This window comes from Oncorhynchus kisutch, linkage group LG5 (assembly GCF_002021735.2).
Source record: "Oncorhynchus kisutch isolate 150728-3 linkage group LG5, Okis_V2, whole genome shotgun sequence".
Lineage (NCBI taxonomy): Eukaryota > Metazoa > Chordata > Actinopteri > Salmoniformes > Salmonidae > Oncorhynchus > Oncorhynchus kisutch.
In genome coordinates, this window is record NC_034178.2 from 49,144,241 (window position 1) to 49,414,779 (window position 270,539).

General features: G+C 43.4%; 6 protein-coding genes and 1 pseudogene across 27 annotated transcripts; 4 read left to right on the top strand and 3 right to left on the bottom strand.

Annotated features, from left to right (window-relative positions):
- Positions 1-47,562: 47,562 nt before the first annotated feature.
- Positions 47,563-62,914, bottom strand: LOC109891183 (exportin-2). Of its 2 annotated transcripts, none has more exons than XM_020483522.2 (25): positions 62,750-62,914; positions 61,584-61,674; positions 61,298-61,440; positions 61,080-61,181; positions 60,721-60,866; positions 60,523-60,613; positions 60,256-60,363; positions 60,044-60,136; positions 59,791-59,958; positions 59,572-59,701; positions 59,382-59,447; positions 59,102-59,304; positions 58,910-58,994; positions 58,737-58,798; positions 58,477-58,613; positions 58,299-58,402; positions 57,953-58,050; positions 57,698-57,848; positions 50,578-50,786; positions 50,360-50,457; positions 50,169-50,254; positions 49,892-49,973; positions 49,490-49,636; positions 49,177-49,408; positions 47,563-48,392 (listed from the first exon to the last, which is right to left on the bottom strand). In XM_020483522.2, the coding sequence occupies exons 2-25, from the start codon at positions 61,666-61,668 to the stop codon at positions 48,303-48,305; spliced, it is 2,916 nt and encodes a 971-aa protein (XP_020339111.1). In that variant the 5' UTR covers positions 61,669-61,674; positions 62,750-62,914; the 3' UTR covers positions 47,563-48,302. The 2 variants fall into 2 exon arrangements, with proteins under 2 accessions (XP_020339111.1, XP_020339112.1); XM_020483523.2 differs by lacking the exon at positions 62,750-62,914 and adding an exon at positions 61,813-61,903.
- A 605-nt stretch (positions 62,915-63,519) lies between these two features.
- LOC109891580 (protein polybromo-1-like) lies at positions 63,520-79,753 on the bottom strand (annotated as a pseudogene).
- A 1,900-nt stretch (positions 79,754-81,653) lies between these two features.
- Positions 81,654-115,175, top strand: LOC109891184 (la-related protein 4). 6 transcript variants are annotated; one of them, XM_020483525.2, is made up of 17 exons: positions 81,654-82,529; positions 91,423-91,564; positions 91,946-92,104; positions 95,143-95,218; positions 96,881-97,017; positions 98,754-98,857; positions 99,160-99,270; positions 100,489-100,542; positions 104,908-105,120; positions 107,236-107,342; positions 107,816-107,857; positions 108,506-108,745; positions 109,131-109,182; positions 109,287-109,451; positions 109,645-109,772; positions 109,893-110,082; positions 110,260-115,175. In XM_020483525.2, exons 1-17 carry the CDS (start codon positions 82,410-82,412, stop codon positions 110,641-110,643), a joined length of 2,424 nt encoding a protein of 807 aa, XP_020339114.1. In that variant the 5' UTR covers positions 81,654-82,409; the 3' UTR covers positions 110,644-115,175. The 6 variants fall into 6 exon arrangements, with proteins under 6 accessions (XP_020339114.1, XP_031681101.1, XP_020339113.1 ...); XM_020483524.2 differs by lacking the exon at positions 81,654-82,529 and adding an exon at positions 82,560-84,548; XM_020483527.2 differs by lacking the exon at positions 81,654-82,529 and adding an exon at positions 90,025-90,194.
- Positions 115,176-118,180: 3,005 nt separating this feature from the next.
- Positions 118,181-126,452, top strand: LOC109891186 (cyclic AMP-dependent transcription factor ATF-7-like). 9 transcript variants are annotated; one of them, XM_020483535.2, is made up of 13 exons: positions 118,181-118,267; positions 119,150-119,211; positions 119,349-119,445; positions 119,841-119,968; positions 120,066-120,224; positions 120,670-120,827; positions 120,908-121,001; positions 121,158-121,277; positions 121,514-121,684; positions 122,330-122,389; positions 122,554-122,742; positions 122,995-123,100; positions 123,318-126,452. In XM_020483535.2, the coding sequence occupies exons 2-13, from the start codon at positions 119,164-119,166 to the stop codon at positions 123,320-123,322; spliced, it is 1,335 nt and encodes a 444-aa protein (XP_020339124.1). In that variant the 5' UTR covers positions 118,181-118,267; positions 119,150-119,163; the 3' UTR covers positions 123,323-126,452. The 9 variants fall into 9 exon arrangements, with proteins under 9 accessions (XP_020339124.1, XP_020339117.1, XP_031681103.1 ...); XM_020483528.2 differs by having other exon boundaries at positions 123,345-126,452; XM_031825243.1 differs by having other exon boundaries at positions 120,066-120,212; positions 123,262-126,452.
- A 1,430-nt stretch (positions 126,453-127,882) lies between these two features.
- LOC109891188 (disco-interacting protein 2 homolog B-A) lies at positions 127,883-206,463 on the top strand. Of its 4 annotated transcripts, none has more exons than XM_031825245.1 (39): positions 127,883-128,107; positions 157,572-157,643; positions 170,864-171,043; positions 173,565-173,753; positions 173,843-174,196; positions 174,277-174,426; positions 176,532-176,651; positions 176,834-177,031; positions 179,230-179,321; positions 179,802-179,912; positions 181,620-181,743; positions 186,327-186,436; positions 186,512-186,614; positions 186,750-186,814; positions 186,898-186,991; positions 187,087-187,206; positions 187,457-187,571; positions 187,794-187,933; positions 188,744-188,880; positions 189,008-189,088; positions 189,191-189,318; positions 191,306-191,420; positions 191,546-191,747; positions 191,896-192,008; positions 192,342-192,365; positions 194,333-194,413; positions 194,540-194,663; positions 194,796-194,917; positions 195,070-195,181; positions 198,032-198,141; positions 198,384-198,514; positions 198,595-198,763; positions 198,890-199,060; positions 199,487-199,548; positions 199,666-199,723; positions 199,829-199,903; positions 200,100-200,274; positions 204,878-205,001; positions 205,148-206,463. In XM_031825245.1, exons 1-39 carry the CDS (start codon positions 128,023-128,025, stop codon positions 205,398-205,400), a joined length of 4,989 nt encoding a protein of 1,662 aa, XP_031681105.1. In that variant the 5' UTR covers positions 127,883-128,022; the 3' UTR covers positions 205,401-206,463. The 4 variants fall into 4 exon arrangements, with proteins under 4 accessions (XP_031681105.1, XP_031681107.1, XP_031681106.1 ...); XM_031825247.1 differs by having other exon boundaries at positions 173,565-173,690; XM_031825246.1 differs by lacking the exon at positions 192,342-192,365 and having other exon boundaries at positions 205,148-206,461.
- Positions 206,464-212,699: 6,236 nt separating this feature from the next.
- LOC109891187 (cyclic AMP-dependent transcription factor ATF-1) lies at positions 212,700-229,992 on the top strand. 5 transcript variants are annotated; one of them, XM_020483538.2, is made up of 8 exons: positions 212,705-212,856; positions 214,459-214,492; positions 218,112-218,210; positions 221,292-221,389; positions 221,778-221,917; positions 228,213-228,392; positions 228,586-228,730; positions 229,151-229,992. In XM_020483538.2, the coding sequence occupies exons 2-8, from the start codon at positions 214,475-214,477 to the stop codon at positions 229,293-229,295; spliced, it is 825 nt and encodes a 274-aa protein (XP_020339127.1). In that variant the 5' UTR covers positions 212,705-212,856; positions 214,459-214,474; the 3' UTR covers positions 229,296-229,992. The 5 variants fall into 5 exon arrangements, with proteins under 5 accessions (XP_020339129.1, XP_020339127.1, XP_031681108.1 ...); XM_020483537.2 differs by having other exon boundaries at positions 212,711-212,856; positions 218,112-218,225; XM_020483540.2 differs by lacking the exon at positions 214,459-214,492 and having other exon boundaries at positions 212,700-212,856; positions 218,112-218,225.
- Positions 229,993-244,150: 14,158 nt separating this feature from the next.
- On the bottom strand, positions 244,151-246,042 carry LOC109891581 (methyltransferase-like protein 7A). The gene is made up of 2 exons (XM_020484120.2): positions 245,583-246,042; positions 244,151-245,007 (listed from the first exon to the last, which is right to left on the bottom strand). Exons 1-2 carry the CDS (start codon positions 246,012-246,014, stop codon positions 244,771-244,773), a joined length of 669 nt encoding a protein of 222 aa, XP_020339709.2. The 5' UTR covers positions 246,015-246,042; the 3' UTR covers positions 244,151-244,770.
- Between the last annotated feature and the right edge of the window lie 24,497 nt (positions 246,043-270,539).

A 270,539-nucleotide genomic window follows, 5' to 3' on the forward strand; every position in this document is an offset into this window, starting at 1 on the left:
TCACAGGGTTGACGTTTTTCTCAATACATTGAGTCAATGGGAAAAGATAAGTGTCACAGGGTTGACGTTTTTCTTAATACATTGCAGTCAATGGGAAAAGATGAGTGTCACAAGGTTAACTTTTATCTCAATACCTTGCAATCAATGGGAAAAGATGACTGTCACTCCAAGTGGCACAGTGGTCTAAAGCACTGCATCTCAGTGCTAGAGGCGTCACTACAGACCCTGGTTCGATTCCAGGCTGTATCACAGCCGGCCGTGATTGTGAGTCCCATAGGGTGGTGCACATTTTGTCCAGTGCCGTCATTAGGTAGGCTGTCATTGTGAATAAGAATTTGTTCTTATCTGACTTTCCTAGACAGTGTAAAATAAACAGTGTTGAAGTTTATGTAAATACAATATCGTCAATTGGAAAAGATGAGTGTCACAGGGTTGATGCCCAAGTGGATACATTGCATTCAATGGGCAAAGACAAGCATCACAATATGAACGCATAGAGAAAGGCTTCACAGACATGACAATCTCCTCTCTCTTTTATCTATTTTCCCTCATCTCTCTTTATCTCAGACAGAAAGACATCTCCACTCACATGCAGAAAGAGAGGCAGGCAGGCAGGAAAGCAGACAGATATATAAAATCACAGACAGCCAGGAAGGCAAACTCTAAACAAAGCCCTAACCCTAGCTTCATGCCCAGATCCCAGCTCAACCCTAACCCTAACTCTAGCTTCCTGTCCACATCCCACCTCATCCCTAAACTGAGCCTTAACCCTAACCCTAGGTTCATGTCCACTTGCAGCTTAACCCTAACCCTAACCCTTGCTTCATCTCTACATCTTGGCTCAAACCTATCCCTAACCATTGCTTCATCTCTACACCTTGGCTCAACCCTATCCCTAACCCTTGCTTCATCTCTACACCCCTCACCCTTGCTTCATCTCTACGTCTTGGCTCAACCCTATCCCTAACCCTTGCTTCATCTCTACATCTTGGCTCAACCCTATCCCTAACCCTTGCTTCATCTCTACATCTTGGCTCAACCCTATCCCTAACCCTTGCTTCATCTCTTCATCTTGGCTCAACCCTATCCCTAACCCTTGCTTCATCTCTACACCTTGGCTCAACCCTATCCCTAACCCTTGCTTCATCTCTACATCTTGGCTCAACCCTATCACTAACCCTTGCTTCTTCTCTACATCTTGGCTCAACCCTATCCCTAACCCTTGCTTCATCTCTACATCTTGGCTCAACCCTATCTCTAACCCTTGCTTCATCTCTACACCTTGGCTCAACCCTATCCCTAACCCTTGCTTCATTTCTACACCTTGGCTCAACCCTATCCCTAACCCTTGCTTCATCTCTACATCTTGGCTCAACCCTATCCCTAACCCTTGCTTCATCTCTACACCTTTGCTCAACCCTATCCCTAACCCTTGCTTCATCTCTACACCTTTGCTCAACCGAATCCCTAACCCTTGCTTCATCTCTACACCTTGGCTCAACCCTATCCCTAACCCTTGCTTCATCTCTACAGCTTGGCTCAACCCTATCGCTAACCCTTGCTTCATCTCTACACCTTGGCTCAACCCTATCCCTAACCCTTGCTTCATCTCTACATCTTGGCTCAACCCTATCACTAACACTTGCTTCTTCTCTACATCTTGGCTCAACCCTATCCCTAACCCTTGCTTCATCTCTACACCTTGGCTCAATCCTATCCCTAACCCTTGCTTCATCTCTACATCTTGGCTCAACCCTATCTCTAACCCTTGCTTCATCTCTACACCTTGGCTCAACCCTATCCCTAACCCTTGCTTCATCTCTACACCTTGGCTCAACCCTATCCCTAACCCTAGCTTCATCTCTACATCTTGGCTCAACCCTATCCCTAACCCTTGCTTCATCTCTACATCTTGGCTCAACCCTATCCCTAACCCTTGCTTCATCTCTACACCTTTGCTCAACCCTATCCCTAACCCTTGCTTCATCTCTACACCTTTGCTCAACCCTATCCCTAACCCTTGCTTCATCTCTACACCTTGGCTCAACCCTATCCCTAACCCTTGCTTCATCTCTACAGCTTGGCTCAACCCTATCCCTAACCCTTGCTTCATCTCTACAGCTTGGCTCAACCCTATCTCTAACCCTTGCTTCATCTCTACACCTTGGCTCAACCCTATCCCTAACCCTTGCTTCATCTCTACACCTTGGCTCAACCCTATCCCTAACCCTAGCTTCATCTCTACATCTTGGCTCAACCCTATCCCTAACCCTTGCTTCATCTCTACATCTTGGCTCAACCCCATCCCTAACCCTTGCTTCATCTCTACACCTTTGCTCAACCCTATCCCTAACCCTTGCTTCATCTCTACACCTTTGCTCAACCCTATCCCTAACCCTTGCTTCATCTCTACACCTTGGCTCAACCCTATCCCTAACCCTTGCTTCATCTCTACAGCTTGGCTCAACCCTATCCCTAACCCTAGCTTCATCTCTACACCTTGGCTCAACCCTATCCCTAACCCTTGCTTCATCTCTACATCTTGGCTCAACCCTATCCCTAACCCTTGCTTCATCTCTACACCCCTAACCCTTGCTTCATCTCTATGTCTTGGCTCAACCCTATCCCTAACCCTTGCTTCATCTCTACATCTTGGCTCAACCCTATCCCTAACCCTTGCTTCATCTCTACATCTTGGCTCAACCCTATCCCTAACCCTTGCTTCATCTCTTCATCTTGGCTCAACCCTATCCCTAACCCTTGCTTCATCTCTACACCTTGGCTCAACCCTATCCCTAACCCTTGCTTCATCTCTACATCTTGGCTCAACCCTATCACTAACCCTTGCTTCTTCTCTACATCTTGGCTCAACCCTATCCCTAACCCTTGCTTCATCTCTACACCTTGGCTCAACCCTATCCCTAACCCTTGCTTCATCTCTACACCTTGGCTCAATCCTATCCCTAACCCTTGCTTCATCTCTACATCTTGGCTCAACCCTATCTCTAACCCTTGCTTCATCTCTACACCTTGGCTCAACCCTATCCCTAACCCTTGCTTCATCTCTACACCCTTGGCTCAGCCCTATCCCTAACCCTTGCTTCATCTCTACATCTTGGCTCAACCCTATCCCTAACCCTTGCTTCATCTCTACACCTTTGCTCAACCCTATCCCTAACCCTTGCTTCATCTCTACACACCTTTGCTCAACCCTATCCCTAACCCTTGCTTCATCTCTACAGCTTGGCTCAACCCTATCCCTAACCCTTGCTTCATCTCTACATCTTGGCTCAACCCTATCCCTAACCCTAGCTTCATCTCTACACCTTGGCTCAACCCTATCCCTAACCCTTGCTTCATCTCTACATCTTGGCTCAACCCTATCCCTAAGCCTTGCTTCATCTCTACATCTTGGCTCAACCCTATCCCTAACCCTTGCTTCATCTCTACATCTTGGCTCAACCCTATCCCAAACCCTTGCTTCATCTCTACACCTTGGCTCAACCCTATCACTAGCCCTTGCTTCATCTCTACATCTTGGCTCAACCCTATCCCTAACCCTTGCTTCATCTCTACATCTTGGCTCAACCCTATCCCTTGCTTCATCTCTACATCTTGGCTCAACCCTATCCCTAACCCTTGCGTCATCTCTACACCTTGGCTCAACCCTATCCCTAACCCTTGCTTCATCTCTACATCTTGGCTCAACCCTATCCCTAACCCCTGCTTCAACTCTACATCTTGGCTCAACCGTATCCCTAACCCTTGCTTCATCTCTACATCTTGACTCAACCCTAACCATAACCCTTGCTTCATCTCTACATCTTGGCTCAACCCTATCCCTAACCCTTGCTTCATCTCTACATCTTGGCTCAACCCTATCCCTAACCCTTGCTTCATCTCTACATCTTGGCTCAACCCTATCCCTAACCTTTGCGTCATCTCTACATCTTGGCTCAACCCTATCCCTAAGCCTTGCTTCATCTCTACATCTTGGCTCAACCCTATCCCTAACCCTTGCTTCATCTCTACATCTTGGCTCAACCCTATCTCTAACCCTTGCTTCATCTCTACACCTTGGCTCAACCCTATCCCTAACCCTTGCTTCATTTCTACACCTTGGCTCAACCCTATCCCTAACCCTTGCTTCATCTCTACATCTTGGCTCAACCCTATCCCTAACCCTTGCTTCATCTCTACACCTTGGCTCAATCCTATCCCTAACCCTTGCTTCATCTCTACATCTTGGCTCAACCCTATCTCTAACCCTTGCTTCATCTCTACACCTTGGCTCAACCCTATCCCTAACCCTTGCTTCATCTCTACACCTTGGCTCAACCCTATCCCTAACCCTAGCTTCATCTCTACATCTTGGCTCAACCCTATCCCTAACCCTTGCTTCATCTCTACATCTTGGCTCAACCCTATCCCTAACCCTTGCTTCATCTCTACACCTTTGCTCAACCCTATCCCTAACCCTTGCTTCATCTCCACACCTTTGCTCAACCCTATCCCTAACCCTTGCTTCATCTCTACACCTTGGCTCAACCCTATCCCTAACCCTTGCTTCATCTCTACAGCTTGGCTCAACCCTATCCCTAACCCTTGCTTCATCTCTACAGCTTGGCTCAACCCTATCGCTAACCCTTGCTTCATCTCTACACCTTGGCTCAACCCTATCCCTAACCCTTACTTCATCTCTACATCTTGGCTCAACCCTATCACTAACACTTGCTTCTTCTCTACATCTTGGCTCAACCCTATCCCTAACCCTTGCTTCATCTCTACACCTTGGCTCAATCCTATCCCTAACCCTTGCTTCATCTCTACATCTTGGCTCAACCCTATCTCTAACCCTTGCTTCATCTCTACACCTTGGCTCAACCCTATCCCTAACCCTTGCTTCATCTCTACACCTTGGCTCAACCCTATCCCTAACCCTAGCTTCATCTCTACATCTTGGCTCAACCCTATCCCTAACCCTTGCTTCATCTCTACATCTTGGCTCAACCCTATCCCTAACCCTTGCTTCATCTCTACACCTTTGCTCAACCCTATCCCTAACCCTTGCTTCATCTCTACACCTTTGCTCAACCCTATCCCTAACCCTTGCTTCATCTCTACACCTTGGCTCAACCCTATCCCTAACCCTTGCTTCATCTCTACACCTTTGCTCAACCCTATCCCTAACCCTTGCTTCATCTCTACACCTTTGCTCAACCCTATCCCTAGCCCTTGCTTCATCTCTACACCTTGGCTCAACCCTATCCCTAACCCTTGCTTCATCTCTACACCCCCTAACCCTTGCTTCATCTCTACGTCTTGGCTCAACCCTATTCCTAACCCTTGCTTCATCTCTACATCTTGGCTCAACCCTATCCCTAACCCTTGCTTCATCTCTACATCTTGGCTCAACCCTATCCCTAACCCTTGCTTCATCTCTTCATCTTGGCTCAACCCTATCCCTAACCCTTGCTTCATCTCTACAACCTTGGCTCAACCCTATCCCTAACCCTTGCTTCATCTCTACATCTTGGCTCAACCCTATCACTAAACCCTTGCTTCTTCTCTACATCTTGGCTCAACCCTATCCCTAACCCTTGCTTCATCTCTACACCTTGGCTCAACCCTATCCCTAACCCTTGCTTCATCTCTACACCTTGGCTCAATCCTATCCCTAACCCTTGCTTCATCTCTACATCTTGGCTCAACCCTATCTCTAACCCTTGCTTCATCTCTACACCTTGGCTCAACCCTATCCCTAACCCTTGCTTCAATCTCTACACCTTGGCTCAGCCCTATCCCTAACCCTTGCTTCATCTCTACATCTTGGCTCAACCCTATCCCTACCCTTGCTTCATCTCTACACCTTTGCTCAACCCTATCCCTAACCCTTGCTTCATCTCTACACCTTGCTCAACCCTATCCCTAACCCTTGCTTCATCTCTACAGCTTGGCTCAACCCTATCCCTAACCCTTGCTTCATCTCTACATCTTGGCTCAACCCTATCCCTAACCCTAGCTTCATCTCTACACCTTGGCTCAACCCTATCCCTAACCCTTGCTTCATCTCTACATCTTGGCTCAACCCTATCCCTAAGCCTTGCTTCATCTCTACATCTTGGCTCAACCCTATGCCTAGCCCTTGCTTCATCTCTACATCTTGGCTCAACCCTATCCCTAACCCTTGCTTCATCTCTACATCTTGGCTCAACCCTATCCAAACCCTTGCTTCATCTCTACACCTTGGCTCAACCCTATCACTAGCCCTTGCTTCATCTCTACATCTTGGCTCAACCCTATCCCTAACCCTTGCTTCATCTCTACATCTTGGCTCAACCCTATCCCTAACCCTTGCTTCATCTCTACATCTTGGCTCAACCCTATCCCTTGCTTCATCTCTACATCTTGGCTCAACCCTATCCCTAACCCTTGCTTCATCTCTACACCTTGGCTCAGCCCTATCCCTAACCCTTGCTTCATCTCTACATCTTGGCTCAACCCTATCCCTAACCCTTGCTTCATCTCTACACCTTTGCTCAACCCTATCCCTAACCCTTGCTTCATCTCTACACCTTTGCTCAACCCTATCCCTAACCCTTGCTTCATCTCTACAGCTTGGCTCAACCCTATCCCTAACCCTTGCTTCATCTCTACATCTTGGCTCAACCCTATCCCTAACCCTTGCTTCATCTCTACACCTTGGCTCAACCCTATCCTAACCCTTGCTTCATCTCTACATCTTGGCTCAACCCTATCCCTAAGCCTTGCTTCAATCTCTACAATCTTGGCTCAACCCTATGCCTAGCCCTTGCTTCATCTCTACATCTTGGCTCAACCCTATCCCTAACCCTTGCTTCATCTCTACATCTTGGGCTCAACCCTATCCCAAACCCTTGCTACATCTCTACACCTTGGCTCAACCCTATCACTAGCCCTTGCTTCATCTCTACATCTTGGCTCAACCCTATCCCTAACCCTTGCTTCATCTCTACAATCTTGGCTCAACCCTATCCCTTGCTTCATCTCTACATCTTGGCTCAACCCTATCCCTAACCCTTGCGTCATCTCTACACCTTGGCTCAACCCTATCCCTAACCCTTGCTTCATCTCTACATCTTGGCTCAACCCTATCCCTAACCCCTGCTTCAACTCTACATCTTGGCTCAACCGTATCCCTAACCCTTGCTTCATCTCTACATCTTGACTCAACCCTAACCATAACCCTTGCTTCATCTCTACATCTTGGCTCAACCCTATCCCTAACCTTTGCGTCATCTCTACATCTTGGCTCAACCCTATCCCTAAGCCTTGCTTCATCTCTACATCTTGGCTCAACCCTATCCCTAACCCTTGCTTCATCTCTACATCTTGGCTCAACCCTATCTCTAACCCTTGCTTCATCTCTACAACCTTGGCTCAACCCTATCCCTAACCCTTGCTTCATTTCTACACCTTGGCTCAACCCTATCCCTAACCCTTGCTTCATCTCTACATCTTGGCTCAACCCTATCCCTAACCCTTGCTTCATCTCTACACCTTGGCTCAATCCTATCCCTAACCCTTGCTTCATCTCTACATCTTGGCTCAACCCTATCTCTAACCCTTGCTTCATCTCTACACCTTGGCTCAACCCTATCCCTAACCCTTGCTTCATCTCTACACCTTGGCTCAACCCTATCCCTAACCCTAGCTTCATCTCTACATCTTGGCTCAACCCTATCCCTAACCCTTGCTTCATCTCTACATCTTGGCTCAACCCTATCCCTAAACCCTTGCTTCATCTCTACACCTTTGCTCAACCCTATCCCTAACCCTTGCTTCATCTCTACACCTTTGCTCAACCCTATCCCTAACCCTTGCTTCATCTCTACACCTTGCTCAACCCTATCCCTAACCCTTGCTTCATCTCTAACAGCTTGGCTCAACCCTATCCCTAACCCTTGCTTCATCTCTACAGCTTGGCTCAACCCTAATCGCTAACCCTTGCTTCATCTCTACACCTTGGCTCAACCCTATCCCTAACCCTTACTTCATCTCTACATCTTGGCTCAACCCTATCACTAACACTTGCTTCTTCTTCTCTACAATCTTGGCTCAACCCTATCCCTAACCCTTGCTTCATCTCTACACCTTGGCTCAATCCTATCCCTAACCCTTGCTTCATCTCTATATCTTGGCTCAACCCTATCTCTAACCCTTGCTTCAATCTCTACAACCTTGGCTCAAACCCTATCCCTAACCCTTGCTTCATCTCTACAACACCTGGCTCAACCCTATCCCTAACCCTAGCTTCAGCTCTACATCTTGGCTCAACCCTATCCCTAACCCTTGCTTCATCTCTACATCTTGGCTCAACCCTATCCCTAACCCTTGCTTCGCTCTACACCTTTGCTCAAACCCGATCCCTACCCTTGCTTCATCTCTACAACTTTGCTCAACCCTATCCCTAACCCTTGCTTTCATCTCTACACCGTTGCTCAACCCTATCCCTAACCCTTGCTTCATCTCTACACCTTGGCTCAACCCTATCCCTAACCCTTGCTTCATCTCTACCAACCCCTAACCCTTGCTTCAATCTCTACGTCTTGGCTCAACCCTATCCCTAACCCGTGCTTCATCCTCTACATCTTGGCTCAACCCTATCCCTAACCCTTGCTTCATCTCTACAGACCTGGGCTCAACCCTATCCCTAACCCTTGCTTCATCTCTACACCTTGGCTCAATCCTGAATCCTAACCCTTGCTTCATCTCTACATCTTGGCTCAACCCTATCTCTAACCCTTGCTTCATCTCTACACCTTGGCTCAACCCTATCCCTAACCCTTGCTTCATCTCTACACCTTGGCTCAGCCCTAGCCCTAACCCTTGCTTCATCTCTACAATCATTGGCTCAACCCTATCCCTAACCCTTGCTTCATCTCTACAAACCTTTGCTCAACCCTATTCCCTAACCCGTTGCTTCATCTCTACACACCTTTGCTCAACCCTATCCCTAACCCTTGCTTCCATCTCTACAGCTTGGCTCAACCCGATCCCTAACCCTTGCTTCATCATCGCATACATCTTGGGGGGGCTCATACCCTATCCTAACCCTAGCTTCATCTCTACACCCGTGGCTCAACCCTATCCCTAAAAAAACCCGTGCTTCATCCTCTACAACATCTTGGCTCAACCCTATCCCTAAGCCTTGCTTCAAATCTCTACATATTGGCTCAAACCCTATGGCCTAGCCCTTTGCTTTCAGCTCTACATTCTTGGCTTCAACCCCTAGTCCCTACCAAACCCTTGCTTCAATCTCTACCATCTTGGCTCAAACCCGATCCCAAACCCTTGCTTCATCTCTACACCTTGGCTCAACCCTATCACTAGCCCTTGCTTCACATCTCTACATCTTGGCTCAGACCCTATCCCTAACCCTTGCTTCATCATCTCTACATCTTGGCTCAACCTACCCTAACCCTTGCTTCATCTCTACATCTTGGCTTGGCATCAAGCCCTATCCCTTGCCTTCATCTCACATCTGCTCAACCCTATCCCTAACCTTGCTTCATCTCTACAACCTTGGCTCAGCCCTATCCCTAACCCTTGCTTCATCTCTACATCTTGGCTCAAACCCTATCCCTAAACCCTTGCTTCATCTCTACACCTTTGCTCAAACCCTATCCCTAACCCTTGCTTCATCTCTAACACCTTTGCTCAACCCTATCCCTAACCCTGGCTTCAATCCTCTACAGCTTGGCTCAACCCTATCCCTAACCCTTGCTTCATCTCTACATCTTGGCTCAACCATATCCCTAACCCTTGCTTCATCTCTAACACCTTGGCTCAACCCTAGCCCTAACCCTGCTTCATCTCTACATCTTGGCTCAACCTATGCCTAGCCCTTGCTTCATCTCTACATCTTGGCTCAACACCCTATCCCTAACCCTTGCTTCATCTCTAACATCTTGGCTCAACCCTATCCCAACCCTTGCTACATTCTCTACACCTTGGCTCAACCCTATCACTAGCCCTTGCTTCATCTCTACATCTTGGCTCAGACCCTATCCCTAACCCTTGCTTCATCTCTACATCTTGGCTCAACCCTATCCCTTGCTTCATCTCTACATCTTGGCTCAACCCTATCCCTAACCCTTGCGTCCATCCTCTACACCTTGGCTCAACCCTATCCCTAACCCTTGCTTCATCTCTACATCTTGGCTCAACCCTATCCCTAACCCCTGCTTCAAAACTCTACATCTTGGCTCAACCGTATCCCTAACCCTTGCTTCATCTCTACATCTTGACTCAAACCCTAACCATAACCCTTGCTTCATCTCTACAATCTTGGCTCAACCCTATCCGAAACTTTGCGTCATCTCTACAGCTGGCTCAACCCCTATCCCTAAGCCCTTGCTTCATCTCTACATCTTGGCTCAACCCTATCCCTAACCCTTGCTTCATCTCTACATCTTGGCTCAACCCTATCCCTAACCCTTGCTTCATCTCTACACCTTGGCTCAACCCTATCCCTAACCCTTGCTTCATCTCTACACCTTGGCTCAACCCTATCCCTAACCCTTGCTTCATCTCTACATCTTGGCTCAACCCTATCCCTAACCCTTGCTTCATCTCTACACCTTGGCTCAACCCTATCCCTAACCCTTGCTTCATCTCTACATCTTGGCTCAACCCTATCCCTAACCCTTGCTTCATCTCTACACTTGGCTCAACCCTATCCCTAACCCTTGCTTCATCTCTACACCTTGGCTCAACCCTATCCCTAACCCTTGCTTCATCTCTACATCTTGGCTCAACCCTATCCCTAACCCTTGCTTCATCTCTACATCTTGGCTCAACCCTATCCCTAACCCTTGCTTCATCTCTACACCTTTGCTCAACCCTATCCCTAACCCTTGCTTCATCTCTACACCTTGCTCAACCCTATCCCTAACCCTTGCTTCATCTCTACACCTTGGCTCAACCCTATCCCTAACCCTTGCTTCATCTCTACAGCTTGGCTCAACCCTATCCCTAACCCTTGCTTCATCTCTACAGCTTGGCTCAACCCTATCCCTAACCCTTGCTTCATCTCTACACCTTGGCTCAACCCTATCCCTAACCCTTGCTTCATCTCTACATCTTGGCTCAACCCTATCCCTAACACTTGCTTCATCTCTACATCTTGGCTCAACCCTATCCCTAACCCTTGCTTCATCTCTACACCTTGGCTCAACCCTATCCCTAACCCTTGCTTCATCTCTACATCTTGGCTCAACCCTATCCCTAACCCTTGCTTCATCTCTACACCTTGGCTCAACCCTATCCCTAACCCTTGCTTCATCTCTACACCTTGGCTCAACCCTATCCCTAACCCTTGCTTCATCTCTACATCTTGGCTCAACCCTATCCCTAACCCTTGCTTCATCTCTACATCTTGGCTCAACCCTATCCCTAACCCTTGCTTCATCTCTACACCTTTGCTCAACCCTATCCCTAACCCTTGCTTCATCTCTACACCTTTGCTCAACCCTATCCCTAACCCTTGCTTCATCTCTACACCTTGGCTCAACCCTATCCCTAACCCTTGCTTCATCTCTACACCTTGGCTCAACCCTATCCCTAACCCTTGCTTCATCTCTACACCTTGGCTCAACCCTATCCCTAACCCTTGCTTCATCTCTACACCTTGGCTCAACCCTATCCCTAACCCTTGCTTCATCTCTACACCCCTAACCCTTGCTTCATCTCTACGTCTTGGCTCAACCCTATCCCTAACCCTTGCTTCATCTCTACATCTTGGCTCAACCCTATCCCTAACCCTTGCTTCATCTCTACATCTTGGCTCAACCCTATCCCTAACCCTTGCTTCATCTCTACATCTTGGCTCAACCCTATCCCTAACCCTTGCTTCATCTCTACATCTTGGCTCAACCCTATCCCTAACCCTTGCTTCATCTCTACACCTTGGCTCAACCCTATCCCTAACCCTTGCTTCATCTCTACACCTTGGCTCAACCCTATCCCTAACCCTTGCTTCATCTCTACATCTTGGCTCAACCCTATCCCTAACCCTTGCTTCATCTCTACACCTTGGCTCAACCCTATCCCTAACCCTTGCTTCATCTCTACACCTTGGCTCAACCCTATCCCTAACCCTTGCTTCATCTCTACATCTTGGCTCAACCCTATCCCTAACCCTTGCTTCATCTCTACATCTTGGCTCAACCCTATCCCTAACCCTTGCTTCATCTCTACATCTTGGCTCAACCCTATCCCTAACCCTTGCTTCATCTCTACATCTTGGCTCAACCCTATCCCTAAGCCTTGCTTCATCTCTACATCTTGGCTCAACCCTATCCCTAACCCTTGCTTCATCTCTACATCTTGGCTCAACCCTATCCCTAACCCTTGCTTCATCTCTACATCTTGGCTCAACCCTATCCCTAACCCTTGCTTCATCTCTACACCTTGGCTCAACCCTATCCCTAACCCTTGCTTCATCTCTACATCTTGGCTCAACCCTATCCCTAACCCTTGCTTCATCTCTACATCTTGGCTCAACCCTATCCCTAACCCTTGCTTCATCTCTACATCTTGGCTCAACCCTATCCCTTGCTTCATCTCTACATCTTGGCTCAACCCTATCCCTAACCCTTGCTTCATCTCTACACCTTGGCTCAACCCTATCCCTAACCCTTGCTTCATCTCTACATCTTGGCTCAACCCTATCCCTAACCCTTGCTTCATCTCTACACCTTGGCTCAACCCTATCCCTAACCCTTGCTTCATCTCTACATCTTGGCTCAACCCTATCCCTAACCCTTGCTTCATCTCTACATCTTGGCTCAACCCTATCCCTAACCCTTGCTTCATCTCTACATCTTGGCTCAACCCTATCCCTAACCCTTGCTTCATCTCTACACCTTGGCTCAACCCTATCCCTAACCCTTGCTTCATCTCTACATCTTGGCTCAACCCTATCCCTAACCCTTGCTTCATCTCTACATCTTGGCTCAACCCTATCCCTAACCCTTGCTTCATCTCTACATCTTGGCTCAACCCTATCCCTAACCCTTGCTTCATCTCTACATCTTGGCTCAACCCTATCCCTAACCCTTGCTTCATCTCTACACCTTGGCTCAACCCTATCCCTAACCCTTGCTTCATCTCTACATCTTGGCTCAACCCTATCCCTAACCCTTGCTTCATCTCTACATCTTGGCTCAACCCTATCCCTTGCTTCATCTCTACATCTTGGCTCAACCCTATCCCTAACCCTTGCTTCATCTCTACACCTTGGCTCAACCCTATCCCTAACCCTTGCTTCATCTCTACATCTTGGCTCAACCCTATCCCTAACCCTTGCTTCATCTCTACATCTTGGCTCAACCCTATCCCTAACCCTTGCTTCATCTCTACATCTTGGCTCAACCCTATCCCTAACCCTTGCTTCATCTCTACATCTTGGCTCAACCCTATCCCTAACCCTTGCTTCATCTCTACATCTTGGCTCAACCCTATCCCTAACCCTTGCTTCATCTCTACATCTTGGCTCAACCCTATCCCTAACCCTTGCTTCATCTCTACATCTTGGCTCAACCCTATCCCTAACCCTTGCTTCATCTCTACACCTTGGCTCAACCCTATCCCTAACCCTTGCTTCATCTCTACACCTTGGCTCAACCCTATCCCTAACCCTTGCTTCATCTCTACATCTTGGCTCAACCCTATCCCTAACCCTTGCTTCATCTCTACACCTTGGCTCAACCCTATCCCTAACCCTTGCTTCATCTCTACATCTTGGCTCAACCCTATCCCTAACCCTTGCTTCATCTCTACATCTTGGCTCAACCCTATCCCTAACCCTTGCTTCATCTCTACACCTTGGCTCAACCCTATCCCTAACCCTTGCTTCATCTCTACATCTTGGCTCAACCCTATCCCTAACCCTTGCTTCATCTCTACATCTTGGCTCAACCCTATCCCTAACCCTTGCTTCATCTCTACACCTTGGCTCAACCCTATCCCTAACCCTTGCTTCATCTCTACACCTTGGCTCAACCCTATCCCTAACCCTTGCTTCATCTCTACACCTTGGCTCAACCCTATCCCTAACCCTTGCTTCATCTCTACATCTTGGCTCAACCCTATCCCTAACCCTTGCTTCATCTCTACATCTTGGCTCAACCCTATCCCTAACCCTTGCTTCATCTCTACACTTGGCTCAACCCTATCCCTAACCCTTGCTTCATCTCTACATCTTGGCTCAACCCTATCCCTAACCCTTGCTTCATCTCTACATCTTGGCTCAACCCTATCCCTAACCCTTGCTTCATCTCTACACCTTGGCTCAACCCTATCCCTAACCCTTGCTTCATCTCTACATCTTGGCTCAACCCTATCCCTAACCCTTGCTTCATCTCTACATCTTGGCTCAACCCTATCCCTAACCCTTGCTTCATCTCTACATCTTGGCTCAACCCTATCCCTAACCCTTGCTTCATCTCTACATCTTGGCTCAACCCTATCCCTAAACCTTGCTTCATCTCTACATCTTGGCTCAACCCTATCCCTAACCCTTGCTTCATCTCTACACCTTGGCTCAACCCTATCCCTAACCCTTGCTTCATCTCTACACCTTGGCTCAACCCTATCCCTAACCCTTGCTTCATCTCTACACCTTGGCTCAACCCTATCCCTAACCCTTGCTTCATCTCTACACCTTGGCTCAACCCTATCCCTAACCCTTGCTTCATCTCTACATCTTGGCTCAACCCTATCCCTAACCCTTGCTTCATCTCTACACCTTGGCTCAACCCTATCCCTAACCCTTGCTTCATCTCTACACCCCTAAACCCTTGCTTCATCTCTACATCTTGGCTCAACCCTATCCCTAACCCTTGCTTCATCTCTACATCTTGGCTCAACCCTATCCCTAACCCTTGCTTCATCTCTACATCTTGGCTCAACCCTATCCCTAACCCTTGCTTCATCTCTACATCTTGGCTCAACCCTATCCCTAACCCTTGCTTCATCTCTACATCTTGGCTCAACCCTATCCCTAACCTTGCTTCATCTCTACATCTTGGCTCAACCCTATCCCTAACCCTTGCTTCATCTCTACATCTTGGCTCAACCCTATCCCTAACCCTTGCTTCATCTCTACACCTTGGCTCAACCCTATCCCTAACCCTTGCTTCATCTCTACACCTTGGCTCAACCCTATCCCTAACCCTTGCTTCATCTCTACATCTTGGCTCAACCCTATCCCTAACCCTTGCTTCATCTCTACATCTTGGCTCAACCCTATCCCTAACCCTTGCTTCATCTCTACACCTTGGCTCAACCCTATCCCTAACCCTTGCTTCATCTCTACAGCTTGGCTCAACCCTATCCCTAACCCTTGCTTCATCTCTACATCTTGGCTCAACCCTATCCCTAACCCTTGCTTCATCTCTACATCTTGGCTCAACCCTATCCCTAACCCTTGCTTCATCTCTACATCTTGGCTCAACCCTATCCCTAACCCTTGCTTCATCTCTACATCTTGGCTCAACCCTATCCCTAACCCTTGCTTCATCTCTACATCTTGGCTCAACCCTATCCCTAACCCTTGCTTCATCTCTACATCTTGGCTCAACCCTATCCCTAACCCTTGCTTCATCTCTACACCTTGGCTCAACCCTATCCCTAACCCTTGCTTCATCTCTACATCTTGGCTCAACCCTATCCCTAACCCTTGCTTCATCTCTACATCTTGGCTCAACCCTATCCCTAACCCTTGCTTCATCTCTACATCTTGGCTCAACCCTATCCCTTGCTTCATCTCTACATCTTGGCTCAACCCTATCCCTAACCCTTGCTTCATCTCTACACCTTGGCTCAACCCTATCCCTAACCCTTGCTTCATCTCTACATCTTGGCTCAACCCTATCCCTAACCCTTGCGTCATCTCTACACCTTGGCTCAACCCTATCCCTAACCCTTGCTTCATCTCTACATCTTGGCTCAACCCTATCCCTAACCCTGCTTCATCTCTACATCTTGGCTCAACCCTATCCCTAACCCTTGCTTCATCTCTACATCTTGGCTCAACCCTATCCCTAACCCCTGCTTCATCTCTACATCTTGGCTCAACCCTATCCCTAACCCCTGCTTCATCTCTACATCTTGGCTCAACCCTATCCCTAACCCTGCTTCATCTCTACATCTTGGCTCAACCCTATCCCTAACCCTTGCTTCATCTCTACATCTTGGCTCAACCCTATCCCTAACCCTTGCTTCATCTCTACACCTTTGCTCAACCCTATCCCTAACCCTTGCTTCATCTCTACACCTTGGCTCAACCCTATCCCTAACCCTTGCTTCATCTCTACATCTTGGCTCAACCCTATCCCTAACCCTTGCTTCATCTCTACACTTGGCTCAACCCTATCCCTAACCCTTGCTTCATCTCTACACCTTGGCTCAACCCTATCCCTAACCCTTGCTTCATCTCTACATCTTGGCTCAACCCTATCCCTAACCCCTGCTTCATCTCTACATCTTGGCTCAACCCTATCCCTAACCCTTGCTTCATCTCTACATCTTGGCTCAACCCTATCCCTAACCCTTGCTTCATCTCTACATCTTGGCTCAACCCTATCCCTAACCCTTGCTTCATCTCTACATCTTGGCTCAACCCTATCCCTAACCCTTGCTTCATCTCTACATCTTGGCTCAACCCTATCCCTAACCCTTGCTTCATCTCTACACCTTGGCTCAACCCTATCCCTAACCCTTGCTTCATCTCTACATCTTGGCTCAACCCTATCCCTAACCCTTGCTTCATCTCTACATCTTGGCTCAACCCTATCCCTAACCTTTGCTTCATCTCTACATCTTGGCTCAACCCTATCCCTAAGCCTTGCTTCATCTCTACATCTTGGCTCAACCCTATCCCTAACCCTTGCTTCATCTCTACACCTTGGCTCAACCCTATCCCTAACCCTTGCTTCATCTCTACATCTTGGCTCAACCCTATCCCTAACCCTTGCTTCATCTCTACACCTTGGCTCAACCCTATCCCTAACCCTTGCTTCATCTCTACATCTTGGCTCAACCCTATCCCTAACCCTTGCTTCATCTCTACACCTTGGCTCAACCCTATCCCTAACCCTTGCTTCATCTCTACACCTTGGCTCAACCCTATCCCTAACCCTTGCTTCATCTCTACACCTTGGCTCAACCCTATCCCTAACCCTTGCTTCATCTCTACATCTTGGCTCAACCCTATCCCTAACCCTTGCTTCATCTCTACACCTTGGCTCAACCCTATCCCTAACCCTTGCTTCATCTCTCCACCTTGGCTCAACCCTATCCCTAACCCTTGCTTCATCTCTACATCTTGCACCAACCCTATCCCTAACCTTTGCTTCATCTCTACATCTTGGCTCAACCCTATCCCTAACCCTGCTTCATCTCTACATCTTGGCTCAACCCTATCCCTAACCCTTGCTTAATCTCTACATCTTGGCTCAACCCTATCCCTAACCCTGCTTCATCTCTACATCTTGGCTCAACCCTATCCCTAACCCTTGCTTCATCTCTACATCTTGGCTCAACCCTATCCCTAACCCTTGCTTCATCTCTACACCTTTGCTCAACCCTATCCCTAACCCTTGCTTCATCTCTACAACTTGGCTCAACCCTATCCCTAACCCTTGCTTCATCTCTGCATCTTGGCTCAACCCTATCCCAAACCTTGCTTCATCTCTGCATCTTGGCTCAACCCTATCCCTAACCCTTGCTTCATCTCTACATCTTGGCTCAACCCTATCCCTAACCCTTGCTTCATCTCTACATCTTGGCTCAACCCTATCCCTAACCCTTGCTTCATCTCTACAACTTGGCTCAACCCTATCCCTAACCCATGCTTCATCTCTACATCTTGGCTCAACCCTATCCCTAACCCTTGCTTCATCTCTACATCTTGGCTCAACCCTATCCCAAACCCTTGCTTCATCTCTACACCTTGGCTCAACCCTATCACTAACCCTTGCTTCATCTCTACATCTTGGCTCAACCCTATCCCTAACCCTTGCTTCATCTCTACATCTTGGCTCAACCCTAACCCTTGCTTCATCTCTACATCTTGGCTCAACCCTATCCCTAACCTTTGCTTCATCTCTACATCTTGGCTCAACCCTATCCCTAACCCTGCTTCATCTCTACATCTTGGCTCAACCCTATCCCTAACCCTTGCTTCATCTCTACATCTTGGCTCAACCCTATCCCTAACCCCTGCTTCATCTCTACATCTTGGCTCAACCCTATCCCTAACCCTTGCTTCATCTCTACATCTTGGCTCAACCCTATCCCTAACCCTTGCTTCATCTCTACACCTTTGCTCAACCCTATCCCTAACCCTTGCTTCATCTCTACATCTTGGCTCAACCCTATCCCTAACCCTTGCTTCATCTCTACATCTTGGCTCAACCCTATCCCAAACCTTGCTTCATCTCTACATCTTGGCTCAACCCTATCCCTAACCCTTGCTTCATCTCTACATCTTGGCTCAACCCTATCCCTAACCCTTGCTTCATCTCTACATCTTGGCTCAACCCTATCCCTAGCCCTTGCTTCATCTCTACATCTTGGCTCAACCCTATCCCTAACCTTTGCTTCATCTCTACATCTTGGCTCAACCCTATCCCTAAGCCTTGCTTCATCTCTACATCTTGGCTCAACCCTATCCCTAACCCTTGCTTCATCTCTACACCTTGGCTCAACCCTATCCCTAACCCTTGCTTCATCTCTGCATCTTGGCTCAACCCTATCCCTAACCCTTGCTTCATCTCTACATCTTGGCTCAACCCTATCCCTAACCCTTGCTTCATCTCTACATCTTGGCTCAACCCTATCCCTAACCTTGCTTCATCTCTCATCAACCCTATCCCTAACCCTTGCTTCATCTCTACACCTTGGCTCAACCCTATCCCTAACCCTTGCTTCATCTCTACACCTTGGCTCAACCCTATCCCTAACCCTTGCTTCATCTCTACACCTTGGCTCAACCCTATCCCTAACCCTTGCTTCATCTCTACATCTTGGCTCAACCCTATCTCTAACCCTTGCTTCATCTCTACATTGGCTCAACCCTATCCCTAACCCTTGCTTCATCTCTCCACCTTGGCTCAACCCTATCCCTAACCCTGCTTCATCTCTACATCTTGCTCAACCCTATCCCTAACCTTTGCTTCATCTCTACATCTTGGCTCAACCCTATCCCTAACCCCTGCTTCATCTCTACATCTTGGCTCAACCCTATCCCTAACCCTTGCTTAATCTCTACATCTTGGCTCAACCCTATCCCTAACCCTTGCTTCATCTCTACACCTTGGCTCAACCCTATCCCTAACCCTTGCTTCATCTCTACATCTTGGCTCAACCCTATCCCTAACCCTTGCTTCATCTCTACACCTTTGCTCAACCCTATCCCTAACCCTTGCTTCATCTCTACACCTTGGCTCAACCCTATCCCTAACCCTTGCTTCATCTCTACAGCTTGGCTCAACCCTATCCCTAACCCTTGCTTCATCTCTACATCTTGGCTCAACCCTATCCCTAACCCTTGCTTCATCTCTACATCTTGGCTCAACCCTATCCCTAACCCTTGCTTCATCTCTACATCTTGGCTCAACCCTATCCCTAAGCCTTGCTTCATCTCTACATCTTGGCTCAACCCTATCCCTAACCCTTGCTTCATCTCTACATCTTGGCTCAACCCTATCCCTAACCCTTGCTTCATCTCTACATCTTGGCTCAACCCTATCCCTAACCCTTGCTTCATCTCTACACCTTGGCTCAACCCTATCACTAGCCCTTGCTTCATCTCTACATCTTGGCTCAACCCTATCCCTAACCCTTGCTTCATCTCTACATCTTGGCTCAACCCTATCCCTAACCCTTGCTTCATCTCTACATCTTGGCTCAACCCTATCCCTTGCTTCATCTCTACATCTTGGCTCAACCCTATCCCTAACCCTTGCTTCATCTCTACACCTTGGCTCAACCCTATCCCTAACCCTTGCTTCATCTCTACATCTTGGCTCAACCCTATCCCTAACCCTTGCTTCATCTCTACACCTTGGCTCAACCCTATCCCTAACCCTTGCTTCATCTCTACATCTTGGCTCAACCCTATCCCTAACCCTGCTTCATCTCTACATCTTGGCTCAACCCTATCCCTAACCCTTGCTTCATCTCTACATCTTGGCTCAACCCTATCCCTAACCCCTGCTTCATCTCTACATCTTGGCTCAACCCTATCCCTAACCCTTGCTTCATCTCTACATCTTGGCTCAACCCTATCCCTAACCCTTGCTTCATCTCTACATCTTGGCTCAACCCTATCCCTAACCCTTGCTTCATCTCTACATCTTGGCTCAACCCTATCCCTAACCCTTGCTTCATCTCTACATCTTGGCTCAACCCTATCCCTAACCCTTGCTTCATCTCTACATCTTGGCTCAACCCTATCCCTAACCCTTGCTTCATCTCTACATCTTGGCTCAACCCTATCCCTAACCCTTGCTTCATCTCTACACCTTGGCTCAACCCTATCCCTAACCCTTGCTTCATCTCTACATCTTGGCTCAACCCTATCCCTAACCCTTGCTTCATCTCTACATCTTGGCTCAACCCTATCCCTAACCCTTGCTTCATCTCTACATCTTGGCTCAACCCTATCCCTAACCCTTGCTTCATCTCTACATCTTGGCTCAACCCTATCCCTAACCCTTGCTTCATCTCTACATCTTGGCTCAACCCTATCCCTAACCCTTGCTTCATCTCTACATCTTGGCTCAACCCTATCCCTAACCCTTGCTTCATCTCTACATCTTGGCTCAACCCTATCCCTAACCCTTGCTTCATCTCTACATCTTGGCTCAACCCTATCCCTAACCCTTGCTTCATCTCTACATCTTGGCTCAACCCTATCCCTAACCCTTGCTTCATCTCTACATCTTGGCTCAACCCTATCCCTAACCCTTGCTTCATCTCTACATCTTGGCTCAACCCTATCCCTAACCCTTGCTTCATCTCTACATCTTGGCTCAACCCTATCCCTAACCCTTGCTTCATCTCTACACCTTGGCTCAACCCTATCCCTAACCCTTGCTTCATCTCTACATCTTGGCTCAACCCTATCCCTAACCCTTGCTTCATCTCTACACCTTGGCTCAACCCTATCCCTAACCCTTGCTTCATCTCTACATCTTGGCTCAACCCTATCCCTAACCCTTGCTTCATCTCTACACCTTGGCTCAACCCTATCCCTAACCCTTGCTTCATCTCTACATCTTGGCTCAACCCTATCCCTAACCCTTGCTTCATCTCTACATCTTGGCTCAACCCTATCCCTAACCCTTGCTTCATCTCTACATCTTGGCTCAACCCTATCCCTAACCCTTGCTTCATCTCTACATCTTGGCTCAACCCTATCCCTAACCCTTGCTTCATCTCTACATCTTGGCTCAACCCTATCCCTAACCCTTGCTTCATCTCTACATCTTGGCTCAACCCTATCCCTAACCTTGCTTCATCTCTACATCTTGGCTCAACCCTATCCCTAACCCTTGCTTCATCTCTACATCTTGGCTCAACCCTATCCCTAACCCTTGCTTCATCTCTACATCTTGGCTCAACCCTATCCCTAACCCTTGCTTCATCTCTACATCTTGGCTCAACCCTATCCCTAACCCTTGCTTCATCTCTACATCTTGGCTCAACCCTATCCCTAACCCTTGCTTCATCTCTACATCTTGGCTCAACCCTATCCCTAACCCTTGCTTCATCTCTACACCTTGGCTCAACCCTATCCCTAACCCTTGCTTCATCTCTACATCTTGGCTCAACCCTATCCCTAACCCTTGCTTCATCTCTACATCTTGGCTCAACCCTATCCCTAACCCTTGCTTCATCTCTACATCTTGGCTCAACCCTATCCCTAACCCTTGCTTCATCTCTACATCTTGGCTCAACCCTATCCCTAACCCTTGCTTCATCTCTACATCTTGGCTCAACCCTATCCCTAACCCTTGCTTCATCTCTACATCTTGGCTCAACCCTATCCCTAACCCTTGCTTCATCTCTACATCTTGGCTCAACCCTATCCCTAACCCTTGCTTCATCTCTACATCTTGGCTCAACCCTATCCCTAACCCTTGCTTCATCTCTACACCTTGGCTCAACCCTATCCCTAACCCTTGCTTCATCTCTACATCTTGGCTCAACCCTATCCCTAACCCTTGCTTCATCTCTACACCTTGGCTCAACCCTATCCCTAACCCTTGCTTCATCTCTACATCTTGGCTCAACCCTATCCCTAACCCTTGCTTCATCTCTACATCTTGGCTCAACCCTATCCCTAACCCTTGCTTCATTCTACAACCTTGGCTCAACCCTATCCCCTGCTTCATCTCTGACATCTTGGCTCAACCCTATCCCCTAATCTTGCGTCATCTCTACATCTTGGCTCACCCTATCCCTACCTTGGCTTCATCCTCTACACTTCTTGGCTTCAACCCCATCCCTAAAGCCTTGCGTTCATCTCTACAATCTTGGCTCACCCTATCCCTAACCCTTGCTTCATCTCTACACCTTGGCTCACAACCCTGATCCCCCCCTAACCCCTTGCTTCATCTCTGCATCTGGCTCAACCCTATCCCTAAACCCTTGCTAAATCTCATACATCTGGCTCAACCCTATCCCTAACCCCTTGGCTTCATCATCTACCTCTGGCTCAACCCTATCCCTAACCCTTGCTTCATCTCTACACCTTGGTCTCAACCCTATCCCTAACCCCTTGCTATCATCTCTACCAACATACCCGCTCAACCCTGATCCCTAACCCTTGCTTCATCTCTACACCTTGGCTCATACCCTATCCCCTTAACCCTTGCTTCATCTCTACAATCTTGGCTCAACCCTATCCTAACACTGCTTCATTCTCCACCTTGGGCTCACCGTATCCTAACCCTTTGCTTCATCTCTACACCTTGCTCACCCTATCCCCTAACCCTTGCTTCATCTCTACATCTTGGCTCAACCCTATCCCTAACCCCTGCTTCATCTCTACATCTTGGCTCAACCCTATCCCTAACCCTTGCTTCAATCTCTACATCTTGGCTCAACCCTATCCCTAACCCCTGGCTTCATCTCTCCATCCTTGGCTCAACCCTATCCCTAACCCTTGCTTCATCTCTACATCTTGGCCACAACCCTATCCCTAACCCTTGCTTCATCTCTACATCTTTGCTCAACCCTATCCCTAACCCTTGCTTCATCTCTACATCTTGGCTCAACCCTATCCCTAACCCTTGCTTCATCTCTACATCTTGGCTCAACCCGATCCATAACCCTTGCTTCTCTCTACATCTTGGCTCAACCCTATCCCTAAACCCTTGCTTCATCTCTGACATCTTGGCTCAACCCTATCCCTAACCCTTGCTTCATCTCTGACATCTTGGCTCAACCCTATCCCTAACCCTTGCTTCATCTCTACATCTTGGCTCAACCCTATCCAAACCCTTGCTTCATCTCTACAATCTTGGCTCAACCCTACCCTAACCCTTGCTTCATCTCTACATCTTGGCTCAACCCTATCCCTAACCCTTGCTTCATCTCTACATCTTGGCTCAACCCTATCCCTAACCCTGCTTCATCTCTACATCTTGGCTCAACCCTATCCCTAACCCTTGCTTCATCTCTACATCTTGGCTCAACCCTATCCCTAACCCTTGCTTCATCTCTACATCTTGGCTCAACCCTATCCCTAACCCTTGCTTCATCTCTACATCTTGGCTCAACCCTATCCCTAACCCTTGCTTCATCTCTACATCTTGGCTCAACCCTATCCCTAAACCCTGCTTAATGCTACATCTTGGCTCCCTATCCACCCTGCCTTCATCTCTACATCTTGGCTCAACCCTTATCCCTAACCCTTGCTTCATCTCATACATCTTGGCTCAAACCCTATCCCTAACCCTTGCTTCATCTCTACACCTTTGCTCAACCCCTATCCCTAACCCTGCTTCATCTCTACAACTTGGCTCAACCTATCCCTAACCCTTGCTTCATCTCTGCATCTTGGCTCAACCCTATCCCAAACCTTGCTTCATCTCTGCATCTTGGCTCAACCCTATCCTAACCCTTGCTTCATCTCTACATCTTGGCTCAACCCTATCCCTAACCCTTGCTTCATCTCTACATCTTGGCCCACCCTCATCCCTAGCCTTGCTTCATCTCTGCATCTTGGCTCAACCCTATCCCTAACTTTGCTTCATCTCTACATCTTGGGCTCAACCCTATCCCTAAGCTTGCTTCATCTCTACATCTTGGCTCAACCCTATCCATAACCCTTGCTTCATCTCTGCACCTTGGCCTTCAAACCCTATCCCTAACCCTTGCTTCATCTCTGCATCTTGGCTCAACCCTATCCCTAACCCTTGCGTCATCTCTAGACCTTGGCTCAACCCTATCCCTAACCCTTGCTTCATCTCTACATCTTGGCTCAACCCTATCCCTAACCCTTGCTTCATCTCTACACCTTGGCTCAACCCTATCCCTAACCCTTGCTTCATCTCTACACCGTGGCTCAACCCTATCCCTAACCCTTGCTTCATCTCTACACCTTGGATCAACCCTATCCTAACCCTTGCTTCATCTCTACATCTTGGCTCAACCCTATCTCTAACCCTTGCTTCATCTCTACACCTTGGCTCAACCCTATCCCTAACCCTTGCTTCATCTCTCCACCTTGGCTCAACCCTATCCCTAACCCTAGCTTCATCTCTACATCTTGCACCAACCCTATCCCTAACCTTTGCTTCATCTCTACATCTTGGCTCAACCCTATCCCTAACCCCTGCTTCATCTCTACATCTTGGCTCAACCCTATCCCTAACCCTTGCTTAATCTCTACATCTTGGCTCAAACCCTATCCCTAACCCTTGCTTCATCTCTACACCTTGGCTCAGCCCTATCCCTAACCCTTGCTTCATCTCTACATCTTGGCTCAACCCTATCCCTAACCCTTGCTTCATCTCTACACCCTTTGCTCAACCCTATCCCTAACCCTTGCTTCATCTCTACACCTTTGCTCAACCCTATCCCTAACCCTTGCTTCATCTCTACAGCTTGGCTCAACCCTATCCCTAACCCTTGCTTCATCTCTACATCTTGGCTCAACCCTATCCCTAACCCTAGCTTCATCTCTACACCTTGGCTCAACCCTATCCCTAACCCTTGCTTCATCTCTACATCTTGGCTCAACCCTATCCCTAAGCCTTGCTTCATCTCTACATCTTGGCTCAACCCTATGCCTAGCCCTTGCTTCATCTCTACATCTTCGCTCAACCCTATCCCTAACCCTTGCTTCATCTCTACATCTTGGCTCAACCCTATCCCAAACCCTTGCTTCATCTCTACACCTTGGCTCAACCCTATCACTAGCCCTTGCTTCATCTCTACATCTTGGCTCAACCCTATCCCTAACCCTTGCTTCATCTCTACATCTTGGCTCAACCCTATCCCTAACCCTTGCTTCATCTCTACATCTTGGCTCAACCCTATCCCTTGCTTCATCTCTACATCTTGGCTCAACCCTATCCCTAACCCTTGCGTCATCTCTACACCTTGGCTCAACCCTATCCCTAACCCTTGCTTCATCTCTGCATCTTGGCTCAACCCTATCCCTAACCCTTGCGTCATCTCTAGACCTTGGCTCAACCCTATCCCTAACCCTTGCTTCATCTCTACATCTTGGCTCAACCCTATCCCTAACCCCTGCTTCATCTCTACATCTTGGCTCAACCCTATCCCTAACCCTTGCTTAATCTCTACATCTTGGCTCAACCCTATCCCTAACCCCTGCTTCATCTCTACATCTTGGCTCAACCCTATCCCTAACCCCTGCTTCATCTCTACATCTTGGCTCAACCCTATCCCTAACCCCTGCTTCATCTCTACATCTTGGCTCAACCCTATCCCTAACCCTTGCTTCATCTCTACATCTTGGCTCAACCCTATCCCTAACCCTTGCTTCATCTCTACACCTTTGCTCAACCCTATCCCTAACACTTGCTTCATCTCTACACCTTGGCTCAACCTTATCCCTAACCCTTGCTTCATCTCTACATCTTGGCTCAACCCTATCCCTAACCCTTGCTTCATCTCTACACCTTGGCTCAACCCTATCCCTAACCCTTGCTTCATCTCTACACCTTGGCTCAACCCTATCCCTAACCCTTGCTTCATCTCTACATCTTGGCTCAACCCTATCCCTAACCCCTGCTTCAACTCTACATCTTGGCTCAACCCTATCCCTAACCCTTGCTTCATCTCTACATCTTGGCTCAACCCTAACCCTAACCCTTGCTTCATCTCTACATCTTGGCTCAACCCTATCCCTAACCCTTGCTTCATCTCTACATCTTGGCTCAACCCTAACCCTAACCCTTGCTTCATCTCTACATCTTGGCTCAACCCTATCCCTAACCCTTGCTTCATTTCTACACCTTGGCTCAACCCTATCCCTAACCCTTGCTTCATCTCTACATCTTGGCTCAACCCTATCCCTAATCCTTGCTTCATCTCTACATCTTGGCTCAACCCTATCCCTAACCTTTGCTTCATCTCTACATCTTGGCTCAACCCTATCCCTAAGCCTTGCTTCATCTCTACATCTTGGCTCAACCCTATCCCTAACCCTTGCTTCATCTCTACACCTTGGCTCAACCCTATCCCTAACCCTTGCTTCATCTCTACAACTTGGCTCAACCCTATCCCTAACCCTTGCTTCATCTCTACACCTTGGCTCAACCCTATCCCTAACCCTTGCTTCATCTCTACACCGTGGCTCAACCCTATCCCTAACCCTTGCTTCATCTCTACACCTTGGATCAACCCTATCCCTAACCCTTGCTTCATCTCTACATCTTGGCTCAACCCTATCTCTAACCCTTGCTTCATCTCTACACCTTGGCTCAACCCTATCCCTAACCCTTGCTTCATCTCTCCACCTTGGCTCAACCCTATCCCTAACCCTTGCTTCATCTCTACATCTTGCACCAACCCTATCCCTAACCTTTGCTTCATCTCTACATCTTGGCTCAACCCTATCCCTAACCCCTGCTTCATCTCTACATCTTGGCTCAACCCTATCCCTAACCCTTGCTTAATCTCTACATCTTGGCTCAACCCTATCCCTAACCCCTGCTTCATCTCTACATCTTGGCTCAACCCTATCCCTAACCCTTGCTTCATCTCTACATCTTGGCTCAACCCTATCCCTAACCCTTGCTTCATCTCTACACCTTTGCTCAACCCTATCCCTAACCCTTGCTTCATCTCTACAACTTGGCTCAACCCTATCCCTAACCCTTGCTTCATCTCTGCATCTTGGCTCAACCCTATCCCAAACCTTGCTTCATCTCTGCATCTTGGCTCAACCCTATCCCTAACCCTTGCTTCATCTCTACATCTTGGCTCAACCCTATCCCTAACCCTTGCTTCATCTCTACATCTTGGCTCAACCCTATCCCTAACCCTTGCTTCATCTCTACAACTTGGCTCAACCCTATCCCTAACCCATGCTTCATCTCTGCATCTTGGCTCAACCCTATCCCTAACCCTTGCTTCATCTCTGCATCTTGGCTCAACCCTATCCCAAACCCTTGCTTCATCTCTACACCTTGGCTCAACCCTATCACTAGCCCTTGCTTCATCTCTACATCTTGGCTCAACCCTATCCCTAACCCTTGCTTCATCTCTACATCTTGGCTCAACCCTAACCCTTGCTTCATCTCTACATCTTGGCTCAACCCTATCCCTAACCTTTGCGTCATCTCTACATCTTGGCTCAACCCTATCCCTAAGCCCTGCTTCATCTCTACATCTTGGCTCAACCCTATCCCTAACCCTTGCTTAATCTCTACATCTTGGCTCAACCCTATCCCTAACCCCTGCTTCATCTCTACATCTTGGCTCAACCCTATCCCTAACCCTTGCTTCATCTCTACATCTTGGCTCAACCCTATCCCTAACCCTTGCTTCATCTCTACACCTTTGCTCAACCCTATCCCTAACCCTTGCTTCATCTCTACAACTTGGCTCAACCCTATCCCTAACCCTTGCTTCATCTCTGCATCTTGGCTCAACCCTATCCCAAACCTTGCTTCATCTCTGCATCTTGGCTCAACCCTATCCCTAACCCTTGCTTCATCTCTACATCTTGGCTCAACCCTATCCCTAACCCTTGCTTCATCTCTACATCTTGGCTCAACCCTATCCCTAGCCCTTGCTTCATCTCTGCATCTTGGCTCAACCCTATCCCTAACCTTTGCTTCATCTCTACATCTTGGCTCAACCCTATCCCTAAGCCTTGCTTCATCTCTACATCTTGGCTCAACCCTATCCCTAACCCTTGCTTCATCTCTGCACCTTGGCTCAACCCTATCCCTAACCCTTGCTTCATCTCTGCATCTTGGCTCAACCCTATCCCTAACCCTTGCGTCATCTCTAGACCTTGGCTCAACCCTATCCCTAACCCTTGCTTCATCTCTACATCTTGGCTCAACCCTATCCCTAACCCTTGCTTCATCTCTATACCTTGGCTCAACCCTATCCCTAACCCTTGCTTCATCTCTACACCGTGGCTCAACCCTATCCCTAACCCTTGCTTCATCTCTACACCTTGGATCAACCCTATCCCTAACCCTTGCTTCATCTCTACATCTTGGCTCAACCCTATCTCTAACCCTTGCTTCATCTCTACACCTTGGCTCAACCCTATCCCTAACCCTTGCTTCATCTCTCCACCTTGGCTCAACCCTATCCCTAACCCTAGCTTCATCTCTACATCTTGCACCAACCCTATCCCTAACCTTTGCTTCATCTCTACATCTTGGCTCAACCCTATCCCTAACCCCTGCTTCATCTCTACATCTTGGCTCAACCCTATCCCTAACCCTTGCTTAATCTCTACATCTTGGCTCAACCCTATCCCTAACCCCTGCTTCATCTCTACATCTTGGCTCAACCCTATCCCTAACCCTTGCTTCATCTCTACATCTTGGCTCAACCCTATCCCTAACCCTTGCTTCATCTCTACACCTTTGCTCAACCCTATCCCTAACCCTTGCTTCATCTCTACAACTTGGCTCAACCCTATCCCTAACCCTTGCTTCATCTCTGCATCTTGGCTCAACCCTATCCCAAACCTTGCTTCATCTCTGCATCTTGGCTCAACCCTATCCCTAACCCTTGCTTCATCTCTACATCTTGGCTCAACCCTATCCCTAACCCTTGCTTCATCTCTACATCTTGGCTCAACCCTATCCCTAACCCTTGCTTCATCTCTACAACTTGGCTCAACCCTATCCCTAACCCTTGCTTCATCTCTGCATCTTGGCTCAACCCTATCCCTAACCCTTGCTTCATCTCTACACCTTTGCTCAACCCTATCCCTAACCCTTGCTTCATCTCTACACCTTTGCTCAACCCTATCCCTAACCCTTGCTTCATCTCTACATCTTGGCTCAACCCTATCCCTAACCCTTGCTTCATCTCTACACCTTTGCTCAACCCTATCCCTAACCCTTGCTTCATCTCTACAACTTGGCTCAACCCTATCCCTAACCCTTGCTTCATCTCTGCATCTTGGCTCAACCCTATCCCAAACCTTGCTTCATCTCTGCATCTTGGCTCAACCCTATCCCTAACCCTTGCTTCATCTCTACATCTTGGCTCAACCCTATCCCTAACCCTTGCTTCATCTCTACATCTTGGCTCAACCCTATCCCTAGCCCTTGCTTCATCTCTGCATCTTGGCTCAACCCTATCCCTAACCTTTGCTTCATCTCTACATCTTGGCTCAACCCTATCCCTAAGCCTTGCTTCATCTCTACATCTTGGCTCAACCCTATCCCTAACCCTTGCTTCATCTCTGCACCTTGGCTCAACCCTATCCCTAACCCTTGCTTCATCTCTGCATCTTGGCTCAACCCTATCCCTAACCCTTGCGTCATCTCTAGACCTTGGCTCAACCCTATCCCTAACCCTTGCTTCATCTCTACATCTTGGCTCAACCCTATCCCTAACCCTTGCTTCATCTCTATACCTTGGCTCAACCCTATCCCTAACCCTTGCTTCATCTCTACACCGTGGCTCAACCCTATCCCTAACCCTTGCTTCATCTCTACACCTTGGATCAACCCTATCCCTAACCCTTGCTTCATCTCTACATCTTGGCTCAACCCTATCTCTAACCCTTGCTTCATCTCTACACCTTGGCTCAACCCTATCCCTAACCCTTGCTTCATCTCTCCACCTTGGCTCAACCCTATCCCTAACCCTAGCTTCATCTCTACATCTTGCACCAACCCTATCCCTAACCTTTGCTTCATCTCTACATCTTGGCTCAACCCTATCCCTAACCCCTGCTTCATCTCTACATCTTGGCTCAACCCTATCCCTAACCCTTGCTTAATCTCTACATCTTGGCTCAACCCTATCCCTAACCCCTGCTTCATCTCTACATCTTGGCTCAACCCTATCCCTAACCCTTGCTTCATCTCTACATCTTGGCTCAACCCTATCCCTAACCCTTGCTTCATCTCTACACCTTTGCTCAACCCTATCCCTAACCCTTGCTTCATCTCTACAACTTGGCTCAACCCTATCCCTAACCCTTGCTTCATCTCTGCATCTTGGCTCAACCCTATCCCAAACCTTGCTTCATCTCTGCATCTTGGCTCAACCCTATCCCTAACCCTTGCTTCATCTCTACATCTTGGCTCAACCCTATCCCTAACCCTTGCTTCATCTCTACATCTTGGCTCAACCCTATCCCTAACCCTTGCTTCATCTCTACAACTTGGCTCAACCCTATCCCTAACCCTTGCTTCATCTCTGCATCTTGGCTCAACCCTATCCCTAACCCTTGCTTCATCTCTACACCTTTGCTCAACCCTATCCCTAACCCTTGCTTCATCTCTACACCTTTGCTCAACCCTATCCCTAACCCTTGCTTCATCTCTGCATCTTGGCTCAACCCTATCCCTAACCCTTGCTTCATCTCTGCATCTTGGCTCAACCCTATCCCTAACCCTTGCTTAATCTCTACAATTTGGCTCAACCCTATCCCTAGCCATAACCCTAACACTAACTTTTTGTCCACATGTCCGCTCAACCGTAACTCCAAGAGCTGAAGCTAGAATGTGGAGGGATAGAGTTATGGCTAGGGTTAGGGCTGAGCTGCAAGTGGACATGAACCTAGGGCCTTAATCCAAGACATAGCCTGCACCATAATCCAATTAACAATTGAATGAATGAATCAATGCAATGAATGAAATTTAATTTTCGTGTCAAATCGCCAATTGGCAACCCATCCCTTATGGGATTAATTGACAGATGAACAAACATTACAATGATTCACTATGGTAATTAAATGATAATTATGCTTCCGGTGTTCTCTGCATTGCATAAATAGTAAAAAAATACATTAAAAAAGATACAACAAAAAATATGGTAAAAATCAATACATAATAGTAAATTACATCCCTAGAGAGGTAAAATAATATACATATACATATACATATAGTTCAAATCGGAAGTTTACATACACCTTAGCCAAATACATTTAAACTCAGTTTAATCACAATTCCTGACATGTAATCCTAGTAAAAATTCCCTGTTTTAAGTCAGTTAGGATAACCACTTAACTTTTATTTCTTTCATCATATTCCCAGTGGGTCAGAAGTTTACATACACTCAATTAGTATTTGGTAGCATTGCCTTTAAATTGTTTAACTTGGGTCAAATGTTTCAGGTAGCCTTCCACAAGCTTCTCACATTAAATTGGGTGAATTTTGGCCCATTCCTCCTGACAGAGCTGATGTAACTGAGTCAGGTTTGTAGGCATCCTTGCTCGCACATGTTTTTTCACGTCTGCCCACAAATTTTCTATGGGATTGAGGTCAGGGCTTTGTGATGGCCTCTCCAATACCTTGAATTTGTTGTCCATAAGCCATTTTGCCAAAACTTTGGAAAGATGTTTGGGGTCATTGTCCATTTGGAAGACCCATTTGCGACCAAGCTTTAACTTCCTGACTGATGTCTTGAGATGTTGCTTCAATATATCCACATGATTTTCTTTCCTCATGATGCCATCTATTTTGTGAAGTGCACCAGTCCCTCCTGCAGCAAAACACTCCCACAACATGATACTGCCACCCTCGCGCTTCAGGGTTGGGATGGTGTTCTTCGGCTTGCAAGCCTCCCCTTTTTTACCTCCAAACATAACGATGGTCATTATGGCCAAATAGTTCCATTTTTGTTTCATCAGACCAGAGGACGTTTCTCCAAAAATTACGATCTTTGTCCCCATGTGCAATTCAAACGATAGTCTGGCTTTTTTATGGCGGTTTTGGAGCAGCGGCTTCTTCCTTGCAGAGCGCCCTTTCAGGTTATGTCGATATAGGACTTGTTTTTAGTGTGGATACAGATACTTTTCTACCTGTTTCCTCCAGCATCTTCACAAGGTCCTTTGCTTTTGTTATGGGGTTGATTTGCACTTTTCGCACCAAAATACATTCATCTCTAGGAAACAGAACGCGTCTCCTTCCTGAGTGGTATGATGGCTGCGTGGTCCCATGGTGTTTACACTTGCTTACTGTTGTTCGTACAGACGAACGTGGTCCCATCAGGCGTTTGGAAATTGCTCCCAAGGATGAACCAGACTTGTGAAGGTCTACAATTCTTTTTCGGAGGTCTTTGCTGAATTTTCCCATCAAGCAAAGAAGCACTGAGTTTGAAAGGTAGGCCTTGAAATACATCCACATGTACACTTCCAATTGACTCAAATTATGTCAATTAGCCTATCAGAAGCTTCTAAAGTCATGACATCGTTTTCGGGAATTGTCCAAGCTGTTTAAAGTCACAGTCAACTTAGTGTATGTAAACTTCTGACCCACTGGAATTATAATACAGTGAATTATAAGTGAAATAATCTGTAAACAATTGTTGGAAAAATAACTTGTGTCATGCACAAAGTAGATGTCCTAACTGACTTGCCAAAACTATAGTTTGTGGAGAGTTTTAATGACTCCAACCTAAGTGTATGTAAACTTCTGACTTCAACTGTACATACATACATAACATGTAAATAAATACAGAAAACAAGAAACAGAAGTCACTTGAACCCAGTGTGGCACAAAGAGAAGATTCATATGGGAGATAAGCCTACACACAATCTATATACACACACATTAACCACATAGAAGATAAATATATCTTTTTTTACAATTCATTTAATTTTATTCCAGGCTTTATTTAAATATTCTTCAAATGGAAATACACAATGTACAAAAAAACATACAAATTTCTCCTCATCACTCAGCCACATGTTTTCTGGAATAAGAGCAAGCGTATATCGTGGTAGAAAGGTCAGTAGAGGATAAAATGAGTTTCATTCTCTATTTCTTCACAGTCACAATAGTTACATTGTCTTTCCTCTTCCATTTCACCACAATACCGACCTGTTTCAATACGCAGAGGCAATATCTCCGATCTTACCTGTTTCAATAAGCAGAGGCAATATCCCTGATCTTACCTGTTTCAATAAGCAGAGGCAATATCCCTGATCTTACCTGTTTCAATACACAGAGGCAATATCCCTGATCTTACCTGTTTCAATAAGCAGAGGCAATATCCCTGATCTTACCTGTTTCAATAAGCAGAGGAAATATCCCTGATCTTACCTGTTTCAATAAGCAGAGGCAATATCCCTGATCTTACCTGTTTCAATAGGCAGAGGCAATATCCCTGATCTTACCTGTGCACATAGCGATCTCTTGCTTTTAGGTAGGTTATACATAATATATCTCTCACACAAATTTTACCCTTAATCAAACAAAAGGTTCTCAATTTGGGTTTATAATTCATCTCCTCCACCCATTTTTTACGTCAACAGTTGTTTTTTAATCATATCTATGTTTCCCTTCATTTTGTTTTTGTACAGATGTTCACAGTCAGACTCTTGAAAAATGTCAGACATTTCAGTTGCCCAGGCAAATCATATAGGACATGAATTCATTTAGGGGATTAGGCAGTTCATCGATGTCAAACGCTTTCCCATTTTTGCAGCGTCAATCACCTTCTTATCACCTCCACAGACAGCTCCTCATTTAAAAACGAGGGTTCTAACATTGTATTTTCCATTTTAGTTTTCAGGGAACATATGTCTTTATAAAATTCTTCCTCAAAATATGCCACATTTTCTTTACCTGAGAACAAGCTAGCAAACCCCTTCTCCCACTCCTTAGGTACCTGTGTAATATCAGAGTTCCGCCGATCCTGCTCTTCCCTGACTTCCATTGGAATTTTCTTATATCGTTTTGGTCCTAACTTGTTAATTTGGCTCCAAAACTGTTGAGGATTTCATGTCTGTATCTCCTCAAGGTGTAATAACGGCCCTCTCTGATATCGTTGTTTAATTAAATAGGCGCAGTCTTTTATCAAACACATGCTGTTTTTTCTTCAATTCCTTCCTACACTGTTCTCTTGTATTTCTATCTTGTCACTGTAAAAATAAGCACTCAGCCTTGCGTATTACTGACCATAGATCCCTTAACTGCTCGGTTGCAGTAGGTAACCGTAGGTACACCTTCCTGGACTTGGGGGTGTATTCTATATTTGAATAATTCTTTCCCCATTTCAGAATATATAATATCACAACATTTTTCATACCACACATCTAAATCAAATGTTGCTTCTTTGCATCTTAGCAGAGTTTTGATGATTTCCACCAGAGCTCTAAATACCATTTCAGAACATAGAAAGTCATTTGGCACATTTATTTTCTTACATTTAGGCCTATTCGGGGTATGTATATTTTGTCCCAAGTGATGCACATTTGTGGCCAACAGAAAATATCATAAATAAAAGAGAATGATCAGGAGGTCTACTTTTTTTGTCCAATTAAGTCAGAACATCTGCATTCTGCAACCATCTGTCTAGGAGATCACCTTCAATTCCAAACATGTTTCTAGACAGTCGTGGAGGGTAACCATATAGTCCACCACAGCTTTTCCTTTGCCAGATATGGATGTAAAGTTATCACTTAAGGGGCATATCCTTCCATTAATGATACACATTGTAGAGTGCCAAAGGAATTCTAATAGGGTTTCCCCATGATGACTAACAAAGCCATCCAAAGCAACATGTGATGGAATATCAATAATATAATTTATATAGTCATCTAACCTCCCAATTCCACTGTTAAGATCCCCACATATGTAAATAGCATCTGCTTCTGTATTTCGGTATACTTGACTTAACATATGACAATAGAAGGAGCATGCATCTCTACCCCATGTGGACTACACTACTTAGGTGGCAAATAGCATGAAAACACAACGAAACAATCATCTGACTCCCTATGTTCAAAGCGCAAACCAATAATTCCTTCTATGGCTTTATCGATCATTTCAATTTTATATGCTTTCATCAGATCAGACTTTACACATATTCCCACTTCCCCAGAACCCTTAGGGGTTTTCACATGAGTTTTTCTGTTGTGTCCATACCATACATACCCTTCAATATCAATCATTTCTTGTCGACGCAAATGAGTTTCATTTATTGAGATAACGTCTGTGTTTAAGGATTTTAGTATTGTTATTCGTAATTTACTGTTCAATGTAGTCCATCTGTTAACATTCCAATGCGCTATTTAAATTGAATCTTGTAGGGGATGGAAAGCCCCTCAGTATGTTGTAGGTCTGTCCACCCCATGTCCTTGTCCGCGTTGTCCTTCTGGTTGATCTCGTTTCATGACCTGTGCGCTTCCTGTGACGAAATAGTCCTTTCCTGCTGGTATTTGCCTCAGCAGCGTCTTGAAGCTCAGTTCTATAAGATGATCGGTGTGGGACTTGGCTGATCGAAGGAAGACTTTATTATAATCAGGAAGGCCTCGCAGCTTTTGTTTTTTCCATAACAGAGCCACTTTCTCCTCCACAGACCGACACTCCACCTTCACAACCCCGGGACCTTTACTTCTCTCCCTCATCCTCTCAACTGCAATCACCTCTGTTTCGCAGCCTAGACCTACCGATATCAACTGGTTCACTTTGGAGATTAGGTTGATACATTTCCCCTTGCCCAACTACATGTCAGAAAGGTAGGCCTCACTTGAAGCCTGACCTAGAGTTAATGTGTTTTGAGTGACATCGGCAGAAGGGTTGAGCCAAGATGTAGAGATGAAGTGAGGGTTAAGGTTAGGGTCAGGGTCAGGGTTAGAGTTAGCTCTGCACTGTAGCTGCACTGTTGGTAAATTTCCTCAACAAATGATCAGGTCTATATAATTATTAAACATACATTAGTAATGGAAAGGAAACACAGACTCTTTGTTTAAGAATTAAAATACTCCTTTTAGTAATACAACTGTAGGCAGAAGTTGGTACAGAGTACAGTTTAACAGCATATGATAGTTCACCCCAAGTTCTGCAAAATGTCTAAGACATCCTGTAACTTATATAGCCTCCCCAATCCCCCTCACATAACTTTCCCTGGCAACAACATTTTAATAAATCTAACCTCCCCCTGACAGCAGGAACCATCTTATCAGCAAGTAAAAACTCAAAGTGGGTTTGACCGAAACTTAACCTTTCATCACAAGTATAGGGTCATAACAAGGTGAACAAGTGCAAGCCTCTTCTGACAGGGGGCTGGTTTCATCAGGTCTGTGGCAGCCTTGTGTTCTCAGAAAACCAGATAACCACGGTGGGATCCAGACAGGAAGAGTCTGAATGTAGACGCCTTCTGATAGTGTCTAAAGGTCACAACACTCAAAACAGGTTTTAACACACACACAGAGATCTCCTGAAGAGGAGACCTTACAGTTTATTATAACATCCTTTCTTAACCCTTTAAAAGGTATAAGGCCTTGGTTCAACCCTCTTTAGCACAAAAACACTGTCTTCCGTCCTCTGTAGAACGGTCCACTGTAGAAACTCAGGGCATTGTACATTGAATTTCAGCTTCCTTAGATTACAAGAAGTGACTTAATTGGGGGTCATAGGGGAGATTTTGAAGTGTTGAAAAGGTTTAATCTTCCCAAATTTTACATATTTGTGAACGCGGGACCCGGCATATAACATTTGAAGTAAATCGACCCAAAAGCATTTTTGACATCCATTGGACACAATGGCCTTACAGTTCTAGACGCTAAGAGCCTTGTTATGAATTCTTGAATGAATTCTGAAGAGGATATTGTTCCATTTTTTTCTATTGACTTGAAACTGTCTGTGTTTGTCTGTCTATCTGTCAACCAGCCAGCCTGCCTGCCTGCCCGTCTGCCCGTCCGTCCGTCCGTCTGTCTGTCTGCCGGCCTGTCTATGGGAGAGAGGAGGGAGAGAGTGGAAGAAGAGGGAGAGATGAGAGGATGGGGAGGCATGGAAGGGAGGGAGGGAGGGAAAGAAGGACTGGAGAATGGAGGGGAAGGGAGAGAGGAGGAAGAAGGAGACATGAGAGGAGGGTGAGGGAGGGACCTGCCATCCAGGACCTCTATACCAGGCGGTGTCAGAGGAAGGCCCTAAAAATTGCCAAAGACCCCAGCCACCCTAGTCATAGGACTGTTCTCTCTGCTACCATGCGACAAGCAGTACCGGAGCGCCAAGTCTAGATCCCCAAGCCATAAGACTCCTGAACAGCTAACCAAATGGCAACACTGACTATTTGCATTGACACCCCCCCCCCCCCCCTCCCCCCATATTTTCTTCTTTTTGTTCTTTTGTTTTAGTAAATATTTTCTTAACACTTATTTTTTCTTAAAACTGCATTGTTTGTTAAGGGCTTGTAAGTAAGCATTTCACTGTGACAAATAACATTTTGATTTGATTTGAGCTTGCAGCACTTAGGTCTAGAACTGCAGGTCTACAATGTAGGGAATGATTTGTACCAAATACAATGCTCTTAGTTTTAGAGATGTTCAGGGCCATTTTATTACTGGCCACCCATTTCAAAACCGACTGCAACTCTTTGTTAAGGGTTTCAGTGACATCATTAGCTGTGGTTGCTGATGCGGATATGGTTGAATCATCAGCATACATGGACACGCATGCCTTCTTTAATGCCAGTGGCAGGTCATTGGTAAAAATAGAAAATAGAGGGCCTAGAGAACTACAGTACACCACACTTTACATGTTTGACATAAGAGAAGCTTCAATTAAATAAATATTTTGATAGATTGCTCTGAATCCACAATATGGCAGAGGCTGAAAAGCCATAACACATACGTTTTCTCAACAACAGGTTATGGTCAATAATATCAAAGGCTGTTCTGAAATCTAACAATAAAACTCCCACAATCTTCTTTTATCAATTTCTTTCAACCAGTAATCAGTGTCAGTACCGTACATGTTGAGTGCCCTTCTCTATAAGCATGCTGAAAGTCTGTTGTTATTTTGTTTGCAGAGAAATAGCATTGTATTTGGTCAAACACCATTTTTTCCAACAGTTTGCTAAGAGCTGACAGCAAGCTGATAGGTCCTCTTTGCCTCTCTTGAGTAGCGGAATTTATTTGGGTTCCTTCCAGGCATGAGAACAAACACTTTCTTCTAGGCTCAGATTAAAGATATGACAGATGGGAGTGGCTATAGAGTCAGCTACCATCCTCGGTAGCTTTTCATCTAAGTTGTTAATGCCAGGAGGTTTGTCATTTTTGAGCAATAACAATAATTTCTCCACCTCTCCCATACTAACTTAACAAAATTCGAACTTACAATGCATTTTTTTTCCTATTTTTTAACATTTTTAAGCATGAATACGATGGCTCACTGTTCGTTGTTGGCATTTCCTGCCTAAGTTTGCCCACTTTGTCAATGAAGTTATAATTTCAAAAATTGCCAACAAATTATTTATAATATAGTTTCTTCTCATTTTTGTTGAGTTTAGTCACATAATTTCTCAGTTTGCAGTAAGTCAGCTAGACATATGTGAAGCCAGACTTATTAGCAATTCCATTTTCAACTATACAGGTTTTCAATTCCTTGTCAATCCATGGAGCTGTCAGTTTCTTAACAGGTGCATGTTTATCAATGATTGGAAGAAGTAATTCATCAAGTACAGTGTCTGGATGCCCCTTATTAATCACATCAGACCAATAAATATTTTGATCATCATCATCAAGGGTCACAGCTAAATCTGAGGGAGGGGGAGAGAGAGAGGGAGAAGGTGAAAGAGGAAGGGAGGAGGGAGAGGAGACGGGGTGAAAGAGAGGGGGAGAGAGAGTCAACAGACAGAGGTGGGAGAGAGAAGAGAGAGAGAATGGAGGGGGGAGGAGGGAGGGAGAGAGAAGGGGGAGTGTGAGGGAAGGGGAGGGACGGAGAGGGGGGAAGAAGGGACAGGGGAGAGAGAGGAGGGAGAGGGAGAGAGAAATGAGAGGAGGTGGAGGGAGGGAGGGAGGGAGGGAGGGAGGGAGGGAGGGAGGGAGGGAGGGAGGGAGGGAGGGAGGGAGGGAGGGAGGGAGGGAGGGAGGGAGGGAGGGAGGGAGGGAGGGAGGGAGGGAGGGAGGGAGGGAAAGAAGGCGGGAGAGAGAATAGAGGGGGAGGAGGGAGAGAGAGAGAAGTGGGAGAGTGAGGAAGAAAGTGGAGAGAGAGGGCGGAGGGGGTGAAATAAGCGGGAGGGAGAGAGAACAGAATGGGGGGATAAAGAGGAGGTAGAAAGTGAGAGAGAGACAGACATGAGATTAACAAGAGAAATGTTAGCCCTGTGACACTCATCTTTTTCCATTGACTGCAATGTGTTGTAAAAAACTTAAACCCTGTGGCACTCATCTTATCCCATTGACTGCAATGTATTGACAAAAACGTCAACCCTGTTCTCATTGACTACCATCTAGCTACTGTGACATTGTACCTTTTTGCAAGAATGTGCCAGGATGACATTTTCCAGTGATATGCTGTTGGCAGCATCCATTTTGATTTTCCATTTTTAAGTTCCGCATTTTATGTGATGGTGAATAATGAAAGAGCATATAATTCAAGTAGAACATTAAAAAATAATTGTTTTATACAAAGTAAATTCAAATGGATATGTACATTTATATTTTTAAGATATTTTCTAAATAATGGAATATTAGAAAAATGAATTATGCTATTCTCATAGTTTTGCATTTCTATGCATAGTTTGATTTTAGAGGGGTTGTCTTTACAAGAGAATATTGCAAGATAATTAATTTGTGTTGTTGCTATTGTCTCCAAGTTGTGACAAATAGTTTTTCTTTCTGATGGCAGGAGAAAGACAAGGGAGACTGAGCTATAAACAGACCACTAATATGTAATGCCCTGTTAAAGCCAGGGCATCATTAATCATATAATGGACCTAGACAATGTTATGAATTAATTTACACAATGGTTTAAAAACAACAGAATGTCAGAGATTTTTCAGCCAGGACAAACTCCAACACAGCAGATATGAAGGGAGGAGTTGAATGCTGAAGGGGAAAAACAGTGAGATAGCACACAAGAAGGAAGGACATGGAAGAGGGAAGTTTTATTTTACAGATGAATAATAATCTCAATGAATGAATCATGATCTCATTGGATGACTTCACAACAAGCATCATTTGGCTACATTTGTATTTATTTAACCCTTATTTTACCAGGTAAGTTGACTGAGAACACATTCTCATTTACAGCAACGACCTGGGGAATAGTTACAAGGGAAAGAAGATGAATGAGCCAATTGTAAACTGGGGATTATTAGGTGACCATGATGATATGAGGGCCAGATTGGGAATTTAGCCAGGACTAAAATACCAAGTAGGCTAAAATAAAAAAGTAATCATAAAAAGTAACACAATAAGAATCCAGCTTGCCATTCTACATGAAAAGATAGGCCTATGTATTTCTGTGCTTTAGCTGGTAGCTAAGAAACTTGTTTCCCTCCCCATATCCACTCGGGAATCCCTGTCACTGTAGCCTCAGTTTAATAGAGCTCACATGACAATTTAATAAAGTGGACAGCAAATAAACACATAGAACTGGGTCGCACACACACGCACTCCAACTCACTGCAATCCACAACACAGTTTCCATGGTGATAAGCAGTCCAGTACAAAATGGCTTACACGGACATGGCAAACGGCCCTATATGAGGGGAGAGGAATTTTAAATACTAAAAGTGTAAAAGCATGTAGGCCAACGAATCCCCAACAAACACTCAAAGCTAGTCAGGCTCAACTAAACACACACACAGCCGTAGTATGTTGACCCAGTAACTAAAATACAAACAAACACACTACTGCTTTTGAATAACCAGAGCCAAACACGATCACACAATGAGGGCATAGTCTGCTAAAGAAATACACTGTAAAATTAACTCTGTATGGCACAGTAAAGAATGCCATGCATGGGCGTGACACCCCACACTAAAGTGATGTTGCAGTGTGTATTGTCACCTTGGCTGGGTTAGTGGGGTGGATCTGTGGTGTCAATGGAATATAAATGAGTGGTAGGCTATCCCTGTAGACCTGAGGCCATAGACCAGCCCCACTCTATATCCATGACCAGTCTACTATTACAATCACCTTTATTCGCCATGTACATTTACACATACCCAGAACTTGTCTCAGATGACTTGATCCCTAACAATGGAACATTGGGCCATTTTGTCTGTAGGTGAACTAATTGAATAAGCAGTACAGAGCATTGTAGGACACCTGACTCCTGAACCCACACCTGGTAGAGAGACCATTACCCCCTGACTCTCCGGAGCAGCGTTACTTCCATAAGGACTTATATTAAATATAGTTGATCAACTATGATGCTCATTCTTGAATTTTCAAGGAAATATGATGCCTATTTAGTTAATAGGATTACTGTGCTGAATGCCTGTCTGGGATATTTTGAGTGTGTTCCTTTCTTCTGTTCTACAATAAACACAACAGTGTTTGTGTATACCTTTTAAGTATTTCTACTGAAAGGGTTGACATCTTTAGCTTTTCTGTGTAGAATGACAATGTGCAAATGATGGTTGGTTTGAGGAGGGTTTTTGGATGTGTCCATTTCTCTGGTTCTTATGAACACCATTCTGGGCAGGGCAGAGGAAAGATCAGGCCACCAATAGCGAGGCTCAGTTACACCTGTGGTTTTGGCAGCTTGAGTCATAGTTTTTTTAAACTAAACTTTTTAAAGATTAATGTGTCAAGGAAAGGTGGGGAAGGAATTGGCATTAACAAGAAGACAACAGGCCAGGTTTAGGTATGAGAGGGTTCCATTGTAGGAACCACACCTCCGTGGAACAGTAGCATTTTAGAGGCAGGGGAAAGAGGGTAGGCCTATATTTTTCTCTTATTGCATTTTTGTCATTATATCTTGTCCATTGAACATTGCAGACTTTATCATTTCATTAACCTTATTCTTCAAACATCTATGAGGATGAATTATTTCAGTAGTCTCAGTAGTCTTCTAGGTCTAGGATATGGATATTGATGTATAACAATGCATAAACACGTTGTAACAAAGTTGGAGATGGGAAAATGGGAGGATATCCAGTGCATTTGGAAAGTATTCAGACCCCTTTACTTTTTCTACAGTTTGTTACGTTACAGCCTTATTCTAAAATTGATTAAAAATTAAAAAGACATCCTCATCAGTCTACACACAATAACCCATAATGACAAAGCGAAATCAGTTAAACATTTTTTGCAAATGTATAAAAAATGAAAAACAGAAATACCGTATTTACGTAAGTATTCAGACCTTTTGCTATAAGACTCAAAATTGAGCTCAGGTGCATCCTGTTTCCATTGATCATTCTTGAGATGTTTGTACAACTTGATTGGAGACCACCTGGGCTAAATTCAATTGATTGGACATGATTTGGAAAGGCACAAACCTGTCTATATAAGGTCCCACAGTTGAGTGTATGTCAGAGCAAAAACCAAGCCATGAGGTCAAAGGAATTGTACGTAGAGCTTCGAGACAGGATTGTGTTGAGGCATAGGCCTGGGGAAGGGTACCAAAGCATTTATGCAGCTTTGAAGTTCCCCAAGAACACAGTGGCCTCTATCATTCTTAAATGAAAGAAGTTTGGAACTACTAAGACTCTTCCTATATCTGGCTGCCTGGCCAAACTGGGCCATCGGGTGAGAAGGACCTTTGTCAGGGAGGTGACCAAAAAACATGCATCCTGTTTGCAACAAGGCACTAAAGTAACACTGCAATTAACTTTTGGTCCTGAATACAAAGTGTTATGTTTGGGGAAAATCCAATACAAAACTATACTGAGTACCATTCATATTTTCAAGCGTAGTGGTGGCTGTATCATGTCATGGGCATGCTTGTGATTGTTAAGGACTGGGGAGTTTATAATGATAAAAAATCAACAGAATGGAGCTAAGCATAGAAAAAGTCCTAGAGGAAAACCTGGGTCAGTCTGCTTTTCACAAGACACTGGGAGATTAATTCATATTTCAGCAGGACAATAACCTAAAACACAAGGCCAAATCTACACTGGAGTTGCTTACCAAGAAGACAGTGAATGTTTCTGAGTTGCTGATGAGTTACACTTGTTTTCACTTAAATCTCCTTGAAAATCTATGGCACGACCTGAAAATTGTTGTCTAGCAATGATCAACAACCAATTTGACAGAGCTTGAAGAGTTTAAAAAAAAAAGAATAATGGGCAAATGTTGCACAATCCAGGTGTGGAAAGCTCTTAGAGACTTACCCAGAAAGACTCACAGCTGTCATCAATTCCAAAGGTGGCTCTACAAAGTATTGACTCAGGGGTGTGCATACTTATGTGTAGGAGATATTTCTGTATTTCATTTTCAATACATTTGCAAACATTTCTGAAAACACGTTTTAACTTTGTCGTTATAATGAGGTATTGTGTGTAGATGGAGGAAACAAATATTTTTCATCAATTTTGAATTCAGGCTGTAACACACAAAAAGTAGAATAAGTCAAGGGGTATGAAAACTTTCTGAAGGCACTCTATAAATTCACTATATTGTACTATGAGACATATCTATTTGAAATTAGGCCTCTTCTACGAGGCCAAAGCAAAGCACACTGTCTCCAGACAGACTCTTGAATTACATTTTTACTCAAGGTTGCAAATATGTAACAGCACAATTTAACATTCATCATTTTATCATAAACTGCCATACAAACAGATGCAGCCAACTGCTAATGCTCCACAAGCTTTATTATTCCCCTTTTTCAGGGAATTCAGCCTCACTTCCGCTCTCACATAGCCCTCGATGCTGTCCTTCGTCTCTGGGGTTGTTTGTTTTGTAAAATGTCATACTTTGTTTGTACCAGTAGCCTTTCTCAGCTCTCGTCTCTGTGGTGTTCTGTTCATTGGTGCATCTAGCACTACCAAGCTGTGACACACATAACCTGTACATTTCTTGTAAATAGCAGAAACAAAATGTATATGTTCTTTCTGAAGCAATGTTCTCCCTTTAGTGACCTGTCTTTGACATTGTGTTATTTGGCTGAACACTAGATGGTTTCATTTTATTTTTGGCAGTGAAACGAGGCTACTCGGGCATTAAAAAAACATCACCCAAATGTATAGCCCTGCTGGAAAATCTAAATGACTGTTTGAAAATGTGAATCACATTTTTATTTGGCGTTCCTCAGTTTGGGAATAGCCGTATTAGTGGCTCAGCAGGCTCAGTTACCTCATTCACTCCTAATGACTGACAGTGAGGACATGGAGATCTCCCATCTAATTTCCTGTTTACATAAGACAGACACCAGAGACGCATTCAACCCTGCGATTCTTTCACCACTGCCCTGCATGTCCACCTTACAAATACACACAGACATACAATGATTCAGTCCCCACGGGAATACCTCCCATATCACTGCTCTGGCATCTGCCTGGCTACCAGACCCACACGTGTCACCATCCTCTGGGAGCCTGCTGACATCACACACTTCCTCCTCCAGGAAACTCACGTTTCTGCCGCACTGCCTGCCTCACTCAGTCAAAACTACTCATTCAAGGGTTTTTCTTTATGTTTACTATTTTCTACATTGTAGAATAGTGAAGATATCAAATTAAGAAATAATGTAGTAACCCAAAAAATTAAAAATTGTGTTACACAAATCAAAACATATTTTATATTTGTGATTCTTCAAAGGAGCCACCCTTTGCCTTGATGACAGCTTTGCACACTCTTGGCATTCTCTCAACCAGCTTCATGAGGTAGTCACCTGGAATGCATTTCAAGTAACAGGTGTGCCTTGTTTAAAGTTAATTTGTGGAATTTCCTTAATGAGTTTGAGCCAATCAGTTGTGTTGTAACAAGGTAGGGGTGGTATGTAAAAGACCGTCCATATTATGGCAGGAACAGCTCAAATAAGCAAAGAGAAATGACAGTTCAACATTACTTCAAGACATGAAGTTCAGTCAATCAAAAAAATTTCAAGAACTTTGAACATTTCAAGTGCAGTTGCAAAAACCATCAAGCACTATGATGAAACTGGCTGTCATGAGGACCAGCACTGGAAAGGAAGACCCAGTTACCTCTGCTGCAGAGGATAAGTTCATTAGTTACCAGCATCAGAAAGTGTAGCCCCCCAAAAAATGCTTCTCAGAGTTCAAGTAAGACATCTCAAAAGCAACTGTTCAGAGGAGACTGCGTGAATCAGGCCCTCGTGGTTGAATTGCTGCAAAGAAAACACTACTAAAGGACACCAATAAGAAGAGACTTGCTTGGGCCAAGAAACTAGAGCAATGGACATTAGACCAGTAGAAATCTGTCCTTTGTTCTGATTAGTCCAAATTGGTTCCAACCGCCATGTCTTTGTGAGACAGTAGGTGAACAGATGATCTCCGTATGTGTGGTTCCCACCGTGAAGCATGGAGGTGGTGTTGGCATGGTGCTTTGCTGGTAATACTGTGTAATACAGTGACTTATTTAGAATTCAAAGCACACTTAACCAGCATGGTTACCACAGCATTCTGCTGCAATACAGCATCCCATCTGATTTGCACTTAGTGGGACTATTTGTTTGACTATTTGACTATTTGTTCAACAGGACAATGGCCCAAAACACACCAGGCTGTGTAAGGGCTATTTGACCAAGGAGCATCAGATCACCCAACCTCAACCCAATTGAGATGGTTTGGTCAACAGAGTGAAGGAAAAGCAGCTAAAAACTTCTTAGCATATGTGGGAACTACCTCAAGATTTTTGGGAAAGCATTCCAGGTGAAGCTGGTTGAGAGTATACAAAGCTGTCAAGGCAAATGCTGGCTACTTAAATCAATATATTTTAGATTCTTCTAACACCTTTTTGGTACACGATTCCATGTGTAATTTCATTGTTTAGGTCTTCACTATTATTCTACAATGTAGAAAATTGCAAAAATAAATGAAAAACCCCTGGCATGAGTAGGTGTCCAAACTTTTGACTGGTACTGTAATTCAATGCGTCAGGAGATGCTAGAGTGCGCATGAAGGACATCTGGGAGCTGAGAAACAGAAGGGCCAGAGAGTCCCTTCATTGGCCAAATATAAATTCTGACATTGAGCAAATGGTGGGAAATTGTGACACATCTCAAATTATAGACAGTCCAAGGAGCCCATACCTATGAGTGTGGTACCCACCACAGCCTGGGAGAAGGTTGGAGTCGACTTGTTTCACTGCAAATGGTAAGGACTATTTGTTGACTTGACAAATTACCCTGAAATTGCACTCTTGTCCAGCACTACAGCAACACCCATTTTGCATTCGATTTTTTTCCCACTAATCCCGACTTCTGTTCTGCTATATCCTAAAAGTAAAAGGTTTAAAAATGTGCAAATCGTTAAGAGACTTAAAAAAAAAAAAAGTAGCACATAGTGGGACTGATCCATACTTGGCTTTGTCGTACAGAGCAGCGCCCTTGGAATGTGGCCGGTCACCTGCAGAAATCCTAATGGGATGCAAGTTGCGTTCCAGGTTGCCTATTCTCTGCCTGAATGACTGGCCATTAGCTGTGCAGGATAGGGCCCTGCAACTGAAGGCAAGACAAAACTGCTAGTGTTGTCCCCATTGGCAAGTCAGGATGTTTGAATTTGGGGTCCGGATTCATGGGATAGAAAGGTTACTGTATTGGAGGTGGTTGCACCTCAGTCATATACAGTCAGGACAGAAGATGGGGCTGTGTATTGGTGCAATAGACAAAGCCTTTTGATGACGCTCAGGACAGGCATACTGCTACTGGACACAGGAAAAAAGGAGAACAAGTGGGAATGTTCCTGTGACACCAGGGACTGGGAGTATGACAGTAGTGGGAATGTTCCTGTGACACCAGGGACTGGGAGTATGACAGATTGGGACAGTGCCTCAGAACCAGCGCAGGTCTAGTAGGTGAGCAGCCTCTAGTAAAGATTAAGTTAAGCATATTGCTTGCATAAATCATTTAACTGGTTCAACTGGGAATCATTCAGGCTTTTCAGCCATCCCTCTAAAGCAGACAGTTCATAACGCAGTTTGGACTTAGTCACATCGACAGGAGTTGTCACTGAAAGTGCTAAACAGCACCGGTTTTATACAAGTGCCTCTTTATTCACATCAAAAAAGACAATGCTATGACTAGCTACATGCAGAAAAACATTAAAGGGATACCTCAGGATTTTGTAAATGAGGCCCTAGCTCTACTTCCCCAGAGTAAGTCAACGGGTATCTAAGGTTAGTTAGCATTGGTTCGCAAAACTACCTCTAAATTCCTTCATACCAACCAGACCTAAAAATGGTATCCACTAGTTCAATCGAACTCCGGTGAAATAGAGCAAATCATTGCCAAAATATCTAAGTATCCCTTTAAGCATAATGTTTTGGGGCCAATACTTGTTCAAGAATACTGTCAATTCACAATGACCGGCCGTTGTTATAAATGACAAATCGACAAACAAGCAGAAACAGTCATATCAAAGCATTATATTCACAAAGCTGAGTGTTGGTGACAACAGCCTTGCTCAACCGCATAGCAAGCCAATTAGGGATATTCTGGTGCGCTCATTGAAGGTAACATATTAAATGTATTTTCTTTTAACACTTAAAATCATAAAAATCCCAATTAATAGATGAAAATGTTGACCCATTGTCCAAGTATCCACCATGAGTAAAGTCAGTCAGTCTTCTGTCCACTCAGTCCTGGCGAGTCTGTCCCAGTCCTGGTGTTACCCATGGGCGACAGACAGCGCCCAGTTATTGTGCAGTGTTATGGTCTCCATTGCACATCAGAGCGGAAGCCGTCGTGTCTTCACACCAGCTGCACAGATGCAACCAGGAGATAACCCTGCAGGTACTGGAGGGCCTCAGCATTCAGGCTGGTGCTCAACATAGAGAGGACCTGCCATTGGGGAGAACAGGAGAGAGTCACTCATCTGTCAACTACTAAAATGTAAGCATCTATATACACTACACAAAATAAACAACTATTTGCAGTCTAAGCATGTACCGCTGCAAGCATGGGTTCGAATCCGACCCACTGCTCTTTCAGCACTCTCACATCTACCTTTCACCTTTAAACATACTAAATAGTTACAAAAATATAACATTCAGTCATTGGCAATCTAGGAGCCAAAAATGTTGTACACTAACTGCTTTCCCTGGGGCCGCACACCGTCTATGCTGCACTAGAGCACCTTAGGCGCTCTACGGAGTGGCTGGCTCAGTCGGCTGGGGCTTTACTTTTGTAAGTAAGCATTGTCCAAGACATAAAGGACCATAGGACAGGAGCCCATCTCCTGTATCTATAGCGTGAGGCAGCCTGTTGTATAAGCACACACCTTTGACAGAACACTAATGTGTCGCAGTGCCTCAACCCCAAAACATATCCTTCATTTTTGTAGCATTTGATATGACTTGACTGGGTATCAAACCCCACACCTTCCAATCCCAGAGCAGACACTAACCACAGGTGGTTTAACTTCTACACCATTTTGTTTTGTGAACTCTGCTTAAAACTGAACGTGACTCATATGAAGCGAGTAGAAGATTGGAACGCAAGGTGGATGTGCCATCTCTTGTAGCCTTGCTGTATAGATGTTCCTGCTATAAGGAGTGATTTAGCCAAGAGCCCCAATGCCTCTAAACATAGCCCAGTATTCATGCATTTCAATATATAACCTTACCCGTCCAGGACAGGCAGTGGAGAGCTTGTGGAGGGACTGCGCTAACAGGATCTTGGGGTTGCTGACAGCGGCGCCGATGGGGTCGTGCTCCTTCTTCCCAGCAAAGGCCAGCTGGGAGAAAGCAGTCTGGTAACTGGCTGTGTCCTCAATGTCAATGAAGTGCTCGTCGTCAGGGATGCTGTCATCCTCTGGCAGCTCAAACAGACCAATCAGGGCCTGGAGCAGGGGGGTCCTAAAGAATAAACAATTTAGCAGACCATTAATTTACTAGAAACACTGAAAAGTGTGATAATACTTCAGGACCGTTTCTCACCAGAGTTTGGTGTACTCGGTATCCATCATTGCCGGGCACTCAGTGAGGATCTTGATGATGCCCACGGCACAGATCTTCTTTTCCACTGGGCCAGACACCTTCTGCACCTCTGGAATGACTATCTTCTCCAGCACCATGCCAAACATCCTACAAGAGAGAAGACCCAGTACTGAGAATACCTTTGCGCATGACAATCAGAATAATTACGGACTATGATTAAACTTCCAGTCTTATCCTTTCACATATGACATGGTTGGCCTTTAAAACCAAAAGGGAGAACTGACTGGTTTGTGTTCAGCGAGCAGATCTGCACACTTAGCTTTAAGGCTACACTAATGAACATATCAATGATGGAAAACACATCAAACATGTCAGTCTCATTTCATCTGACAAGAGACTTACTTTGGCTGTATGCTGTCAAAGATCTCCTGCAGAGCAATGGCTCCATACTTGACACCATACAGATTGATAAAAACCATGAAACCTATGGAGAAGAGGACCTTTGAAAATGTGCAGCATTGAGGAGAGATCAGAGCCACACTATGTACGTTTTGAAACTAGGCTAATACAACCAGACACTGGTGTTATGCGAGCATGACAAAGACCAAGAGGATGTGTGTGCAGTTTCAATTGTACTTCAAAATAAACAATGTCAACATTAGTTTTAAGTTGTACTCACTCTTGATGAACTTGGTCGTTTTGGAGCTCTGCAGTCTCTGGAAGAGGAGAATGAAGATCTGTTTCCTGTACTGAACAATGGACTCCCTGAGAGAGAGAGAGCAAGACAACTCATGATACAGCCGCCCTAAAAATTACATACAAAGTCCTTCATTTAGTTATCAGATAGACAGGTGGAGATGGTCAACTCACGTGGGCATGTGCTCTATGATGCTGTTCATCAGGTAGAAACCTTGGTGGTCATTGGCCTTGGAGGCTATGAGCTTCTGGAAGACTCCTAGCAGACCAGGCTGTACAGGGAGAGCAGTTTAACGGCAGATTATCACAGTTCAACTAAGACTGGTAGGTTACAGATTATTATGTACAGTAAGAGTCCTATTACCACCAACATGCCCTCAGATGTTACTCACTATTTTGTCAGCAGCAGAGCTGGCTATGGTGGCAGCCCCCTTCTCCAGGTAGGCCTGAAGCAGGCGCACCAGAGGGGGGATGTTGCCAGTGCGTTCCCAAAGCACAGGCTGCAGCAGGTGGGGGAACAGGGCCATGTAGGAGTTAGGGATGGAGCTGGTGTGGATCTCCAGAAGCAGAGACATCACCTGGAACACGTAGGGCACAAACTCTGCAACAGAAGGGGGGAAAGTTGATGTAAGAAGGTCAATGTGTAGTTTGTCAAGCTTGCATACATGCAGTTCAGAGGATGGTGCCACAAACCCTTCAGAAGGGGTGATGTCAATGCTCATTTTAACCTGGTAGCACCCCACTTCCTGTTGAACGAGGGAGAGCTTGGTTTGTTGCTTTGGAAAGTCCATTGAAAAAGTTGTTACTAGCTAGCTACCTTTTTAGTTAGGATACCAAAATACAGTTGGCATCAGTAGCTGGGACCACTGTGTCCAGTGATACTACCTGATCCTGTAACGCTTAGAGAATATCTTGTGTCAAGTGTTATTGCAGTGTTGTGGTTGCAGGTTCACCTGGCACATCTAAAGTATTTTCCTTTTGTGGTGTTACTATAGGCCACCAAGTGAAATGCTTGATAGTGTATATGTACCCATTTCCGGCGCCGACAGAGATGGCCACCTCACTTCGCGTTCCTAGGAAACTATGCAGTATTTTGTTTTTTTTACGTGTTATTTATTACATTGGTACCCAAGGTCATCGTAGGTTTAATTACATACGGGATGAACTATTGGATATAAGAGCAACGTCAACTCACCATCATTACGACCAGGACTACGACTTTCCCGAAGCGGATCCTCTGTTTTGCCCACCACCCAGGACAATGGATCGGATCCCAACCGGCGAACAAATACAACGACGCCGTAAAAGGGGCAGACGAAGTGTTCTTCTGGTCAGGCTCCGGAGACGGGCACATCGCACACCGCTCCCGAGCATACTACTCGCCAATGTCCAGTCTCTTGACAACAAGGTTGATGAAATCCAAGCAAGGGTAGCATTCCAGAGACAGAGGCTAACAATCATATGTCGACCGCATTATCTACCAAGAGAATTCTCTTTGATTATAATCACAGCCGCATAGATCCCCCCCCCCCCCCAAGCAGACACAGACAGCCCTGAACGAACTTAATTTGACTCTATATAAACTGGAAACCATATATCCGGAGGCTGCATTCATTGTAGCTGGGGATTTTAACAAGGCTAATCTGAAAACAAGACTCCCTAAATTCTATCAGGATATCGATTGTGCTACCAGGGCTTGTAAAACCCTGGATCCTTGTTATTCTAACTTCCGCGACGCATATAAGGCCCTCCCACGCCCTACTTTCGGAAAAGCTGACCACGACTCCATTTTGTTGCTTCCAACCTACAGACAAACTAAAACAGGAAGCTCCTGCGCTCAGGTCTGTTCAACCAATCCGATACCACGCTTCAAGATAGCGTCAATGACGTGGATTGGTATATGTTCCGCATTGCGTCAAACATTGACGAATACACCGATTCAGTGAGTGAGTTCATTGGCGATGACGTACCCACAGCAACTATTAATACATTCCCAAAACACAAACCGTGGATTGATGGCAGCATTCGCGTGAAACTGAAGGCGCGAAGGACTGCTTTTAACCAGGGCAATGTGACCAGAAACATGACCTAATACAAACAGTGTAGCTATTCCCTCCGCAAGGCAATCAAACAAGCTAAGCGTCAGTAGAGAGGTATGTGGCAGGAACTAGTCATTCATGGATTACAAAAAGAAAACCAGCCCCGTCGTGGACCAGGATGTCTTGCTCCCAGAGACTAAACAACTTCTTTGCTCGCTTTGAGGACAGTACAGTGCCAGACACGGCCCGCTACCAAAAACCTGTGGACTCTCCTACACTGCAGCCGACGGGAGTAAAACATTTAAACACGTTAACCCTCGCCAGACGGCAGGCCCAGACTGCATCCCCAGCCGCGCCCTCAGAGCATGCGCAGACCAGCTGGCTGGTGTGTTTACTGACATATTCAATCAATCCTTATCCCAGTCTGCTGTTCCCACATGCTTCAAGAGGGCCACCATTGTTCCTGTTCCCAAGAAAGCTAAGGTAACAGAGCTAAATGACTACCGCCCCGTAGCACTCACTTCTGTCATAAAGTGCTTTGAGAGACTGGTTAAGGACCATATCACCTCCACCCTACCCGACACCCTAGACCCACTCAAATTTGCTTACAGCCCCAATAGATCCACAGACGACGCAATCGCAACCACACTGCCCTACCCCATCTGGACAAGAGGAATACATGTGCGAATGCTGTTCATAGACTACAACTCAGCATTTAACACCCTGGCACCCTCCAAACTCGGCATCAAGCTCGAGACCTTGGGTCTCGACCCCGCCCTGTGCAACTGGGTACTGGACTTCCTGACGGGCCGCCCCCAGGTGGTGAGGGTAGGCAACATCTCCACCCCGCTGATCCTCAACACTGGTGCCCCACAAGGGTGCGTTCTGAGCCCTCCCGGTACTCCCTGTTCACCCACGACTGCGTGACCATGCACACCAACTCAATCATCAAGTTTGCAGACGACACTAGTGGTAGGCTTGATTACCAACAACGACAAGACGGCCTATAGGGAGGAGGCGAGGGCCCTCGGAGTGTTGTGTCAAGAAAATACACTCAACGTCAACAAAAACAAAGGAGATGATCGTGGACTTCAGGAAACAGCAGAGGGAGCACCCCCCTATTCACATCGACGGGACAGTAGTGGAGATGGTAGTAAGTTAAGTTCCTCGGCGTACACATCACGGACAAACTGAATTGGTCCACCCACACAGGCAGCGCAGCAGCGCCTCTTCAACCTCAGGAGGCTGAAGAAATTTGGCTTGTCACCAAAAGCACACAAATTTAGATGCACAATCGAGAGCATCCTGTCGGGCTGTATCACCGCCTGGTACGGCAACTACTCCGCCCAGAACCGTATGGCTCTCCAGAGGGTAGTGAGGTCTGCACAACGCATCACCAGGGGCAAACTACCTGCCCTCCAGGACACCTACACCACCCGATGTCACAGGAAGGCCAAACATTGAGTGGCTGCTGCCATACATGTAAAACAATGTATCACTAGCCACTTTAAATAAATGTTTACATACCCTACATTACTCATCTCATTGTATATACTGTACTCTATACCATCTACTGCATCTTGTCTATGCCGTTCTGTACCATCACTCATTCATATAGCTATGTAGATATTCTTCATCCCTTTACATTTGTGTGTGTATATAAGGTAGTAGTTGTGGAATTGTTAGGTTAGATTACTCGTTGGTTATTACTGCATTGTCAGAACTTTACATTAGTCATTGGGTACATCATACGAAAAACAGAAATCTTAAAATAGGCACTTAATTCATGTTCAAATTCACAACATACATAGGCATTTCATCATTCAGTCCTTTAGGAAATAATGTCTGGAGGGTGAAAATCCCAAAACATTCCCTTCTACTCAGTATTATTGATATCACCTCCCCAGTCTGAAATCTTAACTTTCTATGCCACAAATCAACAAAAAAAAACAAAAAAGTTGAAATATCATGCTTCAGGTCATTGAAATGTACTGCGACTGGATAATCCCTGTCGTTTCTCCTGATTGAACTTGTGTTCACTAATTCTCTGAGAGGTTTAACCGACATAGCAGAGCCCACATGGACATTTAATAATGTCATTTATTTGGAACCGTTTTCCTGTGTGTGGGTGGCAGAAATATTCACACTTTATCATATTGTTGCACTGTGCGCATCCTCTGCATTTATAGCTACCATTTGGTAGAGGGCGTAAAAGGGCTTGGCTGATATTATTTTGTGGCTGGCAGTTGGCATTAACCAATTTATCGCGTAAATTGCGACCTCTCCTATACACAATAAGTGATGGATTTTTAAATTCAGCCGGCAAAGCTGTGTCCGATGATAAAATATGCCAGTATTTGTTGACCACACCTCCCACTTTTATATGTAGTTGTGAACATTACGGAGTTTTCTTTAGCGGGTCTTTTTTGTAACAGTTCACCTCGTGTTTTTTCCAATACCAAATCAAGAGCTTCATCCACACATTGTGGCGAATAGCCTCTTAGAAACCTAATCTCCTCTGCTTTTTCTAGATAATCCTCTGTGGAGTGGTATATACAGCGCAGTCTGAAAACATGGCTTCTTGGAAGTCCCCTTTTTAATGGCTCAGGGTAGAAGCTGTCCCCCTGTAATAGAGTATTTGTCTGTTTCTTTTCTATACAGTTGTAAACAGGGTTCCATTTGATTTCTCAATCCACATAGAGGTAATGAACACGTTGAGTGTCACGTTCAATCGTGAATTTGAGATTGAGGTCAATGTCAAAATCTGACAGATCTTTTTCAGTTCCTTCCCATATGCAAAAAATGTCATCAATATAGCAATACCACTTCAGGACTTTATTAAAAAATGGATTTTCATTGTTAACAAAAATTCAAAAAGACCGAGATAAAAGGTTAGCATAACTCGGAGCGAATGTGGAACCCACGATGTTACATTCGTTTGGAGGTAGTATTCATCAAACCTAAAATAGTTATACGTCAAAACATATTCAGCTCTAAAATGAAGTTTGTTGGTGGAAATTCATTAGTATCTCAGTCTCCCAAAGTGTGCTAGTGCTGCCAGCTCCCCCACATGGGGAATGCTGGTATATAGACTCTCGACATCTAATGTGACCAAAATACAGTCTTCTTTTAAACCCGTTATTGGTGAGATCGTGTTTATGAAGTCTATAGAGCAGAGTCTTTTACATATGATGGCAGTACTTGCACATGAGTTTTAATAAAAGAGTCTACAAAGTTTGACAATGGCTCTAGCATTGAGCCTATTCCTGCAACCACTGGTCTGCCTGGATAGTTGCCTTGTTGTGTTTTAAGTTCGTGTAATTTTGGCAAAATGTACAAGCATGGACATATGGCACATTTGCAACAAAGATATTCAGATTCAGGTTTTGAGATGGTGTTTTTTTTTTCATATGATGTACCCATTGACTAATGTAAACTTTCTATGTCCTCATTGTGAATTTACAGACGTGTTTCATACGTCTTATTTATACACTTTCGAGAATATTTATGAAAAGCATATTGATATATTTGGGAGCACTCATGTTTCCCTTTGCCTTCAACCCCATTCAATGTGTAGAACGGATGTGGGAGGGGCTAGGTCTACATAAGGGTACAAATTTTAAGAAATCCACAGAAGCTCTGACGAAGGCCGATACGTAAGCATATTAAAGATCAGTGATACTATCAAGAGCAGTGTGCAGTTTCCTTTTTCCTTCATCTTGTTCAATTGTTGCCATGCACCTGCAAATTAGATTGCTCAGATGTGCGAGTGCGTTTTGAAAGAGATGTGGTAAAAGTGGCTAATAATTCTGACTACACATTTGACTGCAAATTGAAATTATGTGACTAAAAGCAGCAAAAATAAACTGTATTATAGCCAAGATCAATGATATAAAGAATGATGGGGGGGGACTTTAAATTATGGGCAGAAAGACAAATTCAACTCCCATCTTTCATTGAATCAGATGGCTTATTCATCACAAAACCTTTTGATGTTGACAATTATTTCATTGGCAAAGTAGACAGACTTAGGCAGGAAATGCCAACAATGGAACTATGAGCCATCATAACTCATGCATTTTTATTTCTTTAAAGAAAAGCATTGTAAGTTCGAAATTTGTCAATGTAGTGTGGGAGAGGTGGTACAGAGGACGGTAGCTGACTACAGCCACTCCGGTCATATTTTTAATCTGAGCCTAGAGGAAAGTGTTTGTCCTCAGGCCTGGAGGGAAGCCAAAATAATTTAGCTGACCAAGAGTGGCAAAGCGGCCTTACCTGGTTCTAAGAGCAGACCTGCCAGCTCTTAGCAAACTGTAGGGAAAAAAATGTAGTTTGACCAAATACAACGCTAATTCTCTGCAAACAAAATAACTGACTTTGAGCATGCTTATAGAGAAGGGCACTCAACATGTACTGCACTGACACAAATGACTGATGATTGGTTGAAAGAAATTGATAGCTGTACGGTTACATTTCAATGCAGCCTTTGATATTATTGACCATAAAAGGTAGAGAAAAAGTATGAGTTATGGCTTTTCAACCACTGCTCTGAATCCACAATATGGCATTCTATCGAAAGAACTGACGGTTTTATTTAAATGAAGCTTCTCTTATGTCCAACATGTAAAGTGTGGTGTACCGTAGGGCAGTTCTCTAGACCCTGTACTCTTTTCAATTTTTTTACCAATGACCTGCAGCTGGCATTAAATGAAGGCATGCGTGTCCATGTATTCTGATGAGTCACCCATAGCTAATGAAGTCACTGAAACCCTCAGAGTTGCAGTGTGTTTTCAAATGAGTGGCCAGTAATAAGCTGGTCCTGAACATCTAAAACTAAGAGCATTGTGTTTGGTACAAATCATTCCCTAAGTACTAGACCTCAGCTGTATCTGGTAATGAATGGTGTGGCTGTTGAACAAAATGTTAAGACAAAATGACTTAGTGTTACCTTAGATTGTAAACTGTCACGGTCAAAACATATATAGATTCAATGGTTGTAAAGTTGGGGAGAGGCCTGTCTGTAATAGAGACGCTCTGCTTTTTTGACACCACACTCCACAAAGCAAGTCCTGCAGGCTCTAGTTTTATCTTATCTTGATTATTGTCCAGTCATAAGGTCAAGTGCTGCAAAGAAAGACTTAATTACCAAACCTGGATTGAAAAAACAAATAAAGCAACACCTCAAGGCACAACGCCTCACCCAAATGTGACCTACTTGTGTGAATGTACTGAGATGTGTAACTGATCGATGCAAACACACGTTAATGTTTTTAAATGTAAATTTTTAAAAGTATTTTTTTGTTATGTGTCGAACCCCAATAAGACTAGCTATCGCCATTGTCATCGGCTAATGAAGATCCCAAAAAATACAAATAATTTACCTTCCACTCACTTTCCTAGGCCTGTCCTAAGATGAGCAATTTATGCTTAACATGGACTGCTTTAACCTGCTTTCTAGGATAAAGCCACATACCCTGTACGTCATTCTGTAGGATCTCAGTGAAAACTGGGAAGAGGGCCTCCTCAAAGCTGCCCACAGTGGTAGGGTTGGCCTTGCAGGTGATCCGGATAGACAGGCACAGGGACTCAAACAGGTAGTGGTTAAAGTGAGGCTTGCTGGGGTTCTGAAAGAAACACATGATACCGGTATATACAGCTGCCACTTGGACACAACGCAAGTCAGCTCATGTGTGTATTCATCTACCGCACAGACAAGGGTGTGACCTACCTTGCTAACTAGGAGGAGCTTGTGAGTGAGCTGGCCAATCAATGTGGGGATGTAAGGAACAATGGTCTCCTGCAGGAGGGAAAAGCTGCGCATGATGGCTGGAACAGAATGAAGGAGATGTCAGGGTAGAAAACAAAGATCGCATACTCTAAAATAAAAACTTTATTTATTTTTTAAACCACTGCCCACAAAAGCTTAAGTAGTAATGAGGTTGTCCACAACCTCATGTCACCACAAAAGGATAGTTATCCTAGGATAGATAATCCTAGCCGCAAAAGGATAGTTAGACATATCATTAAAGCTATTTACGTTATTAGCAGAGCAGTTAACCCTCAAACTCCCGTACCTTTCATGATATATTCGTTCTCTGATGAGCCAGGCAGAGCCAGGGCTTTGAACAGGTTGTTGAGCAGCTGTTCCGTGAAGGGGGCCATCTCTGTAGGAGTGATACTGAAACATTGTGTAGTGTTGGATAAGATTAAGATAATCAACTATAGACTTAACGTAGCTGGGTAACTACTCACAGTGTGGAGTTGTTGGGGCCCCTCATGGTAAAGAGTCTCTCCAGGGCGTGGGCAGCGTAGGTGTGCTCCACTGTGCTCTCCGCCTGTAGGTGGGCCACCAGCAGAGGGACAGCCTGCAGCAGCTGCTCTTTGGGCAACTGGAAGACAAGAGGGGACAAAGGAGGACTGGATATTCACAAGCCCCTCAGCGTTGATTTTAACCTTTAAGTAAGCTGAACTCATGACAGTGAAATTTCAGAGGAGAAAAAACAAAAACAAACCTGACTCCTGAAGATCATGACGTATTTGATGGCATCAGCCTTCAACACTGGAAACTCATTGACTAGAATAGAACAGAGTAAAAGCATGTTTGATAAAAGTGCAGATAAAGCAATCCACAGCTGTGACAATGAATTCATTAATCATTTGTTTATCTGTTCAACTTTATATGTACCGTTTTGGGAATTGAGGTCTGTGAGAATGTGGTTCACAAAGAATTCTGTGAGGTTCACCAACTCGTTAGCCTGGGTGATACCATGCTTAAAAAGATACACATTTTACATTACTCAATGTCTACTGCAATCATGTTTATAACCCAGCAATGTTACACAAACACACCCAAATACAAAAGGAATTATAACCATACCTTCGCTGTCTGGGCTTTAGAGGCCAGAGATGTGACCAGGTAGATGGCAGCGTCTTTGTGCTTCCAGTTCACCACTGGGTTCTTGGCATACTCCCCCAGCATGGAGTTCACATAGCCAGAGAAGATGGCTGTGACCGGGCCCTCAAAGAACTTACACAGGCCTCTCACTAAGTCACAGGCAGCCCTGCGCCGAGTGTCTATGTCTGTAGGGAGGAGACAGAACAGAGGGGTCAACAACCGTATGCTTAAACAATACTCCAGCTCATTTTTGGGTTATTACCTGATCCTTCAAGATCTCTTCGGATGTATTCTTCAGAGTTATCCTCAAAGGCCTCCTCATCAGCACCTGGAAACCAAAGAAATCTATGCATCAGTACCAGAGACCATTATGCAGATATCTGCCATTAAAGTACAATGGCATGTATTAAATACCCATTCATGCCCAAAACACTATTTCAGTCTCAACTCACTTCTGAACTCCATGTTGGGCACAATGACCTTCTCACAGATACTGGTGAGTGTGTTCTGGTCCTCAAACAGATGCTTGTAGTGGGGCCTTTCACACACAGATGCCAGGAACTGAATAGCATTGCTCACAAGCTATATCACAATACAAAAAGGAGCAAATGTATTAGCAGGCGGTCGACATGATCTATTGATAAGGTACATGAATGTATCAGCAGCCTCACCAGGTCGTACTTGACCTCCTGGCCTGCGGAGACCAGCAGGTTCCAGATAGCAGTGACAAAGCGAGGCAGGTAAGGCTGGAACTCTTCATCGTACTTCTGGGCATAAAGAGCAGCGTTGTCACAGATCTGAGATTTGAGCAGCTCCAGAAGACCTGCCTCCTCTTCATCCTGTTGGGTGAAAAAGATAAGGTCATCAAAGATTGAATCAACTGATGTAGTAACTTGAACATTTTACAAGTGAAAGTCCACTTACATCTGTTTGTAGTAGCTTGTTATCCAAGGTCAACAAGTTATGGAAATTAGACATCCAGGTCTCCATGTTGTCCTCAAAAAACTCAGGAAGGTCCTGTGAAGGCAGTGAAAGTTGGAAGAATGAGATTACTTTTACTCCAGTGAAAAGAAGCACATGAAAATGCAGCAACATTCAGCATGTCCTTGTGGTCATAAAGCAGATAAGAGACACACCTGGAAGTTGAGACTGTAGAAGAGTTTTGAAATCAGAGTAAGGGACGAGAAGAGGATCTTCAAAGCGTTGATGTCCGTCGCATGGGTCTGACACAGCTCAATGGTGGCCTGAGAAACAATATACATGAACAGACAATGACTTCCCATGTCTGAATAATTTAGGTCCTACAAACTAAAAGCAAGCGATGGGCAGTACCAATTTCATGAATTGTTGTTTTTACTTGAAATATATTGAAATTGTTAGGGTTGATTAACTCTGTAAACAACCTTGAAGAGTTCAGTCAGTGGACTCGCAAAAGTGTCCAACACCAGTTTAATCTCCAGCCACAGCTCATTCGACTTAAATTCGTGACGATACCTGGAAAACAGAAGATCAGTGTAAACATCTTTAAAAACTAACCAAAGACATAATTCACTATTACACCCATCATTAGAGGACCACGTGTCATGCCCATGGTGATTAACCTCTTGAAAAGAGAGTGTGCAGTCCGGAGCACTCCGTTAATGATGTGGAAGTCTCCGCTCTGGAAGCGGGTCACCATCTCTGTCAAGAGGTCCGGCCACTTCATAGGGAAGTCCTCTCTGCCGATGATGCTGATGGCATCACTCAACTGTAGAAGAACAGTAAACACTAGAGTAAAACTAATACATATGGAAATGGCCCTTTTTATTGCATAAAAGGATTATCCTAACGGATTGTGAACTCATGTAGATGGATTCCAAGAACCTCTGATTAAAGTAATTCAAACCAGCACCAGCTCACTGACTTTATGTACAATAGATTGACAGGTAACAGGTCTTGCCTGCCTCTTGTGCAGACATACCTGTTTCTGAATCTGTTCAGGGCTGCTCAACATCAAATGTACAATGTTGGCCTTGATAGTGGTTCGGTCGGGATCTGAGATTTTGTTGGGTTCATCTTCAATCTGAAAGCGATATCACGATACAAAGTAAGACTTGTCATGCCAACGTTGGGCCAACAATACTTGCACAACTCATAACACTTCGATTTGTTCCAATATTCAGACAACCACTAACTTACTATGCGCCAGTTTCTCTTGATGTAGTTTTTAAAGGTGACAGCTGCACACACCCGGATCACGTTATCTTGAGATTTCTCCAATAATGTAAGCAGCAATATTGGGTAGTTCTGGTTCCCTTCAACTGACTCAAGAAACTTTTCAGCTGGAAGAAATTTGGGAAATAAGAACATTCCAGTCAAGCAATGGGAAATTGTACATAATGCCCAAAGTATGCATGTTCATACCATGACTGATCAGTGCATGGGAGTTTTAAATGAACATGCATTCTACTCTGCGCTCCCATACCTGGACGTCTGACTGATTGATCCGGGTCCAGAGTTTTGCGCATAAATTCTGTGAGTGTCTGAAGGTTTCCATCATTCAGCTCCATGGTGCCCTAGAAAGACAGTCAGTCATTACATTAGACATAGTGATGGTCTCAACTAGATGACTATTAGCTGATAAGATACAACTTTTTATTTAGTCACATTCACAGGGTCGCAGATTTAGTTGCAGTGTACAGGGAAATACTTAACTGCCGAGCTCCAACAGTGCAGGTGTGAATGATTGTCTTAACTACAAGTTAGACAAACAAAACGATAGAGGTGCTTATTGTCATTCAGTGGCGTCCCCAGCTACTAATCATGCGCAGTAACTTCACACCTACCCACTAATATTTCACAGCACGACGACGACACCTGAAGGCATAGATAGTTGTATTCAGCCAATCAATTTGACTAAGTCAAGCAAGCTAGCCTTGCATCATCTTTGTCCTCCAATGGAATTCGTTATTTTCCAGAGGTCAGAAACTTTATCCAATCACAGTAAATTTGGGGCGGGACTTGGAGGCTGCAGTTACTCACTAGCTAGCAATGTTAGCACTGTACTCTGGCGTGGTGCTCATTCAACAATGCTTACGTTTCACTAGTTTAGAACTGTAGGATAAAAATATACAACACTAGTTTCAAGAATATAAACGTAGCTACCGAATGACTGAGCATGTTAGCTAGCTAAGTTACTTAGCTAACTAATAACAGGCTAAACTAGCCATGGCTGTCTGGTAGGCCAGCAGTACTAGCAAAAATAGCCTAAATGACAGCCATGGCTAACTTAGAACGCCTTCTTGCGCGCTAGTATCTGATGCGCGTGTTACATTTGGGCGAATTAGTTAACGTTAACTAGTTCTGAAATAATGTCCTGTAAAAAAAGTGCCTATTCTGTAGTGTCCTCGCAAAGCAGTGGCACTAACCCCTAATGCGTGGTATAGTACTATCTGTGAATGAATATTCTGCAAGTAACTAGCTAGCCATTTACCTAGCTTGCTAATGCTAGTTACTTAACTTCTTACCAAGCTAAATTATCCACGATGGGAAAATTAGAAATGGCTACGGCAGTTTTATATCTCTACAAACTAGCCAACAATGTACATGTGTAATTTGATAGAGCGATGAGATTACAAAGAGCTCTCATACCTTCTGTTGTCTCAGCCGGCGTCTGTGCTGTTATTCGCTGCTGCCGGACGAAATGGCTTTCAAAAATCTCAAGCCACTGGGCGGTCTGTGCACTGGGCGTGCGCAAACAAGTTTGGAAAACCACGCTGGACAAGCCCCTGCGCACTTGAAAAGAAGGGATGGGCATGGGCGAGTGTTCGGACGAGATTGTATATACAATATGGACTAATGAATTGATCACAATTATTGATTGATCAAGTATGTTCACCTAGTCATTGAGATTGTTCATCTTGCCTACTGCCTGATCTACAAATCACCTTCCATCATAAATAACTAGCCTACTCATCATTTGTAGAGCAGTCGGTCAGTGACAATTTACCAAAGATACATTACGGTTTTGATCCTCATAGTCAGGTCATGGAATACTGCAAGGCTGCATTTAGACAGGCAGCTGAATTGGGATCTTCTCTCACTAATTGGTATTTTGGCCAGTCACATCAGATCTTTTCAGCATTGATCTGATTGATTCAAAGACCAATTAGAGAAAAAATATCAGAATTTGTTAAAACAGCCTAATAGAACAACTTAAAGAAAAAAAAATGTATGTTGGTTCCCCTTCTCTTTTCTTGTCTGGTGCAGAGTCACCAGACTCAGTGGATTCCCACTGCCCACTAGAATGTTCCATATTGCAGTACACAGACACTAAATTAGCAGTCAAGAACAAGTCCCTTCTCTGCATTTTTTTATGAAAACGTTTATCCATCACAGAAACATTAAATACAATAATGCACTTGTTAGAACAATTCAAATGCAAACACAAAACAGCTTGAACAGAGTAAGCAAGCTAATTTAACCATTCTATAAACGAATGCCCACATTAACGTAACATAACTAAACAACATTTACAGATTTTCAAATGAGCCTAAACCCATTTGCTGTCTGACAGTGTAGGGAGCAGTGGCTCAGATATCCTACTGGTTGTTCGTCTGGCGGATGTTCAGTGTGTCACGCAGCATTAGGTCTTGCAGACGCCACAGTGAGTCTGCCATTGTGGAATGGGCGCCCTTGCTCTTCAACCAATGGGACGGCAGCCGGCTCTCCTGCTCCTTGGTCAGTCGCACATCTTTCTTTCGAGCTGCTGAAACATTCCCACATACACAACAGATACATACACAAGGTTATTAGGAAATAGTACATTTATTTTTATTTAACTAGGCAAGTCAGTTAAGAACAAATACTTATTTACAATGATGGCCTACCAAAAGGCCTAAGGGGACAGGGGCCTGGGATTAATAAATACAATATAGGACAAAACACAAATCACAACAAGAGAGACAACACTACATAAAGAGAAACCTAAGACAACAACATAAGGCAGCATCACATGACAACACAGCATGGTAGAAACACAACATGGTAGCAGCACAACATGGTACAAATATTATTGGGCACAGACAACAGCACAAAGGTCAAGAAGGTAGAGACAACAATACATTATACAAAGCAGCCACAACTCAGTAAGTGTGTCCATGATTGAGTCTTTGAATGAAGAGATTGAGATAAAACTGTCCAGTTTGAGTGCTTGTTGCAGCTCGTTCCAGTCGCTAGCTGCAGCGAACTGAAAAGAGGAGCGACCCAGGGATGTGTGTGCTTTGGGGACCTTTAACAGAATGTGACTGGCAGAATGGGTGTTGTATGTGGAGAATGAGGGCTGCAGTAGATATCTCAGAGAGGGGGGGGGGGGCTAAGAGGGTTTTATAAATAAGTATCAACCAGTGGGCCTTGCAACGGGTATACAGAGATGACCAGTTTACAGAGTATAGAGTGCAGTGATGTATCCTATAAGGACCATTGGTGGCAAATCTGGTGGCTGAATGGTACAGAACATCTCGCCGCTCGAGAGCACCCTTACCTGCCGAGCTATAAATTACGTCTCCATAATCTAGCATGGTGGGGTGAAAGAGGAGCAATTACAATAGAGGAAACCAAGTCTAGATTTAACTTTAGCCTGCAGCGTTGATATGTGCTGAGAGAAGGACAGTGCACCGTCTAGCCATACTCCCAAGTACTTGTATGCGATGACTACCTCAAGCTCTAAACCCTCTTGAGGTAGTAATAACACCTGTTGGAAGAGGAGCATTCTTCTTACCAAACCATATGACCTTTGTTTTGGAGGTGTTCAGAACAAGGTCAAGGGTAGAGAAAGCACATACTGTACATTCATGATACACTATGCAGACAAGGACAAATTATACTACTGTCTGTATATGTTTTTTCTGTTGTTCAAGAAGGTAATTTACTGAAATCACTGAAATATTGTAAAAGTGATTTGTAGATTTGTTGGGGTGTAAATCACTTTCTTTCAGTGATGAGTGTTCACCTGAGAGAGTTTGGCCCCACTTGCTGATGGTGGAGGACTCTGCATTAAGTCCCTCAATGTACTTCAGGTATGCCTCTGAGTGGAGCAGGCGCCTAGGCTTGGGTGGAGGGTCTACAAATAAGGGTGTTGAGAGCTGCTGGAAGGCAGGCTGGCCCTGTCTTGGGTAGGGTGGTGGGGCCTGCTGTCGGGATCAATCATAAAAATAAAACAGCGTCAAGGGCCTCTTTACTCATTCTCAAATACAGATGTGAGTAATAAAATAACAAGCATTTACAGTCTGTGCTTTTCTAATATACAATTGTATAGACGTGTAGATTACCTGGATTCTGTAGGCTCCAGGAGCACCCGTGTTGACACCGGCAGTGAAGGTATTAACATAAACAGTCCAGGACACAGCTGTCCAATAGGGTCTGGCTGCAACAGACACCTTAAGCCACAGACGCTGTGAGATATATGAGCTAAGACAGGATGTTGAATGGTGCCAGAGAGGATTGTGGGTAACCGCAACCAACAGCACAGGTGGTGAAAATACATTAAGAATTATAAAACAGATACTAGTTAGCTAATGTGTAATAGCTAGCTGCAAAAGCAAGTGGTTAACATAACACTGTGGACCAGAGCTAGTGCACCGAATGGTACACTACACGACCAAAAGTAATTGGACACCTCATTCCAAAATCATGGGCATTAATATAGAGTTGGTTTTCCCTTTGCTGCTATAACAGCCCCCACTCTTCTGGGAAGGCTATCCACTAAATGTTGGAACATTGCTGCGGGGACTTGCTTCCATTCAGCCACAAGAGCAATAGTGTGGTCGGGCACTGATGTTGGACGATTAGGTCTGGCTCGCAGTCGGCGTTCCAAGTCATCCCAAAGGTGTTGGATGGGGTTGAGGTCAGGAATCTGTGCAGGCCAGTGAAGTTCTGCCACACAGATCTCGACAAAACATTTCTGTATGGACCTCAATTTGTACACGTGGGCACGGTCATGCTGATACAGGAAAGAGCCTTCCCCAAACTGTTCCCATAAAGTTGGAAACACAGAATCGTCTAGAATGTCATTGTATACTGTCGTGTTAAAATTCCCCTTCACTGGAACTAGGGGCCTAGCCAGAACCATGAAAAAACATTATTCCTCCTCCACCAAACATTACAGTTGACACAATGCATTCAGGCAGTTAGCGTTCTCCTGGCATCCGTCTTCAGTAAGGCCATTCCACTGCCAATGTTTGTCTTTGACAATTGCATGGCTGTGTGCTTGATTTATCCACCTGTCAACAACAGGTGTGGCCGAAATAGCCGAATCCACTCATTTGAAGGGATGTCCACATACACGATACAGTTGTGGCCAAAAGTTTTGAGAATGACACAAATATTAATTTTCAAAGTTTGCTGCCTCAGTGTCTTTAGATATTTTTGTCAGATGTTACTATGGAATACTGAAGTATAATTACAAGCATGTCATAAATGTCAAAGGCTTTTATTGACAATTACATGAAGTTGATGCAAAGAGTCAATATTTGCAGTGTTTGTTGACCCTTCTTTTTCAAGACCTCTGCAATCCACCCTGGCATGCTGTCAATTAACTTTTGGGCCACATCCTGACTGATGGCAGCCCATTCTTGCATAATCAATGCTTGGAGTTAGTCAGAATTTGTGAGTTTTTGTTTGTCCACCTGCCTCTTGAGGATTGACCACAAATTCTCAATGGGATTAAGGTCTAGGGGAGTTTCCTGGCCATGGACCCAAAATATCAATGTTTTGTTCCCCGAGCCACTTAGTTATCACTTTTGCCTTATAGTAAGGTTCTCCATCATGCTGGAAAAGGCATTGTTCGTCACCAAACTGTTCCTGGATGGTTGGGAGAAGTTGCTCTCGGAGGATGTGTTGGTACCATTCTTTATTCATTGCTGTGTTCTTAGGCAAAATTGTAAGTGAACCCACTCCCTTGGCTGAGAAGCAACCCCACACATGAATGGTATCAGGATGCTTTACTGTTGGCATGACACAGGACTGATGGTAGCGCTCACCTTGTCTTCTCCGGACAAGCTTTTTTCCGGATGCCCCAAACAATCAGAAAGGGGATTCATAAGAGAAAATGACTTTACCCCAGTCCTCAGTAGTCCAATCCCTGTACCTTTTGCAGAATATCAGTCTGTCCCTGATGTTTTTCCTGGAGAGAAGTGGCTTCTTTGCTGCCTTTCTTGATACCAGGCCATCCTCCAAAAGTCTTCGCCTCGCTGTGCGTGCAGATGCACTCACACCTGCCTGCTGCCATTCCTGAGCATGCTCTGTACTGGTGGTACCCCGATCCCGCAGCTGAATCAACTTTAGGAGACGGTCCTGGCACTTGCTGGAATTTCTTGGGCGCCCTGAAGCCTTCTTCACAACAATTTAACAGCACTCCTTGAAGTTCTTGATGATCCGATAAATGGTTGATTTAGGTGCAATCTTACTGGCAGCAATATCCTTGCCTGTGAAGCCCTTTTTGTGCAAAGCAATGATGATGGCACATGTTTCCTTGCAGGTAACGATGATTGACATAGGAAGAACAAGGATTCCAAGCACCATCCTCCTTTTGAAGCTTCCAGTTTGTTATTCCAACCTAATCAGCATGACAGAGTGATCTCCAGCCTTGTCCTCGTCAACACTCACATCTGTGTTAACGAGAGAATCACTGACATGATGTCAGCTGGTCCTTTTGTGGCAGGGCTGAAATGCAGTAGAAATGTTTTTGGGGGATTCAGTTCATTTGCATGGCAAAGAGGAACTTTGCAATTAATTGCAATTCATCTGATCACTCTTCATAAGATTCTGAAGAATATGCAAATTGCCATCATACAAACTGAGGCAGCAGACTTTGTGAAAATTAATATTTGTGTCATTCTCAAAACTTTTGGCCACGACTGTATATACAAAAGTATGTGCGTAGCACAATGACGCCCTGGAACAAAGCTACTGGCTCACGCTATACACAAGACCAAAAAACGTCTACATGTTGTGAACGCACATACCATTTGAGAAGCAAAAATACCATCTGAGACGCATGAGCTTCACAGACCAAGCAGCATCAGCACGCACAATCTGCAGCTGGATGCTTCTCCAGCTGGCCATCTTGGATTGTGTTGTCAAATACTGACTTTACTACTGCCCATTTAATATAGAGAAAGTCCAATATTCACAAGACCAAATATAGAGAAAGACCAATCAGCAACAATCTACATTGAATGTTCAGGTACTTCAGAGAACTGTGTTTCCATAAACATTGTATTTCCAGTGTTACAATATAATTTAGCAATGCATTATTACCCTGTTGATGAATCCCTCAGCGACTGAGCATCAGGCTGTGTGAACGGCTGTTGACTGTTTAGTCACTACAGGACCTCAGCTTATGTTACAGGTAGCCCCTCTAGTGAGTTAGAGTGGCAGACAGAAAGCAACTGCAGGGGCATGGCAGGGAGGGAGGCTGTGAAAGTGCTCTTACCCAGGTATGGCATGCCAAGGAACCTGGAGATACCTGGCATCGGGTGATGATGGAGCAAGAAAGGCAACCTCATGCCAGTCATACTAAACATGCCGTCAACTGGGCCCTGCAGCAGCATGTACCCATCATGCCTTTGGGGAGGAGGAGGAGGAGGGTATCGCAACACAACAGATATGTGCATCAGTGGTAGGGTTGCAAAGGGTCAGAAACCTTCTGGTAAAGTTATGCCCTGGAATTTGGGGAATTTTGCTTAAATTCATATTTTAGCTTATAACAGGAACCTTTTTTTGTGGGATACACATATGGCAATTCTCGGGCCTTGTGGGATATTTTGGTTCAACTATCCCCAATTCAATAGAATTGGAACCCTCTGCATGCACAGTGCACTCTTCCATCACATGTTCAGCTGATTCTCAAGATCTTGCACACTAATGAGATGCTATTGAGCCCACACTACTACACTGTCTGAGCCAAGGACTACATGCTTTCTGGTAAGTTTTGATTACAATACTGGGTGGGGTGAATATATTTTATATGACATACATGATTTTTTGTTAACTAGTAAATAGTAGCCTACCGCAAAGTGTGTTTAAATCATTTCTAACTTGTTAACAATTTCTGCAAATCACTTTTTGCTTGCTTGAGGCTGCTAACTGAGTGTTAATTCACCTGTGTCCATACATATTTCATTTTAAAACAATTATCTTACAAAGGATTTGTTTAATCAATCAAACTGCTTAACTATTTTCCCCCTTAATCTTTACAGGAGACATTGTGGAGACATTTCACTGCAGCTAATGTAGAAGGAAAAGCTGTGCACATTTGCAAATACTGTGCCAAATCATATGTGAAGAATGCAACAAAGATGCAGAATTGTAACGATCGTCGTTGGAATGAGGTGAGGACCAAAGCGCAGCGTGGTAAGTGTTCATGATGATATTTATTTAAACTCAGAACACTAAACAAAATAACAAAGAGAAAGAAACGAAACCAAAACAGTTCTGTAAGGTGACAAAACACACTAGACAGAAAATAAACACCCACGAAACACAAGTGGGAAAAGGCTACCTAAGTATGAATCTCAATCAGAGACAACTAACGACACCTGCCTCTGATTGAGAACCATACCAGGCCAAACTCAAAACACAACATAGAAAAATGAACATAGACAACCCACCCAACTCACGCCCTGACCATACTAAAACAAAGACATAAATAAAATAACTAAGGTCAGAACGTGACAGTACCCCCCCTAAAGGTGCGGACTCTGGACGCAAAACCTAAACCTATAGGGGAGGGTCTGGGTGGTATGTGTCCAAGCCAAAGTGGCGAGACACAGTAGTGATGAGACCATAGGCCTTGTCTACTTATGATAAGGTAAAAGGTTTATGTTTCTGTCTCCATAGGATAAGATAAATATATTCAAAGTTTAAAACATCTAGATCTAAATGGTATTAATATTCATTTGCATACATTTCCGTTAATTCCCATATATTTCCGTTAATTCTCTGAATATTTCCCAAAATGTGCAACCCTAATCAGTGGTACATGCAACTACAACTATCTGGCAGAGGTCATGCACTAGCTAAATGACTAAACATCAATCTAGAGTTAGGATATTTGATATTCCATAATCAGACATTCATACACATGCAATTAACTCACAAATTACAAGCACTACTTGAATCAGACTGATTGCAGAAAGATCCAGTGAAATTGGTAAGCTTCTTAATAAATGTTGAAGAAGTGTATAATTGAAAAGAGGGGATAGCACAGTACTGCAATAAAAGAGTAGCCAAGGGTGGAGTGATGAGGAAATTAAAAAGGGATCATCATTCTAGCAGTTCAGCTTCTCATTGCAGCTCCAAGTGTCCCCAGGGGGGTTCATCCCCCTCAGTGAGGGACTACCTGACACAGGTGTTATGCTGTGATAAATCATCCCCATGGGGGTTGGGAGAGGCACCACCCCCATCAGCACTCCTACCAGTACCTGCTCTAGGGCACCATCCCCATCAGCACTCCTACCAGTTCCTGCTCTAGGGCACCACCCCCATCAGCACTCCTACCAGTTCCTGCTCTAGGGCACCACCCCCATCAGCACTCCTACCAGTACCTGCTCTAGGGCACCACCCCATCAGCACTCCTACCAGTATCTGCTCTAGGGCATCACCCCCATCAGTACCTGCTCTAGGGAAAGCCAGCTGCTGGGCCACCCTCTCCCGCTCCTGCTGCTCGGCCACTTTCGCTGCTCGCTCTGCAAACACACATACTATTACAACTTTTGGCAACGTAATTGGTAGAGACATTTCTGCAAGTGGGATTGAAAAAATGACCGGTCATTTTTAGAAACCTGAAAAAGTCCCTTCTAGGTACACTTGTAAGATCTCTTACCCTCATACTCAGCTTTCTTGGGAGACTCCAGGTTCCTCCACTCGGTGCCCACCAGATGGCTGAGTTCCCCGAAGGAGAAATCTGGGTGCTGGGCCTTGATGACCGCTCGCATCTCACTGCTGAACAGGATGTAGCCACTCATGTTTATCTTCCTCTGGAGCCCTCCTTCTTGGACATCCCCTTTACGGACTTGGGCGTGGACTGCAGTCAAGTAAGGGAGAGTGTGTCATGTCATCTCTAGACAAATGTCATTGCTATACACACCTCCAACTGGATGGCTAAGAGGGCTTTTTCTTCAATCTTACCCTGAACATGCAAATAATTTGAGACACGTTTAGTTTCGATCATGATGCATGCGATTCAGTTGACATGTCTAAATCAGGGTCGACAATCTTTTTATTTATTTATATTTTGTAACATTTTATTTAGCCCATTTTCTCCCCAATTTCGTGGTATCCAATTGGTAGTTATAGTCTTGTCTCATCGCTGCAACAGCTGTACGGACTCGGGAGAGGCAAAGGTCGAGAGCTGTGCGTCCTCCGAAACACAACCCAACCAAGCTGCACTGCTTTTTGACACAATGCCTGTTTAACCCTGAAGCCATCCACACCAATGTGTCGGATGAATCACAGAACACCTGGTGACCGTGTCAACGACCACGGCCACAGGAGTCGCTAGTGCCCAAACCCTCCTCTAACCCGGATGAAGCTGGGCCAATTGTGCGCCACCCCATGGGTCTCCCGGTCGCGGCCGGCTGCGACAGAGCCTGGACTCGAACCCAGAATCTCTAGTGGCACAGTTAACACTGCGATGCGGTGCCTTAGACCACTGAGCCACTCGGGAGGCCATTGGGGTCGACGATCTTACCAATAACTTTTGAACTGTAAAAGAGCTTTACCTTCACAACATAACCACACATTTGCCTAGTGTATGTTGGTACTCTGACCTGTGGAGGGGTGTAAGGCATGTCCATGTCGCTGCCTGCCATGGCGCTCTGGAGCTGGGGTCTGGAGGTGTCTCCCAGCTCCCCATCATCCTCCCCCAGGTCCTCCAACTCTTCGTCAGTCATGTCGGCAAACTTGGCCTCCAGCACCGCAATCTTCCTGTCCAGCAGAGGGGATGGCTGCTTCTGGGGCACGATCAGCTTCCTGTACGAGACACGTGGAGTAGACTGGGTGCAGTTACACCTGGATGATGAGTTCTGTTCTACCTTAACTAAAAGGAGTGTTTGTGACTGACTCATAACTCACTCATCCAGGGTCACTCAATACCGCTTTATTGCGTTGTGGAATGTTTTTCTTACTTTTGCTGATTATGCACAGTATCTTGAGGCATGTGAAAGTCAAACCACTCACCTGAAGTAATAGATTTCAGGCTCCACCACCTTCCCAGAGAGGGTGAAGCACTTCAGGCCCTTGAACTTCTTCATCTGTTTGTCACTCTCGATGTAGCGACTCTCACACAGCAGAACGCCCTCCTCAGGCACCTCAGTGGGTCAGCACGAAAGGTACTCCTTGAAGGAGGACACTGCATACTTCCCTATGGAACAAGTGAACAGAGAGAGGGATATAAGCATGGCACATGTTCGGTGAAATACAATCAACCCATGCACTTAAACTTCAATGTTCTCTTATCAACATTTGAAAATAACATAGCATCAACATTATAAAAAAGTGGACACAATGTAAGGGCAGAGAAAATACCTATGTTACAGGTCATGGGGCAAGTCTCCTCCATGTTGCTAAGGAACACTTCCTTCTTGTAGAACATCCTGGTGGCCTCATGTTCCGTCTCCTCTGCGTGGATGAAGATGGGCCCAAAGAAGTAGGCCGCTTCGTCCCGCATCCACTTCTTCTCAATCCTGTTAAACAAAAATAAAACCTACTTTATTTTAAATACACTAAATAAATAATTATTATATTTCAAGAAATATCAAATTCTGGGAAATGTGTCTGTAGAGTTGTATTTACCCTACCTGCCCACTCAGTGCTAGACTAGTCCATGTGAGCGAATATAGACGCAGTCTCCCACTTTTAGCCAGGTGTCGTTGTAGTAGATCTGCTCATAGTACTGGCAGCCTGGCTCCCTATTGGTCATGTCCAGGGTTACATCCTCCCTCTCCTACACATACACACGCAGTCAGGTTGTCTTTGTTTGCACTCTGTTGGATCACATTTAATCAAAGTCATATTGGCCATGATTTCCAACCACTCACCTTATCCACAATAGTGTCCACGGCTTTGCCCTCTTCTTGTATCTCTGCAGGCTTCTCTTCATCTTGCTTAGGGGAGAACATGGATGCAACACGGATTACAGGCAACAGTATGTCCCGAGGGACAAACCTAACGGAGCTCAGGGGCATGATCCACATCTTGATCTTCTTGGTCTTGGCTGAGTAGCGAGACTCACAGACATACACATCATCTGCCCTGAAGCCCTCTAGGTGAAGCTTAAAGTAGTCCTCAAATCAGTCACAAAACAAAAGCCAAGGTCAATAACATCATGCAATGATTCACTCAAAACGTGTCATGCTTCAACCATATTACAAAGAGCTGAAACATGGAAATAGAAAATAGCTTAGTACCTTGACAAACATGACAACACCTTTTCCCAGTATCATGCTGACGGGAATCTTGTTGAAGTAGTCGCTCTTAAAGACTTCCTTCTCCAGGAACTTGCGTGTAGCAAGATGGAATGTTTAATTTGGCCTGTAGAACCAGCAGCCATCCAGCCACTTCTCACCTGGAATGTGAAGGGAAGAACACAGAGCAATACTATAAAAAAGGACAGACCAATTGATTCTTCATGTGTGTGTGATTTTGAAGCAGTCAAAGTGAACACATATACAGCTAAATAAATGATTGAATGTCAGACCATTTCCAGAGATACTGTCCTTCCACTGTTTGGCCTACCTAATCTGTTGCAGGGAGATGGGCTGGCTGATCTGCTGGTAGTAGTCTGGGTAGTCATTCCTGGAGGGCAGCTGGAGGAAAGGCTCAGAGATAAGATGTCCCTGGCTGTTCCTTCCGCCCTGCACAGCCTCGTACAGCTGGAAGATGGGGGTACTCATGTCCATGCTGTGGTGGATGCTCTCTGCCTCCGACTCCCCCTCGTCATAGTGGACAGACCCTGGGCAATGAGAGACAATCGAATCAGACAGATGAAGTCAGAAGTCTTCTGACAAACCCTCATATATTAGTATACTTAGCACTGCAATGTCCCTTCTGTTCTTATATGTTCCTTACTTTTTACCAGGTTGATAATGCAGAGCCAAAACAGCTAACAGACCAATGAGACGTACCAGCCAGAATGCCATCGTCATCACTCTCATACTGAAGAACCATGGTAATAGCTGGTCTCCCTGGGTTGACCTTCTGTTCCTGACACACACACACACACACGTTTAATTCATGGAAAATCCTTGTAAATATTGCATGTTGTTTGCTCTTAAATGATACTTTCTGTTCTGTTTATGGTATTGCTTACTTGATGCGAATGCTGGATTTAATGGGCTCAGCATGCTCAATTTCTGTCTTTCTCTGTGAAAAAATATTTCTGATGGTGTTGGCATCCTTAAATAAATAAGAAAGAAAGCATTATAACAAACAAAACTGACATCATAATTCTGACTTAATTCTCAGTTGTAGTACAGCATACCGTAAAAACCTGTGACCCAGGCTCATTGTACGTTTTGGCATTCTTGGCCAGGAGATCTATGTCTTTTGCCATGGCGCTAACACTTCTGTAGAGGCTCATCTGAGAAAAAAATGACCTGTGATTTATTGTATGCATACCACTTACACTATATTCAGTCAGATGGTTGGGTAGCATACCTGTATCTTCTGGGAAATGATTTTCAGATCTATTGGGTCCTTTACTACGGCATAATAGTCTGGGTATTGCGGAGGGGAAAAAAGAAAAAAATCAACAATCAAAACTGTTTCTACACATAATTTCTATTTAGCACAAAATAGAAAAACAATGTAACTGGGAAATGGCATGCCCATACTCTAATATTTCATAATAATGCCTTGTGATCTGGAGGGCGGACTTTTGAATCCCCCGCCGAATTTGAGAATACTGTAGTACCATTTCATATGCTACTACCAAATGTTTTGTCCCTAGTGATATCCAAGAACTAGCTGGAGCCTCTTATGACAATGTTTATGAAGTCAGTAAAACAATGTAAGCAACAGCAACTAATCTCTTGTATGTACTGGTCCAATAATGTCCACTTCACTTTTATGCACACATCACGGGTGGCAGCTGTAATCCGCCAATCGCATCCCCTTCCAGCCATCACTCACCTGCTTCTCTCCTTCCTCATCTATTCCTCCATACGGGATGAGCAGGGATGCCGAACCTGAGCAGTCTTCGGTTACATTTTGTACATTTGATACATTGGAGCGGAGCAAAGTTGATACATTGTTTAATTTCCTCCTTGGTTTAAGAGCACAGGGCAGTCTGAGTAGGCTTTGCAAGTTCACTGTCACGCATCAATGCCAGAGAGGAGAAACAGAGTCGCAACAGGTATGCTTGCAGCTTTACAGCAAAGAAAACGTCTTGTCTCGAGCTCAAACGGTTAAACAAATAGGACTTATATCAGCAAAGCTGCCTTTTTTTCTTCCTGCACGATTTTGCACACATTTGACATCTTTTCACAAACCATGTCGAGGGCTGTTTTAAACTAATTTGATAACAAACCACGTCGTTCAGTCACGTTAAAAACTAGCCAACAACCTGGTAACTTGACAGTAGGTATTGGCTAATTTGATTGGCACAGGAAGAAAGGAAAAGGGTCTGCTACTCATGAGATGTGCTTTAAAAGGTAGGATTCATATAGGCCTAATGTAAGCCTAAACTATTAAAAATCAATCTCTTTCTGGTGCTCCTTACATTCTGTTTGGTGCCTAACGTTTTTAAAGTTTGGAGCAGTGTGTATGTGTTTGTGGGAGAGAGAGTGGTGTGTGTGTGTAACAGTATAGCTTCTGTCCCTCTCCTCACCCCTACCTGGGCTCGAACCAGGGACCCTCTGCACACATCAACAACTGAAGCATCATTACCCATCGCGCCAACACGAAGCATCATTACCCATCGCGCCACAAAAGCCGCAGAGCAAGGGGGACAAATACTTCAAGGTCTCAGAGCGAGTGACGTCACCGATTGAAACGCTATTAGCGCGTACCACCGCTAACCATTTCACATCGGTTACATGTGTTTATGAGACAAAGGGAGACAGAGAGCGTGTGTGAGGGAAGAAGGGAGGTGGAGTGTGTGTCTTAACTGAAGAGTAAAGAATGTTTCACGCAGTTTCCCCGACTGCCACAATGACATGCAGATCATTATGCATGTATATTCCTTCCCCCCATTGCTCCAGCCAAATCACAGGTAGGCCTTTGCAAATATGAGCAAAGTAGACATTCTATTCAGTATTCTATTATACAGTGAACGGTGTGAAGTTAAATTGAATGTGTTGTATTGAGGAGAAGTATGAATATCAGTGACAGGTTTTTTGTGAAGTACATGAGCATAACATTTAGAAAACGGGAACAGGCGTCGGTGGGACGGGGCGAACAGGATGCTAGACCACTGAATTTTTCTTCATTTTCTCTCGCAATGCTACTCAGTATCGTGATACTTGGCCTGGTATCATATCGTTAGTAAAATGTTGGTATCGTGACTAGTCTATTGTACTTAAAAAATGTGTATGCAGGTTGCTTAGGATTCAAATCTCTCAAACAGCCCAATTCATTCTCTTCAGAGGAATAATAGATATTGGCTTAGATAGGATGGTAGGGAGATTTAACATTGTGCTTCAACCAATGCCATACCATAGGATTGGAGAGAATGGTTATCTTACCACTGGTAGTTTCTGGAACAGATCACTGACTAAATGCCCCGAGGGCTCTGAGAATTTCACCACCGCATCCAACAGCTGCTCAAGGACCTCCTTCAGGCAACTGGGTGCATTCTGTCATTCAAAGACACACAGTACAATTCAACAGTAACCAGATTTATTAGCCATGTTGTGCTATGTTTTGAGGCGGTTTACATGTAATGCATGTGTGACATCGGAAGTGCTGGTGTTACCTCATGCGACTCTCCAGGATTATCTTGTGCATCGTCCCCGTCCTCATCATCATCATCATCATAATCCCTCCGCTGGACAAACTCATTATTGGTGCGCAGGTAGAGGTCCCACAGCTTATAGGCTGCTCTGCACTCTGGAGAGTCTGGCTACAGACATGTAACACACTCCCTTTCATTTGGTCAATTCCAGGTTTAAGCCCTAGACAGGGCATTTATTAGGAAAACTCCTTCATACAAAACATTGCCTTGTAAACATTACTTCTCTCCCCTAAAGAGTCCAGTAAGTGAATGTGTTTGTTATTACAGGCAGGGATATATTACCCTGTAGTATGCCTTTGCATTGTTGAATAAGAGCTGAAAGTCAGACGTTATCTGGTCCACATCATCGTACTCCTCCATCTTCAGCTTCTGCTGGATCTTCATCATGTCAATGGGATGTGTCACAATGTGGCAGTAATCCGGTTGATTCCTTCAAGGAAAACACAATAGATAAGTGAATTTAATGAGGCTTATGTTCTTAGTAATGGAGATTTCTTTGGTAACCATTCTATATTAACCATCCTCTGTCCCGTCTCTTGGGTGCTCTTATGAACAGCTCACATAACATCCTTCCTTGGTCATCCTTATAAACTCTGATAGTGTTGTACAGTTCATGGCATACTGCAATCTGGAGTCAAAACATAGTAGATGAACACAAAACAATACAGGCAACCATGTTTATGAACACTTATTCAAAAACTACACAACTGTTTGACTTGTGCCTGCTGATTTAGAGTCAAAATTCAATAATTCAATTTGGGTTAAGACATGAACCGAAGGCAAAACCACAGAAGTTGAGTACTATATTTGTATTGGAAAGCAATGTTTCTACACAAAAAAAGGCTTTTACAGTGCCTTGCGAAAGTATTCGGCCCCCTTGAACTTTGCGACCTTTTGCCACATTTCAGGCTTCAAACATAAAGATATAAAACTGTATTTTTTTGTGAAGAATCAACAACAAGTGGGACACAATTATGAAGTGGAACGACATTTATTGGATATTTCAAACTTTTTTAACAAATCAAAAACTGAAAAATTGGGTGTGCAAAATTATTCAGCCCCTTTACTTTCAGTGCAGCAAACTCTCTCCAGAAGTTCAGTGAGGATCTCTGAATGATCCAATGTTGACCTAAATGACTAATGATGATAAATACAATCCACCTGTGTGTAATCAAGTCTCCGTATAAATGCACCTGCACTGTGATAGTCTCAGAGGTCCGTTAAAAGCGCAGAGAGCATCATGAAGAACAAGGAACACACCAGGCAGGTCCGAGATACTGTTGTGAAGAAGTTTAAAGCCGGATTTGGATACAAAAAGATTTCCCAAGCTTTAAACATCCCAAGGAGCACTGTGCAAGCGATAATATTGAAATGGAAGGAGTATCAGACCACTGCAAATCTACCAAGACCTGGCCGTCACTCTAAACTTTCAGCTCATACAAGGAGAAGACTGATCAGAGATGCAGCCAAGAGGCCCATGATCACTCTGGATGAACTGCAGAGATCTACAGCTGAGGTGGGAGACTCTGTCCATAGGACAACAATCAGTCGTATATTGCATAAATCTGGCCTTTATGGAAGAGTGGCAAGAAGAAAGACATTTCTTAAAGATATCCATAAAAAGTGTCGCTTAAAGTTTGCCACAAGCCACCTGGGAGACACACCAAACATGTGGAAGAAGGTGCTCTGGTCAGATGAAACCAAAATTGAACTTTTTGGCAACAATGCAAAACGTTATGTTTGGCGTAAAAGCAACACAGCTCATCACCCTGAACACCCCATCCCCACTGTCAAACATGGTGGTGGCAGCATCATGGTTTGGGCCTGCTTTTCTTCAGCAGGGACAGGGAAGATGGTTAAAATTGATGGGAAGATGAATGGAGCCAAATACAGGACCATTCTGGAAGAAAACCTGATGGAGTCTGCAAAAGACCTGAGACTGGGACGGAGATTTGTCTTCCAACAAGACAATGATCCAAAACATAAAGCAAAATCTACAATGGAATGGTTCAAAAATAAACATATCCAGGTGTTAGAATGGCCAAGTCAAAGTCCAGACCTGAATCGAATCGAGAATCTGTGGAAAGAACTGAAAACTGCTGTTCACAAATGCTCTCCATCCAACCTCACTGAGCTCGAGCTGTTTTGCAAGGAGGAATGGGAAAAAATGTCAGTCTCTCGATGTGCAAAACTGATAGAGACATACCCCAAGCGACTTACAGCTGTAATCGCAGCAAAAGGTGGCGCTACAAAGTATTAACTTAAGGGGGCTGAATAATTTTGCACGCCCAATTTTTCAGTTTATGATTTGTTTAAAAAGTTTGAAATATCCAATAAATGTCGTTCCACTTAATGATTGTGTCCCACTTGTTGTTGATTCTTCACAAAAAAATACAGTTTTATATCTTTATGTTTGAAGCCGGAAATGTGGTAAAAGGTCGCAAAGTTCAAGGGGGACGAATAATTTCGCAAGGCACTGTAACTGAACTTACTGGATCAACAGTGGGAATGTTAGAGGTTCTTCTCCTTTTCCGACCTACTGAAGATGCTGAGGATGACGGCTGTCCATCCTCAAAGTCCCTCTCACTGACACTACTAGAGGGGAACCTAGCCCTTCTCCTTTTTGAGCCCATGATGAGTCCAATACCTGGAAAGAAGAAAAAGGCAAAATAACAACAGCATATGAAGTCAATTTAGCTACAAAGTTACAAATATTGTGAGATATTGTATTAACATTCTCATCAAACAGGCTCTAATCATGCTTCGATGCCATTACCTAGAATAGCATGAAGGCCCTGTTCAGTGATCAATTGTAATTACTCCTCACTCGACGACTCTTCACTGTCTGAGATGAGGAGAGCAGTTGGGTGCTGATTTGACAGCTGTTCGGGATAGAGCAGCTGTAGCCAAATTTGGGCATTTTATTCAAAATTGCCTGTGTCCCCATTAACACTACTGGCATATGATAACATTCTTGTTTCTCTTTTGTTGCGAGATGACAGAGACGTTGTTGCAGCAGTTTCTTTACAGACAACAATGGTACGTACATCTTGCAGGTTGAATATTAGCTACCTGGCTAGCCTCAGCATCAATTACGGCAAGCTAACGTCAGCTAGCTAATGCTACCCATAATATCCCTGACACACAAAGAGAAAGATGTGAATAAGTAACTAAATATTTAACCACCCGGTTGGGTGAATAATCATCGTTTAAACCTGCAAGATCTTAACTCCAGTCTCAAAGTAATTATAATATGTAGAAGAGAAAGCAAACCATTCGAGAAAGCTGATCATTTAGAACAAATACAATGTGTGTGAACGTAGCAGCAGAAGACGCATCTGATCACTTCCGTTATAAACTTAAAAATAAAATATCTGATTGATTCAAATCTGAGTTATTCGAATTATTTTAGACCACACTCTAAAAGCTTTTATTTGGACTATTTTAGACCACAATGATTAAAATGACATGGACAGGGCAACCTGATACTAGATCAGCATTCCTACTCAGAGACGCACATAGGGGTGGCAGTGTAGCCTAGTGGTTAGAGCATTGGACTACTAACCGAAAGTTGCAAGTTCAAATCCCCGAGCTGACAAGGTACAAAATCTGTCGTTCTGCCCCTGAACAGGCAGTTAACCCACTGTTCCTAGGCCGTCATTGAAAATAAGAATTTTTTCTTAACTGACTTGCCTAGTAAAATAAAGGTTAAAAAAAAAAAAAAATCCCCTGGGCTCAAGACATGGCCAGAGAAACTCAAGAGAGGGGTTCGTTCTTTAATTTTGACAGTGTATCCCCAAAAGTCACTTTGTAATTGTTGCTAGCTGTTGCCAGTTGTGTAACATCCACAATTTCATAAATTACTATTTTTCTTTAAAGAAAATAAAACGTTGTCTATCATATGTGTAGGCTAATGGCAATGGAAACTAGAGAGTGAAAGCATACTTTTATTTTTGTACTTGCATGGTCTAAAATGTATTGATCATTTGCTGGAAAATACATGAGAGGAAACTAAGTTGACACCAAACTTTCAATAAATGAATGGGCAAAACATGCCATTCTGCCATAGGTTATGATCTGCTTCTATATATAGATGATTGCCAACACCTTTGTCTCCGACCTCTGGTCTTCAGATGTCTGAATAACATCACAGAGAATATGATACCTGTTCAACATCTAGACATCAGTGTAGTATTGTTGTGATAAAACCATATGCACACCACAGATTGATTTGGTTTATGTCCCACAATCTGTTTGTACCAAGCCTTTGCCTAGACTCGAGAGACGGCTAACGGGCGCTGTTCCTCCTGACGTTGTTTTTCCGAAAAATCGTCCCTGTTTAATACATGAATCATTCTTTCCCAATGATGTGTATAATTATATATGTGTTTGTATACATAATTGTTATTTCCCTTCCTTAAAGAAAATCACCGAAAGCTAGTGTTTCCACTTGTCACTGATGTCAGATCAGTGATTATTTCAAGACTAAATTAAATATTGTAGCGACCCTGGGTTTATAAGCGCGGAAATCGACTCTCCCGCACGAGCATGCTTTTGATTCACAGTCGATAGCGCGCCGGACCTCGGGCTAGAAGGTCGAGGATTCGTGACCTGCTCCATTACAATATTGAAGAACACAGTCACATATGATAGTCTGTTTACAAACTTCAATTATCTGGAAAAAGTTTCTTGTTTTTTCCCTCGCCAAATTGACTGCTGTTTTGAAACATCCATATATATTTAAAAAAACATTCCATGTATTTGTTTTTCTGCTCGCGCTGTCGTTATGCGGAAAGAGTGCCGCTCTCGTTGCTATGCGGCGCCGAGACTGTAGCACTGTTACCAGGGAGGGAGGCAGTAACAGGGGTGTATTCATTCGTCCAATTTCGTTGAAAAACGGTTGGTTCCTCAAGTAAACGGTAACAACCCTAACGGAAGCAAACGGAACTAAACGTGGAGGGACCTACCTGGAATTGTTGAAATATTAACTCTTGTTTTCGAAGCAAAACGTTTTGTAACAGAATCCGACTAATGAATACACTCCTGGTCGCGTTGTATGACGGGAGTGTGGCGCCTAGCATAGGCTTCGTCGTGCGGCTATGTCAACGATTTGGTTTGTAATCGAAAATTAAGATACTACACGACTGGCTATCCTATTTCCTTTTTATTGTGACAATTGCTCAATTGATTGCACTTAGTTATACATCAAACCAAGTTGAATAGCGTGAGATTGTTTTTACGTGGTAAGGTGAAGTCGGAGTGGGGGGGCGGGGCAGAGTGGCTAGTCGGGGGCAACGGATGAGTTCGGAGCATTGCTCGTCGTCGTCGCCGCAGCAGAAGGAAAGGGTCAAGCCAGCATTGGGCAAACGTGAACAAGGGGAGATAACATCGAAAACCGTGAAGGATCAAGGCGGCATGGTGAGTTTGGGCCCTGTGCAAAATTAGCACTCCCTCCCCCTCGAATCTCCCAAGGGCAGGCCCCCATGAAACTAACGCAATCGTAATGTTGCAACCTAGTTAGTTCGCTAAGTTACTGCAATTCACCCGTTGGCTGTATAGACTGGTTCTTCCGCGTGCTACTTCGGTGTTAGTCTGGCCTGTAACTACGCATTAAGACTTAGTTTGTCGACAGGTGTTTGTTAACTTAACGTTAGCAAGCCAGGTCGACTAATAGTTAACCAACGTAAAATAGCAAACGTTTGCTAACGAGGTTAGCTCGCGTACGTTAGTCAACGTTAGCTAGATAGTTTTGTAACGAGTATCCGTATGAATTAATAATTCATGTGAATTTCCGGCAGAATAGACGCTTTTTGGCGTATTGCTGCCTTTCTCAGTTCGGAATGTGCATTCCACATTGTGACAAACACAAAAATAAAGGGGAAACTTAAATTGCACCATCTTACTCTGCGCCAATACACTATCCCATTCCAATACTTGGCCCTAAAGGATCCTACACCAGTCCGTCGGTCTGGGAGGATGGAACCTCTTCTCTCAACTTCCTGTAGGTCTTCTGCACTAAAAGCTCTCTCATATTTCTCTGCTGCTGCAACTAACATATATTCTGTGATTTTCACTCCATACGTGCAGTGCATCACCATGGCTGTAAACGCAATAAATACAATAGGGATGCACAATATATCGTTAAGGATATCGGAATCTGACGATATTAGGTACAAATATCGGCATCGGCCCAATGTCTAGTTTAACGCCGATGTGCAAAACCGATGTCAAACTTAAGTGCATACCTTTAAATGTAGATAAATGACGGCACAAAAAATACAGTGCTACATGTGCAACACAGCATTCTTAACCTAGCCCACAATGTCTGCTGTGTGGATCTATTTTGAAGTTTCAAAGGAAGATAACAAAAAGGCCATATGCAATGTTTGTGCTGCTATTATTTCCAGATTAGGGGAGAAAGTGAAAACTTTAAATACCACAAACCTGATTACTCATTTATAAGTGCATCACCCCCAGAAGTTCAGCAACTACTTAGAACAAAAGCAGAAAAAAACTAGGCACATACTTCCAACAACTAAAGAAGTGCAAGTCAAACAGTCATTTGAAAGAGTAAAAGAAATCTGATTAAACTCCAAGCCGAAATCTATTAACGCCAAGATAATGGAATTCATTGCCATTGACAATCAACCGTTCTCTGTTCGTGGAGGATGTTTGCTTTCGCTAACTGGTTGAGCACCTCGAGCCCCGGTACACACTACCAAGTAGGTGCTATTTTTCAGATGTTGCCCTACTGGAATTACACAGTATTGTTAAAACACACATCCATGAACTACTTTCTATGGGCATCACTGCTATTAGCTTCACGACTGACATTTGGACCAGCGATGTCAGCCCCATGAGCATGCAGAGTATGACAGCACAGTGGGTCTAAGAGGATTTCGTACTGAGGAAAGCTGTATTGCATGCTCAAGAATGTGCTGGTTCTCATACCGCTGCTGCCATATTTGAGAACACGTTTGAAACATGAACACAATCCTAGCTCCGTTCGAACAACTGGCTCGAGAAATAAGCTCATCAACTGGGTCTGCAGCAGATGTGATACCCTTTGTCGTGGCATTGAAAAGCCTGCTCAACAAAACTGTATACAGACCGTGGGGTTAATTCTTGCAAAAGTACCCGACTGGAGGCTGTGAACAAGCGATTCGGAGGCATTCTCTCAGAGCCTCTTTACTGTGTCGCCACCATGCTCGATGCTAGGTACAAGGGCCGCTACTTCGATGCAGACAAGAAATAGGGTTTACGTGAAATGTTACACAGCTGGACAAGATGGAAACGGTCACAGTGACAGTGCGCACCGAGGAAGAGGACCCACGTCAGAAGAGGCCACGGACCAGACAGCTGAAACATCACTGCTTGACATCTATGATGAAATCCTGGTTGAGAATGAAACGACTGAACAACATAACAGCACAGCAAGTAAGTGAAATAAATAGGTTTTGATTATGTTTTACTGGTAATGGGGACATGCGAAATGCCAACAAAATAACTTTTTGTGTGTGTTTAAACTATTTAACTGTACTAGAATGCTTAAAAGGCTGCTAAAATGTTAAATCTGTTGTCTGTATCAGTTTTTTTGGCAAGGAAAATATGAGATCGGTATCGGCCCAAAATGTCCTATCGGTGCATCCCTAAAATGCAATCTTAATACACTGAACAAAAATATATAAAAGCAACATGTTAAGTGCTGGTCCCATGTTTCATGAGCTGAAATAAAATATCCCAGAAATGTTCCATATGCACTAAAAGCTTATTCATCTAAAATGTAGTGCACAATTTTAGTTACATGCCAAGATCAACCATCCACCTGATATATAGGTATGGCATATCAATAAGCTTTTTAAACAGCATGATCCTTACACAGGTGCACCTTGTGCTGGGGACAATAAAAGGCCACTCTTTAAATGTGTAGTTTTGTCACACAACACAATGCCATAGATGTTTTGAGGAAGTGTGCAATTGACATGCTGACTTAAGGAGTGTCCACCAGAGCTGTTGCCAGATAATTGAATGTTAATTTCTTTACCATAATCAAATCAAATTTATTTATATAGCCCTTCGTACATCAGCTGATATCTCAAAGTGCTGTACAGAAACCCAGCCTAAAACCCCAAACAGCAAGCAATGCAGGTGTAGAAGCAAGAAGTCGCCTCCAACTTTGTTTTAGAGAATGTTGCATTACGTCCAAACGGCCTCACATTCGCAAACCATGTGAAACCACAACAGTCCAGGACCACCACGAGCAGCCTCTTCTAGAGGTCGACCAATTGTGATTTTTTTCCAACACCGATACCGATTATTGGAGGACCAAAAAAAGCCGATACCGATTATTTGGCCAATTTAATAAAATAAATGTTTATTTATTTATAATAATGACAATTACAACAATACTGAATAAACACTTATTTTAACTTAATATAACACATCAATAAAAATCAATTTAGCCTCAAATAATGAAACATGTTTAAATAATGCAAAAACAAAGTGTTGGAGAAGAAAATAATATGTGCCATGTAAAAAAGCTAACGTTTAAGTTCCTTGCTCAGAACATGAGAACATATGAAAGTGGTGGTTCCTTTTAACATGAGACTTCAATATTCCAAGGTAAGAGGTTTTAGGTTGTAGTTAATATAGTATGTATAGGACTATTTCTCTCTCTACCATTTGTATTTCATATACCTTTGACTATTGGATGTTCTTATAGGCACTTTAGTATTGCCAGTGTAACAGTATAGCTTCCGTCCCTCTCCTCGCTTGTACCAGGAACACATCGACAGCCACCCTCGAGGGATTGTTACCCATCGCTCCCTTGCAGAGCAAGGGGAACAACTACTCCCAAGTCTCAGAGCGAGTGACGTTTGAAACGCTATTAGCATGCATCCCGCTAACTAGCTAGCCGTTTCACATCGGTTACACCAGCTTAATCTCGGGAGTTGATAGGCTCGAAGTCATAAATAGCGCAATGCTTGAAGCACAGGGAAGACGCACAAAAGTGCTGTTTGAATGAATTCTTACGAGCCTGCTGCTGCCTACCACCGCTCAGTCAGACTGCTCTGTCAAATCATAGACTTAATTATAACATAATAACACAGAAATACGAGCCTTTGGTCATTAATATGATCGAATCCGGAAGCTATCATTTTGAAAAACAAAACGTTTATTTCAGTGAAATACAGAACCGTTCTGTATTTTATGTAATGGGTGGCATCGCTAAGTCTACATATTGCTGTTACATTGCACAACCTTCAATATTATGTCATAATTACGTAAAATTCTGGCAAATTAGTTCGCAAAGAGCTAGGCTGCCCAAACTGTTACATATACCCTGACTCTGTGTGCAATGAACGCAAGAGAAGTGAGACAATTTCACCTGGTTAATATTGCCTGCTAACTTGGATTTCTTTTAGCTAAATATGCAGGTCTAAAAATACATACATCTGTGTATTGATTTTAATAAAGGCATTGGTGTTTATCTCCCTGCGTTGCATCGATTTATATGCAACACTTGTGATTATGATTAATTGGTTGTTTTTTATAAGATAAGTTTAATGCTAGCTAGCAACTTACCTTGGCTTCTTGCTGCATTCGCGTAGCAGGCAGGCTCCTCGTGGAGTGGAATGAGAGGCATGTGGTTAGAGCGTTGGACTAGTTAACTGTAAGGTTGCAAGATTGAATCCCCGAGCTGACAAGGTACAGATCTGTCGTTCTTCCCCTGACCAAGGCAGTTAACCCACCATTCCTAGGCCGTCATTGAAAATAAGAATGTGTTCTTAACTGACTTGCCTAGTTAAATAAAGCTATAAAAAATAAATTGCCAAATCGGTTTCCAGAAACACCGATTTCCAATTGTTATGAAAACTTGAAATCGGCCCTAATTATTCAGCCATTCCGATTAATTGGTCGACCTCTAGCCTCTTCACCTGCGGGATCGTCTGAGACAAGCCACCCGAACAGCTGATGAAAATGTGGTTAATCACAACTGTAGAATTTCTGCACAAACTGTCAAACTGTCTCAGGAAGCTCATCTCAGCTCGTTGTCCTCACCAGGGACTTAACCTGACTGCATTTTGGCGCTGTAACCGACTTCAGTGGGCAAATGCTCATCTTCGATGGCCACTGGCATGCTGGAGAAGCGTGGTCTGCACAGATGAATCCTGTTTTCAACTGTACTGGGCAGACGGCATGTATGGTGTTGTGTGAGCGAGTGGTTTTCTGATGTCAACATTGTGAATAGACAACCCTTATCGCGATACCAACATTTTTACAAATAATACAATACCAGGCCAAGTATTACAATACCGATTAGTATTGCAATACCATGGTGGAAAATATAGTGGCCTAGCATCCTGTTCGCCCCGTCCCCCTGGATGCTTGTTCGCGTTTTCTAAATATTCTCCAAAGACCTGTCACTGAAATTGACTTTTACTCAATACAACACATTTAACTCTCCACTGTTCAGTGTATAATAGAATACTGCATAGAATGACTGACTGATTTCTCATATTTGCCAAGCCCGAGCCTACCTGTTATTTGGCTGGAGGAATAGAAGTAATGTACATCAGTAGAGGCTCATAATAATCAAACTAGGGATGTTAACCGTTAATCTGTTAGCCACCGAAAATACATTTGACCGGTCATGCTTATTGGTCCATAGGTTAATTTGCATAATTTTGTTGAATGAAAATGCCACGTGTCTGTTTTTATTTAGTTGGCATGAATTTTATTTATCAAACGCACACAGCATACAGAGCCTAGTTTGAGGTGCGGAGTAGTCTACCACCTGTCAGACAGCGCAAGAGTAGCTCCTCAAAAAGCCTGTAGGCTACTGGAGTGAAACCTGCTTTTGTACGCCCAGTCATTGCGCAACAAATAATTCTAAATGCAGTCGCATGTTAACTTTGGTGGCCAGAATTAATAAGGAGCTATTTTTATTTTTCATATAACTCTTTTTTTTCTTCTGCCAATTGCATTTGGGAAAATTTTTGAAAATCACATTTTATTAGCTGCTTCATTACAGGAATTACATGTTCAATTATAGCCTTTTGAGAGGAAGAGGTGACGCGAGAGGTTTCTCTCGCCAAAATAAGTCCAATGCGTTTCTATGGGCTTATTTTGGTCCTAAGGTTGTTAGGGCAGAAACATAAGCATCTTGTCATTATATGCGGATCTCAGAAAGTATTTTCTGTTGGTCACGTCATTTTACTGTTAGTATTGTTTTTTAATGTTTTGCTGACCGGTTGATTGGCGTCAGTTAGTCGGCAGTAAAACAGACTAACAATTTGTCTCCCTACATCAAACACAAAAAAATTGTTGGATAACGTTTCACATATTCCGCTTCAGCCATTACCGTGAGCCCGTCCTCCCCAATTAAGGTGCCACCAACCACCTGTGATATACATGAATGTCATTGTGTCAGTAACACGGAACAAAAACCGGCTAAAAGACACCTGTCCACAACCTCAAACAGTCACACTCCAAACTCCACTATGGCCAAGACCAAAGAGCTGTCAAAGGACACCAGAAACAAAATTGTAGCCCTGCACCAGGCTGGGAAGACTGAATCTGCAATAGGTAAGCAGCTTGGTTTGAAGAAATCAACTGTGGGAGCAATTATTAGGAAATGGAAGACATACAAGACCACTGATAATCTCCCTCGATCTGGAGCTCCAAGCAAGATCTCACCCTGTGGGGTCAAAATGATAACAAGAACGGCGAGCAAAAATCCCAGAACCACACGGGGGGACCTAGTGAATGACCTGCAGAGCTGGGACCAAAGTAACAAAGCCTACCATCAGTAACACACTACGCCGCCTGAACTAGTAAAATATTTTCTGTGCAATAATTCAGTTATATCTGATTAATTTTAAAGTTATGTTTGCAGTATCTTCATCCATTTCCCAATTGTTGCATTTACTACAATTGTTTTCAAACCGTAACAATTTTGATGACTGTTGCATGTGTGTAATGGAGGTGATTCAGTGAACTGCACTCATGTGATGAGTAACCTTGCCTCTGAGACCTAAAGACTTGTTTTGTCTCCCTGAGCTAACAATCTTGCAGGAGATCCAGGTTCAAAACCCCACTTGGTCACAGTAGTACAGTGACTAAGGCGATCAAATGGGGGTGTAGTCTGACCAGTTGGTTCAGTGAACCACATTCCCGTGATGAGTAACCTTGCCTGAGACCTTCAGACTTGTTGGCTCTCCAAGCTAATGCTTAGGCTTCAGTTCAGTGGGCTAAGAACTGTGGCCCAGACTCAGATCAGGGGTGTGTTCATTAGTCAGATACTGCAACAAAAGCTAGTTACATTTTTATTGGACAAGTTCAGTTAGGTCCCCGTTTGGTTCAGTTTGGTTCCTAGAGTAAACTGTTGTCATTGCAAAACGTTTGGCAACAGAATCTGACTAATAAATACACCCCAGAATCCGTTCAACCCTTTTTTCCCTCGTGTTTTGATTACCTCGGACATAAATAGTATCGGTTAAGTGGGACCTTTTGTTTTCCTGACCTCCACCAAAGCTGTCAATAAGGTTCTTATTTTATTTCCACATGATCGGCAATGATTTCTATTTTATGTTCTTCGGTTTACAAGTGTGCAGCGTATACATGATGCTGGAGCGGCCTGTATGCCTTTCGCCATGTGCTCTCTTTTGTCGTACTATCCGCAGAGGGAAGGCTTCAGAACCGGAAGAGTTGAACGATGGTTTTGACTGACGCGACGCTTCGACCAATTGCGAGAATGTCTTTGACGTATTGTCGGTGGGGGGGAAATGTGTGAATGAGAGGCTTTGCACAAAAGTGTGTCTTTACATGTGACGACTTGGGAGAGGCGGAGTCTAATGGAGTACGATAACCAATGAGCAATCCGTTTAGGCCTCATGAGAGCGCCTTCCATGTAGCATGCTGTCCTCTTGTGAATTGTACGGTGTTATCGAGTTCCATCCATTTTACATTTATCTTCTTAAAAGTGACCAAAATCGTGAATTAGCTGGCTACATCCATTGAATCGGGTAGCTAGCGAGTCAGTACCACATTGGGAGGAAGACAATGTTGTTATTTGTTGAGGTATGTTTGGTTTGTACTATTAGCTATACATTCTAGTCTAAAGTTCGGTTTATGGAAGAAATTTTATGGCGCTTTAGGAAGCCACGGGGACCGTTGCATGCGTGTCAATAGCGCTGAAATAATGACGTTCATCAAACGTTGCAATCGGTGAATATGCTTTCGTTCATTGGTGAGCATGCAAAGGGATTTTTTAAATTTTAAAATAAATTGCGCTGTAGCTAGCTAGTTGGCTACATGTAAAGTTTTTACAATCTAGAGCTAAGGGGCAAGAACGTGTGTGTAGGTCTGGCTGATGGGACGTGATATAACGCCTCCTTAATTTCACATATCAGTCACCGATATGTTAATGAATTACGATGTTTTTTTCTTAGCCTAGTTACAACACATGTGTACCATGTAAATGAACAAACATAGTTGTCAGTTTAACTTGTCATATTGTATCTAACCAAGTGGGGAGTTTAGACAGATATGTTTAGATGCCCAGGTCTCCAGTCAGTGTAGTGACCACTGAGTAGTTGATGCTACCTAATCTGATTAGTCGTTACAAAGGCTTGACTATTTTAAACATCAAGTAGTTGCATATGACGGGTTGAAGCTCCAGTATGTACAATTTATCACAGTGTACTCAAGTTCATTCATTAGCTGGAAGACAAATGCATCCCAGACATTTTACTCCACAAAAAAATACATATCGTGGTAATGTAATATTTAGCCTATGTTTTTCACAAATGTGTGTTATTGCCACATCTTTGCCACGCACTATTTTATTCCACTATGGCGGCATTTCAATTAGAGGTGAATGCTGTAACGTGCAAATATTTGATATGGGCTTTCTTGTGCTTTGCATTGGTGTCTGACTTTCAATTCAAGGTGAAAGGTGTAATTTGAATCTCAGCAAATTTGATCTGGTCTAGAATTAAACATCAGCGTGCATTCATGGCTGATTCATTGAGGTGTTTCCATTTCAAACATGGCTGTTAATGATAATGAAAATCTGATGGAGGGCATTTAACATTTAGCCTGTTAAGCAGCGTTCATAACATATCACTCTCCAAATGGACTTCATCAGCGTAGGGTTGATTGATGTTAATGGTATATGATAATGTATTTGACAGCATTGGATGTTTTGAAAATGCCGCAATATTGGAATATGAATCCATGATCTCTAAATAAGCATTTGACAGAAACCTACAGGAGCCTAAAGCTGTTTCTGTATTTTGTCACACAGGTCACCACAAAGGGAGCAGGGCTAAACCCCAATGCCAAAGTCTGGCAGGAGATCCCTGTGCCCCAGAGCCAAGTCCCAGAGGACGGCACGGAGGGCACCCACTGGCTAGAGACTACCCCCACTTCTGCTGATGTCACTGAGGGTAAATGCCAATCCCAATGCACCGCTGGAGTTTTTATATACCTACATTCACACACAGGCCTAACTAGATCTTCATCACAGACCTAGATAAGATATTCACTTTGTGTTTTAAATGGAATTGATGCACATTTTCCTCGAAATTCTACATGTGTTAAGCATGTGGTTTAGGGCACTTGATTAGTGGAGTTGAGTGCACAGTTGCCTTCTTAGAAGGACCGTTAATCCAGGCCTGAGATCATCCTAACCCTGATCTGTGGATGGACTGAAAATAAAACACTGTTATTAGTCTGTGGAATGCATAGCCTCCCTGGTTCAACCTTGAGAGTGTTTCTTTCCCTGTCAGACTCTTATCTACCACATGACTCTACCATCTTCTTCCCAGGTTATTCAGAGGCTCCCCCAACTGAGGATAAGGGGTACGGCACGGAGTACTCAGACCCGTCGGACAGTAGTGCCCGTTTACACACAGAGGGTGTACTGAACGGCATGGATCCCCCTAAGCTGGGGTACCCCCTCTATGACTCTGTGACTGAGTCAGCAGGTCAGTAGCATTCCTCAGGTCAGCTCTCTCTGGGTCAGAAGCTATTGACATGGCATGCTCTGATCTGGTGTTGGAGGGAATTGGCTACATGTACTGTTTTTAATTTATTTTACATTTTGGGGGGATCAAACTGGGGGGATCAAACTGGGGCTTGGGTGGTGGGCGTGGCCTTCCTGTTGGCCGCAGTGGCACATTTTTGCGGTTTTAAAGCTAATTTCCTGCAATTCTACACATTTTGCCATGGTTTTTGTTATCTGAGTGACTCAAACATAATAACAGAATCAATGGGGGCCCTATGCCATGACAAAATACTCCTGATTACATAATTTCTTAAATGTTAGATGCTCTCTAGCTGTATAGCTTTTATTTTGGTGATTGTTAGTTGTCAAAGATTATCTCATGTTAAAAAATAAATAGGTCTTTATCTTTTCATAGTTGATCTGGTTTTAAACTTTACACAGTTTTTCCATACTGAAAATTCAAACACACAAAAAATACACACACACACACACACACACACACACACACACACAAGTATGTGGACACCCCTTCCAATTACTGGAGTTGGCTATTTCAGCCACACCCGTTGCTGACAGGTGTGTAAAATCAAGCACACAGCCATGCAATCTACATATACAAACATTGGCAGTAGAATGTCCTTACTGAAGCACTGTGACTTTCAACGTGCCACCATCATAGTTAGTTTGTCAAATTTCTGCCCAGCTAGAGCTGCCCTGGTCAACTGTAAGTGCTGCTATTGTGGAGTGGAAGCATCTAGGAGCAACAACGGCTCAGTCGCAAAGTGGTAGGCAACACAAGCTCACAGAACTGGACCGCGTAAAAATCGTATGTCCTCGAAAGCAACACTCACTACCGAGTTCCAAACTGCGCCTGTAAGAAACACCAGCACAATAACTGTCGGGAAATGTGTTAACGTGGCCGAGTAGCCGCACACAAGCCGAAGATCACCATGCGCAATTCCAATCGTCGGCTGGAGTGGTGTAAAGCTTGCTGCCATTGGACTCTGGAGCAGTGGAAAGTGATTAATCACGCTTCACCATTTGGCAAAACGAGGTCCATACAGAAATGGTTTGTCGATGTGTGGAAGAACTTGACTGCCACACAGAGGCCTAACCTCACCCAACACCTTTGGGATGAATTGGAATGCCGACTGCGAGCCAGTCCTAATCGTCCACCATCAGTGCCCGACTTCACTAATGCTCTTGTGGCTGAATGGAAGCCAGTCCCCGCAGAAATGTTCCAACATCTAGTGGAAAGCCTTCCCAGAAGAGTGGAGGCTGTTATAGCAGCAAAGGGGAAACTACCTCCGTATTAATGCCCATGGTTTTGAGCAGGTGTTCATACTTGTTGGTCAAGTAGTGTGTGTGTGAGAGCAACATTTTATTTTGTACGTAGGCGGTCTGAAAAAACACTTAGGCGGCCCACCCATGACTTTTCTATGCAGAAAAAACCCTGAATGGATATTGTACTGTTTATTACCGTACACACACACTGCCTTTCAAAAGTTTGGGGTCACTTAGAAATTTCCTTGTTTTTGAAAGAAAAGCAATTATTTATTTTTCTCCATTTAAAATAACATAGTGTAGACATTTGTTAATGTTGTAAATGACTATTGTAGCTTGATAACGGCAGAGTTTTTAAAAGGTATATTTGCATAGGCGTACAGAGGCCCATTATCAGCAACCATCACTCCTGTTCCAATGGCACGTTGTTAGCTCATCCAAGTTTATCATTCTAAAAGGCTAATTGATCATTAGAAAATACTTTTGCAATTATGTTAGCACAGCTGAAAACTTGTGCTGATTTTAAAGAAACAATAAAACTGGCCACCTTTTTAGACTAGTTGAGTATCTGGAGCATCAGCATTTGTGAGTTCGATTACAGGCTCAGAATGGCCAGAAACAAATAACTTTCTTCTGAAACTCGTCAGTCTATTGTTCTGAGAAATGAAAGCTATTCCATGCGAGAAATTGCCAAGAAACTGAATATCTCGTACAACGCTGTGAACTACTCCCTTCACAGAACAGTGCAAACTGGCGCTAACCAGAATAGAAAGAGGATTGGGAGGCCCCGGTGCACAACTGAGCAAGAGGACAAGTGCATTAGTGTCTAGTTTGAGAAACTGACGCCTCACAAGTCCTCAACTGGCAGCTTCATGAAATAGTACCCGCAGAACACCAGTCTCAATGTCAACAGTGAAGAGGCAACTCCGGGATGTTTTTTTGCTTCTTTAATCAGAACAACAGTTTTCAGCTGTGCTAACATATTTGCAAAAGGGTTTTCTAATGACCAATTAGCCTTTTACAATGATGAACTTGAATTTGCCAACACAGTGCCATTGGAACAGAGGAGTGATGTTTGCTGATAATGGGCCTATGTAGATATTGGATAAAAAATCATCCATTTCCAGCTACAATAGTCATTTACAACATTAACAATGTCTATACTGTATTTCTGATCAATTTGATGTTATTTTAATGGACAAACAATTTGCTTTTCTTTCTAAAACAAGGACATTTCTAAGTAACTCAACTTTTGAATGTGTGTCCTGCTACCAGTCACTTTTCAGCACTGTTTACATGTATTTTTGCTTTCACACCTATGCTGACATTCTTGCACTGACACACTCACCACTTAGCTGCTGCCAAACTGTTTACCATTATTATTTATCCTGCCTACATGTACATATCTACCTCAAATACTCATTCGCCGCACATTGTGAATTTGCTACTGGTAATGACCCTGTATTTAGCTTCCTCTCTTTAATTGTATCATTAGTTTAATGTTGAATAGTGCAGTGTTGGGAAGTGAAGCATTTCACTGTACATGTGACATAAAACAACGTTAAACTACATTTTCTCAGTTTTGCCTTTCATGAAGTATCGTCATTTAGTGTTGCCTGAATTAATTGAATATTGATTACCAATGGTAACAGTTGTTATGCACAAGGAATAAAACTTGTAGCTTTGCAGCCTATACCCAAACATGAATTGTGATATGAAATTGTGTGTGTGCAGTGGAGGAACAGCAGCCCCTCTCTGAAGAGAGCCTGAGAGAGTCTCTGAAGAAACAGCTGGAGTTTTGCTTCTCAAGGTAAGTGGTGAACTACTATTGAAGAGCCTGTTTTTAAATGGTTGTTATAACTTATTGTTTTTGTTTTTTTAAACCTTAACTGACTTTAAGCAAGTCAGTTAAGAACATTCTTATTTACAATAAGAACTGCCTTTGTTCAACTGCCTTTGTTCAGGGGCAGAATGACAGAATTTTACCTTGTCAGCTCGGGGATTCGATCTAGCAACCTTTCGGTTACTGGCCCAATGTTCGAACCACTAGGCTATCTGCAGTCGGAATTGCAATGTCTCTTACTGACCTAAGCAATTCTAGATGTTGTGTGATGGTTTATGTAATGAATCAAGCAGACCTTGGATTTGAACAAAAGCTGTACTCCCGGGGATGATCAGTATCGTGCTTTGAAGGACCCAGGAGCACTGTGACTGGAGGATTGTCCTCTTCATCTCTCTATAAATCGCTTCACCCTTTAACTTTCCTACTCCCTCTACACCGCTTCCAACTCTCCCTCTTTCCTCTCCATCAGTACAGTGTTACTGACCTAATGATTGAGGTCTGAGGGGAACAAGGAAAATAAACATGGGAACATGAATGTATACCACCTCTTTTTAGTCTCATGTTCCCAAATTTGACATTTTTTTATTCTATTTTTTACGTTGGATGAAAGTAGAATCGGACCGTAAAAATTGTATGTCATACACTATAGTTTGAGAAAACATGGGTAAGTAATCCTGTTTAAGAAGTTGCTAAATGTACAATCCCATTTAGAGAAAAAGGCTTTTTGCTTTGTTATTATGGGGTGTTGTGTGTAGTTTGAGGGGAAAAAAACAATTTAATCCAACGTAACAAAGTGGAAAACGTTAAGGGGTCTGAATACTTTCTGAATGCACTGTATGACAAAGATTAGCATCATGCATGGCTTAGCACATCGGCAATCAACATTAACAGCAGAAATCACCTGGCCAGCTCAGCTAGCGTGCTGGCTATAATGTTACCTGTTTGCAACTTGGAGGCTAGCTAGCTAACAATAGCTTGCAATGAATACAACCTTTTGATACAGTTGAGCCAATATCGTATGCACATGTAGCTAGCTTGACATTTTAACTGTAGATGCTTGTGTATGGATTATGATGATTCACAGCCGACTAAAACATTTTCAAAATAAACCAGACTGCTTTTGCCACAGAAGACAGCACTGTGTAGATACCAGCAGCTGTATTCAACACTTATTGAAAGCTGTAGCTACAACTACACTGCATGTTGTCCATGATGTAAATATTGGTAAATCTAATGATCTGTGGCTCGTTCAAATATCCGTGGTAGCAGGGCCTGCCATTTGACAGAAGCCTTGAGTGACAGAACAGACTCTCATGAATGTCCCAGTCCCCCCATTATCTCAACCAATCATGATTCTGGATTTTCTCCATGACTAAACAGCTTTCTGATTCACGTTTTTATATTTACAGTTTACGAGGTGTTTTTATTCAGGCATGTGAAAGTTCACATGTTCAAAAAATAAATGCATCTAGATGGGGATAAAGGTTTCACTTTAAAATGCCTCTCCTGTGGAGTAGTAAAATGTGTCTTAAGCCCAGCTTCAAGAATCGGAGCACAAATGTATCTTAGCTCCCCATAGCATGTAACAAACATGGCTTGTTGGTTTCTCATGCCCTCTTCTGTCTTCAGAGAGAATCTGTCCAAGGATCTGTACCTGATGTCCCAGATGGATAGTGATCACTTTGTCCCCATCTGGACCATCGCCAGCATTGAGGGCATCAAGGTCCTCACTACCGACATGGACCTCATCCTGGAGGTACTACGAGGTATGAACAAAAACCCACCTCACCTTTGACCCTATAGGAGTGGGGAGAACTGTGGAAATAGCCTCCCTGGACAGGCTTATACTGTAGCCTGCTACATGACTGGTCAGAAACAAGCTCAGGTTGCATGATTTCTACCCAAGCTAAAAATCACTTAGCACAAGTTATAGCCTCATTCCAGATGTTGTGTTGACACATGGCTGGGAACGAGATTAGTGGTGGCTAGAACTGCATTGTTAGATTAATTAGTAATAGTATCGAAGGATTGTGGTAGTCAAACTTAAAACAACATACTTAGTCCCTACAAAATGACAAATTACTTATTCCACATTTTTGTTGCAGCCTGAATTCCAAATGGATTAAATTTATTTCTCACCCATCTACCCAATACCCTATAATGACATTTTTTTTCAAATCTATTAAAAATTGAATATGTCATTTACATAGGTGTTCACACCCCTCAGTCAACACATGTTAGAATCACCTTTGGCAGTGATTACAGCTGTGAGTCTTTCTGCGTAAGTCTCGAAGAGCTTTGCACAACTGGATTGTACAATATTTGCCCATTCTTTGAAAAATTCTTCAAGCTCTGTCAAGTTGGTTGTTGATCATTGCTAGACAGCCATTTTCAAATCTTGCCATAGATTCTCAAGGCAATTTAAGTCAACTCTAACTAGGCCACATAGGAACATTCATTGTGGTCTTGGTAAGCAACTACAGTGTATATTTGGCCTTATGTTTTAGGTTATTGTCCTGCTAGAAGGTTAATTTGTCTCCCAGTGTCTGTTAGAAAGCAGACTGAACCAGGTTTTTCGCTAGGATTTTACCCGTGCCTAGCTCTTTTTAAAAATGATTCTTTTTTTTATCCCCCCCAAAAACAACTCCCTAGTCCTTGCCGGTGAAAATATGGTACTCAGTGACGTGTTGGATTTGCCCCAAGCATAATGCTTTGTATTCAGGACAAAGTTCATTTCTATGGATTTTTTTTTGCAGTTTTACTTTAGTTCCTTGTTGCAAAGAGGATACATGTTTTGTAATATTTTTATTCTGTACAGGCTTCCTCCTTTTCGCTCTGTCATTTAGGTTCGTATTGTGGAGTAACTAGAATGTTGTTGATCCATCCTATTCATCATTGCCCTCTTGGTGAAATCCTTAAACGGTTTCCCCCTTCTCCGGTAACTGAGTTCGAAAGGACGCCTGTATCTTTGTAGTGGCTGGCTGTATTGATACGCCATCCAAAGCGTAATTAATAACTTCACCATGCTCAAAGGGATATTCAATGTCGGCTTCTTTTTCTACCAATAGGTGCCCTTTTGTGGCATTTGAAAACCTCCCTGGTGTTTTGGTTGAATTTGTGCTTGAAATTCACTACTCAACTGAGGGACCTTGCACATCATTGTATGTGGGGTACAGAGGTGTGTGTAGGCCAGTGACACACAATCTAAATTTCATCAATTTTAAATTCAGGCTGTAACACAACAAAATGTGGGAAAAGTCAAGGGGTGTGGATACTTTCTAAAGGCACTGTCATAGTAGTAATTAATGGGAGCAGCATTAAGTAGGTGAGAAACATGATCCATGTTAAAGTTGAGTGAGGGTTTTCAAGCACTTTTGGGTAGGTATGCCATGAACCTTGCTTTGGGAGCAAACTCACTCAAATGAGAGCAAATAATCCTCACTGACTTATTATTTGAAAAGGCGCTATTAAATTTGATATATTTTTGTGTGTGTGGTTTCAGCCTCGCCCATGGTGCAAGTTGACGAGATGGGGGAAAAGGTTCGGCCCAATCACAAGCGCTGCATCATCATTCTGAGGGAGGTGCCAGAGACCACACCTGTAGAGGTAACAAAATTTAGAATGTGCTTTTTTGTGTTTGAACGTTTTTTCCGGTTTACCTTCTATGTAGCCCACTGCCCTAGCACTACACAGCTGATTCAAATAACCAAGTAATCATCAAGCTTTGATTATTTGAATAAGCTGTGTAGTACTTGGGCAAAAAACTAAAAATGTACCCCTTAGGGTCACTAAGACCGAGTTTGGGAAACGCTGGTGTAGCCATTTGCTCATTACATGTGAAGAATATCATTTATTTTGTTGCAGAACCTTAGAGTTCTAACACCCTCATTTTCTCTCTATTTCCTCAGGAAGTGGAGGCCCTCTTTAAGAATGAAAACTGTCCCAAGGTGATGAGTGTTGAATTTGCGGCCAACAACAACTGGTACATCACATTCCAGTCGGACACTGATGCACAGCAGGTAGCGTTGCACTTTCCACACTCTGTAGTCAGTCAGTGAAAAAGTCCTTATTCAAAGTTCACTGCATGCGTGTTGAATTTGCACATGTTTTTTTGCTATTTGTCTTCTGATATTGTATAAATGTAATTTCCTATTTGTTAGTTCAATCAAACCAACACAGTTCTGTTGATTGATCTATACTGAACAAAAATATAAATGCCACGTCAAGTGTTGGTCCCAGACATTTTCATTACGCACAAAAAGCTTATTTGTCTCAAATTTGTTTACATCCCTGTTAGGAAGCATTTCTTTTTGCCTAGATAATCCATCCAACCTGACGGATGTGGCTCATCAAGAAACTGATTAAACAGCACGGTCATTACACAGGTGTACCTTGTGCTGGGGACAGTAAAAGGCCACTCTAAAATGTGCAGTTTTTGTCACAACACAATGCCACAGATGTCTCATGTTTTGAGGGAGTGTGGAATTGACATGCTGACTGCAGGAATGTCCCCCAGTGCTCTTGCCAGAGAATTTAATGTTCATTTCTCTACCATAAGCTGCCTCCAACGTCATTTTAGATAATTTGGCAGTACGTTCAACTGGCCTTGCAACTGCAGACCACGTGTAGCCGCACCAGCCCAGGACTTCCACATCTGGTTTCTTCACCTGTAGGATCATCTGAGACAGGTCACCCGGACAGCTGATGAAACTGTGTAGTATTTCTGTCTGTAATAAAACTAATTTTGATTGGCTGGGCCTGGCTCCCCAGTGGGTGGGCCTATGCCCTCCAGTTCCATGCAATGACTGCGCCCCTGCCCAGTCATGGGAAAGTCATGGTTTAGGGCCTAATTTATTTATTTCAATTGACTGATTTTCCTTATGAACTGTAACTCAGTAAAATCTTTGAAATTGTTCCATGTTTACTTTTGTTCAGTATAGTTTACCAGCCTAGTGAAAAGCTGTGTTTACACAGGTAGCCCATGCTGATATTTTTTCACCAACTAGATCAGCTCTGGAAAAAGATCTGATTTGATTGGTCAAAGACAAATGAACTGGCAGGCCCCTGGTTCGTTTGTACTTGGAGGCTCTTTTCTGTTTGTGGGGTTGATGCTGCTGCTATGTCTGCAAGTTGTATATAAAAGAAAAGCTATTTAGACATGTAATCATATCTCCTACATGTGAAAAGGTATTGTCCAGCTCTCTCACAGGACTTTTTTTCCCTCTCTTCTTCCTCAGGCCCACAGATATCTAAGGGAAGAAGTGAAAACATTTCAGGGAAAACCCATCATGGTGAGTACATGTACTGTTCCTTACTCATGTGAGACATGCTGCTTTTCTATTAAGTGATTTCAGTGCCAACAGAAAATGTATTTGAATTCAATATTTTTGAAGTTGAGTATTTTAGCATTTGTAATGCACAAATTGAGTTCATAAGTTAAACTTGTATTTCATGATTTGAAACTGAATTGAATGAATATTGAATGAATATTGCATTCAGTTTTAAAATTCAATGTAAATGTCCTTGAATATTTTAATTCAATATTTATATATTTCGTTTCAATATGGTTAATATTGCATTAATTGTCTGTGTATAAAGTTTACAAACTAATTTCAAGTTCATATTCAGTTTTGCTATTTGGCATGATTCATTCATTTTCTTCCAATGAATTTGCCTCTAGCGTTTGGGTTATAAGCCTTTATCACCCCATTCCTGAAAGCTACGACTCTATGGAACATAGTCATTCTGTTCCCCTCTATGGACACATTAAAAGGGAGTGTGACAAAAACAGCAATTTGGCCCCCATTACAATTTAGTTGAGTAGCCCTGTCATAGACCCTCTTAACCTCTCTAGGCTAGCTGGGACGCTACCGTCCAACCTGACCAACATCCAGTGACAGTGCAGGGCGCCAAATTCAAACTACAGAATTGTAAATATTTAACATTCTTGAAAATACACATGCAATATGTCAAATTAAAGCTTGACGACTTGTTAATCCAGCCACGGTGTCCGATTTCAAAAAGTCTTTACGGCGAAAGCAAACCATGCAATTTTCTGAGGACAGCGCCCCATCAAACACAGACAATCATACACTGCTCAAAAAATAAAGGGAACACTTAAACAACACAATGTAACTCCAAGTCAATCATACTTCTGTGAAATCAAACTTTCCACTTATGAAGCAACACTGATTGACAATAAATTTCACATGCTGTTGTGCAAATGGAATAGACAACAGGTGGAAATTATAGGCATTTAGCAAGACACCCCCAATAAAGGAGTGGTTCTGCAGGTGGTGACCAGACCACTTCTCAGTTCCTTTGCTTCCTGGCTGATGTTTTGGTCACTTTTGAATGCTGGCGGTGCTTTCACTCTAGTGGTAGCATGAGACGGAGTCTACAACCCACAAAAGTGGCTCAGGTAGTGCAGCTCATCCAGGATGGGACATCAATGCGAGCTGTGGCAAGAAGGTTTGCTGTGTCTGTCAGCATAGTGTCCAGAGCATGGAGGCGCTACCAGGAGACAGGCCAGTACCTCAGGAGACGTGGAGGAGGCTGTAGGAGGGCAACAACCCAGCAGCAGGACCGCTACCTCCGCCTTTGTGCAAGGAGGAGCAGGAAGAGCACTGCCAGAGCCCTGAAAAATGACCTCCAGCAGGCCACAAATGTGCATGTGTCTGCTCAAACGGTCAGAAACAGACTCCATGAGGGTGGTATGAGGGCCCGACATCCACAGGTGGGGGTCGTGCTTACAGCCCAACACCGTGCAGGACGTTTGGCATTTGCCAGAGAACACCAAGATTGGCAAATTCGCCACTGGCGCCCTGTGCTCTTCACAGATGAAAGCAGGTTCACACTGAGCACATGTGACAGACGTGACAGTCTGGAGACGCCGTGGAGAACTTTCTGCTGCCTGCAACATCCTCCAGCATGACAGGTTTGGCAGTGATGGTGTGGGGTGGCATTTCTTTGGGGGGCCGCACAGCCCTCCATGTGTTCGCCAGAGGTAGCCTGACTGCCATTAGGTACCGAGATGAGATCCTCAGACCCCTTGTGAGACCATATGCTGGTGCGGTTGGCCCTGGGTTCCTCCTAATGCAAGACCTCATGTGGCTGGAGTGTGTCAGCAGTTCCTGCAAGAGGAAGGCATTGATGCTATGGATTGCCCCCCCCCCCCCCTTTCCCCAGACCTGAATCCAATTGAGCACATCTGGGACATCATGTCTCGCTCCATCCACGTTGCACCACAGACTGTCCAGGAGTTGGCGGATGCTTTAGTCCAGGTCTGGGAGGAGATCCCTCAGGAGACCATCCGCCACCTCATCAGGAGCATGCCCAGGCGTTGTAGGGAGGTCATACAGGCACGTGGAGGCCACACACACTACTGAGCCTCATTTTGACTTGTTTTAAGGACATTACATCAAAGTTGGACCAGCCTGTAGTGTGGTTTTCCACTTTAATTTTGAGTGTGACTCCAAATCCAGACCTCCATGGGTTGATAAGTTTGATTTCCATTGATTATTTTTGTGTGATTTTGTTGTCAGCACATTCAACTATGTAAAGAGAAATGTATTTAATAAGAATATTTCATTCATTCAGATCTAGGATGTGTTATTTTAGTGTTCCCTTTATTTTTTTGAGCAGTGTATTTCATCCCGCTAGGCACGACACAAAACTCAAATGACTATATAATCGTGCCTTACCTTTTGAAGAGCTTCTTCTGTTGGCACTCCAATATGTCCCATAAACATCACAAATTGTCCTTTTGTTCGATTAATTCCATCGTTACATCTCCAAAATGTCAATTTATTTGGTGCGTTTGAGCCAGAGAAACACTGGTTCCAACTCGCGTAACATGGCAACAAAATATCTAATATATTACCTGTAATCTTTGTCCAAACATTTCAAACAACTTTCCTAATCCAGCTAGGTATTTAACGTAAATAATCGATAACATTTAAGACGGGATAAACTGCTTTCAATAGCAGATAAAAACAAAGTGGAGTGAGCTTTCAGGTTGCGTGCCCCAACCACAACAGTACACTAGACTCGACCCTCGTTCTGAACAGCCCTACTTCTTCATTTCTCAAAGGGAAAAACATCAACCAATTTCTAAAGACTGTTGACATCCAGTGGAAGCGAAAGGAACTGCAAGCAAGTGCCTTAAAAATCTAGATCCACAAAGAAAACCCATTTGAAAAGAGTGACATAAAAAAAAAAATCCTGGATGGTTTGTCAAATAAGGTCTCTTATACTCAGACATCATTCAAACAGTGTTAGAAACTTCAGAGTGTTTTCTATCCAAATCTACTAATATGCATATCCTAGCTTCTGGGCCTGAGTAGCAGGCAGTTTACTTTGGGCACACTTCTCATCCAGATGTGAAAATACTGCCCCCTAGCCTAGAGATGTTAAGGATAGCATTTCCACTCTGTAAATAATCTTGCTCTTGTGATTGACTGGGTGTGAACCGTGTCTCCTGCACAGTACAAGACTCTGTTGGCCAACTTAACTAAAGCCTATAGGGATGAGTACAGGAAGCTAACAAGTCTCCAGCAAGGTTACTCATCAAAATAGAGAGGACATTGGTTACATTTCACCCCCTTTGACCTCATACTCAGACATCACTGCACCAATATAGCTGATGGGGTTCACTCAATTCAGTTTAAAATCATGAAATAAAAGTTGAGTTTATGAATTCTATGATTCAATGTGTGCATTACAAATAATTGTATTTTTTTTCTGTTGGGACCGAAATGGCTCCTTTTAAGATTTAGTTTAGTCAAGGGGGGGCAATGCGTAACATTAGTCAACGGTATAACTCTGAGATCAGATGATAGGAGTGGGGGGAAGCAGCGCTGTGTGGACTACCTCAGACTGTTTTGGAGTCAGCTGTTATGCGGTCAGGTCAGTGACATATAAAGGGAGTTGCTGTCTTGTTGGGAGCACGTGGCTGAGCTGTGGCTGCACAACAGTAAGGTCACCTTGAGTTTGTGCCTAATATAAGCGTCTGAAAAGGAAGGAGTAAGTCCAGCCAGCAGTCTCTGTCTCGTTCTGTTCTAAACTGGTCTGAACTCAATCTCCAGTCATCTCCCCCATTCAAGATGTTATGACATTGTCCACATTTCATTCAACCACTCTTCTTTAGCAGTAGTTGATGATTGCCAGTATTCTCGTTAAATGTATCTGGCATAACACATTCAGGCTCAATTTCAAATGGTTATCATTTACAATGTGAATTTGATTGTTGTGCTAAATCGAGTAGCTTAATGCCTCAAGCTCCAGAACTATGATTTGACATGCGGTACCCCCCCGGTGATGATCAGTATCGCGCTTGGAAGGACCCAGGAGCACTGTGGCTGTGGAGGGCTCTCTTCATCTCTAAATCACTACCCTCTCTTCCTCTCTAACTTTCCCTCCCTTTTTCGTCCTCTCCCTCCCTCCGTCAGCACAGTGTGACTGACCTAATGACCGTGAGATTATGAGATCTGAGGGGAACAAGGAGCATGGCCTCTTTCCTTCTCTGTGAATGGCAGTGTGGGGAGACGATGTAATGTCAATGTTTATTTTACTGTACATTGTGTTTACATGTCGTGTTCATACTCTCCATTTCCAGTCCTTTACACATCTTCCTGTCGCTCTCTTGCTCTGTCTAGGCTCGTATCAAGGCCATCAACACATTCTTTGCGAAGAATGGCTACCGTAGTGTACCGAACTCCAGTGTGTACAGCCAGCAGGGCCAGTCCCAGTATAACTCAACACACCTCTACATGCAGCAGGTGTTCAGCCCCCAGCAGCAGTACCCACTCTACCCCCTGGTGCCACCCACCTGGAACACATCGCCTGCCCCTTACTTCCAGACCCCGTTGGTGAGGCCCGCTTGATTGTTGTTTCCTGTTGTAACTAAAGGTCGACCATTATGATTTTTCAATACCGATACCGATTATTGGGGGACCAAAAAAATTTATCGGACGATTTATGTATAAATGTTTTTTTATTTATTTGTAATAATGACACTTACAACAATACTGAATAAACACTTATTTTAACTTAATATAATACATCAATAAAAATCGATTTGTCCTTAAATAAATAATTAAATATGTTCAATTTGGTTTAGATAATGCAAAAACAAAGTGTTGTAGAAGAAAGTAAAAGTGCAATATGTGCCATGTAAAAAAAGCTAACGTTTAAGTTCCTTGCTCAGAACATGAGAACGTATGAAAGCTGGTGGTTCCTTTTAACATGAGTCTTCAATATTCCAAGGTAAGAGGTTTTAGGTTGTAGTTAATATAGTATGTATAGGACTATTTCTCTCTACCATTTGTATTTCATATACCTTTGACTATTGGATGTTCTTATAGGCACTTTAGTATTGCCAGTGTAACAGTATAGCTTCTGTCCCCCTCCTCGCCCCTACCTGGGCTCGTACCAGGAACACATCGAAAACAGCTGCCCTCGAAGCATTGTTACCCATCGCGCCACAAAATCTGTGGCCCTTGCAGAGCAAGTGGAACAACTACTCCAAGTCTCAGAGCGAGTGACATTTGAAACGCGATTAGTGCGCACCCCGCTAACTAGCTAGCCATTTCACGTCAGTTACACCAGCCAAATCTCGTGAGTTGATAGGCTTGAAGTCATAAACAGCGCAATACTTGAAGCATTGCGAAGAGCTGCTGGCAAAACGCACGAAAGTGCTGTTTGAATGAATGCTTACGAGCCTCCTGCTGCCTACCATCGCCCAGTCAGACTGCTCTATCAAATCATAGACTTAATTATAACATAACACACAGAAATACGAGCCTTTGGTTATAAATATGGTCGAATCTGGAAACGATCATTTTGAAAACAAAATGATTATTTCAGTGAAATAAGGAACCGTTACGTATTTTATCTAACGGTTTGCATCCATAAGTCTAAATATTGCTGTTACATTGCACAACCTTCAATGTTATGTCATAATTACGTAAAATTCTGGCAAATTAGTTCGCAACGAGCCAGGCGGCCCAAACTGTTGCATGGTTTGGTGCAGCCGTTCAACGATTGTGCTTTTTTCGCAAATGCGCCGTTGTTAAAACATCCCCCTCCGTTATATCGATTATATGCAACGCAGGACACGTTAGATAAACTAGTAATATCATCAACCATGTGTAGTTAACTAGTGATTATGATTGATTGTTTTTTATAAGATAAGTTTAATGCTAGCTTGCAACTTACTTTGGCTTCTTACTGCATTCGCGTAACAGGCAGGCTCCTCGTGGAGTGCAATGAGAGGCAGGTGGTTAGAGCGTTGAATCCCGGAGCTGACAAGGTACAAATCTGCCCCTGAACAAGGCAGTTAACCCACCGTTCCTAGGCCGTCATTGAAAATAAGGATGTGTTCTTAACTGACTTGCCTAGTTAAATAGGTGTAAGGTGTAAAAAAATAAATTAAAAAAAACTCCTCCAGAGTGTGTGTTTGTTGCCATGGGTACAGAAGTGTTGGGTGTACCTGTAGGAACTCAAGTTTCAGATGTAATTGTATGATCATTCTGACAAACATTTTTAGAACATGATTCAAATTATTATTTTTTTCTGCAAATTGCTCCTATAAATACAAACCTCTGAACCTAATGATGACATAACCATGCGCATAGAGGGGTTCAGGCTGGGAGACAAATCACTCTGGGTTCATATATGCCCCCAAATCTTCCTTTCCTGTTTCCACAGTCGACACCAGTGAGCAATAAGATTATGAGATCTGATGATCTGGGTATGTGATTTAGGAATGGTGGACTTCATCTTCAACATGTCCTGTTCAGACCCATGTGAATTTACCCTGCGTCAGCTGTAACACACATCCTTCACATTGCGCTCTGGGGTCAGAGGGGGCATGACATTTACTAATGTATCACTGTCAGGATCAGGTAATCTTGTAAGAGCTGTGTCATAGAAAACTGAGGTGGTTTAACTGGTGGCCATTTTGTTTTCTGCTTTTTCTCCAGGCCCCGTTCCCCAACAGTGGCTTTGTGAACGGTTTCAGCACCCCTGGGAACTACAAGACTGGCACCAGTCCCTTGGGCCTCGGACGACCGCCCTTCAACAGAAACCGGTAGGTGTTTTCTCTCCGGGCAAGAACCCCCATCCGGCTCCATCAGAAGGCTTTATTAGATGGCTTTGACCCAATGATGACATATCGATGCGCATAGAGGTGCTTCAAGCTAAGTGATGAAGACTTTTGGGTTTTCCTTTCTTTCACTCCCTTTTCTTTATTTCTCCTCTATCTCTATCTATCCCCCCAAAGTCACTAGTCTCTACACTTGACCCGATGAGCGTTAAGATTATGAGATCTGAGGGTTCAAATGTCTTATTTGGCCGTCCAAAGTGGTCCAGTGAATTAATCCACAGCCTTACAACATTAGATTCTGTTTTAAAAAGCCAGTTTGACTAGCACCAGTATGGTTGTTGTAATTGAACAGACACTGTAATTTAGTGCACATAATGGTATTTATGTTCATCAACAAAACAAGACCGTTTTTTGGGCTCTGCAGTCATAAATAACTGGTTGTCTCTTACTCCCCACAGTGTCCCCCTCTATTCTAGAAAGAATGTAATCAATGCCTTCAGGTATAAATTATCAGATATCAATCATGTCATCAGTTGATGCTCTCTCACTTTCATTTCATCCCGTGTCATTCTAAAACATACGCGTTAACAAGCTACGATGTTAATCCCGATTTTAAACCATCCATGTAATGCTACATTGGGGTGTCCTTGGGAACGGTGGTGAATGGCAACCCTCAACTGATATTTTAGATGGCTAGCGTAACTGACAAATGACACTATGATCAAATTTTATTGGTCACATGCAGATGTTATTGCGGGTGTAGTGAAATGGTTGTGTTCCTAGCTCCAACAGTGCAGTAGTATCTAACAATTCACAACAATACACACATCTAAAAGTAAAATAATAAAACATGAATTACATTTACATTTGTTGTTTGAATATGAGATCCAGCATGTTCATTACCCTCAGCTTGTGCTGAGCAAACCAAAACCATTCCCTTAGTATTCTATACAGGAGCATATTTACAATCCCCTTAATTTACCATCTTAATGTTTAATCTCCTGTCCTCCTCATCCTCTGCATGAATCATACTGGAACCCCTCTAGTTGTTTTGTGATCATATCTTTAGACTGAACGATAGATGGCATTTATGCTTGAGCGATTGAGTTAGTTAAGTTGATATGACTGACTGATCTTCCTTTCCTCAGGAACCACGCGAAGAGCCAGCCCCGGCCATGTGACGAGACCCCTCATCCCTCTGTTACCCCCGTATCCACCCTGGTGGATGGCCTGTCGGGCCCCTCCAGCGCTCCTCCTCCCCGGGCAGCAGGGGCTCCCCTGGGTAGCACCCCTGAGCCTGGCCCTGTGCCCCCCACCCTCAGGGACACCCTGCCACTGGCTGCAGAGGGGATGCCCAATGGAGACCTGGGCATTGCTGGCAGGGGCAGGTCAGTCTGCACAGAGCCCCTTCATACATCCATCCACACACCCAACAACCTGCTCATACATGAAATGTGATCATGTCCCTGTTGGGCTTTATCAAATGGCTTTGACCCAGTGATGACAAATCGATGCGCATAGAGGTGATTCAAGCTAAGTGATGAAGACTTTTGGGTTTTCCTTTTTCACTCCGCTCTCTCTCCATCCATCTAACCCCCCCCCCCACCCCCAAAAGTCACTAGTCTCTACACTTGACCCGATGAGCGGTAAGATTATGAGATCTGAGGGTTCAAACAGGTCTGTCTTGGCCATCCAAAGCCTCCCCAACAGAAACGATTACATGTTTGCTTATGGTCATCTCTATGCTGTGTGTAACATGTTTATCTGTTGTAGGAGAGGCAGCTACAGAGGGATGCGGAGGAAGAGAGAGGACGAGAGGATCACGGTCAGTTTTCTGCCATTTAATTTCCTCTATCCCATGTTTAGTGTGGTTTATACCTCCTATCTCACCCACATGGTCAAATGTGTCTTCTGTGTTTTGGTGTTCAGAGGCCCATCCCTCTGAGCGAGATAAAGGTTCTACAGCCCAAGTTTGACCTGGCGACCTCCAACTTCCCTCCGTTGCCTGGGTGTGTGGTCAGCACGCAGGGAGAGACCGTGCTAGAGACTCGCATGTCTGATGTGGTTCGAGGCCTCAAGGTGACCAGCGACAAGGTGAGGAAAAACCCTGTTAGTTTTTGCCTCCTGACCACTTGATGTGACAGGAAGAAGTGGTCTATAATAACTTTTGTCTGGTCTGTCACTTAATCCCAACTCTTACATTCCTCTTACTGTAGTTAGTCTCTCAGCCAAACGTCATGTCTTTCACCCCTCTTAAGTCAACTATGTCCATTTCTCTTATTTTCAGCCTGATGTGAATAAGGAGTCTGTGGCCCCTCCTGCTAGTGCCCAAAAGGAGGCTGTGAGTGCGCCCAGTCAGGTCGTGCCGTCCCACAAACCCCCCACCCCTCTGGTTGTGGAGCCCCCTGTTCCAAGGTATGGTTTACCTCTGGCTTACGGCTGCAAAGATCTGCTGTAGGGATTTTGATGATCCAACATGATTTCACTGTTGGAAATGAACCTTATTGGTAACCTGTTCCTCTCCTGTCTGTGTAGTGTTGCTCATCCGGTGAAGAAAGTGGAGAAGCCTGAGCCTCATGTCCAAAAAGAGCTGGCTCCACCCCCCACACCACCCTCTTCTCTGCCAACCCCCCCACAGCCCGACGCTGCAACCAAACCTACGCCCACCCACAGTCAGTCCATCTCTACGGCAATACCATTTCCCACCACTACCACACCTGCACCGGTAAGACTTCACTCACTGCCTGGTGGATTTCACTGGAAACATAATGCATTGGATAGAATGTTGTCAGTTAACATAACTGGTTAAATAGAGATTAATGAAGAGATGTCAGACCCTAGTCATCCTATGTCTATTTTCTCTCCTCCCCTATTCTCTTTGTCTATTCATCCATCCAACCAGGAGTCAAGGAAACTGAGCTATGCTGAGATGTGCAAGCGGCCAGCCACCCAGCCCCCAGCGCCAAGCACCTCCCCAAACCCTCCCACCTCCCCGGCCAGCCAACCCCTGCGTGAACTGCGGGTCAACAAGGCCGACGAGCCCGCCACATCCTCCAGCAGCGATGGGGATAGGCCTGAGAAACCCGAGTGGCCTGGAGAAGGCCAGCCCCACCTTGATCCCTTTGGCTCATACTGTGGGGTTAATGGCCCTGCCCGATCCGGAGGGATGGGCCTAAAGTACCGGGAACAGCAGAGAGGTGCGTCCATGAGCCGCCGCATCTCCCCCCAGGGCTGGGCCAGACGGAGCGGGAAGGAACAGAACATTCCCCCCCGGTCACCAAAGTAGTTTAAACAACAACCAACAGACTAACAGAAAAACAAACACAAAGCTATATACGTGTGTGTATATATATGTAAAGAGATAAATATATATATATATATATATATGTTATTGGATGAAAGAACACATTCGCGTTCTTCATCTTAAAGACCCCCCTGAAGCTCGGTCGGACATCCGCTGACCTTTGTTTAGGAAAGACTGCAAGCGGTAATCATTTTAAGAGGGCCGACACGAGTGTTACAAATCATAAACTGAAGGACTTGTTTGAAAGAATAGCGAGAGATGCTTACATGCTGCCTCACCTTGGTTAGCTTGAAGGCTGGGCCCTCCACTGCTAAATCTATGTTCATTTGATTTCTGTCAGTGGGGGATGGGGGACAAATGTACAGTAATGCCTTGTATCACCAGAATACTGGTAGTTGCAAAGGGGAAAAAAGGAAAAGAGAAGAGCTGTTAGCAAATCTAGTCATTATGCGACACAGCAAAAGATGTGGACATCCACCAATATGACATCGTTATGAGTTGATACATATGATGCAATTTGTTGTTGGAGGGGTTGGCAAGTGATTATTTTGGCGAAGGGCTAAGGATAGCTCATAAAATGTGTTTATGTAGGTTGGAAGCGAGAGGGCCACATGGTTTTAGAGAAGTGCCTATTTTGAACTGTTCTGAGAGAGAGAGAGAGTGAGTTGGGAAGCCTGTCAAGCTGCACTTTCTTTTAGGTGAAGAAACGGTCTTGGATACCTGTCAGCTAAGAGTCTGGAATTATTTTGTTCAGAATCAATGGGAAAATATTAATTTATTAGAATCAATGATTTTTATTTTCACGGTTGATGGAAACTTTTGGTATACCCTTGCTTGAGTAGGACATTCAAACCTTTACGATAATGGTGCTTGGATACCGTGCACATGTGGGGAAAGGTTTGGATAGTCAGGCTGTCGGTCACTGAATTGTTATATTTTCCACTCTCCATTTCCTATTACTTTGAAACATATGGTTAAATGTTTGAGTTGTTGGTCCCAACTGTCTGCCAATCCTGTTTAGTTCAAATATGCTTTGGTTGGTTAATGACGATTGCGCCAACCATTAGTGCATAATCTCTCCATCCAGGTTCAAGTTCAGTAGGCGCAAGGTACTCAGAAGTTTTCCTATATGAACTGCTTGCTTTTGTTTTTTTTAAAGTGGTTTAAAGTTTTTTTTAAAGTTAAAAGAAAAAAGTGGTTTGCTACAGTGTGTTATGAACATGACCCACCAATCCATTGGTTGGGATTTGAGTCGATCAGGAAGTGTTGTCATGGGTAACAGCTCATGAGAAAGGGAGGAGTCTTCCCTTAGTGAAGGTATTTGGTAGTTGAGGCAGTCAGCACTCGCATTGTAGACACCTGACACGTTATCATGAATTTGACAATTTTATACGTAGCCTTTTTAAAGGGGCAGTCTGCAGTTGCTACATTCATTATTGGACCTATTATTAATTTATGTACCAACTTGATTCTTCAAGTATCAAAGCTTTGTTCCACTGTCATACCCCATCAGAACCCAAAATATAAGCCTGTTTTACTCCAATGTTTGTAAACAAAGTAAATGCAGACTAAATCTATATAGCCTCAAAACATGGTTAAAACTGTCATTTTTATGCATCCATAGCTCAGTCTATGAATTTTAGCTGTTACATTTCTCCAACCCCATCCCTCAGCTTTTTACTGTAACAGGGTAGGGAGAACGCTTTGTTTCAACTGCTGATTGTCATTTTAAGAAGAGTAGTTTTAAATATTTGTCTTGCATAAAAGTTTAACCTGTTGTATTAATATGTACAATTAAGTGTACCTATATGTGGTCAAATGCAGGATACCGGCGTTAACATATACCTTCCTATTTATGTCTTGATGGAACAGGTGGTCTTTATCATCAAATAGAAACCTTTCCACCCCAGATATCTGGCCATTTCAACAAGCCATCATATCTGTGCAACATGTTCCAGAGTAGTCTGCCATGCATTTTGGTAGCTCTTGTATCATGTAGAATAGGTTAGATGGTATTTTATAGAGTAGTAATGGGATCCCAAGCATGAAACTAGTCTTTGGTACTATGTATTCGAGCTTGCTCATTTTAAAATGGCCTGAATTCTGAAGTCAAGTAAACGTACTCAGTTCTCATTCTCTTATTTGTTGGCATCAGGAATTAATCTATAAAGGAGCTTACTGGTTTAGAGCAGCGATCACTGGAATTTTACGTTTTTAATGTAAATAAACTTTTTTTTTTTTTTAACTTTTTTAAAAATAAATTTGTCAGTAAAGTTCTTCCCCAGCAAGAGTCCGGTTAGTGTTCTGACTTCTCAATTTGAGTTGATAACATGCAGTACCGAACCTGTCCCAGTATGAGATTAGGGGTGGCCAGTGGAGACTTCCAGGTGTGTTGATAACATGCCGTACCGAACCTGTCCCAGTATGAGATTAGGGGTGGCCAGTGGAGACTTCCAGGTGTGTTGATAACATGCCGTACCGAACCTGTCCCAGTATGAGATTAGGGGTGGCCAGTGGAGACTTCCAGGTGTGTTGATAACATGCCGTACCGAACCTGTCCCCGTATGAGATTAGGGGTGGCCAGTGGAGACTTCCAGGTGTGTTGATAACATGCAGTACCGAACCTGTCCCAGTATGAGATTAGGGGTGGCCAGTGGAGACTTCCAGGTGTGGTGTTGGTAGGTGTTTAGTGCTTATCGTGTACAGAGGGCTGTTTTCTTGTCCGTGAAATGCTGTCGAACTCTGATCATGTCCGTTTTGGGGTTATCCTTTTTCAATGTTGCCGTTGATTGAGGGCAGAACGACTGTCGGATATTAGAGTTTTGGTGTCTGGCTAACTCATAGGATTAGGATTTAGCTGCTTTTTTCCCTTGTACATTTCACTTTTGGATTTTCTCTTTACTGTCTTAGTTTCCTTTTGATTGAAGATTTTAATGCATATCTCACGATTGTTTTAAATTCCGTACACGTCCATTGTTTGAAAAAGGGAAGTTTGCGTAATATTAGGAGAGTTGACTTGACATGGGGAGCATCAACCTTCAGATCTGTTCCTTTTCTATGCGCTTGCAAACGCATAATTCAGCCTTTGTGTATTAATGGATTGAACACTATCCAGACCATAAATGTATAGAGATCATTATGTGAAAATAACTTTTTTTGCATGGACATTGCCATTTTAAAGTAGTCAACTGGGTGGGGATTCCTATGGATTGGGAGCAATCAACCAATTATCAGAGCATTGACCGCCAACTAGCGGCCACGAGAAATGAATTACTCAAGATTTGTTTCTAGACTTCAACACTGTAGCTGGTGGTAAGTTGCCAATTTTTAGCTTTACACTTTTTTCCATTATCAGAAGAAAATGGACTACTTTAAATGGAGATGGCCTCATTGGCACAGATACAACATTGTGATCTCTATGATCCAGACCAAAGTCAAGCAGGCAAAAAGACAACCTTGGGAACTTGCTCCAACACAACTGTTTCTGGGTGGGATGTGGAGAACTCGTAACCCTCCTACTGTTGGATGGAAAAGCTGTCAGTTAATTGATAATGCTCCCTGTCCCTTGATTGGCCAGTTATGCTTGATTAATGTAGTCCTATTTGAGGGAAGGCCACTTGTGTAGGTGTTCTGAATGTTCTTGTACAGATTTTGCGCCTAGAAGGCTGATCTTTGGTCAGGTTTTTTTTTCTCCCTCTCTATTAGTAAGCACATTTTCCATTTGAGTAAATCTTTTGAAAAAGTTCCTCAGTTTGACTTTAGTTTTTTTTATGTACTCTGATGTACCCTTTTTCTTTCAATGCAGTAAAAAAAAATTGTGTGTTTTTCCCTAAATGTGTGTGTGTAGTATTTCCAAAACTGTTATCTGATTTGCTACTTGGGTAAAGTGAGAATTTTGGGGACTGCCTGGGTGCTAGCAGTGTAGTAACATGTTATCTATCTAACCACTGGGCCTATGTTGTTTTATATTTTTACATCCATTAATGGCTAAGTTAAGAGCAGCTAGTGGTGTTGTGGAATGAAATGCACTAACTTTTGTTTGAAAATAATCTCTTAATCCTGTAAGGTGTAAAATCATTTTAGATGTCTACATTGAAGAAAAGGTGTTTAGCAGGTTTGCTGAAATGATTACAGGAATAGGGTTTTATTTTTCTTTAACTGTTTTGATTTAGTTGTAGCACTTCCCTGCTGGGACAAAGGCGTTGGAGGGGGTGCAGCTGGGACATGGTAATGTACGAGGGTGGGATGTGAGACACTCAATTACTGATTTAATAGATGTCTGAACAAAAACTTAAAAGAATAATAAAGTACAAATATTTCTTGTTTTTGCCTTAGATGCTGATTCTGGGTCCTGTGCTTGCATTGATTTTGCCATCTGTGTATTTCTAAATGTTTTGTGTGGTGCTCTGTGGTCTTGTCCCCAACATCTGTGTTAAGTGTGTGTGTCTCCACCAGTTATACTTTAACAGTCTCCTTTCTTCATGTCCAAATAAACGTTTCAGGCCAAACCAAAATTCTAGTGCCTTCTCAGTGTTGAGCTTTTCCTTCTCTGCAAAGTAAAAGTAACAAATTCACTTTCATTTTGAGCAGGGCAGGTTTAGTGGGAAGGCAGAAATGCGTCGCGCTCGTAATCCCATTGAATTTGTTGTTCACGTGAAATACAGAATTATGTGCCGTGGTGGGGGTGTGTTGTATCAGTCATGAGTTTCCAAAAGCTTATAACAACCAGAAAGCATACAAGGTCCTCGAAGAAATGAGTATTCTTTGGTCAGATGGAGGCTGTTTGTAGACCTTGTGTGTACGCATGTTTTGAGTCTCTCATGACAATGCTGATAATTGAATACGCTGCTCCAATAACATGACAGCTCCTATAAAAAGGTGTGCAAGCCCAATGGTGGTGGACACTTGTTTGGTGAATGTTGTATCATTTCAAGGGGGAACATGTATGTGAATAAACACTTTGCATTGTATTTATTGAGTCAAACTAATATAGTGGGGCAATATAATTGTTTTGTCATTGCATGAGTGCAGTCCATAAATATCGATCTTGCTTGATATGCTTCCCAAATTTCCAACTGTACACTGCCATCATGTTGCAGACTCAGGTCTTAACCTCTCAAAATCAAGTGCCGCTAACAGTTTTGTTCTGGCATCAGCGTGGCTTTCAAAATATTACATAGACATAACTCAATCTTCTATATACCATGTATGGTATTTATCTTGTACGTCGCTGGGGCCGAGCTTCCTGCCATCCAGGATCCCTATACCAGGCTGTGTCAGAGGAAGGCCCTAAAAATGTTAAATGTCTCCAGCTACCCAAGTCATACTGTTCTCTCTGCTACCACACAGCAAGTGGCACTTATCCACCAAGCCTTGAACCAACAGGACCCTGAACAGCTTCTACCCCCCCCCAAGCCATAAGACTGCTAAATAGTTAGTCCAGATAGCTATTGGTTAACTATTTAGCTGCATTGCCCCTTTTGCACTAACTCTTGACTCACATATGCTGCTGCTGCTACTGTTTATCCTGTTGCCTAGTCACTTTAAGCCTACCTATATGTACATATCTACCTCAGTTACCTAGTACCCCTGCACATTGACTCAGTACTGGTACCCCGTGGACAGTCGTGGCCAAAAGTTTTGAGGATGACACAAATATTAATTTTCACAGTCTGCTGCCTCAGTTTGTATGATGGCAATTTGCATATACACCAGAATGTAATGAAGAGTGATCAGATGAATTGTAATTGCAATTTTTGAGGATGACCTGGTGTGGGGAAGGGCAGCAAAGAAGCCACTTCTCTCTAGGAAAAACATCAGGGACAGACTGATATTCTGCAAAAGGTACAGGGATTGGACTACTGAGGACTGGGGTAAAGTCATTTTCTCTTATGAATCCCCTTTCTGATTGTTTGGGGCATCTGGAAAAAAGCTTGTCCGGAGAAGACAAGGTGAGCGCTACCATCAGTCCTGTGTCATGCCAACAGTAAAGCATCCTGATACCATTCATGTGTGGGGTTGCTTCTCAGCCAAGGGAGTGGGTTCACTTACAATTTTGCCTAAGAACACAGCAATAAATAAAGAATGGTACCAACACATCCTCCGAGAGCAACTTCTCCCAACCATCCAGGAACAGTTTGGTGACGAACAATGCCTTTTCCAGCATGATGGAGAACCTTACTATAAGGCAAAAGTGATAACTAAGTGGCTCGGGGAACAAAACATTGATATTTTGGGTCCATGGCCAGGAAACTCCCCTTAATCCCATTGAGAATTTGTGGTCAATCCTCAAGAGGCAGGTGGACAAACAAAAACTCACAAATTCTGACAAACTCCAAGCATTGATTATGCAAGAATGGGCTGCCATCAGTCAGGATGTGGCCCAGAAGTTAATTGACAGCATGCCAGGGTGGATTGCAGAGGTCTTGAAAAAGAAGGGTCAACACTCCAAATATTGACTCTTTGCATCAACTTCATGTAATTGTCAATAAAAGCCTTTGACACATATGAAATGCTTGTAATTATAAATCAGTATTCCATAGTAAGATGTGACAAAAATATCTAAAGACACTGAAACAGCAAACTTTGTTGAAATTAATATTTGTGTCATTCTCAAAACTTTTGGCCACAACTGTATATAGCCAAGTTATTGTTACCCATTGTGTATTTATTCCTTGTGTTATTTTTCTATTTCTCTTTTTCTCAGAATCTTTGGGAAAGGCCCGTAAGTAAGCATTTTACTGTTAGTCTGCACCCGTTGTTTACGAAGCGTGTGACATTTGATTTATCTGTCGTGTGAATATTGTTGCTACAGAGTATCTTTCCTCTTAAAAAGAGAAAAATTAAGTAATTCTATTCTATAGGGTGCCATTTGGGATGCATACTTTGGACTCTAACTGTTACGATCTGTGACATTGGCTTAGGAGGAAACCGCTATTACATGGTTGTCTTTGGAGTTGTTTTATTTACTGTTTTGCATCAAAGTTTTTTTTTTAACAAGCATTGGTCATAAATTATGATCCCCTATTTTTGTTGATTTTAAAAAATTGTTTCTAAAAGCTTTAACAAGAGCAAGGTATTGTGTTTCGTTTGACCTTGATCTGGCTAAGGGTCAAACTGGTTCAATCACCAACAAATGACAAGGCAGTGAGTTGACTCATGTCATTCTTTGGATCTTGACAATCCTCATTAGAGAGAGGCTTGTTCTCACATGGTATTGACTGGTTGCTTAGGATTTAAAATATGGTATGTGACTTGAGTGTATAAACAAAGTAGTTAGATGATTTTTAACAGATTTGATGCCATCTGTTGCATGGATACCATAGGGATTGCAATTTTCCACAAGTAGAAAATATTCTGCCATCATACATACCATGATGTGTACCTTACACTTACATCAAACATACAATATGTTATATTTAGATGAAAGTGTCATGAAAAAACAATTGCAGGTCGCTCAGTCTTTGGAGGTGATAAGAGGACACATTCAAGCCTCATGTTTGTAGTATTCGATTTTTTTCAGCCATCCCGTTACGTAAGAAATTGAATATTTTCACTTCTCGCGCTATTTCACCGCAGCGGATAGGTAGCTAGCCAGGGACGTTGGGTGAGTTTGTAAACATTAGACTTGCTCGTGTTCAGATATCAAGATGTTACCGAAAATACTTTGTCGTGGAACAATTGATCTTCTGTCACATTTACCTTCCCCATTCTGAAATACTTATTTGACGCGCCTCAAATTGTGTCAGTGCCCTAGACAGCTAGCTAGCCTGTGTGACTGGGTGTTGTGTACAGTAAGTAACGTTATCCTCAATGGCAAGGCGTTAGCAAGTTAGCCGAAAAAAATCTATAAACTAGCTTAGCAATAACAGCGACCGCAAGAAGCCCTTTAAATTCGCTCGGCCGTGATTGCCAATGGTGGCTGATGGTTTGGTACAGACAGTACAGCAGACAATCTGGTGATAATGCTAATGGCCCGTCAGATATTGAATAACGTGGTCCGTGCTTCATCCTATCTGACATTATCTTGCTAACGTTATATCTAGCGTTAACTTAAAGTGCTGTTGTAATCATTGGCCCATGGCTAGCTAGCTAACAAGGAAGGGGCAAGATGGCTAGCTAGCTAGTTCGTTACCTTGCTAGCAGCTTCTGTTAGCTAGTTTCTGTGCTGAGACTGCGCTGTTTGTTGACAGTTAGCCGAAAGGAGGCCATTTACCTAGGACAGCTAACCAGTAGGCGTATTTTACCATTAGATAGCTAGTCAACGTTATGTATTTAACTTTTTACAACAATATAATTAAGATGGCTTTGTGTTATGTAATGTAAACAAAGTACTTTAATTGGAAGTAATGAACATTATTTATGTGAATATATCTGTTAACCCTAATTTATTGTCCAATACATACCGTTTTTTTTATTACCTAGATGTAAGACGCAGACAGAATAACACAGTTCCATTCTCTTCCTTTCCCATACCTCTTTATTGCAGGCTCTTTGTGTGAGATGGGGGACGATCGACCTTTTGTGTGCACCGCCCCAGGCTGTGGCCAGGTAAGGTCTCTCTCCCTCGTTTTCTCTTCATCCCATATTCTCTTTTCCCCCCACTCTTTCACCTCTTTTTACATATCTTGGATTTCAGGAGCCATCTGCTGTCTATCACCTGTGTCTTGTGTTATCTTTGTACACAGAGATTTACTAATGAAGACCATCTATCGGTCCACAAACACAAGCATGAGATGACCCTGAAATTTGGTCCTGCCAGAACTGACTCCGTCATCATTGCAGGTGCTTGCCTCTAGCATTTTTCAATTATACTGTATAAAGCAATTATATGTTAGAACATATTTTTGACCAGCTATTAAACAAACACTAGCACCAAGACCCCTAGAGGGCGTAGTTCTTCCTGATGTCATACTACATCTTGGTGTCGACGCAGTCAGCCCAGCTGGCTGTACACTCGTGTCCCCCATAAAACATCCCCCATTCAGGCTGCAAAGGCATCGGTTTCCTCCTTAACTCGCTGTAATGGTTCTACCACCATGCTAGACTGGCTAATGCTACTTCCTGATGTTGCAGACTAGAGTAAACAAGACTGCTGCCACCTGATTGGCTGAACGCGGTGTGCAACATCCGGAAGTTGCCAATTTCTCCTCTCTCTCTCTCTCTCTCTCTCTAACCAGACCAGACCCCCACACCCACCCGCTTCCTGAAGAACTGTGAGGAGGTGGGTCTGTTCAATGAGCTGGCCAGCTCCTTCGAGCAGGAGTTCCGGAAGGCCCATGAGGATGACCAAAGGAACAAAAACCCGGTGAGGATTGTGGAGGGGCTATGATGGGTTTGATTTTTAAACATGTAGTTTGACCGACTGATAAATGTTGTGTGTCTGGTTGTTGGTCCCCACACAGCTCACGGCCCCCCAGCTTCCGGCCCCACCCCTACAGACCCCCTCTGGGGTGAAAGAAGAGGATGAGGGGCCTCTGGAGGTCGACTCCTCCCCCCCAGGCAGTCCTGACTCCACCTCCAGCATGTCGGACAGCAGCAAAGAGCCAATGGTGAGAGGAAAGGTACAACCTGGGGGCCAGGTGAACTGGGTGTATGGTTGAACAGATAATCGTTGTGTATGCTTTCCTCTTGTCAAGTTTGCATGGTAATTTGAGTGAGAGAGCGAAGGGAACAGTGGTGGCCAAAGAGAGGCTGCAAATTAATCACTTAGCTGTGAGGCAAGTAAAGATGTCAGCAAAAAGTTGAAACTTAGTGGGCCTCTTAGTGGGTTCACCTCAGCGGCCTATAGTGTCCAACTCTCACCTGAGTTTCTCTCAGGCTGTGTTTACAATTCTGATCTTTTTTTCACTAAGTGGTCTTTTGACCAATCAGTTTAGCTCTGAAAAAGACCTGATTTGAAAGATCTGATGTGATTGGTCAAAAGACCAATTAGTGGAAAACATATCAGAATTGGGCTGTTTGTGCAAATGCAGCTTCTGTCTGACTGGATGTGATTTGTGTTGACAGGAGACTCCTCCACGGCCGGTGGTAAGCTCTGCCCCCACGCCAACTATCGTACGCCCAGGGTCCCTTCCCATTCACCTTGTTTACGACCCCCTGCACCCGACTCTGCCCTCGCCAACCTCTGTCATCACACAAACCCCGCCCTCCAACAGACAACTGGGGTGAGTCTAATCTGCCAAGATCTCTTTGTTTGTGTTCTCTCTGTCTATTTAATTTATACTAATCTATCTCCTGTTCTCAGCTCTCCGACAGGTTCCTTCCCGCTGGTAATGCATCTCCCCAACGGACAGACAGTCCCTCTCCTCCCCAGCCCAAATATGACCTCGGTCATATCTGTGAGTGAATCACATTTATTTATAGTGCCCTTTTTACATCAGCATTGTGAGTGAAAGTAGTAATGTCTAATGAACATGAATGTCTTGATAATGCTAGGTCATTAGTAGGTGTTATTTTGTCTTCTCTTATTTTGTCCCTTCCTGTGTAATTTGTAGCTGGCGAGGCCGTTTAATTTGGTGCCCAACATCCCTGGGATTCCAGGCCCTCCGATTGGTGGGACCAGCAGTGGCTCCTCCTCCCCATCTGGGTATAGTCTACACTCAGAGGCCAAGATGGTGAGAGACGCATGCACCGGCAGGGACACACACAGTTAAGAAACAAATATCAGTGGGCCTACCCATGGCAGTGGAAGGCAAAGGGAGGCAATGTTAACGGTAACTGTTTATTACTAAAGTTACTGAAACTTGTGGTCATTTTGGTAAATTACCAGTAGATTTACAACCCTAGGAAGGGAGGTTGTTGATGTCTGTATGACATTTATGTGTCCCCCCATCCCTCCCACTCTCTGTAGAGGCTGAAGGCAGCGCTGACCCAACAACAGCAGCAGCATGGCCCGGGGGCTCAGAATGGGGCTGGAGAGGGCCCAGGGGGGGCAGGTTCCAGCCCCATTGTCCCCCAGAGACATGAGCAGAGCCAGCAGCCCTCGCAGCACTCTGACACACCCTCTCCCGCACAGCCACAGGTAACACACACATACTGACACACATAATACCTAAGGGTCAGGTGGAATCTGCTAAAGACTTCTGTTCTCCCTGGTTGTTACACTCTGTTAGGGCTGCAGCCCAGTCACTAGAGGGGAGTTTATACTTGAACTGATGTGAGGAGTCCCCTTTGAAAAGCCTAAAGGGCTAGTGGCAATGACAGACAACCTCCAGAAATGATGAAAATACTAGAAAGGACACTGAACAAACCAAAAGCTGTTACAAAACATGTTTTGTAGATTAAATATGCTGGCAACTAAAGGTATTGATAAGAGATATGGACTACAATAAAGGTTCCAAAAACACCCAAATACTTCCTTTTTAGAACTGCAATGCTCTCAGTATAGTGATGCGCAGGTCTTTATATGTTGTACCCATGAAGTTGTCATTCCAAACTGTATCCGCAACGTTATATTCCATTTGTTTGGGCTCGAGCGATACTTCTGTGTAGTCCGCACATGGAAAGGTATCGTTCGAGTCCAACAAAATGGAATATAAAATTGCGGATCTTGTTCTTAGATCTCATGTCGCTTGCATGTATTTGCCAAACTTTTGTGCACAAACATTAAGTTAAAATATGCACAGGCACACTCTCATGCCTATATGATTTACATATACTCACACAGCAAACCAGCAGTGGCTCCTCCTCTCCATTTGGGTATAGTCTACATTCAGAGGACATGATGGTGAGAGGCGTATACATGGAAACACTTTAAAATACACATGCAAATGCACTTTTACACACACACACAAGCTCACACTCTTGTGCACTCTGGCATTCTTTCTCATTCTCTCATACATACACACCCAGTCCAGAGTGTATAATACCTTCCCCTCCCGTCTTCCCCAGATGTCCCCAGCCCAGCCCACAGGTGGTAGGAGGCGGCGGGGTGCGGAGGTTGACCCAGACGAGAGGAGGCAGCGCTTCCTGGAGAGGAACAGGGCGGCGGCTTCTCGCTGCCGACAGAAACGCAAGGTGTGGGTCGGCTCTCTGGAGAGGAAGGCAGAGGACCTGGCTACCATGAATGTTTCTTTGACCGTGAGTCTACCGCCCTACAACCGTCACTGGACCTAGACTGTCTATTACAGTCAGTTACAATAGACCGTAACTGGGCTATTACAACAGCAGAGAAAGGCAAACTTAAAACATTGAACCCGTCTGGGATTGTATTATACTGGTAGGATCCTTAATATCATTCTCCTGCCCATGCGGTGTTATTGTATGCTTATCAGTGGTTGAGAACAACTTTGTGTGTAAATTGTCTTGTGTGATGTGTTCTGTTTCTATCAGAATGAAGTGGGTCTGCTGAGGAACGAGGTGACCCAACTGAAACAACTGCTGCTGGCCCACAAAGACTGCCCTGTCACTGCCATGCAGAAGAAGTCTGCCTACGTAGGTAATGTCGACAAACCATGCATGAATCAACTATCAATCACACAAATATTTCATTCACTCCATCTGTTTGATTGTTAATTTAGGCTCTAATATTTCTGTCCCCTTTCCATCAACCTGTACTTCTACCTACCTACCTACCTACCTACCGATCCATCAATCCAGGATCAACCTCCAACTCATCCATCTAATCTATTGCTTGCCTCTCACCTCTCTTTAAGGGTGAATGTTTCTCTCTCTGTCTGTAGCTGCAGGAGTAGAGGAGAACTCCAGGGACCCCCCCTCTGAGCCTATGGGTTCCCCAGCCCCGGTTATCCAGCACGGGCCTTCGCCCCTTGCCCCCAGCCCTGGGGCCATCACCGTCAACGGGCTGAGCGTCCGCGCGGCTGAGGCAGTAGCCATGTCGGTCCTGGCCGGCATGGGGGCGGCCCAGCAGGGAGGGGTCCTCATGGCCACACAGCCGCAGCCGGCCCCCAGATGATGAGCAGGCGCAGGGAGCCAGTAAGAACTCTACATTGGGCTTTACGAGGCTGGACTGGCACAATGATGTGTGCAAGAGATTGAAAGAGAGAAAGGGACCTGATTTGAAATCTGTTGATAGTACTTCTCACTCCCCTCCCCATCTTTCTCCATCCTACGCTCTATGACCTTGGACACACTTGATAGCCTCACAGCCAATGATAATCACTGAACAGACTGAGTAGTCCTGCCTCTTGGGCCCATTTTCTGATTGATCCTAGCTTGGATGCACTGTCACTGTCTACAGTTGAAGTCGGAAGTTTACATACACTTAGGTAGGAGTCATTAACTTGTTTCTCAACCACTCCCAACATTTCTTGTTAACAAACTATAGTTTTGGAAAGTCAGTTAGGACATCTACTTTGCATGACACAAGTCATTTTTCCAACACTTTTTACAGACAGATTATTTCACTTATAATTCACTGTATCACATTTCCAGTGGGTCAACTTCAGACACTAAGTTGACTGTGCCTTTAAACAGCTTGGAAAATGTCAAAATTATTTAATGGCTTTAGAAAGCTTCTGATAGGCTAATTGACATCATTTGAGTCAATTGGAGGTGTACCCGTGGATGTATTTCAAGGCCTACCTTCAAACTCAGTGCCTCTTTGCTTGACATCTTGGGAAAATCAAAAGAAATCAGCCAAGACCTCAGAAAAAAAACAAAAAGACCTCCACAAGTCTGGTTCATCCTTGGGCTCAATTTCCAAACGCATGAAGGTACCATGTTCATCTGTACAAACAATAGTACGCAAGTACCAACCACCATGGGACCACGCAGCCATCATAACGCTCAGGAAGGAGACGTATTCTGTCTCCTAGAAATTAATGTACTTTGGTGTGAAAAGGGCAAATCAATCCCAGAACCACAGCAAAGGACCTTGTGAAGATGCTGGAGGAAACGGGTACAAAAGTATCTATATCCACAGTAAAACGTCATAACCTGAAAGGCCGCTCAGCAAGTAAGAAGCCACTGCTCCAAAACCGCCAGACTACAGTTTGCAACTGCACATGGGGACAAAGATTGTACTTTTTTGAGAAATGTACTCTGGTCTGATGAAACAAAAATAGAACTGTTTGGCCATAATGACCATTGTTATGTTTGGAGGTGGAGATGCAAGCCGAAGAACACCATCCCAACCGTGAAGCATGGGGGTGGCAGCATCATGTTGTGGGGGTGCTTTGCTGCAGAAGGGACTGGTGCACTTCACAAAATAGAAATTGTGGCAAAATGGCTTAAGGACAACAGTCAAGGTATTGGAGTGGCCATCCCAAAGCCCTGACTTCAAATCCTACAAACCTGACACAGTTAAACCAGCTCTGTTAGGAGGAATGGGCCAAAATTCACCCAACTTACTGTGTGAAGCTTGTGGAAGGCTACCCAAAATGTTTGACCCAAGTTAAACAATTTAAAGGCAATGCTACCAAATACTAATAGAGTGTATGTAAACTTCTGACCCACTGGGAATGTGATGAAAGAAATAAAAACTGAAATAAAAAAATCTCTGCTATTATTCTGACATTTTACATTCTTAAAATAAAGTGGGGATCTTAACTGACCTAAAACAGAGAATTTTTGCTAGAATTAAATGTCAGGAATTGTGAAAAGCTGAGTTGAAATGTATTTGGCTGTAAACTTCCAACTTCAACTGTATATAGAAGTGTATGTACATACTCACACACCCGTGACATATACACACACCCGATCAAAGAATGTAGTTTTTGTTGTCTATTTCCAATTCTTCTCTCCCCTTTCTACAGTGTAAATCTCTCCTTACATATTTATCTTGTTTATGCAGATGTTAATCCTTGGGAAATTCTTTATCATCTTTAGGGCTGAATAAGTGTGAAATATTGTGTGTGCATATTGTTTTCCCTTTGTCATGGAGTGAGCCAAAGTAAGGATACAGTCAGTGTCTGGCCTTTTTTTGACCTCGTAGGAATTCTGCTTTCTGGCAACGTGTATGAAACTACTTATTGACTGCATGGATATTAGAGGACACTGATGAAGACCACTGTCTGTGTGCTGGTGTCTGTTAATATTATCGCTGGTTTTAACATACTGATTTTCAAATGACTGATGCAAACAACAATGACAATGTCCTAATGTAACACTTGAAATGGTTAGGTATTAGATTATACTTTGTAATAATCAGCAAACTCTTCATTAGATAAATCATTTACCCAGGCTAAAGTTAGTTGAAGAAAAAGTAGTGCAATATATTTTTATATTCAATATTAATGTTCATGCGTTTAGCCAAAGCATGTTTAGTGAAGTCAGTGGTAGAATGGGTTGTTCTAATTCAATGAAAATGGTTGAAATTCTAGGTGATCAAAGAAAATGCATATCTGGATTAGGGAACATCTATATTGAGTTATAGATCATGTCTTGGGCTCGGATGCTTTACCCCACTTGAAAAACTACTGTCTATTGGAATATCACTTTTCTAAGACTCTTAATTTGAATATGGCATGAAATGTCTGTGAGGGATGTCCTTTTATGTTTTTACCACTGTCATTTAGCTTTGGGGAATACCATATTGTTTATTTCCTCATCTCTTTGTATATATATGTTTTTTAACATATCAATATTTTAAAATGTAATTTTATTGCTGTAGCTTCTCCACCCTGTCATGTTACCAGTCCCCTCATGTTCTGTCAAGAGGAGGGAAATGTCTATCTTCAACAGTGTAACCTCTACAAACTATTGTGGAAATTGATTGTCTCTAAGAATGTGTTGAGGGAGTTTTCCCAAAAATGTATTCCACCTTAAGGCGGGTGAAATGAACTTGTGCATAGTCTCAACTAATAAACTATCTCCAGCAAAATAAATAATGTAATGGTTTCAGGTTAATCATTTTCATGCTGAGTATCTCTGTCTGCGTGCCTATCCCCTTGGTGCAGAGCTCCATGACAGAGTAGGAGCAGAAGGGGTGTCTGATCCGGTACTGGCTCAGGGTGCTCAGCCACAGGTGCCAAAAACTGGTGGCCCGAGTGGACTGGTTGCCCGAGTACGTAAGTACACACACGGAAAACGAGGTGTGTGTACCAGTGGAGGCTGCCGAGGGGAGAACGACTCATAATTTCTGGAACAGAGTGAATGGAATGGCATCAAACACATGGAAATCATGTAATTGTTGATACCTTTCCATTAATACCACTCTCGTCATTACCACGTGCCCGTCCTGGCACTTACTACCATACCCTGTTCAAAGGCACTTAAACATTGTTTCAAGGTTTAAGAATCCTTCTTTAGCCTGACTCCTCTTCATCTACACTGATTGAAGTGGATTTAACAAGTGACATAAATAAGGGATCATAACTTTCTACTGGTTAGTCTGTCATGGAAAGAGCAGTTATTCTTAATGTTTTGTATGTTTGAAAATCAGAGACCCTGTGTGTGACTGTAAAGACCGTGAGGTGTGAATCCTAACTTCCACTAAGTAGATTTTTCACTGAGTCTCCCATTGACATTGATGAATGACTAACTGAAAATTCAATTTCTGTGGAAGTTAGGATTAGCTCCTAAAATGGTGTACTTCACCATGATTTGTATGAGCTTGGGATGTTCATCTAGTCATGAAATTGAAATAGCTGACTGATGGATATCATGGACCATAGTTTTATAATCAGTAGCCATATCTAAATGTAACTGCCAAAATAAAGGAAACACCATAAAGTGTTTTAATAGGGCACTGGCCCACCACGAGCAAGAACGGCTTCAATGCACCTTGTCATAGATTCTACAAGAGTCTGAAACTCTACTGGAGGGATGCGATGCCAGGTCACCTTATAGTTTGATGAGCATAAATTATGTAAACCATGCCATGGCTATCTCAGTCACCAGATTTCAACCCAATTGAACACTTCCTTCACCATCAACAAAACATAAAATAATGTAATTTCTTATGGAGGTGGCATTATCATCCTACCAGGGCATAGACATGGTAGCCAAAATCATGACCTACCTAGCATTTTTATACATGACTCTAAGCATGATGGTATGTAAATTATTAATTAGCGGATGAACCATACCTGTGTGGAAGTACCTGCTTTCAAAATATGTTGTATCCCCCATTTCACCCATCCCCAACTGTTTCCATTATTTTGGCAGTTACCTGTGTGTTCAGTTAGTGGTGTACAAAATGCTCTACATTCAGTTGCCACAAAGTAACGCCAGGGGGAGCAGACCGTCTACTGATCTCATGCTCCAGTCACAACAATTAACATGGTCATGTGACAGATTCCTTTGGCGAGATGTTCATCGCTCAGTTATGGCGGTGTCAGGGAGTCGCAAGGATGGAGTACAATCCACATCTTGATATCTGATTTTTCTCGTTGACTCAGGAACGTGTTACCACTTTTCCTTGATTGTTACATACTACTCAGTATTATTCCTGCAACGATGGCGGGCCGAGGCGTGGATATGTCAGCACTACCAAAAGAGGTCAGGGACCAATTGGCGGAGTTGGATTTGGAGCTGTCTGAAGGTAAGGGCTTGGGACAGGGAAAAGAGAAAGAGTTGAAGAGTTGTTGTGTCTGGTAAATGCTCTTATGAGTGTGTCCCAGATAAAAACATCAACAAACACCCGTCCGGTGTCAGTGGCGAGAGCTGCAGGCACGACTCGCTCGCGCTGCTCTGTTGCCCGGGAGGATGAAAACACTGACTTCCTTTTTTAAAATTTTCATTTAATTAGCTGGTTAGTGCCCTAAGAAAATAGGTGTTGGTCTTTATTATTTTCGCCTGCAATGTCATAGTGTTGTTGAGTAATGACAATATATAGAGATGTCACTTATTGGATGAGGCTTTTGATATGGCTACAGTATTAATCGTATTCTACAGTATATCCCGTGACTGGATTTAATACTTACCACCAGAAGTATACCTCTCAACGTTAAAACAATCTTCCAATTTGCTTTGCAGTCAGTGCATTTTTCTCAAGTCGCTAGGCTATAAACTGCCTTCATGTTAATTGCAATATCAAGGAGACCATACAGGTTTTCTTCCTGTCATAGAAATTAGGTCAAAGCTCTCTCCCTCTTCACATGTCTGTTTCTGAAATCATAGTGCTGCTGCAGTGATGCTACTACACGTTCCATATAACTACAACAAGGTAGACTGCTAAACTCTCTCGTTTATGTGGGAATGCAGTTTTCACCTTGTTTTGACAAATGGCAATGCTGAAAAGGAAATAATATGGTATAATGCAAGTCTCCTACTTAGTTGGTGAATCACAGTATTGCTGGTTCTGTGCTGTGCGGTTCCAACGCGCCTGGGGTTAGATTAGTTATGTTTCGGCTTTGGAGAGGATGTAGAGTACCAGTCAAAAGTTTAGACACAACTACTAATTCCAGATTTTTTCTTTGTGTACTATTTTTTTATATTGTAGAATAATAGTGAGTACATCAAAACTATGAAATAACACACATGGAATCATGTAGTAACCAAAAAAGTGTTAAACAAATCAAAATATATTTTATATTGGAGATTCTTCAAAGTAGCCACCCTTTGCCTTGATGATAGCTTTGCACACTCTTGGCGTTCTCTCAACCAGTTTCACCCAGAATGCTTTTCTTGAAGTTGTTCCCACATATGCTGAGAACTTGTTGGCTGCTTCCTTCATTCTGCGGTCCAACTCATCCCAAACCATCCACATATTCCATATGTGTTATTTCATAGTTTTGATGTCTTCACTATTATTATACAATGTAAAAAATAAAGAAAAACCCTTGAATGAGTAGGTGTGTCTAACCTTTTGACTGGTTCTGTATGTATGGGAAGAATAGACACCATTGGTGAATGACTGACTGGAGTCAGTTAGGTCTCTCCCTGACTCCCCTCTCTCCCCTCCCCTCTCTCCCACTGTGTGAACAGGGTAAATCCATTTGAATTCAATCACTTTTTAACATCCCCCCCTTTTGATTTGAACTAAACCTTTCATACATATTTTCCTATTGCAGGGGTCAACTTTGGTTTTAGAAGTGGGGGGGGAAGGCATCTTAAACTCATTTTCTGCAATTCTACTAGAGCTGTCCCCGACAAAAAAATACTCTGGGTCAACCAAGAGTAGTCTTTTCTTTAGACCAATTGATTGGTTGACATTTTTAAATGTGTATTTTTCAATATATAGACACCCTATGTGTTTGAATAAAATCAACTATATGTACTGAGCTTGTCTGATGCTTTAAGCAGGCTGTTTGATTAAATAATTAAGACATGCAAATTACTCGAGGGAGCCAGAGATCAAGATAGTCGAACCAAAAGAAAAACAACTATTCCCAACCCTCTTTTCCCCGCTGCTTGCCTTAGCAGATTCTGTAATAGGCTACACCAGTGGTCAGCAACCTTTTCTATTTGGACTGTCAATTTATCTTACCATATCTACTAATCTGCGTGCCAGTTCTGATTTTCATATGCACATTTTTCTGGAACCGTTTTTTAAAATGTATAATAGTCTTTGTATCTCAAAATCATAGAATGTAGATTCAACACAGACAATCTAAATGAAAATTATACAAATCCTAAAGTAACTTTTATTGCCATTGCCAACTATGTTACAAAATAGCTTACATAAAGCTAACAGATAAAAACATTGCAGCCTGCAGGTAGAAAATATTCTGATACAAATAAATATCCTATGAATCACGTTGTCTATATGCATGTCCTGTTTGCAATGAACTTGAATCAATGTATCAATTATCAACTGGTTTGCGCAGAAACTCATGTTGGCAAACTTGAAACATTGTATAAAATATTCCTGTCCCTCACAGTTTCCCGTGCCAGGGAGCACGGGACGGACACAGCTGTAGGCTATTTGTGCAAGGGATAAGAAGTGATCAGGTATTTGTATGACATTTCCACTGGATCTGAGCATTACATTTTTCCCTTTAATGCCAAGTGGTTATCGAAAGGAAGAGAGTTCAAAATATTGTTAAAATACTTTGAGGAACTATTGTCTGTCAATTGATTCTAAAAACAAACTTTGTGTATTTACTTTTAGAAGCTCCACAGCTCATCAGTGGTGGTGAATTAAGACAATCAGAAATACTATCAGACATCCCCAAATGGGCACATTTATAGGCCTACATTTATGCACAGGCCAGGTAGACTAGTCCTACAGTGGGGCAAAAAAGTATTTAGTCAGCCACCAATTGTGCATGTTCTCCCACTTAAAAAGATGAGAGAGGCCTGTAGTTTTCATCATAGGTACACTTCAACTATGACAGACAAAATGAGAAGAAAAAAAATCCAGAAAATTGTATAAGTATTTGGTCACCTACAAACAAGCAAGATTTTTGGCTCTCACAGACCTGTAACTTTACCTGTATTAATGGCACCTGTTTGAACTTGTTATCAGTATAAAAGACACCTGTCCACAACCTCAAACAGTCACACTCCAAACTCCACTATGGCCAAGACCAAAGAGCTGTCAAAGGACACCAGAAACAAAATTGTAGACCTGCACCAGGCTAGGAAGACTGAATCTGCAATAGGTAAGCAGCTTGGTTTGAAGAAATCAACTGTGGGAGCAATTATTAGGAAATGGAAGACATACAAGACCCCCTCAATTTGGGGCTCCATGCAGATCTCACCCCGTGGGGTCAAAATTATCACAAGAGCGATGAGCAAATCCTGCAGTGCCAGACATGTCCCCCTGCTTAAGACAGTACATGTCCAGGCCCGTCTGAAGTTTGCTCGAGAGCATTTGGATGATCCAAAAGAAGATTGGGAGAATATCATGTGGTCAGATGAAACCCAAATATAACTTTTTGGTAAAAACTCAACTCGTCGTGTTTGGAGGACAAAGAATGCTGAGTTGCATCCAAAGAACACCATACCTACTGTGAAGCATGGGGGTGGAAACATCATGCTTTGGGGCTGTTTTTCTGCAAAGGGACCAGGACGACTGATCCGTGTAAAGGAAAGAATGAATGGGGCCATGTATCGTGAGATTTTGAGTGAAAATCTCCTTCCATCAGCAAGGGCATTGAAGATTAAACGTGTCTGGGTCTTTCAGCATGACAATGATCCCAAACACAACGCCCGGGCAATGAAGGAGTGGCTTCGTAGGAAGCATTTCAAGGTCCTGGAGTGGCCTAGCCAGTCTCCAGATCTCAACCCCATAGAAAATCTTTGGAGACAGAAGCACCGTGCTGGTCTATAATAATAGCTTTCCCTTCACACAGCTTGCATTATATAGTTTTCTCCCTCACCAATATATACACAATACCCCATAATGACAAAGCGAAAACAGGTTTATAGGAATATTAGCAAATGTATAAAAAACAAGAAGCGAAATACCTTATTTACATAAGTATTCAGAACCTTTGCTATGAGACTCAATTTTTCTCAGGTGCATCCTGTTTCCATTTACATCCTTCAAATGGTTCTACAACTTGATTGGAGTCCACTTGAAGTAAAATCAATTGATTGGACATGATTTGGAAAGGCAGTGCATGTCAGAGCAAAAACCAAGCCAAGGTCAAAGGAATTATCCATAGAGCTTCGAAACACTATTGTGTCGCGGCACAGATCTGAGGAAGGGTACCAAAACATTTCTGCGGCATCGAAGGTCCCAAAGAACACAGTGGTTTCCATCATTCTTCAATGGAAGAAGTTTGAATACCCCAAGACTTCCTAGAGCCGTCCGCCCGGCCCAAACTGAGCAATCGGTGGAGAAGGGTCTTGGTCAGGGAGGTGACCAAGAACTCCCATCCATGGAGATGGGAGAACCTTCCAGATTGAAGCGGGCACATGACATCCCGCTTGAAGTTTGCCAAAAGGCACCTAAAGGACTCTCAGACCATGAGAAACAACATTCTTTGGTCTGATGAAACCAAGATTGAACACTTTGGCCTGAATGCCAAGGGACCCATCTGGAGGAAACCTGGCACCATCCCTACAGTGAAACATGGTGGTGGCAGCATCATGCTGTGGTGATGTTTTTCAGCGGCATGGACTGGGAGACTAGTCAGGATCGAGAGAAAGATGAACGGAGAAAAGTATAGAGAGATCCTTGATGAAAACCTGCCCCAGAGTGCTCAGACTGGGGCGAAGGTTCTCCTTCCAACAGGACAATGACCCTAAACACACACTCCCTCTTCAACACGATCGAACACCTGAAAATAGCTGAGCAGCAACGCTCTTCATCCAACCTGACAGAGCTTGAGAGGATCTGAAGAGAAGAATGGTAGAAACTCTCCAAATACAGGTGTGCCAAGATTGTAGCGTCGTACCCAAGAAGACTGTAATCGCAGCCAAAGGTGCTTCAACTAAGTACTGAGTAAAGGGTCTGAATACTTATGGAAATGTGATTTTCCAGTTTTCTATTTTTAATACATTTGCAAAAATGTCTAAAACCCTATTTTTGCTATGTCATTATGGGGTACTGTGTGTAGATTGATGAGGAAAAAAACGATTGCATCAATTTTAGAATAAGGCTGTAACGTAACAAAATGTGGCAAAGACTAGGGGTCTGAATACTTTCCGAATGCACTCTATACTGTATCCATCGTTTTTTGTCCAATTTGCTAAGGCTCAGTACATTTTGTTTGGGAGTCATTGTTTGGGGACCCTGAAGAAGGCACAGTGATCCTGAAACGTTGGTGTTTTTTACCCAATAAATTACTGGGAGGTTATATACACTACCGTTCAAAAGTTTGGGGTCACTTAGAAATGTCCTTGTTTTTTTTAAAAGAAAAGCTAATTTTGTATCCATTAAAACAACATCAAATTGATCAGAAATACAGTATAGACATTGTTAATGTTGTAAATGACTATTGTAGCTGTAAATGGCTGATTTTGAATGGAATTTCTACATAGGAGTACAGAGGTCCATTATCAACAGCCTGTGTTCCAATGGCACGTTGTGTTAGCTAATCCAAGTTTATAACTTTAAAAAACGAATTAATCATTAGAAAAACCTTTTGCAATTATGTTAGCACAGCTGAAAACTGTTGGTCTGATTAAAGAAGCAATACAACTGGCCTTCTTTAGACTAGTTTAGTATCTGGAGCATCAGCATTTGTGAGTTTGATTACAGGCTCAAAATGGCCAGAAACAAACAACTTTCTTCTGAAACTCATCAGTCTATTCTTGTTCTGAGAAATGAAGGCTATTCCATGCGAGAAATTGCCAAGAAACTGAAGACCTCGTACAACGCTGTGTACTACTCCCTTCACAGAACAGCGGAAACTGGCTCTAACCAGAATAGAAAGAGGAGTGGGAGGCCCAGGTGCACAACTGAGCAAGAGGACAAGTACATTAGAGTGTCTAGTTTGAGAAACAGACGCCTCACAAGTCCTCAACTGGCAGCTTTATTAAATAGTACTCACAAAACACCAGTCTCAACGTCAACAGTGACGAGGCGACTCCAGGATACTCTCCGGGGTAACAAACCACAAGCAAATAAAAACAACTTCCTCAATAAGATGTGTGAAATCTGTTTTATCTCGATCAAATCAATTAGATTTGATTGTTTGAATGTCACAGGGCACTTCTGAAAAGGCCTGAGCGATGGAGGAGCCCTAGTTCACAGTAACATACGGTGGATGACCTCACTTTTACATGACAGTGTGGCCGTGTTAATAATAGACATAAATTAACAGTTTGGCTAATGAGGTTAAGGAGGGGTGATACTCTGTTTAGGAGAGAGAGTAGCTATCTATTAATAATGGCATGGCACATTTTATGATGTACTACATACACAGACTGTCACTATTTTTCTGCTGTGTGTGCAAATCAATTGGAAATGTTTGAGAGTGTGTCGTTGTGTGGCATACACTGGTTGATTGAGTGAGTCACACAATATGGGTTTTTTGTTTACAGGTTTTTACCTTTATTAAAATGTATCCCAGATACATGTTTATTAGCATATGTAATACTTTGAATGATGAGTGTTGAAATAACCTGGAGCTGTTGTGTTCTGCCTCCAGTATGAGGGGTTTACTCCTTCCCTTCAGCCTCAGCTAGTCCACTGACACTCGCACAGGCTCCATTTTGAGCTCCAGCAGCACAACATCCATTAATTGATTCACCACAAAGGGAATGCTGCCTCATTACTCCAACCACACTTGAGGCATGATCAGATGCCCGGACCAGATTGGCCATGTTTGTTCCATCAGGCTGCGGGTGGTTGAAGTATAACTGTATCTTTAGTGGTTAACTAGAGTCAGTTAAGACTTCAGCAGCACAGTGACTCAATAGAAAGTCAACACCCCCAGTGTGGCCATCACTCATCTCTGTCACAGCAGTGAAGGGAGAACATCCAACAGTCTGCCCCACTCATGTCAAAGCTGGTACTGTAAGCACATAGCCTATTCTCTATTATCTATGTTTTGGGGAGTACTTTATCAGTATTATGCACCAAAACACATCTTAATCCATTTTATTGGATTGTCAGTAATACTACATTGTATGGAGTAGTAGCAGTCTTCTTAATGTTTCTCGAGCATATCCTTTACATTTCTAATAATCAGCCCATTGTTGTTACTCTGTGCCAAAGACAGGAATGCCATGGCAACAAATACAGGAAATATGCACCATCAGCATATTTTAGCATCAGTAGGTGTGGTGCATTGTGTGTGTCAGTAGTGGTGGTGCGTTGTGTGTGTTAAGTTCTCCTATACCTAGCTCTAACCCCGGTGACTGTGGACACAATGGGAGCCATTGAGAGGATCAAAGCCATGGTGGCTGGGAGCTCGGCTGGAATTTAGACCACAATCCTTTGTGTGTTTTTAAGCTTCTCAAATTAACTGTGTGTGTACACACACGCACACACACATACACACACATACAGACAGACAGACAATGTGTGCCCCTTTGCCTGGTTTTGGTGTCCCCTTGCCTGGTCTCCAAGGCCTGTGTGTATAATACTATTATAGTATGGTGTAAGTGGTATGACGCTTTGATAAGAGCTGAGTGGATATGACTCCCCTTTGGCTTTGCTCTGGGCCCTGTCTCTGTCCCAGTGTGGACTCTAGTGTCTAGTGTGTGTTTGTCCAGTCATCTGTATATGTTTTTTGTCTGTGTTCTGTCTGTGTTGCTGTGGGAGGAGAGGCAGATTTGTCAGCACAGCAGCCTGTTCCATGCTGAGTGGAGAGCAGAAGAGAAAGAGCTTAAGGAAATGTATGACTATGTACAGACTCAGTGAGCATAGCCTTGCTATTGAGAAAGGCCGACGTAGGCAGACCTGGCTCTCAAGAGAAGACCGGCTATGTGCACACTGCCCTCAAAATGAGGTGGAAACTGAGCTGCACTTCCTAACCTGCCCAATGTATGACCATATTAGAGACACATATTTCCCTCACATTACACAGATCCACAAATAATTTGAAAACAAACCCGATTTTGATAGTCTCCCATATCTACTGGGTGAAATACCACAGTATGGGCTTTATTAGTATGGGAAACATATGTTAACATTGCCAAAGCAAGTGAGGTAGATTTATTCAAAAGTGAAATAAACTAATATTAACAGTAAACATTACACTCACAGAAGTTTCAAAAGAATAAAGACATTACAAATGTCATATTATGTTTAGAGAGAGAGAGAGAGATTACTCACTGTGCTTGAGTCACCCAATCTAGGTCACAGCATCAAGAGGCAACATGCCTGGCTCATTTAGCCCTCTGAGTCACAGTGAGACAGCACTGCTACTGGGGATCTCTCTCTCTCCTTTTCGCTCTCCCATTTCCTCTCTATTTTTTCTTTTTCTATCTATCCATCTCTCTCTCCTTCACTATCCATCTTTCTCTCTCTCCTCTTTCTCTCTTTCTCTCTTTCTCTCTTCTCTTCTCTCTTCTCTTCTCTCTCTCTCTCCTCTCTCTCTTCTCTCTCTCTTCTCTCTCTATCCATTGAAAAGCTCATTAACTGTGACAGAAGCTGTTCACTGATCTCCAGCCATATATAAAGGCCAAAAAATGCCAAATGTAGAAGGAAGGACAGCTCTACACTCTGTGTGGTACCTATTGTGGAAAAACTGTTTGAAATGTCCAGAGGAGTTCTCTGTTTTGGAAATTAAACATTTGTGTTACTTAATAGCATTCATCTCACGCTCCCAGAAACATTATAAAACACACACACACACACACACACACACACACACACACACACACACACACACACACACACACACACACACACACACACACACACACACACACACACACACACACACTATTTATCTCTTTGTTCTGGTGTGTGAATACAGTTTTTTTGCAGGCTTTTGCTCTGTGGCTGTAAGGAGAGTGAATAATTCAGATGTGTCTATGGAAGCCCACAGGGGTGAGGCAGGCTCTCTAGTTGAATTGCATACACACGCTCGCATGCACACACACACACACATGGGCGCCTGACTTTGTCTGAAAGTGGGGTGCAAACAAATTTAATTCAAAAATGTTAAAACCATATCCTGCAATTCTACACTTTCTTCACAGGGGGAATCCATATCAACAAAACATAACAATTTTTCGTAGGTTTACATTGAACTCAAGTATTTAGATGAAAACAAACATTTATTTTCAGGATGCTAGTCCAGAAAAAAATATGTGTGCATTTATTTATATGCTAATAGAGTGTAACAATGCCTAATTTATCATAACCATTACAGAGAACAAATCCTAACTGTAAAAAAAAATCCAAACTCCCCATATACACTGAGTATACCGCCATCGATAAAAGACAGTACTGTGCAGCCGTCTTCATCGACCTGGCCAATGCTTTCGACTCTGTCAATCACCATATTCTTATCGGCAGACTCAGTAGCCTCGGTTTTTCTAATGACTGCCTTGCCTGGTTCACCAACTACTTTGCAGACAGAGTTCAGTGTGTCAAATCGGAGGGCATGTTGTCCGGTCCTTTGGCAGTCTCTATGGGGGTACCACAGGGTTCAATTCTCGGGCTGACTCTTTTCTCTGTATATATCAATGATGTTGCTCTTGCTGCGGGCGATTCCCTGATCCACCTCTACGCAGACGACACCATTCTGTATACTTCTGGCCCTTCCTTGGACACTGTGCTATCTAACCTCCAAACAAGCTTCAATGCCATACAACACTCCTTCCATAGCCTCCAACTGCTCTTAAATGCTAGTAAAACCAAATGCATGCTTTTCAACCGTTCGCTTGCCTGCACCCGCACAGCCGACTAGCATCACCACCCTGGATGGTTCCGACCTAGAATATGTGGACATCTGTAAGTACCTAGGTGTCTGGCTAGACTGTAAACTCTCCTTCCAGACTCATATCAAACATCTCCAATCCAAAATCAAATCTAGAATCGGCTTTCTATTTCGCAACAAAGCCTCATTCACTCACGCCGCCAAACTTACCCTAGTAAAACTGACTATCCTACCGATCCTCGACTTCGGCGATGTCATCTACAAAATAGCTTCCAATACTCTACTCAGCAAACTAGATGCAGTTTATCACAGTGCCATCCGTTTTGTTACTTAAGCAACTTATACCACCCACCACTGCGACCTGTATGCTCTAGTCGGCTGGCCCTCGCTACATATTCGTCGCCAGACCCACTGGCTCCAGGTCATCTACAAGTCCATGCTAGGTAAAGCTCCACCTTATCTCAGTTCACTGGTCACGATGGCAACACCCACCCGTAGCACGCGCTCCAGGAGGTGTATCTCACTGATCCATCCCTAAAGCTAACACCTCATTTGGCTGCCTTTCCTTCCAGTTCTCTGCTGCCTGTGACTGGAACGAATTGCAAAAATTGCTGAAGTTGGAGACTTTTATTTCCCTCACCAACTTTAAACATCTGCTATCTGAGCAGCTAACCGATCGCTGCAGCTGTACATAGTCCATCTGTAAATAGCCCACCCAATTGACCTACCTCATCCCCATACTGTTTTAATTTATTTACTTTTCTGCTCTTTTGCACACCAGTATCTCTACTTGCACATGATCATCTGATCATTTATCACTCCAGTGTTAATCTGCTAAATTGTAATTATTCGCCTACCTCCTCATGCCTTTTGCACACAATGTATATAGACTCTTTTTTTTTCTACTGTGTTATTGACTTGTTTATTGTTTACTCCATGTGTAACTCTGTGTTGTTGTCTGTTCAAACTGCTATGCCTTATCTTGGCCAAGTCGCAGTTGTAAATGAGAACTTGTTCTCAACTAGCCTACCTGGTTAAATAAAGGTGAAATAAAATACAATTAAAAATTAAAGCACCTTCCTAATATTGAGTTGCACCCCCTGCCTTTTGCCTTCAGAACAGCCTCAATTTGTCTGGGCATGAACTCTACAAGGTGTCAAAAGCGTTCCACAGGGATGCTGGTCTATATTGAATCCAATGCTTACCACAGTTGTGTTAAGTTGGCTGGATATCCTTTGGGTGGTGGACCATTCTTAATACACACAGGAAACCGGTGAGTGTGAAACCCAGCAGCGTTTTAGTTCTTGACACAAACCGGCGAGCCTGGCACCTACTACCACACCCTGTTCAAAGGCACTTACATTTTTAGTCTTGCCTGTTCGCCCTCTGAATGGCACACATACACAATCCATGTCTCAATTGTCCCAAGGCTTAAAAACCTTTCATTTATTTGTCTCCTCCCCTTCATCTACACTGAGGTGAACTTAACCATCAACAGCAGTAATTGATCATCGTTTCCCATGGATTCACATGGTCAGACTAGGTCATGGAAAGAGTTGTTCTTAATGTCTTGTATTGTCAATGTATATTCAGTCAATAAAAAAACAACCGTAATATGAACTGGTTATATTATATCGGTAAACACAATCTTCAGAAAAGCAGTTACCTCAGCAGTGGCACAGCCTTGTTTTGTTCATTTAGCAGAGAAGACCCTCTTATTTCCCAAGCCCTTATTACAGTCACGACACACCTACAGTAGAACAACTACAGAGCCTTCAGAAAGTATTCACACCCCTTGACTTTTTCCACATTGTGTTGTTACAGCCTGAATTTAAAATGGATTCAATTTAGATATATTTTTTTTAATCACTGGCCTCTATACAATACCCCATAATGTCAAGAGGAATCACGTTTTTAGAAATGTTTTCAAATGTTATTAAAAATGAAAAGCTGAGAAAAATAAGAAACCCACACACGGCTCTTTAATAAGCTTTAGGTGTCGGCCTCACGGCCTTCGTCAGAGCTTTTTTTTTTTTCAAATGAAAATCTGAAATGTCTTGATTCAATAAGTATTCAATCTCTTTGTTAATGCAAGCCTAAATATGTTCCGGAGTAAAAATTTGCTTAACAAGTCACAAGTTGCAGGGACTCACTGTGTGCAGTAATAGTGTTTAACATGATTTTTGAATGACTACCTCATCTTGCACCTATTGGTAGATGGGTATAAATAAATAAAGAACGGACATTGAATATCCCTGTGAGCATGGTGAAGTTATTAATTACACCTTGGATGGTGTATCACTATACCCAGTCACTACAAATATACAGGCGTCCTTCCTAACTCGGTTGCCGGAGAGGAAGGAAACCGCTCAGGGATTTCACCATAAGGTCAATGGTGACTTTAAAAATGTTAGAGTTTAATGGCTGTGATTGGAGAAAACTGAGGATGGATCATCAACATTGGAGTTACGACACAATACTAACGTAATTGACAGAGTGAAAAGAAGGAAGACTACAGAATAAAAATATGTTTATTCTGTACAGTCTTCTTTTTGCTTTGCAACAAGGCAAAGCAATTAACTTTTTTGTCCTGAATACAAAGTGTTATCTTTGGGGCAAATCCGATACAACACATTACTGTTTACCTCTCTCCATATTTTCAAGCATAGTGGTGGCTGCATCATGTTAGCTTGTAATAGTTAAAGACTGGGGAGTTTTTCAGGATAAAAATAAACACTAAGCACAGGCAAAATCCAAGAGGAAAACCTGGTTCAGTCTGCTTTCCACCAGACACTGGGAGATTAATTCACCTTTCAGCAGGACAATAATTTAAAACACAAGGCCAAATCTACAGTGGAGTTGCTTACCAAGACAACACTGAATGTTCCTGAGTGTTCAAGTTACAGTTTTGACTTAAATCTACTTGAAAATCTATGGCAAGACTTGAAAAGAGTTATCTAGCAATAATCAACAACCAACTTGACAGAGCTTGAAAAATCTTGAAAAGAATAATGGTCAAATGTTGCACAATCCAGGTGTGGAAAGCTGTTAGAGACTTACCCAGAAAGACTCACACCTGTAATAGCTGCCAAATGTGCTTCTACAAAGTATTGACTCTGGGGTTTGAATACTTATGTTAATGAGATATTTCTTTATTTTATTTTCAATAAATTAGCAAACATTTCTAAAAACATGTTTTCACTTTGTCATTATGTGGTTTATTCTGCCTGTTCTTTGGAATGTTCTATATGGATGAACGATTCCACATTGAACACTGCATGGGGATGAATTACGGCCTGGACATCTGCTTGGTGAGTAGGCCCAGGCTTAATGATTCTGATGAAAATATGCTCTGTCTTTAGCAAACTAATGTTGATGCATATTTTTTGTGTGGAACCTGTCTATGTTTAGGGGGTTATAGACTAGCCCTAGGCTAACCAATTCTAAATGGCACTAGCGGTTCGCAAAGTAAAACAAGTGGTAAATATACGGGATGCAATTATTCAAAAAACTGCAGCTCGGCCTCCCGAGTGGCCAGCGGTCTAAGGCACTGCATTGCAGTACTTGAGGCGTCACTACAGACCCGGGTTCGATCCTAGGCTGTGTCACAGCCGGCAATGACCAGGAGACCCACAATTGGCCCAGCATCGTCCGGGTTAGGGTGACTCAGTCGGCAGAAGAACTGCTATTATATCAAATGAACATGTCTATTTAAAAAAAATATTTTAGCCCCTTTTTCTCCCCAAGTTTCTCGGTGTCCACGTCACTTAGGACCTATCATGGTCCAAATACACCAACACAGTTGTGGGAGGGCACAACAATGCCTCTTCCCCCACAGGAGGCTGAAAAGATTAGGCATGGGCCCTCAGATCCTCAAAAAGTTCTACAACTGCACCATTGAGAGCATCTTGACTGGCTGCATCACTGCTTGACCCTCTTTTTTTGCAGTGACTCTCTTGCACTGGCTTTATGCACACTCACTGGACACAATCACACACTGCATACACTCACACACACACACATGTGGATATTGACGACACTCACACATAGACACACTTCCACACTCTTTCACACTCTTCACATACGCTGTTGCTACTCTGTTTATTATCATTCCTGATTGCGTTTTACCCCTTCCTACATGTACATATTAGTTCAACTACCTTGTACCCCTGCATATTGACTCGGTACCGGTACTCTTTGTATATCGCCTTGTTATTGTTATTTTATTGTGTTACTATTTCCTTTTTTATTTAGCTTTTTAACTCTGCATTGATGGGAAAGGGCTCGTAAATAAGCATTTCAAGTCTAAACCTGTTGTATTCGGCGCATGTGACAAATGCAATTTGATTTGACACAGACTAGCTCCTCCACTCCAGTCTCCATTTTCACACAAACCTCACACCTACAATCCACTTTCAAGACAAGAGGGAGGAAAACTGTCAAGTTCAGAGTCCTGATCCTAATCTTGGCCTACATTCAAGTTTAGGGTCAACCTCGACCATTGTTTGCCCCACAGACAGACCCTTCCCATGCTACTAGCTGTACTTCATGTGGTAGATGTTATGTTGTGAATACTTTATTACGAATGTACTCACTAGCCCTACTACTAACTTATTACTACAGTATTACAATTTATTATCTTGTCCTCCTGTGGCTGTCTGATATATTTCCATTAAAGAGAGAGCGAGAGCGATAAGAGAGTAGTAGTAGTGTTAGTGTTAGCGTTCGCCATGAGCCCAGGTCACTGTGGTGCACTCTGAATTATTGAACAGAGCTGAGTGGATTCTGCCGCAGTACACTGAGTGAGTCTGCAGATCCATTAGACTCACATATCAATAAGCCTACTGTGCCTGTTAGCATTAGCTAATGTTTGTATCGCACCATTAGTCTTTACAGTATACAGTCTTTTCAGTACTTGACAGTGTGAATTGTAGGCCTACATGGCATTAGTTTAGTGTTGTAGGCCTATAGCGTGACTTAGCATTAGCAGTCTCATACAGTGCATGGCATGAAGACTGCTGCATGTATGGCCCATATAATAAATAATCGATACATATTTGGATGAAGAGATCAACCACTGGCTTGGCCCATTGGCGATTATAGTCAGACAGTCTTGCCTGAGGTGTGGACACTGATGATCACCCCATACCACACACACACTAACACTCCGGGGTGAAAAAGGGTTGGTGGGAGGCATGGACACCACGGTTGCAGTGTTGCCATGGGGGGGGGGGGTCCACCGTGTCCATCTTGGATGTGTATGTTTTTTTATTAGAAAGCTTAAACCCTCAGAAGATTACAACGCCCATATGCCACATTATCAGCCAAAACCACAGTAACACAATCAAATGGGGTGCTAAGCTTTTACATCTATTATTATAGAAGAAGCATATAATGATCACAGCAGGGAGAGAAAGGGTTCTCGTAAGAGCTCTTCTCACCCTCAAACTCAACCTAAACTATTATGAAATACAGAGCTAAAACTGCATCTGGATCAGGAAAGGCCTGAAGTAAGGACACTCTATCTACTCCACACACCCATTGCTATGCATTTGAGCTATGGAAGTAGGCAAGGGAGGGAGGGAGGAGGAAAAAGACACACTTCCAGGGTCCCTAAGGATGTAACAGGGTAGTTATTTTGGACATCCTGTCCAAAACCAGTCATTAGTGTGATGTGTTTTATAAGCATGAGTAATAACGGTATGTAGTGTGTGTGTGTGTGTGTGTGTGTGTGTGTCTTGTGTGTCTTGTGTATATATATGTGTGTGTGTGTGTGTGTGTGTGTGTGTGTGTGTGTGTGTGTGTGTGTGGTGTGTGTGTAATATCGTCTGTGAAGGAGGTTCGTTGGGCTTGGAGTGTGTGTTTGTGATGACAGAGCAGAGCACCGGGGTGGGTGTAGTGTAATGTAGTGTAGTGTGTCAGCCTGTCATTGTGATAAGGTATTGAAGTAAGAGGAGCAGGACAGGAGCCTCTGTAACACAGGTGCTATGAGTCAGTTTAGCCTCGCCTACCACTGTTGTCTTCCATTGACTGAGGGAGAGAGGGGAGGGGAGGGAGAGGGGGAGGAAGGGGGGTGGGGTAATTCAACTGCCCCCACTTCCCTCCTGTATACACTGTCTTGCCATTAGGTCAATGGCAGCATGAAACCATTTCTTTGTTCATGAACTCCCCGTGTGTGTGTGTGATTTTCCCCCACACAGGAGCAGTGTGTGTAACACGAGTCACCTGTCTTTACCTGTGTGGACACACCCTGCTGCTGTTACTGAGGGAAGCACTTCCTCTAGAGACAGAAACCTCAAAGGAAAAAGGAGTGGTGAATCAAAACAGAGAGTCAAGCATTGCTTTTTGTGTGTTTGCTCAGGATTCTTTGTTGCTGAGGATAGTGATTTGTCAATGAGTACTTTTTGTGCAATTGTGCATATCCTATGTTTGTGTGTGTGTGTGTGTGTGTGTGTGTGTGTGTGTGTGTGTGTGTGTGTGTGTGTGTGTGTGTGTGTGTGTGTGTGTGTGTGTGTGTGTGTGTGTGTGTGTGTGTGTGTGTGTGTGTGTGTGTGTGTGTGTGTGTGTGTGTGTGTGTGTGTGTGTGTGTGTGTGTGTTACTCTCACAGCTCTACAGGAAACGATGTCAAAGGACAGAAGATTGAGCACTGGAGAACATGACATCATCCTCAGAGACAGGAAACCAGTGTGTGTATGGGGAGAGAGAGGAAAATAAATCTTTAAAACACAGTTGAGAGTGAGTCATAGCAGATTAGGGGTCAGGACAGACAGACAGACAGAGACCTGTTGGGGGAGAGGGTTGAGGAGCAGGAGGTCAGACAGAGGTGTGGTTGGCTCAGTGGAGGGTGATGTATGTGGGTTGTCTTTTGGCAGAGTAGAGTCGAATAGAACAGGGTAGGAAGGATCAGTAGGGAAGTGGTTGGTTGATTCTGTAAGAATATTTTGAAGATAAATACACAACGCAGAGGGCTAAAAGTCAAGAGTGAATTAACAATCAATGGAAATAATGTTTTTTTCTGTAATAGGGAATGAATGATCAATGGGTCAGAGACATGGGAGGAATTTGTCTATACATTGAGCCTGAAATAGGATACTTGTTATTTGGCCATTGGGACAGTTTTATTGCAAGGTATTCTAATTGGTCAACCATAGGCTATGGTTGGGTTATAAATTACATCCTGTCACTTTGTTCTGGGGAGAGAATCACTGAGAACAGGGGAGAATGAACATCTACCTCTCAACATAACATCTATGATTTGTCCTCTTTGAATAAACCTATTTTTCTCCCCCTGATTTGCTTTGGGGTCTGTGTTATTGAAGAGTAACTTCAACTGCTAACAGTTCCTTGAAAACGGGTTTTTCTTTGATTTAGTAAAGTGGAGTAAGTTCTTGCTAAACAGGCTAGCCTAACTACATGCTGTCACTGGGAAGCTGTAAGTTAGTGAGGGTGGCGATACTGTGCGTGTGTGTTGAATGGGGGATATCTTTTGGCAGGAGTGGGCTGGTTGGTTGCTGGTAGGGGAAACCCTAGGGGAGGTTTTACTAGGATGTTTGTTACACAGATAGAAACACGCTGGCTCCTTGGCAAGGGCTGTTTGTCTGTGATTCACAAACGTTCCATTAGCTCTCCCAGACCCACCACCAGACGTTGTGCAACATACCAACTATAGCCTAATCCTGGTGAATGATACCCTAAAAGTTATTACGTCTTGGAACGATATGAAACATCGTAATTTTGAAAATGCTATCTTTAATCACCTTATGGAGTGTGTCTATCAGCCTTAGATAGCGTGGCGGAACACACATACACACACAAAACAAGGGCTGGGAATTGCCAGAGACCTCACAATACAATATTTTCACGATACTTTGGTGCCGATACCATATCTATTACCATTCTATATTACCATTCTATATTACCATTCTATATTGCGATTTTCTTGCGATTTGATGTTCCAAACATATTGCGATATTGACAAAACAATACGATATATCGTCAAAAATAATATGTAACTGTATAGATGTTTTTCTTCCCTTCACTCCACAGAACACACGTCAGTGAATGTAGGGGGAGTGGGAGGACCATACAGTGGGGAGTGGGAGGACCATACAGTGGGGAGTGGGAGGACCATACAGTGGGGAGTGGGAGGATCATACAGTGGGGAGTGGGAGGATCATACAGTGGGGAGTGGGAGGATCATACAGTGGGGAGTGGGAGGACCATACAGTGGGGAGTGGGAGGACCATACAGTGGGGAGTGGGAGGACCATACAGTGGGGAGTGGGAGGACCATACAGTGGGGAGTGGGAGGACCATACAGTGGGGAGTGGGAGGACCATACAGTGGGGAGTGGGAGGACCATACAGTGGGGAGTGGGAGGACCATACAGTGGGGAGTGGGAGGACCATACAGTGGGGAGTGGGAGGACCATACAGTGGGGAGTGGGAGGACCATACAGTGGGGAGTGGGAGGACCATACAGTGGGGAGTGGGAGGACCATACAGTGGGGAGTGGGAGGACCATACAGTGGCTTTGGAAAGTATTCAAACCCTTGGACTTTTTCCACATTTTGTTACGTTACAGCCTTATTCTAAAATAGATATTTAAAAAATCCTCAGCAATCTACACACAATACCACATAATGATGAAGTGAAACAGGTTTTTAGACTTTTTTGCAAATGTATTAAAAATAAAAAACAGTTCCAGTTGAAGTTGGAAGTTTACAGACACTTAGGTTGACAAACTATAGTTCTGGCAAGTCAGTTAGGACATCTACTTTGTGCATGACACAAGTAGTTTTTCCAACAATTGTTTACAGACAGATTATTTCACTTATAATTCACTGCATCACAATTCCAGTGGGTCAGAAGTTTACATACACTAAGTTGACTGTGCCTTTAAACAACTTGGAAAATGTCAGAAAATGATGTCATGGCTTTAGAAGCTTCTGACAGGCTAATTGACATAATTTGAGTCAATTGGAGGTGTACCTGTGGATGTATTTCAAGGCCTACCTTCAAACTCACTGCCTCTTTGCTTGACATTTTGGGAAAATCAAAAGAAATCAGCCAAAATTGTAAACCTCCAAGTCTGGTTCATCCTTGGGAGCAATTTCCAAATGCCTGAAGGTACCACGTTCATCTGTACAAACAATAGTGCGCAAGTATAAACACCATGGGACCACGCAGCCGTCATACCGCTCAATAAGGAGACGTGTTCTGTCTCCTTAAGATGAACGTACTTTGTTGCGAAAAGTGCAAATCAATCCCAGAACAACAGCAAAGGAGCTTGTGAAGATGCTGGAGGAAACAGGTACAAAAGTATCTATATCCACAGTAAACCGAGTCCTATATCAACATAACCTGAAAGGCTGCTCAGCAAGGAAGAAGCCACTTCTCCAAAACCACCATAAAAAGCCAGATTAAGGTTTGCAACTGCACATGGGGACAATATCGTAGTTTTTGGATAAATATCCTCTGGTCTGATGAAACAAAAATAGAACTGTTTGGCCATAATGACCATCGTTATATCTGGAGGAAAATGGGGAAGCTTGCAAGCCGAAGAACACCATCTCAACCGTGAATCACGGGGGTGGCAGCATCATGTTGTGGGAGTGTTTTGCTGCAGGAGGGACTGGTGCACTTCACAAAATAGATGGGATCATGAGGAAAGAAACTGATGTGGATATATTGAAGCAACATCTCAAGACATCAGTCAGGAAGTTAAAGCTTGGTCGCAAATGGGTTTTCCAAATGGACAGTGACCCGAAGCATACTTCCAAAGTTGTGGCAAAATGGCTTAAAGACAACAAAGTCAAGGTGTTGGAGTGGTCATCACAAAGCCCTGACCTCATTACCATAGAAAATTTGTGGGCAGAACTGAAAAAGCGTGTGCGAGCAAGGATGCCTACAAACCTGACTCAGTTACACCAGCTCTGTCAGGAGGAATGGGCCAGAATTCCCACAACTTATTGTGAGAAGTTTGTGGAAGGCTACCTGAAACGTTTGTTAAACCCAAGTTAAACAATTTTTAAAGCAATGCTACCAATTATTATTTGAGTGTATGTAAACTTCTGACCCACTGGGAATGTGATGAACAAAATAAAAGCTGAAATAAATCATTCACTATTATTCTGACATTTCACATTCTTAAAATAAAGTGGTTATCCTAACTGACCTAAGACAGGGACATTTTACCAGGATTAAATGTCAGGAATTGCAAAACTCTGCGTTTAACTGTATTTGGCTAAGGTGTATGTTCACTTCCGACTTCAACTGTACCTTATTTACGTACAGTACCAGTCAAAAGTTTGGAAACACCTACTCATTCAAGGGTTTCTCTTTATGTTTTAATATTTTCTACATTGTATAATAATAGGGAAGACATCAAAGGTATGACATAACGCATATGGAATCATGTAGTAACCAAAAAAGTGTTGAACATATCAAGATATATTTTATATTTGAGATTCTTCAAAGTAGCCACCCTTTGCCTTGATGACAGCTTTAAACACTCTTGGCATTCTATCAACCAGCTTCACCTGGAATGCTTTTCCAACAGTCATGAAGGAGTTCCCACATATGCTGAGCACTTGTTGGCTGTTTTTCCTTCACTCTGCGGTCCAACTCATCCCAAACCATCTCAATTGGGTTGAGTTCGGGTGATTGTGGAGGCCAGGTCATATGATGCAGCACTTCATCACTCACCTTCTTGGTCAAATAGCCCTTACACAGCCTGGAGGTGTGTTTTGGGTCATTGTCCTGTGGAAAAACAAATGATAGTCCCACTAAGCATGAAACAGAGATGGCATATCGCTGCAGAATGCTGTGGTAGACATGCTGGTTAAGTGTGCCTTGAATTCTAAATAAATCACAGACAGTGTAACCAGCAAAGCACCCCCACACAATCACACCACCTCCTCCATTCTTCACGGTGGGAACCACACATGCGGCGATCATCCGTTCACCTACAAAGACAAGGTGATTGGAACCAAAAATCAAAAATTTGGACTCATCAGAACAATGGACAGATTTCCACCGGTATAATGTCCATTGCTCGTATTTCTTGGCCCAAGCAAGTCTCTTCTTCATATTGGTTTCCTTTAGTAGTGGTTTCTTTGCAGCAATTTGACCATGATTGCCTGATTCACATAGTCTCCTCTGAACAGTTGATGTTGGGATGTGTCTGTTACTTGAACTCTGTGAAGAATTTATTTGGGCTGCAATTTCTGAGGCTGATAACTCTAATGAACTTATCCTCTGCACCAGAGGTAACTCTGGGGTTTCCTTTCCTGTGGCGGTCCTCATGAGAGCCAGTTTCATCATAGTGCTTGATGGTTTTTGTGACTGCACTTGAGGAAACTTTCAAAGTACTTGAAATTTTCCAGATGGACTGACCTTCATGTCTTAAAGTAATGATGAACTATCGTTTCTCTTTGCTTATTTGAGCTGTTCTTGCCATAATATGGACGGTCCTTTACCAAATAGGGCTATGTTCCATATACCACCCCTACCTGATCACAACACAACTGATTGGCTCAAAGCAAAAACCAAGCCATGAGGTCGAAGGAATTGTTCGTGGAGTTCCGAGACAGGATTTGGTCAAGGCACAGATCTGGGGAAGGGTAGCAAGAAGTGTCTGCTGCATTGAAGGTCCCCAAGAACACAGTTTTCTCCATCATTCTTAAACAGAAGAAGTTTGGAACCACCAAGACTCTTCCTAGAGCTGGCCGCCCGGCCAAACTGAGCAATCGGGGGAGAAGGGCCTTGGTCAGGGAGGTGACCAAGAACCCGATTGATTAGTAACTCAGACAGGAGCTCCAGGGTTCCTCTGTGGAGATGGGAGAACCTTCCAGAAGGACAACCATCTCTGCAGCACTCCACCAATTTATGGTAGAGTGGCCAGACGGAAGCCACTCCTCAGTAAAGCCACTCCTGGGCACATGACAGCCCATGACAGCCCGCTTGGAGTTTGCCAAAAGGCACCTAAAGACTCTCAGACCATGAAAACAAGAATCTGTGCTCTGATGAATCCAAGATTGGCCTGAAAACCAAGATGAATGGAGCAAAGTACAGAGAGATCCTTGATGAAAACCTGCTCCAGAGCTCTCCGGACCTCAGACTGGGACGAAGGTTTACCTTCCAACAGGGCAACGACCCTAAGCACACAGCCAAGACAACGCAGGAGTGGCTTCGGGACAAGTCTCTGAATGTCCTTGAGTGGCCCAGCCAGAGCCCGGATATGAACCCGATCGAACAGCTCTGGTGAGACCTGAAAATAGCTGGGCAGCAACACTCCCCATCCAACCTGACAGACCTTGAGAGGATCTGCAGAGAAGAATGGCAGAAACTCCCCAAATACAGGTGTGCCAATCTTATAGCATCACACCCAAGAAGACTCGGCTGCAATCTCTTCCAAATGTGCTTATACAAAGTACTGAGTAAAGGGTCTGAATACTTATGTAAATGTGATATTAACTTTTCAATTTTTTTATTATACATTTGCAAAAATGTCTAACCTTTTTTTTTGCTTTGTCATTATGGGGTATTATTTTGTGTAGGTTGAAGAGGGGGGAAAAACAATTTAATATATGTTAGTATGAGGCTTTCACGTAACAAAATGTGGAAAAAGTCCAGGGGTCTGAATACTTTCCAAATGCACTGTATGCCATCTTGTGTCCAGGTTCCTACTCATCATTACTTGTCTGCAGTCATATCAGTGTGATCAAGCCTCTGTCTGCTGTGACATGATTTCCGGTATTCTTGCTATTGTATCGCATTCTTCCTCTCTCTTTATAATACATTGATGTTATTAGATCTAGTTCAATTGTAAAGGAAATTGTATGGAAGTTATGTAGATGTAGGTGTGTTGTCAATATACAGTGAAAGTGTTGTCTACATGGGTATGCTATTTATATTTAAATGTTTACAAGACCTCAATCCTTCTCTTCCAACAAAACTCAAAACAAATGGATGTAGTTTACTGAACAAAAATATATATTCAACATGCAATAATTTAAAAGATTTTACTGTGTTACAGTTCATGGAAGGAAGTCAGACAATTTAAATAAATTCATTAGGCCCTAATATATGGATTTCACATCGCCGGGCAGGGGGCAGCCATGGGTGGGCCTGGGAGCCGGGCAGGGGGCAGCCATGGGTGGGCCTGGGAGCCGGGCAGGGGGCAGCCATGGGTGGGCCTGGAAGCCGGGCAGGGGGCAGCCATGGGTGGGCCTGGGAGCCGGGCAGTGGGCAGCCATGGGTGGGCCTGGAAGCCGGGCAGGGGGCAGCCATGGGTGGGCCTGGGAGCCGGGCAGGGGGCAGCCATGGGTGGGCCTGGGAGCCGGGCGCAGCCATGGGTGGGCTTGGGAGCCGGGCCCAGCCAATCGGAATTAGTTTTCCCCCACAAAAGGGCTTTATTACAGACAGAAATCCCTCAACTTGAGCCATCTGTGGCATTGTGTTGGGTGACAAACTGCACATTTTAGAGTGGCCTTTTATTGTCCCCAGCATAGCTCCTTGATATTCTACACCTGTCAATTGAATGGTTTATCTTGGCAAAGGAGAAATGCTCACTAACAGGGATGTAAACAAATTTAAGAGAAATATGCTTTTTTGTGTGTATGGAACATTTCTGAGATCTTTTATTTCAGCTCATGAAACATGGGACCGATACTTTACATGTTGAGTTTATGTTTTTGTTCAGTATATTATGGTGAGTGATATAGACTGGGAATTCCCGTCCTCATCCTCTCTCCCTGTTTTTTCCATGTGTGTGTATGTTTCTGTTTTTGTGTGTGTGTGCGTGCCCTGTGTCATAAGTGTATATTATCAACCAGCATATGTTTCGATATGTCTCAGTGTTGCCGTGAAACAGTGAGATACAGTACAATAGGAAAAGTAAGAGACAGGAAGGAGCTAGCTAATTGCTATGCAGACAGAGTGAACAGTCTCAATGCAATTCAAGTGTGTGTGTGTCGTGTGTGGAAGGGGGAGTGAAGAGGGGGAGATGATTTGATCTCTCCCCCCTAGAATAAAACATCTAATCCCCCCCCCCCAGGCAGAAGAAGCATAAGTCTTCATTAACACCCGTGTTGTCTATAGAGAGAGACCAGAATGGTACTAGCTGTTGGGATATCAGACACCAAGCAATCCAACAGACTTGGGCTGGAATTCAATCGTTGCAGATAAAACATTATCTTATTGCACTGTCTAAGGTGTGCTTGAAAAGCACAGTAGCATGTCCTGGATGGATATCTGTACCAATTCAATCCAAGCTTTAGACGTCAATCAAACCTGCATTGTTGTATTTATATGGAAACCATTTTCCTTATGGTCAAATAACATCACAGAATGGTTTTGTCCACTGTAAAACCTACTACCAGGTAGATGCTTCCAGAATAAGAAGTGTGTGTTCACAGAAGTAGTTTGGATTTAAAGACACTTCGTCAATATTGATTTAGAATTTTCAGTTGAATTCCAGCTTAAATCTTCAACAGTCGTGTTGTCTGGACTCAAGAGAGACCAACGTGGCTTTAGCTGCCGGGGAAACCATGACACTGGCTCTTCTTTAGGAACTGGCTGTGTGATCAAGTAGAAACATGTTACCATGTACCACTGTCTGTCCATGTTGATGCATCCCTATGTAACAGTATAGCTTCCATCCCTCTCCTCGCCCCTACCTGGGCTCAAACCAGGGACCCTCTGCACACATCGGCAACAGCCACCCTCGAAACATTGTTGCCCATCGCTCCACAAACGCCACCGGGGAACAACTACTTAAAAGTCTCAGAGAGAGTGACGTCACCGATTGAAACGCTATTAGCGCGCACCCATTTCAAATCGGTTACATCGGCTAGCCATTTCACATCGGTTACATCGGCTAACCATTTCACATCAGTTACATCGGCCTAGCCTTTTCACATCGGTTACATCGGCTAACCATTTCACATCGGTTACATCGGCTAGCCCTTTCACATTGGTTACATCGGCTAGCCCTTTCACATCGGTTACATCGGCTAGCCCTTTCACATCGGTTACATCGGCTAGCCATTTCACATCGGTTACATTGGCTAGCCATTTCACATCGGTTACATCGGCTAGCCCTTTCACATCGGTTACATCGGCTAGCCCTTTCACATCGGTTACATCGGCTAGCCATTTCACATCGGTTACATCGGCTAGCCATTTCACATCGGCTAGCCATTTCACATCGGCTAGCCATTTCACATCGGTTACATCGACTAGCCATTTCACATCGGTTACACCTACATTTGGGTAATTTACTCTGCTTCAATGTGCATCTAAATAAAATAGACCTATTGAACTGTGTCTCTGTGTAGGCTAGAGTACGTATTTGTATACTGAATCCCTATGTGTATATTATGGACTGTGTCTGTTCAGGGAGAAGCCCTTTAGAATCCCTATAGAAGGAGACCACTGGAACATCTAAAACTCACCTTGGCATTTCCTGCCTTTTCCTCAGCCAGGTTTCTAATCTGTAATCTGGGTTTAGGTCCACTGCCCGCTGAGAGCTCTTCGAGATGATACTACCCAGAAGGAATCTAATTTCTGGCCTCAGATAAAGAGATCACCCGTTCAGATTAGGTGAACCGTCAGACACTCTCAACCCTCAGCCCTTATCGAAGTGTTATTGAATTGTAATCTCGGCTAACCGTAAAATAACGGAAACCCTCAGCCTTTATTGAAACATTATTGAAATGTTATCTCAGACTCTGCAGGGCGGTCAGGGATTCGTTCAACAGCTGTTCACAGGGGGAGGGTGGTGGGGGAGGAGGTAGAACTGAGGGCTTGAGGAGGGGCATATTTATCATCTGTGTTCAACAGGGGGGATAACGAGGTGAATGCACTCCAGATGGATTGTGTATGCGTGGGAGAGTGTGTGCGTGCGTGCGTGTGTGTGTGTGTGGCAGCAGTGCCTACGGAGGCGGTTGGCAGAGAGGCTGCTCTGCTTCAAGGCCAGATTCTCAGGCAGAGAACTCAGTCAGGCAAGAGGGAAGAGAGGGAGAGAGTGAGAAAAAGAGAGAACGAGAGAACGAGAAAGTAGAGTGCTGACTGACACACAATAGACATGTTCACTATAACCTGCCATCACCCCACCTCTACATTCATCCACCTCTGTGTACCCATCCTTTCCTCCCCTAAGTCCCATTCACTCTTTCTCCTCGTCCATTTTCTTCCTCTCCCTTATCTCTCCTCTCTTCTCCTTCTGTCCTCCCCCTCACTCTCTGTGTATATCTCTGATTCATACCATCCTACACTGGCATCCATGGGTCTCCATATTTAGTCCTCTCTCTCCCTCCACTTCCTCCTCTCATCCTGTCACTGGAGTGACACCAACGCTCATCATCCAGCTCATGTCTTTCCATCCGTCCTTCTCTCTGTCAGACCACTGCCGCTAAACACTAGTAGCTAGCTACTTTAATCTATCACTGTTTTCTGGTCCTCTCTGTTGTTCTTCCCTTTCCCCCTGTTCATTCCTCATTTCATTTCCTTAATCTCTGTCCCCCCTCTCTCTCAAATGGAAGTGACTTATAAAAGGCCTGTGTTTGAACAGATGGGTAATACACCACACCTTGTTGAGCATAGAGGGTCATTACCAGGGTTGCTAAAGTCGGATGTGGGAATTGGGAATCCAACTACAGGCAGTTCAATTAGGTTTCTTACCCCATTTGCCTTTACCATTACTTCCAGGGTTTATGGGTTTGCCTTTACCATTACTTCCAGGGTTTATGGGTTTGCCTTTACCATTACTTCCAGGGTTTATGGGTTTGCCTTTACCATTACTTCCAGGGTTTATGGGTTTGCCTTTACCATTACTTCCAGCGTTTATGGGTTTGCCTTTACCATTACTTCCAGCGTTTATGGGTTTGCCTTTACCATTACTTCCAGGGTTTATGGGTTTGCCTTTACCATTACTTCCAGGGTTTATGGGTTTGCCTTTACCATTACTTCCAGCGTTTATGGGTTTGCCTTTACCATTACTTCCAGCGTTTATGGGTTTGCCTTTACCATTACTTCCAGGGTTTATGGGTTTGCCTTTACCATTACTTCCAGGGTTTATGGGTTTGCCTTTACCATTACTTCCAGGGTTTATGGGTTTGCCTTTACCATTACTTCCAGGGTTTATGGGTTTGCCTTTACCATTACTTCCAGGGTTTATGGGTTTGCCTTTACCATTACTTCCAGGGTTTATGGGTTTGCCTTTACCATTACTTCCAGGGTTTATGGGTTTGCCTTTACCATTACTTCCAGGGTTTATGGGTTTGCCCGATTTGTCAGGTGCTATTTGAAAATATGGTTAACAAATGTTCTTACATAATAAAATCTGAATTGGAATTATTTTCATGTAATCCACAGATAATGAGAGTCGGGGAAAAAAAGTGGGTAAAGAACTGCCAACAAAGTGCCTTAAAGTATAAATATTGTAGATATTTTTCCCAAACAGATTTTGAGATGTGAAGAATTCAGACAGGAAAAGAAAACCACTAATCCTAAAAGTGATTGGTTGAAATATTCTAGTATTTCTTCATCAAAGTTGGACATTCGTGTGTGTGTGTGTGTGTGTGTGTGTGCTACAGTATGAACACATAGCCGACACACAGTTTCTCCAGTGTAGCCATTTTAAATAAAGAACACACTGTTGTTTGGAAAGAAGTGGTTACAATTGTGTCATTTTTGTTCAAATGAGTCTATTTGTCCACTGTAGGTTTGGTGCACATAGTAACCTACAGTGTCTTCAGAAAGTGTTCAGACCCCTTGAATTTTTCCACATTTTCTTGTGTTACAGCCAGAATTTAAAATGGATTCACTTTGTATTTTGTGTCACTGATCGACACATAATAACCCATAATGTCAAAGTGGAATTATGTTTTGAATATTAATAAAAAATGAACATCTGAAATGTCTTCAACCCCTTTGTTATGGCAAGCCTAAATAAGTTCAGGAGTAAAAATGTGCTTAACAAGTCAGATAATACGCTGTATGGACTCACTGTGTGCAGTAATCTGGACCCCTACAGTGTGTCAAATCGGAGGGCCTGTTGTCCGGACCTCTGGCAGTCTATGGGGGTGCCACAGGGTTCAATTCTCAGGCCGACTCTCTTCTCTGTAAACATCAATGATGTTCTTTCTGCTGGTGATTCTCTGATTCACCTCTACGCAGACGACACCATTCTGTATACTTCTGGCCCTTCGTTGGACACTGTGTTAACTAACCTCCAGATGAGCTTCAATGCCATACAACTCTCCTTCTGTGGCCTCCAACTGCTCTTAAATGCAAGCAAAACTAAATGCATGCTCTTATACCGATTTGCTGCTCGCACCTGCCCGCTCGTCCAGCATCACTACTCTGGACGGTTCTGACTTAGAATATGTGGACAACTACAAATACCTAGGTGTCTGTTTAGACTGTAAACTCTCCTTCCAGACTCACATTAAACATCTCCAATCCAAAATTAAATCTAGAATCGGCTTCCTATTTCGCAGCAAAGCATCCTACACTCATGCTGCCAAACACCCTCATAAAACTGACCTTCCTACCGATCCTCGACTTCGGTGATGTAATTTACAAAATAGCCTCCAACACTCTACTCAACAAATTGGATGCAGTGCCATCTGTTTTGTCACCAAAGCCCCATACACTACCCACCACTGCGACCTGTATGATCTCGTTGGCTGGCCCTCGCTTCATACTCGTCGCCAAACCCACTGGCTCCAGGTCATCTACAAATCTCTGCTAGGTAAAGCCCCGCCTTATCTCAGCTCACTGGTCACCATAGCAGCACCCACCCGTAGCACGCGCTCCAGCAGGTATATCTCACTGGTCACCATAGCAGCACCCACCCGTAGCACGCGCTCCTGCAGGTATATCTCACTGGTCACCATAGCAGCACCCACCCGTAGCACGCGCTCCAACAGGTATATCTCACTGGTCACCATAGCAGCACCCACCCGTAGCACGCGCTCCTGCAGGTATATCTCACTGGTCATCCCCAAAGCCAATTCTTCCAGTTCTCTGCTGCAAATGACAGGAACGAACTGCAAAACTCTCTGAAGCTGGAGACTCTTACCTCCCTCACTAGATTTAAGCACCAACTGTCAGAGCAGCTCACAGATCACTTCACCTGTACATAGCTCATCTGTAAATAGCCCATCCAATCTACCTCATCCCCATACTGTATTTATTTATTTATGTATCTTGCTCCTTTGCACCCCAGTATCTCAACTTGCACATTCATCTTCATTCCAGTGTTTAATTGCTATATTGTAATTACTGTGCCACCATGGCCTATTTATTGTCTTACCTCTCTTATCCTACCTCATTAGCACATGCTGTATATAGACATTTTCTACTGTATTATTGACTGTATGTTTGTTTATTCCATGTGTAACTGTGTTGTTGTATGTGTCGAACTGCTTTGCTTTATCTTGGCCAGGTCGCAGTTGCAATTGAGAACTTGTTCTCAACTAGCCTACCTGGTTAAATAAAGGTGAAATATAATTTTAAAAATTGTGTTTAACATGATTTGTTAACGACTACCTCATCTCTACCTCACACATACAATTATCTGTAAGGTCCCTCAGTCAAGTAGTGAATTTCAAGCACAAATTCAACAACAAATACCAGGGAGGTTTTCCAATGCCATTCATAATTACACTTTGTAACACCACAAAATGTGGAATAAGTCAAGGAGTGTGAATTCTTTCTGAAGGAACTGTATGTATGTGTACTGTCTGTGGAACTAGTATTGTGTGTGTGTTGCAAGTTGTGATTGTTTGAACACAATAGTAAACATTACTCTCTTCTTTCTCAGGTGATATCACTCAGAAGGGATATGAGAAGAAAAAGACTAAACTTCTGCTTCTCTTCTTCATGCAAACACCAGGTAAGAAACATTGACCTATCCTCTTATTCTGGATACAACATCTCCCCTATTTTCTCTTTTCCTACTTTTAGAATTGGATCCATGTGCCCCTTCGGCCTATGAGAACATACCTATCATATCCAACTACTCTTTTTGTTTGGTTTTAGTTAATTTACAAAAATCATCATGATGTTCATAATCATAGCTGTTTGGTGCTCACTGCTCCCTCTTAGTGGTACCCCCAGTCACTACAGTTTTTCCAGACTTTCCTCCAGTTCAGAGAAACACCATTATCCTCTCCTGACAGCCAGGCACCACTTCCCTCTTTAGCCCACTAATGATTGTATGCAAATATCAGCTATTCTCGGAAATGACTAAAGCTGCTCCCTTGTTTACAATGTCTTGATGACATAGGGCTCCTGAGTGGCTCAGCGGTCAGTGAAAGAGGTGTCACTACAGTCCCTGGTTCGAATCCAGGCTGTATCACATCCGGCTGTGATTGGGAGACCCATAGGGCGGCACACAATTGGCCAAGCTTCGTCCGGGTTTGGCCGGGGTAGGCCGTCATTGTAAATAAGAATTTCTTCTTAACTGACTTGCCTAGTTAAATAAAGGAAAATAAATATCTAATAATAATCTGTTATGGTTAGATGGAACCCTTTTGTAAAGATCTTTATACATTTTATGAAAATACTGTATGTTGTAAAAGCACATATAGAACCTATTGACATTTTGTAAGATTGTATCAGATTATAGGATTATTTATTTTTGAGAGTGTGCAATAGCATAACATAGCATCACTAACTGACTTAGTCACCTAACATCTGACCTGCAATAACATTGCTCAATATGTGTATGTGACCAATAACATTTGATTTGATTTGAAGTTCCCGTTCAAACTGTGAATGAGAGACTGATGAAGTGTGTAGCCTGTGCCAAAAAACAAAGCAGAGCTCATGCCTTTCATGTGACTTTTTTCAAATCATCATCAGACTTTGTATCACTAGGGTTGCACATTTTGGGGATAATTCAGAGGTGGAAACTTTCCGTGGGAATTAACTGGAACATATGGGAATTAACGGGAATATATGGGAATTAATATTAATAACATTTAAATGTAGACGTCTTTTGCATTGGATATGTTTACCATGTCATATGGAGACAGAAACAAACTTTTTACATTATCATAAGTAGACAATTGCAAATGATTAAATCCTTCCAATAGAAATATAAACAAAACAATTTAGTTACGAATTGAACTTTTTAATTCAATAAGTTGACTCTTCACATGGGATGATTTCATGGAACAACAAAAGAAAGGGAATATTGAATGACCCCAATTAAATCAATATCAAATCAAATGTATATAGCCCTTCTTACATCAGCTCATATCTCAAAGTGCTGTACAGAAACACAGCCTAAAACCCCAAACAGCAAGCAATGCGGATGTAGAAGCACGGTGGCTAGGAAAAACTCCCTAGAAAGGCCAAAACCTAGGAAGAAACCTAGAGAGGAATCAGGCTATGAGGGGTGGCCAGTCCTCTTCTGGCTGTGCCGGGTGGAGATTATAACAGAACATGGCCAAGATGTTCAAATGTTCATAAATGACCAGCATGATCAAATAATAATAATCACAGTGGTTGTCGAGGGTGCAGAAAGTCAGCACCTCAGGAGTAAATGTCAGTTGGCTTTTCATAGCCGATCATTAAGAGTATCTCTACTGCTCCTGCTGTCTCTAGAGAGTTGAAAACAGCAAGTCTGGTACAGGTAGTACATCCGGTGAACAGGTCAGGTTTCCATAGCCGCAGGCAGAACAGTTGAAACTGGAGCAGCAGCACGGCCAGGTGGACTGGGGACAGCAAGGAGTCATCATGCCAGGTAGTCATGAGGCATGGTCCTAGGGCTCAGGTCCTCAGAGAGAAAGAGAGAAAGAAAGAGAGAATTAGAGAGAGCATACTTAAATTCACACAGGACACCGGATAAGACAGGAGAAGTACTCCAGATATAACAAACTGACCCTAGCCCCCCGACACATAAACTACTGCAGCATAAATACTGGAGGCTGAGACAGGAGGGGTCAGGAGACACTGTGGCCCCATCCGATGATACCCCCGGACAGGGCCAAACAGGAAGGATATAACCCCACCCACTTTGCCAAAGCACAGCCCCCACACCACTAGAGGGATATCTTCAACCACCAACTTACCATACTGAGACAAGGCCGAGTATAGCCCACAAAGATCTCCGCCACGGCACAACCCAAGGGGGGGCGCCAACCCAGAGAGGAAGATCACGTCAGTGACTCAACCCACTCAAGTGATGGACCCCTCCTAGGGATGGCATGAAAGAGCACCAGTAAGCCAGTGACTCAGCCCCTATAATAGGGTTAGAGGCAGAGAATCCCAGTGGAGAGAGGGGAACCAGCCAAGCAGAGACAGCAAGGGTGGTTCGTTGCTCCAGAGCCTTTCCGTTCACCTTCACACTCCTGTGCCAGACTACACTCAATCATATGACCCACTGAAGAGATGAGTCTTCAGTAAAGACTTAAAGGTTGAGACCGAGTCTGCGACTCTCACATGGGTAGGCAGACGATTCCATAAAAATTGAGCTCTATAGGAGAAAGCCCTGCCTCCAGCTGTTTGCTAGGGGCAATTAGGAGGCCTGCGTGTTGTGACCGTAGCGTGCGTGTATGTATGTACGGCAGGACCAAATCAGAAAGATAGGTAGGAGCAAACCCATGTAATGCTTTGAAGTTCAGCAGTAAAACCTTGAAATCAGCCCTTGCCTTAACAGGAAGCCAGTGTAGGGAGGCTAGCACTGGAGTAATATGATCACATTTTTTTTTCTAGTCAGGATTCTAGCAGTCGAATTTAGCACTAACTGAAGTTTATTTCGTGCTTTATCCGGGTAGCCGGAAAGTAAAGCATTGCAGTAGTCTAACCTAGAAGAAACAAAAGCATAGATACATTTTTCTGCATCATTTTTGGACAGAAAGTTTCTGATTTTTGAAATGTTACGTAGATGGAAAAAAGCTGTCCTGGAAACCGTCTTGATATGTTCGTCAAAAGAGAGATTAGGGTCCAGAGTAACGAGGCCCTTTACAGTTTTATTTGAGGCGACTGTACAACCATCAAGATTAATTGTCAGATTCAACAGAAGATCTCTTTGTTTCTTGGGACCTAAAACAAGCATCTCTGTTTTGTCTGGGTTTAAAAGTCAAAAGTTTGCAGCCATCCACTTCCTTCTGTCTGAAACACAGGCTTCTAGCGAGGGCGATTTTGGGGCTTCACCATGTTTCATCGAAATGAACAGCTGTGTGTCATCCGCATAGCAGTGAAAGTTAACTATGTTTTCGAATGACATCCCCAAGAGGTAAAATATATAATGAAAACAATAGTGGTCCTAAAACGGAACCTTGAGGAACACCAACATTTACAGTTGATTTGTCAGAGGACAAACCATTCACAGAGACAAACTGATATCTTTCCGACAGATAAGATCTAAACCAGGCCAGAACTTGTCCGTGTAGACCAATTTTGGTTTCCAATCTCTCCAAAAGAATGTGGTGATCGATGGTATCAAAAGCAGCCTCGGTCTGACGCCATTAAAAAGTCATTTACCACCTTCACAAGTGCAGTCTCAGTGCTATGATGGGGTCTAAAACCAGACTGAAGCATTTCGTATACATTGTTTGTCTTTAGGAAGGCAGTGATTTGCCGTGCAACAGCTTTTTCAATTTATTTTGAGAGGAATGGAAGATTCGATACAGGCAGATTAGTTTTTAATATTTTCTGGGTCAAGGTTTGGCTTTTTCAAGAGAGGCTTTATTACTGCCACTTTTAGTGAGTTTGGTACACATCCGGTGGCTAGAGAGACGTTTATTATGTTCAACATAGGCCAAGCACAGGAAGCAGCTCTTTCAGTAGTTTAGTTGGAATAGGGTCCAGTATGCAGCTTGAAGGTTTAGAGGCCATGATTATTTTCATCATTGTGTCAAGAGATATCGTACTAAAACACTTGAGTGTCTCTCTTGATCCTAGGTCCTGGCAGAGTTGTGCAGACTCAGGACAACTGAGCTTTGGAGGAATACGCAGATTTAAAGAGGAGTCAGTCATTTGCATTCTAATGATCATGATCTTTTCCTCAAAGAAGTTCATGAATGTATTACTGCTGAAGTGAAAGCCATCCTCACTTGGGGAATGCTGCCTTTTAGATAGCTTTGCGACAGTATCAAAAATAAATTTAGGATTATTCTTATGTGTCTCAATTAAGTTGGAAAAATTGGATGATCGAGCAGCAGTGAGGGCTCTTCGATACTGCACGGTACTGTCTTTCCAAGCTAGTCGGAAGACTTGCAGTTTGGTGTGGCTCCATTTCCGTTCCAATTTTCTGGAAGCTTGCTTCAGAGCTCGGGTATTTTCTGTGTACCAGGGAGCTAGTTTCTTATGAGAAATGTTTTTAGTTTTTAGGGGTGCAACTGCATCTAGGGTATTGCGCAAGGTTAAATTGAGTTCCTCAGTTAGGTGGTTAGGGTTATTATTTATTTATTTATTTCTGATTTTTGTCTTCTGACGTCCTTGGGTAGGCAGAGGGAGTCTGGAAGGGCATCAAGGAATCTTTGTGTTGTCTGAGAAGTTATAGCACGACTTTTGATGCTCCTTGGTTGGGGTCTGAGCAGATTATTTGTTGCGATTGCAAACGTAATAAAATGGTGGTCCGATAGTCCAGGTTTATGAGGAAAAACATTAAGATCCACAACATTTATTCCAAGGGACAAAACTAGGTCCAGAGTATGACTGTGACAGTGAGTAGGTGCGGAGACATGTTGGACAAAACCCACTGAATCGATGATGGCTCTGAAAGCCTTTTGGATTGGGTCTGTGGACTTTTCCATGTGAATATTAAAATCACCAAAAATTTGAATATTATCTGCTATGACTACAAGGTCCGTTAGGAATTTAGGGAACTCAGTGAGGAACACTGTATATGGCCCAGGAGGCCGGTAAACAGTAGCTATAAAACGTGATTGAGTAGGCTGGATAGATTTTATGACTGGAAGCTCAAAATACGAAAATTTCATTTTTTTTTGTTGTAAATTGAAATTTGCTATCGTAAATGTTAGCAACACCTCCGCCTTTGCGGGATGCACGGGGGATATGGTCACGAGTGTAACCAGGAGGTGAGGCCTCATTTAACACAGTAAATCCCTCAGGCTTAAAACCTGTTAAGGCTATGGCAGAATACTGCCCCCGTTGGAGAAATGCGTGCCCATAGTAAACTGACAAAAAATCTGTAAAGAATTGCTAATATATGCATATAATAAATATTATTGAATTGAAAACACTCTAAAGCTTCTAAAACCGTTCAAATTATGTCTCTATGTAAAGCAGAACTCACAGGGCATCCATTCTTCCAAACTCTTTCTGTCATCAGAAAAGTTGGCCCAACTTTGACGTCATCGCCCCCACCCTTCCCAACCAGCTACAGATCTGGAAACAGTTTCTATCTCTTCAGCGCGATGTCCTCTTTCAATGGGGTCATTGTGAAGATTGCGCGCTCCCTCACCCTTTGGCGGGGCGAAACCCTCCGGTCACGCAATAATACGTACGCGCGTCTGCAATTTCTCTCTCTTTGTTCCAAGATCCACCAAACGACGTAGGCTTCTCCTTTCGAGCTTATATCTTTTATATATGATTAAAACATGTTTTAGCTCGAATCTGAACTTAGTTTGACCAGTTTAGTCGACATATAATATGTAATTTTGAATTTTCGATGCGCAACCCATAGATTTGTGAGTGCTTTTCAGCCGAAATTAGTCTCGTTTGATAACCCAAAGACACACATTTGAAAGGCAAACGCTGGTTTTGGTAAGTATGACTTCTTCCACGACTTCTGATCGAACAACGGCTAAGGTAAGGGAATATTTATGTGGTTATTATGTGTTTCTGTGGACTCCGAAATAGCGAAGCCATATTGCTAATCTATGAGCGCCGTCTCATATTATTGACAAGTGAACGAATTCTGTAACGTTAAAAATAAATGTAACACAGCTGTTTTATTAAGAAGAAGTGTATCTTTCTAACTATATGTAGAACATGTATATTTAGTCAACGTTTATGATGTGTATTTCTGTTATCTGGCAGAGTTATCATAATTTCTCCGGGCATTGTTGTAGCATTTTTTGACCATGACCTTCTATGTAAACCGTGATTTATGGATATAATTTGCATATTATTGAAAAAAACATAAATGTACTGTATAACATGTCCTATTCCTGTCATCTGATGAAGATTTTCAAAAGGTTAGTGAATAATTTTTCTTTTAATCCTGCTTTTGTGATTGCATCTATTGTTCTACAAAATGGCTATGTAAATTAGCCTATCTTTGGTGGTGGTTTGACATAAATATGTGCTATGTTTTCGCCGTAAAACATTTTAGAAATCTGACTTGGTGGCTAGATGAACAAGGTGTTTATCTTTCATTTGAGCTATTGGACTTGTTAATGTGTGGAGGTTAAATATTTCAAAGAATATTTTTGCGTTCTGTGCGCCACTGTGTCAGTTGAGCAGTGGGGGAGGGTACCCCTAGACGTACGTGTGGGGCCATGTATTAAGCCATGTTTCAGTCAGGCCAATCACATCAAGATTATGATCAGTGATTCGTTAATTGACTATAACTGCCTTTGAAGTGAGGGATCTAACATTAAGTAGCCCTATTTTGAGATGTGAGGTATCACGATCTCTATCAATAATGGCAGGAATGGAGGAGGTCTTTATCCTAGTGAGATTGCTAAGGCGAACACCGCCATGTTTAGTTTTGCCCAACCTAGGTTGAGGCGCAGACACGGTCTCAATGGGGAGAGCTGAGCTGACTACACTGGCTGTGCTAGTGGCAGACTCCACTAGCACAGTCAGCTGGCAGGCTGGCTAACAGCCTGCTGCCTGGCCTGCACCTAATTTCATTGTGGAGCTAGAGGAGTTAGAGCCCTGTCTATGTTGGTAGATAAGATGAGAGCACCCCTCCAGCTAGGATGGAGTCCGTCACTCCTCAGCAGGCCAGGCTTGGTCCTGTTTGTGGGTGAGTTCCAGAAAGAGGGCCAATTATCTACAAATTCTGTCTTTTTGGAGGGGCAGAAAACAGTTTTCAACCAGCGATTGAGTTGTGAGACTCTGCTGTTGAGCTCATCACTCCCCCTAACAGGGAGGGGGCCAGAGACAATTATTTGATGCCAACACATCTTTCTAGCTGATTTACACGCTGAAGCTATGTTGCACTTGGTGACTTCTGACTGTTTCATCCTAACATCGTTGGTGCCGATGTGGATAACAATATCTCTATACTCTCTACACTCGCCAGTTTTAGTTTTAGCCAGCACCATCTTCAGATTACCGTTAACGTCGGTAGCCCTGCCCCCTGGTAAACAGTGTATGATCACTGGATGATTCTTTTTAAGTCTAATACTGCGGGTAATGGAGTCGCCAACTATTTCTGAAACTATCTGCCACCATTGTCGCAAACCCTATTACCAGCCTGTTCAACCTCTCTTTCATCTCGTCTGAGATCCCCAAGGATTGGAAAGCTGCCGCAGTCATCCCCCTCTTCAAAGGGGGAGACACCCTGGACCCAAACTGTTACAGACCTATATCCATCCTGCCCTGCCTATCTAAGGTCTTCGAAAGCCAAGTCAACAAACAGGTCACTGACCATCTCGAATCCCACCGTACCTTCTCCGCTGTGCAATCTGGTTTCCGAGCCGGTCATGGGTGCACCTCAGCCACACTCAAGGTACTAAACGACATCATAACCGCCATCGATAAAAGACAGTACTGTGCAGCCGTCTTCATCGACCTCGCCAAGGCTTTCGACTCTGTCAATCACCATATTCTTATCGGCAGACTCAGTAGCCTCGGTTTTTCGGATGACTGCCTTGCCTGGTTCACCAATTACTTTGCAGACAGAGTTCAGTGTGTCAAATCGGAGGGCATGCTGTCCGGTCCTCTGGCAGTCTCTATGGGGGTGCCACAGGGTTCAATTCTCGGGCCGACTCTTTTCTCTGTGTATATCAATGATGTTGCTCTTGCTGCGGGCGATTCCCTGATCCACCTCTACGCAGACGACACCATTCTATATACTTTCGGCCCGTCTTTGGACACTGTGCTATCTAACCTCCAAACAAGCTTCAATGCCATACAACACTCCTTCCGTGGCCTCCAACTGCTCTTAAACGCTAGTAAGACCAAATGCATGCTTTTCAACCGGTCGCTGCCTGCACCTGCATGCCCGACTAGCATCACCACCCTGGATGGTTCCGACCTAGAATATGTGGACGTCTATAAGTACCTAGGTGTCTGGCTAGACTGCAAACTCTCCTTCCAGACTCATATCAAACATCTCCAATCGAAAATCAAATCAAGAGTCGGCTTTCTATTCCGCAACAAAGCCTCCTTCACTCAAGCCGCCAAGCTTACCCTAGTAAAACTGACTATCCTACCGATCCTCGACTTCGGCGATGTCATCTACAAAATGGCTTCCAACACTCTACTCAGCAAACTGGATGCAGTCTATCACAGTGCCATCCGTTTTGTCACTAAAGCACCTTATACTACCCACCACTGCGACTTGTATGCTCTAGTCGGCTGGCCCTCGCTACATATTCGTCGCCAGACCCACTGGCTCCAGGTCATCTACAAGTCTATGCTAGGTAAAGCTCCGCCTTATCTCAGCTCACTGGTCACGATGGCAACACCCATCCGTAGCACGCGCTCCAGCAGGTGTATCTCACTGATCATCCCTAAAGCCAACACCTCATTTGGCCGCCTTTCGTTCCAGTACTCTGCTGCCTGTGACTGGAACGAATTGCAAAAATCGCTGAAGTTGGAGACTTTTATCTCCCTCACCAACTTCAAACATCAGCTATCTGAGCAGCTAACCGATCGCTGCAGCTGTACATAGTCTATTGGTAAATAGCCCACCCTTTTCACCTACCTCATCCCCGTACTGTTTCTATTTATTTACTTTTCTGCTCTTCTGCACACCAATATCTCTACCTGTACATGACCATCTGATCTTTTATCACTCCAGTGTTAATCTGCAAAATTGTAATTATTTGCCTACCTCCTCATGCCTTTTGCACACATTGTATATAGACCCCCCCTTCGTTTTCTACTGTGTTATTGACTTGTTAATTGTTTACTCCATGTGTAACTCTTTGTTGTATGCTCACACTGCTATGCTTTATCTTGGCCAGGTCGCAGTTGCAAATGAGAACTTGTTCTCAACTAGCCTACCTGGTTAAATAAAGGTGAAATAAAAAATAAAATAAAAAAAATAAAATAAAAAAATGACTAGGGTTTTCAATTTGTCAGAGCTAATGGTTGGAGGCTTCTGCGTCTCAGACCCCGTAACGGGAGGAGTAGAGACAAGAAAAGGCTCGGCCTCAGACTCCGACTCGCTGCTTAATGGGGAAAACCGGTTTAAAGTTTCTGTCGGCTGAATGAGCGACACCGGTTGAGCATTCCTACAGCATTTCCCTCCAGAAGCCATGAGAAAGTTGTCAGGCTGCGGGAACTGTGCGAGGGGATTTATACTACTATCTGTACTTACTGGTGGCACAGACGCTGTTTCATCCTTTCCTACACTAAAATGACCCTTGCCTAACGATTGCGTCTGAAGCTGGGCTTGCAGCACAGCTATCCTCGCCATAAGGTGATCGTTCTCCTGTATATTATGAGTACAGCGACTGCAATCGGAAACCATCATGTTAATGTTACTACTTAGCTTCAGCTGGTGGAGGTCCTGACGAACCATGTCCAGATAAAGCGTCCGGAGTGAAAAAGTTGAAGGAAAAAAAGTTGAGTGAAGGAAAAGCTAAAAATATAAACGGTAATTAAAAAGATAAAAACGTAAAGTTGTCAGGTAGCAAAGTAAGGTTGGCAACAAAACGCACAGCAACACGTAAACAAGTCTGCAAGTTGTGACCGGAAATGACAAAATGACGATGTGATCCATCACATCTCCCAAAACCCTTTTCAACATACATCTGTAAAATGATAGTCTTGAAACTACAGCTTTAGTTGTCTTCCTCTCAGGCTTCCATGTCTTCTCCCTGGACCTCCTCAATTTTCACCTCTTGAACATCAGACTCTGGGGCCTCATCTTCATTGTCACTTTCCATCCTTGTTGAGGATGGCTCATTGTCAGGCTCAAAAAGCCTCAAATTAGCCCGGATGGCCACAAATTTATCAACTCTTTTATTGGTCAGCCTCTTGCGTGCTTTGGTGTGTGTGTTCCCAAACAAGGACCAGTTGTGCGCTGAGGCGGCTGATGTTGTTGGGATTTGGAGGATGATGGAGGCAACAGGGGAAAGAGCCTCAGATCCACAAAGTCCCTTCCACCAGGTGGCTGATGAGATATGTTGGCACGACTGCCATATTGCATCTCCATCCCAAAGCCCTTGCTTGGAAGTGTACTTCGCCAGACTGCCAAGAACCTTTCCCTCATCCAGGCCAATGTGGCGAGACAAGGTAGTGATGGGACCATAGGTGTTGTTCATCTCTGCACCAGACAGGATGCTCTTGTCAGCATACTTGGGGACCAATATGTACGCTGCGGCTTGTATGGGCTTCAGGCTGAAGTCTTCACGCTTTTAATGTATTTTTAAACAAATCAACAGTGGAGTGGGCAGGGCAGTACAGATTTCTTCTCTTACATCTGCAAGCAAAGTCTGAACATCAGACAGGATGGCATTGTCTTCCTCAATCCGTGCAATGGCTACTGCTATAGGTTTCAGGAGTTTCAGGCTGCTTACCACTCTCTCCTCTTGATGGGGCTGTCCATATCAGTAGACTGTGATATGGACATTTCTTGGAGAGACTCCTTCCCCTCCAGGAGACTGTCAAACATGATGACAACACCCTCCCAATGGGTGTTGCTGGCAGCTTCAATGTGGTGCTTTTATTCTTCTCACTTTGGTTGGTGAGGTAGATTGCTGCTGTAACTTGATGACCCTTCATATACCTAACCATTTCCTTGGCTCTCTTGTAGAGTGTATCCATTGTTTTCAGTACCATGATTCAATGCATTAGCAGCACAGCCAATGGGTGTGATGTGATGGTAGGACTCCTCCACTTTAGACCAAGCAGCCTTCATGTTCGCAGCATTGTCTGTCACCAGTGCAAATATCTTCTGTGGTCCAAGGTCATTGATGACTGCCTTCAGCTCATCTGCAATGTAGAGACCGGTGTGTCTGTTGTCCCTTGTGTCTGGGCTCTTGTAGAATACTGGTTGTGGGGTGGAGATGATGTAGTTAATTATTCCTTGCCCACGAACATTCAACCACCCATCATAGATGATTGCAATACAGCCTGCTTTCTCTATGATTTGCTTGACTTTCACTTGAACTCTGTTGAATTCTACATCCAGCAAATGAGTAGATACAGCATGTCTGGTTGGAGGGGTGTATGCTGAGCGAAGAACATTCAGAAATCTCTTTCAATACACATTGCCTGTGAGCATCAGAGGTGAACCAGTTGCGTACACAGCTCAAGCAAGACATTCATCAGCATTTCCCTGACTACTTTCCTCCATTGAGTCAAACAAACTTCTGATTCCAGAAGGACCATTAGCTGTTGCTATCGATAAGGTGTCTGATTCATCATTTTCACCTCGAATAGAAGTAGAGGGACTTTTCTCAGAGGTTGTGAGCGCTGAGGGAACTTTATGCACTTGGCCAGATGATCCTGCATCTTTGTTGCATTCTTCACATATGATTTGGCACACTATTTGCAAATGTACACAGCTTTTCCTTCTACATTAGCTGCAAGTGAAATGTCTCCACACATCAGATACTGCCCATGGCATTTTCCTGTAAAGATTAGGAAAATAATTAATAAAAATAAAAAATACAATTCCATGTACAGACAAATAGTTAAGCAGTTAGATTAAACAACTCCTTTGTGAGATAATTGTTTTAAAATGAAACATGTATGGAAACAGGTGAATTAACACTCCTCAGTTAGCAGGCTCAAGCAAGCTAAAACCCACATGGTAGCAAAATCTAACTAGCAGAAATTGTTAAGTTAGAAAGGATAAAAACACACTTTGCTTTAGGCTACTATTTACTAGTTAACAAAAAATCATGTATGTCATATAAAATATATTCACCCCACCCAGTATTGTAATCAAAACTTACCAGAAAGCATGTAGTCCTTGGCTTAGACAGTGTAGTAGTGTGGGCTCAATAGCATCTCATTAGTGTGCAAGATCTTGAGAATCAGCTGAACATGTGATGGAAGAGTGCACTGCACATGTGATGGAAGAATGCACTGTGCATGCATTGAATTGGAGATAGTTGAACCAAAATATGCCACAAGAGCTAGAATTGCCTTATGTGTATCCCACAAAAAAAAGTTTCACTGTCATAAGCTAACTTTTTTTAATGAATTTAAGCAACATTTTTAAAAAAATGGAAAAATCCTGGAAATTTACCGGAAGGTTCCAACCCTAATCACAACTAAAGTTGCGTAAATAACTCTAAATTAAACATACAGGAGGACCTTCTTTGTTAACCGCTCAACACAGAATAGCTGCATGTACGCACTCCCTCAAATAGTTTTGGAGAAAATATCCTTTCTGTTTCATTCAGATATGTTCAATTGTATTCTTCATACTATAAAATAATGCCACGGAATTCTAAGCAAATCTTGTCTGCTAAAAGAACTATGTGATATGGCATAGCCACATCAGGGCCTAATATAAGTCAACTCTGAGTATGCTATTCTGTTCTTCTGAAATAGACTACATTTTCTTCATATCATGTTTCTTTAGACCAGTCTAAAGTAAATAATGGATGTATTGTGATGGTGTAGGTTATAGAACATGGATTTATTCGACTTTTCAAAATGGAAATGTTTCAAAGGACTGCATCAGTGGTTTGTAGGCTGTGTGTCGAAGCCCAGAGATGCTAAATGTGTTTATGTTAATTAACGGTCAATTACCGTGAGACTGACAGTTATTTGCTTGACAATCACCAGCTGACAAATTTTCATGACAGCCACAGCCCTAGTCAGGTCAAGGGTCAAGGGAAGAACTGAAAGCATGGAGAGATCTGAGCCCTTTCTGTCTGCATCAATGGAAAGGACATCTCTATAACTCTGTGGTACATTACCTTCTATATACTATGTACTTTGTTTACTGTCTTGTGATCTCCTAATGATCTACTTAATTTTTGTTGTGCTCCCCAGTAGAACCTCCCCCCCCTGCCTATGACGCACATGCTCCTGGTCCTAGCAACGCCTCTGGCTCCACCCATGTTAGCGCTCACACACAGGCTCCTCCCCCCAGCTCCTCTTCTCGCTACCGTGATCGCCGCTCCCGACGACCGCACCGCAGCGGAGGGACCAGGGATGACCGCTACCGATCAGGTGAGCAACAACTTCTATCCTTACATAAGTTTACGTTTTAAATCAACACTTAAAGTCACCTAAGGAAATCCAGTCATAGTCAATAATGTTGAGTTTTTCATTCATGTTAGGTTTTATCTATTCTCTCAGTATTTTCTTTAATTTCGATCAATATAACCAGTAATATAGTTTTGAAGCAGAATCTTGTAATCCCATAATTGTCTCAAATACCAATAAAAGGGCAGCACTGCTTTGAGCGTGTGTGTTAGAGTGTGAATACTGTCTGAGGTCATGTGTGTGTGTGTGTGTGTGTGTGTGTGTGTGTGTGTGTGTGTGTGTGTGTCCTGTTGGGTTGTGGAGAAAGAAAAGTCCCTATACTTCTTACAGTGTTCAGCAGCCCCTCTACAGGGGAGCCCAGGAGTCCAGATCCCTCACATTGTGAGTGTGGAGGGATGTCACGGCTTGGCAATGTGCTGGGCTGTGGAGAGAGCAGGGGGAATACTAAACAGGATGGATGAACTCAGAACCAAAGAATTCTATTGTAGATTCTGAAGATTGCAGGGAAGGATTGTTAGAATGGATCTTTAGATGGTTGAAAAGACACAAAATAACTGATTTCTCTCTCTCTCTCTCTCTCTCTCGCTCTCTCTTGCTCTCTCTTGCTCTCTCCCTCTCTCTCTTTCTCTCTCTCCCTCTGTCTCTCTGTTTCTCTCTCTCTCTGTTTTTCTCTCTATCTCCTTCTGTTACTAGAGGTGCACACAGTGTAAATGTATCCTCCCTCTAGGCAGCTTCATGCTCTACTGTTTCTCTCTCCTTCCACTTCCCTCTCCTCCCTTCCGTGTCTGGACAGCCTCTGCATCAGACTGGTCTCACCTCTCACGTGAGACACACACACACACACTAAATCAATGCCAGTCTGATGTGCCAGAGGGGCTGAAGGACTACCATTGTGTGTGATCTATTGGATCCTATAGGACGGCTGACCAGATAGAGAGAACTGCATGAACGTTTTCTTCAAGTTCCATTTGAAATCTGAAGGGATCTCTGGGGATCTTGCTGGAAGTCCGACTGGATTTGGGGCAAAGCGAAGAAGGATTGGGAAAGAGGGAAAGGGAGTGGTAGCTGGTAGTCAGGTGGAAACAAATAGGATGCAGGGATAATGGAGAAGGAGTTTGAAGAGTATTGAGGAAAAACACAGTTTTATTACTGGATTACAGAGGAATATCAGGGATAGAGAGGAGGGATAGAGTGAGGGGTCAGGGAGAAGGCAAGTCTGGATGGTTTCATCCTCCTTATGATGAACCTGCTGATACCTCAGTCTCATGGGGGGGTTGGAGGAGAGGTACAGAGAAAGGAAGACGGCGAGGGTGTGGGCAAGAGGATGTAGAATTAGCTGTCAGCAATATTATTGATGTTTAGATCCAGAAGGGCTTGTCTTGTGTGCACGTGTATGTAGCCTATATGCATTTATATGGGTGTGTGGAAGGTAGCAGCCAGTGCGTGTGTGTTGCTAGGCTGAGGTGCTTCTAGTGTGTATGTGTGTAGTCTCTGCTATTCATTTCTTGGTTGCCGTGCGGCAACCTCACCTATATCCACAGAGACGCCTCTCGGCCTCTCAAACATATGTGATGGTCATTCTCTCATGTTTCTATGGTGATGAATGATTGGACATGCAGCATATGGGAAGAATGGAAACAGAATAGCAGTCTATATTTAGAAGAATCAAATGTTATCTTGTAACATTCTATAGTGTTGATTAATGTGTTGTTTTTGATGACGGTTTATGTAGATTCTCTTCCATGTAGCTATGTATTCTGATTGTATCTCTCATGAAGATGTGTGTGTGTGTGTGTGTGTGTTGGGTGCATGCTTGCGTACATGACTGCATACCTGTGTGTGTTGTGGGTGCGTGCATGTATGAATGTACAGTGCCTTAAGAAAGTATTCACACCCCTGACTTTTTCCATGTTTTGTTGTTACAAAGTGCGATTAAAAATGATTTTAATTGTCATTTTTTGTCAATGATGTACACAAAATACTTTGTAATGACAAAGTGAAAGACAAATGTGAACATTTATGAAAAAATAGATGGAAAATAAAACATGAATATATCTTGATTAGATAAGTATTCCAAAACATCAAGGGGTGTGCTGTGAATACTTTCTAAAGGTAAGGGATGGGTGAGGATCGTAATAGACCCTCTCTCCTGCACACAAACAGTGGTTTCCTGTTACAGCAGGACCGAACTGGCGTCTCTTCTCCTCTGATGGTTAAAAGTCAAACATCACTTCAGCTTTTGACAGAACACTGATTATCTTTATGCATCAATATCTATGGAATAACGATTATTGAAAGTTCTCCGTCATTGGTAGTTTCACTTAGATTTCAGAAGAAAAAACTCAAGTTTATCAGTGGGTGTTCTCATGTTCAAGTTCTTCCTCTCCATCCCTATCCGAGCATCCAAATTCTAAAGGGTCATTTCTTCCTCTTGCCTTCTTCCCCTCTCTCTCTCCTTCTCTCTCTCTCTCTCTTGTTGCCTCAGATATCCACACAGAGACGGTGCAGGCTGCGTTGGCCAAACATAAGGAGGAGAAGATGGCACTGCCCATGCCCACCAAACGCCGCTCCACCTACGTCCAGTCGCCCGTCATGAACTGCACCCCACCAGGTAGCGTAGGACTGACCCCCTCAAATCAGCCTGACTGCTTCTATTTCCTCAGGAACAGCCTACGTAAGCTTTATTATTAGTACTGTAGAGTTTAATCCTAAGGTCACACGCTCTCTTTCTAATTCTCTCTCTTACGCTTTCTCCTATCTCAGACTCGTCGTCAGGTTCAGAGAATGAGAGTGCTCTGCTGAGGCAGTCGTCAGTGGGAGCCGATTTGGAGGCTCTGGACACTCCCTCTCTGCTGCAGCCCCCGAGTCTGCAGAGCCCTGACTCCTGGATCAACCACTCTGTCCAAGGCTCATCCACCTCCTCCTCTGCCTCCTCCACCCTGTCCCATGGAGAGGGCAAGCCCCAGCCTCAACCATCCCAGCCCCAAGCCCAGCCCCAGTACAAGCCCCAGTATCAGCCCCAGTATCAGCCCCAATATCAGCCCCAGTACCAGCCGCAGTACCAACCACAACTACACCATCCAGTCATAGCTGACATGCTGGCTCACGCACGTATCGGTAAGATATGTCCTCATGATCACAACACTAGAACGTCATGACCTGTAACCCCAGATAAAATCACCCTGCCTTCCTCCCAGGCCCTTCAGAGAACAGTGCCCCCCCAGATGTGGCAACAGCGGCCCCCCAGGCCAGGGACTTCTCTCAGGTGGACCGGCCCAACAACCCTCCCGTGGTCCGGGGGATGAGCCGCGGACAGAGTCACTCCGGCATGATGGAGACAGCCGACGGTAAGAATAGCATCTCTATTAAGGTGTGTGTGTGTGTGTGTGTGTGATGGGTCACGTAGGAGTACGGAAGTGTGTGGATGTGTGAGATTGTGAGTGTGTGTCCTCGTCGATTCATACAATTTTGCATTTTCATTGAAAATAACTTTTTTGAAGTAATAAGTATTTTTTCCTGAATAACTTTTGCTTTCCGACTGGACCATATCATTAACCAAACCATGTTGCTTTCTTTTCTTCTGGTCTTTTTCCACCCTGTCACATGTTATTTTGACTGGCAATAGGTAACAGAAGAGGTAACACATTCCCTATGAGAATATATACACTGAGGGAAAAATATTTGATCCCCTGCTGATTTTGTACGTTTGCCCACTGACAAAGAAATGATCAGTCTATAATTTTAATGGTAGGTTTATTTGAACAGTGAGAGACAGAATAACAACAAAACGCATGTCAAAAAGGTTATAAATTGATTTGCATTTTAATGAGGGAAATAAGTATTTGACCCCCTCTCAATCAGAAAGATCTCCAAGGATGGGACAAGATTGTAGACCTACACAAGGCTGGAATGGGCTACAAGACCATCTCCAAGCAGCTTGGTGAGAAGGTGACAACAGTTGGTGCGATTATTCGCAAATGGGACAAACACAAAAGAACTGTCAATTTCCCTCGGCATGGGGCTCCATGCAAGATCTCACCTCGTGGAATTGTAATGAGAACGGTGAGGAATCAGCCCAGCCCAGAACTACACGGGAGGATCTTGTCAATGATCTCAAGGCAGCTGGGACCATTGTCACCAAGAAAACAATTGTTATCACATTACGCCGTGAAGGACTGAAATCCTGCAGCGTCAGCAAGGTCCCCCTGCTCAAGAAAGCACATATACATGTCCGTCTGAAGTTTGCCAATGAACATCTGAATGATTCAGAACTGGGTGAAAGTGTTGTGGTCAGATGAGACCTAAATGGAGCTCTTTGGCATCAACTCAACTCGCCGTGTTTGGAGGAGGAGGAATGCCGCCTATGACGCCAAGACACCATCCTCACCGTCAAACATGGAGGTGGAAACATTATGCTTTGGGGGTGTTTTTCTGCTAAGGGGACAGGACAACTTCACCACATCAAAGGAACGATGGATGGGGCCATGTACCGTCAAATCTTGGGTGAGAACCTCCTTCCCTCAGCCAGGGCATTGAAAATGGGTCGTGGATGGGTATTCCAGCATGATAGTGACCCAAAACACACGGCCAAAGCAACAAAGGAGTGGCTCAATAAGAAGCACATTAAGGTCCTGGAGTGGCCTAGCCAGTCTCCAGACCTTAGTCCCATAGAAAATTTGTGGAGGGAGTTGAAGGTTCGAGTTGCCAAACGTCAGCCTCGAAACCTTAATGACTTGGAGAAGATCTGCAAAGAGGAGTGGGACAACAAGGGTTTTTGCCACCAAGTACTAAGTCATGTTTTGCAGAGGGTTCAAATACTTATTTCCTTCATTAAAATGCAAATCAATTTCTAACATTATTGACATGCTTTTTTCTCGAATTTTTTTTGTTATTCTGTCTCTCACTGTTCAAATAAACCTACCATTTAAAATTATAGACGGATAATTTCTTTGTCAGTGGGCAAACGTACAAAATCAGCAGGGGATCAAATACTTTTTTCCCTCACTGTACGTCTGTGTACTGTTTGTGCCTTTGTGACTTGTTCTTACCCTCTGTACCATATGATTTTAAGGAGAATAGTAGATCTCTGAAACCAGAACCATCCTCTGAAACGGATGAATCCTCATGTGTTTTCCAATTATGAATCCAATGATTCCTATTCCCATCTACCTCACTCCGACCCTCCCAGTCCTGGTGTAGAGGGAGCCCTTTGTCTACTGGCTTTCGTTCTAAAAATAATTTAAGAATTGACCACTCCCAGGGGCCAGCTTGCAGTGGGGAATTAGGATGTTGATTAAAAACTAGCAGACTGAGAGTGGAGAAATGTTCTGGCGAAATAAGGCATGCCAGAGTTGTGTGTGAAATGAAGGCTTTGTGTATCGGTGCAGGGAGAGAGAGTGTGTGTGTGTGTGTGTGACAGTGTTTGTCGTACCACCCACCCCCCACCCTCCAGGTGTCCCGGTTAACAGCAGGGTGTCCACTAAGATTCAGCAGCTGCTCAACACCTTGAAGAGGCCCAAGAGGCCCCCCCTCAGTGAGTTCTTCATGGACGACCAGGAGGAAATTGTAGAGGGTGAGTCACCATTTATTCTTCAATCAGTAGATCTCTCTTAGCCTGGTCCCAGATCTGTTAGTGCAGTCTTGCCAACTCCAGTCGGCACAAACGGATCACCAACAATATTTTTATTTCCACTGCTCTGTACCAACCTCAAAGGTGCTCTCTGGTTAATACTGCTCCCCCGTCTCCCCCTCCAGTGCCTCAGCCGGACCCCAACACCCCGCGGCCAGAGGGACGTCCAATCATCCCAGTGAAGGGGGAGCCCCTGGGGGTGGTCAGTAACTGGCCCCCTGCCCTCCAGGCTGCCCTGGTTCGCTGGGGGGCCACACAGGGCAAGAGCCCCGCCCTCACCGCCTTGGACATCACTGGCAAACCCCTGTACACACTGACATACGGTAAGAAACTTGGCCCACACACAAACCCCTGTACACACTGACATACGGTAAGAAACTTGGCCCACACACAAACCCCTGTACACACTGATGTACTGTAAGAAACTTGGCCAGCACACAAACCCCTGTACACACTGACGTACTGTAAGAGACTTGGCCCACACACAAACCCCTGTACACACTGACGTACTGTAAGAAACTTGGTCCACACACAAACCCACCTGGACAAGAGGAATACCTATGTGAGAATGCTGTTCATCGACTACAGCTCGGTATTCAACACCATAGTGCCCTCCAAGCTCGTCATCAAGCTCGAGACCCTAGGTCTCGACCCCGCCCTGTCCAACTGGGTACTGGACTTCCTGACGGGCCGCCCCCCCAGGTGGTGAGGGTAGGCAACAACATCTCCACCCCGCTGATCCTCAACACTGGGGCCCCACAAGGGTGCGTTCTGAGCCCTCTCCTGTACTCCCTGTTCACCCACGACTGCGTGGCCACGCACGCCTCCAACTCAATCATCAAGTTTGCGGACGACACAACAGTGGTAATCAACAGTGGCTTGATTACCAACAACGACGAGACGGCCTACAGGGAGGAGGTGAGGGCCCTCGGAGTGTGGTGTCAGGAAAATAACCTCACACTCAACGTCAACAAAACTAAGGAGATGATTGTGGACTTCAGGAAACAGCAGAGGGAACACCCCCCTATCCACATCGATGGAACAGTAGTTGAGAGGGTAGTAAGTTTTAAGTTCCTCTGCGTACACATCACAGACAAACTGAATTGGTCCACCCACACAGACAGCATCGTGAAGAAGGCGCAGCAGCGCCTCTTCAACCTCAGGAGGCTGAAGAAATTTGGCTTGTCACCAAAAGCACTCAAACTTTTACAGATGCACAATCGAGAGCATCCTGTCGGGCTGTATCACGGCCTGGTACGGCAACTGCTCCGCCCACAACTGTAAGGCTCTCCAGAGGGTAGTGAGGTCTGCACAACGCATCACCGGGGGCAAACTACCTGCCCTCCAGGACACCTACACCACCCAATGTCACAGGAAGGCCATAAAGATCATCAAGGACAACAACCACCCGAGCCACTGCCTGTTCACCCCGCTATCATACAGAAGGCGAGGTCAGTACAGGTGCATCAAAGCTGGGACCGAGAGACTGAAAAACAGCCTTCAGACTGTTAAACAGCCACCACTAACATTGAGCGGCTGCTGCCAACACACTGACTCAACTCCAGCCACTTTAATAATGGGAAATGATGTAAAATATATCACTAGCCACTTTAAACAATGCTACCTAATATAATGTTTACATACCCTACATTATTCATCTCATGTATACGTATATACTGTACTCTATCATCTACTGCATCTTTATGTAATACATGTATCACTAGCCACTTTAACTATGCCACTTTGTTTACATACTCATCTCGTGTATATACTGTACTCAATACCATCTACTGTATCTTGCCTATGCCGCTCTGTACCATCACTCATTCATAGATCTTTATGTACATATTCTTTATCCACTTGTACTTGTGTCTATAAGGTAGTAGTTTTGGAATTGTTAGCTAGATTACTTGTTGGTTATTACTGCATTGTCGGAACTAGAAGCACAAGCATTTCGCTACACTCGCATTAACATCTGCTAACCATGTGTATGTGACAAATAACATTAGATTTGATTTGAACCCCTGTACACACTGACGTACTGTAAGAAACTTGGCCCACACACAAACCCCTGTACACACTGACATACTGTAAGAAACTAGGCCCACACACAAACCCCTGTACACACTGACGTACTGTAAGAAACTAGGCCCACACACAAACCCCTGTACACACTGACGTACTGTAAGAAACTTGGCCCACACACAAACCCCTGTACACACTGACGTACTGTACGTTAGTCTTAATCCCCTCACGGTAATATGATTGCTTACATTTAAATAACTCTACTTACTATATAGGGAGGTTCAAGGTCTGGCCCTGGATCATTTATTTCTTATATTATTTTAGGATATGGTTGGTACTATACTGTAGACATGGTGTAGATAGAGTAATCAAAATAATGGAGGGTTATGAAAGGAGGAGTATGAGATTGATTGTCAGAGTGTGCCACTGTTATTTACAATGCCCGCCCTCCCTCTTTCCTCTCTCCTCCTCCCTCCTCCCCTTCTCCCTCCATCAGGAAAGCTGTGGAGCCGCAGTGTGAAGCTGGCCTACACCCTCCTCAATAAACTGGGGCCCAAGAACGAGCAGGTCCTCAAGCCTGGGGACAGGGTGAGACACACCGACTCACACTACTCCTACTTCCCTCTGCGTCGTAATGATATAGCGTCAAAACAGTCCCATAAATTAAAGCTGCAATATGTAACTTTTTGGTCAATCTGACCAAATTCCCATCAAAATGTTTGTTATAGATCTGTCATTCTCATTGAGCACATGTCTAAGAAGCGGTAGATATATTCTATGTGCACTATTTCTATGCTTCCCGTGCTTAAACTTTTCATCTTTTAATTTGATTTTGTACACCAGCTTCAAACAGCTGAAAATACAATATTTTTGCTTATAGAAAATATATTTGATAATGGTTTAGATGGTACAATGATTCGTTACACTACAGAATACTTGCTTGTTTTTTGACATAAACTGAAATGAGGCGAACTATTTGAATTTTAGCAACCAGGAAATGGCGGCGCAATTTCTGCATAGTGGACCTTTGAGGTCCATACATCAACTTAGTTTTTTTTTCTCCTGTAGGTGGCTCTAGTGTACCCTAACAGTGACCCTGGGATGTTTTTGGTGGCCTTCTATGGCTGCCTGCTAGCTGAGGTCATCCCTGTCCCTATAGAGGTACCTCTGTCTCGCAAGGTAAGGGACATGCCATTGGAACTTATTCAAACTGACATTTGACATGCTGTTACAGTGCCTTGCAAAAGTATTCATCCCCCTTGGCATTTTTCCTATTTTGATGCATTACAGCCTGTAATTTAAATTGATTTTTATTTGGATTTCATGTAATGGACATACACAAAAAGTTCAAATTGGTGAAGTGAAATTTAAAAAAATACTTGTTTCAAAAAACGGAAAAGTGGTGTGTGCATGTGTATTTGCTATGAAGTCCCTAAATAAGATCTGGTGCAACCAATTACGTTCAAAAGTCACATAATTAGTTAAATAAAGTCCACCTGTGTGCAATCTAAGTGTCACATGATCTGTCACATGATCTCAGTATATATACACCTGTTCTGAAAGGCCCCAAAGTCTGCAACACCACGAAACAAGGGGCACCATGAAGACCAAGGAGCTCTCCAAACAGATCAGGGACAAAGTTGTGGAGAGGTACAGATCAGTGTTAGGTTATAAAAAAATATCAGAAACTTTGAACATCCACAGGGCACCATTAAATCCATTATTAAAATTGGAAAGAATATGGCACCACAACAAACCTGCTAAGAGAGGGCCGCCCACCATAACTCACAGACCAGGCAATGAGGGCATTAATCCGAGAGGCAACAAAGAGACCAAAGATGACCCTGAAGGAGCTGCAAAGCTCCACAGGAGAGATCGGAGTTTCTGCCCATAGAACCACTTTAAGCCATACACTCCACATAGCTGGGCTTTACGGAAGAGTGGACAGAAAAAAGCCATTGCTGAAAGAAAAAAATAAGCAAACACATTTGGTGTTTGCCAAAAGGCATGTGGGAGACTCCCCAAACGTGGAAGAAGGTACTCTGGTCAGATGAGACAAAAATGTTGCTTTTTGGCCATCAAGGAAAACGCTATGTCTGGTGCAAACCCAACACCTCCAATCACCCTGAGAATAGCATCCCCACAGTGAAGCATGGTGGTGGCAGCATCATGCTTTGGGGATGTTTTTCATCGGCAGGGACTGGGAAACTGGTCAGAATTGAAGGAAGGATGGATGGTGCTAAATACAAGGAAATTCTTGCGGGAAACCTGTTTCAATCTTCCAGAGAGTTGAGACTGGGACGGAGGTTCACCTTCCAGCAGAACACTGACCCTAAGCATACTGCTAAAGCTACACTCAAATGGTTTAAGGGGAAACATTTAAATGTCTTGGAACGGCCTAGTCAAAGCCCAGACCTCAATCCAATTGAGAATCTATGGTATGACTTAAAGATTGCTGTACACCATATGAACCCATCCAATTTGAAGGAGCTAGAGCAGTTTTGCCTTGACGAATGAGCAAACATCTCAGTGGCTAGACGTGCCAAGCTTATAGAGACATACCCCAAAAGACTTGCAGCTGTAATTACTGCAAAAGCTGTCTCTAAAAAAATATTGACTTTGGGGGGGTATGAATAGTTATGCACGCTCAAGTTCTGTTTTTAGGAGTCTTATTTCTTGTTTGTTTCACAATAAAAAATATTTAGCATCTTCAAAGTGGTAGGCATGTTGTGTAAATCAAATGATACAAACCCCCCCAAAATCCTTTTTAATTCCAGGTTGTAAGGCAACAAAATAGGAAAAATGCCAGGGGGGTGAATACTTTCGCAAGCAACTGTATATCTGCTCTGTGATTTACTCCATGTGTCATTGTTGTTCTGCCACCAGGATGCAGGCAGTAGTCAGGTAGGCTTCCTGTTGGGCAGCTGTAGTGTGAGTTTGGCTCTGACCAGTGAGATCTGTCTGAAGGGACTTCCCAAGATGCCCACCGGAGAGATTCTACAGTTTAAAGGTCAGAAGCTGCCTCTATTACTGGCCGTGTTCCAGAGCATCAATGTGAAATCAAATCAAATTATATTGGTCACATACACATGGTTAGCAGATGTTAATGCGAGTGTAGCAAAATGCTTGTGCTTCTAATTCCGACCGTGCAGTAATATCTAGCAAGTAATCTAACAATTTCACAACAACTAGCTTTTACACACAAGTGTAAAGCAATTAATAAGAATATGTACATATAAATATATGGATGAGCGATGAGACGGGCCTGGACATGCGCTGGCTTGAGCAGGGGGATCTTGCATGCGCTGCAGGATTTTAATCCATGACGGTGTAGTGTGTTACTAATGGTTTTCTTTGAGACTGTGGTCCCAGCTCTCTTCAGGTCATTGACCAGGTCCTGCCGTGTAGTTCTGGGCTGATCCCTCACCTTCCTCATGATCATTGATCACCCACGAGGTGAGATCTTGCATGGAGCCCCAGACCGAGGGTGATTGACCGTCATCTTGAACTTCTTCCATTTTCTAATAATTGCTCCAACAGTTGTTGCCTTCTCACCAAGCTGCTTGCCTATTGTCCTGTAGCCCATCCCAGCCTTGTGCGGGTCTACAATTTTATCCCTGATGTCCTTACACAGCTCTCTGGTCTTGACCATTGTGGAAAGGTTGGAGTCTGTTTGATTGAGTGTGTACACAGGTGTCTTTTATACAGGTAACGAGTTCAAACAGGTGCAGTTAATACAGGTAATGAGTGGAGAACAGAAGGGATTCTTAAAGAAAAACTAACAGGTCTGTGAGAGCTGGAATTCTTACTGGTTGGTAGGTGATCAAATACTTATCTCATGCAATAATAGGCAAATTAATTACTTAAAACTCATACAATGTGATTTTCTGGATTTTTGTTTTAGATTCCGTCTCTCACAGTTGAAGTGTACCTATGATAAAAATTACAGACCTCTACATGCTTTGTAAGTAGGAAACACTGCCGATTTTGCAGGTTATCAAATACTTGTTCTCTCCACTGTACATATGAGATGAGTAATGTAGGGTATGCAAACATTATATAAAGTGGCATTGTAGTGACTCCCCATCCCAGGTCCGGGAGCTAATCATCGACTAACACTAATTAGCATAACGCAACGGACATAAATATTCCTATTCTTGAAAATCACAAGTGAAATATATTGAGACACCGCTTAGCCTTTTGTTAATCACCCTGTCATCTCAGATTTTCTAAATATGCTTTACAGCCAAAGCTAGACAAGCATTTGTGTAAGTTTATCGATAGCCTAGCATAGCATTTTGTCCAGCTAGCAGCAGGTAACTTGGTCACGGAAATCAGAAAAGCAATCAAATTAAATCGTTTACCTTTGATGAGCTTCGGATGTTTTCACTCACGGGACTCCCAGTTAGATTGCCAATGTTCCTTTTTTCCAAAAATATGATTTTTGTGGCGAAATAGCTCCGTTTGTTCTTCACGTTTGTCTGAGAAATCGCCCGGAAATTGCAGTCACGAAAACGCCAAAAAATATTCCAAATTATCTCCATAGTATCGACAGAAACATGGCAAACGTTGTTTATAATCAATCCACAAGGTGTTTTTCAAATATCTATTCGATAATATATCCACCGGGACAATTGGTTTTTCAGTAGGACCGATTGGAATAATGGCTACCTCTGTATTTTACGCGAGAATCACTCTGAGAGCATCAGGTGACCACTTGCGCAATGTAGCCGCTTACGGTTATTCTTCAACATAAATGCGTAAAACTATGTCACAATGCTGTTGACACCTCGGGGAATACGGAGAAAAAGTAATCTGGTTGATAGCCCATTCACTGCTCAATAGGGACGCATTGGAACGCAGAGCTTTCAAAAGATGAGCCACTTCCGGATTGGATTTTTCTCAGGCTTTCGCCTGCAAAATCAGTTCTATTATACTCACAGACAATATTTTTACAGTTTTGGAAACGTTAGAGTGTTTTCTATCCTAAGCTGTCAATTATATGCATATTCTAGCATCTTGTCCTGACAAAATATCCCGTTTACTACGGGAACGTTATTTTCCAAAAATGAAAATACTGCCCCCTAGTCACAAAAGGTTAAAGTGACTAGTGATACATTTATTACATCCAATTTTTTATTATTAAAGTAGCTAGAGATTTGAGTCAGTATGTTGGCAGCAGCCACTCAATGTTAGTGATGGCTGTTTAACAGTCTGATGGCCTTGAGATAGAAGCTGTTTTTCAGTCTCTCAGTCCCACCTTTGATGCACCTGTACTGACCTCGCCTTCTGGATGATAGCGGAGTGAACAGGCAGTGGCTTGGGTGGTTGTTGTCCTTGATGATCTTTTTGGCCTTCCTGTAACATCAGGTGGTGTAGGTGTCCTGGATGGCAGGTAGTTTGCCCCCGGTGATGCGTTGTGCAGACCTCACGACCCCCTGTCGTGGGCGGAGCAGTTGCCGTACCAGGCGGTGATACAGCCCGTCCGGATGCTCTCGATTGTGCATCTGTAAAAGTTTGAGTGCTTTTGGTGACAAGCCAAATTTCTTCAGCCTCCTGAGGTTGAAGAGGCGCTGTTGCGTCTCTTCATCCGTGATGTGTATGCCGAGGAACTTCAAACTTTCCACCTTCTCCACTACTGTCCCGCCGATGTGGATAGGAGGGTGCTCCCTCTGCTGTTTCCTGAAGTCCACGATCATCTTCTTTGTTTTGTTGACGTTGAGTGTGAGGTTATTTTCCTGACACCACACTCCAAGGGCCCTCACCTCCTCCCTCTAGGCCGTCTCGTCGTTGTTGGTAATCAAGCCTACCACTGTAGTGTCATCTGCAAACTTGATGATTGAGTTGGAGGTGTGCATGGCCCCACAGTCATTGGTGAACAAGGAGTACAGGAGAGGGCTGAGAATGCACCCTTGTGGGGCCGCAGTGTTGAGGATCAACGGGGTGGAGATGTTGTTTCCTACCCTCACCACCTGGGAGTGTCCTGTCAGAAAGTCCAGGACCAGTCCTCCCGGGTGGCACAGTTGTCTAAGGCACTGCACCGCAGTGCTAGCTGTGCCACCAGAGACTCTGGGTTCGAGTCCAGGCTCTGTCGCAGACTACCGCGACTGGGAGGCCCATGGGGCGGCGCACAATTGGCCGGACAGGGATATCCTTGTCTCATCGCGCACTAGCGACTCCTGTGGCGGGCCGGGCACAGTGCACATTGACCAGGTCGCTAGGTGTACTGTGTTTCCTCCGACACATTGGTGCGGCTGGCTTCCGGGTTGGTTGCGCGCTGTGTCAAGAAGCAGTGTGGCTTGGTTGTGTTGTGTTTCGGAGGACGCATGGCTCTCGACCTTCGACTCTCCCAAGTCCGTACGGGAGTTGCAGTGATGAGACAAGACAGTAACTACTAACAATTGGATAGCACAAAAAAGGGGGTTAAAAAAAAAGGTTTTGGTAGCGGGCCGTGTCAGTGGCACTGTATTGTCCTCAAATCGAGCAAAGAAGTTGTTTAGTCTGTCTGGGAGCAAGACATCGGGGTCCGCGACTGGGCTGGTTTTCTTTTTGTAGTCCGTGATTGACTGTAGACCCTGCCACATACCTCTCGTGTCAAAGCCGTTGAATTGCATCTCTACTTTATCTCTATACTGACGCTTAGCTTGTTTAATTGCCTTTCTGAGGGAATAGCTACACTGTTTGTATTCGGTCATGTTTCCGGTCGCCTTGCCCTGATTTAAAAGCAGTGGTTCGTGCTTTCAGTTTTGAACGAATGCTGCCATCAATCCACGGTTTCTGGTTGGGAAGGTTTTAATAGTCACCGTGGGTACAACATCACCTATGCACTTGCTAATTAACTCGCTCACCGAATCAGCGTATACATCAATGTTGTTGTTCGACGCTATCTGGAACATATCCCAGTCCACGTGATCGAAGCAATCTTGAAGCGTGGAATCAGATTGGTCGGACCAACGTTCAACAGACCTGAGCACGGGCGTTTCCTGTTTTAGCTTCTGTCTATAGGCTGGGAGCAACAAAATGGAGTCGTGGTCAGATTTGCCGAAAGGAGGGCGAGGGAGGGCTTTGTATGTGTCGCGGAAGTTAGAGTAACAATGATTCAGAATTTTGCCAGCCCGGGTTGTGCATTTGATATGCTGATAAAATTTAGGGAGCCTTATTTTCAGAGTACCCTTGTTAGAATTTCCAGCTACAATGAATGCAGCCTCAGGATATGTGGTTTCCAGTTTACATAGAGTCCAATGAAGTTCCTTGAGGGCCGTCGAGGTGTCTGCTTGGGGGGGATGTTAACGACTGTGATTATAATCGAAGAGAATTCTCTTGGTAGCTAATGCCGTCGGCATCTGATTGTAAAGAATTCTAGGTTAGCAGACCTATTATTTGTAGATCAGTCAGCTGTTACTCCGTCACAGCTGACTGACTAAGTAGACTGACTGATCTACAAATAATAATGATTAGTTATTTAGGAAGCCAGGTGGTTTTAGTCATCGAGTCGGCGACTGCAATCTGGTCGATCTCAAACAACTCTTTCATTACGAGTCTCTTTTTAATGAAGTTGATTGGCTGGTGTATGATATTGACTGTCTCTTATAGGCTGGCCTCGGCTAAAGTGGGTGGTGACAGATTCCAAGTACCTCACCAAACCTGGCAAGGACTGGCAGCCCCATATCCCTACAGCGAACACTGACCCTGCATACATAGAGGTGAGATGTGTGTGCACGTGCATATGTGTGTACTCCTAATCTAATCTTAAGTAATTGTGTTTTCTCTCCCTCTAGTACAAGGCTAGTAAGGAGGGCACAGTGATGGGTGTGGCTGTGTCTAAGGTGGCCATGTTGACCCATTGTCAAGCACTGACCCAGGCCTGCAACTACTGTGAGGGTGAGGAACTACTCTATATGAGAGAGGCATACTCTATCGTGAGAGTAAGTTTATGGCATCTGTATGAGGATGATACACAGGGAACAAGTGTTTAAAGGATGCTTCTCATAGGGACGTATCTGTTTCTGTTCTTAGGTGAGACACTAGTGAACGTTCTGGACTTTAAAAAGGACATGGGCCTGTGGCATGGAGTTCTCACGGTGGGAGGATAATAGTTACTGGTAAACTGATTTCATATCATATTTATTTTAGTTTAATAAGTTGTATTTTGTTCTTCTTTCAGAGTGTAATGAACAGGATCCACACCATCAGTGTGCCCTATGCTGTGATGAAGGCTTGCCCTCTCTCCTGGGTTCAGAGGGTCCACATACACAAAGGTAGTTACACCACCTCCACACTCTCTCTCTCTCTGTGTGACCATGAGAACACTGTGAGGTTAATGTACTCATTTGTCCCTCCTCTTCCCCCGTAGCGCGCGTTGCCTTGGTGAAGTGTCGTGACCTGCACTGGGCCATGATGGCACACAGGGAACAGAGGGACACCAGCCTGGAATCACTGCACATGCTCATCGTTGCTGATGGAGCCAACCCATGTGAGTGTGAAATGTAGTCCATGCAGGGAAATGTAGTCTCTGGAAGCCACACTGGAACTACAGGTGGCAGACATGCTTGGAACTGGTCTGCATGGCAACTTCCAGGCTGTCAGTGGGGCTGACATAGAGCAAACGTCCCACATGCAATAGGACAATTGCAAGTGAAAAACAAAGCACTGTATGGTTAGAATAGATTCACTCTAAAAATGGTCAGTGTTGTGAGATGTCTCTATCTGTGTCTCTCCCTTAGGGTCGGTGTCATCATGTGATGCCTTCCTCAACGTGTTCCAGATCCACGGGTTGAAGCCAGAGGTCATCTGTCCCTGTGCCACCAGCCCTGAGGCCATGACGGTGGCCATCCGCAGGTAGGATAGGCCTGATGGGTCTTCTTGGCGAATGTAACAGTTTGTGTTTTGTTTTGCTACTTGGCAAAATGTGTTTGTAGTACCCTGATTTGCCTCTGGACAAATGGGAGTAAATTAAAGTTACATACTGCACCTTCAATGATTGAAAGCATGTATGGATAAAAGGATAGTCTTTCAGCAGTATGTGTATAATTTTCTGTCAAATTCCTGTCCTGTGCCCAGGCCGGGGATGCCGGGGACGCCCCTCCCAGCCAGGGCCATCCTCTCCATGGGGGGTCTAAGTCACGGGGTCATCAGGGTCAATGCGGAGGACAAGAACTCTGCCCTCACCGTGCAGGACGTGGGTCACGTGATGCCTGGAGGTGAGGAGAGGGGATAAGGGGTGCACAGTGTAGAAGAGCGAGAGAAATGGGGAAAGATATCAGGAGGGAAATCCATTTGTATGTGTGTAACTGGCTTAGAAGTCTCAGGTCTGGCTACAGTCACTCATCACGAGAGTGGGATTCCAAATCACCTCCACGGCATGTCCATTTTGTTTCTTTATGTGTAAATAGGTTTCTGCATTATTGTGTGCATCTGACTGTCTCTGTATCTCTGTGTATAGTGAAGCCTGTATCTGTGTCTGCAGCTCTGATGTGTATAGTGAAGCCTGTCTCTGTGTCTCTGTTGTGTATAGTGAAGCCTGTCTCTGTGTCTCTGATGTGTATAGTGAAGCCTGTATCTGTGTCTGTAGCTCTGATGTGTAGTGAAGCCTGTCTCTGTGTCTGCAGCTCTGATGTGTATAGTAAAGCCTGTCTCTGTGTCTAATGTGTATAGTGAAGCCTGTCTCTGTGTCTCTGATGTGTATAGTGAAGCCTGTATCTGTGTCTGCAGCTCTGATGTGTATAGTGAAGCCTGTATCTGTGTCTGCAGCTCTGATGTGTATAGTGAAGCCTGTCTCTGATGTGTATAGTGAAGCCTGTCTCTGCAGCTCTGATGTGTATAGTGAAGCCTGTCTCTGTGTCTCTGATGTGTATAGTGAAGCCTGTCTCTGCAGCTCTGATGTGTATAGTGAAGCCTGTCTGTGTCTCTGATGTGTATAATGAAGCCTGTCTCTGTGTCTCTGATGTGTATAGTGAAGCCTGTCTCTGTGTCTCTGATGTGTATAGTGAAGCCTGTCTCTGTGTCTGCAGCTCTGATGTGTATAGTGAAGCCTGAAGGGCCTCCTCAGCTGTGTAAGACAGATGAGATAGGGGAGATTGTGGTGAACTCTCGTGCCGGAGGCAACATGTACTATGGCCTACCAGGAGTCACCAAGAACACCTTTGAGGTACAGACCCACAACCATTCAATTCCCCCTTATGTGTTACAGCATATCTTACACCTGGTTAGACACACCAATATGCTGTTCAACACTTCTTCTATTAGACATTTTAATGAAACATGTCTGTCTATAGGTGATTCCAGTCAATACTCTTGGTGCTCCTATTGGAGAGATCCCCTTTGTGAGATCTGGACTCCTAGGCTTTGTAGGACCTGTAAGTAGGAATGTTGTGTGTGTGTGTATGTGCGCGTGCGTCCATATCTGTGAGCATTTGTGTGTCAGTCTGTATTGACGGCTGTGTCTAACCCTTCTACAGGGCAGTCTGATATTTGTGGTGGGGAAAAACGAAGGCCTGCTGATGGTGAGTGGGAGGAGACACAATGCTGATGACTTGGTTGCCACAGCACTCGCCGTGGAGCCTGTCAAGACTGTGTATCGCGGAAGGTGATTACGGTGTGTGTGTGTGCGCATGGGTCAGCATGTATTTGAATCAACATTGGATGAGATATGTGCAGTTTGTGCTCGATGTGAGTCAATTGTAGTGGGGATTGAGCATAGAGATGTACATCGATCATTACAGGGAAATAACTTGTTTTTGCGTGGACATTGTCATTGAGGGCTTCCACCATTTTAAAGTGGGTGGGGATTCCTATGGTTTGGGAATGATCAGCTAATGATCAGAGCATTGTCTTCTTCAGAGTGGTTTTGTGTGGGTAGGAATTGTGGTGTTCTCTGCTTTATGTGTGGATGTGTATTTATGTGTAATGAATAAATACAGTCGAAGTCTGAAGTTTACATATACCTTAGCCAAATACATTTAAACTCAGTTTTTCACAATTCCTGACATTTAATAAAAATTCCCTGTCTTAGGTCAGTTAAGATCACCACTTTATTTTAAGAGTGTAAAATGTCAGAATAATAGTAGAGAGCATGATTTATTTCAGCTTTTATTTATTTCATCACATTCCCAGTGGGTCAAAAGTTTATATACACTCTATTAGTATTTGGTAGCATTGCCTTTAAATTGTTTAACTTGGGTCAAACATTTCGGGAACCTTCCACAAGCTTCCCACAATACGTTGGGTGAATTTTGGCCCATTCCTCCTGACAGAGCTGGTGTAACTGAATCAGGTTTGAAGGCCTCCTTGCTTGCACACGCTTTTTCAGTTCTGCCCACAAATGTTCTGTAGGATTGAGGTCAGGGCTTTGTGATGGCCACTCCAATACCTTGACTTTGTTGTCCTTAAGCCATTTTGCCACAACTTTGGAAGTATGCTTGGGGTCATTGTCCATTTGGAAGACCCATTTGCGACCAAGCTTTAACTTCCTGACTGATGTCTTGAGATGTTGCTTCAATATATCCACATGATTTTCTTGCCTCATGATGCCATCTATTTTGTGAAGTGCACCAGTCTCTCCTGCCTCAAAGCACCCCCACAACATGATGCTGCCACCCCCGTGCTTCACGGTTGGGATGGTGTTCTTCGGCTTGCAAGCTTCCCCCTTTTTCCTCCATGACCATAACAATGGTCATTATGGCCAAACAGTTCTATTTTTGTTTCATTAGACCAGAGGACATTTCTCCAAAAACTACGAACTTTGTCCCATGTGCAGTTGCAAACCTTTGTCTTTTTTATGTCGGTTTTGGAGCAGTGGCTTCTTCCTTGTTGAGCGGCCTTTCAGGTTATGTCGATATACAGTATGACTCGTTTTACTGTGGATATAGATACTTTTGTACCTGTTTCCTTCAGCATCTTCACAAGCTCCTTTGCTGTTGTTGTGGGATTGATTTGTACTTTTCGCACCAAAGTACGTTCATCTCTAGGAGACAGAACGCGTTTCCTTCCTGAGCGGTATGACGGCTGCATGGTACCATGGTGTTTATACTTGCGTACTATTGTTTGTACAGATGAACGTGGTACGTTCAGGCGTTTTGAAATTGCTTCCAAGGATGAACCAGACGTGTGCATGTCTACAATGTTGTTTTCTGAATTCTTGGCTGATTTCTTTTGATTTTCCCATGATGTCAAGCAAATAGGCACAGAGTTTGAGGGTAGGCCTTGAAATACATCCACAGGTACACCTCCAATTGACTCAAATTATGTCAATTAGCCTATCAGAAGCTTCTAAAGCCATCATTTTCTGTAATTTTCCAAGCTGTTTATTAAAGGCACAATCAACTTAGTGAATTATAAGTGAAATCATCTCTCTGTAAACAATTGTTGGAAAAATGACTTGTGTCATGCACAAAGTAGATGTCCTAACCGACTTGCCAAAACTATAGTTTGTTAACAAGAAATTTGTGGAGTGGTTGAAAAACGAGTTTTAATGACTCCAACCTAAGCGTATGTAAACTTCTGACTTCAACTACATGTGTGTGTGTGACTGGATCATTGCAGAGTAGACATTCTAATCCACGTGTGTGTGTCAGGATTGCGGTGTTCTCTGTGGCGGTGTTCTATGATGAGAGGATTGTGGTTGTGGCAGAGCAGAGGCCAGATGCCAGTGAGGAGGACAGCTTCCAGTGGATGAGTAGAGTACTGCAGGTAGCTAACCCCCCGACAAACACCTCTTTCTTGGTACATTCCAAAACAAACACCACTGTTTTCAATGTACAGGGAAGTTGTCTAACTAAGGAGTGTTTGTGTGTGTGTGTGTGTCCATTGTCCAGGCCATTGACAGTATCCACCAGGTGGGTCTGTACAGCCTAGCCCTGGTACCTGCCAACACGTTACCCAAGACCCACCTGGGAGGGATCCACATCTTTGAGACCAAGCAGAACTTCCTGGACGGCAACCTGCACCCCTGTAACATCCTCATGTGCCCCCATACCTGTGTCACCAACCTCCCCAAACCACGGCAGAAACAGCCAGGTACAGTAGGCTCAGTTCAGGGGATCATACAGCAAAACTTGGCAATTGATTTGGCTTACAGTTACCATGTCTTTTGAGCTAGGGACTGTTTATCTGATTGTAAATATGCATTCTCTCTTTCACATATTCTCTCTCTCTTTCTCTTTAGTGGGTGTGGGTCCAGCCTCCATCATGGTGGGGAACCTGGTAGCAGGGAAGAGGATAGCCCAGGCAGCAGGCAGGGATCTGGGAATGATCGAGGACCAGGACCTGGTCAGGAAGGTAGGACCACCTCAGGACCTCTCTCATCTCACCAGTTAGAAAGGACCCACATGCACGTTGGACCATATAGCAGGGTAGGGATGATAGCGGTAACTGGCACTAATAACCTGGTGGTAGCCGACACTACTAACAATGGCATGCCCACTCACGGTCAGTATGCTGTTGGGCTGCCAGCGGCATAATGCTACCATATTGGTTGCCATCAGTGGTCCAATAAGTGTTTACTAGCTATTTAGTTGGACAGGACAAGATAGCTGGTAAACCATGGGGGCAACATGATGCATTCTCTCCTCTCCTCTGTCCTAATGCACCCATCTCTCTGGATCTATATAGCTCCGTATGTGGCCTACTATCATGGTAAGAGCTACTGCCCCCTCTAACTCTGTAACACCCTGGTCCTACCTTTGCTTCTGTCTGGAATGTGCTGTACAGTGAAGCTCCAAATGTGAATGGAGCCATTCTTCAGTTGCACACACAGATCTTTCTATGGATGCAAGTTCTGGCAAGATGTGAGCTCCTGCATGGTGTCAGAAGTAATGCTCGGAATCTGCATGCGCCAATGTATTATTCCGTTTTCTGTTCTTTTTCTGGATCACAGCACAGTTATGGTGACAATCTGCCGGCGTACCTCTTAATGCCACCTGATGCCACATGCCTTCCATTGCCCTCCATCACCTCTGAATGTTCAAAATAGTACACATATACACAAACACACACTAGCAACTCGCATGCCCCCCCAACTTGAGGAGCTGTCCTTTTCAGCCATGTGTTTCCTGTGTTTGAGGGGTGCAAAATCCACTTGTCACTTAAATCTCGTTAGATTGATTGCCTTCATTTTACTCCTGCGACTCTTTCATACTCTTGCTTGTGCCTGAGGTTTTTTCCCTTTACGACTGCATAAATGTTGTAATCAAACAGTCAAACATCCCGCGGTAATGGCTGAAATGGGCTCAATGGAATACATTGTCTTTCCGTTGCATCTATAAGAACACTAAGGCTTTGTCTGGGATTTAATGCCTTGTCTCAACGCTTACATCAAATGCTTACATCATTTTGATTTGATGGTTGTTCATTTTTAGGGAATTGAAAAAAGTTAGAATTTAATATCGTTGAAATGTTTACAAATGAGGTGAACTTAAATGAAATGAAAGCAACTTCCAAAAATGAACACAGATTGTAGTGATGTTATGTCTGATCTCGCAAACAACGTAAAGTATGTGTAGATAGGTGTCATCTAGAGGCTTGTTGGTTTTTAATCCAAGGTTATCCTGCTATTGACACACTTGTTGAATTATGCAACAGAATGTGACTACAGTAATTCATGAGACAGTGGAGACAGTGCAGTTGAGTGTAGTCCTAAATAGAGCAAGTTTGTGGAGGTAGCAGCCCTATTCCACCCCTTTATGTTCATGTTTTCAGATCGATTCATGCAAATAGGGCACATCAATTTTTCTTTCTTTTAACACAAAATATAAAATAAAATAGCATTAGAAAATGTGTATATATGAGTAGATTCTAGAAAATGTATATATGAGTAAATTCTAGAAAATGTATATATGAGTGTATTCTAAGAAATAAAAGTGACATTTGACAATAAGTTGAATACCTGAATTCCCACAACTCATTGAACTAAAATATTTATGTGCTATAATTTAGTCTGATTATTTAAAACATTTAAAAAAAATGTGGAGTATCTTTATCCATTGTCCAACTGTTGCATTTATTAGAATATTTTTTGTTGTTGTTGATGACCGTTGCTACACACACACACACACAGGCCTTGCTGATCTGCAGAGTTGTGTGGACTCAGAGGAAGTCTCTGGCAAGCCATCTTCCAGACATCCAGACATTCACATCTCCTCTTTATGTGCTTTGCTTTCTCTCTCCAATGGATCTCTCCCAATAATTGCTGTTAGCTACAACTGAAATCAATTCATTATTTTAAGAAGTAGTTTGGCTAATGCTGCATGTTCTAAATTGTCCATTTGCTTGTTGATTTGCCAATGGGAGTGACAGTTTCCTTCCTCCTGGTAGAAAAGCTGCTTACGGAGGACATTTTGGCTCCAGGGTTATTTACTGCTGAGTGACTGTATTGACCATCTTCATGACCTTAGACTTAACTTAAGAGAATGAACTTGAGGAAATTAAAGTTCTATCGAGTTCCTCCCATCAGCAAAATAAAACTCCTATTATATTTCTTTGTGGTTATTTTGGCATAACTTTATCAATTTATTATAATTAAAAAAATATTGTTGATATAAAATTGATATCCATATTGACATGATTGCTATGGAATGAACTTTGACCCTCTTTTCTCTCCTCAGCACCAGTTCCTGTCCGAGGCTCTACAGTGGAGGGCACAGACTGATCCAGACCACTGTCTCTATGTGCTGCTCAATGCAAAGGTAGCACTCTCACACTTATAGACTCACTCTCACACAGACAATAAACAGAACCCCCCGCCCATATACAGTTGGGCCCAGTTGTAAATAAACCCCTTTTCCCTACCCTCTCTAACTCCTGTGCTTCAGGGTCTAGTTGTATCCACAGCAACGTGTGTGCAGCTGCACAAGCGGGCGGAGAAGATAGCAGCGGCTCTCACAGAGAAGGGCAGCGTCAACACCGGGAACAACGTGGTGCTGCTCTACCCTCCTGGTGGGTCCTTCCGTCTGTCCGTCCGCCTGTCTCTGTTTGTCCATCTGTCATACTGGCACTGATACTGGCATAGTCATACCCATTCAGGATGACTTACAGTTATTGTCACTTTCTCGTTCTGTCTCTCACTAGGTATTGATCTGATAGCCTCTTTCTATGGCTGCCTGTATGCTGGCTGTGTTCCTGTCACTGTCAGACCTCCTCACCCACAGAACCTGGCAGCCACACTGCCCACTGTCCGCATGATCATTGACGTAAGTGTGTATGTGTGCTCTTTTGATCACCTGAGTGTATGAGGTTGGGTGCTATTTTATGAGCATGGTGTTTGGGTGTCATTATTTTGGTCTTCCTAAGGTATTTTTCTACAAACTAACATGTTGTTTGTGGTGCCTCTGTCTGTCCCCAGGTCAGTAAAGCTGCCTGTATCCTCACCACTCAGAACCTCATGAGGATCCTGCGCTCCAAAGAAGCTGCTGCCACTGTGAACATTAAAACATGGCCGACAATCATAGACACAGGTACCATAGAACAGGGGTTCTAAAACAAGGTGTCGCAGGGGACCCCTTTTGTGATAGCAAATTCATCAGGGACACCCTCATCAGAACACAACTCAAATGAGATAAAAATAGCATACAAGGAGTTTTACTATGACTTCAACAGTCACACAGACTTCCAGACGAACAATTGCATTTTCTGGGAAGGAACACTTTAAAGGGCAGCATATTGACATCAGAGAATTTTTGCAGTTTGCAAGCTACTTTCTTCATGTCTACACATTTTGTCATGGGGCACAGAGATTTTTTGTTGTTGCTACTTTAAAGAGTAACTTTCATGGGAAAAACAACTTTCTTTTTTAATCAGATGTCTTAGGCTTAGTTATAGTGAAACATGTCAAGTCCTCATTTTGACAGCGTAGCAAAAGTGATATATTTTGGTTAGTAGTACTACTTTACTACTATTACTTTTAGTAGTAAATCTAGCTCTTTTTGTCCCTAGCGATTCAAATATAGCATTGAAATGCTGATGTAGAAGCGCTTTGAGAAGGTGCCTATACGTCATCAAGGGAGGCGTTCAGTATGAAAGACACTCCCTTCTAGATAAGCTGGGTGGTACCACCTCAAGGCTAACTATAAAAGTAGGTGACAGCGTAACTTGTTTGGCAATGGTCTTGATAAGTGGAGTTTGCCAATATATTTAGCATGATGCTTCCATACCTCGACTACTGACATTACACAAAATGCTAAAGGCAATAAGGGCACATTAACACATATGACCAAAATTCTACGTGTTTGCTTACCGTTTCATACACATTTATGTGCTTTTACAAAGAAAACAAACCATGTAGGCTATGAGGATCATACGTTTAGATTCATAGCTACCTCTATCATAACAAGAAATAGATGATAATGGTAGTCATGTCAGCTGGTTGTAGTTTCTCCCAACTACTATGACTGGTGGTGCAGTCTGCTAAGACAGTTGGTTGGCTCATAGTTCAATGGTTGTGAGTTCTAATCCCACATGGGGCAGATGTTGTTTTCTATTTTTTTTTATCCTTAATTTACAATATTCATCCTGTGCCCACATGTCTAATTCTGAAAAGTGAAAGCATACCTGTGAGAGGGCTCACCCTGGTAGTAGTTGTAGGTTTTTAAACAGTACCCAAGACCAATCTGAGTTCATTTGCAATAGATGTCAGGAACTCCGCGCCTTACCACTGTGAGCTAACTGTCCAGAGTTGTATTTGCTCGCGATGCATATAGTTTTATCAGAGCGTGCCAGTGGACTTTTAGTAAGAAAGGGTTGGGATCAGGTACAACTATGTTTACCCACACCCAAAATGAATATTTATGAGCAATATCCCAACACACAAATTCTCACCTGTTTTGAATTAATATTTTTTATTTGAAGGGGTTGGGCAAAGGCTGAATTTGGGGTTGAGAGATACCTTGAAAGCTAATATCCTGCAATTCCACACATTTTGCTATGAGGCTAGGTGAACTTTGCTTAGATAACAGAGCATTTGTTTTTTACAAATCTGTCATTTTGGGTATTACAATAAGTATTGAGTTGAAAAATATAGAATTGGAATGCTGTGGACACCAATATCCCTGTGAGCCTCCTATGCCCATGTTGTCCAGGGTTAAAAACATAAATTGTAGATAAATAATATCACATTGTATTACACCCTCTAAACTTATTCCATGGATCCCTTTTCCAACATTTGTTTAATCTGTTGTTGCTAGTAATATTAATTTGTATTTATGTTAAAAAAATATATATACAGTGCAGAAGACCCCTTCCCTTTTTCCAAATGTTGCTACGTTACAGCCTTATTCTAAAATTGATTACAATAATTGGTTTCCTCATCAATCTACACACAATACCCCATAATGACAAAAGTATTACAAGTACACAAGTATTCAGACCCTTTGCTATGAGACTCGAAATTGAGCTCAGGTCCATCCTGTTTCCATTGATCATCCATGAGATGTTTCTACAACTTGATTGGAGTACACCTGTGGTAAATTCAATTGATTGGACATGATTTGGAAAGGCACACACCTCTCTATATAAGGTCCCACAGTCTTCCTACAGCTGGCCGCCCAGCCAAACTGAGCAATCGGGTGAGAAGGGCCTTGGTCAGGGAGGTTACCAAGAACCCTGTGGTTATTCTGACAGAGTTCCTCTGTGGGGATGGGAGAACCTTCCAGAAGGACAATCATCTCTGTAACACTCCACCAATCAGGCCTTCATGGTAGAGTGACCAGACGGATGCCACTCCTCAGTGACAGGCACATGAGTGGCGCAGCGGTCTAAGGCACTGCATCTCAGTGCTAGAGGCGTCATTACAGACCCTGTTTAGATTCCAGGCTGTATCACAACTGGGCGTGTTTAGGAGTTCCATAGGGTGGCGCACAATTGGCCCAGCATCGTTAGAGTTTGGCCAGGGAAGGCCGTCATTGTAAAAAATAATTTGTTCTTAACTGACTTGCTAGTTAAGCTGTCTTCAAAACAATGGGTGGCAACTTAGAATCTCATATAAAATATATTTTTATTTGTTTTACACTTTTTTGGTTACTACATGATTCCAAATGTGTTATTTCATAGTTTTGTTGTATTCACTATTATTCTACAATGTAGAAAATAGTAAAGAAATACAGCAATAACCTTGACTCAGTAGGTATGTCCAAACTTTTGGCTGGTACTGTATATATTTATTTATTTTGAGATCTGGCTGCAGACCCCCTGCAGTACCGCCGCACCCCACTTCGAGAACCCTTGCCATGGGTCTTACATACAGTACATACCTGACCATACAATCTGAGCCAGAGAAACAAAACCTTGTTGTGCATGTTCTCTTCTTCCAGATGACCTCCCTCGGCGTAGACCCCCAATGATCTATAAGCCCCCCACGGCAGAGATGATTGCCTATCTGGACTTCAGTGTGTCTACTACAGGCATGCTCACCGGGGTCAAGGTAAGGTCACCCACAGGAGGCTACTGATTGGTCTCAATACTCTAAAAAAGCCCCAGATAGTTTGCAAACTTGGTGGCCCATGAGCGGCCTGCCATTGGCAAAGTCAGTAGCCAACAGCTAATTTTGCTCCTCTGATTTACAGTGGGTCAATGGCTGTAGCCATAACCATGACTTTACCCGTTGATTCTGCTTCTCTTATTGGTTGTTTCTTTGATGTGTGTGTGTGTGTTTCTGTCCATCAGATCTCCCATGCGGCAGTCAGTGCTCTGTGTCGCTCCATCAAGCTGCAGTGTGAACTCTACTCCTCACGCCAAATAGCCATCTGCCTAGACCCTTACTGTGGCCTGGGCTTTGTACTGTGGTGTCTCGCAAGGTCACACACACACACACACACGGTATCTTTATCTCTCTCTCATACAAACATTTTGACCTTCTATTGTTTCCTGTGTGTAGTGTGTACTCAGGGCACCAGTCCATCCTAATCCCTCCTCTGGAGTTGGAGAGCTGTCTGCCCCTGTGGCTGAGCACCCTGAGCCAGTACCGGATCAGAGACACCTTCTGCTCCTACTCTGTCATGGAGCTCTGCACCAAGGGGATAGGCACGCAGACAGAGATACTCAAAGTGAGTATAACACACACACATTCTCTCACACACACACACACACACACACACACACACACACACACACACACACACACACACACACACGTACATGCTAACTCACCGTCTCCCTCTTTTTCCTTCCAGGCGCGGGGGCTGAACCTGTCATGTGTGAGGAGCTGTGTGGTGATAGCAGAGGAGCGTCCTCGTCTGGCCCTCACCATGTCCTTCTCCAAGTTGTTTAAAGACCTGGGCCTCTCACCCCGCGCTGTCAGCACAGCCTTCGGATCCAGGGTCAACCTTGCCATTTGCATGCAGGTACTCAACCAGTTAGAACCGTTACTCTACCAGCTAGAACAAGTTCTGTGAGGAGGTACTAGGCAACAGGGAATTTCATTTTTTATTTAACCTTTATTTAACTACAAAAGTCAGTTAAGAACACATTCTTATTTACAATGACGACCTACAAGATGGAAGCATAACTTATTTGTTTGGAAATATACAGTGCCTTGCGAAAGTATTCGGCCCCCTTGAACTTTGCGACCTTTTGCCACATTTCAGGCTTCAAACATAAAGATATAAAACTGTATTTTTTTGTGAAGAATCAACAACAAGTGGGACACAATCATGAAGTGGAATGACATTTATTGGATATTTCAAACCTTTTTAACAGTTCAAAAACTGAAAAATTGGGCGTGCAAAATTATTCAGCCCCTTTACTTTCAGGTTGTCTGTGTTTTTCAGGGCACCACTGGACCGGACACCTCCACTGTGTATGTGGACATGAAGTCCCTCCGCCATGACAGGTGAGAACATGTAGACCCTAGTGGTATGTTTTATGTATGAGCAGCTTTGATGCTGAGGAAGACATTTTTTACAGTATTGAGTTCACCATCACAATGTGCTTTCATTTTCTATCTCAGAGTGAGGCTGGTGGAGAGAGGAGCCCCTCAGAGTCTCCCTCTGATGGAGTCTGGCAAAGTAAGTCTCCCCTGAATGATCCACACACATTAAATGCCCTTTGTGCTCAGATACAAGATGTGTTGTTGTGGGAGTTTGTTGGTCACCATGTATCACTCTCTTTAGATCTTACCAGGAGTCAGGGTGATCATCGTGAACCCAGAGACCAGGGGACCTCTAGGAGATTCCCATCTAGGAGAGGTGAGAGGAGATAGAACGCTAATATTAGAGTGAAAATGGCAACATGTGGGATAGAGAAAAGGATGGGAAATATGCAGGGCATAATTAGGAAAAAGCCTTGTCAATCCTAGCCCTATCAATAACCAAGTTCTCCTCACACATAACTCTCCTATTCCATCCCTAATTCTACCTTGTCCCCTCCTCTGCTCTCTGTCAGATCTGGATCAACAGCCCTCACAGTGCCAGTGGCTACTATGCCATCTATGGAGAGGAGAGCCTGCAGGCCGACCACTTCAACACCAAGCTGAGCTTCGGAGATCCCACGACCCTTTGGGCCAGGACTGGCTACCTGGGCTTCGTCAAGAGGACTGAGCTACTGGATGCCGCTGGGGGTCAGTGGCTGGGCCTGGTCAGGGCTATGTAGGCTAACGCTAATGGCTAACATGAAAAGGGATGGCTATGGATGCTAATGTTCTTATTTAGTTTGTTTTTTTCAATACTAAAACACACACATACAAACGCCAGCATACAAACATCACCCTGCCCAGACCCACCTGCTCACACCCCCATCCATCTCCAGCGCACGCATCACTCTCTGCTACATGGCCTCAAGTGGCACCATTTCTATTTATCTTCATTGGCCACACACTTTTAACATTTAGATAAAGTGTTTGACCTTTCCATTGTGTTAACGTTGGAGGATTGGTTGATTTTCCTGTTTTAAAGTATACATTTTTCAAGTTGATTGACGAGAAAAGTATTGTCCAACCCGTCAGGCACCCTCATGTGCCATGTCTTGAAATATACAGATAGACAGATTAAAAGTAAATGTACATTGTAATACTTTCGGACATAATAACATTCCCAGAAGGCATGGATTATTGAGTCATTGTTAGTTTTACACTTCAGACATTTGTATTTATTAGGGATCAAATCAAATTTTATTTGTCACATTTTATTTTAAAGTATTTTAAAAACAGACAGCTAGGTACATTCAGCTTGTCAACACCTCTTACAAAAACAAAAAACACTGAGCTATGAGAGATTGACATACATGTCATTAATGTTAGCTCTCTGTGTACTTTTAAGAGCCAGTCGTGCTGCCCTGTTCTGAGCCAACTGCAATTTTCCCAAGTCCCTCTTTGTGGCACCTGACCACACGACTGAACAGTAGTCTAGGTGTGACAAAACTAGGGCCTGTAGGACCTGCCTTGTTGATAGTGCTGTTAAGAAGGTAGAACAGCACTTTATTATGGACAGGCTTCTCCCCATCTTAGCTACTGTTGTATCAATATGTTTTGACCATGACAGTCACCTCAACTTGCTCAATTTCCACATATTTCATTATGAGAAGTAGTTGAGGTTTAGGGTTTAGTGAATGATTTGTCCCAAATAAACTTTTCAGCAAACTTAACATGTGTAAGTGTATGAACATAACAAGATTCAACAACTGAGACATAAACTGAACAAGTTCCACAGACATGAGACTAACAGAAATGGAATAATGTGTCCCTGAACAAAGGGGGGGATCAAAATCAAAAGTAATAGTCAGTATCTGGTGTGGCCACCAGCTGCATTAAGTACTGCAGTGCATCTCCTCATCATGGACTGCACCAGATTTGCCAGTTCTTGCTGTGAGATGTTACCCCACTCTTCCACCAAGAAACCTGCAAGTTCCCGGACATTTCTGGGGGGGAATGACCCTAGCCCTCACCCTCCGATCCAACAGGTCCCAGAGGTTCTCAATGGGTTTGAGATCTGGGCTCTTCGCTGGCCATGGCAGAACACTGACATTCCTGACTTGCAGGAAATCACGCACAGAAAGAGCAGTATTGCTGGTGGCATTGTCATGCTAGAGTGTCATGTCAGGATGAGCCTGCAGGAAGGGTACCAGATGAGGGAGGAGGATGTCTTCCCTGTAACACACAGCGTTGAGATTGCCTGCAATGACAACAAGCTCAGTCCGATGATGCTGTGACACACTGCCCCAGACCATGATGGACCCTCCACCTCCAAATTGATCCCGCTCCAGAGTACAGGCCTCGGTGTAACGCTCATTCCTTCGACGATAAACACGAATCCGACCATCACCCCTGGTGAAACAAAACCGCGACTCATCAGTGAAGAGCACTTTGCCAGTCCTGTCTGGTCCAGCGACGGTGGGTTTGTGCCCATAGGTGACGTTGTTGCCAGTGATGTCTGGTGAGGACCTGCCTTACAACAGGCCAACAAGCCCTCAGTCCAGCCTCTCTCAGCCTATTGCGGACAGTCTGAGCACTGATGGCGGGAGTGTGCGTTCCTGGTGTAACTCAGGCAGTTGTTGTTGCCATCCTGTACCTATCCCGCAGGTGTGCTGTTCGAATGTACCGATCCTGTGCAGGTGTTGTTACATGTGGTCTGCCACTGTGAGGACGATCAGCTGTCCATCCTGTCTCCCTGTAGCGTTGTCTTAGGCGTCTCACAGTACGGACATTGGAATTCATTGCCCTGACCACATCTGCAGTCCTTATGCCTCCTTGCAGCATGCCTAGGCAAGTTCACGCAGATGAGCAGGGAAACCTGGCCATCTTTCTTTTGATGTTTTTCAGAGTCAGTAGAAAGGCCTCTTTGGTGTCTTAAGTTTTCATAACTGTGACCTTAATTGCCTACCATCTGTAAGCTGTTAGTGTCTTAACGACCGTTCCACAGGTGCATGTTCATTAATTGTTTATGGTTCATTGAACAAGCATGGGAAACAGTGTTTAACCCTTTACAATGAAAATCTGAAGTTATTTTGATTTTTACGAATTATCTTTGAAAGACGGTCCTGAAAAAGGGACGTTTCTTTTTTTGCTGAGTTTGTGTTGCCACCCTATGGTCACGCACTACTCCTAAAGCAAATTTAGACACTAACAGCTTACAGACGGTAGGCAATTAAGGTCACAGTTATGAAAACTTAGGACACTAAAGAGGCCTTTCTGTGTAACTTGTTCAGTTTGTCTCAGTTGTTGAATCTTGTTATGTTCATACAAATATTTGCACATTAAGTTTTCTGAAAATAAACGCAGTTGACAGTGAGAGGACGTTTATTTTTTTGCTGAGTTTATGAATATCCTTTTCTGACTCAAATAGGATTCCCTCAAGATTGCTCTGATTTTCAAAAGATTTCAAATAGAAATTTTGTGATACGAAACTTAAGTTGCATGTATTTACAAATATCTACATTGGTCAGTCCAAAATTGCTTTTTAATTCTGTCGTGGAAATAAATGTATTTCCTATTACCAAGTTTTCCATGGCGACCAAGTTATCGGTGAATTCTGAAACACTATCCAAGGATTTTTCCATAGGGATGTGTTTTTACGGAGTGGTATTGGTTCTTGTAGAATCAGTTTCAGTTTCATATTGTTGTTAATTTCCAAAGCTTTATCCTTTGAAAATAGACACGTGAAAAGATTCTGGGGATGAGCATGTGCATCTTCATTATGTACCCATTGTTCCTCCTTTGTGCATTTAACGATATGTCACAAGTAAATGCCTTGGGTAGCGAGATGATACAATTCCAAGTCTGGAAGGTTAAAACTACTGTCAGAATGAAAAGGAAAGTTTTAAATCTTCAAGTTTTATTTTCCAATATGAAGTCTTATGACTGAGCATACGTTTTAAAGGATGTCTTTGGTGGGGTAATTGGTATTACTGAGAATAAATATAAAAACTTTAGGAGCCATGCCTGACAAGACTCAGGAGAAGATCCAGAAGCAGACAGTTTCAAAGTAACAAAAGTTTATTACAAAAACAGGGGAGCAGGCAAACTGCAGGTCAAGGGCAGGCAGAGGTCAGTAATCCAGGGTGGTGTGAGAAAGTACAGAACGGCAGGCAGGCTCAGGGTCAGGGCAGGCAGAATGGTCAAAACCGGGAAAACTAGAGAAAGACAGGAGCATGGGGAAAACGCTGTTAGGCTTGACGAAACAAAATGAACTGGCAACAGACAGAGAACACGGGTATAAATACACAGGGGATAATGAGGAAGATGGGCGACACATGGAGGGGGGTGGAAACGAGCATAAAGACAGGTGAAACAGATCAGGGTGTGACACATGCCATTATGAGGGTAATTCTACCTGTAAGAGTTATGGGAAGTTTTTTCCATTTAATAGGTATGCTTTCAAATTGTTAAGTAATGGTAATAAGTTATATTTATATATTAGTTTTTTGTTGTCACTTAAGCATCCTACGTGTTTATTTTTCATGGTCCACTTAAAGGATTGCTGTAGATAATGAGTATTCTTTTTTATTTTTCCTATTAACATTTATTTTTTGGTTTATATTTAAGTTTAGTTTATATTAATGTTTAGCAATACTGATACCTGTTACGTTTGCGTCCTGTCTAATTCTTTCTGCAAGCGCTTCAATTGCCAGTGCGAACAGGTGGGAGAGAGGACATCCCTGTCTTGTGCCTATTTATAATGCAATTTCTTCAGATAATGTATTATTTGTGAATATTTTGATTTTAGGACATTTATATAATATTTTTATTACATTTATTATTACAGCTGGAAAGTTTAAATCTTCCTACGTTTTTAATAGAAAAGGTATTTCAAGACGGTAGAAAGCCTTTTCGGCATCAACAGACATTGATAAATCTATATCTTGTTTTTTTGCATATTGTATAAAACTGAAACATGTATTTGTAAGTGTCTTTTTAATTAACCTTTTTTGATATGTATCAAGTCTGGTAAGTCTTGCCATTCAGTTGCTTATAGGCTTGGTTATTTTATTGTCACAATACATTAAACTTATGGGTCTGTAATCAGCAGGGGTCTCTCCAGATTTTAATATAACTGAAATAACTGTTTGATACATGGAACTAGGAAGCACTGAATTGAGTAATGTGTTGCTATAGATGCTAATGCTAATAGATAACATGAAAAGGGAGATATAGGGATCCGATCTATCCCACCATTCCCAGTTTTCAATATTGTTTGCCCCTCTTTGTCTGTCTCCCTATCTGTGGTCAGATCGTCATGACGCCCTGTTTGTGGTGGGTTCCCTGGATGAGACTCTAGAGCTGAGGGGGCTGCGCTACCACCCTATCGACATCGAGACATCTGTGTCCCGGGCTCATCGCAGCATTGCAGAGAGGTCAGAACACTGGGGGGTCCCAGGAGACCTTACTATTGTCCATTTGGTTGGTCTGTTTTCATAATTGTGTGTGTACGTGCGCATGTATCTTAGTCTGACATTTGATTATAACCCCTTTCTCTTCTCACTCTGTGTCCCCAATACAGTGCGGTATTCACATGGACCAACCTACTGGTGGTGGTGGCTGAACTGAGTGGCTCAGAGCAGGATGCCCTGGACCTGGTGCCCCTGGTCACCAATGTGGTGCTGGAGGAGCACCACCTCATCGTGGGCGTGGTGGTCATCGTGGACCCGGGGGTCATACCCATCAACTCCAGGGGGGAGAAACAACGCATGCACCTCCGGGACTCCTTCCTGGCTGACCAACTGGACCCCATCTATGTGGCCTATAATATGTGAAGGGCCAGGGGGATAGGCTGGTTATTGTATGATGGAAGAGATTCTGGCTGGTGGAAGAAAGTGGTTTGGACCAACCTACTCCAGACAGACAATGCATATTGTACCACAAGGTGGTACAACTTGACTGTACTTGACTTGACTGTACTGTTCTGCCAACCACAAGGTTGGCTGACCTTGACTGTACTGACCCTTGGGGAAACCACAGCTCTTTTTGGGGTGCACGATGTTCAGATCTTAGGTATTTTGCATTCCAGGTCTGTTGGATTTGAAGGGGGCACTCTGTTGTGTTTTGAGACGTACACTGTGTTTGAAAAAATGAAGAAGAAAAAAATAAATATATATATATATATATTCACACCCGGACAGAGTGAGTGTGTCTACACCAAACACAGCTGTTCAACTGGAACTGGATGGGAAGATAACTCTAATCTCGCAACACCCCCTACAACCCTCCTGCCAAATCAAACACCTCAACAGCCTGACTGGCCCTCTATTTGCACAGAGTGTCGGGGAGTATTAAGGTGCTGAAGTCAATCTTAACTCTCCCCACTCCTCCACAATCCAATCATCTGTGGGGTATTGTGAGGGGCCATGGGATGAGGACTTCCTGTCTCTTGTGACATCATTTTCTGTGGTTGAGTGATGTGTACAAAATGCATCCATTATAACTGTTTCTCCTCCCAAAGCTTTCCAGGTCTTACCCAGTCCTTGTTTTCTTTTTCTTATCTGTGACTTATTCTAAATTGCCATATTTGTACTGTATTCACGCACACATTCACAGAAACTCACACCGGTGCTTGCTTCACCCTGTAGTGGCCTCTTATCCGTGCACTTTGAGGCAGGGGGTTATGAAGGATGTGTGAAGGTATGTTAGAACACTAATGAACATATTAGCTAGACCAATCATCAGCTGTTGATTTAATTTATCCTGTCAGTCATCATGTACTGTACTTACATCACAGGTTTATTGCTTGAAGTTTTACAAAGGCAAAATATGAAATGGAACACATTTTCACCTTTCTTGAATTACGTTTACTTCCTGCCTTATAAAACTTTGCCCATACAACTTTTGTTTTTCTCCATTGCTGTTCTTCCAGTTCATAACTGTTTGTGTTACTGGGGTGAGAATCCTGATTGATATCCAAAGGGATGTTTTGAGTAGAAGCTAGAGGCCATTTACTGTACTGTACCCATCAAGACCTCTGTAGTTTCGATATACTGTATAGATATTATTTTTAAAAATGTGTGCATAAATGTGAGAAAAAAAACTCAACTCATCCCTCTCACGTGATGGTTGTCTGGATAGCTAAATAGTTGTGAGCGGATGGTAGCAAAATAATATTGTACATAAGAATTTAACACTAATCTTGCACTTTCTTCAAAAATGTTATTTTTTCATGATCCAATTACGCACATTCCTCGTGTTCAAGGAGCATATCAATTGTGAGGAATACTTTGAGGAATCAGAGTTCACTAGGGATTAGCAGAAAGGAACTAGCTAATAGGGTCAGGAGTTTCCCCAGGTCAGGTCCCATCCGGCTCGAAGGACCATGAAAACAACACCACCATGAATAAGGTTGTCAGGGATTTGTACTGTCAGGGATAACTACTTCCCCCAACCAGAGATTGCTTTGATGTTATGAGCTTGGGGAGAATGATTAAACCAATATAAATTACAGTTGTTTTGTGTAAAAGTAAAATAAGCTCTCTTTTAATTTTTTTCTATGAACCACTAATAAATGGGATTAGATGCAGGGCATTTTTCACTGACTATCCTAGGCTGAGTGATTTAAGAATGTGAGCGAGAGAATATGGCAATGCAACATTTTGCATATGAAAGGTTGCCAATTAGCATAATAGGACTGTAATATTTAATGCAATCAAACATTGGCCACTGTCATAGTGGCCAGGTTTGAAAATGGAGTCCTATTCAACTTTAAATCACTAGAACCTGTTTTTCACCCTGTAAACTTAAATTGCTTTTGTAAACGTCAATATTTTATTAGCATTTAAAGATAGGCACAGTCCTGTGGATGAAATAGGAGGACAACAGCCATGAGTTTAGCTTTTGTTATGTTCTCCTCCCCACACACAATTTGTAGCACTCTGGGAAAAGCTTTCTCATTTACTCTAATCTTTAGAAGTTTTCACATTTATTACTATATTGTATGCTCCTTTCTGTTATGTGCTCCTCAGAAAATTGTTTTATTCTTGCAGTGGTATAGGAGTCCATGGTGAACTATTAATTTTCATTGTCTAACATGTAAATAGTATTTTTATTTATTTATATATAACCGTTCAAAAGTTTTTGGTCGCTTAGCAATGTCCTTGTTTTTGAAAGAAAAGCTCATTTTTTGGTCCATTTAAAATAACATAAAATTGATCAGATATACAGTGTTAACATTGTTAATGTTGTAAATGACTATTGTAGCTGGAAACTGCAGGTTTTTAATGGAATATCTACATAGGCGTACATAGGCCCATTATCAGCCACCATCACTTCTATGTTCCAATGGCACGTTGTGTTAGCTAATTCAAGTTTTTAATTTTAAAAGGCTGATTGATCATCAGAAAACCCTTTTGCAATTATGTTAGCACAGCTGAAAACTATTGTTCTAATTAAAGAAGCAATCAAACTGTCCTTCTTTAGACTAGTTGAGTATCTGGAGCATCAGCATTTGTGGGTTCGATTACAGGCTCAAAATGGCCTGAATCTCGCCAGTCTATTCTTGTTCTGAGAAATTAAGGCTATTCCATGTGAGAAATTGCCAAGAAACAGAATAACTCATACAACGCTGTGTACTACTCCCATCACAGAACAGTGCAAACTAGCCCTAACCAGAATAGAAAGAGGAGTGGGAGGCCCTGGTGCACAACTGAGCAAGAGGACAAGTACATTAGTGTCTAGTCAGCAACTGGCAGCTTCATTATATAGTACCCGCAAAACACCAGTCTCAACGTCAACAGTGAAGAGGCGACTCCGGGATGCTGGCCTTCTAGGCAGAGTTGCAAAGAAAAAGCCATATCTCAGACTGGCCAATACAAATAAAATATTAAGATGGGCAAAAGAACACAGACACTGGAAAGAGGAAGATTGGGGAAAAAGTGTTATGGACAGACTAATGTAAGTTTGAGGTGTTCGGATCACAAAGAAGAACATTCGTGAGATGCAGAAAAAATGAAAAGATGCTGGAGGATTGCTTGATGCCATCTGTCAAGCATGGTAGAGACAATGTGATAGTCTGGGGGTGCTTTGTTGGTGGTAAAGTGGGAGATTTGTCCTCTTGCTTTATGCCAGCAGCATACCAGCCTGCATAACCACTGCTGGCTTGCTTCTGAAGCTAAGCAGGGTTGGTCCTGGTCAGTTCCTGGAAGGGAGACCAGATGCTGCTGGAAGTGGTGTTGGAGGGCCAATAGGAGGCACTCTTTCCTCTGGTCTAAAAGAATATCCCAATGCCCCAGGGCAGTGATTGACACTGCCCTGTGTAGGGTGCCGTCTTTCGGATGGGACGTTAAACAGGTGTCCTGACTCTCTGAGGTCATTAAAGATCCCATGGCACTTATTGTAAGAGTAGGGGTGTTAACCTTGGTGTCTTGGCTAAATTCCCAATCTGGCCCTCAAACCATCAGTCACCTAATAATCCTCAGTTTACAATTGGCTCATTAATCCCCCTCCTCTCCCCTGTAACTATTCCCCAGGTTGTTGCTGCAAATGAGAATGTGTTCTGTCAATTTACCTGGTAAAATAACAGATTAAAAAAAAAAATGTAAAGGGTATCTTGAAGAAGGAAGGCTATCACTCCATTTTGCAACGCCATACCCTGTGAACGGCGCTTAATTGGAGCCAATTTCCTCCTACAACAATGACCCAAAGCACAGCTCCAAACTATGCAATAACTATTTAGGGAAAAAGCAGTCAGCTGGTATTTTGTCAAGAATGGAGTGGCCAGAACAGTCACCGGATCTCAACCCTATTGAGTTGTTGGGGAGCAGCTTGACCGTATGGTATGTAAAAAGTGCCCATCAAACCAATCCAACTTGTGGGAGGTGCTTCAGGAAGCATGGGGTGAAATCTCTTCAGATTACCTCAAAAATATTGACAACTAGAATGCCAAAGGTCTGCTAGGCTATAATTGCTGCAAATGGAGGATTCTTTGACAAAAGCAAAGTTTGAAGGACACAATTATTATTTCATTTAAAAATCAATATGTATCATCTTGACTATATTTCCAATTCATTTTGCAACTCATTTCATGTATGTTTTCATGGAAAACAAGGACATTTCTAAGTGACCCCAAACTTTTGAATGGTAGTGTATATATCTTAAATATGTGAGAAGTGTGAATGGGGTTGGTCTATATTTAACATTCAGTCATGTTTTACAACACTGCTTAAAAGCTTGAAAAGAAGATGCATTTTATTTTGTCATAATGTATGAATAAGAACACTGTGTGAAGATTGAACTAATTGCAGTACTGCACTGTACCAGAGATGTGTGAGTTAAACAATTGTCCCCCTTGTGCTGTTCAATTACAATGTTTAGAGAGATGAGATGGTTGCCATATGATTTGAACCTATCCATGCAGAAAAAACAAAACCAGTGACAAGTTATAGTGCCATATCCTGCCTTTAAATGTACGTTAAAAGTTCACCGTTGAATGTCTGCATGACTCTGAGACCAAGCAACATTAGGCATCAGATTCAAGCGAAGTTAGGCATCAGATTTTTGGGAGACATTTAAAAGAATAATAGTTGGCTACTCTGACAACAGGGAAGGAATGACTAGGTGGTCCCCCCGGTGCAGTCTGTGAATAATACTCCCCATGTTTTGGATGTTTTTCCCAGGACTTGCTTGTCATTACTGCTAAGACTGCAAACATTAAGAAGAGTAAAAGGGGAGTTACTCAGTGCTGCAATCCATCTATGACAGGGAGGTCAATAAGGGCTTCCTCTTCTCTCTGCTCCTGCTCTCTCCAAAATAGTTTTTTAACACTATGCAATCAATGGCCGTGCAGTTTAACCCCAATTCTTACACAGGCTGGGGGAAATGTATTTTGTAATAAATATACAAAGAACGAGGTCTTAAGTTTGACTAGTGATATTGTACATATAGCACTACACACATCTCTTTATCCGAGTTAAATCAATATTTTGTGTATGCACTCCTGGTATGCTGTGTATATACATTATTTGGTTAATAATAGTAAAACAAAATGTCAATTAAAAACAGGTATGTGATGGGGATGATCCAATCATGATTTTGTTGTGGTCTGGGGTAATTTAGCTCATGATATATTTTAGAAATAAAGACTTGCTGATATTGTATTATATTACCCTTTCCCCATTATTTTCACTCGTTTAGATTTGGCAGCAAATAATGATTTCTAGTGAATGTTTGGTTCATTGTTCAAGGACATTACTCATGGTTATGGGTGGGTGACCAGATTTGTTAAAGGTTCTGTCTAACATTTTGTTGATAATTTCAACTATTGAAATAATATTATACCCATTGGGTTTTGAAGAATACAACTAAGAAATACATAAAATAGCTTAGTACTACTCTTACCTTATCATAGCCAGTGTTTGACTTTGACTGAAATAGGTGCCTGCACTCATTTTTGTATTTGGGTGCTGGAATTGCATTATTTTTCAGCAGATTTTCTATTAGAAGTTCCGGAACTCATATATATATATATATAACATTTTGTGGCTGAAGTAGCCGAATCCATTAATTTGAAGGGGCGTCCACATACTTCTGTATATATATACAGAAGTATGTGGACGCCCCTTCAAATTAATGGATTCGGCTACTTCAGCCACACTCGTCGCTGACAAATGTATGCCATGCACAATGCCATGCAATCTCCATAGACAAACATTGCCAGTAGAGTGGTCTTCACTGAAGAGCACAGTGACCTTCAACATGGCACCGTCATAGGAATGTAAGGCCACCTTTCCAACAAGTCATCCGCCAATCAAATCTGGGTTTGGCGGATGACAGGAGAATGCTACCTGCTACCAAGCGTAGTGCCAACTGTAAAGTTTGGTGGAGGAGGAATCTGGGGCTGTTTTTCATAGTTATTTTTGCCCAGGCTGCAAATGGCTATATTAGTCCACTAATACTAAAGGCCCAGTGCCCCCAATTTTCTTTAAAGATTTTTCAGGGTGTGCTGGAGCACCCCTACATCCGTTTGGCTCCTAGAGTAAACGGTAAACTGTTTCTGTTGCAAAACGTTTTGCAATAGAATCCGACTAATGAATACACCCCTGGCTAGGTAGCCCTTGGGAGAATCTCAATTGCATACTCCTCGTGTCCTCTCTCCTTGCCTCCTCCTCAAAATCCATTGGATGAGAAAGCCAGAGGTCCCGCCCCTTTGACCTTCTCTTCCAATGGGTTTTGAGAATGAGGAGATGAGCGCGGACACGAGGAGTATGCAATTCAGATTCTCCCCTTGTTTCATTACACTTTAATCATTTTTAATATCATACACAAAACACTAGTCATACAGGAGGTATACTAGTCTAGTCACTAGTCATATAGGAGGTATACAAACAAACAACATATGCTAGGGGGTACAAATAATTACAGGTTATGGAAAGGCCTTAAAAGACAGACCTATTGACTGTTTTTACAGCTTTCATATTCAAAAAATGTAGAATGATCTTAATTTACTGCTCAAACTCCTTATAGAAAACAAGTGTTTTTTATTAGTGAATTTACATTTATGAATATACAATTTGTCCATTAAAATAGTTTTTTGTTAACCTTATTATAGTTAAGGACACCGAGCAGCACATTCTCCCATAATAAACAAGTAATCAAAAATATTATCAATTTTAAATCTACAAATATCTTGCTATCATTTCTTTACATGTAGACAATGTCAAAATAAATGCAAAACTGTTTCTGGACGCTCATCACAAAAAGTACAGTTAGTGTTAATGTCTTTTTTGAGTTTCTCCAGGTAACGATTCGTAGGGTAATATTTATGGCTTTGACCTTTCACTACACTTTTTAAAAATACATTTTTTAACAAGATCAGCTTTAAAACCATAGCTTTCTGATTAATTTATCTCATGAGATACAGTTGTTTGCATCATCTCGTATTGCTTCTTTAATTTTTTTGCGTTAAAATAATCTTTATTTCATATTCAATGGGCTATATTTTAAACAGAGGATTAACGTCAATACATTACATCACGTTTATATTTTACACTTTCCATGCTCTGGCACGACTGTTTCCACCAATCACAGCACCCAAAGGAATCAATAACGTCATATGTGTATCCTGGGGCCTCCTTCCTTTCAAAAAAATAAAACGATTAAAAAAATTATGGTGTCGCACCGCCCTTTTATTTAGCAATTAGCCAGCAACTACCCCCCCCCCCCCGGTTATTTTATACTAGCTTTTGCGATAATCGACGCCATTGCTGAGGCCCACGAAGGATTTGAAAGGTAATGAGGCTTCTCAATGACTTGACCGCCTGCATATATATTAGCTATGTACTCAGCTTTAAATTGAGCAATGGTTTGCTTTGTTGCTAATAATTTAATGGCGGCCCCTTTCAGTCTCCTCGTCGTTGTGGAAGGGAAGGTGGCGGTATTGCTGACGTCTATTGACGCGGGTACTTGCGTGCCAGTGACTCGGTATTACACAAATTCGCTCATTGTCCAAAAGCAAATACAGTGCGCGTCAGCTAGCTACAAGGCATATGAGACCTGGAGAAATGTTAAGAATATAATCTGGTTTATTCACCAACGGCAATGTTTAGCAAGCCTTGCTGACTGACACGTTACCCGGCCTAATTTGACAAATTGGCTAACTAGCAATCGTTAATGTTTGCTAGCGAACGTATTCAAATTAGAGGATACTGTCTAACTTGTCCTTAGCCAACGCTGCAGTTAAGCAGTTTGCTAACTAGGTAACGTTACCGGAACTAGCTATGTTTAGCTACTTATCCAACATTGCCACAGTTAGTCTTTAGGTTTAGTGCTGTCAGCAACTTAGCTAGCTAGCTAGTTAGTAACGTTACTGAATTTCAAATCAAAGTGTATTAGTCACATGCGCCGAATACAACCGGTGTAACCCTTACAATAAAAACGCTTACTTACTAGCCCCTAACCAACAATGCAGTAAAAAAAAAAAATACGGAAAAAAAGTAGCAAGTAATTAAACAGCAGCAGTAAAATAATAATAGCGAGACTATATACAGGGGTGTACCGGTTAGTGATGCACCGATATGACATTTTTGACCAATCGAAAAACTATATATTAACATTTGTTTGTGACTTTTAAGCATTCTAGTACAGTTAAATAGTTAACACACACGGACGCAGCGGTCTAAGGCACTGCATCTCAGTGCAAGATTCGAATCCAGGCTGTATCACATTTGTCAGTGATTGGGAGTCCCATTGGGCTGTGCACAATTGGCCCAACGTTGTCCGGGTTTGGCCGTCATTGTAAATAAGAATTTGTTCTTAACCGACTTGCCTCCTTAAATCAAGGTTACACACACACACTGACCAAAAATGTATTTTGTTGGCATTTACGTATGTCCCCATTACCAGTAAAACATAATCCAACCTCATTTATTTCACTTACTTGCTGTGCTGTTCCGTAAATGTTTTCAGTCGTTTCATTCTCAATCCGAATTTCTCTATGAATGCCGTTTGGGTCTTTGTGTGTCAAAAAACATACATGTCAAATAACACTATTTGATGTGTCATATAAGCTTGTTGACCAATCAGGACCAGAATATGACTGCACATCACATAATTTAACGTGTTAATGATTTTTTTTTAACGTAGTTATTACTAGAGGTCGACCGATTAATCGGAATGTCCGATTATTATTTTTTACACCTTTATTTAACTAGGTAAGTCTTTTAAGAACACATTCTTATTTTCAATGACAACCCACCATTCCTAGGCTAACTGCCTTGTTCAGGGGCAGAAAACTGATTTGTACCTTGTCAGCTCAGGGGTTCAATCTTGCAACCATACAGTTAACTAGTCCAACGCTCTAACCACATGCCTCTCATTCCACTCCACGAGGAGCCTGCCTGCTACGCAAATGCAGCACAAAGCCAGGGTAAGTTGCTAGCTAGCATTAAACTTATCTTATAAAAAAACAATCAATCATAAACACTAGTTAACGACACATGGTTGATGATATTACTAGGTTATCTAGGGTGTCCTGCGTTGCATATACAGTGGGGCAAAAAAGTATGTAGTCAGCCACCAATTGTGCAAGTTCTCCCACTTAAAAAGATGAGAGGCCTGTAATTTTCATCATAGGTACACTTCAACTATGACAGGCAAAATCAGAAGAACATTGTAGGATTTTTAATTTATTTATTTGCAAATTATGTTGGAAAATAAGTATTTGGTCAATAACAAAAGTTTATCTCAATACTTTGTTATATACCCTTTGTTGGCAATGACAGAGGTCAAACTTTTTCTGTAAGTCTTCACAAGGTTTTCACACACTGTTGCTGGTATTTTGGCCCATTCCTCCATGCAAATCTCCTCTAGAGCAGTGATGTTTTGGGGCTGTTGCTGGGCAACACGGACTTTCAACTCCTTCCAAATATTTTCTATGGGGTTGAGATCTGGAGACTGGCTAGGCCACTCCTGGACCTTGAAATGCTTCTTACGAAGCCGCTCCTTCGTTGCCCGGGCGGTGTGTTTGGGATCATTGTCATGCTGAAAGACCCAGCCACGTTTCATCTTCAATGCCCTTGCTGATGGAAGGAGGTTTTCACTCAAAACCTCACGATACGTGGCCCCATTCATTCTTTCCTTTACACGGATCAGTCGTCCTGGTCCCTTTGCAGAAAAACAGCCCCAAAGCATGATGTTTCCACCCCCATGCTTCACAATAGGTATGGTGTTCTTTGGATGCAACTCAGCATTCTTTGTCCTCCAAACACAACGAGTTGAGTTTTACCCAAAAGTTATATTTTGGTTTCATCTGACCATATGACATTCTCACAATCTTCTTCTGGATCATCCAAATGCTCTCTAGCAAACTTCAGACGGGCCTGGACATGTACTGTCTTAAGCAGGGGGACACGTCTGGCACTGCAGGATTTGAGTCCCTGGCGGCGTAGTGTGTTACTGATGGTAGGCTTTGTTACTTTGGTCCCAGCTCTCTGCAGGTCATTCACTAGGTCCCCTTGTGTGGTTCTGTGATCCTTTTGACCCCACGGGGTGAGATCTTGCGTGGAGCGCCAGATCGAGGGAGATTATCAGTGGTCTTGTATGTCTTCCATTTCCTAATAATTGGTCCCACAGTTGATTTCTTCAAACCAAGCTGCTTACCTATTGCAGATTCAGTCTTCCCAGCCTGGTGCAGGTCTACAATTTTGTTTCTGGTGTCCTTTGACAGCTCTTTGGTCTTGGCCATAGTGGAGTTTGGAGTGTGACTGTTTGAGGTTGTGGACAGGTGTCTTTTATACTGATAACAAGTTCAAACAGGTGCCATTAATACAGGTAACGAGTGGAGGACAGAGGAGCCTCTTAAAGAAGAAGTTACAGGTCTGTGAGAGCCAGAAATCTTGCTTGTTTGTAGGTGACCAAATACTTATTTTCCACCATAATTTGCAAATAAATTCATAAAAAATCCTACAATGTGATTTTCTGGATTTTTTTCCCCCATTTTGTCTGTCATAGTTGAAGTGTACCTATGATGAAAATTACAGGCCTCATCTTTTTAAGTGGGAGAACTTGCACAATTGGTGGCTGACTAAATACATTTTTGCCCCACTGTACATACGGTCACTGTGGGGACGATGTCGTCGATGCACTTATTAATGAAGCCGGTGACTGATGTGTTGAAGTCCTCAATGTTATCAAAGGAATCCCTGAAAATATTCCAGTCTGTGCTAGTGAAACAGTCCTGTAGCTTAGCATCTGCTTCATCAGACCACTTCCGTATTGAGCGCGTCACTTGTACTTCCTGTTTGAGTTTTTACTTGTAAGCAGGAGGGTGCAAAAACCTGCACCTTTATTTTCATGACTGATCAAACTTGTTTTCTCATGGCTCTCTTGTCCCTCTGCATAATGAGTGAATCCCTCACATTGGAGATCACGCACCAGTTGCTGTTAACAAAGCGACACACCCCTCCCCCTTTAGTTTTACCCGAGGCTGCCATCCGGCCTTGATGAATAATGGAGAAATCTGCGAGATATACTGTATATTATCCATGTCATTGTTCAGCCAAGACTGCAAAAAACACAGAATATTACAGGTTCCATTGATAGGATGGTCTCAAACGGAGTTCATCCAGTTTGTTCTCCAGTGACTGCACATTCACCACCAGAACAGAGGCCAATAGAACAGAGGGCAATACATAATATCTTTGCCATCATAGGAGATGGCGGAGACATTATATACAAAAATAAAGTTCAGAATAAAAATAAATGGCAGAATTGGTCAGGAGCATGTAAAATGTCCATTATCTACTGAAGTGCCATCTTGGTCACTTTAAATCACAATATCACTTGGCCATCTTGGAATCACAATCAATTCACAGTATCGAATCTGTGTATATATAGAATCACAATACATACCGTATTGGCAGCTAAGTATCATGATAATAATGTATTGTGAGGTCCCTGGCAATTCCCAGCCCTATCTGTTTCAGTCACAGGAGGTTGGTGGTACCTTAACTGGGAAGGAGGGAGGAGGGACTTGTAGTAATAGATGGAGTGTAATTAGTGGAATGGTATCTAACATGGTTTGATGCAATTCCATTCGCTCCATTCCAGCCATTATTATGAGCCGTCCTCCCCTCAGCAGCCTCCACTGGTTTCAGTGTGTATTGATGGATCAGAGACTCTAGATAGACTCAGAGAGAGCAGCAAGACTTCACTCAGACACAGTTAGTGTATCTGCACAGGTGCACGAGTGTGCTTCACGCTGCTACAACGTGAAAGCAACAGAACCAACACAGCAGAGAATTTGAGCCTCGCACTTCAATGCTCTTAGTTCAATCGAGTACAGGCTTAACTGAATGACAGAGACAGAATATGATGAGGAATTTTATTGAATAGTTTGGAGTAGGCCTCGTGTCTGTGGAATGCTCCTCAGATGACAGGTTGCCCTATGCAGCCCCCGGTGGAGGTGGAAGGCTGTTGCTGCGACATGTACGACCGCGTGTTCCAGTTCCCGCTAATATTCAGCAACTTCTCACAGCCATTGAAGAGGAGTGGGACAACATTCCACAGGCCACAATCAACAGCCTGATGCAGCCCAAAGGATATGTGTCACGCTGCATAAGGCAGTCACCAGATATTGACTGGTTTTCTGATCCACGCCCCTCTCTTTTTTTGTATGGTATCTGTGACCAACAGATGCATATCCATAATCCCAGTCATGTGAAATCCATAGATTAGGGCCTAATTAATTTTTCATTTGACTGATTTCCTTACATTAACTGTTACTAAGTAAAATATTTGGAATTGTTTTGTTCAGAATATTACAAATTGATGGTCCTTGAAAATAGAAAGTGACGATCCAGTCAGACCAGCATAATGAATGAACTGTAACTACATTTGTTTAGGAAGTGTGTACCCACTACTGTTAACTTTGCATCTACGTCATCTCACTGAGTGTACTTTTAACAGGACATGAAACAAAATCCACAGGACAGTACAGGATGGAATATTCACTCCTGTCACCCTCTAATCTGACTGTGTGTTTGCAGATGTCTCTGGGGGGCTCTCCTGTGACGGTGGTCCAGCTCCCTGGGGGTCATTTCCAGGTGCAGGGGGTGATCCAGTCGTCGGTCATCCAGTCCCCACAGGTGCAGACTGTTCAGGTTAGCCAGGCCTGAGTTTTTCAAAGATTTAAAAGAAAAGGAAAGTAGACGATGAATGTAGGGTGTTCCAGCAAGAGTGGACATCGAAATATTTCTTTATTGAGGTATCGGGGAAAGCTGTGTGCTTAGTGTGCAAAGAGAGCATCTCTGTCTTGAGGACTACAACTTGTCCCGACACTTCCAGGCGAAGCATGCAGGGAAATATAGGAATATGTCTTCTGAGCAGACGGAAAGTGCATCAAAAGCATTGCATTCTCAGAGGACTTTTCACAAAACTGCATTCAGCAAATGACGGAATTGCGAGAGGTAGCTGTGTACTCTCCCACAAAATTGCTAAACATAGCAAGCCATTCGCTGAGGGCGAATTCATTTAAATAATGTTTTTAATTGACTCTGCAGCAATACTTTGCCCCAACAAGAAAGAGCTGTTTGAAAATGTTTCCCTGTAAAGACGAACAGTGACACGGCGTGTTGAGGACATCGCAGAGAATATGGAACAACAGTTGAAAGACAAGGTAAAGGATTTCACCTATTTCTCCTTGGTCCTGGATGAGAGCAGTGATGCACGTGACACAGAGCAGTTGTTGATATTCTTACGAGGCATAACCCCAGACTTTGAAATTACAGAGGAGCTTGCTTCAGTGCAGTCAATGAAGAGCACAACCACAATATTTATTGGAGGAGGTTAATAAGTGTGTGGCAAAGCTGGGACTGAGTTTTGAAAAGTTCTCCAGTGTGACCACAGATGGGTGCCCAAACATGACAGGAAAAAAACATTGGCCTTTTGAAAAGGATACAAGATCAAGTAGCTGAGCTGAACCCAGATCATACATTTTTTTCCCAGCATTGCATTATTCATCAGGAGGTGCTCTGTAAATGTGTTCTGAAAATGAGCCATGTTGTGGATACAGTCACTAAAGTGGTAAACTTCATAAACTGCCTGTGGTTTAAAGATGTTGCTCTTATCTCACTGTTGGAAGAGATTGGGTCGTGCAGATCTCCCCTGCCACACAAATGTGAGATGGAAGTTTGGGGAAGGTGATTAAAAGGGTGTGGGACCTGAAGTCGGAGATTGCTGAGTTTTTGCAAATGAAAGGAAAATATGTGGATTTCCCTCAACTGCAAGATAAAGAATTGTTGGCTGATTTTGCCTTCACCGTGGACATCATGGCCCTCATGAATGAACTGGATTCCAAACTACAAGGAAAGGGCCTTTTTGCACATCAGGTGTACAGCCTTGTCAAAGCCTTCAAGGGAAAATTACTCCTCCTGATCCGCCAAGTAGAAACCAACAATCTCACCCACCTTCCGACACTTCTACTGTGTTCCCTATCAGATGACCAGTGGGAGAAGTATACATCGCTGCTGCGTGCTTTGAACAGTGAGTTCTCGTTGTTTTGAGGATTTCAAAGGGTTGGAAAATGACATACTGTTGGTTTCCTCTCCTTTCACCTTCAATGTGGATAACGCTCTCACTGAACTGCAACTTGAGCATATCGATCTTCGGTCTGATGCAGTGATTGTTTTGAATAGTTCTCCAATGTCACTGACAAGGTTCTATGCATATCTCGATGAACAAAACTTTCCAAAGATTAGGAGTCATGTTCAGAAGATGTTTGGGTCAACCTATGTATGTGAACAGACATTTTCAGTGATGAAATATAACAAGTCAAGGCACAGATCATCTCTTACTGACTCTCACCTCTCAGCAATCCTGAGCATAGCGACGTCAGAAACTATACCTGACTTCACTGCTCTAGTCAATACCCATCAGAGACTTCACTCCTCACACTGATTGAGAAGTTTAAATGTAATGTTGAGCTCTCCCTCTTTCTTGTATTTTTGTGCATACCCTTTAACAAGAGTTCTGTCCGTGGTGCTGAATGCACAGTGTACTTTTCCCTCCGTGTAGTTCATTGAATGTTTAATAATGAAAATATCTACCAAAAGGAGAACATGGATGTGGTTTATTTCTGTGCATGTTAAAAAAGAAAAGTAAGCAGCATATCTGGATGGGATTTATAGTAGATATCTGTCAACAGTCATACACATGATGTATCATCCTATAATATGATGCTGGCCCGCGATGGCAAAATGATATTCTAATGTGGTCCTCCATGGAAAATAATTGCCCAGGCCTGAGGTTATTTTATTTTATTTAAAAAAAAAAATATATATATATATATATATATATATATATATATATATATATATATTTCACCTTTATTTAACCAGGTAAGCTAGTTGAGACCAAGTTTTCATTTACAACTGCGACCTGGCCAAGATAAAGCATAGCAGTGCGATTTTAAAAACAACACCGAGTTACACATAAACAAACGTACAGTCAATAACACAATAGAAAAATCTATGTACAGTGTGTGCAAATGTAGAAGAGTATGGAGGTAAGGCAATAAGTAGGCCATAGAGGTGAAATAATTACAATTTAGCATTAACACTGGCGTGATAGATGTGCAGATGATGATGTGCAAGTAGAGATACTGGGATGCAAAAGAGCAAGAAGATAAGTAACAATATGGGGATGAGGTAGTTGGGTGTGCTATTTACATTTTGGCTGCGTACAGTGATCGGTAAGCTGCTCTAACTTTCAGCTGTCAGAGAGGGAGATATAAGACTCGTTCCAGTCATTGGCAGCAGAGAACTGGAAGGAAAGGCAAGAGGACCTCCTCAACAACCAGGAACTAGGCCTGGGCCCATGTTCACAAACATCTCAGAGTAGGAATGCAAATCAAGGATCAGTTTTGGCTTTGAGATCAAAATGAATAAGATTACATGGATAGGGGGACCCTGATCCTAGATCAGCACCATCTTTGAGATGCCTAATGAATACTGGTCATGGACTACAGTGCCTCTGGATGACAGTGAGGTGTCCCCTGTTCTTCTAGCATAACTTAAATCTGTTAGCCTTTGTCCTACTGTATTACTATTGTAAATGTGTGATTGATGTGAGGGTATCTCTATCTTGTGCCCCCACATTCTGATCTTAGGTATTAAGTAAACATGGTAGATGAGTAACCCATCATGTCCTGGCACATCTCTCCTCCACAGGGCCAGGGCTCAGACAGTGACGACTCCCAGGACTCCTCAGACAGTGGAGCCTCCGCCCAGAAGACCAGAGAGATACTGGCCAGACGGCCCTCCTATAGGTAGCTGCCACCGCACTGTTGTCCAAAACAAAACACCATCTTAAGTTTCCCATTTGTAATAGTGAAAAGAAGTGTGTGCAGACTGCAAAGGTCACTGCTGAACTGGGATGTTAAATAGTATCTATGATGATGTTCAAAAACAGTCAATCTCAATGTATAAGTAGTGAACTGAAATCCAACAATGATACTACATTGAGGTTACCTTTTGGATGTTTACTAGTGAGCTACCTATTCTCCATAAAATGTTCCAATCTCATTTGTTTGATTCTGTAGCATAGTGTTTTTTGTTCATTACCACCAAAACAACAAACATATAATAGAATTACCAATCTTTATGGTAATATTTGAATGGATGAGTAATCTCCTGCTTCTTCCCGGTGGTCTGTAGAAAGATCCTCAATGAGCTGTCTGCTGAGGAGGTGGCGTCACGGAACGAGGGAGAGGATGACAACCCTGCTTCCTCTGGCATGACCACAGTGACAGTGCCCAACACCCAGACAATCTACCAGACCAGCAGCGGCCAGTACAGTAAGGGTTGCCCTACTACATAGTCTTACCAATTCCCCACTGTCATCATAAATAGATTCTACATTTTGATATTGTTAGAATTGGAGGCACTTGCTAAGTAATGGATCATCAATGATGGGCTTCTGCAGTTTTGTGACAATATACACCACCGCAGGGGACAGGTAGTGCCAAATGGCTCATTATGTGATTTCCCAAGGCAACAGCAAGGCCACACACAGTTGACACACATTGAGTATGCTTTATGTCAATGGATGAAATCCTCTGTTTAATGACAAATGTAACTAAATGTCATGTAAAATGTGATCTACATGTATTTTATTTAACTAGGCAAGTCAACAATTTCTTATTTACAATGGCGGCCTAAAGTAATTATAATGAGGGCCATAAAAAATAACTAGTAATGCTGCATACTCCAAGAAAGGTTCAAATCTCACCATTCTGATAAAAAATAGTTATAAATTGCTGAGGTGTAGTCACTTTTGGACACAAGCTCAAGTACACACTACAAATATGATAAACCTTTGAAATATTTTGATTTCCTATTCAACAAAAATGTAAGGCTTGATTACTTATATGCTCTCTAAATATAGAATAATCAAATTATAAAACGACTAAGATGTCACCCTCTGTATTACTGTAAAATACATATTTGTATGTTTAGGGTTAGAGAAAATTTGCATATTTTAGCTTGGCTTCCTAAACTCACCTTTCATCTACCGTTCAAAAGTTTGGGGTCACTTAGAAATGTCCTTGTTTTTGAAAGAAAAGCACATTTTGTCCATTAAAATTACATTCTTAATGTTGTAAATGACTTGTAGCTGGAAACGGCAGATTTTTATGGAATATCTATATAGGCGTACGGAGGCCCATTATCAGCAAACATCACTCCTGTGTTCCAATGGCACGTTGTGTTAGATAATCCAAGTTTAGAATTTTAAAAGGCTAATTGATCATTAGAAAAACCCTTTTGCAATTATGTTAGCACAGCTGAAAACCATCGTTCTGATTAACGAAGCAATAAAACTGGTCTTCTTTAGACTAGCTGAGTATCTGGAGCATCAGCATTTGTGGGTTTGATTTACAGGCTCAAAATGACAAGAAACAAAACTTTCTTCTGAAACTCGTCAGTCTATTCTTGTTCTGAGAAATGAAGGCTATTCCATGTGAAAAATTGCCAAGAAACTAACGATCGTACAACGCTGTGTACTACTCCCTCCACAGAACAGCGTAAACTGGCTCAAACCAGAATAGAAAGAGGAGTGGGAGGCCCTGGTGCACAACTGAGCAAGAGGACAAGTACATTAGTATGTCTACTTTGAGAAACAGACGCCTCACAAGTCCTCAACTGGCAGCTTCATTAAATAGTACCCGCAAAACACCAGTCTCAACGTCAACAGTGACGAGGCGACTCTGGGATGTTGGCCTTCTAGGCAGTGTTCCTCTGTCCACTGTCTGTTCTTTTGCCAATCTTAATCTTTTATTTTTATTGGCCAGTCTTAGATATGGCTTTTTCTTTGCAACTCTACCTAGAAGGCCAGCATCCTGGAATCGCCTCGTCACTTGATGTCTACACTGTACAATGTCTACACTGTATTTCTGATCAATTTGATGTTATTTTAATGGGCAAAAAATGTTAGGACATTTCTAAGTGACCCCAGACTTTTGAACAGTAGTGTATATTTTTTATTTAACTAGGCATGTCAGTTAAGAACAAATTCTTATTTACAATGACGACCTACCCTGTCCAGACCCGGACGACGCTGGGCCAATTGTGCGCCGCCCTATGGGACTCTCAATCAAATCAAATTAATTTATAAAGCCCTTCTTACATCAGCTGATATGTCAAATTGCTGTACAGAAACCCAGCCTAAAACCCCAAACGGCAAGCAATGTAGAAGCACGGTGGCTAGGAAAAACTCCCTAGAAAGGCCAAAACCTAGGAAGAAACCTAGAGAGGAACCAGGCTATGAGGGGTGGCCAGTCCTCTTCTGGATGTGCCGGGTGGAGATTATAACAGAACATGGCCAAGATGTTCAAATGTTCATAGATGACCAGCAGGGTCAAAATAATAATCACAGTGGTTGTTGAGGGTCAGCACCTGTTCCACCAGGAGTAAATGTCAGTTGGCTTTTCATAGCCGATCATTCAGAGTATCTCTACCGCTCCTGCTGTCTCAAGAGAGTTGGAAACAGCAGGTCTGGTACAGGTAGCACGTCTTGTGAACAGGTCAGGGTTCCATAGCCGCAGGCAGAACAGTTGAAACTGGAGCAGCAGCACGGCCAGGTGGACTGGGGACAGCAAGGAGTTATCAGGCCAGGTAGTCCTGAGGCAGGGTCCTAGGGCTCAGGTCCTCTGAGAGAAAGAGAGAGAGAGCGCACTTAAATTCACACTAGTCACTGGATAAGACAGGAGAAATACTCTATATATAACAGACTGGCCCGAGCCCCCCGACACGAACTGAGTTGAGACAGGAGGGGTCGGGAGACACTGTGGCCCCATTCGACGATACCCCCGGACAGGGCCAAACAGGCTTGATATAACCCCACACACTTTGCCAAAGCACAGCCCCCACACCACTAGAGGGATATCTTCAACCACCAACTTACCAGATCATGTCAGTGACTCAACCCACTCAAGTGACGCACCTCTCCTAGGGACGGCATGGAAGAGCTTCAGTAAGCCAGTGACTCAGCCCCTATAATAGGGTTAGAGGCAGAGAATCCCAGTGGAGAGAGGGGAACCGGCCAGGCACAGACAGCAAGGGCGGTTCATTGCGCCAGTGCCTTTCCGTTCACCTTCACACTCCTGGGCCAGACTACACTCAATCATAGGATCTACTGAAGAGATGAGTCTTCAATAAAGACTTAAAGGTTGAGACCGAGTCTGCATCTCTCACATGGGTAGGCAGACCATTCCATACAAATGGAGCTCTATAGGAGAAAGCCCTGCCTCCAGCTGTTTGCTTAGAAATTATAGGGACAGTTAGGAGGCCTGCGTCTTGTGACAGTAGTGTACATGTAGGTATGTACGTCAGGACCAAATCAGAAAGATACAGTGCCTTCCGAAATTATTCGGCCCCCTTGAACTTTGCGACCTTTTGCCACATTTCAGGCTTCAAGCATAAAGATATAAAACTGTATTTTTTTGTGAAGAATCAACAACAAGTGGGACACAATCATGAAGTGGAACGACATTTATTGGATATTTCAAACTTTTTTAACAAATTAAAAACTGAAAAATTGGGCGTGCAAAATGATTCAGCCCCCTTAAGTTAATACTTTGTAGCGCCACCTTTTGCTGCGATTACAGCTGTAAGTCGCTTGGGGTATGTCTCTATCAGTTTTGCACATCACATTTTGCACACCCATTCCTCCTTGCAAAACAGCTCGAGCTCAGTGAGGTTGGATGGAGAGCATTTGTGAACAGCAGTTTTCAGTTCTTTCCACAGATTCTCGATTGGATTCAGGTCTGGACTTTGACTTGGCCATTCTAACACCTGGATATGTTTATTCATTGTAGATGTAGCTTTATGTTTTGGATCATTGTCTTGTTGGAAGACAAATCTCCGTCCCAGTCTCAGGTCTTTTGCAGACTCCATCAGGTTTTCTTCCAGAATGGTCCTGTATTTGGCTCCATCCATCTTCCCATCAATTTTAACCATCTTCCCTGTCCCTGCTGAAGAAAAGCAGGCCCAAACCATGATGCTGCCACCACCATGTTTGACAGTGGGGATGGTGTGTTCAGGGTGTTGCTTTTACGCCAATCATAACGTTTTGCATTGTTGCCAAAAAGTTCAATTTTGGTTTCATCTGACCAGAGCACCTTCTTCCACATGTTTGGTGTGTCTCCCAGGTGGCCTGTGGCAAACTTTAAACAACACTTTTTATGGATATCTTTAAGAAATGGCTTTCTTCTTGCCACTCTTCCATAAAGGCCAGATTTGTGCAATATATGACTGATTGTTGTCCTATGGACAGAGTCTCCCACCTCAGCTGTAGATCTCTGCAGTTCATCCAGAGTGATCATGGGCCTCTTGGCTGCATCTCTGATCAGTCTTCTCCTTGTATGAGCTGAAAGTTTAGAGGGACGGCCAGGTCTTGGTAGATTTGCAGTGGTCTGATACTCCTTCCATTTCAATATTATCGCTTGCACAGTGCTCCTTGGGATGTTTAAAGCTTGGGAAATCTTTTTGTATCCAAATCCGGCTTCAAACTTCTTCACAACAGTATCTCGGACCTGCCTGGTGTGTTCCTTGTTCTTCATGATGCTCTCTGCGCTTTTAACGGACCTCTGAGACTATCACAGTGCAGGTGCATTTATACGGAGACTTGATTACACACAGGTGGATTGTATTTATCATCATTAATCATTTAGGTCAACATTGGATCATTCAGAGATCCTCACTGAACTTCTGGAGAGAGTTTGCTGCAGTGAAAGTAAAGGGGCTGAATAATTTTTTACGCCCAATTTTTCAGTTTTTGATTTGTTAAAAAAGTTTGAAATATCCAATAAATGTCCTTCCACTTCATGATTGTGTCCCACTTGTTGTTGATTCTTCACCAAAAAATACAGTTTTATATCTTTGTTTGAAGCCTGAAATGTGGCAAAAGGTCGCAAAGTTCAAGGGGGCCGAATACTTTCGCAAGGCACTGTAGGTAGGAGGATGCCCATGTAATGCTTTGTAGGTTAGGAGTAAAACCTTGAAATCAGCCCTTGAGAGGCTAGCACTGGAGTAATATGATCAAATGTTTTGCTTCTATTCAAGATTCTAGCAGCCGTGTTTAGCACCAACTGAAGTTTATTTAGTGCTTTTTCCGGGTAGCCGGAAAGTAGAGCATTGCAGTAGTCTAACCTAGAAGTAACAAAAGCGTGGATTCATTTTTCTGCATAATTTTTGGACAGAAAGTTTCTGATTTTTGCAATGTTACGTAGATGGAAAAAAGCTGTTCTTGAAACAGTCTTGATATGTTCGTTGAAAGAGAGATCAGGGTCCAGAGTAACGCCAAGGTCCTTCACAGATTTATTTGAGACGACTGTACAGCCAAGATTAATTGCCAGATTCAACAGAAGATCTTTGTTTCTTGGGACCTTTGAACAAGCATCTCTGTTTTCTCAGAGTTTAAAAGTAGAACATTTGCAGCCATCCACTTCCTTATGTCTGAAACACAGGCTTCCAGCGAGGGCAATTTTGGGGCTTCACCATGTTTTATCGAAATGTACAGCTGTGTGTCATCCGCATAGCAGTGAAAGTTAACATTATGTTTCCAAATGACATCATCAAGAAGTAAAATGTATAGTGAAAACAAAAGTGGTCCTAAAACGGAACCTTGAGGAACACCAAAATGTACAGTTGATTTGGACAAACCATCCACAGGGACAAACTGATATCTTTCTGACAGATAAGATCTAAACCAGGCTAGAACTTGTCCGTGTAGACCAATTTGGGTTTCCAATCGCTCCAAAAGATTGTGGTTATCGATGGTATCAAAAGCAGCACTAAAGGTCTAGGAGCACGAGGACAGATGCAGAGCCTCGGTCTGACGCCATTAAAACCAGACTTAAGCGGTTCGTATACATGTTTGTTTTCAGGAAGGCAGTGATATGTGGCGCAAAACAAAAGCTTTTTCCAGAAAAAAATTCAATCATGGCCGGATGTGATACAACCAGGAACTGTAGTGACGCCTCTTGCACTGAGATGCAGCGCCTTAGACCGCTATGCCACTCGGGAGCCCCCATTTATAACTTTTGTCTGTCTGAGTGTTTTTTTTTGTTTAAAATCTATAAATTATTTTTGATTACTTTGATAAAGTTTGCAATAAATAGATCTCTGAATGTGACAAAACCACTCTCCCCTGCTGCACAACAATGTAAGGATTGCAGGCATGTGCTTTGTTTGTGGCTATGATGTAGGGTTCAGCCAGGACTTGGAGAGTCACCACAGCTTAATTTGTGTCAGACTTCACGACCTAGTCACACAGGCGGAAGAGAAGCGCCTGTGTCTGAGATCCAGGGCTACCGCTCAATGCATGCCATTTCGATCTGCGGTTTCCATGTCACTTCTGTGCAGCATGAGTAGGGAGCTAATACACTTGAATAATGCAACACGGCATGTAGAAATATTGAAACTGTTAATTACTGTTCGCAAACAATGTCCATACAGGCTAAAACACTTTACAATGCAACTGGTATCGATTTTCCATATCGGTACCCATCACTAGTAGTTACTATTGACCCTAACTTCCTGTGTGTTTCTGTAGTTACCATCGCCCCTAATTTCCTGTTTGTTTGTCTGTAGTTACCATCGCCCCTAACGGCACCATTCAACTGGCCAACCCGGGGTCAGAGAGCCTTCAGGGCTTACAGACTCTCACCATGACCAACTCAGGCCAACAGCAGGGCACCACCATCCTACATTATGCCCAGACGCCCGACGGACAGCAGCTACTCGTGCCCAGCAACCAGGTGGTCGTACAGAGTGAGTATGGCTTCATGACGCACGGAAAGCTTTGAGACAATACCATAAGGAGAAGTACCCAGTAGTTTTCTCGTTGTCACTGAAGCCTCCCTGAAGGTGTGTAAATATGCTTGCAGACCCCATTGTAATGTGTTGAGATTTATAAAGAGGAGATGCCCTCGTCTATTGTTTTGATTGGCCTCATCCCCCTCAGGTGCAGGAGGAGAGATGCAGACGTACCAGATCCGCACGGCGCCCACAGCGCAACAGACTGTGGTCATGACTTCCCCTGTAGGAATGTCTGAGCAGAAGACTGGCGACCCCACCATGAAGAGAGAGATCCGACTCGCTAAGAACAGGTGTGTGTGGGCATAAGGATGATGATGATGGGTCTGTGTGTGTACGAGAATGTATTGTGGCAGTGCACAGTTGGTCCCTTTGTGTGTGAACGTTAAAATGTAAAAGGATTTAGGTTGTTTCTCTACTTATTATGTACTATAGCTTTGTAAGACTATAAATGGCCAACCACCCAGCTTTGGAGTAGTTAGGTCTATTTCCCTGCTTTTGAGAGGAGTTGGCTACTGTACCTGGAGACTTCCAGCAATTGCGCTAAGCTAACAATTTGCTGACTTCAATTATGTACAAACGGCGGGCAGAGACATAAAAACAGTATCCATAAGCTCATGTGACTCTGGGTAACTAGAACGACGACCTAAACCTAAAACAGTATCCCTTAAATGTAATCCTCTAAAGCAGTTTTCTGTGTTTCTTCCGGGCAGGGAAGCGGCCCGTGAGTGTCGCAGGAAGAAGAAGGAATACGTCAAGTGTCTGGAGAACCGTGTGGCCGTGCTGGAGAACCAGAACAAGACTCTCATTGAGGAACTCAAGACGTTAAAGGACCTGTACCATGTCAAAACAGGATAACCAGGAGGGCAAGAAGAGAAGCCGGCCAGCAAGCAAGACTTTTACCGTCAGCGAGCGGCTTTGTTCTGCCACATGGACAACGCGAGGTTAACCGGGAACACCTTTAATTTCAGACCTGAAATCATCCTCCTCAGTTTGTGTTTTATACTGTTTGTTTTAACAAACACGGTGGCCATGGCAAGTGTTCCATATAAAAGACAATGAAAAGAGTGTGAAAGAGAGGTTGTCTGTTTTTAATCAGAACTCTTTTTATTGAGCTAACAAATTGGATAACTAATGCTTAAATGTTTATTTGTGTATATTTTGTGAGCACATGTGAATTGTGAGCATAATCATTGACAATCAATTTCCAATTGTGTCCCCCTTTACCAGAATCCGCTCCTTTCTTTTCCTTTCTTTATTTTTAGCAGTGGGCTCAATCTGCTGTTTTTAACATCAAACAATTATCAGCTGAATTTGTATTGTTTGATGACCTCATGGTGTGATTCATGTGTCTTATGTGAACCAGCTATTTTCACCCCACCCCCTTTCCCCCATGAGGAAATGTTACAAGTCTCATTCCTTACCCTTTTAAGTGGTATTCGATAAGATTGTCTTAGATTGTGTAAGGCTGAAATAGCTGTTACTATCAGGGAGAACACACAATGTCAGGGTAATATTTATTTAATATTTCTGTAGACGGTGGGGGGGGGGGGGGTGCAAATCAAATGAAAAGAGGGAAAGCAATGTCACTCATTCTGTAAATGGAATTAAATATTTTTCCAAATGTTCTTTTGGCTTACTCTTATGGGCTTGTTTCCTGGACACTGAGCCTAGTCCTGGGTGGGGTGTATTCATTACATCTTGCAACGGAAACTGTTTACCATTTAAGAAACAATCAGTATAATTAATGTTTTGCAATGATAACGAGTGTTTCTATTGGACAAATTCAGGTAGGTCCCTCCACATTTGGTTCCAAGTGAATACACCCCTGGACTAAAAAGGTATGCATTTTATTGCAAAGCCAGTCATAAAGGGATATTTTAGCCAAAAACGTAGTGTCTGAGAAATTAGTCCAGTCGGCCCTTTTAGTGATGAGTGTTTGAGGTTATGGGTATACTACGACCTCCAGTGGTCTCTAGCTAGGTTTCCATCCAATTGGTGACCGACTAAAAGTGGGCAGATATGTAATCTTAATTTAACTAGTCAAGTCAGTTAATAACAAATTCTTATTTACAATTAAGGCCTACCTTGTTCAGGGGCAGAATGACAGATTTGTACCTTGTCAGCTCAACACTCTAACCAGTAGGCTACCTGCCGCCCCAGAGTGCAGGTAGGTTATTCTACATGATGAGATTATGGATAAGAGTAAGAATATTTGTACTCGTCAAAAAGCAGTCGAGCATCACGTCACCAAAATAAGACCCTCGATATTAGAAAGGCACATCAAGATCACTGCACTTTCACCACCTTGCATGGTTTCCCGAGTCATAGTGGGAGGACCATATGCCATATCATTGTGTGACTCCAAGTTTACTTTGATATGATGGTTGTATCAATATTTCTTCTTGGGCCTCTATAACTATATCTATTGTTTTTATTTTTGTTGTTGTTGTGTGATTTGGATTGATCCCCTCTACCACACGGAACCCCACTAATCTACTGACGGAGCGCAGGAGGTGGCTAACAACAGACCTCCATCCTATGCTAGCTTGCTACCGATGCCCTGGCTAGCTGTCTAAATCACCAACCAACCTCTCCACTCACCGGACCCTTTTGATCACTCGACTAAGCATGCCTCTCCTTAATGTCAATATGTCTTGTCCATTTCTGTTCTGGTTAGTGTTTATTGGCTTATTTCACTGTAGAGCCTCTAGTCCTGCTCACTATACCTTATCCAACCTATTAGTTCCACCACCCACACATGCAATGACATCTCCTGGTTTCAACGATGTTTCTAGAGACAATATCTCTCTCTTCATCACTCAATACCTAGGTTTACCTCCACTGTATTCACATCCTACCATACATTTGTCTGTACATTATACCTTGATGCTATTTTATCGCCCCCAGAAACCTCCTTTTACTCTATGTTCCAGACGTTCTAGACGACCAATTCTCATAGCTTTTAGCCGTACCCTTATTCTACTCCTCCTATGTTCCTCTGGCGATGTAGAGGTGAATCCAGGCCCTGCAGTGCCTAGCTCCACTCCTATTCCCCAGGCGCTCTCTTTTGACGACTTCTGTAACCGTAATAGCCTTGGTTTCATGCATGTTAACATTAGAAGCCTCCTCCCTAAGTTTGTTCTATTCACTGCTTTAGCACACTCTGCCAACCCGGATGTTCTAGCTGTGTCTGAATCCTGGCTTAGGAAGACCACCAAAAACTCAGACATTTTAATTCCAAACTACAACATTTTCAGACAAGATAGAACTGCCAAAGGGGGCGGTGTTGCAATCTACTGCAAAGATAGCCTGCAGAGTTCTGTCCTACTATCCAGGTCTGTACCCAAACAATTTGAACTTCTACTTTTAAAAATCCACCTCTCTAAAAACAAGTCTCTCACCGTTGCCGCCTGCTATAGACCACCCTCTGCCCCCAGCTGTGCTCTGGACACCATATGTGAACTGATTGCCCCCCATCTATCTTCAGAGTTCGTGCTGCTAGGCGACCTAAACTGGAACATGCTTAACACCCCAGCCATCCTACAATCTAAACTTGATGCCCTCAATCTCACACAAATAATCAATGAACCTACCAGGTACCTCCCCAAAACCTTAAACACGGGCACCCTCATAGATATCATCCTAACCAACTTCCCCTCTAAATACACCTCTGCTGTCTTCAACCAAGATCTCAGCGATCACTGCCTCATTGCCTGCATCCGTAATGGGTCAGCGGTCAAACGACCTCCACTCATCACTGTAAAACGCTCCCTGAAACACTTCTGCGAGCAGGCCTTTCTAATCGACCTGGCCGGGGTATCCTGGAAGGATATTGATCTCATCCCGTCAGTAGAGGATGCCTGGATATTTTTAAAAAATGCCTTCCTAACCATCTTAAATAAACATGCCCCATTTAAGAAATTTAGAACCAGGAAAAGATATAGCCCTTGGTTCTCCCCAGACCTGACTGCCCTTAACCAACACAAAAACATCCTATGGCGTTCTGCATTAGCATCGAACAGCCCCCGTGATATGCAGCTGTTCAGGGAAGCTAGAAATCATTATACACAGGCAGTTAGAAAAGCCAAGGCTAGCTTTTTCAAGCAGAAATTTGCTTCCTGCAACACTAACTCAAAAAAGTTCTGGGACACTGTAAAGTCCATGGAGAATAAGAACACCTCCTCCCAGCTGCCCACTGCACTGAAGATAGGAAACACTGTCACCACTGATAAATCCACCATAATTGAGAATTTCAATAAGCATTTTTCTACGGCTGGCCATGCTTTCCACCTGGCTACTCCTACCCCGGACAACAGCACTGCACCCCCAACAGCAACTCGCCCAAGCCTTCCCCATTTCTCCTTCTCCCAAATCCATTCAGCTGATGTTCTGAAAGAGCTGCAAAATCTGGACCCCTACAAATCAGCCGGGCTAGACAATCTGGACCCTTTCTTTCTAAAATTATCTGCCGAAATTGTTGCCACCCCTATTACTAGCCTGTTCAACCTCTCTTTCGTGTCGTCTGAGATTCCCAAAGATTGGAAAGCAGCTGCGGTCATCCCCCTCTTCAAAGGGGGGGACACTCTTGACCCAAACTGCTACAGACCTATATCTATCCTACCGTGCCTTTCTAAGGTCTTCGAAAGCCAAGTCAACAAACAGATTACCGACCATTTCGAATCTCACCATACCTTCTCTGCTATGCAATCCGGTTTCAGAGCTGGTCATGGGTGCACCTCAGCCACGCTCAAGGTCCTAAACGATATCTTAACCGCCATCGATAAGAAACATTACTGTGCAGCCGTATTCATTGATCTGGCCAAGGCTTTCGACTCTGTCAATCACCATATCCTCATCGGCAGACTCGACAGCCTTGGTTTCTCAAATGATTGCCTCGCCTGGTTCACCAACTACTTCTCTGATAGAGTTCAGTGTGTCAAATCGGAGGGTCTGCTGTCCGGACCTCTGGCAGTCTCTATGGGGGTGCCACAGGGTTCAATTCTTGGACCGACTCTCTTCTCTGTATACATCAATGAGGTCGCTCTTGCTGCTGGTGAGTCCCTGATCCACCTCTACGCAGACGACACCATTCTGTATACTTCCGGCCCTTCTTTGGACACTGTGTTAACAACCCTCCAGGCAAGCTTCAATGCCATACAACTCTCCTTCCGTGGCCTCCAATTGCTCTTAAATACAAGTAAAACTAAATGCAAGCTCTTCAACCGATCGCTACCTGCACCTACCCGCCTGTCCAACATCACTACTCTGGACGGCTCTGACTTAGAATACGTGGACAACTACAAATACTTAGGTGTCTGGTTAGACTGTAAACTCTCCTTCCAGACCCATATCAAACATCTCCAATCCAAAGTTAAATCTAGAATTGGCTTCCTATTTCGCAACAAAGCATCCTTCACTCATGCTGCCAAACATACCCTTGTAAAACTGACCATCCTACCAATCCTCGACTTTGGCGATGTCATTTACAAAATAGCCTCCAATACCCTACTCAACAAATTGGATGCAGTCTATCACAGTGCAATCCGTTTTATCACCAAAGCCCCATATACTACCCACCATTGCGACCTGTACGCTCTCGTTGGCTGGCCCTCGCTTCATACTCGTCGCCAAACCCACTGGCTCCATGTCATCTACAAGACCCTGCTAGGTAAAGTCCCCCCTTATCTCAGCTCGCTGGTCACCATAGCATCTCCCACCTGTAGCACACGCTCCAGCAGGTATATCTCTCTAGTCACCCCCAAAACCAATTCTTTCTTTGGCCGCCTCTCCTTCCAGTTCTCTGCTGCCAATGACTGGAACGAACTACAAAAATCTCTGAAACTGGAAACACTTATCTCCCTCACTAGCTTTAAGCACCAACTGTCAGAGCAGCTCACAGATTACTGCACCTGTACATAGCCCACCTATAATTTAGCCCAAACAACTACCTCTTTCCCAACTGTATTTAATTTTAATTAATTTATTTATTTTGCTCCTTTGCACCCCATTATTTTTTTATTTCTACTTTGCACATTCTTCCATTGCAAAACTACCATTCCAGTATTTTACTTGCTATATTGTATTTACTTTGCCATCATGGCCTTTTTTGCCTTTACCTCCCTTCTCACCTCATTTGCTCACATTGTATATAGACTTGTTTATACTGCATTATTGACTGTATGTTTGTTTTTACTCCATGTGTAACTCTGTGTCGTTTTATCTGTCGAACTGCTTTGCTTTATCTTGGCCAGGTCGCAATTGTAAATGAGAACTTGTTCTCAACTTGCCTACCTGGTTAAATAAAGGTAAAATAAATAAATAAATAAATTTGGGCATAAGGCATTTCCACCACAATTCATTTTACTGACAAAAAGATCCTACCATGTGTAACGAAACAAATTCTCTGTTTGCATTTATAAAATTATACCGAAGCTTCCATCACAGCTGTTATGATTTTTTAAAAATATGTTTTGCCTTTACTCGTGTAAAAACTTCAGATGGAAACGTGGCACGGTTCTGTGACTAGTCATACCTATCAAATACAAATATGACAGCTGAAACAAGAAGTTTCGGTACAATTGTATAAATGCTGACAGATCATTTATTCGACATGGTGGGACCTTTTTGTGTCAGTAAAATTAATTATGCAAGAAACCTAGTGTTGAATAAAAATGTAGTGCTTGAAGTTTTCCATCATCAATTTAGGCAAATTGTGCTTTAATAAATTGGTGACAGCTATACAAGCCCTCCCACCTACAGTGCCTTCAGAAAGTATTCATACCCCTTGACTTTTCCCACATTTTGTTGTGTTACAGCCTGAATTCAAAAATGGATCAAATAGATTCCCCCCCTCACCCATCTATCAGTTGAGGATGCCTGGTCATTCTTTAAAAGTAACTTCCTCACCATTTTGGATAAGCATGCTCCGTTCAAAAAATGCAGAACTAAGAACAGATACAGCCCTTGGTTCACTCCAGACCTGACTGCCCTCGACCAGCACAAAAACATCCTGTGGCGGACTGCAATAGCATCGAATAGTCCGCGTGATATGCAACTGTTCAGGGAAGTCAGGAACCAATACACGCAGTCAGTCAGGAAAGCTAAGGCCAGCTTCTTCAGGCAGAAGTTTGCATCCTGTAGCTCCAACTCCAAAGTTCTGGGACACTGTGAAGTCCATGAAGAACAAGAGCACCTCCTCCCAGCTGCCCACTGCACTGAGGCTAGGTAACACGGTCACCACCGATAAATCCATGATTATCGAAAACTTCAATAAGCATTTCTCAACGGCTGGCCATGCCTTCCGCCTGGCTACTCCAACCTCGGCCAACAGCTCCGCCCCCCCCCCGCAGCTCCTCGCCCAAGCCTCTCCAGGTTCTCCTTTACCCAAATCCAGATAGCAGATCTTCTGAAAGAGCTGCAAAACCTGGACCCGTACAAATCAGCTGGGCTTGACAATCTGGACCCTCTATTTCTGAAACTATCCCGCGCCATTGTCGCAACCCCTATTACCAGCCTGTTCAACCTCTCTTTCATATCGTCTGAGATCCCCAAGGACTGGAAAGCTGCCGCAGTCATCCCCCTCTTCAAAGGGGGAGACACCCTGGACCCAAACTGTTACAGACCTATATCCATCCTGCCCTGCCTATCTAAGGTCTTCGAAAGCCAAGTCAACAAACAGGTCACTGACCATCTCTAATTCCCACCGTACTTTCTCCGCTGTTCAATCTGGTTTCCGAGCCGGTCACGGGTGCACCTCAGCCACACTCAAGGTACTCAACGATATCATAACCGCCATCGATAAAAGACAGTACTGTGCAGCCATCTTCATCGACCTTGCCAAGGCTTTCGACTCTGTCAATCACCGTATTCTTATCGGCAGACTCAGTACCCTCGGTTTTTCGGATGACTGCCTTGCCTGGTTCACCAATTACTTTGCAGACAGAGTTCAGTGTCAAATCGGAGGGCATGATGTCCGGTCCTCTGGCAGTCTCTATGGGGGTGCCACAGGGTTCAGTTCTCGGGCCGACTCTTTTCTCTGTATATATCAATGATGTTGCTCTTGCTGCGGGCGATTCCCTGATCCACCTCTACGCAGACGACACCATTCTATATACTTTCGGCCCGTCATTGGACACTGTGCTATCTAACCTCCAAACGAGCTTCAATGCCATACAACACTCCTTCCGTGGCCTCCAACTGCTCTTAAACGCTAGTAAAACCAAATGCATGCTTTTCAACCGATCGCTGCCTGCACCTGCATGCCCGACTAGCATCACCACCCTGGATGGTTCCGACCTTGAATATGTGGACATCTATAAGTACCTAGGTGTCTGGCTAGACTGCAAACTCTCCTTCCAGACTCATATCAAACATTTCCAATCGAAAATCAAATCAAGAGTCGGCTTTCTATTCCGCAACAAAGCCTCCTTCACTCACGCCGCCAAGCTTACCCTAGTAAAACTGACTATCCTACCGATCCTCGACTTCGGCGATGGCTTCCAACACTCTACTCAGCAAACTGGATGCAGTCTATCACAGTGCCATCCGTTTTGTCACTAAAGCACCTTATACCACCCACCACTGCGACTTGTATGCTCTAGTCGGCTGGCCCTCGCTACATATTCGTCACCAGACCCAAGTCCATTTATTATCCAATAAATGTTGTTCCACTTCATGATTGTGTCCCACTTGTTGTTGATTCTTCACAAAAAAATACAGTTTTATATCTTTATGTTTGAAGCCTGAAATGTGGCAAAAGGTCGCAAAGTTCAAGGGGGCCGAATACTTTCACAAGGCACTGTATATACGTATGCATATGAGATGAATAATGTAGGGTATGTAACATCATATTAGGTAGCATTGTTTAAAATGGCTAGTGATATATTTTACATAATTTCCCATCAATTCCCATTATTAAAGTGGCTGGAGTTGAGTCAGTGTCAGTGTGTTGGCAGCAGCCACTCATTGTTAGTGGTGGCTGTTTAACAGTCTGATGGCCTTGAGATAGAAGCTGTTTTTCAGTCTCTCGGTCCCAGCTTTGATGCACCTGTACTGACCTCGCCTTCTGGATGATAGCGGGGTGAACAGGCAGTGGCTCGGGTGGTTGTTGTCCTTGATGATCTTTATGGCCTTCCTGTAACATCGGGTGGTGTAGGTGTCCTGGAGGGCAGGTAGTTTGCCCCCGGTGATGCGTTGTGCAGACCTCACTACCCTCTGGAGAGCCTTACGGTTGTGGGAGGAGCAGTTGCCGTACCAGGCGTTGATGCAGCCCGCCAGGATGCTCTCGATTGTGCATCTGTAGAAGTTTGTGAGTGCTTTTGGTGACAAGCCAAATTTCTTCAGCCTCCTGAGGTTGAAGAGGCGCTGCTGCGCCTTCTTCACGATGCTGTCTGTGTGAGTGGACCAATTCAGTTTGTCTGTGATGTGTATGCCGAGGAACTTAAAACTTGCTACCCTCTCCACTACTGTTCCATCGATGTGGATAGGGGGGTGTTCCCTCTGCTGTTTCCTGAAGTCCACAATCATCTCCTTAGTTTTGTTGACGTAAAGTGTGAGGTTATTTTCCTGACACCACACTCCGAGGGCCCTCACCTCCTCCCAGTAGGCCGTCTCGTCGTTGTTGGTAATCAAGCCTACCACTGTTGTGTCGTCCGCAAACTTGATGATTGAGTTGGAGGCGTGCGTGGCCACGCAGTCGTGGGTGAACAGGAGTACAGGAGAGGGCTCAGAACGCACCCTTGTGGGGCCCCAGTGTTGAGGATCAGTGGGGTGGAGATGTTGTTGCCTACCCTCACCACCTGGGGGCGGCCCGTCAGGAAGTCCAGTACCCAGTTGCACAGGGCGGGGTCGAGACCCAGGGTCTCGAGCTTGATGATCAGCTTGGAGGGTACTATGGTGTTGAATGCCGAGCTGTAGTCGATGAACAGCATTCTCACATAGGTATTCCTCTTGTCCAGATGGGTTAGGGCAGTGTGCAGTGTGGTTGAGATTGCATCGTCTGTGGACCTATTTGGGCGGTAAGCAAATTGGAGTGGGTCTAGGGTGTCAGGTAGGGTGGAGGTGATATGGTCCTTGACTAGTCTCTCAAAGCACTTCATGATGACGGAAGTGAGTGCTACGGGGCGGTAGTAGAAGCACCTTTGGCAGCGATTACAGCCCTGAGTCTTTCTGGGTATGTCTCCAAGAGCTTTCCACACCTGGAATGTGCCACATTTGCCCATTATTAAATTCTTGTCTTGTCAAATTGGTTGTTGATCATTGCTAGACAACAATTTTCAGGTCTTGCCAGTAGCAAGTCACCCACCCCCCCAAAAAAATATATAATATATGTAGATGCGTGGAAGCAAAGCCACTACACATCACTAAACAATACATGAATTGCGCTATAATGGTGACAAACAGTGCCCACAAACTGTTAGGACCTGCATAAAGCTGCACCAACAGCAGAGCTTTCTTATCAACACCATGGAGTGAATCCTTACCGCTGCTACACCTGGCTATCAGTGGAGCCTTGTCTGGCAGCGAAACAGTTAATTCAGCCTCATTTACTACCTTTAAAAAAACATAGCTGATGAGGCTGACTTGCTTCAGTGTGGTTTCTACTGACAATTGAGATGTACAAACTATGGCATTAGGGAACGATGAGCAGATAAGAGAATCTTATCTGTAAATGAGCGAGATAAAACGGACATAGTCAATATAACTATTTGTTCAGCACTTTTGAAATGTACAGCGACAGATTTCAGAACATGGGCCATTCTTACACTATTCTCACTGTACACTAAGTCAGAACCGTAGGATAAATAAAGGGGGCATATATGCAGACAATAAAAGCTCTTACAATATTTGACAAAGACATCTCTAAAACAGGCTACGTGTGCACCACTAAGTTATGAGGGGGAAAGGGACCAAATTATTAGGGTGAGGCACATGGGCTACTAACATCTTACTACACAATATACACTTATATACAGTATAACTATAACTCTTAGCTACAGTATACATATCTCCCTGGCATATTACATCATTTATGCAGTAGCATACAAGACATTTTTGGACTCACCTTGTTGTGCTATGCTCACTTGAACATGAAGATGGCACAGCGGTCCTTCTTGTGAGCAAATTTTGTCATCAAACTTTGTCATAAAAGTCTGTCATTCTCTGGATTTATGGTGCTATCAAGACAACTGAGAACTTGGGGGAAAAAACAAGGTTTAATCATGACGTCAGGGATCTTCAGATCGGAGCTCTAGAAAGAGGCCAGAGTTCCCGACTTTGAATTCCGAGTTGAATGATCGTTCCAAACTTATTTTCCCAGTCTGAGATTTTTTTTCTTCATAGTTCCTAGTTGTCTTGAACTCACTGAAGTCATGCTGGTGTCACGTTCGTTGTATGGAGGAGACCAAGGCGCAGAGTGGTAAGCGTACATACTTATTTTATTAAAGAAAGAACACTGAACAAAATAACAAAACTAACGTGAAGCTATATAAACAAGTGCTGACAGGTAACTACACATAGACAAGAACCCACGAAACCAAAAGGGAAAATGGCCACCTAAATAGGATCCCCAATCAGAGACAACAATAAACAGCTGCCTCTGATTGGGAACCAATTCAGGCCACCATAGACATACAATTACCTAGACTTACAAAACCCTTAGATATACAAAAACCCTAGACAAGATAAAACAATCATACCCACCCTCGTCACACCCTGACCTAACCAAAATAATAACAAAAACAGAGAGAACTAAGGTCAGGGCGTGACAGTACACCCCCCACCCGAAAGGTGCGGACCTGAACTTATAGGGGATGGTCCTGGTGGACATCTACCCTCGGTGGCGGCTCTGGTTCTGGACGCCGCCCCCCCTTATTTACACGGGTCCCTCCGCCTTTGTAGAGCTGAACCGTGGCTCATTACCGGAGGCTCTGGACTGTGGATCATCACCGGAGACCCCGGGCTGGGGACCGTCGCCGGAGGCTCCGGACTGGGGATCGTCGCCGGAGGCTCCGGACTGTGGCTCGTTGCAGGAGGCTCCGGACTGTGGCTCGTCGCCGGAGGCTCTGGACTGTGGCTCGTCGCCGGAGGCTCCGGACTGTGGCCCGTCGCCGGAGGCTCCGGACTGTGGCTCGTCGCCGGAGGCTCCGGACTGTTGCCGGTCGGAGGTTCCGGACTGTGGCCCTTCGTCCGAGGTTCCGGACTGTGGCCCTTCGTCCGAGGTTCCGGACTGTGGCACGTCGTCGGAGGTCCCGGACTGTCGCCCGTCGTCGGAGGCTCCGGACTGTGGCCCGTCGTCGGAGGTTCCGGACTGTGGCCCTTCGTTGGAGGTTCCGGACTGTGGCCCTTCGTTGGAGGTTCCGGACTGTGGCCCGTCGTTGGAGGCCCCGGACTGGGTACTGTCGCCGGAAGCTCCGGACTTGGTACTGTCGCCGGAAGCTCTGGACTGGGTACTGTCGCCGGAAGCTCTGGACTGGGTACTGTCGCCGGAAGCTCTGGACTGGGTACTGTCGCCACTGGATACCTGGTGCGTGGTGCAGGTACTGGTGGTACCGGGCTGGAGACACGCACCTCAGGGCGAGTGCAAGGAGCAGGCACAGCACGTACTGCACTCTGAAGGCGCACTGGAGGCCTGGTGCGTGGTGCCGCACTGGTGGTACCGGGCTGGGGACACGCACCTCAGGCCGAGTGCGGGGAGGAAACACAGGACGTACTGGACTCTGGAGGCGCACTGGAGGCCTGGTGCATGGTGCCGGCACTGGTGGTACCGTGGTGGGGACACGCACCTCAGGGCGAGTGCGGGGAGCAGGCACAGGATACAGTGGGCCGTGGAGCTGGAATAGATCGCTCCGGGCTATGAATGCGAACTGGAGACACCGTGCGCATTTCTGCATAACACGGTGCCTGACCAGTCACACGCTCCCCACGGTAATCACGAGGAGTTGGCTCAGGTCTCCAACCTAACTCAGCCAATCTCCTCGTGTGCCTCCTCCCAAAAAATATTGGGGCTGCCTCTCGGGCTTCTGTGCTAAACGTGTCCCCTCATATCGTCGCCGTTCATCCCGTGCTATCCCCACCTGCCTCCATGGTAGGCGATCCTCTCCTGCCAATATTTCCTCCCAGGATCCTTTAAGTCCAGGATCCTTTACCATCCAGTATTTCATCCCATGTCCATGCTGTCTGCTCCATCAAACGCTGCTCCTCCTTTTCACGCTGCTTGGTCCTTTTATGGTGGGTTCTTCTCTCACGTTCGTTGTATGGAGGAGACCAAGGCGCAGCGTGGTAAGCATACATACTTCTTTAATTAAAGAAAGAACACTGAACAAACTAATAAAATAACAACACTAACGTGAAGCTATATAAAGGAGTGCTGACAGGCAACTACACATAGACAAGAACCCACGAAACCAAAAGGGAAAATGGCAACCTAAATAGGATCCTCAATCAGAGACAACGATAAACAGCTGCCTCTGATTGGGAACCAATTCAGGCCACCATAGACATACAATTACCTAGACTTACAAAACCCCTAGATATACAAAAACCATAGACAAGACAAAACAAGCATACTCACCCTCATCACATCCTGATCTAACCAAAATAATAATGAAAACAGAGATAACTAAGGTCAGGGTGTGACAGCTGGATTGACAGCATGATCAATATATTAAACCTTTTCTGGCCAATGGTGTTGCATGTGAATGTTTATCCTTTTGAGACCCTTAAACCACACACCCTCTCCACGAATAGCAGGCTTGTGATTGCTTTGCAACGCTTGCAGTTAGCCACTGATTCCTTACAAACCACTCGTTGAATTTGAGATTTCCAGCTTGTTGTTTAATGTTTAGGTCCAATGGCCGATGAGCACTGATACGTTTTATCTATCATTGAAAAGGATTTGCCAGTAGATAGTCGACTTGATTCATGATGATGACTGCTTGTCTAGCTAAGATTTTGAAAAAGGGACCGTGTTTGTATGCGGCTTTATTAACTAAATGATATTTATTTTTTTGACATTGTTTGCAAACTGATATGTGTCATATATTAATGCCAAAATAACATCCAAAACAGGCCAAATATATATATATATGTATATATATATATATATATATATATATATATATATATATATATATATATATATATTTAGATAAACAGGTGGGGCTGAATGACGGGTTGCCCCTGGGTCTTGCCATAGAATTAAGTCGATTTAAGTCGAAACCAACTTGGCGACTCAAGAACATTCACTGTCTTCTTGGTAAGCAACTCCAATGTAGATATGGCCTTTTGTTTTAGGTTTTGTCCTGCTTACAGATGAATTCATCTCCCAGTGTCTGGTGGAAAGCAGACTGAACCAGGTTTTCCTTTAGGATTTAGCCTGTGCTTAGCTCCATTCAGTACATTTTTTTTCCTGAAAAACTCCCCAGTCGTTAACAGTTACAAGTATACCCATGACATGATGGAGCCACTACTATGCTTGAAAAAATGGAGAGTGGTACTCAGTAATGTGTTGTAATGGATTTGGCCCTAACATAGCACGTTGTATTGAGGACAAAAAGTAAATTGCTTTGCCACAATTTTGCAGTAATACTTTAGTGCGTTGTTGCAAACAGGATGCATGTTTTGGAATATTTTTTATTCTGCACAGGCTTCCTTCTTGTCACTGTAAATTAGGTTAGTATTGTGTAGTAGCTACAATGTAGTTGACCCATCCTCAGTGTTCTCTTGTAACTTTTGGCCTCATGGTGAAATCCCTGGGCCATTTCCTTCCTCTCCAGCAACTGAGTTAGGAAGGACGCCTGTATTGTTGTAGTGACTGGGTGTATTGATACACGACCAAAAGTGTAATTAATAACTTACCATGCTCAAATGGATAATCAATGTCTGCTTTAAAATTGTTACCCATCTACCACTAGCTTCCTTTCTCTGCAAGGCATTGGAAAACCTTTCTGGTCTTTGCGGTTGAATCTGTGTTTGATATTCACTGCTTGAATGAGGGCGCTTACAGATAATTATATGTGAGATGAGATAGTCATTCAAAAATAATGTCAAACACTATTATTGCACATAGTGAGTCCATACAACTTATGTGACTTAACCACATTTTTACTCCTGAACTTATTTAGGCCCCTTTGCCATAAAGGGGTTGAAAACGTATTGACTCAAGACATTTCAGCATTTCATTTGTAATGAATGTGTAAACATTTTGAAAAACTTTATTCTACTTTGACATTATGGGGTATTGTGTGTAGGTTAGTGAGAGAAAAAATTCTAAATTTAATCCATTTAAAATTAATTCTGTAATGCAACACAATGTGGAAAAGTCAAGGGGTGTGAATACTTTCTAAAGGCAAAGTTTAATGTCTTAGTTAGCCCCCGAAAGACAGCATGGATAGAATGCAATAATTGACACATTTTTCATATTCAACATATCACCACGGTCTGCACCATCGTAAACTTACACCCCTGTAGATCTGAAATAATTGGCTGGTGAAACTTACCAACCAACCAGAAAAGGAAGGCGAAGCAATTCAGGCATTCTTGAAGGTCAGGACAATCCTTGTCCTGCAAAGAAATCTTATTTTTAAAGTAGAATTGTTTTATTTTGCAAGCAGTATGCTTTTAGAATCAAATGTGGAGTGGAGCTCTATAGTTACGCGATGACATCATGTGCCCCCGTACCTTCAAAATTAATCCGCAATCATAATTTATTAGAAAAATAGAGTTTCCATCATCATTTGTTGCAATAAAGTTAGACAAAAGAAAAAGCCACCCCGGGTGAACAGATAAAACATGTTGTCTATCTGCTGTTTCCATGACACATTTCGCAATTATAATTTTTTGCGACATTGATTTTGTCGAATAAGCATGGGGAAATGGAAACCTGCGAAGTGAATGGCTGTATTGGTGGAAATGCTATTATCGACAGAGGCCTCACATTGGAGTGAAGAGCTGTACATAAACAAAGAGTAGAATGGAGCACTATCTTCTACTGGCTATAGAAGACAAGACCTTCCAACAGAGGAGACTGCTAAAAACACTATAAAAAAAACCACAATCAACAGCTAATCTCCACTGGGGACCTCAAGCCACCAAGGTCGAAGTGGGCTGAGTAGAGAGTAGTAGTATACAGTTATAGCTACTCTGTTGTTACTGCAACATAGTCAATTTCATTCATTCCTAAACTGAATGGCAAATAAGGTGTGAATAGCAGGAAGTGACTTTAATTCACAGTTGCTTAATATTGCCCAAATCTTTTTAGAAAAGTTAGTGAAAGTATATAATATGTAGATTAAAAAAAATACAGTTTGACTTTAACAGTTGAATGAAACGTTCACTTGATGGCATATCCAAGAATGTGTGGTTTGATCATGAAAGTGACCCGCGGAGCCTCAATGTGTCGGAGCTGGATCTCTGAGAACCCAGCAGCCTCCAGATCTCTCCACGTTGCCCTGGTAACCATGCAGCCGTCCCCCAGGTAGTACCACATTGGCTGGAGCATGTGTTGGAAGAAGTATATCCAAGAGGAGGGGTCTGACTCTACATGCTCCAGAAAGTACAGAGCACCACCCTGTTGGACAACAAATGTGTAGATTCTATTCTCATTCCCCAAAACTGTCAAATCGATCAAAAGTAGCTGGGTGTCTGATCTAGTGACTGAAAAGGCCATGGGAAACTTGACAAAAATGTACATATCACTATCTATCCCAGTTCCACCCAAGCACCAGATATCAAATATAATGTTTGGTCAAATGTGCTTGGCTTAACCCAAATGTAAGACATAGTGGAAAGGCTACATGTGTAAAAATTTAAATTACATCGACATAATTACATTGCTTGGTTTAGGCAAGGTGTTTATACTGTGTTGGGGGGTTTCACACACCTCTTGTTTACAGACAAGGGATTTGTCACAAGCTTTATGTGTCTAAAAATACCCAAGACTTAACATCGCTATAGGCTTAACTTTTAACACGAGGACAACACGGGGCAAGTTAGAGAACTCTCTCAATTCACTAATGGAGTCTGGAATGTACAGTAGATCTCAGTTATCATTTTGCTAAACAATAACTCTTATTAGGCCTATAGGGCAGGCTACGTCTCCCTAGCTTGACACACATAACCTACTAGCTGAAATAATGAACTCACTTTTCGGAGTATCCGTCTTGCCTCTTCCAGTACCTGTGGCACGTTGTTGACAGAACACAGCACAAGCGTGCAGACAACAACATCCACTGACTCATCTTGCACTGCCATCAGGTCCTCTCCTGAGGCAACCACAAAGCTTTCATAGGTCAGGTGGTTGCTTGCTGTCATACTCATCTGCAGGTACTTCTCAAAGTGAGGGTTGGGGTCTGTGCAAATGACCGTGCAACCGTATGGGTAGTATTTGAAGTTGGCCCCACTACCGCAGCCAATCTCCAGAAGTCGAAGTGTACCATCCGTGTTGCAGAATTTACACAAGTCTCGGAAAAGGTTCCTCTTGTTTTCGTGCATTTTGTCGTTGTAAGAAAAAGTGATATTGTAAGCAAGAAGCGGAAACAAACGCTTGTACATGCCATATAAGCCCAAAAACTCCATTAGTTGGAGAGGTAAGGTTATCGCCAAACAAATTAGCTTGCAGAAGTTCATCAAGAAGTTCCTCATAAGATATGTCATTTTCCCGGTGAAACCTCCCATGTGAATTTAAGCAGCACACTGCAGGCAGGCTAGGTGAGGTAGGATTTAGCCCATAGCAAGGTGATACAGGGATCAGGGAGGGTCAGGAGGAAGGTGCTAATCTGGTAGCTTTTCATCTGGCCTCATGATGGAGTTGTTGCATCACAACCTCTTGCACTTTGGTCTTATCATAGCTTTGTAGAGGTTTGAAAACTGATTTTATTTAGACACTCATTCTATAGCAATCAGTGTAGGTGTGGGTGTATAATGCAAATATTATGAACATGTTTCACAGGGTGTTGTTTTACAGGTTATGTCAATGAACCATAAGCCAAACAACTTTTATTAGGTGAAAAATATTGAAAATAGATGCAAAGATGTGAAAAAATTACATTTGCTTAGTACATTTCATATCCACTGAAAAAAATATAAAACGCAACATGCAACAGTTTCAAAGGTTTGACTGAGTTACAGTTCATAAGGAAATTAAAATACACTTAACAAAAATATAAAATGCAGTTGTGTTCGCTGTCCATAGCTTATGCCTGCCAATACCACAACCAAAATTCCACCATGGGTCACATTGACATCAGCAAACCGCTCGCCCACACGATGCCATACACAGTCTGCCTGGTAGCTGAAACAAGGATTCATCCGTGAAGAGCACACTTCTCCAGCGTGCCAGTGACCATCGAAGGTGAGCGTTTTACCCACTGCAGTCGGTTACGTTACCAAACTGCAGTCAGGTCAAGACCCCCGGTGAGGATGACGAGCTTCCCCGAGATGGTTTCTGACAGTTTTCGCAGAAAAAAGTTGGTTGTGTAAACCCACAGTTTCATCAGCTGTCCGGGTGGCTGGTCTCAGATGATCCTGCAGGTGAAAAAGCCAGATGTGGAGGACCTGGACTGGTGTGGTTACACACGGTCTGCGGGTTTGAGGCCAGTTGGCCATACTGCCAAATTCTTTAAAACAATGTTCGAGGTGGCTTATGGTAGAGAAAATAACAAATTATCTGGTAACAGCCCTGGTGGACATTCCTTCAGTCAGCATGCATATTGCACACTCCCTCAAAACTTGAAACATCTGTGTCATTGTGTTGTGACACAAAACTGCACATTTTAGATTGGCCTTTTATATTGCCCCCAGCACAAGGTGCACCTGTGTAACGATCGTGCTGCTTAATCCATTTCTTGACATGCCACACCTGTCAGGTGGATGGATTATCTCGGCAAATGAAGAATGCTCACATAATTCCAGCTCATGAAACATGGAACTGTCACGCCCTGACCTTAGAGAACCTTTTTATTCTCTATTTGGTTAGATCAGGTTGTGACTAGGGTGGGCAATCTATGTTGTATTTTCTATGTTGGCCTGGTATGGTTCCCAATCAGAGGCAGCTGTCTATCATTGTCTCTGATTGGGGATCATACTTAGGCAGCCTTTTCCCACCTTAGTTTGTGGGATCTTGATTTTGTATAGTTGCTGTGTAGCCTGCAGAACTTTACGTTTGTATTTTGTTGTTTTTCGGTGTCCATTTTAAATAAAAGTAAGATGTTCGCCTACCACGCTGCACCTTGGTCTCCTCGTTCAAACGACGAGCGTAACAGGAACCAACACTTTACATGTTGCGTTTATATTTTTGTTCAGTATATGTATGTCATTGCTATTTTTTAAGCCAGTTTAATTACATTTTATGCACAAGTAAGTAACTAAAGCAATGCCCAAGAAATTCACAATGAATACATAGGCGTTGACAAAAATGTTCAAACAATTGCTGGGACAGGCCATTACTTGACAGCATGGCCCATAATATGTGGTTTGATCATGAAGTTGAGTGGTGCCTCAGTTGTAGCTCAGAGAACCCAGTAGCCTCCAGATCTTTCCATGTCGCCCTGACTACCTCACATCCATCCAGAAAGTCCATCTCTAAGAGACAGAACGCGTCTCCTTCCTGAGCGGTATGATGACTGCGTGGTCCCATGGTGTTTATACTTGCATACTATTATTTGTACAGATGAACGTGGTACCTTCAGGCATTTGGAAATTGCTCCCAAGGATGAACCAGACTTGTGGAGGTCTACAATTTTTTTCTGAGGTCTTGGCTGATTTCCACCTGATGTCAAGCAAAGAGGCACTGAGTTTTAAGGTAGGCCTTGAAATGCATCCACAGGTACACCTCCAATTGACTCAAACGATGTCAATTAACATATCAGAAGCTTCTAAAGTCATGACATAATTTTCTGAAATGTTCCAAGCTGTTTAAAGGCACAGTCAACTTACTGTATGTAAACATCTGACCCACTGGAATTGTGATACAATGAATAATAAGTGAAATAATCTCTCTGTAAACAATTGTTGGAAAAATGACTTGTGTCATGCACAAAGTAGATGTCCTAACCGACTTGCCAAAACTATAGTTTGTTAACAAGAAATTTGTGGAGTGGTTGAAAAATTAGTTTTAATGACTCCTACCTAAGTGTATGTAAACTTCTGACTTCAACTGTATATCCAAGAGGAGGGGTCCGCCACTACATGCTCCAAGAAGCACCGAGCACCACCCTGTTGGACATTGACAACCGTAAACGTTACTAGTAATAAGTCACTTTTTCCAAACCTCCAGCAAGCAGAACACAGAAAAATGGCACTTTTAAGTAGAAACATAAAGTCTTCTAAATGTTGCCACAGCCACTTGGGCATTTGTGTTTAGTGGTACAAGTACCCTGCACAGTGGTGTGTTCGTTGCCCAGTATCTCGTGAAGTTTCTGACGATTCAATCAGCTAAATTGACTTACAGTAGTTACAGTGCATGTAGTCAGCAGGGTTTCCCAAACGTTGCCATCGGAACCAAAGGGGTCACATTTTGGCTTTTGCCCTAGCACGACACAGCTGATTCAAATAATAAACTAATCATCAAGCTTTGATCATTTGAATCCGCGGTGTAGTATTAGTGCAAAAACAAAAACATGCACCCTTTTTGGTCCCGAGGACAAACGTTTGGTAAAAGCTGATTGGAGATTGTAGTGAAACATAACATTGAAGACTGCTATAGCTCATTGCAGCTTCCCATATTACATGTACATTTTAGTCATTTAGCAGATGCTTTTATCCATAGCGACTTACAGTGCATTAATTTTAAACAGTGCATTCAGTTCAAACAATAACAATGCACACACCCCACCACTGTTTTGGTAAAGAGATGAGGGATGGCAAAATGTAACCCCTCTCAAATTTATAGACAGAGCTATGGATGCAAGGACTGACCATCCATTATGTACATTTTTTAGTTTTAAACTATATTGAGGCGATACAGTGTTTGTTTACAATTACATGGAGTAAAATTACAATGGAGTAAAATTAGCTTATATTTTGGTTTCTGATGGGGTACTACAGTTGAACTAAACTGATTAGGCATTTATATTCTTCAAGAATCAAATTTAAGTCAAAACATTAAATGTAGCAAACAACCATAGATGCACATAAAACGTGTCCTCAGTAAAGCAGCCATTAGCAAAACCTATAGGCTACTATTATTCATTTATTAAAACCACAACATGACATAGGTTTCAGAACTTTCTGTGAGATGGACAACATTTACAATGTTGCAAATTGAAAGCGAGTGTTTCCATTTTGGCTCCTAAAATACATCATTTTAATAAAACTTGCCATGATTCGTGGGAAAGTGGTTTAATCGTCAATACCAATCAGTTATGTAATATATGTTGACAACAGCGTGCAGGCTCGTTTCTGAAAAACGGAATTGTATTATGCTGAAAGCTGAGACCATGGACAATATTTTCAATTTAGGAATGGATGTAGACTACTGTTGCCATTCTTATGCATGAGTGCTCATGTTTCCAATGTAAATAAGATTTACAGGCCTCAATATGCGATGCGCCTCCTACAATGTTCGTGGTATGTCGTTGACAGAACACAGAACCAGTGTGCAGACAACGTCCACGGATTCGTTTTTCACTGCCCCTATGTCCTCTCCCGAAGCAACCACAAACCTTTCGAACATTAGGTGATCATTGACAGACAGGCTCTTTTACAGATACTTCTCGAAGTAAGGACTGGGGTGGGTGCAAACCACCTTGCAACCAGACGGGTAGAACTCAGTTAGCACCGCTTCCGCAGCCAATCTCCAAAATGCGAAGTGGGCCATTGCCTAAGGTGAACTTTGAGAGATTGCTGAAAAGGTCCTTCTTTTTGGCGTGCTTTTTTGTTGTAGGTGAAAGATATCTTGTAAACAAGAAATGGGAAAGAAACGCTTGTAGATGCCATATATGCCAACCGTCTCCATTAATTGGAGGTGCAAGGTTACTACCTTGAAAATAAGCCGAAAGAAATTAGTCATTTTGCATTTGTGCTATCCTTTTTTATTGGTGGACTAGATCCAAAAAGGTGTACTGCCACCACCTCGTTTGTGCAGTTGTGGTCAGGTGCAGAGGTTATAGTCTAAAGAGAATGGGTGTGTTTCAGGAGCCACCAATCAAGAACTGGTGACAGTATGACAGTATTAGTTTGGGCTCAGTTGGGCTGTTGATTTCGCCATTGGACCTATCTGGCACCATGGCGAAGGACTGCGTGAGTAGACGATACGTCTGTTTTTATTTCGGTATTAAAGGCAAAACATTTAGTTATTATAGTAGGCATCACATAATTACACAATCTTGTTAGTAAGCATGTCATGTTATGGTCTACACCTGTTGTATTCGGCACGTGACAAATAACATTTGATTTGATTTGTCTATTAATGTTCTGTATTATTTCATGTTTCATGTTTTGTGTGGAGCCCAGGAAGAGTAGCTGCTGCTACTGCAACAGCTAATGGGGATCCTAATAAAATATTAATACCAACAAACAGTTTTAATGTGACTCAGCCATAGGCTACAGAAATCAAATATTCTGGCCAAATGATTTTTTTGGACCCTTTTACTTGAGTAAAAGCAAATGTTACACATCAAATTGCCTATATTAGGCCAACCATCCTGCACAAATGTCATGTACTTTTAATTTACGAACAGACAAGGGCAAACTCCAATACTCAGACATAATTTGCAAACACAGTATTTGTGTTTAGTGAGTTCACCAGATCGGAGGCAGTAGAATTGACAATGCCTTAGGTGTGTGTATTGACCATTCCAAATGTAAAGAGTACTTTTGGGTTTCAGGGGAAATATATGGGAGCAAACAGTACAAATGTTCTTTAGGAATGTAGTGAAGCAAAAGTAAAAGTTGTCCAAAATGTAAATAGTAAAGTACAGATACCCAAAGTATGGTCACTGTAATGTTTAGAAGCAGTGTACACACATCAGGTAATCATCACATAAACCTATAAACACATTTTAAATGTAAAGATATTCAACCACAATGTATCTGTAAGCCTGGTGTTGGATTGTTAGTTTGCATAAACTCACACATTGGTCTGAGGAAACACTTTCAAAAGAAGAAAAGATGCCACCTACCACACTTTACCATGATGTGTAATGGGTCCATCTGTATTTCCATCTGTGACCAAAAAAACTCCATCCCAGTTGTGACTCAAACATTGTCTTGTCTGTTTAATTGGAAAATTACACAGAACATGTCAATGTTTTCTATTTGATAAGTTGGTAATACTTCTCAGGTCTTGTGCAGAATGATTGATAAGTTGGTAATACTTCTCAGGTCTTGTGCAGAATGATTGATAAGTTGTTAATACTTCTCAGGTCTTGTGCAGAATGATTGATAAGTTGTTAATACTTCTCAGGTCTTGTGCAGAATGATTGATAAGCTGTTAATACTTCTCAGGTCTTGTGCAGAATGATTGATAAGTTGGTAATACTTCTCAGGTCTTGTGCAGAATGATTGATAAGTTGGTAATACTTCTCAGGTCTTGTGCAGAATGATTGATAAGTTGGTAATACTTCTCAGGTCTTGTGCAGAATGATTGATAAGTTGGTAATACTTCTCAGGTCTTGTGCAGAATGATTGATAAGTTGGTAATACTTCTCAGGTCTTGTGCAGAATGATTGATAAGTTGGTAATACTTCTCAGGTCTTGTGCAGAATGATTGATAAGTTGGTAATACTTCTCAGGTCTTGTGCAGAATGATTGATAAGTTGGTAATACTTCTCAGGTCTTGTGCAGAATGATTGATAAGTTGGTAATACTTCTCAGGTCTTGTGCAGAATGATTGATAAGTTGGTAATACTTCTCAGGTCTTGTGCAGAATGATTGATAAGTTGGTAATACTTCTCAGGTCTTGTGCAGAATGATTGATAAGTTGGTAATACTTCTCAGGTCTTGTGCAGAATGATTGATAAGTTGGTAATACTTCTCAGGTCTTGTGCAGAATGATTGATAAGTTGGTAATACTTCTCAGGTCTTGTGCAGAATGATTGATAAGTTGTTAATACTTCTCAGGTCTTGTGCAGAATGATTGATAAGTTGTTAATACTTCTCAGGTCTTGTGCAGAATTATTGATAAGTTGGTAATACTTCTCAGGTCTTGTGCAGAATGATTGATAAGTCGTTGAAAGTTGTCATGGAATGACAGTGGACACGGAAAGCCCATCACTACCACTGTCCAGTTCAACACATCAGAACAGCACCAGCCACCCAGCAGTTCAGTAAGGGATTTCTTCACGTAAAATAATAAAAATAGTGTAATTATTGCCTATTATAATGTATTGTAGTGATTGTACAGTGTAGGCTAGGCTGTCAAATATAGGACCAGGAGAAACCCCTTGACTAATCATACATAACATGACTAAGACACAGAGTTTTTGTTTGATAAGGGGGTCAGGAACCACTCTTGCCCCTGACTAAAATGTATAATTTCCTGATCAGGAAAAATGTAGTGGTCGTGTACATGTCATACACACGAAGTACATTGCTTATCATTGTATAAAAATGGCCCATTAAATCAAATCTGGTGTTATGGTGGGTGTAGCGAAATGCTTATGTTCCTCGTTCCGATCAATCAATGCAGTAAATGTCAACAAGCACACAATAATCCCCACCAAAACAAATTGTATTACTGCAGAAGATACAAAAACAGTGTGTAAACATTAAGTGGCCAGTGTTCAATGGCTATGTGCATAGGGTATTAGTGAGTTTATATTAGTGAGTTTATTATATTTGTGAGTTTTTCATTATTGAGTTTATATCCACTAGATGGCAGTGGTCCTCTTCTACTGGAATTCTGAGCTTCCACTCTCCCTAAAGAACATCCAGCTTGTTTCGCTAAGAGTTTGGTTATGAGGTGATAGCTTCAGATCTATACAGATCCTCTTTTATGCAGTACAGAAAACTTTAATAAGGTGGGAAACATTGACAATTAGAGGTCAAGATGTGAAAGTACATTTTATGCACAAGTAAGCAACAAAAGCAATGCCATTAAGAAAATACATTATGTTACAATGAATAAGTGTTTACAATACTTCTCAGCCAGTGTGCTGAGATAGGCCAAACCCAGAGAATGTAGTTGCGGACTGTGTGTGGTTTGATCATCAGTGCCTCAATGTGCGTCAGTTTGATCTCAGAGAACCCAGCATCCTCCAGATCTTTCCATATTGCCCTGTTAACCTCTCGTCCTACCCCAAACTAATATAAAGTCGGCTGGAGCACGTGATGGAAGAAGTACAGTAAGTCTAATGTTTGGACACACCTACTCATTCAAGGGTATTTCTTTTTTTTCTATTTCTACATTGTAGAATAATATTGAAGACATCGAAACTATGAAATAACACATGGAATCATGTAGTAACCAAAAAGTGTAATAAATCAAAATGTATTTTATATTTGTGATTCTTCAAAGTAGCCACCCTTTGCCTTGATGACAGCTTTGCACACTCTTGGCATTCTCTCAACCAGCTTCATAAGGAATGCATTTCAATTAACAGGTGTGCCTTGTTAAAAAACAAATTGTGTAATATCTTTCCTTCTTAATGTGTTTGAGCCAATCAGTTGTGTTGTGACAAGGTAGGGTGGTATACAGAAGACAGCCCTATTTGGTGAAAGACCAAGTCCATATTATAGCAAGAACAGCTCAAATAAGCAAAGAGAAACAACAGTCCATCAATACTTTAAGACATGAAGGTCAGTCAATGCGGAAAATTTCAAGCACTTTGGAAGTTTCTTCAAGTGCAGTCACAAAAACCATCAAGCGGTATGATGAAACTGGCTCTCATGCGGACCGCCACAGGAAAGGAAAACCCAGAGTTACCTCAGCTGCAGAGGATATGTTCATTAGAGTTACCAGCCTCAGAAATTGCAGCCCGAATAAATGCTTCAGAGTTCAAGTATCAGACACATCTCAACATCAACTGTTCAGAGGAGATAGCGTGAATCAGGCCTTCATGGTCGAATTGCTGCAAAGAAACCACTACTAAAGGACACCAATAATAAGAAGAGAATTGCTTGGAACAAGAAATACGAGCAATGGACATTAGACTGTTGGAACATTAGACTGTCCTATGGTCTGATTAGTCAAAATTTTAGATTTTTGGTTCCAACCGCCGTGTCTTTGTGAGACACAGAGTAGGAGAACGTATAATCTCTGCATGTGTGGTTCCCACCGTGAAGCATGGAGGAGGAGGTGTGATGGTGTGGGGGTGCTTTGCTGGTAAAACTGTCTGTGATTTATTTAGAATTCAAGGCACACTTAACCAGCATGGCTACCACAGCCTTCTGCAGCAATACGCCATCCCTTCTGGCTTGCGCTTAGTGGGACTATCATTAGTTTTTCAACAGAACAATGACCCAACAGACCTCCAGGCTGTGTAAGGGCTATTTGACCAAGAAGGAGAGTGATGGAGTGCTGCATCAGATGATCTGGCCTCCACAATCACCTGACCTCAACCCAATTGAGATGTTTTGTTGATGAGTTGGATCACAGAGTGAAGAAAAAGCAGCCAACAAGTGCTCAGCATATGTGGGAACTCCTTCGAGACTGTTGGGAAAGCATTCCAGGTGAAGCTGGTTGACAGAATGCCAAGAGTGTGCAAAGCTGTCATCAAGGCAAAGGGTGGCTACTTTGAAGAATCTCAAATATATCTTCATTTGTTTAACATTGTTTTTGGTTTCTACATGATTCCATGTGTTTGTTCATAGTTTTGATGTCTTCAGTGTTATTCTCCAATGTAGAAAATAGTAAAAATAAATAAAAAGTCGGTCAATCAATCAAATTCAATCAAATGTATTTATAAAGTCCTTTTTACATCAGCCAATGTCACAAAGTGATGTACAGAAACCCAGCCTAAAACCCCAAACAGCAAGCAATGCAGATGTAGAGGCACGGTGGCTAGGAAAAACTCCCTAGAAAGGTTGGAACCTAGGAAGAAACCTAGAGAGGAACCAGGCTCTGAGGGGTGTCCAGTCCTCTTCTGGCTGTGCCGGGTAGAGAATATAACAGTACATGGCCAAGATGTTCAAAGATGACCAGCAGGGTCAGATAATACTAATCACAGTGGTTGTAGAGGGTGCCACGGGTCAGCACCTCAGGAGTAAATGTCAGTTGGCTTTTCATAGCTGATCATTCAGAGTTAGAGACACAAGTGCGGTTGAAAGAGAGTCCAAAACAGCAGGTCCGGGACAAGGTAGCACGTCCGGTGAACAGGTCAGGGTTCCATAGCCCTAGTAGTACAGTTGAAACTGGAGAAGCAGCATGACCAGGTGGTCTGGGGACAGCAAGGATTCATCAGGCCAGGTTGTCCTGAGGCATGGTCCTAGGGCTTAGGCCCTCCGGGAGAAAGAGAGAGAGAATTAGAGGCAACATACTTAAATTCACACAGGACACCGGATAAGATAGGAGAAATACTCCAGATATAACAAACTGACCCTAGTCCCCCGATACTTAAACTATTGCAGCATAAATACTGGAGGCTGAGACAGGAGGGGTCGGGAGTCACTGTGGCCCCGTCCGATGATACCCCCAGACAGGGCCAAACTGGCAAGATATAACCCCACCCACTTTGCCAAAGCACAGCCCCCACACCACTAGAGGCATATCTTCAACCACCAACGTACTACCCTGAGACAAGGCCGAGTATAGCCCACAAAGATCTCCCCCACCTGCACCTGCTTCCTGACTCCCAGCGTCATCGTTACAATCATTACTTGAATATGTTGGTAACCCGTTGCATAAAAGCGATAATTCCCTCGAAGCCAGTGTTTGGAGGATATATTGGCACAGTTTGCCTAACAACACCCATGCCAATATATCCACCAAACACAGGCTTCTCGGGCATTATCACTTAAATAAAAATTCCTAATTACTAGGCTATTCAAAATCAAATACTAATTCACTATAATTGTAGGCTAGATCTGAATTTGTTTAATTTAGGCTTGACCAATTATGTACCAAAAATATCTTAAAACAGTATGTTTTTCTGCCATGTGTATTATGTGGTAGAATATGTAGACTATTGTAAAACAGCGCAATCATAATTTGATTTCACATTTATTTTTGGGGCTTGGGCTCCTATATAGGCCTATGCTTATTCATAAACTCTAATATACATATGGTTGTTTTGAATTCATCATCACCTTAGAAAGCGCTGTCCATTTTGTTGTGTTAGGCTTTGAAACAACATCCATAACCACCATGTTTTCCAGTCAGTTTCAACCTGTTGTTGAATTTATTTCATCAAATTGATCAATCACAGTGAGGTGAGTTTTAAAAGCACACTGTTTTGATGATTAGTGTTTGATGTGATTGTATTTGCATTGATGTCAGAGTTGTTAGAGGGACAATACAGCCCTGAGTACCAGGCCATTAGCTACCTGATGTAATTTAGGCAGTGGCTAGCCCAGTTAGCTAACTAGCAACTTCACTAGCAAAAAGTCTGAGGTGAAATAAATTCTAGTCAGCTAGTTAGCATAAGATGATGTCTGCTAGCCTAGCTAGCTAGCCAGTTAACAGGGTTAGGATTTGGGGTCAGAGCTAGAATTAGGGGTCAGGATTAGGATTAGGATAGGGGTTAGGGTCAAAATAGGGGTTAGGGTTAGATTAGAGTCAGAATAGGAGTTAGGGTTAGGGTTAGAGGCCAGTAACCCACCGTTTCTAAAATACTTAATTTTTTTATTTTCAGATTAGTTTACAAGAAAATATCTGATTATGGTGGCTATGGCGAAGAGGCGCTTCGTTGTGCCCTGAATGCTATTGAAAATGGGCAGGGCATTAAGGCAGCTGCCCGTGCCTTTAATGTGCCACACCCAAAACCCTGAGGCGCCACCAAGACAAGCAGGTCAAAACCCCAGGCGACAGCCATTTGGCCAATCTTCACTGGCTCTTTCGAATGTGACTGGTGAGTCATAACCCCCAAAAAGGGAAAGAAACCTTTTTGGACTTAACTGTACATCATGGGATGTCCAAACACTTGCCTTTGACTTGGCGGAGAGGATGGGAATCCAAAACGCATTAAAAAAAGAAAGGCGGTTGGCAGGCATAGACAAGTTTTACAAAGCGGCACCCAGAATTCTCCATCCGTATCCCACATACAAACAGTCTGACGTGAGCCATGTGTGTGTGTGTGTTTAATCAATATTTAATCAGTTACATTCCAATGAATTTGTAAAAAAAATATATATATATATATTACACACTCTTGAAAACTGTTTGCTCTTGAATTTCATTTTAAAGACTGCTGGGATTTAAAGTCTTGCCTTATTCAAATGATAATGAGTTTAGTTTAACTACACGTAATAGAGTGAAGGAGAAGTTAAAAGAAGAGAATCAGTGCAGGTGAGGTACAAAATAGGGTTAGGCAGTTGCAGGTTTAGAACTACTACATTTATTAAAGCAACATATAGAAAAGTGGGATGAAAACCAAAGTGCAAAATAATAAAGTACTCTGGAAATAGTAGGAGAGATTCCTCTCAGGAAAACAAGCAACATTTACAATGACCGACAAAGACAAATGACAGAGGGAGTATATACAGTGATAGAATTGGAACCGGGTGTGTGTAATGATGACGAGACAAGTCTGGGGTTAATGAGGGAAGGGCGCTTGCCAGCAGCAGGTTCAGCAGCAGCTAGAAGGCCGGCAACGCCGACCTTGGGGACGACCCCAGAGACGCGGTGTGGGTCTGTCGGGATGACACCTGTGGAAGTCCCGAATGAGAGAACGGTCCAGGACGTCCCGCGCCGGAACCCACCATCGCTCTTCGGGACCGTACCCCTCCCAGTTGACTGGAGAGACCCCACACAATGCTGTGAGTCCAACAGGCTGCGGACGGAGTATGCCGGGGCCCCCTCGTCATCCAAGGGAGTGGGAGGTGCGCTGTGGGGTCCAGCACTAGCCAAGGGACCAGCTGCCCCAGACCTGAGGAGAGATGCATGAAATGAGGGTGAGATACATTAATTGACGGGGAGCTATAATCTGTACGTCATCTCACTTGCTCTCCTCAGGACGTTAAAAGGCCCCACAAACCGCAGGCTCAACTTCCGGGAAGGGCAGATGGAGGGGCAGATCCTTTGTAGAAAACCAGATCCTGAAAGACCGGGGCCACACTGCGGTGACGATCAGCCTGCGCCTTCTGCCGGAGGACGACGTGCTGGAGATGGGTGTGTGCTGTGCTCCATACCTCCTCGGCACGCTGGAACCAATCTTCAATCGCAGGAGCCTCGATCTGACTCTGGTGCCAGGGCCGGCTGATAGCCTAGAACACACTGAAAGGGTGTGAGGTTAGTGGAGGAGTGACGGAAACACAGCCCACTCCCCCGGCCGATCCTGACAGTAAGTACGAAGGTACATATCCAGTTCCTGATTTACCCATTCCACCTGCCCATTTGATTGGGGACGGTACCTGGAGGTGAGGCTGACCGGGACCCCCAGTCATTCCCTGAAGGTCTTCCAGTTCATGGGAGGTGAACTGAGGACCATGGTCAGATACGACGTCCTCCGGGATCCCATAGTGCCGGAAGATGTGAGAGAAGAGAGGAGCGCACCTGCACCTTCAGTCTGCATGGCCGTAGGGAGACCAGGGAGAGGAATCAAACAACATTCTTTGGAAAACCGGTCCACAACGACCAGGATGGTGGTGTGCCCCTCCGAGGGGGGAAGGTCTGTGACAAAGTCCATGGAGAGATGGGACCAGGGTAATTGTGGAACCGGCCTTGGGTGGAGTTTGCCATAGGGGAGGTGTCTCGATCGCTTGCTCTGTGCGCAGGTGGAGCAGGAAGAGACGTAAACCCGAACGTTCTGGGCCAAGGTGGGACACCAGCACTTGGCAGAGAGACAATCAATAGTACGGGCTATACCCGAGCGCCCCGACACAGGTGCTATGTGTGCCCAGACAAGGAGTGGTCCCACATAGCCTCTCCAAAACGGATCTGACATGAGACATGTTGCTCGCTTGTAGTGAAGTACACCAAGATGTTGTCTATGTACACCACTACACAGCGACCCAACATGTCTCTAAACACCTCATTAATGAAGGATTGAAACACAGAGGGTGCATTTGTCAGGCCATAGTGCATTACCCTGTATTCGTAGTGCCCGGTGCTGAAGGCGGTCTTCCATTCATCCCCCTCTCTAATGCGTACCAAGTTGTAGGCACTGCGTAAATACAATTTGGTAAAGTACTGAGCACTGTGCATCTGTTTGATCACAGTGGGTATGATAGGCAGGGGATATCTTAATTTAACAATTGCCTTATTCAGTGTCCGGTAATCGATACATGGGCAGAGACCTCTGTCTTTCTTCTTCATGAAAAATAACCTGGAGGAGGCCGAAGAGGTGGACAGACAGAGAAATCCTTGGGCCAGCGCCTCCTGGACATAGACCTCCATGGCTTCGGTCTCTGCATGCGAAAGAGGGTGGATGTGCCCCCGCTAGATGGTAAAACCAGGTAGTAGGTCGATAGTGCAGTCCCATGGGCAATGAGGGGGCAGGCACATGGCACGAGATAGGGGCGTGGGTAGCCTGGATTTTCCACTGAGGTGGCAGAGAGGAGCAAGGCACATCCACACCTATCTGGGAAGGTGCAGGTGCGCTCCTCTGCCTGTCCCTTCCTCGCCTGGTTCTCCTTCTGTGACAGGTGTTCCAGGGGTTGTCCGACTCCCCGCAGTAGGAGCAGAGACCCTGTTGACGGCGGCATTGACGTTCCTCAGAGGGAAGGTGCATCGTGCCCACCTCCATGGGCTCAGTCTCGCTGGAGGTTCCTGGGAGAGACCCGAACCCCCGGGATGGGCGTTGAGGGGCAAACAGGAGATTATCCAGGCGGATGGCCATGGCAATGAGCTGGTCCAGCGTGAGGTCCTCATCGCGACAGACCAGCTCTGTCTGGGCGGCCGCCTGGCACGGAAGAGTTGGGTGAAGCGCTCATAGGACTGCATTTCTGGACCATCCCTTTCCCAGACAGTGTATACCCATTCCAGAGCCTGGCCTGTAAGCATCGAGATCAACAAGGCCACCGTGTCCCTCTCGGAGGCCTTCCCGGCATGACGGCAAGGTGGAGGTCACACTGTAGGTGAAACCCCTACAGTGAGCTGAGGTGCCATCAAACTGCTCCGAGAGGGGCAGGTGGACGTTGCTGATCGGACCGGGTAATGTAGATGGTGGTGGGGTGGATGGAACAACTGTGGGAAGTTGGTACGGTGGTGGTGTAGCCTGCAGCTGGCATACAGTTCAGAGCACCTCGTCCATGGCAGTGCTCCAGGCACGAGTCGTGGTTTAAGAGCAAAGCTCCTATAGCGGAGAGGTCGGCATGTCCTGCTGCTTCCTGTTCTCTTGGGTCGGTCATTCTGTCACAAGTGTAGAGAGGAGTAGACAGGAGGCAGTTGCAGGTTTAGAACTACTGAATTTATTAAAGCAACATATATAAAAGCGGGATAAAAACCAAAGTGCAAATCCCTGAGCTTACAATGTAGAAATATGTTGTTACGCTGCTGATCAAGGCAGTTAACTAGGCTGTTTCTAGGCTGTCATTGAAAATAAGAATTTGTTCTTAACTGACTTACCTACTTAAATAAAAAAAACATATGCTGACCATCGATGGAATCCAGACTCTTTAGTACCACAGAACTTATTTAAGGAGTATTTATAATTCAGTTCTGGCTCTCATTTATAAAAATAAAAAACAGAAATGTCCCTTTCCTAAAAATCTGTCAACCTTGGCCATTTATTTTCCTTTATAGTTTGTTTCTCTAAGCATGGGCATCATCATCACACACAATATTTTTTCTCCAAAATGATATTTTTTGTGTATGCAATGAGACATTGATCTTAGGAGGGGTGTCTTACCCCATGTTACCCTACCAGCAGGAAAGTGGCCTCCATTCCCTATTCCAGTGCATATGGATGATGTATTGTTTGTCTTGCCCCTAATTTGACATATTAGCAAAGACAAGATTCAACTGAGAATAGTCTGAGGGTGAAAATACAGTATGATCACTTGAAGAGAGTACAGCGTGTACAGCCTGAGGTAAGGAACAGAGTGCAAGCTTTTTTTTGCTACTTTCTCAATCATCAATAGCCTATAGTCACATCATGCAGCCCATATACACGATACACAAGTATGTGGACATCCCTTCAAATGAGTGGATTATGTTATTTCAGCAACACCGTTGCTGACAGGTGTTTCAAATCGAGCCATGCAATCTCCATAGACAAACATTGACAGAAGAATGGCCTTACTGAAGAGTTCAGTGACTTTCAACGTGGCACGGTCATAGGATGCCACCTTTACAACAAGTCAGTTTGTCAAATTTCTGCCCTGCTAGAGCTGCACAGGTCAACTGTAAGTGCTGCTATTGTGAAGTGGAAACGTCTAGGAGCAACAACGGCTCAGCTGCAAAGTGGTAGGCCCAAAAAGCTCAAGGAACGGGACTGTCAAGTACTGAAGCACGTTGTCTGTCCTCTGTTGCAATTCTCACTACAGAGTTCCAAACTGTCTCTGGAAGCAACTTCGGCACCTGTCAGGAGCTTCATGAAATTGGTTTCCATGGCCGAGCAACCGCACACAAGCCTAAGATCACCATGTGCAATGGTGATGACTCCTTGCTGTCCCCAGTCCACCTGGCCATGCTGCTGCTCCAGTTTCAACTTCCACCTGACTGTGCTGCTGCTCCAGTTTCAACTGTTCTGCCTTATTATTATTCGACCATGCTGGTCATTTATGAACATTTGAACATCTTGGCCATGTTCTGTTATAATCTCCACCTGGCACAGCCAGAAGAGGACTGGCCACCCCACATAGCCTGGTTCCTCTCTAGGTTTCTTCCTAGGTTTTGGCCTTCCTAGGGAGTTTTTCCTAGCCACCGTGCTTCTACACCTGCATTGCTTGCTGTTTGGGGTTTTAGGCTGGGTTTCTGTACAGCACTTTGAGATATCAGCTGATGTACGAAGGGCTATATAAATACATTTGATTTGATTTGATTTGCAATGCCAAGCATCGGCCGGAGTTGTGTGACGTTTGCCACCATTGGACTCTGGAGCAGTGGAAATGCGTTCTCTGGAGTGATGAATCAAGCTTACCCATCTGGTAGTCCGAAGGACAAATCTGGGTTTGGCGGATGCCAGGAGAATGCTACCTGCCCGAATGCATAGTGCCAACTGTAAAGTAATCTTCCTTTTTCACTGTGCTCATCACCCTCTGTCATGTGTAACCATTTAATAAGCTAAATCAGTGCAACAATGTTATCATCACTTGCCAGTCATACACTCTCTCCGCAACTTTCCCCGACAGTTCATTTAGCCTAGGCCTATTTTTCATTCAGCAATTAGCAAGAGCAAGCCTGCTTCTCTCCATGAAAAGCCTATTAGGCCAAGTATAAAAAATATAAATAAATCTCCTAAAGCTTTTGTAGCTTATAGCGTTTCCTGGGATTTCACAAGAGGAATAGACGAGCTTGTGTCCGTATCACAGGAATAGCTGGAAGAGAGAGGCTAGAGTTGTGTAGCTGAAAAAGCTCAATCTTATCTAGATATTAGGCCACTCATTAGCTAAATATTAGGGCTATAAATATTTACCTGTCAAAGTGCAAGAAAAAAGGTTTACAGATGATGAAATGGCAGAACTGTGGGTTCCTGCATGCTGCACTCTGCAAAAGTCAGGCAGTGTAAACTGCAGTAATGTAGGCAAAAAACATGTGTATGTTCTTGTATTTTATTAGGATCCCCATTAGCTGTGGCAATTGCAGCAGCTACTCTTCCTGGAGTCCACACAAAACATGAAACATGACATAATACAGAACATTAACAGACAAGAACAGCTTAAGGACAGAACTGCATGCATTTAAATGCAAACTTCACCCAGCTGGTGGGGTTTGACTATGCAAACAATTGAATTTACAACACATTAATGTTTCTTCTAAAAACAAAATGCGATGCAGTCAGTCTCTTCTTTACTTTCCGCCAAGAGAGACAGGCATGCATTGTAGGCTATTGATATTAGCCATAATAGAAAAACAGAAGTAGTAGCAGAAATAACTACATAAAGTCGAATCAAATTGTGGTTATCACATGCGCCGAATCCAATTTGTGTAGACTTTACCATGAAATAATTGCTTATGAACCCTTCCCAACAATGCAGAGTTTAAAAATAATAATAAATTACTAACACAAGAGGATTCAAATGAAATGCACAAGAATGGAGCTATACACAAGGATAACCATACAGCCGTGGCCTGATTATGCAACCATTTGGATCAGTTATGGGTTTATCCGCGACAGTTCACAAGGTCCAGAAAGGTACATTAGCAGGCTACTTATATGGTGTATTTTGATCACACCATCTCTCTCTCTCCCAGGCTGGAATTCAACAGTTATATGGTGTATTTTGATCACACCATCTCTCTCTCTCCCAGGCTGGAATTCAACAGTTATATGGTGTATTTTGATCACACCATCTCTCTCTCTCCCAGGCTGGAATTCAACAGTTATATGGTGTATTTTGATCACACCATCTCTCTCTCTCCCAGGCTGGAATTCAACAGTTATATGGTGTATTTTGATCACACCATCTCTCTCTCTCCCAGGCTGGAATTCAACAGTTATATGGTGTATTTTGATCACACCATCTCTCTCTCTCCCAGGCTGGAATTCAACAGTCATATGGTGTATTTTGATCACACCATCTCTCTCTCTCCCGGGCTGGAACTCGACCATTGACTGTCGCTATTGCCAGTTGCATTGCATGAACCAATGGTAGCATGCCACATCATTGTCTGTGCAGTCCTGCATCAGATTGCTATGTCATACCATGTGTTTAGCTTACAGAATATGTTAAATAACTATCCAGGCGTTGTTAGATCTGGCATGCATCTACTCTGCAATGTAGTCAGGCAGGAATTCACCAAAAGCCATTGAAGGGATGAAAGCTTGGTCAAGTTCCTTCCCAACTACTCTGCAGGTGATGCATTGCATCAATCAATGGTTGCGTGCCATGTCATCGACTGTGCAGAAGAGCATCAGATTGCTATAGCATATGATGTGGTTACTGAGGTGTTAAATACCTATCCAGACGTTGTAAGATCTGGCATGTGTCTGCAATGTAGTCAGGCAGGAACTCAACCGTTGACTTGCCAGCCATTGCCATGTTTTTTATTTTATTTGAGCAGGAAGCCGACAGCCTGCTAAGTAGGGAATTTATCAACAGCCAATCCAGCACAGTCTGGAAGCTATAGCAAGCCTTGATTGGTCAATGTACTCCCATATTGCCAATAATTTCAGCTTTCTCGAATTGTTTGCTATGCTCTGTTCACCGAGGTCAACCACAGAGCTCATCTGCCTTGCTAATTTCGCTGCGAGCCTCTTTCCTTCCATTGAAAATGATGGCTTCTGTCATTTTGACATCATCTAGTAGATATTTGTTGAGTGTTGAGGTGCGCGGTAGCTGCCCATGGTGCTGAATTGTTGTTTCCTGTGCGACTGTTTACTGGCACAACTTGGGTTTAGATTTGACATCTGCTTTACCTGCCCTTCCAATTAGTTAGCATACAACAGCACCTCACTCTCATTGTTTCATTTAATAACATTTGCTCTGTTGATAACAGAATGGCTAGTTATTATAGACTAAGGAAAGTTGGGCAGTTGCCACCATTTCAGCCATATGATAGTATAGGCATTTGGTTATGAACTTGGACACTGTTCAACAAAGGTAGACTAATAAATTATATTATTTTGTTTCTCAGGATGGCATGGTAACTTCACTACCTTGAGTTTAAGGACGTAGTTGCCCTATCTCCCCAATATATTATTGTTGAACGATGACTCTTCAGAGTCTCACAGTACCCCAGGAACGAGTATGGTTGTCTGGACTGACTGCAGCAAAAATAATGTTAGTGACCAGATGGAAGCCTCCACATAAGCTCAGTATAACTCGATGACAACAAAACTTCCTTGAAGTTCTTTCACTAGAGCTCTCCATAGCTCGTTTGAACAGCACGAAGGAACCAACATTAGATACATTCAATGGAGCAGTCGAAATGGTCAAAAGCTTATTATGAGTTAATGTAATGTAGTCATGTTTGAATTTATCAATTGTATTTTGAATATATGTAGGCCTATAGAATATCGATGTATGCAGGCTGATTCTATTCATGCCTTGATCCAACAAACAATTTTACAAACATAAGATGAGGAATAGGTCACACCTACTGACAAGGGGGAGGGAGAGGGGAGATGGGACAGACTGGACAAATGTGTTTCGTTTCTATATATATGTACTTTTTGAATATTATTGCCTGTCTGGGATCTGAACTCACAAAAACAACAACAAATAATAATAAAAAGTTGGTCACAAAAAAACAGTTTTGTCATCCACTAAAACAAACCCAGATATCAACCATTTTAACTTTTGGATAACACATTATATGATAGTTTTCTTGACTATTAGTTGAATAACTTTGTTCTATTTTGTGCAATCATGTTGCTTGCGATACTGCAGTAACTGGGCCGTTTTCAAACCAAAGGCATTTACCGACACTCCCTAACAATTTGCTGAGAGTCATCAATTATGCAGGGTACCCGCACGCACTGGGAAGGGAGATAGCAGCAACAATATGGCGTCAGCCGCAGTTTCTCCCGAATCTTTTGGACATCTGCAGTTCAGTGCCGGCTGTCTGGATTTCTGTTAATGCGGGAAAAGTAAGTAGATATTATGTTGTCTTGTCCGGCGGGGTTTTGGCGGAGGATGGATCATGCTACTTCCCTGTCTACAACCTGCATCCCCAATGCCGCAGAGCGGTCCCCCTCTCAGAATCCTTTATTCTGACTATTGTGGATAGCGCTCCTTGCCAAAGCTTGTGCAAATATGCATGGAAAACCTCAATTACATGTAGGGATGACATTGTTAGCTGGAAAAGATAAGCTTATACTGCGAAAAGTGGTGGAGAGTGTTACGCAGGTAAATCGGGGTGTTGGCCTGCCTCTGAACGGAATGACATTCTATGTGTCAAAATGTGAAACATACGCATACGGTGGGATGGGGAAGTGGGAGCACGTCAAACTTCAGTGCGTGTTAGCGCTGACATCGACATACATGCAGGCATACAAGGTAGCGGTATGAGCTTTGAGTCAACTTCTATTCTCGATACCCTAATCCTTTGTAAGACAATTGAACTGTAACTGTGATAGTGTTACCTCATGCACACCACCTCCACTCCATCACCCCTCCCCTTGCAATTTTGAGGCTATATTGCTTGAGATAGGCATGCCTCAGGTTTGGCAGTTGAAGGGGGACCGCGGCACCCCCTCCTCATCTCTTTACAGCCCCCATCCCCAAATGGAGGTGGATAACAAATGTCCACGATGGTGTTATAACCCTTCCGTGTTAATGTTGGGAGCCTTATGGCTCACCTAGGCAGCCTTTTCGGGTGTGGTGCTATACAATACGGTCGTCAATGGTTTCTGGGGAGCTTACCAAAAAACATTATCAAGACAATCTATAACAATTTATACCATTTACTTCGAATGGTGGAGCTGAGGTTGTTTTGGAGCAACACAGTTAAATTAATGACATAGAATGGCCTAGAATTTATAGGAGCAGTGTATGTTTTCAAATGGACTTGTGCCTCTGTCATAGAAGCATCCTCAATACTGCAGTATTTTAGTAAAGGCTTTGGCCCGCATGCCGGGGACAAGGCACGCGCGTGTGTAAACAGTGCATGGGCTACAATACAAAGTCATACTGATAGACCATACAGTGGAAGAGTTATTACCAGTTTATAACATATAGGCCAAGAAGGTGCGCATTTGACTTTCTTCAACGGTTTTACATGTGCTATGGGGTTTATCAAGTGATAACCCGCAATGACAATTGCTGGGAGAGGAAATCCACTTATAAATTAATCGATTATTGTCCTGACATGGGCAACATGAACAGTTTTCTGAATGACCTCCATTTTGGCTGGGGTTTAACGATGCTACCCTGTTCATTCATAGACGTATGCCACAACACTGAAAGCGCAAGAGCCAGATTATATCCAAATCAATGGGATTGGCATGAAGTCTAGACTAATTGACTATATTGTGTTCATATTTGTGTATATAATGTATTCCAGTCCATATTGCTCTCATTCAGTGTCCTATCCAGTCAATGCTAAATTAGGCAATTTGGAGTTATTGAATTCTGTGTGCCACTGGCATGTAGGCCCTCATGTGTAGACGCACTGGTTATGGTGTGCTGCTGCTACCCTCGTCTGATTCCGCGCGGACTCCTCTATCCAGTTGCGTTTCTCTCCTCAATAGATCTCCACTCTGCCCCTCCTCTTCAGATCTGTCTCCAGACTCTCCACGATGTCGGATGCTCTCAGTTTCGTCTTTCTTATAGCCCCCCTCTCAATAATGGAGTGAAACAGTTGCGATAAATAGTTAAATTACAGGCCTAGGCTACTCTGCTGGTTGGGCGTTTGGATGTCTCTTTTCTTGGCATAGAGGACACACGTATAGAGGACTCGAGCTAGCGCTTCCTTTGAGGACTCAGTCATCAGTGGTGCTGAAACGGACAGCGATAGGCAGCGCGATCTAAGGAGACGTCAGTTCATTTACATTTACATTTGGTTGAGTTGTCAACTAAGGTGTATTCAACGTGAAAAAAACATGTCTCCGTGTCATTGGATCTAGGTTAAAAGTTTGGTGAAAAACACACGAAATTACCTTACTTTGATGACTTTTTGCAAATTGAATCATTTTCTCACGTTGATTCAACGTAATCGCATATATTTTGGGGGGTTGAAATTACGTGGACACAACGTTGATTCAACCAGTTTTTGACCAATGGGGCGGATTCCAGAAGCCACTGGAGTTTTCTACCATCTCAGGTTCGGTTTCATGCGATTAACAATCCTTCTCACAATGGACTAATCCCTCGTCTGTCTGTAGCAAAATCTAAACGGATGTTACAATTATGCTATTGGTAAATACGCATGCTTATTAGGTTCGAATGTCCGGGATGGAATTAGGAACAGCATGCACTCTCAACGATTAAATGAACACGTGAGTAGCCTTAATTTTTTGAATGAAATGTTTTGCATCACAAGGTCCCATCCTTCTTGGAATGTGGTTGGCTATTACATTGACTTGATTTACCTGCACCCCAAATGAGGACAGAATGAATAGTCTTGATTAACTCTACACATTCGCAATAGGAAAGCCAGTTGGACAGCTCCTCTATGCCATCATTAGTAAATTAGGTCCCCATATGTCCTGTGGTGCATCAATGTTTGTGAATCACCTTGAACGTAGATCAATTGATGTAACATTTGTGGAAGGAGACTTGGAGGTTGCACCAGGGTCGAGTTACTTAAAACGACGACTTCATTTCCTAGTGGTACAATCTCTGGTGTCAGCGGTTTATAGGGTATGGGGGCTTTTAAGGTTTCTTTGCCCTTCGTTCATTCCCGGCCACATGAATTAGTCGTGAAATGTAGCCTAACCTCTATAACATGCACTGCAATTTTCATGACGATGATACTTGAAAATGTATCTATATCAGATCAGATAATAGCCTACATGTTTATACAAAAAATATCATCAGACCCTTGGCAATACATTTGAAAAAAACTAGATTTCCATTTAAAAGTCACAAAAATGACTTGGACTAAATTATTCTGAAATCAGAAGAATTCAAATGAATCTGTTAGGAGGCAGGTGATTCTCATTTACTGTGAATTTTTTCTCACCTATGAGTAAGTTACTGGTGCCTACAGGGTAAAAATAGCCATTCAACCAGTTTTGACAAGAGAAAGCAGAACATTCTGCTCCATTGCACTCCATTGTAAAGTGCAAGGGTGAAAATATATTAGAGAGCAACTGTCATTTACACTAACACATTACAAGTCAACAATACTGAAAAATGAAGATCCATCATGACCAGGTTATGGCAATGATCTGTGGTGGTTTGAGAATCTACTGAAGTCATATATACGTTTGTTATCCATCATACCACCTGAACGCCAGCGTTCTAGAGAAGCTTTGCAATGGAACAGAAGTGGAAGAAAGTTCCAAAGGGACCATATTTAGATTTTAGTGCCATAGTACCTGCTTTTTCCAAGTTAGAATGTGGGTACAAAGGGACGATCTTATTAAGATATGTAATGTCAGGTCTTTCAGAGAGAGAGAGAGAGAGAGAGAGAAGAGGAAGTATCCTGGAACATTAGTCAGATATTCCAAAGAAAGACATTTAACAGAGCTCCCTCCAGAAGCAGTACAGGTCACCTGGGACAAGGGAAGGGCCCATTGCAGCAGACAGGTACATGGAAACAGAGGGCTGGAGGTGGCCATTCATTCTTCTCACTGTAGGGTCACCAAGGTAATCTGCAGGCCAGCCAGCATCAGAGCCACCATGAATGATTGAAGTAGATTGAAGTCACAGTTCTCTGTGAAAACCTCAATGGCAGCCCTGATTTCTGTGGCCTTTATCTGTATGCATTTTGAGAAATCAAGAGAGAGAGGGAAGAGACAGAGAGAGAAAGAAAGAATCAGAGAGGGAGAGAGAGAGTGTCTGGCTCAGGTTCGTAATGGTTGCACATCCTCTAGTCAGGATGCCTTACTTTGTCGGATTCCTCTCTGACAGAGATATAACATTTCACCCTGTCTCAGGCTTAGGGAGAGCAACAGACAGACAGATAGACAGACACAGACAGAGAGGACACAACCAAGCAATTAGTGTTGTTAATTAGCACCATGATGAAATATAAATCTATCAGATGTTTCATTCGTCTCTGTTAGTTCTGCCATCTAATTTGAACTAAAAGAGGAGACCTTCAATTTGATTGTACCCAAGGTGATATTTTAAACAAGATCATTATGACTTTTCCATTTTGTAATTTGATAGTAGGACAGACAGGCTGTTTACCCAGATGCTGAACTGCCAAATACTTCCTAAATCATAATTCTTTGTGAAAATGGATGTTCTCAACTTGAGTTTCATTGGAGATATGGATTTGTCAGCATTTATACCTTTTATCCTGTCTCTTTTTCTCCTCCTCGTCTCTCTCTCTCTCTCTCTCTCTCTCTC

Coding starts and splice junctions, on each gene's coding strand:
- LOC109891183 (XM_020483522.2), bottom strand. CDS start 61,668: ATGGAGCTGAATGATGGAAACCTTCAGACACTCACAGAATTTATGCGC. Junction 59,959..60,043: donor ACAAGCTACTACAAACAGAT/GTAAGTGGACTT, acceptor TTCACCCAACAG/GATGAAGAGGAGGCAGGTCT. Junction 58,403..58,476: donor GGCCCCAACAACTCCACACT/GTGAGTAGTTAC, acceptor ACAATGTTTCAG/TATCACTCCTACAGAGATGG.
- LOC109891184 (XM_020483524.2), top strand. CDS start 84,399: ATGGAAACGGTCACAGTGACAGTGCGCACCGAGGAAGAGGACCCACGT. Junction 95,219..96,880: donor CTGGAGTTTTGCTTCTCAAG/GTAAGTGGTGAA, acceptor TTCTGTCTTCAG/AGAGAATCTGTCCAAGGATC. Junction 100,543..104,907: donor TTCAGGGAAAACCCATCATG/GTGAGTACATGT, acceptor TGCTCTGTCTAG/GCTCGTATCAAGGCCATCAA.
- LOC109891186 (XM_020483528.2), top strand. CDS start 119,164: ATGGGGGACGATCGACCTTTTGTGTGCACCGCCCCAGGCTGTGGCCAG. Junction 120,225..120,669: donor AGCCAATGGTGAGAGGAAAG/GTACAACCTGGG, acceptor TTGTGTTGACAG/GAGACTCCTCCACGGCCGGT. Junction 121,002..121,157: donor ATATGACCTCGGTCATATCT/GTGAGTGAATCA, acceptor TGTAATTTGTAG/CTGGCGAGGCCGTTTAATTT.
- LOC109891188 (XM_031825245.1), top strand. CDS start 128,023: ATGGCGGGCCGAGGCGTGGATATGTCAGCACTACCAAAAGAGGTCAGG. Junction 179,913..181,619: donor AGGTACCTCTGTCTCGCAAG/GTAAGGGACATG, acceptor TTCTGCCACCAG/GATGCAGGCAGTAGTCAGGT. Junction 192,009..192,341: donor ACCAGGACCTGGTCAGGAAG/GTAGGACCACCT, acceptor GGATCTATATAG/CTCCGTATGTGGCCTACTAT.
- LOC109891187 (XM_020483537.2), top strand. Junction 221,390..221,777: donor GCCAGACGGCCCTCCTATAG/GTAGCTGCCACC, acceptor GGTGGTCTGTAG/AAAGATCCTCAATGAGCTGT. Junction 228,393..228,585: donor CAACCAGGTGGTCGTACAGA/GTGAGTATGGCT, acceptor CATCCCCCTCAG/GTGCAGGAGGAGAGATGCAG.
- LOC109891581 (XM_020484120.2), bottom strand. CDS start 246,014: ATGGAGTTTTTGGGCTTATATGGCATGTACAAGCGTTTGTTTCCGCTT. Junction 245,008..245,582: donor CAAGACGGATACTCCGAAAA/GTGAGTTCATTA, acceptor GTTGTCCAACAG/GGTGGTGCTCTGTACTTTCT.